General features: G+C 41.6%; 1 protein-coding gene across 2 annotated transcripts; it reads right to left on the minus strand.

The window, feature by feature from the left end:
- Positions 1-8200: 8200 nt before the first annotated feature.
- On the minus strand, positions 8201-230146 carry TAFA1 (TAFA chemokine like family member 1). 2 transcript variants are annotated; one of them, XM_063411804.1, is made up of 6 exons: positions 229653-230146; positions 228017-228113; positions 220128-220248; positions 53564-53704; positions 17619-17743; positions 8201-13154 (listed from the first exon to the last, which is right to left on the minus strand). In XM_063411804.1, the coding sequence occupies exons 3-6, from the start codon at positions 220243-220245 to the stop codon at positions 13137-13139; spliced, it is 402 nt and encodes a 133-aa protein (XP_063267874.1). In that variant the 5' UTR covers positions 220246-220248; positions 228017-228113; positions 229653-230146; the 3' UTR covers positions 8201-13136. The 2 variants fall into 2 exon arrangements, with proteins under 2 accessions (XP_063267874.1, XP_063267875.1); XM_063411805.1 differs by lacking the exons at positions 228017-228113; positions 229653-230146 and adding an exon at positions 222309-222861.
- Between the last annotated feature and the right edge of the window lie 58212 nt (positions 230147-288358).

A 288358-nucleotide genomic window follows, 5' to 3' on the forward strand; every position in this document is an offset into this window, starting at 1 on the left:
CATATTAATGTCAGGTTTCATGTTTGGGGCTGTGGTTAGAAGCTGTGCCAGAGCAAGTCCTGACAGGTGTACATGGAATAAAGGGTGCTTGGATGCTTTTAGGAGAAAAGAGGGCTAAAATTTCTTTTAGAGATGAAGATTGTGCTCTCCCAGTTGTTTTTTACCCCTATGTGAGGCAAAAACAAAATCCAAAATGTTCATGAAGGGGGTGCAAACACTCAGGTGGGAAAAAAGTAGGAACAACAGAGACTGGCACATCTGTGGCATCACTTCCAAGAGAAGCTCTGATCAGCAAAAACCACAGTCCCACCAGCCTGCAGTGCCCTTCCTGCAGGGAATTCATGCCTGCCAACACCTGAGCACTCCTGCTGTCACACAAACGGTGGCAGCAGCTCAGGGATGTCCTGGCATGGAAGGGGAGGAAAGCCCCAGGTACAGCCACATCCTCTGCTGGCACAGGGGGCTGTGCAGGGTCTCTGACCACAGAGCAGCACTAACTAAAGTGACTGCTGTCCTCCCAAGGGCTCAAACTCTCTGCATGAACTCTGCAGGCAGTGGAGAGCTCCAACACCACAGCAGCCGGAGCATCACCCGTGTCTTTGAGGGTTTCCTTGCTGCTCACCCTGCTGAAACATCTTCTCCCTCAGGCTAAGTGCTTCATGGCTCTTGGCTTATTGCTATTACAAGACATTTATGTCTCATGGCAGATGGTCTATGGCACAACTTGTTGTTTTGCCTTTTTTTTTTTTTTTTTTATAAACCAAGGTAGATCAGCAAGCAGTGGCTCAGTCTCAGGCAGCCTTGGGTTGAGGTATCAGTTTTGTCCCACATTTCTTTAAAGCAAATGGAAGGAGACAAAAAAAAAAAAAAAAAAAAAAAAAAAAAAAAAAAAAAAAAAAAAGTTTGGGGGAGAAATATTTTTATAGTCACAAGATCTGTCAGTTTTATAGTATATTTGGCACTTATTTTGTGATTGCCAAAGTAGGATGTCCCAAGCACCTTTAGAAAACTGTTAAGGTACAAAATAATGAGTGAACATACAAAGCTTTGTAAGTGAATGCATGAAAACGCACTGGCTTTCAGCTAAGCTGCATGGAATTTGACCTTGGCACAAATGAGGGTGCTTCTCCACCTCCTTTCTGACCTGTGCTTTTTCAGACAATTTGCAGATTTAATTTACAATGCATTTCCATATACAGAGGAAAAGTGCTACAACTTTATCTGTCCATGGAGTCCCAGTAGTCTCAGCTCACCAGATGTTCCTTACTCATTTAAACAGTGCATTGAGCTTTGCTTAGTGTGATAATTTTGAAATGCAATGAGTATGGGGACACATAATGAGGAGTTAGAGGCAGTGGCTGTAAGGGCAAAAAGTTTCAAGGAAAAGATCAATTGCCTTGTGTCCAGCTGCATCACCATAACTGTGAGTATTAATTGTTGTACAAACACCTACAGGTCACTCTGAGCATAAATTATGTCTTGATTTCTTTTCTTAAGGCCAGAAACTTGATCAATACCCTTCATTTAAAAACAGGACCTCACTGCAAGCAAAGTCTTTGACTCAAAACCTTGTGATTACCAGCTTGGGTTTGCTGCAGCAGGATTGTAGCTGACTCTGAGGTGAGAAGGAATGTAAAGGACATTTATTTCAGCCATCCCTTCCTACCTCCAGGGGCAGTTGAAGTGTTTTTCCAGGGACTGATCCCTTTTGTAGCACTTCCTCCAGGATCTTTGTCAGGGGCTCTCTCACTCAGTCCATTTCCCCACCAGGGAGGGTGGAGGTCCCACAGGCCCTGGCAGTGAGAAAGCAGAGGCAGAATATTCACAGTTACCCTGCTGAGACCTCACCTTAGAGACTTCATTGTGAGGTTGTACTCCAAGCCCAAGAAATAAAAGAGAGATATTTATGTCTAGGACAACAGCCCATGGTGTGCCAGGAGCCTGCAAAGGACACAGAGAGGTTAAGGGACACCAGGGATGGCTCTGAGGGGGATTCTAGCAAGTGGAATGAGCCTTGTGTCACTGCCAGGCGTGTGCCACCCCTCAGCAGGCACCACCTGGGATGATGGATGGAAAGGTAAGAGCATTGCCAGCTCCTGGCCAGACTTCTTGAAAAAGAAAAATCTCAGTGAAAAAAGAAATTTCATTTTCCCTCAGTGCAGAAAAAAAATGCCCACAATCCCCAAAAGCAAACCAACAAAAAACTGCCCACCAAAAAAAAAAACCACAAACAAAAACCCACCAAAAAACCCCAAAACCAAAAAAACACCCCCCTCCAAAAAAAAACCCAAAAAACCCCAAACCACACAACAAACAACAACGACAAAAAAACCCCATCATTTTCACCAGCTGAAAGGCAAACCAAGAGTTCATGTTTCCTGAAGAAGTTGAAATCTAAGAACCCACATAGTTACTTGAATATTTTCCCCTTAAGGAATGTCGGGGTTTTGTTTTTTAAGGCTTAAAATAGTTTCACCTCCCCTCCAATATCTTGCTGAAATAGTAAAAAAATTCTCAATCTCACTCAAGCTCGCAATAAATTATTTTTTGCCCTGTATTTATGGCAAGGTCAATTTTTTCTCCCTGGGTTTCTTGCATATAATTCATTTGAATGGGGTGGCTTCTATGTCATCTCTAATCTTCAAAATGTATCTTAAGCCCAAATTACAAATCCTAGAAATGAGTGACCCATAATGAATTCTTAACCACAACTTTATGGCAGAACAAATATACTTCTCAAATATGCAAACTGTTAAATGTTTTCTTATCATACTAAAAGTGTGAATTAAATTATAATATGATGAAAAAGTAGCAGTTTGCAGTAATTCCAAATGTGGCAAATCTTCAGTAGTGCATAAAATTATTCAGTGAACTGTAGAAAACATCAGAGCAATTCTAGCCTTAAAGCTTTTCTTCCAACAACCAAAAAGTGCCAAAAACAAGCAAGCATAGCTAAGCATTTCATCTTGGAAGCAGCTTATTGAATTAATAAGACAAGTCAATTAATGTAATGCTCTGTTGCTTCAGGATAAAACATGAAAAGGAAAAATATGGAGCTGTTTACTGTAGTGAGATCAAGCAGCCATGAAGTCTGTAAAGTTAAAGTTGTTCATTTCTCTAAAACCTAAGGAAATGATCAGCACAGCCATTGTATAGACTCACTTCATATGTAAGTCTTGAGTGAGATGTGGATCTTCTGCTGTCCAGACAGGGTTTTAATGCCAATTTGCTCCTGCTAGGAGTCTGGTTTGCCTCTCTACTGTATAAAATTGAAACTGAATTGCTGGTTTCATTCACACTGGGCAAACACTGGAACAGCCTGCCAGGGAAAAAGTGGAATCATCAGCCCTGGAAGTGCTGAAAATCCATGTGGATGTGACACTCAGGGACGTGGTTTAGTGGTGGATCTGGCAGTGTTAGGTTGATGGTTAAACTTGATGATTGCAGAGGCTTTTTCCAACACTAATGATTCTGTGATTCCCTATGGGTTATGTTTGATGGGCTCCCCTGTGTTTCAGTGCTAACTGCTGAGGAAAGTTACCCCAGAGCTGTGCAGGGTGTTTTCAACAGGTTACATTTGACCTCTGCATCGTAGAGCAGTGAGGAAAATCAAGAGCTGCAAGCAGAAACTCTCTGCATTCCAGCAGAGCAGCCTGTGTTTAAATCATGGCAAGGTCCTGACGAATTGAAAGTTAAGGTTGCTAATCTCTGCTTTCAGGTCAGTTCCTCAATTTTCATTTAACTTAATGCTAGGCTTGTATGTGCTCAGAAATCCTGATTGCAGGTGTCTGTGAAAAAGTGTCTGAGAAGGATGGAGTCAATTATTGGTGAACAGCTGGTTTTCCTGTGTAATAGACCCTGTCTTCCCAGAAATCCTCATTATGCAAACCTTGGGCTTGATTTGAAAAAAATTATAATAATCCTGATCAAGAACCTTGCCAGTTGTGAAGACCCATTTTTTAAGTTTTCTTCCCAAACTAGCACCTTTGATTGCAAGGGACTAATTAGATCAGTTTGAACAGGGCTGCTGGGGGTTGAGCAGGACTACAGAAATGCCTGGCTGTTGGTAGGGGTGAGTGCCTCAATTATTCAGGCACAAGATGACTTTCATGATTGACAGCAATTTGGGAAGAACAACTTTCTCATGGCTGTTCTGGTAAAATTCTATTGGGTGTGAAGGGCAGCAGAAAGGGAGACAACAAACTGACTAGGCCTACACTCATTTCTCTGAGGCTGCTTTTTGGGGCTCCTTTCCAATTTTTAATGCTTCAAATGGTAGAGCTACAAAAGGTGTTTAAAGTTGGAGGTGCTGTAGCCTCCAAGAAGATATTAAAGGGAGATCATGAGGGGTAAAAATCAGTGTCACCTCTGCGTTAAACCAGTTTTAGTTTTGGGGCTAAACCATTCTAGCAGCTTTAGGCTGCTCTTCCTGATTTTGCCACCAGGTCTTCAACAACACTGACTATAAGAAATCTTTTCACTGTTATTTTCCTTTGCAGTTTTTTTCCCTGCTGGAAAAAGAGATGTACTATGGTCCCACTGTAAGTATTTTTTGTAGATTGCTGCTCGATGCAGTAGAAATGATATTGTTGAGAAAAGCCATTGTGACACTTCTGAGAGCTTTTGAGGGACAACTTTAACTCCAGGATCTCATAGATCATGTGCAATGAACAGTCACAAAAGTCCAAATTAAATCAGTATTGGGGCAAAAAATATTTTTAAGTCAGTAGCGGGGCTGCAAAGCAACATTACGAACCAGCAAATACTGTGGGTCAAATCCAGTGATGAGGGAAACTGAGGTACCTGCAGAAAGCAGGTATTGACCCTTACTATCCAGTCTTTTGGGGTGAATTCAGAAACTTCAGCCCAGAAAGTCTTCCTAGGAGGCAGGAACAACGTGTGTGGGTAACTCTCTCCTGTTTTGATCCCGTCCCAATTGTTCTCCTTGCCTTGCTGGGCACTGTTGAAATTTTTACCATGCTCTCCTTGAGGTCAGTGCCTAAAGGATAAGGACTAGCAAAAATATGGAACAATCAAACAGGAATTTTAATTTGTCTAATATATAAATACCCAGACTATCATTTCAGAGTTGACTGTTTCAGTTTCTGTTGCCCAAGGCTGCTGTTGACTGTAACCAGACACTGTTGGAAAGAGCATTCTAAGGTGGAAGTTGCAGATTAGATGGGGAAAATTGTAGGATTGAGCCCACTATTTTGAAAACTGCATTCAATTCTGCTCAAATCAGAGAAATAGGCACAGGTTACACGAGCTACAGTTGTAAACAAATCAAAGGGGTCTGATGATAGTAAAAAGAAATTGATATAAAAAAGGTGTTTCAGTTATGGGAGTATATTGGAATAGTGTTTATAATCCAACAGCAAAGCAAATGCTGAGATGAATTTTGCTGAATAAAATCAACAGGCTCTTATCCCCTGTCTTGTTTTGTGTGCCAAGTAAAAGAATAGACGTTTGTGTAAGCCAAGTATAATTTTTTCTGCCTTGGACAAAGACAGAGTGGAGATGAGCTGAAAGGGAGATAGGCTATAATAACATTTAGAAATCAGGTGCTGAGAGAGTATAAAAGCTAACTGAGATTGTGATATTCTTACAATAATCACATCTCAGCACAGATGAGCAGAAAATATCACTTGTAAGAGTCTTACAGCTTTGGATGCCAGAATTTCCCTGTCCCTGCATTTATAAGTCTTCCCTCTCTCCTATTCCAGATGAGGGGAAAGCAGTTCTAGGATGTACCAACAACTGCTATGATTTGTTTTGCTTTGTTTTCTATCCAGTCACTGTTCTCTTTTGAGACTATAAGTTTTTGCTTCTTCCTTACACTGGCTTCTTGCCACTTTAGCTGATTTGTCTTTGAAAGTCTGGTGGCCAAACAGGATGGGGAGATACAGCCAAGCTGCTGAGGAAAAACATCGTAGCCTTGTTATTCCTCTTGAGCAGCTTTGAACATATCTGCACCAAACTCTGCTCAAAGAGCAGGTGATTCCGCTGAGGTGGAAATGCCTTCTTTAGGAAAAGCTTCATTTGGACTGCTGTGCTGTGTTGTGGAGACATAAGTGCTGTTATCACCCATACTCATCAGTCAAATCCAGACAAGACTAAGAGCAGGGAAAGTTGATGGAATACAAATCTGCTTGCTGTGGATCCAGTGCTAAATGATAAACTTGCCTGTGGCAGAATTAAAGGAGAGCTGTAGAGTGCCTGGAGGTAGCACTGCAAGGCAGTGACGTCTTTGTGACAGGTCTCATTCCCTGCTTACGTTCATTACTGAGATTTAAGTGGGTCTCAGTGTGCCCTATCAGTTCCTATTCCAGAAGTAAAGCTGGTGGAAGATTTGCCTAAGGGCTTGAATTCAAGAGCCAAGTGCATTTTTTTATTTTAAGACATTTTCAGCTGATCTTCAGCATGGATTCAGTACTGAGGTTCTTCAGGTTGCAGAATGCTTGAAAGGCTGTTTAGTTTCAAAAATACTTTCAGGGAGTATTCTCTTCAAGCAGGGAGGGACACAGAAACCATTGTCTCTGTAACATTTCCTAAACTGTTTCTCTGCTCTATATCAGTGTCTGTGAGACACCAGGAAGGCTTTAGGGACTTGGGGTCAGATCTGTGAAAACTCTGGACCGTTCTGCATGGGACAACATGAGGGGTACTAGTCTAGATAGCAGAATCTCTCAGAGAGAAAATATAATTGAAAGAGCAGCAGGAAAAAAAAAAAAAAAAAAGCTCAGAAAAAGCATTGGAACAGACTTCCCAGAGAAATGGTGGAGTCACTCTCCCTGGAAGTGCTCAAACCCATGCAGATGTGGTGCTCAGAGATGAGGTTTAGTGCTGGACTCGACAGTGCTGGGTTAATGACTGGACCTCATAATCTTAGAGGTGTTTTCCAATCTAAATGATTCTGTGTCTGTGCTTGGATCCCACACTCTGCCTTTCACAGCAGCTTGGCCAGTCCTTTACCTTTTATTTCAAGCCCCAGAAAAGGCTGATCAAATCAACAGTGATAAATTTTCCTCCTGCAGAGGCTTAAACTGATGGCAAGCCCCCAATGGCCAGTGTGCTGAGTTCTTGGGTCTGGCCAAGGCAGAGGAGACCTTCAGAAAGGAGCAAACAGAAGAGGTTCAGGGAAGGTGAGGAGCTGACACTGAACTCCTCTGCTGCAAATCAAGCAGCAGCAGCACCTGCTTTGTACCCAGGGCACACCTGAGAGGGACCCTGTGGCCCTGAGCTGGGGATTGCTGGTCTGGGCAGTGAAATACAGGGAGCTGCTGGCACAGATTGGCATCTCCCACAGCACACAGGCAAAAGGAAAAGAGAGAACACATAAATCACTGTTGTTGTGGGGGACAGCTCCCTGAAAAGGGTCTCTTCTTTAGTCTGTGGGGCAGTAGTGGTGATAAAAGGCTAATAGAGATGGATGAATGCAATTGAGTGGTGTGAAAGAGAAGGGATGAGATGAAATGGAAGTGAAATGAAACAGGAAATGAGGAGGAATGGCAGGTGGGAGGAAGAAATTACATATTCCCCAGAGGAATATTTCAGGTTATGGGTAGTTTGCTTCATATCCAGGTGGGCCTCTGGCCCTCACTTCTAACTGAATCAAGGACAGTAATCTGAGAAATAAAATAGAAGAGAAATAATGGGAAACAAGCTAGTAACCTGATGCTCAAACATATATTTTGTTTCTGGTCAGACAACTTTGATCATATTGCTTCATGGTGGGAAAACAAAAATGATCCAACCATGAGTATTGGATGAAAAGATGCCATATCCAAGTCTGTTATGTGGGAAAGACCTCTGACATTCCTGAGCTGCACACAGGAATTAGAGGTACACATCCAACAACAGTAAAAGGTTTAGCAAAGATCTGCCAAATGCATGAATATTTGTCAGAAATGAAGTAAATTTTTTCCCATTACTTAGTTGTCCTGCATAGTATCCTCTTCCGTGGCAATGATGCTCACACTTTCAAGTGAGACCAAGTTATTTGTGCTCCTCATTGGCTAGTTCACCATCTTTCTGGTGGAAGACAATGTGGGCTTTCTCTCCTTGAAATCAGCTTTTAGATGAAAATAATTCTTTCAGATGGATGTCTCTAAAAAATCACAAGCTCCAAAAGAAGAACTGTTGGTCATTTTTTTTTCAGCCTGTGAGGGTTAAGCATTTTCCATCTATAAGGCCATTTCCTATCTCTGCTCTCATCTGAAAGGCTCAGAGAAGCTTCTAGTATGGAGCCATGAAACCAAACTAAGGCAGGGCTGTGTGCCTGTGGGAGCAAGAGACGGTGGTGGTGATCTTCCAAGCATCAGTGGTTTGAAAATCCCAGCTGGAGGGAGAGGCACAAGCTCTGCTCAGCTGGTGCTTGCACATGATTCTCCACACTGGACTGCAGGCCCCCTCATTCTGCTCCCTTTGACTGAAGCTCCAGGCCAGGGTCTGCTCTCAGTGAAATTTCACTGATGTGAATCACAGATGAACCATCCTCAGCGATGACCTAAAATCCAGGAGCCCTCAGTTCTACTTCTGAGTCTGCTGCAGGTCTTTAGCATCACCTTGGGCAGGTCTCAGGTCTTATGAGTTTCAGTTTCCTGCCTGGAAAGCAGAGGATTCAGTTCCTTTCCTCCAGAGCAGCAAGGTTTTATAAAGTACAAATATTTGTGAAGTTAAGTGCTTTGGCTGTGTGAGCCTCTGAGAGAAGAAACCATAAATATGTGTCAGGCCTATGATCTGAATTCAAACCGGTGAACTAGAAAAAGTGTTGACAGCCTGAAACCAACTGCCCTGTACACACATCTCCTTCTGTCTACCTGAAAGATTATTTGTGGAATGTGTTTCTATTTTTCTCTGACAAAAAAAAAAATAGAATACCAAGCAAAGAAGCATGACCCATTTCTTTGTCAGGCAAGCTCTACACCCTGCTTACTGGGATGTGACTGAGGTATTGATAAAAGAGAAGCTCATTTTAGGCCACAATATTCATCCTGCCCTTGAGGAAGAAACAAAGCCTGCCACCTTCAGATGAAATGGATGAGCTTTCCAAGCTTTCCAAAGTGTGTTTATCTCCTCCACAACTTCCCTATGATCTGTAATTATATTTGGACCAGCCAATGAAACAGGAAAGTGGCAAATGAGAGTTAGGAATGGAACTAATTTTATAATAGGAAAACATCCAAGCAGTACTCCACTGACAGTACCTGCAAACTCTGCTAATAATCAATAGCTCTGATAAGAGCATCACTCATCATAAACTGCTTCACTTTCAGCAGTTTTTCATGGTCCTTCCTGTGTGTAGTGCCAAATATGGGTGCACATCATGCTGATGTTGGCCATAGGAGTGGACTTTCTTCAAGGTTTTGCTTTTGGTTTTTTTATATAGCATATACTATTCAAAACAATATCAAGTCATACCACACTGAGCCTTTTATTACCAGAGATTTTTGGACAGAAGCACATAATCTAAATTTTCTGAATTAATAGGCAGATGGTAGCTACTTTTTTTTTCTTTTTTTTGGTATTTTTTCAACTTGTACATTTTAGATTTACAGAACTTGATTTCACACATCTGAAGAAACACTGACATAAATCTAAATTTATCTTTGATGCATATACAAATATTCTTTTTTTTCCTGAAGTGTCTCTATCTAGACTTCTGCCAAAAAGCAGGAACTTTCATTTTCTCCTCTGTTAACATAAATAACTTTTAACATTATGCAGAGAATGACATGACTGCCACTTTCCCATGAGGATATGAGGACCACTCACTCCACCACTGAAACACATCTGCTTTCCATCAGCCAGGATAAGTAGCTCTGACATCTTCCTGCTACACACTGTGCTACTGTGAATATCCCTGAAATTCAGAATATTTGTGACTCTAGGCTTGTTGAATTCCTTTTTATTATTGTTTTCAGTTTGGTTCCCTGAAAACATGAAGGTTAGTTGGCTCTGTCTCTTAATTGGACTTCACGTTCTATCAGTCATTATTTTTGCAAAGGCCTTAATTCCCCTCTAAAACATTTTAATTAAAACAGCAGTTTCTCAGTGCCTCACTTCACGAGCAGATTTTTGCAGCGACTTCAAAGACACGCAGATGTTTACTGAATTTGGTGGGGTGGTATTTGAGGCTGCCTACTGGCAAAGAAAAAAAAAAATCCATAAACATCTCAAAGAAACTTTCCTGTGGTAATGACAACATTTCCTTCTGATATTTTAGCAAGTCTAATATTTCCCAATCTCAACAGGCACAGCACAAGCAGCTTTATCTACTCACAGAATGAGCCATGGCAGCTGCTCTGCTGTGGGGTAAAATCCTCCCAGTGGTGACACCTTGGGCTTTGGCATAAAGTACAAGAGGCCACACATCAATTTGTTTGTGGGGCTCCTCTAACAGGATATCAGCAGATTGGGAGTAAGGAAAGCAAAGTTCAACTTCTGCTGGATTTTCTACAGCTCCCTAAAGTGATTGTGGGAGGTTATTTAGCTTTGTGGGCTTCAGTTCCAGCTGGTAAAAGGCTGATAACATGTCCTGGCTTTGAATGGACTTACCTGCTGGTCTATCTCCTGGTGCACCAAGGAGTGCTTGAGGGGGTCTTGGGGTTTGAGTAAAAATCAGAAATTCTGGGGAGTAGAAAATGCAGAAATGCTTTATTTTAGAGGAGTTTCTGTTTACTAGTGACAGCTGAGGCTGGAGCTGATCTTACAATCCATTTAGGGGTAACCAGGCAGGCGGTGTTCCCCTCTGAACTATGATGGTACTGGGGACACACGGCCATGGCAGCCTGCATCTAAAATATAGAGTAGGGTCCAGGTATCTTCTGTGGTTTGGGCAGGTGGCTGTCCCCTAAAATACCTGGCCTGTCCAGCTGAGCCACCAGGGAGAATGGTCTCCATGTGCAAGGGTCACCAGTATTCACAAGTGAGCGTGAGGCTCACGCTCCTTTCTGTGCACAGAACCAGAATTCTGAATGACCTCTAAAATCATCAGTTCCACTGTTAACCTCACACTGCCACCTTCATCACCAAACCGTGTCCCCAAGTGCCACGTGGAGGCCTTTTCTTGAACATTCCAGGGACAGGGATTCCACCACTTTCTGGGTAATCTGTTTCTTCCCTGGATACTTTTCACTCATATTTTTGAAGTGGAATAATAGAAGTACTTGGAAACAGCTTCTCCATTTCCACTGTGAGCACAGGGAAAAGACCAGCATGGGAAGCCAGCATGGAATATGGCGTGACACGTCATGTAGCTGCTTTAATCCACACTGTAATTACAGTGACAATTTCTGCCTCTTGAAGCATCAGGATTGAAGTGGTTGCCCTGAAGGAGAAAGAAACTTAGTGGGAGATTTCAACCAAATCTAGGATGGGAAGTGCAGCACTTCCTCTGCATTGGATTAAAAGTGATCAGCATGGCCAAAGGCATCCTGTGAGAGACAGGTAAGCAGGCTGAAAGGAAATTGGAAATATTAAAGGAATGAAGCTGGACTGGACAGAACTAGTTTTGCAATTCCCTATTCCTCTTTGATTTGGTAGCATTAGGCAGACTGAAGGGTAGATTGCACAGACTTATGCGTGACAGCAAGACACTTTTCCACACCAATAAACCCCCTGAAATTAATTGGACCGCTCACAAAAATGCCTAGGAATGTGAACTTGCACATTTCAGCCCTCAGATTTGATCTTCAGCAATGCCATGGCCAGGCTGCCTGGTGAGCAGCTACAGCTCAGCCAGAAAAGGGAGTTCAGTGCTCGCAGTGACAGGGTCAAGGTCTCTGTGGACACATCCTTGCTGAGGAGCATCTCAGCCCTGCTGAATTCACCACAGCAAGAAACAGACTGAAAATAAACAAAAGGAGACTATTCTGAAACAAAAGCAGGGATCAGCCACAATTTGTGCTTGCCACAAACTGCTGTGCAATTGCTGGGCCGTGGAATTGCTTATGTGAATGCTTTTAGCTGGTGGGGAATGCTCTCAATGAGAATTAGCCTGGCCTGCAAGGAGGGAAACTTAAATTTAGGTAGTTCTCCCATGTCACACAGCCAGGTGTCCACAGAGGCATGCTTCAGCTGACGTGCCTGCTCACCAATTGCAAATGGACTCCTGAAAAACCAAACTGTATGAAATAATTCCCCTCACGTGCTGGTCTGGGAAGAAATAGCTTTGTTGTTGTTTCAAAGAATTAGTGAGCCAACAACACAAAGCTTTGGAGGTGGTTTCTGGGTTTTTACTGGAGTCTCTACAAGCTATACAAAGTCTGAAGACATTGTACAGACAGTACATCTTTAATAAGAAGGGAGCTCACAGTCTACCAAACTCTGCCAAATAAACTTTTAATACATACTGTACTTCACTCAGCAGTTGTCCATCTCTTCTTCATGGAATATCTAACAGCTCTAAAAATATTTTCTTGGAGGAGGATAGAATTATCATTGTTATATATCAATCAAGTATGGTTAATGAAGCAAAGCCAGCATGCTAGTATTGCACAAGGGGAAAAGCCTCCAGAACACAAAGTGGAACAACAAATGCCCTCAAAATTCTGCCGAAGGAACAAGAAGCTCTGGATGCTGCATCGGTAGGATTCGTGTAGCTCTTAGGCGTCCTTGTACCACAGCAGGTTTGCTTTGCCTCTTCACTGCCACATTTCTCTCTCAAACAGGTAGGGAACTTCCAGACCATTGCAAAAAAAGGAAAAAAAAAATACAGCAGCTGCAGCAAAGTGTGGTACTATTCAATTTCTTGAAGAGTGAGGCTTTTATTTCAAAATATCATATATTAATATATATATATTTATATATATATATATATACTTTAACTGGTATAAAGTAAATTGTAGATCCAAACTTTTACTGTTGCTTGTACTTTGCAATCTCAGAAACTTTATCAAAGGAACCACTTTCTTCATTTTTTTTTATTTTCAGCTGTCAGAAATCAGGGGCATTATTTCCACCGAATCCTTTCTTTCACACAGTAAAGCCACTGTTGTTTTCTGGTAAACAGTCAAAGTGCAAATAAGAAATCCATTTGGCTTGTAAATGCTGAGATGGTTTTAAACTTTCAATACTTTGTCCTCATAAATCAGCAGGGCTTTCACTGTCTCCATACAGATGTGGGCTCTCTGTTAAGTCCTTGGGTGGATCTGCAGTGAGAAAACGGGAAAGAGTCAGTTATGTTTTATATGTTATTTTTTAAATATACTCTTTTGGAAAAGAAAGACCCAGGCTCTGTGGGATACAGCTGATTGATATAGTTGAGTTTATTTGTAATACTGGAGGGATGTGTGTTTTTTAGCACTGCAGGGATGTAAAAATATGCAAGAGACAGACCCTGAGCAAGATCCTGCCTCTGCCTTGGGAGATATTGGATGTGCATTAACCACCTGGGCTGGTATTGCTGGACATCACAGAATCTCAGCATGTATTGGTTTGGCAGGGACACCTTCCACTGTCCCAGCGTGCTCCAAGCCCTGTCCAACCTGGCCTTGGACATTTCCAGGGATGGAGCAGCCCCATCTCTATGCAGCCTGTGCCAGGGCCTCAGCACCCTCACAGGGAAGAATTCTTTCCTAATATCCAATCTGCTGTCTCTCAGTCTGAAGCCATTCTCTCTTGTGCTATCCCCTAAAGCCCTGGTAAAGAGTCTCTCTCCCTCTTCCTTGCAGGAGCCCTTCAAGTAAGGACATGCCAGGAACAGCTTTGGACAGGGGGCTGTGCTCACCCCAGCCTTCCACCCTCCCCTTCCCAGAGTGATTCCAGTGACTTCTGCTGGGCAGGACAGGCAGGAGCATCCACCTTTCAGGTTTGTTTGGAACCCCACCAACCCACTTATCCCGAGGGCAGGGTGGTGACTGGCCATAGCAGCTTCTCCATCTACTCGGGTGAGATAACACACCCTGCTGCAGACCAAACCCACCAAACCCATCCCTCCTTGTGACCACCACCAAAACTGAGCTGAGTGCTGCACTAATGCTGCAAGAGGAAGCACCAGTGCCCAGGAGGGTTTTTTTTAGGATGCTGAAATCAGAACAACTGACTGACAGCAAAAATAGTGCTCTCAAGGAAATGCTCTTGTTATGTTTTTGTTTCTTTCTGCACTGGTACACCCAGATGAACACCACGAGGGGCTCAGCCCTTTGGCAGGCACCTGGGTCAGCAATGGAACTCACATTGTTTGGAATATGATCAGGCTTGGCCATTAAATCAGGGCTGCAGATTATTATCTAAGCGTGAGGTGATTAAATACAGCAGTAAAGATTAGAGCAAGAGGGATTGACATGAGATCCAGCTGGTTTAAATTGGATGAAACTGAATCCTACCAGTTAAAACTGAAACAAATGGTTTAAACAGGTTTAAAGCAGGTTAAATCAGTCAAAACTTGTTCAAACCAGATTAAACTGGTCAAAACAGGATAAAAGTGGTAGAAACCAGCTCAAACCAAATCAAATGAGTGCAAACTGGCTCAAACTGGTCAGAATCAGTTCAAATGGGTCAAAACTTGTTCAGACTGATTAAACCTGATCAAACCAGGCTGTAACACAAGGTACAGGCTGAGAAACTGGAGAGGGGCTTTGAGCTGAGCTCCTCTGCCCATTCCCAGCTGATCATTAATTATTATTATTATATTATTCACATTAGTTTCCATGCTCCAGAATATCAACAGCATCCAGCCTGAGATGCTGCTCTTCTATTTCCACTGGTGCCAGTGGCTGTGCTGAAAGTGGCAATGTGACCTCCAGCAGGTCCTAGTACAGCTCCAAGGGTCCCACATTTTTAAGGAAAGCACTGAGAGTTGTTAAATAATTTTTTTTTAAAAGAAAGAGTGACAAGGGATTAAAAAAATGTTGAAACTGCTCCAAAAATTGAATGACAAAATGATTTCCTTCCAGTGTTTGTCACCTGCCTGACCATCAATAGAAAACAAATTAATTTAAGGGAGCTGTGAGCTTTATAACTTGGGCTTTAAATCTTAATTAGTGAGCAATGCTAGAGGATTAAACACAGAAATAAATGCATGAAAAAGAAGGAATGAAGGATGTGCTGCTAAAGACTTCACTGAGTCTGTTGTCCACCTCCTTCTGACACTAATCAGTGTTAATCTGACACCCAACCACAAAGTTATGCACTACCCTAGAAAATAATATATATTGTGTATATCCATGTATTCATAAATATAAATATGCTTATAAGTGATTTTCTGTGGGCCTGAAAGAATGTACTAATGGGTATCTTAATTCCAAGAGTCATAAATGTGAATGTTTTCTTTGTCAGGACAGCAGTTGCCTAACATAAATGTATTTAGGGTAAGGAAAAGCCTTCATTAAAACAGTTTACAGTTTACAGCCTATGGAGATTTGCTGCAGCTTTCTGCCTAATCACCACAGAGAGAACTGAGATGTTGACTGATTTGTCTTGTTTCTTCTGCTTTCTTGACCTCCTTAACTACTCAAATTAGACACACATGGCCCAATCTTGGGACCTGGACTGTGGTCAGGGCAGATTACATTGTAATCTCATTCTCTGCTGCTGTCTGAAATGGCAAAACAAAGAAAAGAAAAGAAAAAAAAGCCTGTTTCAGGATCTGATTGCTTCCATTATTTTATATTTATGTTGCTAGACTTGATGCAGTGGTACAGATTCCAGCAAAGTTTCAGGGACTGAGAAGTTGAATGTTTCCTTAGAAAATGCAAGAGACAGTTGCAGAGAGCATCATGTCATGTTGCCTTTGTCAATTGGGTTCTGTAATGATATTTTAAAGCAACAAAGCAAAATTCTACTGGAAGCAGCACCATAAGGTACTCCCCTCACAAGCTAATTAAAATAACTCCTGTGGGTAAATGAAGAAATATTTTTTTCAGTTATGAGCACTCACTCCGCAAGTATTTAATTCAAATGAAATACAATAATGCATACTGAATAGATTGGACCATACATCTGCATAATAATGAAGCTGCTAAATTTCTAGCAATCACTTCTATTGCCTAAAACTAGTTTATGTGATGAGGACTGGGGGACTTTAGAGAAGGACAGCTTCACTGAAGAAAGAAAATGCAATTCCTCAATTATATAACTTGTAGACAGACTGCAGAAGGGCTGAATTATTGTATAAGATGCTTCATGTTGCTGCTTAGTTCTTCTACATCACTTTCTCACATTTTAACTCCCCGCTTTCCTCACTAGAAAACGAGTTTGTGGTCTGGGATTTTTTAATTTCATTGCAAGGCAGATTAATTAGGAAACAGCCCTCCAGTGGTGCTGCAATGGGGAGAGATCAGCTGTGGGCAGAGAGATTTGCAGGAACAGCACCACAGAAAGAAACTGAGTCAAGGAAACCCAGTCCCCTCCATCCTTCCTCCTTTTCTCTGGGAGGTGACAAAGAGATCATATGGATCTTGTTTTCTGGGGCCACTTACTGCTTTCTACAAAGATAACCCCCTAAGTCAGTGGTCTCCTGGTAATTTAATGTGTTGGTGTGGCAGAAGGCTCTGTTCCAGAAATGAGGGTTGCAATATAAGTCATTCATCATGGGAGGGAAAGAGAAGGATTCAGGTGGCATGGGGATCAATTAGGGTAAAATCTCCTCCTTCAACAGAAGGCCTAGAAGACATGAAAAATGACTGGAGTTGGGATTGGAGAGAAAGGAAGAAGTGAGAAAATTACAACTCTATGCTGCACATTCCTGTGAATTAGCAGCTGGGCATGAGTACATAGAATTTCCTATCAAATAGGGAAAAAAAATCTTGAAAATTCACTCTTTTTAATTTAGCAGGTTTCAAAAGCCAATTTCAAATTCACAGAAAATGAAAATTTATATATTTATAAAAGCATTTTGAGTTGACAACCACGTCATTTTCTTGGGAAAAAAAATCAATTGTGGTATGAAAATTAGTTAATTAAAATTGTTGAATACAGGTATAGGTGACAGTTTTAAGACAATGGTTGTGAAACAGTCGCACAATGCAAAAGAAAAGCTAGAGTCTATTTCTGAAAAACACTTTTATTCCCAAGGTAATCTCCTGTGGGAGTTTAGGCAGCTCATTCCCACCCTTGCTCTGGTTTTCCTGGCAGGGTGTGGTGAAAGCTGTCCTCACCTGTTGGCCTGTGTTACCTGAACCTGCAGCATCTCAAGAGCTTGTCACTGATGAGTTCACGAGGTTGTAGCTGCTCTGCAGCGCAAACAGAGTTGGGTCCTCTGCTACAAAGCATTTGTACAGCTGCTAACCCAGATGTGGCCTGGGACAGCCAAGGGATGGATTCAGAATCCAGCAGGTCCCTCTGAGCTAATATCCTTCCCTTTAGCCACCAGAAAGGGAGTCAGTGATGTGCATTAAGGGTATTTTGAGGTGACAATGTCTGTAAGAAAGTGGCCTGGCAATTCAGCAGCTCCAGCATGCTGGTGATCGAGCCTGGACCCTGCTGACCAGCCTGATCCATCTGAATTTTCACTAAATGAAAGCATTTCATCACCCAGAAGCACTGGGTGATCATGACAGTGGTCTTTAAGTCTTTTACAGCAGGCATGATGATGGAAAAGACACGGCTGAGCAGTCATTAGTGATTCCCTTTCCTGTTAAGGCCTCCTGGGTGCAGACAGAAAGGAGACTTACTCTGGTGGTCTTGATTTTATTGCCAGTCGCACACATCCATCCAGAATTATCAGGCAATGTCTTACATTCCTCTCCTTCTAGGCAGGGCTCCATCTCACACCACCATTTCCCAATCACTATAGAAGCTAAAAGAGAAAAGACAATGTTCACAACTGTGTTACAATGACCAAATCTAATTAAATAAAGCCTCGAGGGTCTAACACTGCAGTTAAAAGGCAGAGTGTCCCTTCAATTGGAGTTTAGTTGTAAGGGTTTCACATTTAATTACTTGTTTGGCATCCTATACTGCCTAAGACAGTGCACTGCTTGTCACAGCCTCCTCACACAGGAGATGTGCTCTGCTCCTGTGGCTGCAGGGAATGCTGTGATGGCAGCAGTTCTGCTGCAGAATTGCAGCAGCAGAACAAAGGAGCATGCAGCCTCCCAGCCCCTCTCCCTGATCTACAAGAACAAAGCAAGTCTGGAGGGATTCTCAGAATACTCTCCAGGTCTTCAGGACTTCTGCCTCAGTGTCACATAAAACTGTGTCTGCTTTGCTTTCAGGACCTACAGTTGGATGTTTGTAACCACAAATCTGTCCAGAATTGTTTGAACCTGTGGAGACTTTTAACTTTCCCAGTATGCCATCACAGGGAGCACCACAGCTAGAAACAGAGGGTAAGGTAACCCTGAACAGCTGTTTGGTGAAACAGGATTATCAGTTTTAAGGAAACCATATTATCTCTAAAAGTAACTTTTAATTTCCAAATATTTAACATTGTAAATAATGGCAGTGTTTGGACCCAGTTGTTTGAATTTAATTGGCACATGTGTTTACAACCTTGAATGTACCTTAATGAAGTTTCTTGCCTGGGAATTGGTATCTGACTATATCCTTAACTGTATCTTAATGACATTTTTTGTCTGGGGATTTTGATAAACTTTAGCTAACCTTGCAACTGTGACGAGTTGCCTCCTGAGTGGCTCTTTCTCTGGTTTGCTTTCTCTGGCAAGAATTAATTTCATGGTTGCACTCAGGAAGCCTGTCAAAGCTTTCTGCACAGTCACTCAAAGGAAGATGCTTAACCCATTCATATCATCCCTATAGCTGCTTCAAGCCCACAAAATACCTTTGAAGCAGCTGCCTACCCTATATATATAGATATTAATATATAGATATACACACCAGCTGACTGCCATTCAGCTCTGGAAAATGCCCTCTTTTGCATGCATTGATTTAAGGACATTACAGAGCTTATAATTAAATTCTTGAATATAAAATTGAATAGAATAGTTCAGTTTGAGGGGCCCTACAATGACCATATAGCTCTCAGTGTTGTCTTTCCTGGTTCTTCCCACAACTTCTCTCTAATTTTTATCATAGAACGTATCATTTCTCCATATATACAAGACAAAAAAAGTGCTTTACACCTGTGCTGGTGAGCCAGTTTAATGATGCTATTCACACACTTTTCCAGAAGGGTATCATTAATGCTGCTAACAGCAGAGCAAAAAGATCTCTCTCTTTGCTATGCCTGAAAAGGCGTGGGGGCTGAATCCGTGCTCTAATAATAGATTGTGCAGTGGGCAAGCTGAAAAACCACATCCTGCTAAATGCTGGCCCTCACAGCAACCAGCAGAGCATCCTGAGAGGAATCCTGTGACAGGGAATCAGCAGGGATGATCATCATTATCCACCAGGAGCATTAAATAACCACGGAGAAGGATCCTGGGGTGCGAGGTTCCAAACCCCCCAAACCTGAACGCCCTGGCCTGGGGAGTTTACAGTGTAAAACAGAGACAGGGGGTGAATGCAGACTGAGAGGCAGCGTGGAGGAGCAATGATAGCAATTAAATTCACAGCAATTAAAATGATCTCACTATTTCTTAATGCTGTTAAATACAGCCCAAGTGTTCAGACCTTGTCCTTGAAAAAGAATCAAATGCAAAGTCAGTGCTGAACCCTAACGGCAACTGACCCGTGTAGTGAGAGTGTGTAGGTTTTGGTATATACATATATATTTTTTATTGATTTATGAACACACTGCAGTTATACCCAAGTGTCCATCAGTGAGCATCCTCACATGGGCTGAAGACCAGGCTCCTTTTATAATGGGGGAAACTAATGGGGGAACTTTGCATGAAAAGTTCCTCTAAAAAGTCTCTAATATGTGAATAGGCAAAATCCTTTGTAAGTCTGAAGCACCACAAAGCTCTCTGTGGTCCAGTCCTCAGCCCCACACCATGGCAGGGGCATCCAAAACCCAAAGAAAATGACTTTCTTTGAACCTTGTGTTTGTAGGTTTTCTCTTCTATTAAGAGCCTTTTAATCTTTAGGACCAGTTGTCTGTCTTGGGTACTGCTGATCCTTTGAGCTCTCCTCGGTTTCAAAGTTTTACACCTCCAGCTCTGTTCAAAGAGGGAGCAAAGAGCTTTAAAATGCATCACAGTTTGCAGCATTTGAGATTGGGCCCACCTGTAGGAGGAGGGGAGACACCTTCCCCAGGGAAAAATGATTCTCTGTGTTTGGGTTATGTCACTTTGAAGCAGTCAGGTGAGAGAGGGAATTGCTCAAATTCAGATGTTCCCCCTCAGGGTGGTTTTTCTTCAAGGACTCCCAGATCCTGAGGAACCTGAGCTTCTCAGTGACCCAAACCACTCATTCTGGGTGAGAATTAGAGGTTCCTGCTAATCACCAGGCAGCACAGGCTGTGCGTGCTCACATCATGCTGAATTAGACATTTTTATATTTTTTATATATATTTATATAGTATATATTTATACTATAGATAATTGTATACTATATTCTAGTATATTCTAGTATATTCTACTATACATTATATTATATTTTAATATTATATTATATTATATATATTATAGTATTGTATAGTATGTATAATATATAAAAATATATGATCTATTCTCTATTCTCTATTATCAATATTATATATTATTTATTATACATAATATATGATATCATATATTATATATTATATATCATATATCATATATAATATATGGTATATTATATTATATATATTATATATATATATTTTAATTAGACATTCTGAATTAGACTATTTTTTATGTGTTTTTATTTTGTTGTGACACATTCTGGAGTGCTTCTCATTGTGTTCTTCTCACTGGGGCGTATACGAAGCACCAGAGTTTCTTCATGCAAAGCTGAATTGGCTGAGGCAGACTCCTCTGCCATGGGGAAAGGAAAAGGATGTGGAACAGAAGAGCCTTGACTGCTCCTGCTTTGGTTGTATTTTGTTTCAGTGCCTTTTTTTTTTTCTACATCACCTTCTAGGTTAAATAAGGGATTGTTTATATCTGAAATATTTTCGAGAAAATGCCTCTTTTATAAGAATATTTAACTCTTAACATAAATTAAGAGTTAAATATTCTCGTAAAAGTTAAATGATATTTAACTCTTAACCAGTGGAGCTGGGGAAAAAACTAACTTTCTTCAGGAAATTGTCGAGGTTTCTTTTTCTACCCAATTCACACTTTAAAAAAATCTTTGTTTGCAAAGCCATAGAATGATTTTGATCGAACTATTTAACTATTGATATATTTAGTCTGTGTGGATTAACACACACAAAAATCATTTGGTTGAAATTGCATTTGCAAATCATGGGCTCCAGACAAATAAACTGCAAATAGGAAATCTGAAGATCAGATAGAATACAGGGGAAAAGCAACAGAACAGCTCATATTTTCTCATGTTTACACAATTCTATTGCATTTTAAAATACATTTGTTCCCAAAAAAAATCCCCAAAGCCTTAGGTGGCTGCAGGGAACTGCGGGTTTAGCTTGGATTCAACCCTCAAAATTCAGGAGACCCTTTGGAAGCTGCACAAGGGCAGTGACCGTGCTTGGATTTGCTCTTGTGCATTGTCTGGAGCACAAAGCTCTGATGCATGAGGGCAGCTGGCAGGGGAAAAACTCTCCCCTTGAATTTCAGTATCAAAGTGTTCGATTAAGGGGCACTAGGAATGCACTGAACACCTTCATATATCTACATCTAAAGGATCAAATTAACATGGAAACACTAATTGTTCAGTCATCTTCCTCTTGAGTCAAAGTTTGGAAGAATATACAATCCATTTGATTAAAGCTGCCTGTTGCAACTTCTGAATTTATTATGTTTCACATTTCTCAGTCTTGAAGTTCTTGCATTAAACTGAAGCTACTGAGTTCCTCAAAGCTGTTTTACAGGTGATTAACAGGACATGGACAGAGAAAATGTGCACACACAGCCCAGACACTCACAGGCAATTCCTTCTGTCATTTTTGCTACTCCTGTCTGTAGGGAAAATGCAAAATTTTTTTGTTTGCTTTGGAGATAAAATCCTCCTTAACTTTTCTGCCTTGGTATTAAGGAAATTGCTTTAACAATATGACAGAGTCTATATGGCAAAAAGTATAAAGACATTATATTTAACAATGTAACAATAAGATCATCCTCACAGAGTAATAGATAACTTTATTCATGTTTATGGAATACCCTGAAATATGAAAACAGAGCAAAGTATCATCATGCATTTTTCAACAGTTTAGAGGGAACATGCTATGTATTAAAATGTTCCAAGATTGCTTCTGCAGTTGCCATTATAAAGCCACAGCAGCTCCCTTTTTGCCTGTGATAAAGTGCACACGTTTTGTTTATACAGAAATAGAATACAAAGGGATGGAGATATTAGACTGTGGTTCCTCCTGATCATAGGGGTCGTGTTACTGCAAGCAATAAGAAGCTCATTTTCCAAACCAGTATGACACTCATTGCAGGATGGGAAAGTTTTCCCTCTAAGTACAGAGCATTCTGTTTTAATCTCGTTTCCACCAGCGAAGATTGATATAAATAAAATTTAAATAGAGAACACATTTCACAGATGTCAGAAGTGAAAAAGACTTTGTCAGCTTAATGAAAAGATATCAATTTTCTCCACTTTATTCAATACATTGTGAGTCATTTTCTAAATGGATTAGATTAAAGGAAAGTTCAAACTCCCTATGAGAGATTCTTGCGCTGATGGAGATTTTGGCAATAGCAGCAGCACAGAGGTGGGTAAAATCTTTCAAGTAGTTTGTCTTTATTTTTTGAAAAAAAAATAAAAAACCTGATATAAACTAGAATGGGAAAAACTGCAACCCTGTGCTCACCTATTCCTTATACAACAAAATCTCAGAGAATTGAATGAGACATGCAGTTTCTCTTAGTTTATTGGGATGTCATGGGGAGCAGAATGAATTACAGGGGTGGGAACACACTTCCTGGGAGGATGAGAAAACTGGACTGAAAGCAAGTGTCATCTGAAGGGTTATGTATTTCATAACCAGACTGAGAGAGCAGCCACTCTGGGAGCTGTAGAGAAGCAATCTGATAAGTTAAAGAATACAAATTCGAAACAAAAGATTTCAGGTTGAATATTGCTATCTGGGAGAAATGCAGGATGTTTCCTACAGGGAGTCCAAACTATCAAACTCTCTGCTTTAATTCAATCTTACTCAATTTTAGAGGTATCAATCTAATGCTCCTGCAGTGCAATGCTTCACAGATTTTGATAACAGACCTGTCATAGCTCTGGGAAAATGGACATTTCTCCTGTTCAAAACACAAGCACAGTGCAATCAGTCTGGCAAGTGGTGTCTTCTGTCTCTAATTGCCTCAAATTCAGTCTTGCTGAGATAATTTAATATTTGTTGATTGTAGTAAACATTAAAAAGACATCAGCATACTGAACTTCTTTTTTTTTGAACACTCTGATCTTTGTGATATTCTCCAGGTTTTTTTTTTTTTTATGTTTTATTAATTCACTGGCAGAATTGAAAGAATTGAAGATTTTAATTTTTTTTCCATTTAGAACTCCTGATTCTCCACTGTAAAATATTCAGCAGCTAGAGTAAGGTATTTTTAAGTGTGTATTACTTGTGTGAACAACTCCGTGGGCTGCACCATTAAATATGAAAGGGCAGATTAGATGCAAAGAATCCATGAACAATTTCCTTTTAAGATCTGCATAAACCAGCAAAAAAGGGTGCTAATTCGACAGCATGGAAGACTCACCAGTGAAAAACCACTTACATTGCCATTTCCTAGCAGCCAACATACTGTTAGGTAAATTAGGAAAAATGACATAAACAGGGTGTGTGCTTCTCTTGTAGCAATGTGACCAATGGAGGTGCTGGTGGCCTGAGAAGCAGAAATTCGTAAGGTTTGTTTAATCCCAGCTCTGATTCTCACTTTCTCTATCACTACAGGTAAATCATCTCCTTGCTACACCAGTTTTCCACGTGCAATTTTATTTACTTAGAGGATGAGTTATTCTTGCTGTGTTTCCTTGGGTGTTGCCCTTTGTCTCTTCTGCCCTGCTGAACTTTTACACTGAATTGCAAGAGTTTGGGAGTGAGTTTTTTTTTTTTCTCTGCTTGTACAGCTTGAAGAATGGGTTTCTCAGGTACTATGAAAATAAATTATAACATTTAAATTAAGTGTTGCCAGAAGGTCCTCAAGCACATTCCTGCCTTTGAGCTGAAAGGAGATGGTCCTTTCAAGAGCAGATTTCACACAAAAAATAATCAGATTTTGCCAAGGAATTTCTAGCCCTCAACGCTGTTCAGATTAGGAGTGTCAACTGCTGCAGCTCTGTCATTTTTCCATGTCCTTTTCTTGGCATCTCTGGAGATAATTGCTGCTTAGGCAGGTGGCTGAGGGGCTTCCACAGCTGAAGTGGGACCAGGATTCCTTCATGGTGAGTGAAGGAGCATCTTCATTTCCCTGAGCCAATCCCCAGGTCCTCTGAGCACCTGTAAAGTGTGCCCAGCTGTTCAGAGGTAAAACTCTCTCATTTGTTAGCCAGGCACACAGATAAAGCACCCAGAGTTTAAGGAGAGCTGTAGAATTTCCATAACCATTTTATGTAGTTGGGGGGATCTCGACAGCAATGACAAGGAAAAGAAATCGAAATTTTCTTAGCCCCTCTCAGTTCAGCTTGTGAGATCTTTTCAAAGTCTGGGATTTTAGGAAGTACAAAAATGAAGCCAGCAAGAAGATGTCAGGCTGGGAGGTCTCTTGTGCCACCCCTTCAGGAGATGCCAGTGGGCCCCAGGCCAGTTGTGCTGGCAGCTGCCTCTCAACCCTGTCCTCATTTGATAATCCTGTACTCAAAAAGTGTGTTAGGCTGTTTAAAAGCTGTAATTATTCCACATTCCACTGAACTCAGCCATGACTAAAGTTTGACACTTTTTCTCTGAAAGTCATGGGCCATAGTTGATATTCTAACAGAACCCTCAGCACATTATCTATCAGGAAACTTGATTTCTGCAAGGAAAGGCAGAGCAAGCCTCGACAAAACAGATTTTTGCAGATATCTGTGGCAGAGAGAAAGGACATGAAATGATAAAATAAATCACGTATGATAAACTTGTCTCCCCAAAAGTGCATAGAGTATTCTATGACCTTCCAGACTGCTAGAACACAGTCTTGTATTTTTTCTGGGAATTTCCTGAATTCTTACACAACAACATATATCCAAGGCAAGCATCAAGCTGCCAGCTTTATTGATAGTTTTATGTGTGTGAATTTATTGGTGGTTGACATAACCTCTCTGCCAAGAGAGTGGGGCATTTGAGAGCAACCTGCTGGCACTAATGAGTGCTAATGAGGCTGATGAGAACATGAAATCAAAATTCAGGGAGCTGATGTGAATGCAGGTGACTGAGGACCCCCTCCCAACCTGTCTGGGGTTCTTTTGTAGGTTAGGGAGCCCCATTGCTGCTATTTGTTACTGAAGTTTGGAACTGAATCCCCCCTTCCCTGCAGAACAAGGCTGAGAGCAGGCTGCTAAAATATTTGTGCAGTGAAGCAATGTTATTTACACCTTCTTTGAATGGCTTCAGATAACCTAATGAGAGTTTAATCTTATTATTATATATTTAATGAAATGCAACATATTTACACGTATTTGGAAAGACAATAGGAAACTGCTTATAAATATTCACAGACATGTTTCAGACCAGAGCTGAGGACTGTGCCATCAAAGACTTCTATCTTCATGCAATGGTAAATTTTCAGGAATAATAATTAGTTAATAAAGTAAACGAATGAGTTGAAATGCAGAGGAGAAGTGCCAGGCTGTGAGATGAAGATTAAGGGGGTGTACAGAGTTTGTGGGTGGCTTTGCAGTGCTGTTCCTCCAGTGGCTGCTGAGACCCTAAATCATATACATATATATATATATGTCTATATATGTATGTATGTATGTAAACCAGCAATCTGTGTTTAGTGTGTGATCCAACAGTTACTGGAGAAATGGGGAAAAAAAACCTCTCAGTTTTTGCAGATTTCAGACCAAATCTAGTGCCTGTAGAAGCTGCCATTTGCTCAAACCTGGGCTCCTGTGCTGTGGGTGTTGGGTTTGGGGATGTGGAAGAGAAAAGCTGCGAAATGGGCTCAGAAGGGTGAAAGTCTATCAAGAAATTCTGACTGAATGAAGTGCCAGAATCACAGCCTAGCAGCAAAGAACATGGAAAATGAATAAATTATATAACTGTAATGCATTTATAAGGCATAACAAAGCATGCATAATATATTGGAGGGTTATCAGTTATGAAATAAAATTCTGGTGTACTACTTGGTTATAAATTGTATAGTATTTCTCTCATTAGCAGAGAAGCTCCTGTTAACAGAGAAGATTCCTGTAAATAAATATACATAGCAAATTCTTCCATGGAATCTACAGAAATTAATAGGATATATTATGTGTCATTAGTCAATGAAAAAGACTTTTTTTTTATTATGTTTTTACAGTGAAAAATATTTTTTGACTTGGCTTTATTTTTGAAATGCAAGTTGTTATATTGTCCCTCTCTTCCTCTGTGAAAAATACTAACTTCTCCGTGCTTTACAGACCTGTGGCTGGAACTCCAAGCTCAGAAAATGTTGGAACGTGTGGCTGAGATTCCAAGAGTCTCTGCAATAGTGGGAGCTGTCAGGTGGGTGCCTGCTGCTGGGGGAAGCAAGGGAGGGTAGGGACAGTGGCAAAAGAACTGAAAACATGAAAGAACCAGAGCAGTAAAAGGGTGAAAGAGAGCAGATTTAGATTAGATATTGAGAAGAAATTCTTCCCTGTGAGGGTGCTGAGGCCCTGGCACAGGGTGCCCAGGGAAGCTGTGGCTGTCTCATCCCTGGAAGTGTCCCAGGCCAGGTTGGACAGGGCTTGGAGTGACCTGGGACAGTGGAAGGTGTCCCTGCTCATGGCTGGGTTGGCACTGGATGGGCTTTAATGTCCCTTCCAACCCAAACCATCCTGTAATTCTATATTTCTCTAAAATCTGGATGTCAAGGAGTTTTTGGGAAAAGAGACTGCTAAGAGATGTGAAGTACATGGAGCCATCTGCTATTCTCCCCTTGAAAAGGATGGAAAGAGGATAATAATCAGACCTGGAAGATTCTTGGAGCAAAACCCCAGGGAAGGGTGGGAGCAGCCCTTTGCTGGTGTCTGCACCCACCAGATAATTTCAGTGCAGCTACAGAAATTTGTTTATTCAGAGCTCCATCAAGCCAAACCCACCCTGCACGGGGTCAGGTGCCCTGTGCTCTCATTGCAGGGATGATTCCATGTGAAAGGAAAACTAAGGGAGGTTTTATTGCTCTAATGATGGCACTCTGAACTTGCACGTGGTGTTTGCTGCTTTGTGCACAGTGGTACTGAGAGGCAGAGCCTGCAAATTTCTTGAGGAGGAAATTTAGTTAACTTGCAACTTTCTCTGCTGGGAAACGACAATAAGGTCCAAATCCTCTTCCATGAACTGGGAATTGCTGTGGTATAAATAACAAATATAAATAACAAACCTTTACAGCACTCATATCTCCACAGTCCAGAAGAGCACCTTTTAAAATCTGTGTGGAGGAAGTTGTTTTCAAAGGTCAAGTTAAATGAGCCAACTGGCACTCCACAAGGTAATTACTGATTTATTAAAAGTGTTGTATTCATTCAGCTATCTTTGTTCTGTGATGTAAGACAAGTCTAATTTTGTTTCGAAGATTAAAGGAACATTTGTTTTTTGTAAACAAATCCCTAGCTGCTCTTACAAATTACATCATGCATAATCTTGACATGATAGATTGGGAGATATTTCAGTGCAACAATGCCAGTGCAATTGGAACAGGAACTGCGAGATTGAACAAACATTGATGAATTGAGCACAAGATATTTTGTATTTCATATCATGGCTTAATTACTGCTTCAATATGCATGGAATAAGAGAAGTAACTCAATTATAAAAGCTTATCAGCAAGACTTATAAACAGTGAAATTCATGTGTGGATATTAAACTGACCTTAAGTGACAAGCTTTCCTTTGAAATTATGTTTTCCTTCAGTGCTCACAAGGCTTATTTTTTCTGAGACCTTTTGGAGAGCTCAGAAGTCTTTTAATGGGCACTTGAAATTTCATGGCCATGCTGCTATTGGCACTGCTCATGTCTTTTTGCCTCTGTTCAATTTAACTCAGAGCTGTATTATTTTAAAAGATCAAAATCCACTACCATTCACAGGGATATTTTTCCTCTCCTTTTTTTTGGTAGTTTGGAAGAGGCCCTGGATTTCACTTCCTCTAGGTAACTCCTTGCTGCTAATAATTTATACAACGACCTTACCCTGTTGTCCTTAGAGGGAATAATCCCGAATTTGTACAAAGATCATTATTTCCATTCTAATGCACGAGATGTGCTCTTGAAAAAGCAAGAAGGTGGAAGGAGCTGTGAGCCTCAGACTCCAGGAATCTGCTCAGGTGATTCTCATCTGTAAGCTCTGTTCTCATCACTACAAAAGAGAGTTTGTTTTTCACAAACATCCGTCCTTGTTCTACTTGATCTCATTAATGCTCACACAAAATGAATGTACGTGGAGCCTGAGCGTGCCCAGCGCAAGCTCCTCACAATTAGGAGCATGAGTGAGTGGAAAAGGTTTTGCAGAATGTGTTCAGCTCTGCAAAATGTATGCAAGCAGGAGCCCTCCAAAGACAAATAGCTAAACAAAGACATTGGGTGTTGCTGTAGTTACCAAAAAAACAAACAGCTTTAGATGAAATTTTATGATTTTATATTTTTTATTTTTACAATATTCTCTTTCTCCATCATTTTAAAGCACTTTGAAACAGCACAAGGGTGCAATAGCTGGGGTTTCTCTCTAAATATTGATCTTCAAAAATACCTGATCAAATAGGAAAGATAATTGCCTAATGAGCCCCCTAATTCTGGGCATTATGTTGCAGTTCTTAGATTTCATATTTCTGATTTTCTGCTCCAGTAGTGATCACCAAAAGAAGAGAAGGTGGATGAACAAGAGAAGCAGGTCAATGAGAAGTGCTGGGAAAGCTGGAAAGACTGGCTGTGTGCAACTGATCTGAGCTGTCAGTGCTCAGAGAGCTGAGTCCATCTCTACAACTGCTCTGGTTTTACCAACCATCACCTCAGGTCACACTCTGAGCCTTTACAGCAGGAGCATCTCCTGGTCCATCCTGCATGACCCCAAAATGACTTTACCAAATTGTCATGGGATCCATGTGCCCACCTCATGAGGCTCCTTGGACAATTAAGAAAGAAGTACATGTTCAAGGAGTGCATCACCAGACATCTCTTTGTATTTAATCAGTTTAATTAGCCATTACCCAAACTCTGCAGAAGCACCTCTGTCCTGACTGGCACCTGCCATTTATAATGTGCAATGTCCTTAACAGCCAGACATGCACAGAGAATGGGACCCAAAAAAAGGGAATGTCCACAAAGTGACCCTTACCCACCAACACTGCAAAACTGAGAGCTCCAATGGGAAGCTTTCTTCCATCCAGAAAACAATTTCCAGAAAAATTTATGCAGACAAGTTTTTGCTATTCTGCTGCTGCCATTTTTTATACATTTTATTTTTTTTCCATTTCATTTCATATAAGAAACCCCCTTGCCTGCTCAGGCTGCTCTGCCACACTCTCAGGGCTGATGTTCTCTCCAGCACCACTCACAGTATCTGACTTCTCGTCCCATCAATCGATCTGTGTGAGTGATTTCTCCTCTTACGTGCTCCAGGCCTCTCCTCAGCACCAATCCTTCCCCTTCTGGCAGTGATTCAGTCTCCACACCCCTGATCCAAAGCTGAGGCTGGAAGCTGATGCTCCCCAGGACACTGAGCACAGCTAAAGGGATGGTCCCACACTTGATTGTGTCACGTTTAGTACAGACACTCTAAGATACAAATGTTGTTATCTCACTTTGACCTTTAGGAGCTGATTTTTATGGTTTTTCTGCCACTTATATGAATTTCTCCTGTCCCAGACCTTGTGATGACAGGCAGCTGAAAAGGCTTTCTCACAAAAGGCAATCATCAGAGTCCTTTAATTTAGCTCTCAATGAAGGTAGAATATAATAATTTATTATGAGTGCCTTTTGCATGGGCTTCCTCAAATATTTATAAATTCATTTAAATAATTAATACAGCAGTTTTAATAAACTGTTTATATTCACAAAAGGATTGTAATTTGCAGAAAGGACAGTTCAGGTGCTAGGAAACACGGGTAGACCACATGAATTTAAAATAATGGCTTGCATCAAAAGTTTGTGTGACCTTTTTACAAGTTGTCTAAAGTTGCATTCCTGGGGTGAAAAAATGCTTCTATTGATCTGGATAAGCTGTCCCCTACACAGGCTATTTTAAGGAGGAAAAAAGAACAACTTTCTATTAACTTGGGGATGTCAAAGAAATTAAATATATTATGTTAAGTATGTCAGCATGTCTCCTTCTTTCCCCCTCTTTTTTGTTTTTTTGAGAACTTGTTGCTACATACTGTTTTCAGGAAAGGGAAACAAGTGTATTATCCATTGGAACATGTTTGGATTTATCACCACAACAGGCCATTATTTAATCAAGCATAAGCTATCTAAACCAGCCTGTGATCATCCTAATATGAATAATAACAATAAAATCCTATTAACAAAAGCAATTACTTCACAGGAATGCAGCCAGTTAGAGCTTTCCCAGCCTGCCTGGGCATCACTGATTTCCTCTCTCCACCTCTGGAGCTGGGTTGAGCACACAGCTCGTGTAGGATGTCAGACTCCAGTCACTGAGTGTGGAAGGGGAGGATCTCTCTCTCCATCTGTTTTCTCCCTAGATCCCATTCCGTCAGGTTGTGGGTTTAGCTCATGCTGAGGTGAGGAATCTCTGTGCTGAGCAGGTATCCTGGCCTGGCAGGGCTGTAAGGCTGCAGGGAAAAACTTCCCTGCATTCTCTTCCTGAGAAACCAGCCTGGACCTGATGCTTGATTTCTGCCCTGTGACCTTATAGCACCACCAAAAAAAAAAAAAAAAAAAACGATTATTACGTTCCACCCTTTAGCTGATCAGTAATTGCTACGGCTGGCCCAAGGCAGGGCTCTCAATGTGTGTGTGGGGAAGGCTGCCTTTCATCCTGGGATCATTTATCCTCTTCAAGGTCACCTTTAAACTTTGCATGAAGCAGCTGAGAGCAAGGAGCTGGGCACAGCTCTCTCTGAAGCAGTTCCATGACTTTCTCCTGTTCTGGCTCTCCCTTATTCCAGCTGCCATCCCTTTGGGATACCAACCACTTCCACTGCTCCAGGCAGCATCAACCCAAAGTCATATGAACACAAACTTTTCACACAGGAAAGGAGGCAGACTCTTTCCCCCTACCTCATCTGTGTAAGCACTAAAACCCCCCCACACCATCACATTTATAAAAGCAATCAAAGCTACTTCAAATACCAAACAAACCCAAGCTTATCTTGTAACTTCTCCTGCTATCTTAAAACTCAGGGGTGCTGTGTTCTGCAAACACTTCTCTGCATAAAGCACCAGCAATCTCCAGCTCCTGCCCTGGAGAGAGTGCTGGCAACCAAACCAAGGCAGAGAGCAGGGAAGGAGAGCAAAGAATGCAAATTTCACTGGGCACACTATAATTACTAATTCATAGCAGAACTGATCACAGTATTTCACACTTATCCCATGTAATTCAGTCACAGCAGTATTCATTTTACTATTAATTTTAATAGAATAATTACCTTTATAAAGAAGAAAGAAACCACTGTTAGAGGGTCAGATCCTCAGGTGGTGAAGATATGGTGATTTATTCTAGCTTGATGAATTTTGTAATCTTCCTTTTCCCTTCCTTTGAAAGGAACTCAGTAATTGAGTAGTTGCCAGACTTACCGAGATAATCTACGCTAAATGAAGCAAAATAAGAAGAAACGGGGAAGCAAAGAGGTGCAAACACTTAATGGTAAAATTGACATATCTGCATTTGAATGTTTGTGGGTGTGCCTGCCTGGAACACACACACAGACACACACAGGTGCCTGAACAGCCAGCTCCCAGTTCATTCCCAATGGCAGCAGAAACAGTTCCCATAGTGACACACAGAGCTGAATTTATCATGCTTTGTGTCCAGATTCTGCTCTGCAAAATGGCAAAGAGGTTGGCATTCCAAGAACACCCTGCTTGAATATTAGCAGAGAGAAGAGTTTAGAGTATGAGCTGTATTAATGACCTACAAAAGAAGGAGCAGGGAGCTATGTTATTATCTCAGGAACCCAGAGAGGTATGCAAATCACTTTAAAATTTTGCTCTTGGTCACCAGAAAGTTTTGATAGGAATATTTCATAACCTGCAGCTGCCATAGTTCAGGTATTTTTGAGAATAAGCTTAGAACTCACCCCTCTGCCACCTGCTGCCCTCACAGGGATTCTCTTTTCTCCTGGTTTTCCTGACATTTTTGTTTCCTTGTCCTTTTTATTCATTCTCCTGGCTCATAGGAGCAGATCTGCCTTTTGTCTGGAATGGTGTGTCAGAGAGGAGGCAGAAGAAGCCAGAACTTACCACCAGGAGCTGCTGAGCAACTTCTGCATCTGCCTCTGGCCATTAAGCATCTTCAGGTGCTGTAATTTAGATACTTCAAGGTGCTGCATTATATTATAATGAATTGCTTTGTGAATTACTACTGAGATTAATTGAATTTATGGCTCCATCCTGGAGTATGTGTCCTGTTGTTGTGATTAAGATAATGCATTGCTTGAAACAGAAGTTAAAATGCATGTCAATTCTGGCAGTCAGCAGTGCTGTCATTGAAGTTTTTTACCGCCAAAAAAATAAAAAAGAATTTCAAGATAATTGTTTCTTTTCTCTCTGCTAGGGTTTTGAATTCAAGTATTTTATTTCAGGGTTCTGTTTAAATTGAAACTACTGCAGCATTATATGCAAAGAGAAACCAATCTCAGAGGGGGAAAAAAGAAGAACCAAATATAGATTAAAAAGCTGCCTCTCCAAAGGTTTTGAAATATGAGGAGCCTGGCTCTGCATGTAAGATTAATGACAGCTACGTGTGTGATGAATAGTTCAGCTCAAACCAGGGGAAAGTTTTCACCCTAAGTCTTTGCAGTTCCAAATGTTGAAACCCTGATGCTGCCCAGCCCTGCTGCAGGAGTGCTCCACGTCCTGATTGTCCCTCTCTGCACAAAGTGAGCAACAGAGAGAAATAACACCTATGCTTATAATCAACCCCCATCCCTTCATGACAAAAACATAATTTCTCTCCCTGGATATCTCTTTTTCATTATTTTTATACGTGGTAATGTATCAGCTTTGTTGGCTTCTTATTAAGAAATGCAGATACGGCCCCAGTGGCAGAGGCTTTGCTCACACCGTGGCTCATGAATGGAGCTATTCTTGTACTTTAAATTGTAACTATTTTTCTAAAGAATGGACAAAATGAATATTCAGTTGCTCTGCATTCAGGGCCTCAATTTGTGGCCAGGGAGCATTCAAGGCTTCAATTCTGTGTTGGGAGCTCATGGGGAGACCTTCCAGCTCTGCCTCGCAGGGAGCAGCAGCCCTGGCCAGGGAAATGCAGAAGGGCTTCTGCAAGGAGGAGTCTTTAGTGGCTGATGTGCTCCAAGATTTCTTATTTTATTGTAAATGAATAATTCAAACACTTTCAGATTTTTTCCTACTAAAAAGCAGGTTAAAATAGCCAAATTGGGACAGCTTTTGACCTCCAAAGACTTCTGTAGTAATGGGGAGGCTCCTGCTGCAGCCAGCCTGGAGTCTCATCACACCAGAGCAGTTTCCTGTGCCTTTCCAACACTTCTACTTCAAGGATCTCAAAGCACTTTTCAGGCCCTACCTTGACATTGTAAAATCTGCCAAGGTGGAAGGGAAAGCATATTCTTGTCCTTGGATCACTGTGGATTGTACAAACTGCTCTGCAGGACATGGAGGAAATGGTAAAAATATCCCTGATCCTTCAGTGAAAATATTGGGTTGTACCTGTGTTCTCTGCCAGAGAGAGAAGCAGAGGCAATCCTTTCCACTTTCTGTGGGCAGTGGAGTAGAAAGGAGCTCATGAGTTCCTTAAGAACGGCTCTAAGATTTTATCTCACTAAATAAGAATATTAGAAAAAAAAAATCTGGCCCCGGAGAAATCTCTTAATGTACACATGTACATTTCCTATTACCATTTGGGAGGAAATTCTTCAAAAGCTAACAAGTTATGTAAATTTATTTTCTACACTCATTGTATTTTCTCTTAATTTCAGATGGAATAAATATGACAAAATGAATTGTATAGGTAATGCTCTTTTGTTTTAAATTGCAATTTTTAATTTAGAAAACCACCAAGGGCAAGTTGTTCAGGTGCCCAAACACAGAATTTTGGCAATTCACTGGAAGCCCTCAGTCTTTGGAAGTGAGTTCTACAATAGCATTTTGCACTAAGGGGAGACAGGGAGCAGCAGGCTGTGTCTGCAGCTTCAGCAGTGCAGCAGAAATGTGTCTGTGCTCCTCAGCAGCCTGCAGCACCCACCAAAGCATCACTCAGGTGGTGCCAAACTCCTCCCCTTGATGTAGATCTGAAAAAACCACGCAGGATGGGAAAGAAAAATATCTAGACAAAACTGTGAAATGGATTATACACCAATATATATCTGTATCTACATATTAATTCAGTGTTTTCTTTTTTCCAGGGTGCTGATAGAGATGACAACAGGGACACACCTCTGCAGCATCCTCCCCCCATGCAGAGGTGCTGGGAGATATCACAGTGAGGCCAAATCCCAGCAGCATTTCAGCCAGAGCCTGCTAAACTCTGGTGAAGCAAAAGGGAGTCAGACCAGCACAAAAACAATCAAAATGTTTATTTAATATCCCTGAGGGGTTGCCTGGGACTGGTCTCTCAGCAGAGCATTACATTTGTGTTCTGCAAGGGGACAGTAACAAATGGAACTATCAGAAAGGGCCACGGATGCCTCCTTTGTCATTTTGAAGAAAACTAGAATTATAAGAAGTCAGCCACGCTGTATGCAAAGGAAGGTCTAAATGTACTGGAATAAGATTGAAGAGTTGACATTTAAATTGCAAGGCTGACATTTTTCTGCATTTTTGCATGCATGCTGTCATGGCTCTGTGGGCAGAGGGAGGGTAGGAATGAGGAGGTGATGCCATCACCTCCTGATGATGGCTTGCAAAGGTAAAAAGAGAAATTGTTATTTATGGCAGGACAGAACACATCTTTATAAAATGCACTTGCTTGTCATTCAGGACAAAGATGTGGAAATGTCTTGTTTGGCTGAAACTCTTGGAAAATATGTGCAAACTCATGGCAAGGTTTGACACATTTTTCCAGTGGTGCCATGTAAAATCCTTTCCATTTATACACTGTTATACACTTTTCCTGCAGCCATTACTTGTTAGTTCTGCTGGCCACCAAACTAATGGCAAAGCTTCTTCCAGAAACTTCAGCTTCCCTTCAGCTCCCCTTGAGCAGGGGCCAAAGGTCTTCCACCTGCCAGTACCAATGTTTTGAGAAACTCCAAAGTGCCACCAAAACACTCCTTAGATTGAATGACAAGAGAGAGTGGAAAGCAGTTTATGCACAGAGCCAATGCACTCAGTTTGAACAGTTATGCAAAGGAAATATTATTGCCTGAAACTCCCAAAACTATCTACCAAAACCTCTGAAGAGCTGTATCTTTTGGGCAGGTTACTTTTTTTCTTTGTTTTGGATTTTGCGGCTTTGTTGCTGTTGTTTGGAGGTTTTGGATCATAACTAGAGTTACTGCCAGGTATAATTAGTACTGCAAACAACATGCAGAAAAAAAGCCTGCTTTCCAAAATGTCTTGTCTGAGTATTTCTCAGGAAAGCAAGCAGTGAGCAGTGGATAACATTCTGGGGATAAAAATGGTGCAAATACACTTCTGGATTTAGGGATCAGAAGAAAACCTCACAGCTCCAATCCTGATCCTTTTACAAACACAGCAGAGAGCAGACAGAGCAGCAACAATGGCAGAGCCCAGCCTAAGCATGATGTGAATTGTGTAATACCACAGGCAGACTTCTGCCAAGGCTAAGCTATAAAACCTCCAGCACTCCTAGAAAAACAAAAACTCACTGCCCTGACTGAACCAGAAGGTGATGACTGCAGATATGCATTACAAATGTGCATGACAAATAAAGGTAGAATTGAACTTTAAATCCACTAGCATTTCATAACCCAGGACTTCCTCCCAACCATAATGCAATCTGTTAGCTCTCTAATTTTGATCCTGTCTTTTTCCATCTTCTTTGTTTTAGTGCTGAGTAGATCTGATTGAGAATTAGTTTGCTCCATTTAATCCTAATTCATGTGTGTCTCTGAGACTTCCTACCTTGTCTGCCTGTCCTGCTGTGGGTGCCTAAAATGCAATAATCTCTGGTTCACAAAGTTTTTATGATGACAGTGAGTCAGAGAAGGAGCTTCACCTGCACCAAACTATCCTTGTAATCAACCTGAACATAAATATTGTCTTAATATGCACCTCTCTCCTCCAGCAGGGCAGAGTTGATCCTGTGGAGATTCCCATGGCTGTGAGCAGCAGTGTGTCCAGCCTACCATGTGTGTTAGCTTGCATCTGTACCAGCAGATCATGGAAGAGGAAGCACAGATAATGTGTTAGTCTGGAAGCAGAGCACCAGGGATATCACAGACAGATTAATCTGGCGCCTCACAGACAGCATAATTCATTTGGATGAGAAGGGGATTCTCCTCAGTGAGACAGAGAAAAATCTCCTTTTATCTTTTTCTTGGCAGAAGAGTGAAACACGAGGAGAAGCTCTTCATGGGAAATGGGAATGCCATCATAGCTGCTGACACCCTCCTGGCCAGGGGCACTCAGCCCCACATCCAATTTCCTGTTTGGCCACTGCCTTCCATGGGCTCCTGGGCTTTGTGCTTCAGTCCCCTAAATATACAACAGGCACAACAAGACTCTTCTGTCTCCAGTATAAAGGCCAGTGGTGTGATGGACACCAGTGGAACAGCCAAAACAGGAGAATTTCAGCCTCTCTGAGGAGCTGGGATTGTGAACCTTCCACGATTCCTGCTGGTCTGTAACACAGACAAACAAATCTTCCTTCTGCAGAGGTGAAGCCCAGGCCAACGACGGTCACAGGACATCCCTGCAGGTGGTACAGCTTCAGCACTGTCAAACTCTGCCCTCCAGCCTTCCCTCGGAAAATGTATTATTGTGAGCACAGGTAATTTCTTGTAACTGTCAAGAGGCTTTATTTTTGCCTTCTCCACTGTGATGAATTCCCTGTTAACCAGAATAATGTGACAAGGAATAATTGTCAAAGAGGTAAATTCATACTCAGCTCTTTTGATGATTTGGCAGTTTTTGAATTTGCACAGGCAGCAAGCAATTTTTTTTAATATATAGGACTTGAATAAAAACAAATGTGCTCCCAGTAAAATACCTGTTACACACATTTCATAATGGAAAGAGTTGTGGAGAGACACGTTAAGATTTCAGTGCAAGGATCACTCATTGTCACTCTATTTTGAGGTGAGTAACTTGCCACTCTCTGAAGATACTTGGTTTTCAGAGCAAGTATAGGTCAACTCCCTTAGAAAATGAGACTTCTATGAGGGCCTGTTCATTAGGTGCATCATTATGCTCCACTTCATAAAACCTCGAGTACACTCTGCTCAACTCTAACTGCTATTTCTGCTGTGAAGATGAGCAAAAGGAGCTATACCCATTTCTCATCAGGAACCTGAATCAACACTCCTGGAGAACTCCCATTAGCTTGGATGTGAACTGCCTCATGCCAATATAAAGTTATAAATATGGAGCAGCACCGCTGGCTGCTCACAGAACTGACACCGTTGTAAAATATTGAGGTGTGATTACCTTGGCCTGTTTTATTCTGCCTGCTGCTTCAGTAACACAGCTTCCAAGGGCCACCAAAAATTGCAGTAATTCCCTAATTTGCATCAGATGTCTGTCCTCCATTCAATGGCTGTTTAATGTCCCTGTAATTCCACAGGGCAGTGACACTGGGCACAGGGCTCTGGCATGGGGCCACCTGAAACACGGTGCTCCCTTTGCAGCATTTGATTAGCAAAAGGGCAGGTAATGGAAAGAGTGCTCAAAGAGGTGTAAAAATAATAACAGCACGGAGATATTGATTTAAAAGGGACTGGGTTTAGATTACAGCAGGATATGCAATAGTGAAATTCAACAGCAAGTTAAAAAAGGGATCTAAAATATTATTATAGAGGGAAATGTGAGACAGAGGGAGTAGCAAACTGAGGCTGCAGAGGAGAACAAAATGTGTCATCAGCACAGGGAGTCCAGCAAGAAAGTGCAACCCTTCAGCTTGACACCAGCCTTTGGCAAAGCAAATTGTTTACCTCGGTGTTTTTCAGGCAGGAAAATAAGAGAAATGAGCAACTTGCCCAAACAAGCTGGGAAAAGAACCAAGAGGAAAAGGCAAGACCAAGGCCATGGTCTTCATTTCTGCTGGCTGTAGCACAGCGTTTCCCTGGAAAAAGAAATTATATTGGGAGGTGCTGGCCTGAGAACCCTCCCCTGGAAACACTCAGGGTGTGCAGGGCTGAAGATGGGAATAGAGACTGGAGAGATCCTCCAGGGAAACAAAGACCAAAGGGGCAGCTAAGCCAAAACAGATTGTGTCACTCAATCATGTTTCTTTCTTGGAGGGATGAAGATTAATCAAGGCAGAACTAAAAGTGAGTCTTTGATAAAATGTTTAAGTGGCCACTCTCTAACTACAAATTATTTGCATCAACTAGAAGATGAAACATTAGTTTTCCATTATGCTGCAGGAAATAGCAGCTTGCTAAATAACTCTTTTAACTTTCCTCTGGCACCTATTGATTATATCCAATAGAAATTAAGAGTAGAAGGCAATTAAGTTCAAAATTTAATGGTGTTCTGCTGCTGTTAATTTACTGCCTGACCTGATCAATACATTACACTGGATAACAATCTATTCCAGTGAGGCTTGGTTTCTCCAATGTCCCTTCCACTAAAATTACAGTAATGACAAACAACTAAATTTTCAGCAAGTAATACTCAACCCCACCCCCAAAAACATAAAAAATAATTAAAAATTGGATTATTCACTCTAGTGGTGAAAAAACAGCTTAAAACTAAATTGACTTTTACAGCACAGAGCATGGACTTCGTCAAAATATTAGATAAGCTACGACCTCAGCCAACAGAACCCTCTGGAAATTGAAATCTCAAGCAAGTTTTAAACATCTCACATACACAGCAGTACAAAAAACACACCCTTAATCTAGAAAGCAAAATTGAAGTGGGAAATTAAAGATCAATGGCAGTGAAAGCAACAATATTGTGCTGTTGTTGTTCTTTTTTCTACATAATAGTTTAGGTCTCCAGGTGAATACACACAGCACAGATTTTATGTATAACCAGCTCCATCAAAACTTACAAGCACAGAGTTAATTTGCATTAGGTTGCAGGGTTTTTTAGTCCTTTCTCCAAAACCTTGTGAGCATTTCTTAAATAACTAAACTGTTTCCTAAAGGAAACAAGGACGTGGTGACTTTTGTCACCTCTTTGTATTCTCAGAGGTGGCTCCTGCTGGGTCCCTCAGTGCCTTCGGTGGTCTTGGAGACCTCAGAGATGTTCCTGCAATCCTGTCCTGCAGAGAGAATCCCTGGGGAGAACAATCCATGGGCACAAGTTGGCCAGCAGCCCTGCTTGTGTCCAGTGATGGAGCATTTCTCTGGAGAGGCATCTCCTACCAGAGAATCCCCTTGGGATTGATTCTCCCCTGTGTGTCTGAGTGCTCACACCCCTGCCTGTCAACTGGCTGAATTGCAGCAGCCTTTTTGCTGAAATTCAATGTGTCAGCATGAAGTCTAAACAAAATATGATGAGGTTTTCTGAAAATATCCTCTTTGCTGATCAGCTGCATCCCTACTGGCATGCACTGTGTAGCCAGCACACCATTAATCACTATGAAATATTTTCATTTATTTTGACACCAAAGAGAAATTGGAAGGAAGGGTATTTTTGGATAGGAGTGAAAAGAAGGCTGTAGGAATATCTCCTTTTACCTGAGGGTTTCCTCAGAGTGAGTGGCAATTGTGACCCTGTGGAACTGCCCCCCATGCTCTGTTCTTACCTCATCCTTCACAGGTACAGTAACACTGATCTGAACATTGCACATCTTTGATCTATTCATTGTGCATTCTTTCAGGTTTCAAAAACAAGAGGAAAAAATCCAAATATATGAGGTTGTTTACTGCATCCAGCACTACCTACACAGCAAGTCTGCTGACACTCTGTAGTGTGGCTTCTTTTCACTCCTGTCTTGCCCACAGCCCAATTGTTCTTCTCACTATGTGAAGCCTGTGCTCCTGCCCTTGCTGGATGTCTGCCTTGTTTTGCAGCATAAAATAGTAGATTGTATTTTTTTTCTTAGATTTCAGAGAGCAAATATAGCCCCCTTGGTCTCTGCAAAACTCCTGGGAAGAACCTCTCAACAACTGTGATGTTGTTTTCTTAGTGAAAAAAAAAACCCAAACCAAAATAATACAGTAATAATTCCAGGCACCTGTCACTTTTAGCTGAAAAATTATATGGCAAGCAGCAGCATCTACATCCTTTGACATATTGTAGCATGCCACGAAGTGAGCAAATTCAAGGGTAGCCATAACCCAAATATGTTGTACAAGCTGGACACTACACAGACATGGCTGATTTGTATTCTGCAGAAAGCTGCACGGAGCAAGACCTAATATTTCAGGAAAAGCTGGCAGAACAAGTGCACAATCCACACCCTGAGCACAGGGATAGTGCAGTAAGCCTTGCCCATAATTCTGCCCAAAACCTGTGCACTCAGCACGGCCAGGAAAGCTCTGGCTGGCCCTTCTGCTGCTTCTGGCCTGCCAACACTGCTGATGTCCCTGGCCACACGTTTCCTCTGGGTCTCTCACTGCTAGACACTCGTATTTAGGAAGGGATGTAAAAAAGTAAGAACACCAAAACGAAAATGTAACAAAATAACACTAATACTTCCTAAAATGGCATAGGCTCCCAGCAAAAGCAGGGAGCTGCACTCACAGTGGTGGTGAAGATGCAGGTCATTAAGATGCAGGTGATCCTTACAGGGTTTCTCTCCTAATGATGTTATATTGAAATTGAAAGAGCACATTTATCACTTTGCATTTTTAGCAGCATTTAGTAATAGAGACCAGTGCGTTATATTTGCTTCTTATCTCATACTATGCAAAGCAGAGCCTAGCAAATGCTTCACAGTTAGCAATTTATTTGATTTAGGACTGTATTTTGTGTCCATGAACAATCTGCTAGTTGAGAGTGGTGATTACACTTTGGTTATTTTAGAACTATTTGGTGGAAAAAAAAAGTGAAACAGGGGACAGTTTGCTCTCCAGCTACTGCAGTAACAGTTCAGTCATGCACCACTGAGAGTTTATTAGCTGGGTTGAAACCCTCCAGTCTAAACCAGCAAATTTATTCCTGGAACACTGCTTCCTCACAGGTCACCATCTGTATGGATCAGACCTGAGACCTGGAGGATGTTTAGAGAAATGAATTTATATGGATGTTTCTATTAGTTTAATAGTAATCCAATAATAAATTATTCCAATCTTATTTTTCTTTTAAAATACCAGACTATTTTTCTTTGCAAACACAGACAGGAAAGGAAAAAAAACCCGAAAAAACCCAACTAATTAAAGAACATTAAATCAGCAGGGCAAGGTTCCTTACAAGGTTTAATATATAAAAGTATTCACAGATAAATTTTTTGCTATACCAAATATGCTTATTTTAACAGTTAGCCTGCAATATCTTTGGCATTTCTGCCCCAGACTCCAACATTGAGTCAGAGCAGCATTTTCACACCGCCTCTGCTGACCTTTATGGGACTGGGCTTCTTTCCTTGTGTGATGACCACAAAAAAGCCACGCTCAGGGCAGGCTGCTCCTGGGAGGAGGGCAAGGGCAGCCTGGCAACTTCCCTGGGGTCTACCCAGGCTCTGCTGAGCCAAAACAGCCCGAGGGTGCCAAAACATCCCCGAGGAGGAGCTGGTGCCACCAGGGCAGGGCAGGGCTCACGCCCCGGCAGAGCCACGCACGCACAGAGCAGTGGGAAGCTGCCAACACTAACTTCCTAAAGGTTAACACTTACAAACTGCATTTTGGCTGATATTTCCAAAGCTGCCTAGAGGGAATGGATGCCCAGTGCCCATTAATTTTAATAGGAGCTGGGCAGGCACAGTCCTGATGAGGGTAGGATTATTTCAGCCCATTACTGGTGGTGACATAAGGTTTGATGTTGCAGGAGCCTGATTACCTGCTGGGAGCACTGAAGCTAATGCAGCTCCTACATTTTGGCTTGAAAATTGAATATGCAAAATGCATGAAGAGTGTGGCTATGCTTACCATAAATAATGAGTTTTAAATGAAAGTGGTTCAGATGGAAAGGGTCTAAGCCAAAGCCGGCTACAAATGAGTGCTCCTGATGATTTGAGAAATGCACTGACAGGATTCAGCACACACTTGCAGGAGGTTTCACTGAAGACCTGTGAATAAGGGTTGTTACACTCAGAGCTTAAGCTTCTAACCTGCTTTGTCAATTTATTCCTTCTATTAGGAATTTGTATCAGCTTTCAAAAGGTGCCATGACACAGTAAGACACAGACCTGGGTGATTTGCTAATAGGTTTGAATTTCAGGAATTTCAAAACCTCCCCCATCCATTCTATTTATCCAACCTGGCTACACAAAACACATTTAGTCCATGTCTGTTGTAATCACAGATCATTTCTGATCACAGTTTCCGTGGGGCCATGTGTTAATGAGCAGCTCAGCTGGGAAACCTGCACACTCAAATGGATACACTCTGCAAGAATCCCCACTTGTGGGCACCAGGGGTCATTGGTAGAGTGCAAGCCACCTAGCAAAACTATAATTTACTTAATTTGTGTTTGCAAAAGCTGTGGGGTCTTTTTCTGCAATGATCACACAGAATTTCCAAGGGCTGTTTCAGAGGACTGGTAGAAAAGGATTCTGCAATGCTGCCTCATTACTGCTCATCCAGGGAGGTCCAGGACTGCCATCTCCGACAAACAGAATAGATTAAAAATATCTAAGTCAATATTTACAATGGGGAATTAATTGGTTCCTCTGCTAAAGCTGATTTATCAGCAGGTTATTGCAAATAAATGAATAAAAAAAAAGATACCAATGTTGGTCAATCAAACAATAAAAAATGATTGTATCAAATAAAGCCAAACTGTAACTAAAAACTTCAAGAGGGTTTTTTTTTTGGTCTCTAACATAAAAATGACTTTTATGAGTCTGCTGTACAGATTTTGTCTTGGCTTTTATGTCTGTGGTCCACCCATTGCTCACCAGTATGCTGCAGTGTTATTTGATCAAATAATACCAATTACTTTGCATTTTGTGGGTGAGACAAAAGACACTGGAAGTCTTCAAAACCATCTGTCATCCATGGTGGCAAGCTGTTGCCAACCCCCCCTTAGAGCTAGTAGTACTCTTCTAATTTCCAAGCTACATTTACTGATGGGGAGTTTGTATCAATTAAACCCCTGTTGTTTTCTTAGCCTTTCTCCATCCCTGGTCTGGCAGCAGATTCCTGCTCCTCCATCCTTTGCTCTGCTGCCCTACAACTCTTCTCTCTCTGAAGCTGCCTGCTCTCCTCAGCAGCCAAAGCCTCTCCCCACACCTTCCCCACAAGATAATTTACCCCATTTTTTGAGCAGAGTGGCTGGAGCTGCACATCCATGCCAGGAAAGGAGCAGTCCCAGTGCTAGAGGGAAGCACTTCCCTCCTCCAGCTCTGCCACAAACACCTCACCTGATTCCCTGCCTGACATTCAGATCACCCAGATTCATCAGACAAACGGGGAAATGAATAGCACCAGGGCAGTGATGAGGCTGGGGCTCTGCTGCTGAGCTGAATCCCAGAGGAAACACAGCCTGCCCCAAAACAACACAGATTTTCTGCTCTGCTGCTCTGCACTGTGGTGTAAAGCAGTGGTCACTGTCCTGTCCCCCATCCTGCTCAGAGCAAGGGCTTCTGTGTCCTTGGATAACCAACGTGGCACAGCTGTGCACTGCTCTAATGAACTTGGGTTTTTACATATAACAGAGACTACACGTGCTCCTGTTTTAAAAATGTTCATCCAGCTGGTAATTTTCAAGAGGAGGAAAGGAAACTTCTAAAGGAATAGAGTTCATTTGTTATTTGCATAACTATATTACACACCACCCTGCTTGATGGTATTTTGTGGAGGGGTCTGGAGAAAAAAGAGAGGGCATTTTGTAATAAGAAAACCAATAGAGAGAGAGGTTTTCTACTCTCATTTGAGTTAATGGGAGATTTGCCTTTGTCCTCAGTTAAGACAGTGTCATTTGCTTCTCCATTTCATTCCTGAGTGATGGTTTGTGCTGATGTTTCACCTTGCTGTTCCTCAGTTCTGGGCATATTTGGAAGATAAAAAAAAAAATGTACTGACCATGCACATGCATCTTGGAAACTCTGCTGTATGGTTGCTGCCCAGGAATTGTAATCAGAAGGAAATGATTACACAAACCCACATATTAAAAGCAATCCATCTGCCTGCAGGATGGTTTTTAGTACTAATGACATAGGGCAGAATGCTTCAATTGTGGAGCACAGCTCCTTTCCCCACCACTGTCTTTTGCATGATGGTTTCAAAAGGGAGAGGCAGCAGTTTTAAAATAATATTGCAATTTGCCCTCCTCCATCTTGCTTAACCTTGAGCAGTTATTGTAACAAAATCATTTATGAAAACAGCTCCCAAAGAGGAATAATGCTTTCTTTGACATACAGGATTAGTAAACTGCTTTTTGACACCTATATATGGAGACCTGTTCCAAGCTCTGAAGGCTATTTACATGCTGAGGAGAACACTTCCTCAGCAAAAAGTCTAAGATTTGATAGAAATCCCTTGCTTACAATGTCCTTTACTTGATTCCTGAACTTAGAACAATTCTACAATATTAATGCATAAAAATCTCCCAAAGCACACCACAGACTGACAAACTGCTGAGGGGCTTGGGTCCTACAGTGACCTGGCTGTATTCTGAGAGGAGGAACCATAAATGTGTCTGTGATCAATTGCATGGATAATTGATCCTCTGAAATCAATTAAACACTTGTTGACTTGCCTGCTTCCAGTTGCAGTTGCCAGATTAATTCACATAGTTCAGCACAACAGACACTCTCAGTGCTCAATTAGAGACTCCTATTAGAACTCTCCTCATCAGTAAGAGGATAAATGATGTGTTTGTTTCCTTCAAAGATTTGGTCACTGCCTCTTTAAAATTTCAGTGTGTAATAGCTTCAGGTTCTCATTTATTAATTTAAAGAGAGCTCACTGTGAAGGAGCTCATCCTTACTTAATCATCCACTTCTTTTGTGTTCAAACCCTAATCCTACAAACCACATTCAAGCCTTGTGAACTAGCTCCATGTTTATAGATGGAAGGAAGCTTTGAAAGAAAACAAAAAAGACTTTCTACTCTGCAATAGTGCAATCACTAATTTTCTATAGTGTATTAGAGACACCTGTAGACACACAGCATTTCACAGTGCATCAAAACCAGTGTCTGATGCAGAAAAGATGTGTGGAGTGAGCTGATGCAGAATTAGCCACTTAATAATATGATCTTCCCTGGCAGAGATAAACTGTCATCAGAATTCCTGCCAGGATTTGGTGTGAGAGGACAGACCACAGATGCTAACCCCACCCCAATGCTTCCCTAAGCTCCCCTTGGCCAGGGATTAGCTGGACACTGGTCCCACACATTCCCTGAGGACTGTGAGCAAGGATTAACAGCCAGTCACCATCCTGTTCCTTTTCCTAAACCCCACAAACCCTCTGAGCCCCCATTTAGCACAGACCAGCAAGTCTCTCAGGGTTTCACGAGCCAGTTTGCACCAGCTGAAAATGTGGGTGTCAGACCCCCTTCTGAGGCCTTTTGGGTGCTGCCCTTGGGCTGTGCCACACAAGGAAAGGATGAACCCAGTGCTTGTTTAAGGGCAGGGTGTACAGGTTTAGCCCTCCTGCTCCTGAGATAAACACATCCTCCAGCTGGATCACCTCTCCACACACACACAGATCTTTTTCTCCTGCTGCCATGCAGGGCAGACACACAGCAGACTGCACCTTCCTGATGTCTGGAAATCCCTCCCTCAGCATTGCTGGCTGAAGGGTTGTTGTGAGAAGCCTTCCTTAGCATTGCTGTAGCTGGTTTTGCCCCTGGATCTACCATCTCTGCTTTTGTACATGGGTCACAGGGGGCTGAGTCTCCTGCTCTGGGCTCACCAAAGCACATCTGTGTCTCCAAAGCACAAACCTCTTGTCCTGGTTTGCTCTGTGCTCTCCAGGCAGCCTGAAATCCTTAACCCAAACCCCTGGTCCTGCTTGTGGCTTCATCCCTGCAAGGGAATTTTCTCTAAGCTCTCTTTTCCCTTCCAGCTCGTGCTTCTTTTTCCCTCTGGTGCCTGGCACGGTGGTGTGGCCAGCTGCCCTCCCTGCCTCCAAACCCTCTTCCCAGGCTCTTTCCAGTGCTGTGATTAACACTTAATGCTTCCTATCAGAGGAGAAATCTCCTACTGTTTTTCCATTTAGCCTCTAGCGGGTTTATTGCAAGTATTTGAGTGAAAGGTTACTTTCCTCCGGATGGAGGTGAAGTAATTATATGTTCCTGTGTGTCTTCACACTGCTCCAGAGCCATGCCATTCCTTAATTTCACCATGGGGATGCTGTTTGTGCACCTTGGTTGGCTGTGAGGGCTGTGCTCCCTCTGTGCCAGCACTGAAATCTGCCAGCTGGAGCCTGGAAAAGCGACCACCCCTCACACAGGTGGAGGCAGAGCCATGACTTACAGCTTGTTCTTACCCCTCTTAAGTAGAAAAAGAAAATGTTTTGCCTGCGGAAATTGGGATTTAAGCGAGCTCTCTGCACTTCATCTGGGGTGGATTAGTCAGCTGTTCTATGAGCTGGATATTAAAAAGGGTGGTTGCTTTGCTGTGCAGGAAACCTCAGTGTCACTGGGGAAAGAAGGAAATCCAAAGCACAGGTGGGGAGACAAATTACAGCTGCCATGAGGAGGTGCTCACTCAAACCCACAGTCAGAGGCTCTCATCAGCTGCACCATGCTCACCCCAGGAAGGCAGGAGCATCCATCCCCTCTCCCCAGGGCCTGGTGCACTTTGCAGGCAGCAGGAATGGTGCAGCCCGCACTGGGAGAGGGATGGGAAGCCCTCACTTAGGTGAGCTGCAGGTTTGCTCCTGGAATCTCCTGCCTGTGTCCACCTTAACCACGGGAAAACCTCCCTGGGTGTCTGGGCAGCTCTGGGTGCTGGAGGGCACCACCCGTGGCAGGGTGGCTGTGCAGGGTGTGCACAAGAATACACACACATATATAGATATATCTAAGCATGGGTATATATCCATATGCCCACCCAGAGATGTGTTTGCACTCCCACTCTCTCAGGGAGAGGCACAGCCTCTCTGCTCTCCCCAGGCTGCTCTCTGCTGCTCTGGGCTCAGGAGATGAGGCTGTGCCCTGACACCAAATCTCATCCAGCTCTGGCAGGGTCAGGCACACGCCTCCCCTCTGCTCCCTTCAGCCTCTGCCCTGCAATGGGAAAGGAAACTGGTAATGAGAGCTGCAGTGCCTGGGTAAATGAGTTAATTACTCTGCGTGGCCGCTGCCAGCTTTGCTTTTGCTCCCTCTGAAGTCAGCACCTCTCAGGATCTGGCTGTGATCTCAGGGTGGTTCCAAGGGCGTTTCAAGAAGACATGATCTGGACAAAACCAAAGCCTAAAATATTTCAGTCAAGTTTAGACTTCTCTCTCCCCCTCTTCTTTTTTTTTTTTAATAGCACATGCGATATTCTGTGACTTTTCCTGAGCTTACTAAATGGATGTCAGTGGGAAAGAGAGACATTTTTTTCCTCCTTACAAATGAAGTCATCTGAATTCACCAAATAAAAATAAATATGAGCTTATTGCTTGGCTCCAGTGGTGCTGCAGAAGGACAGGGCTATAGATTTTCCCAGGAGTGTGGAATAATTCACCAAGGCTGCTCGTTATTCATATAGACAGTGAATTAATAATATGGGACCCTGAGATCTCTTCTTATCTAGGCCGAAGCACAGCTAGAGGGATGAGAAGCTGACTCCTTGGATTTCAAAAAGCATTTTTCCCCCTTTCTTCAAGAAATAAGAATTGATTGAAAGTGTTTTCACAGAGTGAGGAAAAAAAAAAGCCTTTTTGGTGATACCACCTAAAGTACACATTAGATAAATAGAAAACTATTGGCTTTGTGACTGTGAACTGTTTTCACTTGATGTAAGTGCTGATAGATACAGGATTATCTCTAACAAAGCATTTACTAAGGAGCTGACCCAAAGTCAATAGCAGTCTTTCATTTGACTCTACAAGGCTTGAGTCCTGCTTTTCACTGCAGGCAGAGCCAGGAGGGGTCTGTGCATCCCAGGCCCCCCTCCCAGCTGGTGCAAGCTGGGGCAGCACCAGTGCTGGGGGAGGATGCTGAGGCTGAGGAGCAGCACGAGGGGCTGAGCTGCACCTCTGGCCTGAGGGAACACTCCTGAGTTTGGGATGCTCGCTCCACAATCAGTGTCCTACCCCTAATTTAAAAATAAATATAAATGAACTGATGTCAACAGGGTGGCTGTACTTGCTGTCTGACTGAGGAGTGACAGACCAGTTGGGAACTTTCATTTGTGTGGGAGAGAGGAAGCAGAGCAAAGGCCAGCAAATGGAATATGTGCTGTGAATGCTGTCCTCTCTCTGTTACAACTATTGCACAAGGAAAAATAGGCATGAGCAGCACCAATGATCCAGGAGCATGACTGCAGAGGTGTGAGGTGCTGGCCCACAGAGGAATTAAAAGTCAGGGTGCTCCTACTGCTCACTAAGACTCATGTTTGGTTTGGTAGTGCTGCCCTGATGTAAATTCACAGGACCACATGGTGGCCAGTGGTCCTCAGACTAATAGAAATCTGGTGTGTGCATGTGTGTTAACATTTCATACATTGTGGGACGATCTCAAACTTGAGATGATCCAAAATCAATCTGTGAAAAATGAAAATATTTGCTTTATTTTATTTTATTTTATTTTATTTTATTTTATTTTATTTTATTTTATTTTATTTTATTTTATTTTATTTTATTTTATTTTATTTTATTTTATTTTATTTTCCTGTATCGGTGAATGATTTCTCTTTCCTCTGATGCATGACTGGTATAAAACAGGACAGGAGCAAACCATGCAGACTAAACCACTAACCCTGCTGCCTGAGAGTAAATGCTTCGAATCCTGTGTTGCAGAAAACTTGGGATGGGATCCCCTCATGTCTGCAGAGGCCTTTCTTACAGGTACAACTTAGAGGGAGAGACGCTGCTGAGCATTTTAACAGCACCTTCCTTTTTCCTCATTGGTTTTCACCAGTGTGAAACCCACCTCATTTCCTAAAAGCACTGGCAATATGCACAACCTGCACGAAAGTCCCTTTGTGGCCAATTTCAAAAGCCAGTGCAGGTGCTTTTCTGTTATTCCATACCCTGTGGTCCAACAAATTTCACAGATAATTGTGCAAGAAATATGAGGTTGCCTGTGAAAGAGTTTGAAATAGCCTGGAAGAAGATTGAAGGGAAGGGAACAGAAAAATGAAACATTAACGAAAATGTGTGTCTGAGAGCATTGACTGTAACACAGTAAACTCCAGTATAGATGAACAAATTATATATTATTCACAAGCCCTGAAGAACACACAGACATAACCACCTACTGACTGTACAGGAGGGTTCAGTACCACTCTAAAGGATGTGGTACAAAGCACGACATTCCCAGTATAAAAATGACAGTATTAAAGTTATAAGTATCTTTTTTTTTACAGCAATGATATGGCAAAGGAATAAAACCTCAGCCCACAGGAGAAACTGCACCAGTGACAGAGATTTCTGCTGAGATACCTGAGGGCCTTCAGGAGCCCACTGGAAATGCTGGACATTGCTTTCCCCAGAAAAAGGGATCCTCTCAAACTCCTGTGACACATAAGGAAGTAAATCCACCTGGGGTTTGCTCTGGAGAGGTATTTGGGCAAATTAAGAAAATAATAATATCCATGGCAGAGAGCTGAGCAGCCTGATGCCCGTGGTATATGATGTGGCCAAGTGGCAGGCAAGAGAAATTGTAGAGAGGGAAGGGAGCATTTCAAACCATCCTTCAAACAAAAAAGAGCTCCAAGTAGTGAAGGGAATCATGAAAGTAAATGTGCAACAGAACAGGCAAAGAAACAGAAACTGGTGTCTGTGTTTCATGGCAAGGTTTGGCTTTTGTTTTGCTCCCACTGTTGCTACTGCATAATTCACTGGTGATGGAGGCAGCTTTTAGGACAGTGTCTACTCAATGAGCCACAAGGAATAATTTATAATGACTCCTGAGGCTGCCATGGCCTGACCTCACTATACTTTATTAAGATGAGACCCCAAAGAAAAGGTTTGCTGGACCTGGCAGGCAGTGATGCTTGGGAACACACATCAGCTTCATGCCCTTCACAGTCCAAACAACCTCAGCCTGAATTTCGGCCCATGCAGGAGGAGGGCTGCATGCCTGTGTGCTGGCATGGTGTGCTAGCCATGATCAGATCTCACAACAGAAGGGACAAGAGGGCCATTCATCACCACTGATACTTACTAAAAATGTTAAGATGACTCCTACACATGATTGTATTCTCTGAAAGAGGAAACAAAGCCAGCTCTCCACACAGACCAGCTGTGTTCTGGTGGGAGTGGAAGGTGATGCCATCTCTCCTCTGCAACCTGGATTCAAACTGTCAAAGCAGCAGCCTTGGTGAGGTGTTTTCTGATGCAATTTTACTGGGAAACACCAAAATCTTGATCCCAATACCATTAAGTCACAGTCTGGCAGGGCAATACTGAGGTTCAACATGTTTTATAACACTAGTGCACAGCCATGGTGTAGAGATAGCTCGAGGTGATCACAACCAACAGCCAAACTGCTCACAGGGGTGTCCCAGTCCTTGTCACCTCTCAGAGGTGATGTCTCTGCTTGGGTGTGAGCATATTGCTGTACCTGAACACTCATGGATATTTAATTAGGACCCAAGCAAGATTCCTTAATGCTACATTATGGCTTGAAATGATATACATTTACACACTGTAAATAAACCCTAGTGTGAGATTAACTGGTCTTAATCCTTGAAATATGGTAGATAAAGGAGGTAGAAAGTTGCAGGTGACCTTTTGAAATATTCCCATGTCCAAAATAAACAGCAAATCCCAAATCTTTGTGTGAGTTCAAGCACTGACGTCAATGGGACTCCCATGGGAGGTTTTGGGAGTTTGTCTTAACAAGAATGGAACCAAAAAATTGGAAAAAAGTTTTGACTTAAACCAGGTCAGTATGTCAAAAGTCACAAAGCAAAGTCTGGGATAAAACAAAGGCCAAAGCAGATGTCCCTTGGATTAATTTTTACCAGCAGCATTTTGGGCTTTTGAACCATTCTCCAGCCATCTACAAAAGCAGCCAAGGGCTGACTCCAACAACTAAACTTGAAAGGGGAAGACATTCCTTTGTAGTTCACGTTTGCTGGCTTTGAAGTCACACTGAGTCTTACCAGGGACTTCAATGGGACTTGCCTTGCACTTTCATATTAGCCATTGTTTTATCCTAACTCCTTTCAAAATTCCACACCATAACATCTCTCTTTATTGTAATCCTGACAGAGCAATTAGGCTCCAGTCCACACCTGCACCTGACTTTTTTCTTATCACAGCCCTCTTTGAGCTTCTCTTCTCTGAACAGAGTTATGAGGGCTGAATTAATGGTGTCTCTCTGCTCTATCTGCTGCCTCTGTATTTCATGACCTGATGAAGAACATGAAATTCTTCAAGGCTTGTGCAGCTGATCTCTGGTTACAACCAGCTGTAGTTTTCACCCACTGTTTTACGAGTGTACTTAGCAGAAAAAGAAAAGCTTCTTTTTCTTGGGGTAATTAAGCAATAAAAGAATGACAGGATGTGGACTAAAGTGTAATCATTCACAGGTGCATTCATAGCATGGGTTTAACCAGGAGTTCAGGAGCTGAATCATGTTCCCAGTGTAACAAGCTATGAAACGCTGCTTCATAATTTAAAAATTTGAACGTGTTTTTTAAACAGCAAAACATTTCCTTTTGTATCTCTCATATATAAACCAGATATCCATGCCAGAAATACCTGCTGAGAAAACATGAGGCTCTCATTCCTCTCACCTTTTCGGTGTCAAATCTGCGAGAATGATCTTTGTCTGCACAATTCTCCATTCCACAACACCTGCCAATATTCCTGTCTAACCACAGCTCCTTTCTGAGCTACACTGGACCACTCCCTGCTCCATTCTAATCCCTTGGCAGCCTGTGATGGAGGAAAGGCACCCAGGAGTGAACATTTTTCCCAATATTTGCTTGTAGAGCTCCCTACTCTCACTTGCTTGGGAAGCTGAGTGCCAAACACAGCCTCAAAAAGGAAACTTTGGGTGCTTCCAAAACTGGCAGAGACATCACCACCCATGGGATTCCAGCATGGAAAGGGTGAGGAGAGCCCAGCACAGAGCCTACAGTGCTGCACAGAACCAGCCCGTGGCTCTCTGAAGCACCTGTGGGTTGGTACAAACAGCACACAATGCTCACCAAAAAGAACAGCCAGGGATTTTTACCAGATATACTCCATTCCACAAAGCTGCTGCACTGAGGGATTCTGCAGCACAGAGCAGCTTGTTTGGGAAGGGAAACTAATGGGATTAGTACCACTTGCTCCCCATCTCCTTATGTGATTTCTATTTTGCTAAGCACTTCCCAGCCCTGGCTCTCTCCCCGACTGCTGTGTGGTTTCACCTTGCAGTGCTGGCAGGGGAGCCCCAGAAAGGAAAACACCCTGTGGAGCTAAACCTCATATGAAAGGCAGACATAAATAACATGGTGCTTTTCCTTCAGAAAAAAAAATAAAAATAAAAAAACCAAATCCCCTTGACAAGCAACAGTGATTTCAAAAGGCAAAGATTTTTTCCAGCTTTCTGTAATGTTTGTTTCAGAACTAGAATACGAGATTCGTTTATTTGTGTTATCTTGCCACTGACTTTCCAAATGACTAATTAAATCAAAATGAATGGCAGTTGTCCTTTGAAATATTTATGAATCAAAACTAATGTGGCACCGAAGAGGGCCTGTGAAGTGACTAAAGGGACAATTTTATCCAGGTATTTATGAATAATAAATCTCTTATACTCATTAAAACATCCATACTGGGCAATATTGTCACAGTGTTCAGGTAAATCTTAACACGACCCATGTGCACAGAGCTATGCACTAAAGTAGTAAGAAAGTGATCTAAATGTGTACTTATGCTTATAGATTTTTCTATTTTGTTAAATAAAGAACAAACAACCAAATTCCTATGCACAATGCAAAGACTTACAGCTTTCTAGTGGATGGTACACAAACAGAAACATATACACAGGAGGAGCTACTTGCCATCAACACAGGAGGGTCTGTTTCTTGTAGTCCCAGCCACTTTCCCAGGTAGACAGGAGCATTTTACTGTTTGTGATCTTTCCTCAATTCGATTCTTATTACAGCATCTGTGTGCTGCTATAACTTCACACGTTCCTCCTTCTGGCAAAAAAAAAAAAAAAAAAAAAAAAAAAAAAGAAAGAAAAAAGGAAAAAAAAAAGAAAAAGAAAAAAGAGAATATTGACACTCTGATTAGGAAGAGCAGCAGTGGCTAATCACAGCACCCAGGCGTGCTCCTGTCTGTGCCTCTGCCCAGCTTCTGTACAGGTGGGATTACAATTTTATTTCTATCTTTTTATGTGCTCCCAAATAAGCCAGGCCATGCTATATTCCATTTTTAATAGAAAATGTAGATAAGTGTCCACTGCCTTTCTTATATTAGAAGTGTCTATGACATCCACATAACTTTTGGCCTAAAAATAATGTTGTCAATGTCTGGGCCTGAAGAAAACTACACTACAGAAAATGTACAACCACTGTAGGCTGGTTTTATGCTTGCAATATTGGAGGCCTCTTCCTCAAGTATTTTCTCATACAAGGACAGAGACCAAGGGAATCCATCTAGAAATAAGATTTTCCTCCAAATATTTGATTCTGTGCTAGTAGTCAGCCCTCAGGGAATGGCAATGAGTCTCTCCAGATCACAGGGTGGCCCAACAGCACTTCCCTTTGCTCCCCCACTCACTAAATTGGCAGTTTTAAGGCAGAAAACATTCCCATTGCGTGTGAGATCACCAGGTTTAATTAGACTACTCTCTAATTGTCCTTTATGAGCATTTGCAATGGTTTTATTAGAAGGAGGGCACAGAGGAGTGATGGGCAGATCCACGGTGGGTTTGGGCTCAGGGATGCTCGGTGTTTGTGCCACGTGCTGAGTGCAGAGATGAAGGGCCAGGTGTGCCATTCCCCTTCTCCTCTGCAGTGCAAGGACACAAACACCACAGTGGGTTAATGCCCTGCCCAGGCAATTTCTCCATCCCTCTGTTCAGATTGCATTCAGCTCCTAATCACTGAGTGTCTAATGGTGGCAGGCTGTTCCCCACAGATATTTGGCTACTTTCTGAAATTGCAGCATGAATCTGGCAGGGTTTGTTCCAACTTAGCACAAAACCTCATGTGCTGCCCACTAAAGGGCAGGATGTGCAAGATTTTCTAGAATAGCATTATTTTTTCCTTAAGAATTCATACCCAGAATTAAGAATTAAGAATTGTTAAGTGCCCAGTGCTTTTGCCACAGCATAAACCACATTACTCATATTTTTGGCTTTCACTCTTTTTGAAAGAATATTGAGAGTTTTTGACACTATGTGCTGTGTGGCCAGGTAGGAGAATAAGTGTGGAGATGCTGATCCATGTCTGACTGTGAACAAGGGGTTTTGGTAAAGGTCTGGTGGTATCTCCCTGCCAGGAGTGATTCCTGGTACCTGGGGTTTCTCCAAATGTGGCATTTTCAGTGAAGCACTGGGAGGATTCTGCCTTGCCTGATGTTGGTCATGTGGTGGAGTTTGCAAGCATGAGATTGACTCTGTAGAAAATACTCAAATCATCTGGAGAGACATGGTGCTGCACCTCTCAGTTATTAGGTGCATTTGGCCTGCTGACACAAGCTTTTTGAAAGCCAAGAGGTGTCAAAAAAGAGAGATCCCAACAATTCAGAGAGCCATCCTCTGACAAACAGTCTTGGAAGTGTCTCTGAGGAGTAAGAGGAATTGTGATAATCAACTCAGCCCCAAATGCTTGCATTTTCTATGAAGTAATCCTTCACAGAAACTCCCTGTTCCCCTATCCAAATCATATTGAAAGCAATGAAAAGATTCTCATTGGTTTAATCCATCTTATGGTCATGCCCTAGGAGAGGAGAGATTTGTGATTTTATTGATTGCAATTTCAACAATAAAGATAATGTACACAGTAATAAGCACTTCTAATTTTAGACTACACAGACTGTGTGGTAAATATCTGTGAATAACCTAAAAGCTTAATTTTCTCTATAAATTTGCTGTATGAGAACTAATAACCACATGACCTAGTCTTGCTTATTTGGTTATCTATTCAAAATAATGGTTGTGGTGGAAGAGCTTTATAACACTTTTAATTGTTATGTGGAAGCTCAACTTGGTGGAGCAGTAAAGAATTTAGCTCAAAGTGTGTTGTTGTTTAGGAGTGGCAAAACATAATGAAACCAAAAGCAATGAAAAACTACTAGACAGTTAAATACATTAATTGGAAGTTTTATCTACATAATCAAGAAAAGCATGCAAATATTAATAATTATTATAATAACAGAAAGACACCTTTCAGTGCTGACAGAGAAGAAAAAATCTACCTCACATGGAGAAAATTCTGCATGTTATACAGCTTGTTTTCCTGAAAAATCTGCTAAGTGGGATCAGATATTTGCATTAAAGCATGTTTAGCATCTGGATGCCAACTGGGTAGCATTGCATGAAATGTATTCTGCAGGTATGAATTTTACCAACCATGCCTGTACATGTGAGACTTTTTCAAAGCCGTATACAAAATGGGAATAGAGACAGATATAAATGGACACAGTGAGAATAGGAAAAAAAAACCTAATTGCAAAAGCATCCTCCTTACTACATCATTCACAGAAACAAATATATTGAGGGTGGGCGGTTCTATTTAAATCTACTTCAGCTGCATAAATGAGGAAATTAATTGAGTGGGGAGAGGAACAAGAATCCATCTTCAGTTTCTACTGAAAATCACTGAATGTGTTCGGATGGGTAAGTGAAATCACTTTGCATTCTGTGATTTTTCTTTTTTATTTCCAACTTTCTTCTTTTGGGGGGAGGGTGTTGGAGAGCACCAAGAAATGCTCTAATTCAATATCTGATGACTTTCCTGAGCCTTTTATTTATTTTTTTTTTACAATGGTTCATCTGGATTATGGGAAGACCTGGCAGGATATTACATGGCTGTGAGTCTTGGAAAAAAAAATGAAGTATTGACCTGATAGGCTGTCAGTGCAGCAAAAGTTTGAATTCTTGTCATAAACCCCACAAATGTCCCTGGTTTTGGAAGTTTATGGTCTATTGAGCTACAGTAGCTCCTGGCTTTGATTCCACAACAATAGCCTCACCCAACTCATTCAAGTCAATAGAGGATTTGCCATTGATTTTAAAAGGAAGGGAAAGGCCTAAAAATCCTCAAAGTAAGCATCTCCTGAATGTTATGTTGACAGTTGCATTTCATGAAGTGACTGTTTTATCCACCTGGCATTTTTTCTTTTAAATAATTCCCTTCTGCCCCAAGAAAATCAGAAGATTAGAAAGGGAATTGGAACTTGCAGATCATTGATCTTCCTTCAAGAAGGTTCAGAGATGAATGAAAATGTCCTGTCTTATATCTTCTTCACAGCAAACATTAGCAGGAGTTGATAGTGAGAACAGCTGATCCTTTCTGAGCACTCAGGTCACAGGAGGGTCCCAGCTTTGCATGGGAGACGTGACCAAAGCACGAGGGACAGAACTGCCTGCCAGGGAGGATCCTGGACTGCTGAAGATGACAACAATCTGTGTCATTGTCACTCTGCTCATATTCCCTAGCCTTCCAGAAGTCCTTGTTCTGCACAGACTTAAAATAGAAGACTGCAGAAATAATAGATCATTCTTGCTGTAAAACAGGGACAACTGTTAGTTATCCCTGCAAACTGTTTGGTCCTAATTGGAGGACACTAAGCTCCTGAAATAATGCTCATTTTTGTCTCTGTTATAAAGCCACCCTGAGTTTACACACCACGGAGTGAAATATTTTATTGTGAGTATGAGTCTGCTGTGGGAGGTGGTGATTTAAAATACCTAATCACCTATAAGGTCTGAGTGCATGCCTGGCAGAAGCCAAAAAACCATCTTCTAGTCATCTCTGTTTTTTATACCTCTAGCTAGGAGGTAATAATAAAAGCATATTTTGCACTTCAAAATTATAACTTGCCTCTGCATTCCAGCCAAGCCTGAACTTATCAGTAAACAAACATAAAAAAGGCAAACAGCACTACTGATTTATGTAATACATTGTGGAAGTCATTAACTATGACTCAGGTAGCAAAACTTCTATGTTCTCTCTTTGACAGTGATGACAATTTAATAGTATTTGACTCCGCTGAGTTACATGGAGCGTCCTGCAGCAGTGAGAGAGGTTCTTTATCAAAATGATAAACATGTTTTCATTTCCTCCTTGGCTGCATGTATGCGATCAGAAGTCTGAGGCCATCAAGAATTCACTTACTCTGGCCACCAGACAGACATTAAACTATTCAGGACCATCTGTGCTTGAAATGAGCTCCACTTAATGGACCTTCCTAGGGCAGGTCCATCATAATGGATGTGTGTGTGCATGAGTGCACGAGCAGAGCTGAGCTTTGCTGGGCTCCTCGGGCTCTTGGTGCTGGCACGGATGGGTAAGATGTGCCTTTCCTCTGGGGGTCACACGCCCAGTGACTGCAGAATTCAGATCCTCTGTCACATTTGCTTCTAGCTCATTGCAAATGCACCTCACGGCCTAATCCTGATGAAGGTTGTTGTAAGAACCTGTTTGTGCTGCTTGCCAAAAATAAAAAATAGCGGTGCCCGAACAACGTCATGGGCTTTGCTGGCCAAATTGTGCCTCTGTTACACCACTGGCAATTCAGCACGGGAATACAAGCAAAAGAAATCATATGGACCAATTTTATCAGCATTTCCAGACAGTTCATTAGGGCTGTTGCTGGTTTGTGGTAGCTCTATTTATTTATGCAGCTCCAAGTGGCCAGTCTGAGTGCCAGTGCTATCAAACTGCTGAGGTCATAGACCCATATGCTATCCTGAAAATGCTGGAGTATGTGCAGATGCTGCTGCTAGACCTAGGAGAACAAAGAATATGTAAAAGAGAATTTAAGTTCTATAGACTCCAAGCAAATGTTTAACAATGCGACAGCAAAAATTCTTCAGACACTTGCAGACTTGCTGAAGAAAGTGCTCCCAGAAACTACTGGATAAAAAAATTTGCACCCTTGCCACCCCATGTCTTTATACAAACATCCAAGAGAAAAGGAAAACAACCAAGTGACAGCCTTTTTCTTTTTTTTTTAAATTACTATAAAGAATTCAGGTTTGGGGGCTGCAGTTAAAAGAGTTTTCAGTTTGAATAAGCTTTGGAAACTTCCCAGGTGTAATTAATACATTCATAAGCTTTAATCAAAATGTTTATGCCAGCTAATGTGCCAGAACTACAGACTACACTGTGCACAGGGGAAAATACTATATTTTACTTTAAGAAATAATAAGCCACTACTATGGAACTTACAAAGCAACACTTTTGCTTCTGACAGGAATATGTAACAGATGGAAAAACAAAGTCCCATGCTACACCACGAGCCACTTCACAAGTGAACAAATAAAAGACTCCTCACAGCCACAGTGCAATTACACTCCAATTTTTCTTTTACATTTAATCCACTGACTTTGGGTATCTGCTGCAGAAGGAAAAGGATCAAACTTACAGGATGCATTTTCAGAGCATTCAGAGAAGGCTTAGGGTTTTCACTCATTTTCACAAGTCAAGGTTAACTGCCATCAATGAAGTCCCCAAACAGCTGAACTTGGCTCATAAACCTGATTTAACACAAAGGCACTATCAAAAAATTGACCTGAGTATAACCCATCAGAATTACTCCTTACTTAATTAGTTTCCATTTTGATGATTGATACAAACAAACTGATGAGCTATTCTTTATATGTGGAATTACCATAATCATGGAAATTCAGAATGCTCCACACATGCTCTGCAAGTCCCCTGGTGTAGAGTGGATTTTTTTTAGCCCAGTTGATCAGAATAGACTGCAGTGGTCTGTTTCCTAAATTTATATTTATATTTTTATTAATGTTCAGTATTTCATTGTTCATTATGCAAGATCTGTATTATTATTTTCATTTTGGGAAGACTCTATGCAACATCAGCAACATAAGTGGCTCCCACTGTGGGTCATTAAGTTTTGGGTTGGGGTATTATTTTCTCAAATTCTGTTGCTGTGGAAGGGTTCTGAAGACACAGGGTACCCTCTTAGAGAAACTAAGAACAAGAACAAGAGGACCATGGCTACTGAAATCTGTTTTCCCTTGGAAATGCACCTTGTGTTAAACTTTAAAACCCTACTGAGGTTTTTGTGCTGTCCAGGTCACTTAAAACAGAACTCCTGGAAGTGCAACCTTCCTGTGGGATGAGGCCCCAGTTCTTGAGTCACAACATCCCCATTTGGAGTCAGACAAATAATGGGATTCTCTTGCTTTGTGCTGGCCTGTGGTCAGAGTTTGGAGAGGAGTTGATGGACAAAGCAGGTCAGTTACCTGTGAAAATTCATTTCACACTCAGCCAAAGTCCTGGTAGATTCTGGAGTGAGAATTCGTGGGCTGAGAGGGGCAGTGTGCATTCTCACAGACATCTCTGGTTATTTATCTTAGAAACTCTTAAGTTTCTAAGAGTAATCTTGACCAAAAAAGCCATTTTTATGAAATCCATCTTTTCTGCAAAAATTAATAACAAAAGAACTTCTAGAGGAAAATTATATCTTTAAAATATTTTGCTCAGCAGAATGTTAATATTTCAATTTAATATTAACTGTTTCTTCATTTGTATTTTATTTCCCATTCAGTATAATAGGGGAAGCAGGGCAATGCAAAGCTCTAATTAGCACAAAGATTTGTAGTCTTTTACAATTTTCCACTAATGCTATCTGCCATCAGCCACAGGAGGCTTTTTACCTGAGAGATTTACAGATTCTTATACTTACACCCAGAATAGAATGGACTCTGATCCTCACACACTGGTTTATTCACAGAAATTAAAAACACGTATTTTCTGTAAGGGAGAAATGGTATAGATTCTACTCTTGAATTCCCAAGGAAAACCCAGAGCACACCAGCATGTGAGCTGTGCTTAGATCTTGGGCTGGCTTATGGATTTCCATATCAAACCAATACACACACCAGAGAATAGCTTTTTCTACTAAAGAACCTTGCAAATTGATCTCCTGAGAAATTTGCGCAGGATCTTATTCTTATGCATATTAAAAAAATAATAATAATAATTAAAAAAAGCTCTTACAGATGAATCAAAGGGAAAAGGGTCTCCAGAACAACAGGGCAGCCTCCTGGCAGCTCCTGCCTCTGGCACATTGCAGCTCCAAAGGCAGAGGAGCAACCACAAGGCTGAGGAAAGCAACAGGGCAAGGGTGGCTGCAGGGGAATGCTGATGAGGAATCTGCTCCCAGTTCTTATTTAAGCAGGGTTATGAGTAGTTCTAATTAGGATTTTGCATGCCTGTGTGCAATATACCCCCAAAATGACAAAATCTATGAGAAAATCCCACCTCTTGTGCATCGAGTTGTGGCTGCCAGGGCCATACCCACTCCCCACAGGACTGATTCTTTTTTTTTTTTGGCACAGAGAGTGTGGCAAGGGAATTGTAATAAGGACTATATAACTATAAACCCCAGACATGTAACTCACGAGGCAGGCAAGAATTCAATGTTCTCTTAGTAGGGATCTTCAGTCTTTTAATGAGATTTTTTTACTTCAAAGAGAGGCCAACTTACAGCAACTTTGAGAAATGGAGGTTAGAAATTAGAAGTCTTAGTGGGATTTACAGCTCTGGAATGCCATTAAGAGATGTGTGTGAAGAGGCAGGACTTAATTCAGAAAGAGAAGAATGTTACTTTTGAGAAATAACTGAAGTTCCATATCAAAAAGTAATAAGCATTATGACTCTAAATTTCATTGACTTTCAGTGAGATATGACACTCCTAGAGGTCTATATCACTTGTAAATAGGATGTCTTGGTCTAAATGATGTATGCCAGTAAGGCTGAGCATAAAATCTTGTAAGTACCTTAAAAAAAAATCATGCTCTTAGTCACTTGGGTGGTTTGGAAAATTTAATATTTGATATGTCAGAGAGGATAAAAAAAACGAGTTTGGACAAAATAGATGTAATATGCCTGCATTGAAGCAGTGCTCCTCCTATAACTTAAACTGCAGGCAGCAGTATAAACTAGAGATTAAAAAGACCTGCTGTGCTATTCTGATCATTGCTTTGCAGCTGCACAATTCTTCCCCAGAACAAATTTTCTAGGTATAAAAGCTGTGCAGAAATGTACATTTCTGCTGCTGAACAGAAAGGAACATTTCCAATATCGACATCTCTAGTTCCTCGCCAGAGAACGGTGAAAATCCAAAGTGGAATTAGGCCTGAAAATACCCTCACAATAAAATTTGAGTGAACCACAGAATATTGTTCTTGGAACCTCAAAATGCTGTTCCAAATGCTGCCAAGAAAAAGGCATCCAAAGAATCAGTGCTAAGTTTCAGGAGAAACACACAATGAAAGAAAGACAGGACTACTCCCTTTTTGATGAAATAATTAAATTGATAAGAAATAAGTGATGCAGTCACAGTTACTGATGAGAAATGAATATAGAAATGTGCATGAGAAGTGGTTACTAAGAAAGGATTTAGAAATTATTCCATGTTAACTGTGCAAGAACAGCTTGGTCCTGCCAGAGTCTCACTTTTGCCCAACAGGCTTTCCCCAAGAACCAGATCTCTAAAACTGCCTAATACATTTATTGAATACCTTCATCTCCAAACTACCCCAAATTTAGACCTGTATTAATTTTCCTTTCAACCTTAAAAGAGACTCAAAATTTCTTACTATGCTCATGATGCACCCTTTGCATTTTTCATATGGTACATGCAAATGTCACACTTCTAGGATTAAAAAAAAATAAATTATAAAATAATCCACTGATTACAAGGCAGCCCCACAAAAACCAACTTTCAAATCCAGGCTTTGAGTCATCACAAAATGATTCAGGGATCTTAAATTCTTGTGGAAAAGCAATACAACGTCGCTCTATACAGTTCATCTTTTGATTTGATGGTTGCAGATAAATTCATCCCCAGATAATTTTATCCACTAAGGTGATTAGCCTATGGAGAGCCTATGATGTGTTTACTGAGCACAGAAGCAGAGTTTATGGTAATGCTCTTGTCATGCTTTATAAATGTGTGAGGTGCTTTTATGAAGTAGTTAGATAAGGAGTGGTGAAAGTAATGTGATCCATAAAGAATGCACGGTGATGAAGAGCTGGGATTGCAGAGATACTACAGACAGGCTGATAGAGAGAATTATAGCCAGTGCAGAGGCTGCATTCATCTTCCAACGAATGGCAATAAATAAAATAGCAGGAAGGAAGGGGTCTAAACAAATCTGGCCAATGTGTAAAACTGAGGTGTCAGGGTGGGATCACAGTGGAGGTGTTTTCAATGGGATCACTCATGGGTGAGTTGACTTTCCATATGGCAATAACATTTTCATCCATGAGGTTTGACCACGTCCTACACCATGAGGAGGAAAACAAAGACTGCAAGTTACAGCATGAGCAAGCAAGAGTCACTGTGAGGTGCTGTGTGTGAGGAGCAGCAGCAGTAAATCCTGTCCTCTGCAGCAGCTCAGCAATGCCAAGCAATCACTTCCCAGGCATTTTGCAGTGGACAAGTGTGCCCATTATCCCACCCCATATATTTCTAGAATTATTCATACTGTGACCGCCAGCAGCTGGTCCTGCATTTGAACAGAAAAATATTCCTTTGCCAGGAACTGGCTGCACAATGGAGCAGAAGGACAGAGGATGGGACCAAAGGCTCAGAAGCAATCAGTTGCTCTTGCATGGAAAGCATTTTACACTGCATTCATTATCCACAGCAGAAGAACCTGGTAGTCTCCAGCCTAAGGAATTTATAGCACACTCATTTCTGAACCTTATTTAGCTTCAAGCACAGTCAAGCACTTCAGTAAATGTTAGGGACTGGGTATGTGAGCAGCAGTATTTTAACTTTCAGACTACTATACCTCAGTTATGAATTAACAAGTCAAGGAATTCTCTCTCAAAATACCCTATTTTAACTTTAAGTCTACTCTACTGTGGTTATGAACTAACAAGTTAAAAAATTCCCCCTCAAAATGACCCATTCCCTGCAGACTTCAGCATGATTGAGCTGTTTTACTTCTGGTCAGGACCAAACTACAGCTGAGGAAGAGGGGGAGCAGAGGATGAAGTGGGACTTAGATCATATTATTCTCAAAATTCAACTCATCAGTGCAGCCATCTCTGTGGGAAGCCAACATTATCCAGCTTCCAGTGGTCGCCTCCTCCTCACTGAAATTTTAAGGGAGGTGCCAGTGGCAATATTTAATTTCATGATAACTTTTGGCACCTCTTATTTTCTTCTTTTGGTTTTGTTCTGGTGATGTGCATCTCAAACAAAGCAAGTCTGACTGATTTTCTTTTTCCATATTGCTTTAATCACTTACCAAACCTCCCTTCTCCTGCATTTCTCCATAGTAACTATCCTGAGCTGCTTTTTCTTTGCATGAGTCTCCATGTTTTGATGTCTCTCTCCTCCCTATTCCTGTTGATGAGCAATATTTTATTTCCTGCCACCTTGATTTGCTCTTTCTGCTCCAGCTCTCTGCACACAATTGTAACCCTGATTTATTCTGGTTCCCCTCTCTCTCTCCCTCTCCCCCTTTACCTTTTTTCCAACTGCATTGGATGTTTCTCTCTCTGACAATTTCTTTCTCTTCTCTCTGGAATCTCCTGATGAACAACACAATGCAGTTCTGCCTCCTAATAATTGATCACCTGGCTGCTGTTCAGATTTGCACTGCTCCTTTGAATCCATGTGCAATTCACTTCACTCTGCTCCTTCATAATGTGAATAAAAAGGCCTGAATTTTAGAGTGGAAATACAGGAAGTCTAGTGAGCAAATAATTCCCTACTTTGAAAGCAACATGTAACACATTACAACATTGCTTTGAAATTCATATTAATTTATTTTTTTGTTAGTTAAATAGTAGCTGTATTTCTGCAGTTAGCAGAACCTAAGAGGCTGGACAGAAAACACATTTATTTTTCTTTCCCCTGTTTACCCTTGGTGATGATCGGTATCATCCAAACACTAAGAGAATTTGGAATCTGATTTTTCAATTAAACAGATTTCTTTTAATTTTTTTTTTTTAAGAAAAACACTGACATTTCACTGGCCAATGTCAACAAATTTCGATTCAAGATAAACTCCCTGTCTCAGTGTGTGTTATAATTCATGTAACTACTATTAGCAAATGATTCCCAGTTTCCTATACAGTACTACAGCCAATAAACTACACCACACTCACATCACCACTAAAAAGGGGAAAGTGTCTTAAAAGCTGAAGTCCAGACAAAGAAGGAAGCAAGATTATTTGAGGAAGGAAGATTATTAAGGAATTATTAAGATTATTTAAGGAAGTAATCATTTGAGCTATGTCTCTTGTGGTCACAAAGAAACCATTTTAAGCTAAGATAAAAAAGAAATTCAACCTTTGTTCCAAAATAATTCAAGTGATCTTTTCTAGGGAAATTATGCAAAAAGATACATGAAAAGAAGATAGATGTACATGTCCTGTGCATGTCCTGCAGCTTCCTGAGGAGCAGCAGCCCCTCTGATGTGCTGCAGATTCTGTGCTAATTCCAGCCCTGCCTCCAAAGGGCCCTTCTTCCCTCAGCTCTCAGACATGTCCCAATTCATGTCCAGCTCAGTTCTCTTTTGAGCTAGTTGGAAAAACCTCATTCCACTCAACTCCCAAGGTTTTGCTTCAGGGAGTTCAGGTTTAAGTGCCATCCCCCAGGGTTCATGAGGATCCAGCTCCAGGTGAGCCCCACCAGAGAAACAACCCCAGTGTCCTGACCCTGCCTGCACTTCCAGTCTTAAAAGTTTTGGATAATGTTGGCCATAAACTGGGCTTTCATTAGAAATAAAAAACATGAGAAAACCCTGTAAACTACTAACAGGACAGCTCTGCCCACTCTCCTTAATGGTGTGCTGTTAATTAGCAGAAGAAGAGGTCGTCCTGCACAGTTCTTTCCCACTATCAAAATGTTTCCCGACACACACTCACAAGCATCTTGCTCGATTTATTTTCACATTATTGAAGCAATTGGACTTCTGCTGGTGCAACAGGGGATCCTTTGAAGATGCCATTCTAGTGTTTAATGGGATCTATCATTGGGATGAACAGAAGAATGTTCTGTTTCCTTTTGCTCAGATTTCCTCATTAACACTAATTGTGATGCTATGACCAACTGAACACAGCTATTCCCTGTTCCACGTTTACAGATGTCAGATGTGTTTCAGATGGTCATCACATCCCCCATCATCATTATCACCACTTAGACAAGCTGTGCATTTGCTGCTTCTCCTCAAATTTCTTCATGAGCCTGTCCCCACCACCTTACTGATGTCCATGGCTCTTCTCAGCATCATTGACATCACTGTTGTTTCTAAAACTCCACTGTACAACAATTACATTATTATTAAAAGTGATAGAAATTCTGTGCAGTAAATTGGATGAGTATTATTACCTCCATTTAAGAGAGAAAATTTGCCCTATTTTCCCAATCCAGCATTTATCTCCACTCAGCTCTTCAGTACTATTAACTAAAACACAGACAACCAGCACAAGTTAATAAAGTTTCAGGAATATTTGCTCACCAGTGTATAAACTACCAGATACATTGGTATTAATTACTGCCTGGGCATGTCAGCACAGTGGAGATGGACAAGGAATAAAAAACAGGGTGTAGAAACAGAGGCAGATGCTCTGTAATAGAAAATCCAGCCAAGTGTCTGAGATGGAAGAGGAATGCCATATCTAATTGAAATGGTGCTCTGTGCTTCCCAGCAATGTTGTCTACAAGGAAAGACACTATTACCTCCTGCTCGTGGAGAAAATGTCATCATTTTCCTATTTTTTCCATACCCGCTGTAGTAGCTGGCAATTTTCCAGCATTAATGCTTGAATACTTCTTTTCCCCAGGTATATTAGTTCTTTTTTTCCTAGATACACTCTATTTCCGGTGCCTTCAGATTTTTCTGATCCTTTTTATTATGAGCCTTGTACTTCAGTGGCATGTGTTGTAACACATATTTTACTATCACTGGTAAACTGGGAGAGGCCCTATTTTATGTGAGCCACAACATGGATAAAGCCATCCCCAAATATTTCTTTTAAAACCTGAAAGATGCTTTTTTTGCTTGGCAGAAAACTAAACCAGCACTTGCAGTAGCCATGGCCCTAAATGGAGTGAAAAGAACAGATTTTCAAGCCCAACCTACCAAGTTATCCAGCACTGCAAATGTGGGTTTCTCTCTTGTTCCAGTGGGAGCCTTCTCCTATCAAACTGCAGTCTAACAAAGAAGGAATTTAACCCTGCAGCCACAAAAACTACTGACTTTCCACTGAACAAACAAAAATGTAATATCAGCAGTACCTTTCAGGCAGCCTGGGTTGACAAACAGGTGCTCCCTCTGTAAGACAGTTTCCTTATTGATCTGTGCTAACATCTTGCAGAAGTGAACAATCTCATTGCCATGTCAAAGGCTAACCATCTGTGAACAAGTAATGCAGCCAGAAAATCCGTGTTGCTACAATAATGGCTTTAGGACGTGGGTTTTGTTTCAATCACCACAAAAAGGAACCTTCAGGAAACTTCACAGAAATTCTTCTTTTCTGAGAAATTTAATGTACCTAGAAAAATGCTTTTGCTTACACAAATTTCATCTGAATAAATTACAATAATTTACACACTATCAAGTGAGTAAGGTCACTAAAATAATTGGAAAGTTCCTTTTTTCTCTTTTCCTCCTTTGATATTGCAATCACCTCACAGTCTCATGCATCACAGCCCTTCTCTTATTTAAAAATCATAATTATCTCTGTGGGACAAACCACCTCTTCAATACCTGAATATATATGTTAATATTTTCAGGATCAGACTTTTTTTTTTCTTTCACATCAATAAAGAGTATTCAGCCATGCTGGAACCACAATTTTAGACTAAAAGACCATCCTAAGAGATGGATGTGCAAGCACAGTGTCATAGTGAGAGACAGAACAGTGAATTAATGATTCTGGAACAAAAATCTAATGGCAGGACTTTCTGAGACCAGCAGACAGTGAAAAACTTTCTATCTCAGTGAGACAGCATTAGGTCCTAAATAATTGTCATGTTGGGCAATATTGAGGTCCACTGGCATAAATTTTGACTAAGGATTTTATAACCTGACTATTCCCCTAGAAACATGAACCAGGAGCTCCCTTACATCAGGATAATGAAATTATTATTATTATTATTATTATTATTATTATTACTACTACTACTATTACTACTACCATCATTATCATCCCCACTTATTACTGCCTTTGATAAGTCACTGGGCATTGTTGAGTCTGTACCTAAGTGTCAAGTGTACAGTTTTATCATTAAAAAAAAAATCTAAGTTTCTGGCTAGATCTGGAAGACCTTAACTTTGTCCTCCTGCTCACTGGAGGGAACAGCTTCATGGAATACCAGCAGCCTGGCATCCAGAACCAACCCTGGTTCCCAAATCCTGATGAAGACCTGCAGGGAACAAAACTGAGCTCGTGGTTTCCTGCACCCAGGCAAAATTAGTGAGAGCACTTGAGTGCAGATATTTTGATGGCACAGTTGAATCCTGAGATATTTGGGGTGATTAACAACTACTGAAGAGCAGTTTCCTACACCTGCCTGTTCACAGCTGGGATCTGGGGGTGTGAGGAGCAGAAAGGAGGTTGGGTTGTACCACTGGAGCTCCTGGTCAGGAGCTGCAGCAGTGACAGGGTCAGGAAGGGAATCCTTGGCCCCCAAACAGCTCAGGCTGGGCTGGGAGGAGGCACAACAGGACAGAGCTGCCACAGGTTTCCCATTCTCCTCTCCTGCTTTGTTCATTGCTGTTTTCACCCCAGCAGTCTCTGTGTCATCCCTGGCTGGTGCAGGTAAGCTGGCTGAGGGGTCTGTTATCTTTGTGCAGAAATATCCCACCTGGGCACTTGTGGGCTCCTCCCCACTACCCCTGTTTTGTTGACTTGTTTCAGCTGAAAATTTGCACAAATTGAACTACTGGTTTCAATTATTTTAAAATTAGCCTGGGTAAAGAAAGTATCAACGTGAAATAGAAACCACAGCCCTGTCAGTAATTCAGTGAAGTCATGGTTCTCTCTTCTTGGGTTTTTTGAACCCAAAACATCAGAGACAACAAACTGGAACTTCTTGATGTATATTTGCATATCTGTTTACTTTGCAAACTAATTAGCTTTTAAAGTATTACCAGGGAGCTGAACAAATGTACCGTATAGCTCCAGAAACAATACAAGAGAAACTGTTTGCATTTGAATGAATTTACTTTGCTGGTACCATGGATGTGTCAGCCCAGTGAACACTTAATGTTGAACATTAATTATACAAACAAAAGAAGTGGCACAAAGCTGTTGTCTCTGTTAGTTTTCTTCCAGGACTCAGCCATGTTTACGTTGGAGGTTTTGTGTCCTAAATAAATTCCTGACTGGGACTGCTTCAAACGGGGTGATATTTCAAAAGATTGAAAATATGCACTCATCAGTGCCCAAAACAAACAAGCTCTCAGCTGTTGTTGCTCACTCACTGACCCTGGCTCAGTAAGAAATTCTTTTTATTTGCTGTGAATTCCATCAGCTGGTGGTCAGCATGATTGACTGACGGGGGCTCTGCTCCCTCTGGCCAGTTTCTGACATTCTGCTTTTCAGTCAACTGCCCGTGGGTTTATGGCCTTGCTTCTGATCCTCAGGACAGGGAGAGTAAGCCCTTGGGCATCAGAACAAAGCACAAAAATAAAAAGATAAGTGCAAAACTGCACTGAAACTTCTAGGAGAAATTTAGATTCAAAGCAAACATTTAGATTTAAATTAGGTTTAAGCTACACACACCACCCCTCCCCATAGTTTTGGCTGTCAATTAAAAAAAAACCACAACAAAACAAAACCAATAATGAAGCCAATAAATATCTGTTTGCAGAACTCAATATAATAGCAATATAAAATGAATAGAAGAGGACAAAAAAAGTCAACTACAACTCCTTGATACCCAACAGTAAAAAATAAATTTTAATATGGTAATGAACTAATGTCAGTTAAGAACAAAATTTAAATGTTTCTAACCACTATAAGAGTGACTTTCTGAGGAGTATTATTGGGAGTGATGAACAAGAGGGGTGGTTGGAGTGATGAGTAATGAGAGCATGAGGAAAATACAAATTTTCACTGTGTTTTCCAGTGTTAAATCCAGGAGTTAAGACAGAACATGAAGTTGAAGGTTCAGAAAAAATAATGCAAAAATCTCACACAAGGCAGATGAGCTGAAAGTTTTCCACGAGCTCACAAAGCACTTAGAAAAGCAAATTCTTTTAGGGGTTATTAAACACAATCCCTGCATCACAAACTGCTGAAAACTGGAAAGGACTAGAGGGAAATTCTCCTTGTTGGTTTATCACTGTGCTCTGCCTTAGCATGTGCTGCAACTGCTACTGGAAACAAGATTGGATTCCTGACCTGACCCATTATGGTTGTTTTTAGATTCCCAGAGATGGTCCCAACGTCCCAGAGGTCATTCTTCTAGTCATCTGAAAATAGTAACCCACGGTAAAGTATCACCAAGCTATTTAGGACACATTTTCCTAACATAAATCATATATTGGTACTTTCATATCCCTTTGCAGGTCTTGCATTTCCATTTCTTCCTGCTTCTATCCAGGGCAAATCTCCATCTCCTGTATTCTCTTTATATTCAAATCACATCAGCTTTGACGTTCCTTCTCCGACCCGTGCTATGAAATGCCATCACAAATACACCCTAAACTTTTATTTATTTCCTCGCCATCTGACAGCCTGCCTTGCAGAGCCTTGTCCAGAGTCACTGCTACAGGACAGAGCAAGGCAGGAAATGTCAAAATTGTCATGCACCTTCCCCAGTCCTTTGATTTCTGCTGCCAGAAACACCTTCTCCAAAACTTTGTTCTTGGGCTTCAAGCTAAGGATGAATCTCCCACGTGCCTAAGAAATCCTCAGATTTCCAAGTGTCCCAGATTCGCTGCTAAATGGCCCTTAAACATGTACAAACCTGGAACACAAATACTGCCAAACTAGATCAGAACAATTGTCCATCATCTCCTCTGCACTCCCTGTGACAGATGAAACACAAAGGGCTTCAAAGGAACAGCAAAGGAGCCCATAAATGAGACAACTGCAATACAGGGTGCCTACGTACTTATTTTCTGGGGAATAGCAGCTCCAAGTCCTTTGGGAGCTTTTTTAATCCTAGAGAAATCCATAATGTTCAAATGATCCAGAAAAATACACATATTATTATATGTCCCTATTACTGTTGGTGTGCCATACCTTTCACAGACATTATACACTGTATTAATAAATATTTGAAACCTGGTTCCCTGCATCAATTTTTACAAATTTCTTGGGTATCTGCATTCATTCATCAAAAGGACTGCAAATGTAACAGTTATTCTGCATTCCATTTTGTGCCTCTTCAGGAGTTTTTCTCTATTGTGTACGGTCACCTACATGTCAATTTTTGCTCATATAAAGCTATTTCCTTGTGTATCAAACATATCATGTGGCTCCTATTTTAGATTTCACTGGTGCTTTAAAACTGATGATAAAAGGGGCAATATGAATATGCCAGCAGACACAAATACTCACAACAACATTCAAGAGCTCAGTATTCAATATAGTATTTCCCATTTTTATCCTGGTGTGCTGGAGCAAGCATTTCAGTAGTCACCAGTTTGGGCACTCCTATTTCACTCTGACACTGGTTTTTTTTTCCAATAACCAATGTTTTCATAATAAATCACCCTCTGCAGCTTCACCAGATGGGTGATTTTTCCCCACCACCCCAAGGGCAGGATGTGGCTCACCCCTGGGACTACTCCAGCTCTGCTTTCAAATCATTCTCCATTTTCCTCCCATCCTCTTGGGCCTGAGCTCCTTTTATGCTGTTCTGCAGTCTCTGCTCATCCCCAGGAACAATTCAGCCCACGTTCCCCTGGGTGCTCTTGTCTCTCCACCGTTTACATCTTGACAACATCACCTTCCCTCGTTCTTCACTTAGCAGATCCGTCAGGGATCCATTATTCATTTTCAGAGCACGGTGTCGCAGGTTCAGTGCACAACGTTGTGAACCAGATGTTCTGCTCAGGAGGAGGAATTGGCCCTTTGAATCCAGTGGTTAGGATTTAATTAGAGCCCTGTACTGAGGGACATCCACCAGGACTGCCTGCAGCCCAGACATGATCCTCTACATGGCCCTTTAAATGCACATCTCCCTCCGTTGAATACAAAGGGAGAATAATGCCCCAAGGCTAAAATTATCCTTTCTGATTTTCTTTCCATGTAAACATTTGTTTTTCCTGGTTTTATCAACTTTTTTCAGATCATCTGCCCTTACACTACCCTTTCACCCAGTTTTCATGCACTTTTTTAATCCTTGTGAGAGTCTTGGCTTTGTTCTCTATCACCCAAGACCGTATCAGTCTAAATCAAGTCTTTACCTTCATTTTTATTCCATACTTCTCCAAAGGTGCCAGATCATTGCCCAAACTTTTAGCAGATCTAATTTATGATAAATATTATCTTTGCACTAATTAATTAGCATTAGAAAAATAAGATACAACTGTAACAAACATTTCTGCACACCTTTGGAAGTGCCTTAAAAGTGTGTTAGCACACTAAAGGCATTACTGATGGTAATTTCATTATTTGCACACACATCCCCACATGTACACATGTTCTTACACAAGCATTATTTACATTTACTTTGTCTTGGCTCCCTAAAGATAAGGCAGTTTTAATTTTAATATTGGTTTGCATGCAGTGGGAGATGATTTTAGATTACAGCAGGAGCCATGAACTACATGCACTTTTAGCAGTGGCTGAGCATATCAGCCTGTACAAATTCTGGATGCACATGCACAGGGTGGGCAATTGTGCACATCAGCACCCATCCATGTCTGCAACTGTCTGTGCTGAGCATGCCAGACTTTGGTCTGTGTGCAGATATAAAGAGTTTTCCATGTTGTGGGCACAGGGGCTATTACAGAAAATCCTTCATTACAGATGAGCAGTAAATTTTTCTGCATTTTTTTCCAGTCATTAAAATAAGTTTCATATATTTTTAGCTCAGCTCGTTAAATGCATGCACAAACTTGCCTACATATCTCTAATTCCACTAGGCTACTCTTAAGAGTTTTGTTCAGTAACATTAAACTCTGTGTACTGCAGACTTTGTGTTTTACCACTGGTGCCAGGAGCTTTGCAGACTTCACTGCTGGAGTGACAACATTTCAGACAGAGCTGTGAGCTGGGGCTGCTGTTGGGAGGCTGTGCTCACAGCCAGGGTGGTGGAGGGCAGACATGGATATCAGGTGGTTTCTGTGAAAGTGTTACAACTTCATTCATGGAAAGCCAATTTTTGTGAGTGCCAGCCATGCCTGCAAGGTGTTGGAAGTCACAGAAGGATGTGGCAAGGTCTTTCTGCCACACTGCCTGATCCTTGGTGCCAATTACCAAAGAGCAATTGGAGAACAGGCAAAACACCATCAACCTCCTGCACTGTGGGCTGATATTTTTGGGGCTTAGAGATTTTAGTCTGCTGGTAGCCACTGACTCCTTTCCCAAAGGAAAAGTTTCTCAGGAAAGCTTCTTCCCAAAACAGTCTTGGCAGAACAACTATCCTTTCCCAAAACAATCGTTCTCCAGGTGGTGCTTTGCCTTTCTGGTTCTCAGAGAAAAACATTTTGGCTGTTTCTCTAGTTTGACCAATGGGACTGGGGAGGTGTCAGTCCTGTTCACCAATCATGTAAAGTCTGTATCAGAACACCTTATAAAATTAGAAAATAAAGGTTTTTTATGCCTTTTGCCTTCTGAAATATTTGGAGTCTTTTGTCTTTTGTTTGTGTCCTACAGCGGCCGTGTACAGCTTTTAAAACTTACTTTAAACTGTGGCTAAGAGATGCTGGTTCCCTCTCCCAAACCTGGTAAAGGTTAATGACCTTATCCCTGGATTCTTTTCACAAACAAGCTTCTGTCCACTGTGATTTTCCCTGGATTGCAGAAGGTCACACCCAAGCCAATTTAACTGAACAGCAACACCAACAAACACCTGCAGCTCAGCTTCAGCCTCTCCATCTCAGGCTAAGGGTTGCAGATGAAGACAGGAGGGATTTCTTCATCCTTACACCCCCTATTATCAAAGTAATTACTGCATGTCTAAACATAATTCACAGGGAAAGCAAAAGGGAAGTTTTCTCTTTGATAATACAGTAGAATCAATAACAATAATTATCTAATGAGATGGTAATAACATAGAGAAGTAGAACTGAGGAAAAGAGTAAACCTGAAGTGCAAACACTGGAGAATCAGGAATTTGAATTAAATACACAATTCTGTCTCTGGCTGACTTTGAATTTCCACAGCTGTTCTGAGTACATGTAACAAAATCCACCAAAGCACCTTTCTAAGAAGCTTCTCAGGAATTAACATAGTTGAAGAGAAACCTATCTCATAAGGACAGCTCAGGGTGCAAAAGTTGACAGGAGATTTGCTGTGCCACATAAAACCTCAAGGCAAAATCCTGGTCCCACAGAAGAAATTGGCAGAAATGTGGACAGCATTTCACTCTGTCTGCTTCATTATTCAAACTGAAAACTGCTTTCTTTATGGGATGGGGACTGCATGAAATTGAGCTGCCTTCATTTTATCTGTGCAGCTGATCTCTAGCCTATGGTGAAGGATTCCAACCCCTAAATAAAAGAGGATAAGTGCAATTTAAAAGTTCATTTCCCCCCTGCTCTGGGCTGTAAATGGTTCAATTACTAGGACATCATCAAAAAGTCTCTGAAGTTTATCCACCACACACCCAGAAATCCAGGTGTTTCTTTAGTTAATTTTGTCACACAGAAATATCTTCCTCCATGTATTAACCACCAGGTTTAGGTGAATTTACTGTTTACATTTTCTAGCAAAATTGTTCAAAGAAGAGAAACAAAGGATAAAATTAAATGTTCAAAGAAACACAGCAACACCTCATCACTGTGGAAGAGATCCAGCCAAAAACCTACCCTAATAAATGTGGACAAGATAATGCCAAGAAACTCCCTGTTCTATGCTTAAATTCAGTGTATTTTCTTCAAGGAGAGGGTCTTTGGCTGGCTGGAGACAATTTTCTACCTGTGTGAGTTAATAAACAATAAGGCATCAATCTATTTGAGAAAGGTTATGGCTGGAATGTTAAGAATGGCTGGAAGTTACTTGGCAGCTTGTTTTATTTTGGGAAGGAAACAGAGTTTCAGAAAGTATTTGATTCTTGGATTCCTGCACTTAGTTTGGATGACAGATTTTTCCTTTTATTTTTTTTTTTTCTTCAAGAGTTGGACAGTAATGCAAAAACTGGATTTTTTTTTTAGTTGTTTTCACTGCTTGCCAGAACTAGAAATTGACTTCTAAAGCTCCTGTAGAACATGCCCAAAAATACCCTTTGCTAGAGTAAATTCATCATTATATTGTAACTAAGAGTAACAAGAAGCTGTCACAGGGCTCACCCATGTATTTTCAGCCCAGATGAAGACTCTGCCTCATTAAGGGATGCCCTGCATCACCCAAAGGTCTCCTACAAACTTCACCATCTCTGCAGGACCTTTCTCTGTCAGGGTGGGACCCTCTTTTTGCTCTGTGTTTCCCATTAGGGCTGAGCAGCTTCTGAGCCAAGAAATTCCACTGCTCCCCAATCCCAAACACCTCCCTGTGAGTGCCTTCTGAAAAGGTCCAGAGGGGCAGGAGATGTTGCCTCTTCATAAAATCCCAGAGATTCTTAATGGCAACGTTGGCATAACTAACACAGTCCCATTCCCAGGAACTTCATCACATTCTCCTGTAATATCACCACTTGGCTATTTTTCATTCATCAGCATCATTTTTCCAGGGTGTCAGCCACTGTAGAGCCTATTCCCAAATAAAATCAGAATGAGCCCTTTTGTTTGTGGTTGGGTTTTTTTTTTTTGGTGGTGGTGGTTTGTGTTTTGTTTTGTTTTGTTTTTCCAGATAAGCACAACATTTGGGTATCATTCTTCCCATCATGGGTGGCAATCCCATTTGCTGACTATGCCTCTTATTACCAATTTGCTATTTTTTTGCTGTTCCTCTAATTCTTTTTCAATCTTTACATTATCCTAAAATTGCTCCTGAATCTGATGTTTTCTACAGTTCTCTCCCTACAAAATCCAGATAAAGCAACAAGGAGCTGCTGTAAATGTAAAATAAAATACCTATAAATAAATAAAATAAAAACTTACCTAAATAATAACAGAAATCCCAGCTCTTCTAAAGCTGAGGAAACCCATTTCCAGTCACCCAACAGCAATTATTATTATGACTTTCATGCAACAGTAGGCAGTATTATGTTTGCTCAAAAGACCAAGTAATAGATAATAAAAGGGTCATCAATTAATGTTAAATTATATTATCAGAGACTGAGTGTGACTTCACTCCTACAACATACTTTGAAAAAGGCAAATAAAGGAGAATGAGAGAAATGCCACGAATTGACTTTGAAGCAGAGCATATGCTGTACTTAAATGGAGATTATAATGTCAGTTAAGGATGTATTTGCACATCCTCAGAGTGAATATCTCCAAAATCTCTGTGCATGTGTATAAGCACATACTCATTCCTAAACATATATACCCATGAAAGTTCAGCTCGCTCAGAATTTAAAATTCTGTTGTGCTCTCCTCAGGAGTCTCTGACTGCCTTGAAAGATCTGTGCAGTTAGCAGATAGCTGCAGGTACATTCCCACAACTGCTCTGCCTTTACCTGCTGTTATTTTCAGAGGACAAGAGGAAAGTGAGTGATGTCTTCTACTCCCCATCTAAAAGCACCACAGGCACTCAGTAAGTGTTTTAAAGCATCTTTGCCTGAATAAGTTTCTTAATGTCATCCGGCATATTCTGACATTTACTAGATATTTGCAAGTTAGGTTAAAAAAATACATATACAGATCATTTTCTACAATGAAATATCACATTTTGGTGATAACCCCAGATCACCCGAGGAATCCTGATTTCACATATATCCACACAGTAGAACTGATCTATTGTGGTAATTAACCTTATCAAAGTAAATAAATTATTGCATTATTTTTTCCATTTTCTACTCTTTGAAAATACCAAAATTAGAATCTTGGAATGAAAACATAACTAATGTGGACCATGACAGCTATTACTGTTTGATCTATTTGATCTGGCTTTAATTTTTTAAAATCTGGTTCCCAAAACTAACATTGCCATAAGCTAAATGCATCATCTCCTGAAACACAATTCCCTTTTCTAACATTATTTTGTGTTTCTCTTATTTATTAGTGTCTTTTAGGCCTTTGTCTTAGTGTGTCAATATACATAAAATTCACATGTTCTCTACATGACTTTATCAATATTTTGGGGCATCTGCTGCCAGGCAGCAGCGTTCTGTGCATTAGATCATGCAAAGCTTTTCACTGCAGGGGGATATTTGAGCTCAGGTGTAAACTTTTGTATGTTAACCTTCAACCCATTGTGAAATGAATCCCCCTTTCCTGGCCAAAAGAGGAATATACTTGTGCAACTCTTAAATATCTAGACTGAATTCTTCTTATTTTCCTGATTTGGATACCATGGAAAATTCAGACTGAGCACACATTAATACTTGCACTCTTGGCACAGGCTGTGATTTTTTCTTTTCTCACTCTGTTGCACAGTCCTGAGTCATGATTGCTAATTCTTGGTCTTCAGTTCTCCTGTTTCTCTGTTTGATCAAAGCCCAACTGTGTCACCTACAAATTGGTTATGACATCCACATGCAGGAAATACTGCTGTTCAAAGATATTTTGGATAGAGAAAGCAATAACTGTCAGTGATGTAAGGACTTCGTCTGCTTCAGTGTTTCAGTCCAATCTTTGATCTCGCTGCTCCATGTGTGTACTATTATCCAATTACCACCCACGTGTCCCTGAATTCTCATGTATTTATGCTCAGTCCTCACTGTTTTCCCCAAGAAAACACATATTTGCACAAGTTCCCTCTGTAGAAGCAGCACTGCTTTGTGCAGCTGCAGGAAGCAATCTCCCCTACCATCTCCTTTGATGTTTAGACATGATTGATAGTAGAGAAATTGCATCCATCTCCTGCCTGCATGTCTGGGGCTAAGGAGCAGACACACACACAGAGCTCTCAGCCTTACAGGCCTCATTATGCATAATTACAAGGCATATTTCCTTGTATTACAATAAAAAAGTGATCCATATTCATGTTGTTATGTTATCAGACAGGGTGGATAAAATCCTGCAGCCCCACTAAGATGATAAAGTCAATGGGATTTCTGCTCAGTAAAGAACTAAAAGAGACATGAAGAATTTGTCTATATCACTAAGGGATTATTATTCTGGATTACAGATAAAGTGCATTATATTACCCACTGTTTGCAATCCCAGCACATTTTACATTTTGTCATATTAGACTGCAAGCTCTTTAGAAGTTCCTATTTAGCAGCTCTTGCCACTTTCAGATGGGAGCAATTGGATTAAGACTGTGTGAAAATCTTGGAGGCCTTATTAAGGACATAAAGAATTTGAGGGGTTATTGGAACAAATTAATTCCTTGTCTTTGCTTACCATACAGGCAAATGCTTACTTTTATTTTCATTTCATGAGGCAGGAATGCATCCAAAAATGTATGAATTACTTAGGAGTAGAATAATGCTGATCTCAGCCTTTTTCATGTATTAGAAAAGTAAATGAAAGAGGTGCCAAAGGAAGCCCTTGCACACCCTTGTACAGAGGTACACAGATAAATAGAGGCACTACCACTTGAAATCTTCAGTTAGCTGGAAAATTCATCCTTCAGCCCTAAATCACCCCTGAAATCTGGAGACATCAGGTTTCAGATGAATATTTTATATTACATCTTAAAGGCTCTTCACTACAAGAAGTAAAATAATTGTGATTAAATTCTCAGCAGATTACAAGGCATCTCCAGCACACAGTGCAAAGGAGGGATTGGGCCTTTGTGGTGCACAACTCACTGAGAGCTGGGGAAGTGGATTTTGCTTTTTGAAGGGTATTTGCCTCCAGCATAATACCAATAATGGAAATAATATCACATCATATAAAGTTGAAGCTTTTATTCTCTATAGAACTGAGGAATGATGAGAGAAGTACTCTGGGAATTTTACCCTTTAGATTAAATATTTGAGTCATGAGTGTCTGAGACAATCAGTTTCAGTTCTGAAATTACCTTGCTATCTCAAGCATAGGAAGAATAAAAGATACTTTCTGTATTACAATTAAGACATGGAAAATCTCATTTTTAACAAGATTTTATGCTTAACACAAGAGGAGAATTTTTTTCACTAGTGCTGGGCCTTGATGTCAGCTTTTCCAGCATTAGCTGAACTCAGGCTGTGAGTTCATGGAATGGTCTGATCCTCACTCCAGCCCATCCCATAGACAGCCCTCTCTAGACAGCCTCTATCCTAGAGAGTTTGCAAAGGTTTCTTCCCAGAAAATTATAAGCCCAGACCACACATGCAAAGTAACATTTCCATAACAAAGAAAAAATGTGAGTTAGAATTTCCTCCACCCTGTAAATTTGATCTATAAAGCTTTTACGAAGTTTCTCTCTTCAGAAACTACTGTCTAAACTGAATTCATTAGAGATGTAGAGATGATCATGAAGGAGGGATCACAGATGTTTGCAGAACTATCACTATTTGTTCTCAGGGACACTTTAGCATGTCGAGAAAGCAGCCTGAGATAAATGTGAGTATTCAGAGGACTACATCATATGTGTTTCCTTCTCCATAAAGAAATCATTGGATTGTACTTCCAAAGAAGTGACATAATCTCTCTCTATTTAAATACTTTTCTACATAAAAAGGTTGGCATTTTTAGTAAAAGTGGAACAGGACAGAAGGGATTTGACAGGTTGAGAGGGGCAGGCTCAGTTCACTTCTTCAGTTCATTGACTTCTGCCTCAGTAAATATGCTTATTCAACAGAGTTTACAAGGCTCAGCACTGAAACAGCTGGATGAAATCCTGTGACCTTTGCTACACAAGAGAATGGAATTCTAGAGGCACTTTCTGACCTTAAAAATCTTTGAGACAATGGCATAACTACAAAAAAGGAGAAATTTCATACATCATTGAAATGCTGAGTCTGTGGACTTTCAAAGAATTAATTCCATGTATTCTCTTTTTTAGCTTGTTTTCTTTTTTTTTCCATTGTTCATCTACACTGAAGATAATATCTAAAACTCTATGTAATTATATTGCCACCTAATTTACTGGGACCAATGTATAAAATAAGAAAGAACTTCAAAGTAGCATGAATTGTGCACATTAAACTGAAATAGCAGACACCACTTATTACAAAAAATTGGGAAAATGTTTGACATTTTTGACACAGCTGTGAAAAATCCTTTTTTCCCATGGTCACACGAGAGTTACACGTCTGAAATGTTGGTGTAGGCACACAGTGCTGCCAAAGGGTGAGGATTTCACAGCTCAGCTCCAGGCACAATGCACTGAGTCTCTCTTGGCCTAAAAAGGGCAACAAAAATACTCCAGATGCCCTCACAAGGAGATGGAGCGGGCTCACGGAAGGCACAACATCCATGGAGCTCTCCAAGGTGCTGCTGCAGGGTCACAAACCCCACGATCATGAGAAAACCACGGAAACCTGAACGTCATTTGTATAAATTCTTCATCTCCCAAAGAACTGTTTGCCTCCCATCAGAGGTGTGGACGAGCTCAGTGATGGAAGGGAAAATGTTGCAAATAGAAAAAGCAGAGAATTGCAGTTGGATAAGCAATAAAATATATATCACTCAGGGACTGGGCTGCTTTATGTTGGGACTGAAGGTGTAGAGCATTCTCCAAAGGCTCTGCAAGGGGAAAGAAATCCCATTTATACAATTAAACAAACTTCAAGAAAGAGAACCTTAAATCCAGTGGAACCTGAACAGAGACTAATACACCTTGACAGAAAAATTTTAAGTGATTAGAGGAGTAGCTGAGTGCTCTTTAGAGGCATAACTAGCTTAGGCAGGAAGGCCAGAGACATTCATGCAGCACTTCTTTTCAACCACTGGTTGATTGGAATTATGCAAATAGAGCAATGTGTAAACTTGATTTATATACAGACCTCAAGTACTGAATAAATAAATTGGACCCATCCGAGTACAGTCAGGGGAAAGAAAATAAACTTTCTGACTTTAAGCTAGCAATTTTAAATTAATTTTTTTCAACAGAAAGCAAGCTGCAGGTAATAGTTTCACTACTACTAGGTTTCAGCATATGGTTAAATTATTTTCCAGAACTAGGTACAGTGTAAGTTGGAATTTGGGTAATTGTGAATTAAGAGAGTTGCTGCCAAATTTGATTCAGATCCGTACTATAAGGTGCTGCCACGAGTTTTAAGAGATCTCTGGTTTGGAGTTCTGTGATTTTGCTGATAATAAAAGTTAATTACTGAGAACTCTATGGCTTTCACTGCTGGTGAGAAACAATGTACAACTTCCAAAGTTCTGTTTGAGGAATAACTGTTTCTAGAACAGGACACATTTTACTGGAGTGCAGGGGAAATAGCTCCCCAGAATATTCCAGCACTTTCCACTTTTCTCCTGAGTTTACTTTTCATATACATTTACTTCTCAGGGATTTACTTTCATGACTTTCACCTTAAAGCTCTCAGTACCTTATAGAACTTTGCTCTGTTATCCTGTGCCAACTTAACTCTTTTGTATGACAGAGAGAATTGTCCAAACAAGTCCAGCAATACAAAATCTGTTTTTCCAGACCACTTTCCTGCTTTTAACTGCCGTGTTTGTGCTAATTTAGATGTAATTAAAAAGAAAAGGGAGAGAGAAGTAACAGTTTTTTGGTTTCCATTAACATTTAATTATATTTCTGAATTGGATAAGAAGCAGGGAAATTACTAAGGATTTCTTTTGCTTTCCAGTATTTTCCATCTAGTTTTAGGACCAGATATTTTCAAATGCATGCCACAGGCAAAAAAAAGAAAGAAAAAAAAAGAAGTTGAATGCTTTGCCTAAGTACAAACTACACAGGCCCTATAGATGAATACAAGTTAATACACTTATAGATTACAAGTTAAAACACTTATAGATGATTACAAGTTAATAAAAATTTGGATTTTATAGTGTTGTTGAAAGTTATGGGTGTCTGAATTAGCCTCACTGGGGGCAGTGCTTGCTCATGCAGGATTAAACACCAATTAGTTCCATGACAGTGGGAAGTGCTGCATTTAGCAAACAGAGTAAAGTATATATGCATAATATATGAGGGCAGAGGAAATTCCACATCTCACTTTGCATGTGAACAGTTTAACTGAAATCATCAGTACAAATATAAATGAAAAATAAATCACAAGCAGTTGCTGTTGGATCTGATCTCCCACCCAACCAGAGAAAGGAAGACTTATGGGGAAGAGCTGCACTAAACAGCCCTTCAGTAGGTCCCTGACAAGCCCAAAAATGCTGACAGCTCTCCCTGCACTCCACAGCTGTGTGGAAAGATCCACTTCTCTGGGAAAAGCTACTGAGTTTTGCAAGCAAAGATCAAACAGCCAACCTCCATAAAATCATGTCAGCCACGTCAGCAGCCCTGATTTACCCAAACTGGGAAGATCCGTGACACTGAGCTGCACCCTGTGTTAACACACAGCAACATTTGGGCCTGATGTGGAGATTTGAAAGGGTCTCTTTTTGTCTGGAGAGAGATAAATGTATCTCAGTGCTGAGCCAATTATTCACACAGACACCAGGGGACTCACATCAACAACTAGTTAAGCTTCCAAGTTTGCAAGTGAAAGCGAAAGATGCGCGTCAGCTGTTTGTCTACAAATATTCAGCAATTATCCAGATACCAAGACACACAGTAGCACTCAGTAGTCATGGCAACCTGCTTTTGCATTATTTGAAATTGAAGATCAAAGTATTGTTTGACTGGGGTAAAGCATCCCATTTTTAAATTCTTTATTGATTTAGGAACAAGATTTTAAACTTCTGTCCTGTGATGTGAAGATGTCATGATGAGTATTCCATCCTGCCTGGACTTTTCCAGCAGTTTGCTGCTTTTAATTCTTTATTTATATGAGATTTTCAGAGTTACTGTCTCATTTTTCCTTCGGATTTGGTGGAAATGTACGAATGAACTGGGCCTTTCCACTTGTCCAACTTTAGCTTTCCTTCCACATCAATCAACAACAACAGCTATCATTATTTAAATAATATTATAACAGCTGGGTCCTGTGAAAAACACAACATTGCTTTAAGTTTGGCTGAAAAAAACACAACTCAGAATTATTCTGAATCCTGAGAATCCTTGGCCAGTATTGTATTGTATTTTCAGGCTTGAAACCACTCATCTCAGACAAACCTGGTCATACTTATTTTGCTTTCTTTGTATAAAGTGAACAAAAACCTAGAGAATATCTGAGGATTTTATCCTATCTGAAGGAACAGTGGGGAGCTATGCTGTGAGGAGGAGCTGCTGGGACTAGAGAAGGAAGGACAACATCCATTCCCAGGCTCTGGCTCTCAAGCTTTCCTGACTTACCAGCTTTTGGGCTGGGAGTGACTGTTTTCCCCCTCTGTGTCACATCTGCAAGATTTGCAGGATGGTTGTGCCTTTCTGTTTAAGAAAGGTGAGATTTTCTTGTTGGGATCCTCCTCCCACTTCAGAAAGTGCCTGGATTCCCAACCCTCCCTGTCCTCTGTCCTGAATGCTCTGCAATCTCAGTGTGGGACAAAACAAAAATCAAAGTATTTAAGTGTAGTCAAAGCAGAAGAACCCATCATCTTTTGTATCCTCACACTCCCTGAAACTGCCAGGCTGCAAAGGTGGATACAGGCTAGCAGTGACTTTTCTGCATCCAGGAAGAATTAAAACAACTCTGAAGGAGTAGTTGCACAAACCTGCACGGCCATAAGCCAGAGAGCTTTGCTAAGATCATTTCCAGGCACTGTTCCATTCCCAGTGGAGGTTTCTATTGATCAGTAGTTATTTTTGCTTGCAATCAGCCATAGACTTGAAAAAAAACCCCAACCAACCACTGCTTAACAGAGCATCATCATAAAGTGTATCCAAGCTAGAAAGGCTCTTTGATTACAGTGTACATCCACTCGTTATTTTTATTTTCTCTATCTGCCTTCTGTTTGTTTATTGCTGTTCTCTTTTTTCCATCACTTAGAGTCAGCTCTGCCACAATCAAATGCCTCATTTTTGGTATTTGCAGCAGTGTGAGGGTGAAGAAATTGCTGCAGGCTGGAGAGAGTCCATCCCTCACCACCCTGCTGAAGGCAGTGGGACTCTGCAGAGAGGGGTCTGCTGTGGATGAGGGTTTGGGGACCTGAATTTTCAGCTGGCTTTGTGCTAAAATAGCACTTTGAATGCCTCTGTCTTCTGACAGCTTGGAGCAGCCTGGGACTACTCTGCAAAAGCAGAGTTTATTTTGTAGGAGACTCCACACTCAGCTGATGTTTGCATCTGTAGGTCCTTTTTTCATGCTGTTGTGCTCCATTACAAGAATAATATTCTCTATGTGAAACAAATATGTATTTGGCTTTAACCACCCTTAAATGTGGATCTTTGTGAATGCTGGTTACTATAGTTACACTGGCATTGTGGGTAATTCTTTCATTATAACTGTTGCATGTTTGTATATAAACAGCTGAGCTGTGTTTCTCTTGCTTTAATCTAAGAAGCCACAGGAAATGCTTTGATTTAAAATTTGCTGATCAAGCCTGCTCAAAGTTAAAAATGTGAGATCAGGGTGAAATCAGCACAATTCACTGCATTATTACCTTAAAACTTAGGGGAAAATGTTCTTTAAAAAGCTGAAAAACTGTTACTATGGTATACATGAATGGGTCCACGATCCATTATGATTAAACACGCACTTAACCATTTCTCAGATTCCAGTTTTAATGCCAAACAATAGGCTTGCTAAGCAGACCATGAATATAAAGGCTTGCTCTATGCCCAGGCTTCTGCAATACATCCAGATCTATTTAAAAGCATATCTTCCTTCTCAAATTCAACTCTTCAGGGTTATTTTTTTTGTATTTTTTTTTCTTTCATGGTGTCACTGATTAGGAGCTCAGGTCAGTGAAGCAGGTCCTGTATTTCCTAAACTGCTGCTGGTCCCTGGTTGTCTCATGTGTGCTGTGTGGTGGCACTCAAGAATGTAAAAGTGAGGTAGGAAAAGCAGGGTTGCAAGAACTCCTGTAGAATTCAGTATAAATGAACATATTGACTCTTACCAGAGTGAAGTTCACTAAACAGGGGGACACGGCTCATTGTCCTTAAGCTCTGCCTTCTGGGTTAATTAAAAATTAAAGCACTGTGGGTTTCTACCTGAGATTCCAGCACCTCAGTAATTGCTGCTAAGGAATGGAGTTAAGTGGGGAATAATTGCAATCTGCAGGTCTATCCCCAAGCAATCCAGAACAGCTCCTGCCCACCCGCTCTAAGATTTCACCTGAAGGAACAGCTCTGCAATGTCAAGGTCCAGAAGGATTTTCAGATGCTTTTTGAGCTGAAGTAAGCAATGGAAGAGGAACCTGCTCCTTCTCATCTGTGCTCACTTGTGCTGGGTACATATGGACCAGTTTACACCCTCAAGTCTTTTTAGAGTTTTTGTCCCAAATCAACCTGCCAACCACTCAAAAGCCGAGTTCATGCTGCTTCTGATAGAGCCACCAAACTCACTGACAGAAAGTGTGCAAAGGCTTAAATGAGCATCTTCAAAACAAGGACATGAGATTAAAAAATCAAGAAAATTTTTGGAGGATTTCACCCCTATCTTCCAGCCATAGTTTTCTTACTAATTCTGCTTCTTGCATCTTATATCATCTTACACATTTCACTCATACCTCAAAATCTCCTTTAGTTTTCTTCTAATTTAGCTCTTTTACTCTCATTGCTATCTTCTGCATTTATAGATTCTGACTTCATTCACGGCAGGTAGGACTGTTTATTTAAACTAAACACATTTTTAATATATGCATTAATGCTGTTTTAGGAACAGAATAGTCTCTACTTGGTCAGATTAGTGTATCTCTCATTTAATTACAATTCAAAAGGTTAGAAAGTTTTGTCATGCACGCATATTCTCTGGGAATTATCTGACTCTAAAATATAATTAATCATCCTCTGTCATGCTTTTATTATATCCACTGCTCTCTGGAGTCATTCTTTTATTTTGTCTTCATTCATATTCACTCTGACCTTCTTCTTCACTCTGTTCCCACAGACCTCAGGTGAATTTTGGCCCACTGCTCAGAAAGGAGTGGATATTGTTAAACCCATTTGTCAACCACATTATCAACTCACAAACATGAGATCTCTGCATGTGCTTAGCATTTTCCATATATAGCAGCCCAACTATTAACATGGATGGCATCTGTCAATGTTGACTAAAATTAAATTTTGGAACTCCTGTAAATAATAAAGCAGCCATATAAAGATTATTTCTCTGGAGCATAAGCTACCAGTAAACATGATTTGCATACTGTGCTTACAGCTGTTTCAACATGAACTGTTTGCTGTGGTTCATTAAAATGATTTTATTTGTCAGATTCCAGGATAGTTACGAGTCTAGGTACACCAGGCTGGATGAATGTGGTGACAATTCAGGTTTTCAGAACTATGCACATGTGTACTGGATTAGTGAGCTGAATTGAATAATAAAGCTTAAAAAGAGATCATTAATCACATGTCTCTGACGAGAGAAATGAAAGAGGGAGGACCTCTGAGAGATGTTCCTAAGAAACAAAGAGTACAAATAGCAAAGCAATGTCCCCAGTGAAAAGAAAAGCACTTTTATAGACCTACATCTCACTTCCATTCAACACACTGCAATCTTTTCTATTGACTTAGCAGAAGTTAAACTGGAATTTGGGCACAAAACTTAAATGTATTTCCATATAATACCCTTGATCTAGATAATAACATCCATACATCTATGAAATGTTTTACTCTAACTTACAGTAAATTCACACAAATCTTTCTCTTTCCTCTCATGAAAATTATGTTTCCTTCCCCCATAATACCACAAAAGTCTAGATTTTTCTCTCCTCCCTTTTTCTCCCTATACTCACAACCTCAGCAGAGCACTAAAGAGCAGCCAGAAATTAGATTTCAGCTATGGAGCTGTCTCTTCCCAAACAGAAAAATGGCAAGATGGCACAAAGACTGAATTGAAAGAGCTCTGTGCTGTGAGGACACGTGAGTGCCCAGGTAAGACTCACCACAGCCACAGCCCCTGTGCTCCCAGCTGCATTTTTGAGTTCAGAGAAGAGCAGCAGAGACAGGATCAATGGAATCCCTTAGAGTTCTGGGGCTAGTTCATGTTTCTGTCAGACCCTCTGGCTGTGAGCTGGACCCCAGCAGACTCCAGCTTCCCCTCACCACATCCCCCAGTGCTCTCAGTCCCAGGTCAGGTAACAATTTAAAAGGCAAATGTTGTGAGTAATTAGGGCAGCAGCAGCTGCCTGCTTTTTGGTTATCCAGCCTTCCTTTCCAGCTCTTGCTCTCAGCCACCATCAGAACACCTTAAGAGGTGCCTGTAAATGTCCATTGCTTTTCTTTTTCTCCATTTTCAGAGCCTGGGAGTCACACAGAGCAAACAAAGCAATAGATGGGACAGCCACTTGAACAGCTGTGTCCTGAGCAAAACCATCCACTCTGCTTTCTCTCCTCATCCAGCTCCTTGCTCTTCACAGTCCTGAAGTATTTTTTGACATTATTGAAAGAGCTAGTAGAGTGAGAGATAAGATTACCATGGTGTGGCTCTATATTTTTATGGGTTTGGACATCCCTGAGAGCAGCTTTTAGAGGTCTATTTTCCAACCAGGAGCCAACCTAGCTGGAAAAGATGTGGATGTGATTGCAGGGCTCCTGCACCAATCCTGTTTAACCAGTGCAAGCCTTTGGTGGTTTGAAAATAGACATAAATCAGCTCCTGAGGGTGTTTCCACTGCTCATAGAATATTGCAGGAATATAACTCCTCCATTTGCCATGATAATCAAAGCTTTTAAAAAGCACACATGGAATAATTGCTCATTGAGTGCACGTCCAAGGAAAGTGTTCTGCAAAGTGTTTTGGAGCAAAGGCTGTCTCAGAAGGAACAGATGTGAAAAATATTTCAGCAGAAGGAATTTGGTTTCTAATCACAGGTAAATAGATTTGCTTCCAGGAAAGCCTGTCCACACTCAAAAAGTCTGCCAAGGAAATGTAAGACTTCAAGAATGCTGGAACAGGGAAAAGAAGAGAGGAAAAATAGCTTTTTCAGTTTCCCAGCCAATTCTGGGCTTGAGAAGGAAATTGGTTTAGGTCAAAAATATTTGTTATTTCAACAACATTAAAACCTCTGTATTTAGCATAGGCACAATCTAAAATGCTTCATTTAGCAAAAAAAAAAAAAAAAAAAAAAAAAAAAAAAAGTATCTTATTATGTTTTCTGTTTAACTCCTGAACAAAGTATTGTTTCATTTCTTAGTATGTAGAGCTTTTTTTTTTTAATAAACTAAAAATGCTGATTTGAAGCAAAAAGTTCAGAAGTTGGATCATTAAAATGCTGAAAAGAAACATTTTGGCATTTCCCATGAACTGGTTTTGAATTCTCTCTTGTTCCTATATTTTTCATCAGGAGCTATTTATAAGATTTGACCCAAATTCTTTTCTCCCCAGCTAGCTCCTCTTTCTCAGATAATTTATTAGTTGTCCAGTAAAGTAGTGGCCAAGACCAAAAGGTAAAATCAGCTCAGTTACTTAAAACAAGCAGTAAAAAACCTCTTAACACCTCAAAAATTGGAGAGCATGGAAAGAGAGGACTGTCCTTACTGCACTTTTATTTTTTAAAATATTTCCCATGAAGGGGCCCACAAAATAGGCAAATTATGCCTTAAGTATGTTACTTCTCTTATTTATGACAAATTACCCCGTGTCTGCCTGCAGGGACAGTTTTTCTGCCTTGTGCATGGGCTGAAGCCCAACTGCTCATTATGAAATCATATTATTGCTCCTGCTCTGCCCCCCTGCAGGCCCTGATGTGGCATTTGGAGCTGTGCATCCTCCTTTGCAGCACAGGCAACTGATTCCCACCAATTTCTGTGTGTTGAAACAGCAGCTTCTCATGGGCTGGGTGGGGAACTGGGAGGGAAGGACCAAATTTAAATGGCAGAAGACACAGGGGTTTGGGATAAAAAACATAAAAAACCACAGAGCTTTATCCTAATAGCCATAATAACTGAACCAGATATTCCAGGTGCAAACTGGATGTTGGTCAGGAGCTGTACTAGGAGTAGCTAATAAATTATGTTTGCTGGTCAGGTTTTGTATTATTTTCTATCCCTGCCATTTTTCCATCCTTATGTTCTGGTGCTCAATTCAAAGCAATTTCTTGGAACCAAACTCCCACCCAGCTGCTGACACCAAATAACACTCCAGAAGTCCCCATAAAGACTTCTTGTGGGCAGGTGCTAAACTGGCAGAAGCAGGGGCTTTTATTTTAGCAAGCAGAAAGGTTTTGATATAGTTCCAATTACATAACCACATTTTCTTCCAGCAGAAGAAAGACAGACCTTATTGAAGCGAGATTCAAAACTCCTTAATCCTTACAAATTTACTTAAAAGGGCCAAAAAGTTAAAAATCTAAAACTTTTGTAGCTTAAAAAGGAGAATAATAAGAGAACCAGCTGTCCCATTAATTTTCTAGGTCTCTCTGAAGAGTTTGGTCTGAGGAGCCTTTTTTTATCTTCTAAAATTTTTGAGAAGATTGAAGAAAAAGAAACTACCTGCAAAGAGGAAAAGCAAATGGACAACTCTTTTAATTCTATAGTGAAACAAAGGAAAAGTAATCTCAGTTTTAGGTGAAAGTTCTGGAAAACATTCGTAACTTTTACTAAGTATTGTTTTACCCATTTATTACCAAAGATTGCTGTCTGCACCAGATTAATGATGGTGGCTTTGAGGTGGCTGTATAAGAAATATAATAATAATAATAATAATAATAATAATAATAATAATAATAATAATAATAATAAGCAAAAAAACGCCACCCAACTTCACACTGAGATGGTTTTAGAAGGTTTTAGAATCTCACTTAGATGGTTTTAGAGATGGTTTTAGAAGGTGTTACACTGCCAGTTGAGCAGGTAGAACAAGGGACCATATTTTGTCCTTCTGCAGGAAAATATGCAAGGACTTTGACAGAGCACTGACTGCTGCAAACAGACAGCCACAAATCTCAGGTGTCTAAAACTTGGTCACAAATCAGCCTGGAAGCAGCTCATGAGCAGGCTGGAATGACCTCAGCACTGTCACACACACTCTTATCTGCTAAATTGCTTTGTGGTAACCTCACGTCATGTCCTTGACCACACTTCTACAAGTATTTCTCTCCTGCTTTCCAAGGAGCTGACAGTGGGGTTTCTGAACATCAGAAGGATTTTTTAAATTATCATTTACTCAGTATTTTTTCTTTTGTGTTTGTAGATGCAGTCCATTCCTTCTTATTGATATACAGCTAAAGAGCTAAAGCAACTTTGGGGTATGGTATTCATTTATCCTATAAACAGCTACAGCTTTAATTAGCCACTGGCAAACAAAAGAATATCCTATGGCACTGCAGGAATGGGACAGTTTCAAAGGATGCTCTAAGAAAGTCTAGCTTTTCAAAAAGAAAAAATTTAAAACCTAATAGAAAACTTAAGTATAAACCTTTGTTTGTCTTTTGGTGCTTTACCAAAGTTGTAGGACAGACTTGATTTTTCAAAAACATACTGAATATTCCCACATGAAATAATAGGACATTGCAGTGGGTTAATAGAAGACCTAAGACTGCAGCTGGGGAAAATAGGGTTTCCTAAATCTCCATTAAGGAACATCATTCAGATGTGCATGGAAATCTCCAGGAAAAATCCACTATCCCAATACATAAAATGCTATGGTCTTTTTCAGTCCTTCCTCTCCTTTCTATTGCAAGTCTCTCTCCTCATCTCTCTACAGTTTTCTGGGAGAGAAATAATTGACTGTAACATTTCTCTCTATCATTTCCCCCCCTTCTGTTTGCATGTTTTACCCTGTCCTGCCTTTCCTATTTGTACAGCAAACTTTCTGAAGCAGAAATGTTCTCCTGTTCTGTCTCTGCTGTGTCTCAAACCATGGTGTCCCAGCAATGCTCAGTCTGTTGGCACAGCAATAATAGACTTGATAATTATTATTTGGGCCATGCTATTAAATTTACATCAGTGACACGAATGTGCAAAAACATCAAGCTGCTGGGACAAATATCTGCAAATTTCTTAGCAGATGTTGTGTGTGTGTGAGAAGCTGAGGGAAGGAGCTAAACAAGTACAAATCTCTTTACAAAATTATGAAAGAGCTCAGAAAGGATGAAATTAGTTGAGACAGCACAAAATGGAGGTATCATGGTGCTAGATATTCACTTCACCTACCCTTGTTTTACACCAGAGGTCATACACCATTACCTTTTGCTCCAAGCTCCAAATCAAATTTGATTAGGGACTAATCTGATTCCACATAATGAGAATACTATTTAGGATGCAGGCTTTAAATGTGGCTTTTAGTCCACAGTTTGTTAGGTTAATGAATTTAACAATTGAGATGATTTGTATGTTCCATGGATGATTTGGCACGGACGACATTTCTAAAATGTGCAAAACTGGCTAAAAATGACATTTCAAGGAACACAAGTAAATAATTACAGCTGATGCTACAACTTGTATTTCTCCTTCAACGACACATAGATGGCTAATATTTTTAATTTTAAAAATCTTTTTAGAAGTACCACTAGAAAACATGAAAGGAGGCAAAAATTTCTTGGATAGGTAAAATGCAAGAAAATATTATAATTTTTTTGAGCAGATCTAGTCAGGCAGTCTGGTGTTACAACTCCTACACTTACACAGTGCCTCCAAATGAGTGTGAAACATCTCATGGTTGGAGCCCAGAGTGCCTGAAATCACAGCTTTTGTCCAGTTACCCATCAGCAGGTGTGGGTCAGATGTAAGATTTAACCCTCACCTCCAAATTCCCAACTCCCAACACTTTTCTGTGGGAAGCTCCCACCCAGGGCCCTCTCTGAACACACATCCACAGCCTTTGTACCAGAACATGGGCTCCAATCAGCCATTTAGTGCCAAAAAACCGACAATTGATGGTGCTGGAGCTTTCCTTTTCATTGCACAGGGGTTTTGTATCTAAAACCTTCAACCAGCAAAGCAGAGAGCCAGATATTCACATCACCACCTCTGCTGAGCACCCTGGTCACTAAATCACAGGCAGAGCAGCCCTTCTGGGGTAGTGGAGAGAAAAATAAATCTGAAAACTGCCTCTGGAAAGGTAGGAGCCCTGGAATCAGGACCCTGCTTCCAGAAGTGCTGGCACATTTTATCCAGCCACTTGAGGCATGCTGTTAAATCAAAGCATTTAGGCATTCCCAGAGCAGGTAGCTGGATGAGCCTTCAGAGATGCAATTCCAGGAACAGGAACTTGAATTTTGCCCAAGCCTTACACTGATGCTCAAATCCTGTATGGGATTTGTCTTGCTGGTTCCTGCCCCAGGACCTGGCAGCCAATTGCTTGTCAGAGGTACTGGAGCAGAGTGGTGGGAAGGCAAAGAAACTCAAATAACACTAGAAATCAATAATGACTTCTCTTCTATTAAAAGTTTGTTGCAGCACAAAGCTCTGCAAGCAGATGTTGCACTCATAATTGCTCTTTATAAAAAAAAAAAAAATCAGGCTGTGGATTCTATTGGTGAACAGAGCACTGGGACATTTCCTGCCAAGGAAACTATTCTAGGAGAAGGAAAGCTGTAATCCCAGAGCAACATCAGGCCTTGAAAGGAGAGGCAACAGTGGCAGCTGAACAATGTCCTAACAAAAAAAGAAACCATTTGTTCTGGTTACACTGCATCTCAGGGCTCACTGTGCTGTTTCCTCAGAGCTCTACTCCAGAGATCACCTTGCTGCCAGCATTCTTGTGCTCCCCACAGTAGCTACAGGAAAATATGAAGTTTCCTTTCCCTCTCATTGAGTCAAAATTAAAACCTGTGGGGAGAAGTGGTGTTGTCTCCAGACAGAGAGGATGACAAGTTCATGAAAACCTGGAGGAGAAACAACCTCTTGGTGAAGAGATGCCTGGAAGGAGCTGCAGAAGGTGATGAGACACTCCCTTCTCTCTGTCCTCACCCTCAAACACTCACTGGCACCCATTTACCTTTACAGCAGTTTAAATATCATTTACAGTGACACAAGAGGTCAGGTCAGCCCCTTGAGGGTTTTTGTGCTGCTCTGAGTCCCAGCTGGCCCTACCCTGAGAGGAGCTGTCCTCCAGCCACCCCTCCTGGGTGCACCGGGGGCTTGCTGTGGAAATAGAGAAAATCCAGTCCAAAGGGCCTCCAGTTGTGTGACACAAACCCCACAAAAGCTGGGAACAGCATGCTCTGAAGCACTGCTGTGTCATCCCACTCAAGGCAGGGGCATCACTGCTGGCTTTGCTCTGCTGCTGGAGCAATCTCTCCCTGTGAGGTGCACAGGGTGCATCACAGGGCTCGCCTGGGGCAGGGGCTGCAGTGACTGCAGCTCCCAGCTAATGAGCATCTGAGGAAAGGCTGCACCAGGCACACACAGAGAAGCAGCAGCAATGCTTTTAGCTAAATATCAGCCGTTTGATCAGCCTTATTCCAATTTACTGCAGCCTGAGATGAACATAACTAAGATCCATGCTGTAACTTTCTGGGCTGTGGGCAGCAGACATGATCAGGGGAGGATTGTATCTGCCCCACTGACAATCCAGGATCTGAGGATTGCCTCTGAGCAACCACCTCAAGCACCTGACAACCTGACAGACATTTCATAAAAGTGCCTTTATTACAGGGTGCATCCTGACTGACACAAGCTTACACACCATAGCTGGTTTTTGCCAGCTGAGGATATTGCCTTGGAATGATGACAGCAGGCCAGGCTGGAGAAACACAACGAGAAATAAACAGTTGGTGTAAAATGTGCTGTTGTCCTGAAGTGCCTCAATTGAGTTTAATGGTGTTTGTGTACAGCACAGAGAGCAATACCAGTCATAAGGTGGGAAGGCAAGTGAGCAGATGACAGGGAGAAAAAGGGATAAGCATTTCCCTTTGATAGAAACCACAGTGTTAATTCTCCAAACTTCTGTCCTTTGAAATACCTCCTCTTATTGATCTGATAATACAGATGCTATCTAGTCCAGCATTTATAGGAATCAGCTGGCAAGACTATACTAATATTAGCATTTAGGAGAATGTCTGTGGTTGAGTTAGCTTTGGATACACGAACATGCTGTTGAAAAAGCACACAAGAGGATCTTCAACAAAAAAATAATCATTTCAATGAGCACAGTGCTGAAAGCAAGGCCTGTTGATTGCTGTATGCTGACCAGTGCAACAACTCAGTGTTTTACATGGATATTTACATGCCTCTATTGCTCTTATCTTCTTCATGGTTTGCTTAATAGTGACCTTCCAAATGCAGCTACTGGTAATAACCAAAGTAATTTGCCAAAGGTAACAACAATAACAAGTAACAACTGCACTTAGGCTTAGCTCCCATATTGCCACAACAATATAACAGAATTAGCATCTGATGGCAGGGAAGATTTCCAGTCCCAGCACAGTGAGATAAATGTTACTAAATGTTAGACTACTGTGAAAGATTCAACAAAACATAATTACCATGATTATAGGCTATAAAAAGTAACATTAGAGAAGAGCTCACTTAATACAAAGGAGAGGAGGAACAAAAAATAGATTTCTGTCTAGAGGTCCCTTTTACGCAATTACAGAACATTTCAGCAGTCGATACAAAAAGCCAGGTGGTAGCCAGGGAAGCAGAGAGAATTGGTTTTTCATTAAACCTGTGGTACCTGCTCACCTCCCTCCCTCCACCTGCTTGTACCAGTTCTGTCCTGATGAGAGCCACTCTGATGGGCCATGACCAACTTGTCACCCCACAGAGGCATTGAGGATACACCTTCCACACAAGGAGTTTCATCCACAGGGACACACAGAAGGAAAGAGACTTTGAGTGGGCCCAAAGCAAACACAGAAACAGTGGGAAAACTACATGAATATAAACTTTCTGCTATGATCTATATAGAAATATTCCTTCTCTTGGGAAGCTTGGAGGTGAGTTTAATTGGATTTTCTGTGATCAGATCAGTGGACTGATTCCTACATACACCATACACAACACGCTGTACAGAACAATGATGAGTGGATCTGTATTCAGTTTTATTTTGGATAATACTCATCCCAGAACATGCACATGCTGGTCTGTCACCTGAGTGACCATCCCCTTTTTCCTCTCCACAGTGTCATCTACGTTAGGTTTATATTTGAACATTTGACTCACTCATAAATGAATCTGGGGGAGCTGGCACAAGTGAATGTTTACCAGAATCTCTCAGACTGCCAGCAATTCCCCTCCTGTTACATTGCACTGATATTTTCTTTCTCTTTCCAATGGAAAAGCAAGTGCACAGTTATTTCTTACTAGCAAGGCAAATCATATACAGTGATTAACGAACTTACTTGTTAAAAATATTTTAATGACAGAACCACTTTTTTTTTTTGGTCTCATCAGGCTTTCTTATCAATTACATTTTTCCTCACTGAGCTGACTCTGCTTTGGCCAGAATTAAAAGCATGACCCAGAAATTCCTTACAAAGAAAAAAATTATTGCTAAAATAATTTAAAGTTTTAGCTAATGATTCTCTTGAGTAACTTGTACTCAGGTCACCACATTCTTGTTCTGGGTAACTTGTTATTTTTCTGCTATGGAGAGACAGTTCTTAGCTAGATCAATAATGTTCTACCCTGCCATTTAAAAAAAACTGAAGCATGAAGAAAAAAAAGTTTTGACAAACATTTTGAGCCCTCTTTTGTCCTTCAGAGACCTGAGGTTTGCTGGTGTGCTGTAAAAGCAAGGATCTCTCGTGCCATTCCCCAACTGAGTGCAGCAGTTTGAGTTCACTGGTGATCATTAGAGGAATGCATGCAAAGGACGTGGTATTATTGAGGGCAGAGGGTTCCTGTAAGAAATTGAGTCTGTTTTGTGCATTGTGAAAGGCAGAGGAGAAGGATGGAGTGGCAGCCTGAGGTACAGCCAGTACAGGTGGGTTCATTTGAGCCTCTGCTCCTGCCAGAGCCTTGATGGATCCAGGCACAGAGTGATGCTCTCAGAAGCACTTGCCTGCCTCTTTAGATGCCTAAATAATGTAGGGAATCTTAGCCATCAATATCAAAATATCCCCCTGTATTTACATGCACTGAAGGCAGCGTTCTTATTAAATTCCTGCCAGGTATTGAACAAAAGAGAAAAGCAGAAAGGAAACCAGCGTTTACTACCCTTGCCTGCAGTACATTCCCTGAGAGGTATTTACCAAAACTACATTAAGGTCTCCCACCTCCTCTGGCCTCATTTTAGGGCAGAGTACAATCACGAGAGGCTCATGAAGGGAACACGGGACGGGAGCATCTGCAGCGTCTCCTGGTCCCTCTGGAAAGAAGAGCCCTCCCAGGAGCAGAACATCCCTGTTCTAGCCTCTTCCACCTCCAGGCCCACCCAGATTTCTCTCTTTGTGTGTCTGTGCTGAAGATGTAGTTACTGCAGCTTCCATATCACCTTCCCACTCTTCCTTCCAAGCTGGCAAGCCACCAGAACCTCTTCTTTCTTTTTTTTTTCCCTCTTTCCCCTAAATTATAGCCAGCAACAGGAAAAGCAGAGAGATGGCACTGGGTGCTGAGCAAGGGCCAGTTTTGGTGGGGCAGCTGAGGCAGCAGAGCCATCTCCCCCTCATTGGTGTGGGGAAGAAGTTGTTAATGAGTTTAATCAGTAGAACCCTGATGAGTTTATGGACAAGGAAGGGGGTGTTGTGCTGCAGGCACGACTTGGTTCCCTCTGCTGTTGTTCAGGTGCCAGGTCTGCCCACTCTGCAACTTTCTTTTGAGGCTTAATTATTTATTGTTTTGTACCCAGCCACGAACACTGGGACTTGGACTGGTGGGAATCTTTGATGTGTACACAGAAACATTTAAACTTCAGCTTTGCTCAGGATCACTGTACATGATTTGCCAATCACTAAACATGACTAATGATCAAATAAGATGTAAATGTTTTGTGGAAAAATTGAAAAAAATCAATGAAAAAAGTCTTAGTCACTCCAATTATTTCCCAAATTCAGTTCATAGATGACAAATTAATATTTAAGCATACTGGGGGAGAATGTGCCCTTTATTTAAACAGCAATATAGATACCAATTAAAGGACAAATTAGTTATACCTTTTGACTTATGTGCACGGAAGAGAATTACTATAGTATGAAAGAGTTTTTAACTAGTGGGTAGTTTGGTAATTAGGGAGCTGTCAGTGCTTGTTATGTTATCTTGCAGCAGTTGGTGATCAAAATACTTCTTGCCACTCATGATCTGCGTGGGAAGCTGTTAATATGCAGCTAGGGTTCACACGAGTTCAAAGGGCAGAATTTAATTATGATACTGTAAATTCTTAATTTTCAATTACTATGGCACTAGGGATCTGCCCTTGAGAAAGGGCAGGTAAAAGACATTTTGGCATTTACAAATGTATGAATAAATAGGAAGGCAGAGAAAAATAATATTTGCAGGATTGTTCCATTTGCAAGTTCTCGGATTGCTTTTTTAATTTATTTTTGCTGTACTAGATTGCAAAACAGTTTTCCCATGTCAACAGTTACAATGCATCATTTGCAGATATTATCTCACTCCAGGCAGCAGTTTCAAGGCCAGCAGAAATAACACTTTGATCTGCAGTGTACTGTAAGCCCACGCACAGCTGATGGTCACAGGAGTTATGTACAGCAAACAGCTGCCTATTCTGGGAAAACCCCTTGCTCAGAATCAAACACCCAGCTACCTTGCAGGTCCCCTGTATTGTTGATATTCACAGGACCAGCTTGGCCAGTGTTATGCAAATATTTGGGAGGAAGCTTTTCTCTATTTTCCAGTTTTACCACCGCTCACCAGTGACCTCACCAGCAAACAGAAACAATCCAGCTCCACCAGCAGCCAAGTTCCACCCAGAGGCTCTGGACCATGGTGGGAATGATGGATCACAGGATCCTGCTTCCAAGCTCAATTACTAACTGCAGTTAAGTCTACAGACCCAACCCCAGCACGTGTGAACACTTTTGTATCAATCACACGTTCATTGGAAGGGGTACAAGGAAAAATCCCAAAGTCGACATTAATGAGGAGAGCAGAAAAAGGAAGCAGAGGAAGAAAGGTTGCCTGGGTAAAATAATCAAGTTTAAAAGGCAAGAAACTTTTGCCCCATAGCAGCACTTCAGCCCAGTTTAAGGGGGACAACACTGAGCCCATTGAGCCTCTCATACAGGAGAGCATCATCCTTGATCTGCCCTGCACACATCTGACCTTCCAGATCTGCTGCAGGGCTTCACTCCTGATACTCCTGCAGTTCTGAATGCCAGAGATGAGGGTTCCATGGCTCTCAGTAAAGCTGAGTGAGACCAAACTCATGGAAAACCCTGTGTTCCTCTCTGAAGCTACAGTGATTTTATTTTATGATGCTCTTTATGCCGTGTTTCACAATTACTATCTGGGGGACTGCAGCAAAAATCGTATTTGTGGGTGTTTCCCACCAAACCTACGAGAACAAATGTTCCAAGACCAAATATCTAAAGAAACCTTTAATTCAAGCTGAATAAACAGTTGTAATTGAATCCCATGCAGCAGACTGTCATTGATGGGGGAAGGGCTAAATAGCCATAACTAGAAGTTTACATAGTGTGAGACACTGCAGTGGGCAACTGTGCTATTAAAGTGTTTTTCCTGAAGTATTTTTAAAACATTTATAATTTATATAAAAACACCAGGTGGTACCTTGGAAGTTATTTAGCATGAAAGTCCAATAAAAAGCTCCTTAGGTTTTAACAGCTTGATACAACAGCTCTCACAGTATGTATACTTAGCCAGCTCATATTCAGTGGCACAGGGAACAAAAGCACAATACTTAGTGCTCTCTGTCAAATCCAGAAAATTTCACCACTTATGGTGATTTACATGCATAGCAAGCTGGCCCAAAATGCAGGTGCTTTTTCCAAGAACAGAGAGGAAGCACAAAAGGTCAGAAACATCATCACAAGCACTTAATACAAAGCAGTTTCATTAGGTTTCCACAGAAACGTGATGCTCAAGGAAATCCCAGCTGAAGCATGTCCTTCAAGTAACACACATGTAGCACTATCCTAATTTGCTCAGTTATTCAGCAGTGGAGATCATGTCAGCTTGTTAATTAGGCAATTAGCATCTGAGACATCAACACGAAGTAGGAAAACAACCCATTTTCAAGGTGTAGGTGCACAGAAATAATTTCTTTGGGGACTCGAATTTCCAATCCTGAGCTCTGACTACTCCCTTGTCTAGTTTTTCTTTTTCAAAATGAAAAATAAAACCAAGGCAAAAGCTCTGGTTTCAGGTCCCACTGTATAATCTCTCTCCAAGTTAGTGGGAGTCTAGAGATACAGCCATGGGCAGATTTCATCTCTGTGCCTGTGATTAGTGATTGAGGAGGTGAGAAAACAAAGAAAAGAAAGATAGAAACAAAACTCATTTGATGTAGGATAGCTGCTTTTTCATGCTCTAGGCCACCGCGTACCATGGCTGTAACTTTGGCCACAATAGTGGAAAAGGCACACAATAAACTGGAATCATGATTACATCAGCAGCCATGGAGCAGGCGAATGTACATCTCAATATTTGTTCTAAGATTGGTGGCAACAACAGCAACAAAATCTCAGCCAATTTCCCCCTACTACAAGTCCTGACATCTGCATCTGGGCTCAGGGAGGGGATGTACTGTGACATTTTGGGTGACAACCTGCAGGCCAGTTGAAAACTCTGTTGGCACGTGGGAAAGAGTGGCATCTTACCAAATGCAGGCTGCAAAACCAAGGCCCTGGCAGGGCCAGGCATGCACAAACCTGTTCTGCAGCTGATGACACCACAATATTATTCTGATTGGTTTGATTTGTCCAGTGCACAAACCCCAAATGTATTGGGTAGGGCTGGAGGGGAGCACTTGTTTTCTCCAGGTTTTTCCCAAGCTAACCTCCATGAAATAATTTAAAAGTGTTTCAAGGAGGTCTGTCAATAGCCTGAAGTGTTAATAGATTATTTGGTAGACTCCAACACTAATCCAGACAAGCATCATGAATTGGCTGAGGAGAAACCCAATGGTTGTCAATAAACAACTGAGCCATCACCATCCATTCCTTCAGCTTGATTAATGTGGAGGGCTCGAGTGAGAATGTAATGGCAGTTTCTTTTTTGATATGGAAGTTACTATCTATTGTCAAAGGAAATAAAAATAAAAATCATGGAATCATTTTTAAGCTTCCAAAATGTAACTCTGCTTTGTGATCCCAGGGATAACAAAGCTAGAATCTGCTCCCAGGTCAGAGCAGATAAAGCAGCTTTGGTCATCCTCAGCCATCAAACTCCTGCCCTGGTGCCTCTGTCATGGGCTAAGTGCCAGGAACAAGCTCCTACCACGGGACAGACCTGCTGAGAGCACTTTGCCCCAGCACAGGGTGGAATTGCTCAGAGCAAACTGGTCCTTGGTCTGTCTGAGGACATTCCTCCTGCTGGAGGATGGCAGGAGTCTGAGCAGGAGGGTTCACAGCTCACCCCTGGCAATGACCTGCCAAGTTAAGGCACGTGTACCCAAGGCAGTGACCCAGAGGTGAGGGAGTGCAGCAGATCCACCTCAGGTTCACACAGTGAGCTCGTGTCAAACCGCAGGGAATTTGCCAGAACTGCTTTTCTAAGGTTTGTGCTTTTGTGCTGACTCCATCACTAGGAAAAAGGCAAGTAATGACTCTAAGTGAGTGTGTTCAAAGAACAAATGGGTTTTTTTTATTTTTTTATTCCCAATGCTGCACCTCTACTTTTCTTTAGAGGTAACAGCTGACGATCTAAGTGCATTATACTGTAAATACACCAAAATGGAAATGTTCCTCTGTAGTGGAACAGTTCATCACCTAGGCCAGCTTCTCCATTGATTTACATTCCACATAGCCTCAGGAGCACTGCAAGGGCTGTAAATCAGTGAAGAACAGCATCCTTTGAGCCTAAATCTCCCCAGGCATTCAGAAGTCATGTTAACAGGTGTGGTGTACACGGGGGACTGTCAGTGGGAGCAGCTCCAATCAATGGCATTGAAAGGGAGCTCCGTGGTTAACACTGGCATCGATCAAGCTGAGGAGAGATAAACAATGACACCCATCAGCCCAGGATCACTGCCTGGCACACCACAGGAAACATTCCCAGCTCTCAAAGGCTCTGTTTTTTAGAGCTGACTGTATCGTTGTTCGAACTACCCAGGTATATAAGCCTGGTTTTCTCCTTTCTGCAAATGATGAAGCACTAGAGGACAAATAGTCCTATCTGGAGGACAAATATCCTTTAAACCAATAAGCTGAAGATGTACTTGGAAAAATGACTGTAAAAACATGTGGCAAATTTTCTTCTTCTCAGTATCTTTGATATCTTTGAGCTGGATGCCAGATTAATTTTTTCTTTAACCAGTACAACAGTAGGATGGACACTACTGTGAGCTCATGCCTGGGACACGCCTGGTGACAGAGGGACAAAAACACCATTCAGGAGGCTCAAGAAACTACATCCTGACATCATTTGACAAAATCAGGATTGGAGGTGAAACCAGCTTATTTCCATGGATTCACTTGATACACAACTTTGCCAGAATAGAACACATTTCAAAGGTTTACTAAGTGAAATAAATACAATTCTAAGCACCTATAGGAAACAGAGCCATTAAAAACATGTGCTTCATTTTCTCACAGACACACTTTCCATGCTAATTTACACCCCTGAGCAACCAGGAATTTCCACATCTCACCAAAAGGCAGACAAAATCCACTTCAGAGTAGAGATGGAAAAATCAATGTTGATTTGTGCCAGTGTAGGCTTTAAACTGACACATATGAAGAGAAAGGAATTTTCTCCCACTCTTTCCTTGATTTTTGCATTTCACACGGCTAGCTCTGAAAACTTGGCTTTCCCAATCCCTATAAAACAGCCCACCAATATCTCAGCTGATTAACAGGATTGCTATCCAGGACCTGCTCATTCTGATTCCCTGTGCTGGTGTTCAGCTGTGCACACTGGATGGAGCTTTCAGATACTCCAGTTATGAAACATTTTCCATTTCATCTTTTGAGAAGAAGTAATTGGAGAAAAATGTCTTTCCTCCCATTAATGGGGGGAAAAACCCAACCAAAACCAAACACCAAAAACATCCCTAAAATTAGCAAGTAGAAGAACAAACCAAACAAAGGGACCAGCAGAAGTGCTCAGGGTAATAAATCTAGAAATAAAAATGGGTACATCTGACCCGAGAACAGCTCTCCCACTATCAGCAGCCATTTATGGTGTGTCCAAAACCTGTCCCTGGTTTAGTTTCACCCACAGGGTCATTCTGTAAAATGCTTTAAACTAAATTTACAAAATCCCTCCCCTTTCTGAGCCAAGCACGGGGCAGCTGAGAGCCTTTTCATCCTTTATTTCATGAATGAAATTACGAACACATCTGAATTTGCCTTCTGACCACATCTCCAACCAGGCTAAAAGAAAGAACACTCAGCTCTGCAGTGTCTGTCTGTTACTTTAGTGATGTTTGTGGGGTCTCCTGAACAAAACCATCCCTGTAATCATTTTCCTGAGGGGTTTAAAAGCAGGTACTCCTCCATCAGTAATTATCTGTATGTGACTCATGGGAGCTACTGCTGCCATGGAAGGGGTGGGAGAGAAGACTTTGGATTTTCAAGATATGAGATCCATTCCTTCCATAGTTATAAAGGCACTGCTGACTGAATAAAAAGGCACTGGGCCTCTCAGGTTCCTGCATTTAGAAGTGGCCATGTAATGTGTGTATTTGCCCACTGGGGAGTAAGCACTGTGTGGGAGCCTTGTGCACAAATCTCATTAAATAACTTGTGGGATGCACAGAAAAAGCCTGTGCACCTCTTTAAATAAACTAGCATGAACACTTATTTAGCACTTTCATTTTCTCTGTCAATCAGCTTTGGGGAAAAGGAAAAAAGAAAGTAAATTGTTGGTATTCATAATGCCTCAGTACAGGAACACTGAGTTATGGGATTGTTGTCTCCAGCATGTTTCCATGCATTTTTTGATAAGATTTGTTGGCTTATCCATTTACACAGCATTAAGGGTCTATTACATATGAATCAAATGCAAATGTTGAAAAAATGAAGTCCAGAATTCCTCCATACTGCAGTGTAGAAAACAGCAAACAGAAACTCTAACCCAAACAAAACCAACTTCTGGACCATTTTGGAAAGCAGGCTGATTTTCACAAACTCATTAAAACAATTCCCAATTAGGCATAAAATAGAAGATCCAAGATGAATTTTCTAAGGGAAAAAGGAGAGTCTCCATCCTCGCAGCTGCCTGATGTTGGAATTTGAAGTGCTTTAAAAATAAAACTCTGCACCACCCTCCCTCACCCCCACTTTAAAATAGTGCTTTCCAAGGCAATCAGGAATATCTCCTGGAAGAGCCAAATCAAACTACAGCTTGTCCTTGAGAATATTAGCTGAGGAATGATTTTTTGCAAGCTCCACTCTAAGGCACACGTTGATCTGATGACAGCTTTGGAATCTTTAGATAGAGTTGAAAAATGGTTTTGTGGGGTTTTTTTTCATAATGCCAGGATGCCTGTCTTCATGAAAGCCCAGAGGGTCACAGTTCTTTTGGCCAAAATTAGAGAATTAAACTATGAAGGATCTCTAACTCTTTCATTTCACTAATTCCACTTCTCATGCAAGTTTGGGGGATTGTTTCTGATTTATTTTTCCTGCCATGCCGTAAGTTAGGACATGATTTTAAGGAAAGAGATGTCAGTAATTATTGAGTTTTTCAAGTTGCTGGGTTTTCAGTGATTTTTTTTAAAGGACATGAAAAAATTTCTTCAGTTTTCTTATCCCAGGACAATTTTCAGTATTTTCTTCATGCTTCAGTGTGGGCACATGGACTGGTTCAAAATTGCATAGAGAAGAGAAGAAATGGAATTTATTGCCTAATAAAACTTATTTTCATTTACAAGATAAAGAAGGGTGGAATAGTTACGGAAAGAAAGTAATAAATAGTTTAGGGGTTGCACACAGAAACTTCATATTTTCCAGCCACTTGTAAGAACCAAGGCAATTGTGAGCACTTGCCACTTCCAAAGAGTTTATATCCTGTAACTGAGAACTTCTCCATAGCTCCTACATGGCTCCCAGCAGCTTCCACTGGCTGGGATTTCTGTGTCTACAGAAATCTAACAAGGCATTAAAAATAATAATTCACTGCTGGGAAATCAGTGGGATGCCAGCAAGAGGATAAAATAACACTTAAAGATGTAGATAATTCCCAGGGAATGGAAAACTTCAGTGCTTGGCCCCTCCATCAAAGCCTGCTGAAGTCAATTAGAAGACTTCACTTCAGCTAAGGTCTGTACCTTAGCATGTGGGGAAGGCTCAAAGAAAACGGCCAAGTTGGCTAAAATCTGCTTTTTCTCTCATTGCCCAGGACCTTTGTAGTTCAGGTACAAAAATCAAAGAGATCTGTGCTAAGAAAACTAAAAATACAGCCCAGGAGAAGGTGTTTCTTCAATCTTGCACCTCTCAGGCAGATTCCACAGGACTTTACCAGTGAAATCCAGAAGGATATATCTGGAATCCATACAGCATTGAGCAGTTGAGGTAGAAGAATATCTATGGCACAATTTCTCTTAAATACATCTCACATCTGTCAAAGCCCACTGCAATCAATACTTTTATGACTGTAGCTGCAAGTTGCTGAAGAAACACAGCAGCTATCTTTTAAACTGATATCAGCAAGATATAATGGGATATTGGAATTAACGTTAGCTCAGTCAAGCATGACAGCTCGGTGTAATGACTAAGTGTCAGCTACTTTGGAAGTTTACATCTCTTTTAATTACCTCGATTACCCAGCTGGCTGGTTTTCAGCTCTTACAGCTCCTGGAGGCTCCAAATGAGCAGCAAACTGCAAGGCACAGAGATGTCAGCAAAGTTTTCCACGGCGTTGTGAGGATCAGATGTTGATCCCACTCGAGCTGCTGTCCCCTGCTAAGAAACACACTCCAGAGCACACCACCACTGCTCAGGATGGGGAGCTGTGTCCCTAATTTTGTTCTCTCACTCAACAGAACAGCTTTTCTAGGAGGTGGCAGTTGTGGAAACTCAGGAGTTTTCTTACTGCAAGGTCTCTTCTGTATTCCACCAAGCACAGGGTGGCTGAAAACCTGCTTGTTTTATTTCTAATTAAGGCTGTCCTCTTTTGTCTCCAGGCTACCACAGCTCTTCAAACCAAACCCTGGGGGTTACACACCAGGCACAAGAGCCACTTCTTCCCCTGTGTGTACAGCCAGGTTGGAAACACAAACCTGACTTTTAATGAGTCCTGTTTCCAGCTAAATCACCTTTCCCTTTGTCACCTCAAAACTCCGAAAAGGGAGCATTTGTAGGGGAGCACCAGATAGGAACACATCTGGACAAAACCCCTTTAATTGGTCATTCCTATAGCAGGCCTGGCAAATGGGGACCACTGAGACTCTCCAAGTGCTGATTCCAGGGAGGATAAAGGAAATTTCTGACTGGAAAGTGCTGAATTAGAGCTTTCCTGAGAGATGGCATCTTGCAGTAGAGTTCAGTCAGGGAGGGACACCTCTTCATCACCTCTGCTGTCCAGAAATGTACTTTTGCACTCCTACCCTTCACCCCCCACATCCTGTGGACTGCATGACTGCTGTGCTCCCCCTTAACACATTTTTAAGCAAGTATTTCAAGAGATATGAGGAGATGTTTTCATAATGAGGGTAATTACCATTGCATTTTAATCTACTGCAATACAGCACCATGGTTCAGCAGCTTTACTTAGAGCAAGTGTTAAAATAGGGAGCTTTAGATCTATCACGAAATACATCTGTAACTAACCTTTGGTGCCTCATGCCAGGATTTTCTCCTACTAAACACTAATAAGGTGTGCTCTGGCCTGCCTGCCACAAGTGGATGATGCTCCTCTAATGGGTCTATAACTACCAAAAAAAAAGAAAAGAAAGAAAAGGAAATAACTATCTAGTCACTTTGGCCTCATTTTATAAATAGTGCCATCTAATAATTCTAATTGTGACAGAACATTGCCTCCTAGAGATTGATATCACTACACTACAAAAAAATAATCAAATCAGAGTGCAACAAAGGACAGGGGAGCTCAGAGAAAAAAATAAGATTAGCCACAGATAGGGCCAACTATCAGAACCATAACAGTGTTATAAATCCCATTCCTTTCAATATATCTGACATAGTATACGCGGGTGGAAAATAGCAGTAAAATACCACACACAGGTTCATTATTTTCCTTGCCACACACTGCTTCTTGGATGGGTTTGTGAGAAGTGAAGGAAAGGGGAAGAGGTTGTTTAAGGCATGGTGAAGGAGCATTCACTCATCTTTTTTTCAGTGACAAAAGTGCTTATTTTGGACATGCACAGGAAGGCTCTCATAGGAGAGATGAAGCCACTGACAGAAGCCCTCAGGTACTACTGGCAGCTGTTCCAAAGCCTGTGAACTCAGCCAAGCCCTGAAAAATCCTTCTCCAGCCTGTCAAGGCCCAGAGAAGGCAGCTGAGCCTTGTTAGCAAACCAGCCAGGCAGAATAGGCAAACTTCAGTTCTCCCAAAAAGTCAATTAACAGGACTAGGAAGGCCTGTTCAGCACTGGCTTGGGAGGCAGGGGCCAGGGCAGCAGGGCTAATTACCAAGGCTGGGCGAGTACAGGATGCTCTGTGGGGCTCTGTCAGGAGCAGACAGGCAAACAAGGCTTGGGATGGGTTAAGATGTGTTAATGGAGCACTGCAAACAAACCCCAGCCTGAGCAGAGCTCCCCCCTGCCACACCAATGCTGCTCTTGGGGGAAATGCTGCCCATGCCACAGCACCTCCTGCTCAGGTCTGTGCTTTTGCTAAAGAAGCTTTTATGCACAGATAAGTGAAGGGAATCTAGAGTAGAACCTCCATTGGTGAGATGGTGCAACTCTGAAGCAAAGCCTGTGAAAAGTCCCAAAGGGAAGCAGTTTAACCACTGGCATTAGAACTGGTGGGACAGCAAATGGAGCAAATGAGAGAAAGCAGCACAAAGCATAAATTGTGAGGCCTGGGGTCAGCTGGAGGAGAATGGGCAAGAAATCTCCTTTATTTCAGCTCTCACCTGTTGTGATTTCCCCTGCAGGGAAAAAAAAATAGAGCTTTCCAAATGGAAAAGCCATCAATGCAAGCTGAATTTTATGGTGGCTACAAAATGACACTCTTATTAACCTTTCATCTGAGAATCACCATCAGGTTCTTCCTGCACAGAGTCACATCTCTCCCAAACAAGAGGGTCTCTTCTTTTATAAAAATCACACTGCTGTTCAGTGGCTTTTTCCAAAGCATGAACCTGGCAGCCTCCTTTGTTTCCCACTGGAGCCCCAACCTCACCCCAATCAATCACTTTGCTAGGAAAACTTTCCTATTCCTCCACGTCTCAGGCCAGCTAGAGCTGGCTGCTGGGAGGAAGGCACAGGCAGAAGAAACCTGGAAAAAAGGGGCTTTACAACTAGGAAATGTTAAGTATTATTAATGCATTAGAGAGCCAGCACAGTAGCTGTTGTTGCTGTCAAATGCTTTAGTAATACACTAATCTCAGCATCCACATAATTCTGAGTGACTCCCCAGAGAAGCCAGGATTACTGCATCAGCCACATAAAGGTAAATGTTGCTTTTCCCATTATGATTCTACCCACAACTTCCAGCACTGCCTGATTAAAATAACTTGGCCCTGACTTTCACAGTATTTTGAAGGTGACAACATTTTTAGACATGACATCCTTCTCCAGCAGAGAGTGCAGTTACAGGAGCTTTTTAATGGCTTTTGCAAAGCAATAACTCTGCAACTTGAAGAAAAAAAAAAAAAAAAAAGAAAACAAAAGACAACCTAAATATGAAAAGGCTGCTTTTAGTAAGACCCACTTTTTCATTAACATTTGTGTTTCAGAGCTGAATATCATTCCATGAATATTGATAGTAGAGAACTGGGTACTGTGGCACTGAAAGATTCTTTTCCTAGGGATTTATTTTATGGTAAATACCCTTAATTTATTTTATTTAAGATTATTAAAAAAAAAACCCAAAATGGAAAGAGGCCATTTTGATGTGTGGTTTTTCCCCATGCTCAGCTGTGAGCTGTCTCTGTCAAGGAAAATCTGTCAGTATTTAGACACAGAACAAACTCCACCACAAACCTGGATGTTTCTTCCTGAGTATGTTGGGGAATTCTATCAAGAGACCTGGGAGCCCTATCCAAAAACAGATTTCTGGAGATCAGAAGGAGATGTTTGTTTGGAAGTTCCCCTGCTCCCAGAGCTGCTCTTTGTGCAGCCTGTGCAGGGACCCTCTCGAGCAGAGCCTGACAAAGCTCCCCAGTGGCCTCCTGCACCTTCCTCAGAGTTCCTGCTAGGATTATATTTTTGTTAAACTAGATCAAAGGTTTGAAGCTCCTCACAAGTCATAAAAACATAAACACAGTCACAATAAAAGTACTCACCAGCACTCAGAAATGGTGGACATCAAGCTCAAGGACTTATTTTTCCTTACATCTGTGAAACTTTCTTCTTAAGTAGCCTGGGAGTATAATTTACAAAATATTTCTGATCCAATTCCCTTTAACTCCAGGTTAGTCCTTGACTCTTCCAGCAAGAAGATTTTCTTCTCATAATTTATAATTTTAAATCACCAGCCCTGCTTCCAGGGCTGCTCAAGTGCAACCCTTCTTTTGGCCAGAATGCTTCAGAGGTGAGTTTAAGTGGCTCAAATGTCAGCAAATGAGCTGCAAAGGGGCATCCTACTACACAAGTTATTTCACTTAAGTAAGGACAACACATTCTCTCTCTCTCTCTTTTTTTTTTTTTTTAATCTAATGTGGTATTTGCAGATATCAACTTTATTTAGAACTGCCCTGTGGCTAATTTTTATAAGCATTTGTTCAAGAAATACAACTCTCTGAAGTCCCAAGATTAGTATTTGTCTCCCCAACACTGCAGCTCAAATATTCTTTTTTGACAGAAATATTTACAGCTGAACTTAAGCTTTTGACAGAAATCTTCCAAGAATATCAGCACACCAAGGATCTCTATTTGAATTAATTAAGCTACCACATTTTTCCTCTCTGCTTCATATGAAAAGAATCCTTTAGAATATCCTAAAGAAACTTCTGCAGCATTGTGACTAAATTTTCCTACAATTTGTAACTACTCAGTTGGAATGAAGTCTGAGGAGAGCAGTACCCACTCACATAAATTAGGGTGTTGGGGACTGGCAGAGAGGAGACAGATGTGCTGGTAAATCAGGATTACATTTCAAGGGCCACAGTTTCTTCCCACTCATCCCAACCACTAACAGAGCACATCTGGCTGGAATGTGGTCCTGGCTGAGAACAATGGGCAGAAATCTCCATTTTCCCAGTTCCCAGCCAGCTGGGAGTCTGTGAGGCCACAGAGGAACCGGGGACAACTGGGAGCAGCCCCCTCAGGTGATTTTGTTGGAGTCAGGGCAAGAGTAGATGGGTTTGTGTGGCAGAGACCTGAAATGGGTTCCCTGGTTCCCCTCCCCTGCACTGAGCAGATCTTGAACCCAGGCCAACATACACTGAGCTCAGAAGGGTGCTTGAAGGAGCTTAATTAGGGAGAAGCTTTACAAAAGCTGCTCTTGTACAAAATAACTCGTTTACTAGCACAGAATATAGAAACAAGTCAATTGCTTCCCACATTTCCACGTCCAACACGCTCTGTAGAGCGCAGGAGCTCCCTTATAGTTTCTTAAGAAAGAATAACAATGGAAATTATTAAAAAAGAGCCTGAGACACCAAAAATCCAGCAATTAAAAGCACCTAATATCATATTCATGCATTCATGTATCAGATGCTCCCAGACTGTTCTTGCTGCATGCCTGCATTCATTACAATATGTAAAACTGGGAGTGATAGTCACGGTCCTAAGTCAAATTATCCCACATCAAAAATCAGTCTCTGCTCCTCTGCCTCAATCTTGTCACGCTGCTGTGGCTCCAAACTTGGCCACTTCCCTTAATATAATCCTTATCTTTAATGCTTCCCTCCCTTCACCCTCCCTGCGCTTAAAAATTGCTTTGTACTGCAAAAATGCTGCGAAGGATTTTTCGGAAGAAGGGGAAAACCTCCCTGCAGTAATCTCTCCTCATATCCAACAGCCAATTTAGAAACTCAAGGTGTCAAACCCCTCCCTGGTGGCATTTTCCTGCTGTATCTTTTTTTAAATATTCCCTCCCCAGAGGTGACCCTTGTGAGATGCCACGTCCCTGGTGGGAGCACTCCATTCCTGGATCCATCTGCTGGGAGGTGACACTGGGATTAGCTGGGGCTGGGGGACAGCCACCCACCCTGCTGATGGCACAGGGGGCTGAGGCCACAGTCTGTGCTCGGGGTGACCCAGCACCTTCCCCATCTCAGCTGCCACAAACAGAAACCACCAGGATTCCCCTCATACGCTTTGGGAGTGCCAAATGGCAGAAAAAAGAAATCATCCAAGCTAATTGCTGAAAGAGTGGGATAAGGAAATGACACAGCAACAGAAATCTCAGCAAGTGCTTGTCCTTTCACCACGTTAAAACCTGCTGTTTCTCCTGGGAAAATTCAAAATTATTTCCCTTCCTTTAATATTAATAAAAGTCATGTCAGAAACACCAGCACAGGCTTAGAGAAATGTGACTGAATTTTAGATATGTGGCTTCTTTGGGAAGCTATTCAAACATGCTAAATAATCTTTAATCAATGGAATGCTTTGCACTTGATTTTTTGCATGGAGTGTTATAAGATAAGAGAGGCTTTTAAAGCAACTTTCAGGTTCATTCCAGTCCTATGATACCTCTTCAAAGTTCAGAGCCATGGCTATGCATTCAAGTGCTGCATTACTGAGAAATGTACATCAGCTGGAAAATCAAAATATTATCACACGAGCATAAGGCCATTATCTGGAAATGAAGATCAAGTAAAAAAATTCAACATGTACAATAAATATTAGGGGAGGATATTATTGTAAATGAACTGGAGAGTTAAATAGCACTATCACAATGGAGAGAAACAATTTTAGTCCAAGAACAAATAGGTGGAATTTCTAGGCAGTGGGTAGGCTGAGATCCTTCCCATTGCATTTGATGACAGACTGCAGGAGGTGCAAACTCAGACCAAAACAATTCCTACTTTGAAAAGCAGAAGGTTTCCTGCCTTGAGAGTTAAAAGATCCAAATCTCTCAGTGATCATTTTTCTGTGGAAATTCTTGGAAGTTTAAATGTGGTACTGTGCTTTTCCCTGCACATTCCTCTGAAATCAAAAGATGGTTTTGGTGCCAAAATTAAGTCAAGTGAGATTTATCAATGTACCAATGTCTGCTCCTGGAGGAAAGATGGGCCGTGCAGTTTTAGGGATAATTTTGGCCCTTTGCAGAGGATGCATTGTTGAAGTACTTGGCTCAGGCACCCAAATAGCTCCTGAGCTTCCCCTCCTGGTGGAGAGAAACTGGCACTTCTTGAAGGTGGTTCAGCCCATCAGAGATCAGAATCCTACTCAGGGCTGCCTAAATTTTTGCATAGTAGTTTTTCACCCCTGTGTCATTCCACTGCCCTAACAGGATGAGCTGACCACTTTCAAAACCCCAGGAGTTTTCACCAAGGGCAGGTAGTGCCCAAACAGCTGTTCTGACACTCTTAGAGCTGCAGAAACAACGAGCAAACAATGTAATAAGCATCATATAATTATACAGATCACATCAAGAGGCTCTGTCTTCTATCAGGCTGACTCATTATTCCACAGAATATGACAAATTTCTGCTCAGATGAACAAGTAAAGTTTTTCAGTAGAACTGTAGCAAGCCATTAAACCCTGCAGCATGTGATGGTTTGCAATGTGTCTAACACACCATACCAAGGGTATTGCAGGTCTCACTTCATGGCACATCCAGTCATTATTTTTTTTTATTGATGCATTACATTCTTGGGTTTGGGACGGCAGAAGTTGCAGGGAGGTCTCTGAGGTGCAGGTCTGGGTAAAACAGAGCACCAGGTCATGAGATATTTATCAAGTGATAATGGGAACGACCAGAAAAGGGATGAGGTGGGGACAAAGGCTCCTCCAGCTGGGAAGTTATCGAACACTTGGAGCCCAGAGCAGAGAGCTCAGTGGCAGCTGGCTGCCCTGAGTCCCTGAAAAATTAATCACTGCAGATAAATGCATAAAAAGACACCACCTCGATCTGTTTTCCACTGAAGCTGGTGGCTAAATTCCCATGTCTTGCTCCTCTCCCCCCTCCAGTCTGTGCCACAAGGCCCAGATGTGCTCACAGCAGTCCTGCTGCTGTGACAGAACGACACCAGTGGGTTTGTGAGTGGTGCCTGTGGGGAAGATCCACAGGACCTTGTCCCACCACTGCTCTCCTCTTGCTCCTGCAAGGTGCAGAATGAGCCCACAGTTTTTGAGCCTTTGCAGTGCCAAAATTCCAGGTTTGGCCACTCACAGGAAACTCACCTGGAGGAATTGACTTTCATTCCTCTAGATACAAAACCTGATTTATGGTATATCCACTGAAGGTGCTGGAGCTGTTGCCCAAAGGCTTTTCCCATCAGCCTTTCCTGGGGTTCAGCAGATACCTTTGGAGCCCTGAGACTCTTCTGACACTGGAACAACATTTCTCACTAATCTGCCACTGCTTTTAGTGCTTATTTTTAAAAACAAGGATTTCTTACACATAATGCAAGAGCACTTCATGATTTCAGAATAAGTGCAAGAGCAAGTACCCGAGCTGACCTTGCAAATATGTTTTGGTCTAGAAACAGTCATTCTCTGAATATAATTTAATTGATAAAACCATATTGTAGAAATATTCATAGAAAATTAACACAAGTGGAGCACAGAATAGCCAAAGGAAATTAATTTACAAGTGTGATGGCATGAAAATTCCCAGGAGACCCTGAGCAATTGAACTAACCCTAGTTACACGAGCTCTCTCTGTGCTTTCAACATCAGCATTAAACTTGGAAGGAAAATTCTTCTACCTGCAGCAGATGGATAAAGGGCTGATAATGAAGCCCAGTTAGAAATCTTTCTATGCTGCCTTGCACTTGCAGCATAAGTACCAAACCTGTGGGAAACTGCAGCAAATTCCCACTCCAGGATGAGTTCACATCATAAAGTACCTGCTATAAGTACGTGTGCAGTCTAAATAGGACAGTGCCACTTGTGTTGTGAAAAAGAACATTTAACAGTGTGCAGCTATGTAATTATGGGCTGCCAGCAGCTGATACAACACTGTGCTGACATAAATACTGTGCAGACTTCTCATTTACTGGGCCAGCTTTTTGGTTTAAGGAAATTGGTTGTGAAGACAACACCTGACAAAAGCCTGGGGATCCCTGGGGAATTGTTCTGGGGAAAAGCAGGGTGGGATGCTACAACTGATAGTGTTGAAGGTTTTCCTACCCCTTGCCCTGATCTCTCCAGAGCCCCACCACTGCCTCCCTCCCAGTCCCATTATGTCAAACAAAGGTAACATTCACGAGCAAGAACTTTTTCTGGATGAAAGAAGTTTTTATCAGATAAAAATCTGAGTTCAGGAGGCAAAATCGTACATGTGGCAGCACCTTGTGAAGTCAGGGAGGCTTTGCCACTGGCTCAGCAATCCAGGGTTCCCATCTGTGTATACACAAGACCATGAACATTTCATAAATGATTGCAATCAAATCCAAATAAATATATTTAATAGACCAATCTCCTCAAGATGGATTCTGAGGAAGCTCTCTAAAATGATACGTGCCTGTACATATAAAACACAGTGAAAAAAGGGCCCTTTCCCCTTACATTTTAAATTACTGAATACTCCAGACTGGTTGCTTTGATTTTAATCTAAAAGGCTGAATTTTCAGATTGCCTAAAGATAGATGAATATTTGTCATCTGTCCCACTAACATTTTTCTAAGATATTGCTTCTCCTTTTGGCAAACCTGCTAAGATTTGCTTCTCGTTTTTTATCTTCCGTTGTAAAACCGAATTTGTTTTGAATGACAAATAATTCATTACAGAATTCATTTTTTAACTTTTCTTGCCTGAGACATCTTTTTGATGGTTTCAGGGCATTGTTCTAGCCAAAGTATCAAAACTCTTCTATTTATTCCACCGTGCAGTTCTGTGTTTTGCTCTGGCATGCTTCCAGCTGAATTAATTTGACATTCACTGATCAATCAAACTGCCTCATTACTCCTTCTGCCCGCCTTGTCATCATGGCCCACTGTTGACAGGAGCAAGGAACGAACATCCACAGGGTCACCTTCAGAAAATCTTTTATTTAATTGTCATAGACCCACTGCCAAGCCCTGAGGTTATCTGCAGTGTTCCTGTGTGTCTCTCTTTTTCTCTTTACAAGTGTAGTGAATAATTTCACGTGGGCTCATGCCGTTTGCAGATGGAGCTGCTCCAGCAGGGTTATTCAAGCAGTGGCCACAGTAATTACCCTGAATGCTTGCATGAGGAGGGTTGTTTCATTTCAAAAGCCACATGAATGACAGGCCAAGCAGACCATTCAGAGAAAAGTGTGCAGAAAGTGGTACTGAGAAAGACTGGCAAAACTCTCACTGTGGTATTATTTATATTCATTATGCAGTAAGGCCACTTGCCTTGTTCCCTTGTCATTTGGAACCTTATTCCAATTCATTTCTATTTATTATTTGTATTTTTATTATCATTTATGAGTGCCAAGTGATATGCCCAAGACCTTATAGAACCTTATTCCAATTAATAAGTATTTATTATTTGTATTTTTATTATCATTTATGAGTGCCAAGTGATATGCCCAAGACAGCAGCATGGCTCACCAGAACAAATACTCATCCAGAGGATCTGCAATTCCTGTTTTTATTTGTCTGAATTGGCACCTGTAGCATTGTCATGAACTTGTGAAATTGAAACCCACGTGTCCTGTGCAGGAGTTAGAGCTTTTGGAAGGTGCTATCTGATTTTTTGTGGTTTGGGTTTTTTATCTGAATGGATTTAAATTTCCCGTAGGAAGACACATGTTTAAACATTCCATGATATTTTTTAATGGAGATATTTTGTTTCACATTTTATGTGGATGACCAGTGCATTCCTACATGTTGCTGGAAAGGGAACTGAAGTCCTTTATATTCTCCTGAGACCATTATGAGCCAGGTTTGGTTTTCTTTATTTACACATATTCATGGATTCTTTTGGCTTAGGAACATCCTGTCATTCATTGCTACCCCAGATCACATAACACTGATCCTTATATACCATTAGGTTTCCTAGGCAGCACAATTCTACCAGATTATGAATCTGATATTTCAGATTGCTTTTGTCTGGAAAACACATAATATTCCTCAGGCTTATTGTAAGATCTGGGTTGCTGTGGTGGAAAAGAAAGCATGACCTGATAGACAGGATTCATTTTCTTCAATACATCACATTTTATGTTGAATAACTTATCCTCTTTTCCTCCTATTTCTTACAAATTTCCAATGAGAAAGTAATTCCCATGATGCATATAATGACTTTTTCTTTTATAACACTTTTATCTGAGCTAGGTGTGTGTGTTTGTTTGGGGTTCTGTGTGTGCCCACAGAGCAGCAAACACATCTCAACACTGCAGATGTGCAAACTGTTAATTAATAACGACACAGTCAAAAGCATTACACAGAAACCCCATCACTGTCACCAACTGGGCAGGGATGCTTTAATATGAGAGAAGCTGTGCGAGGAAAGGGGTGGATGTTTCAACAAGTCAAAGTCATAAGACACCTTGGCACCAATTTACTGCGTAGTTAGAAACCAAAGGGTGTCATTAACTTTAAGAGGAAAGCTCACTCTGCAGTAAAAGAGAAGCCATCAAACTGGAGATGGGAGAGTTAAAGGAGTTATTAAAAGGATGGGAAGTCGTTTGGCAGGAGGGTTCCTTGTGCCAGAGCCAAGGGGAGTTGAGGTTTTGCTGCTCCAGTCCCAGAGAAGGTGCTGGAATCTGTGGGAACACAGGGTTAGATCTGCACAAGGGGTGTCTGAAGAAGAGAAAATAACCTGCAGAGCCATGAGACTAGCAGAGACAAAGCTGGGAGAAAAGGAAAAATTGGGTCAACAAAAGGTGATTTTGTTAAGATTTATATCACTGATAAGAATATTATTAATTCAATCCTGAATAAATGCATTGGGGTCTGCCTTATGACATACAGGTGGAAAAAAAGCCCCCAGCTTTGTTTTTTGTCATTCTGCCTGATACAACAAATTCTTTGTATGTTACTGGATCTAAAAAAAGGTTTAAAGGAGGTATTTTGAGTAAAGAAGATGTTTTATCTTGAAATGAGCAAATGTTCTGTTTCCTACCTGTCACACAATCACTCCCTGAATTCCCTGCCCCTAGGTTTGCAAATTCATAAAAAGTTCAAAAAATTGCCAAAATAACCTGCTGAATTCATCATAGGAGACATCCATCAAACCCAGTATTAATGTCAGAGCCTAAGCAAGGGCCACCCACCAAACCCTCTCCAGCACACTCAGTCCCACACTCCCCACGGACCAGCCCTGAACCCCTAGGAAACAAAACCAGCTTCGAGAGGAAGGAAAACCAGATCTATACACACCCCTTCTAATAACATTTAATGCCATTTTTAATCAGTTTCTGTAAAATTGGAGCTTGCAGCTTTTCTGCACAATTTCCTCTTGGCCAACTGATCAGGCCTTTGCCAGAACAGAAAAAGCTTGTGAGAATATTCCACAGGACATGGAAATAAACTTATGAATCACTTGCTAAAAAACCAAAGAAAAGGGTCATGGAATACTTAAAATAGGCTTGCACATGAAGGAAAGGAGGACTTGAACATCTTTTCATTATTTTCACAGTATTTTTCTGAAAATTGGCTGTAGAAGTAGTGACTCTCATTTCTTTTTTAAACTGGTATTAGTGTGGATAAACTTCGTTGTCACATCTCCTGATTTTGAGCAGTAGGACAGGCACTTATCTAGGCATGACAGAGAAAGGAGAGCATGCCAGAGATTCTACTTTGAAATATGATTCACGACTTTGCTCTGATACAACTTTTAGGAAAGTGCAGAAGATTTCTCCTGGCTTTGGTAGCCTAAAAAGACATCCCAGTTCCAGATAAGAAGTCACAGTCTTAATGTAGCTGATGAGAAATTATTGATTTGTTCCAAGGACTCTTTAATCAGCAAGGTAAAGGGACATTTCACAGGACCACAGAATGGTTTGGGTTGGAAGGGAATCTAAAGTTCCAACCCCAAATTTGCAGCCCCTACCTCTACAATTTTTGTTGCATATTTTTCTAGCTGCTGCCACTCCTGTTGGAGGCTGTTGTGTCATCTGCCAAAGGTGTTTCAAAGGTCTTTTTGCCCACAGTGAAATCTTGCCAGCCCTGAATTGCAGGTTCCAGGACTCAGCTCTCAGCCCTGCACCCTGCACACCAAACCCAAACTCATTAATTCAAGCAGAAGTGCAGGAGTACAATCCTGTTTCCACTGGGTGCCAAGAAAGATATTTGTTGACATCAGGGGAATTCTTGAATTTTGTTTTCTACAGTTAAAGCTATAATAAACTGAGAATACTTTTATTTCCCTTCTTATTTACAGTACAGAGTTGTAAGACAGATGGTAAGAACCCATCTAGCATAAAGAACAGGGTAGCTTTAATTGGCATTTCTGTTAAAAGGATTACTGTTTGATAAAGGCTTGTATTTTCCCCTGCTAAAGGGAGGAAATTAGATCTTTGATGGAGGCTTAGAATTGTGACTGAAGAAAGTATATATATCATTTTTGGGAGGGATGGTTTATTTACAGCTGGCTCTGTAGCATTACCTTATCAATTACCTCTCAAAATGTGATTTACCTATCTGGAGAAAAAAACAAACATTGTTTTTATTGTCTCTAATGATCAGTTCTCACAGTTCTTGTTATTCCCAGCTGCAATAAAATAGTTCTAATGACAGAAGTTTCAATGTACTCTGCCAAACTTTCACTGCTGTCAGCATAGTCAGCACACGTCTCTCCATCCTTCATTTTGTGTGATGCTTCTTTCAGAGAGCACTTATATTCATTATGATGAGGGAAATGTTGAGTGTTTTTTCCCAACTGGTTAATCTACATAGCTTTAAAAAATGTATATGTTTATACAAAAAGCTAAACAAAGCCCAAGGAACTGTCAAGAGGACTGAATATGTCTCACCGAAATTGAAGACAATCTGTCACCCAAAGCTCATAGAGGAAAAATCCACAAAACTCCCATTAGACAGACAAAAGGATACAAAACAGATCCCAAACACTTTCTATCACTGAAACCTCTTAAGGATTCAGAAATGTCTCAGAAGCAACTGTTTGTGCACAAATCTCACAGGAAATCTTTCCATCGTGTGATTTCAAGAGGATCAAATCTGGTCCCAACCCATCAAATTTGCTTCCCTTTGCTCACCAAAGCCCTGAACTCAAACACACAGTTCTAACACCACCAATAAGTAATGTCACTTACTGAAGGACACATTTTCCTACCCACCTCTGCTAAACAAAAAGATAATTTCAGGGAATTTCCTCCATCGTCTTTGATTGGTTTCAACGTGAACTCCAGGAAGGAGAAGGCTGGCTCTTACTTTTTCCACTGTCTTTGTGGTAATTTGCATTTTAATTTGCTTATGGGAAACAGTTCTGAATGAGCCTGAAATATTAGAATTCAACACACTGATGCCACAGGACTGACCATTTACCATAAAGAGAAGAGTGAGCAAAGTTTTGCTCTTATCAGTGACAAATCCAAATGGGAACAGCAACACCTTGGACAATATCAGTAACCATCAGTAAGTGTGGCCATTTCAGTAAACTTTGAAGTGTAAAAATTTTTACCTGAGAGTGACTCCTTCCTGCCTTCCCTATTTTCTCTTTCTTCAGCTGCTTACTGTTCAAGTGTTGGTAAATGAAGTCCTTCATACAAGCAAAGGTTGTAAGCATGTGATTAACATTAAAATGGCCTGTCAGCAGTCTCTGAGTGCATTTCATCTTGGGGCTACTGAGGTGCTTAATGTTCAGCATGAATTAATTGCTCTGCCAGTTTAGAAGGTCTGTTTGCCATGTTGTGCCTATATTACTGCTGTAAGTTAAATTACCACAGTCTATAAAACACCTTGTAGTCCATTCCTTCTGGATGAAAGGAGCTATGAAGAATAAATTGCAGTTTCTGAAACACAAACGCCCACCTTGAAATGATTATAGGAAAATGGTTGTGGATATATTTCTGTTCCACTTTAGTGTTGCAAAATTCGCTGCATTCTCTTTGTACCACATAATTCCATCTTCTTAATTTTCAAGTTTCACAATCCCCACTTACAAGGAAAATGTCAAAATAAGAGGAAGATAAGGCACCAGTGGTATCATTTGTCTATCAATAAGCTGTCTCTATTCATAACTAAATTTAAAACACAGCTCAGATACTACATGTCAGAAATCAAGGTAAAAATTTTCAAACAAGCACATTCCTATGAGAAACCTGATTCAGACTAATTTTAGAATACATTAGCTATACAGCTGAAGAAAGAGATGGAGCAAATATGTTTGTGCTAATATGGTTTTCAATCCCACATTTCAAGGGACATAAAAGCATGTTAAGCCCTTCCATCCTCATTTGGCTCACCTACAAGGAAATTGCATTAGTAAATGGCATAAAATCATTCCATTTTGAGCAGTAACCTGACCCTTTGTTTTCAGTGGTGTCAGAACTGAGAGCTCAAAGGGACAATGGGAAAAGATGGCACCCTGGAGACAGATAGATCACACATTTTTCCTATCAATCAAATTGTCTTTGTGCTCAGGTGGGCTGAACTCAGGAGCGTGGCTTGAATTAGACTTGCTGTCATACATTTAGCCTGTTTGATGCAGCAGCTACACGTGAATGCCAGAATTAAGACTTTGTCAGTGATGTGAATGGGATACATTGCTCTTTGGGTCATTCAAAATAGCTTAGAAATAAGGAGAAAAAATTGACTCTGCCCTTGCAGACTGGTTACTCTGAGGTACTCTTAGATGATACAGATATATAAATACACCCTGAAATATGTTGTAACCTTGTTCAGAAATAATGCAGGTGGAGTTGTACATGTGCATGAAGGTCCTGGACAGTCCAGACAGGAACAGAAGGAAAGGCTGAGATGCTCAGCCATTAGTGGCTGTTTACCCTATTTGGCATCTGAAAATATTTAGAGACTGGAGTTTGACTGATGCCATCCTGCAATGAATTAAACTGATATCATCAGTTTTACTTGGCAATTTGGGAAAAAATAATGTGGAAACTATTTGCTGTCTGTGATTCAGGACAACCAAGGGAATTGGCTGGAAATGCAGTTTTCTTCCAGTGTACCTAAAGGAAACACCTGAAAAACTGAAAAGTCATCTGTGACACAGAGCTGGCAGTGATGCTGTCAGGATCCACAGTGCTGAGCTTCCCACCACACAGAGGTTGAAGTTAAGAGACCATGAGCCAGACAAAGCACAGTAAATCACTGAACAATGCAATATTCAAGCATTGGAATGGGCTGTGGAGAAGTCACCATCCTTGGGAGGGTTAAAAAAATGTGTGGATGTGGCAGTTGAGGACATGGTTTAATGGTGAACATGGTGATGAGCTGATGGCTGGACAACAATCTTTGAGGTCTTTTCTGACCTTAATGATATTATGACCCTCCTTGGTGTCCCTGCTCTTCTACCTTATGTCTGAGGTCACAGCTTTCCTCCCAAAGCACAGTCCACAGAGGAAGACTCCAACTGCAAAATCAACACTTAAAATGTGGCTGCAGAGGAGTGAAAAAGGAAGAGTAGTGGGCAAGGGGAAGATATTTCTGGCTGGTATTTGAAAATGGATGGAGAAATATTGCATTAGAGGTACAACACAGGTTCTTCCTGAGGGCTGGGACTGCAAGGAGGACGAAACTCAAACCTCAGCAGCTGCGTTGGGTTGGGAATTGGGAAGAAGTTTCTGGTAAAATCAAGAGATGAGTCCATGAGAAGGATTGCAAACCTTAATCTGCTCAAAAGCCTCATAGACAGTTACTAGATATTCAGGTTTTTTGGCTGTATTGTCTGCTCCATTTCCCTCAGCAATAAACTGAGTAGAGATGACATTCAGTGTGCACTGACATGTCTCATGATTGGTAGGTGGGAATTTGTCATTAATTTCTCCTTTTGATTCTATATAATAAAGAATATATATATGTAAAATATAGCTAGATAAATACATAAAGTCTTTGCACCTGGTCCGTGGGAGCATTGCAAACTTGTAAATATCATTTAGTGATATTTAACAAACCAGCCAGGGTTTGACAAAAATAAACAGCACCAGTGTGAAAGAAAGCAAGAATTTTCATTAAACAACATCTTACAAAATGAGTTATATTTAACTTCTTTAAACCAGCAAAAACTCCAGTGCCTTGGCATACATACTGTGGTATTTTTCTTGGCACACTCTGTAGGTTATGTCTTGTGCAAGGAGGAAAAACTTTGGTTCTTCACTTAAGAATTATAATTTAGCATGAATTGAATTTTTGAATATACAATCAAATGTATAACATGTAAACACAAATATCGATCTGTGATTACAGAAATATATATTGAAAAAGCTTTACACATACATTTCAAATATGCACATATATAGATAAGCTTGATTTTCAAGCCTGTTCCCTAGCTACCACAGGAAAAGAATTCTGCTATTTTTTCAAAGCTGGGCCTCCTATCACAAGCTTTTCCCTTGGAGTGTTGTAATAAGTAATAATTTCAAAGCATTGGAACTAGGTTTTCAGTCTTTAGCTGGGGAAAATCAGCAGAGCTTTGTATTAAATACAATGTGGAAAGTCACAAACAGGCTGGCCAATGCATTTAAAGCCTAAAAGAAATAGCTTTACCACACACCAGTCCATGCAGGGTGAAATCTGTGAAGAATCCCTACTTACTGCCCTGGAGAGGGCTCTGGTATCACCCCTATTTTTGCTACAGGTGGAAAGTAACAACTTAGAAATGCTGCTGACTTAGCTGGTGACAAAAGCCACAGATATATCAGAGATGCTGTTGTACTGCTTCTGGGCATCCTGACAATATTAACTGAGCCATTCAAGTATATTATAAATCTATTTTTATATATATATATATCTCACATATGTCAAGACAAGCGTCCTCAGCAAAATAAAACACAGACAAAAGCCATAACCATGTTCATCAAGACTGAGGCAGGCAGTGAGAAGGAGAAGTTTTCAAACCAAGGAGCCAGGCAGAGATCTCCCAAATGTCCGGCTCAGTCTCAATAGCAATAACCCCTCACTTGAAATAATCCCTTCCTTATTCCCTCTCCTGTTTCCACTATCAGTACAGAGATTTAGGAAACAGATTCAATTCCTTGGTTGGAAAACTCCCATTCCATGCAGACACTGGGGTGGAAGGCAAGTCAGACTTCCCTTATGCTCTTTTTCTCTCCAGAAATGCTGTGTTATTGTCTTTATGCTAATGAAGCCTACTCAAGTTGTGTGAATACTCTCCTATTTTTTTTTCATAAAACACATATAACAAAGAAGTAAATTTCAACAGTGACTGATTGACAGCTGTCAAGTAACACACACGGCAGTTCAGCTACCAAGAATTGCTGCTGTTTGTCTGGGCACCATAAAAATCTATTGCAAAAGCTGATTTTTTTTGAATTATCTAGTGAAGCAAGAGTCTGGAAAAAAGTTATTATTGTCATTTCATTCTCTTCCCCCTGGTTTCCACATGCAAGTTAAGGTTAGCAAGGCAGTGCTGTTCTGATCTGAGATTTATGTAAAGAAAATATAATACCAGTCTGGAGTGCTGGGTGATTTTCTTGAGCAAAACCTTCACGCTAAGCAGTCATTTCCAGAGTTCTACAAACAAACACTAACTGTGCTATGCAATATTCTCCTGACTCTTTCTTGAAGTATTTAATAAATTTCGACACAGCTCTATATATGGCAAGAATCACTTCAAATCACTTCATAGTACTGAATAATTTGCCCTAAATAATCTTATTTTCCCTCTTTGTGAATCATCCACAAGCAGGTTATCGTTTAAACAAGTATATTTTTGTGCATATTTATTTACCATATAATTTCTGTAAATAATTAGTGTTAATTTTATTTGTAGGTGATCAGACAGAAGTTTAGAGCAGCAGAAGTTGGAGCAGGGTATGGTTAGCACACACTCAGTGGGAGCTGGATAAATTTCATGCCAGGGTTATGGGAATTCCTGTCCTGTCCTTCCACTCCTCTCTATTATTTATTTAAATATCCTATTAAGTTGTTATAGTTTCAGTTATGAATTTGATTATGAAATAAACAAGATATGCCCATATATAGATAAATCTGTAAACCAAAGCAATATTTCATTAGAAAGGGATTGTTTATGTAAAGAACTCCTCAATTAACACTTTAAAGCATTAATCTAAATTAAATCTTTTATTAAATGGATCAGGATCTCCACTAACCAAAGCAAGGATAACAGCAGCTTGGTCAGAGCAGAAATGCTGATTTACTCCACTTCAGCCTCTTCCTAATGATTCAGGGCTGTTGAACGTGACACTCCCACACCCTTTACTTGTCAAAAGCTCTGATCCAGAAAACATTTTGAGGACAGAAAGTGGGGAGAGGACTCCCAGCCATGCTGGGGATCTGCCAAGGCAAGCAGTAGTGGTGTACAGCTGGGGAGACTACGTTTAAAAGATTTAGCATTTGTTAGTCACATTTCAGACTTCTAAGAAATGAATAGTGTAAAGTTATTTTTGGTGTGTGCATTCTAATGATGCCACATAAAGTTGGTACCATAGGCTCAGACACAAAATTTTAAATGAACCAGAAGGAAAACATGGCATTACTTAATTTTTACAGCCTCAAAACAACAAGACTGGTGGTTGCTTCAGCTTTTTACAAGTCTCATCTTTTGTTCTGTACCATAAGAGAGGAGCTAACAAAATAAACACGTTGAAAGATATTTTTGCATTTCCTAGTTAATAAAAACTTCCACTGCAATCAGGCATAGGATGTCATCTCTGCTCCCTCTGTTATCTGTTCTTGAGAAAGATGCCAAGGTCATTAGGTGCCAAAAGACACATTTAAATGCCTACAGAGGTTGAGCTCCCTGGGAATTGGATGCCTGGCTTAATTACTAGTCTTGAAAATTGTTATCTCTATCTTAAGTTGCTTTTATAACCTTGAAAATTTGGCCTTAAACTACTCCTGAAAACAAGATGTAGAGACATAACATACTGTTGGCATTTTATCTGGGATCTCAATACCAAAGAATGGGCTCCTATTATTGCATAATTAAGGAAAAAACATAAATTATTCAGGGGAGCTGTGTTTTCCTTCCCAAAGGAAGCTGTTATATCCCAAAACCTGAGCCTGGAGACAAATAAGCTTCTGTCCTGCTGAGTTACAGCCACCCCAAGCTGCATGACAGGAATTGTTCCACCTCCCCTGGGCATCCATCTCTCCATGAGCAGAGGCAGCTGCTCCAGGAGGGTACCTCAGGGAGAGGTTGCAGCCAAGAAAAGGGGTTTCTGTGGAGTCAAACCCCTCTCCTGAATTGCTCTCTGAATGGACCTTGCCCTCCACAATGTCCATACTGCCTAGAGGGGCTTGAGATCCTTCACTGGGGTTAATTCTGCCTGAAATGACCCCAAGCCTGTTGGACAACCTGACACCAACCCCTGCGTGAGACAGTGCCCAACACTCACTCCAGCTGCAGCCCTTCTGCCTCGATGTGCTTTTAGTTTCTAAAAAGACAGTTCAGCTGCTCAGTACATCAGGCATGGACATCAAGCACCCCAAGGTGACAGCAACCACCCCAAGGTGACAGCAGCCTCCCCAAGGTGACAGCAGCCACCCCAAGGTGACAGCAGCCACATGCACTCCTGCAGGATGGGTGCTGTAGGAGAGTCCCAAGTCATCATGGAATCATGGAATGGTTTGGGTTGAAAGGGACCTTAAAGATCATCTCCTTCCACCCCCTGCCATGGCAGGGACACCTTCCACTATCTCAGGGTGCTCCAAGCCCTGTCCATCCTGGCCTTGGACATCTCCAGGGATCGAGCAGCCACAGCTTCTCTGGGCACCCTGTGCCAGGGCCTCAGCACCCTCACAGGGAAGAATTCCCTCTCTAAAATCCCATCTAACCCTGCTCCCTGACAGTCTGAAGCCATTCCTCCTTGTCCTGTCACTCCAGGTTCTTCTCCCAATCCCTCTCCAGCTCTCCTGGAGCCCCTTTGGGCACGGGAGGGGGCTCTGAGTTCTCCCTGAAGCTTTCCCTACTCCAACCCAACCCCTGGTTCTGCTCACATCTCCCTCACCCCAGCTGCACCAGGTCTTGTCTGAACAGCAATGCAAAGCACTTTTCCCACTCCCTTCCCTCTGGCAAAGGCAAATATGAAGGTGCTAGATCTTGCTCCAAAATAGCAGCTTTTTCCTCTCCTCACCTACAGGCTCGATGACTTGTGCCGATATCTAATTAATTAATTAAGGTTAGTGGAGGTCGGGGCCTGGAATCTGAGCAATTAAACTGTTTGCTCCCCTGCTAAAACAAACCCTGTGCACGAGGAGAGCTGCCAAGGCTGGAATTTGTGAAATTTGATTCAGGGAAGGAGGTGCCCTGTGCCTGTCCCTTAGGGCTGCCCAGGGCTGTGCCGTGGGCTCAGGGATGGCATAGAAGAGGTAGAAAGAAATCTCACTAACTTTTATTTTAAGGATGACTTTTTCTATCCTTATCATGAACTTAAATATCTGGTATTTTAATTTTAAAGCCCAGCTCTTGAAATGCAGTGATTAGACATAATATCTTGCCTTGTCAAGAGAGCTTTTGTGGGTTCAAAGATGAGCTTGAAGATGAAAACTGATTAAAGCCTGAAGGGTCAAAGCCAAGGATGGAAGTGTGAGTTACCTGACATGGACTTCTTTTCAAAGATCACAGGCATTTAATCCTGTTGCATGATTCCTGACTTATATAATTTAGTGGTACAGAAGCAGAACATGCAGTTGGTGGAGGGACAGAGGTGACCTGGGCTGCCAGAGGAGGGGGAGCAGGAATTCTGCTCCAGGGCCTTGGTGATGGAGCTGCCTGCTGAGGCCAGCTGCCCTCACTGCCCCCAGACATTTATCACTACCTGGCCTGCCATAAACACATAAACAGACAGATCCCCTGTGCTGGAAATAGCAGAGAGCCACCAGCTGTGAGGATTGTACTCATCACTTTAAAAATTGATAGTGTTTTACTGTGAGGTGTGGGTTTTGTTTTTTCTTTCTTTCTTTCTTTCTTTCTTTCTTTCTTTCTTTCTTTCTTTCTTTCTTTCTTTCTTTCTTTCTTTCTTTCTTTCTTTCTTTCTTTCTTTCTTTCTTTCTTTCTTTCTTTCTTTCTTTCTTTCTTTCTTTCTTTCTTTCTTTCTTTCTTTCTTTCTTTCTTTCTTTCTTTCTTTCTTTCTTTCTTTCTTTCTTTCTTTCTTTCTTTCTTTCTTTCTTTCTTTCTTTCTTTCTTTCTTTCTTTCTTTCTTTCTTTCTTTCTTTCTTTCTTTCTTTCTTTCTTTCTTTCTTTCTTTCTTTCTTTCTTTCTTTCTTATGCTGGTCACAGCTTGACAAAGCCCCTGGCACTTAGATCTGGATGGATCATGCTTACTGCTTCTTGGATTTTCTGCCAGCAACCTCTGTATTTTGCACTTGTTAATTAATCCAAACTTGTTCTTAAGTGATCTAGAAGTTTTTAGAAAGGCCATTCCTTCCAAAACATTCAGCTTTTCCCAAGGATAATCCTGTAAGTGGCTAGAAAGGTTGTACTCACAGGATTTCATTTCCTTCTAGACTTTCTAATGTGTAATAGATTAAAGGTCATTTAAATAATTATAGTTGATATAAAATTGAAATAGCCTTGATGGTACCTCCCCAGACACACAATTTGAAATAAACTTTCTCGAATAAAACACCCCAGAGTTATTTGCTCTAAAAGATTTATGTGGCCCACTAACCCCTGCAGTGTCAGGTATCTTAACTAATTAACTCTGCTCTTTATTGATCAGAAAAAAACCCTACCACAGCAAAACAAACAGCAGAAAAAAACCCCACAGGATTTTCCTAAATAAAACAATTATTTATAAAATGGTTTTGACCAGTTTACAAGAAGAACATGCAGAGCCTCAGTGAACCTGGAGCCTGGGGTTTTGCATTGGGAATTTGCCTCCTGGGCAAAACAAAGACTTGGAAAAACACTGTCAGAAACTCAGAGAGTTTCTACCTCCTATTTTAAGGGCTTCTGCTCCAGTCTGGAGCTGTTCTGTTTTGACATTAATCCAGTTTTCCTTTTTTCATCTCACTGGGTGGAACGTGGGCAGCAAGAGCTCACTGAAGACACAGGGCCCTTTTCCACACCCTGGGAGGACAATTTTAGAGGGAGGAGGAAGGAAATGCATTCCTTCCTTCATTTTACAAACAATGAAAGCAATCTGATCATCAGGAAGTAAAATCTGCTTTTGCTTGGACTCCAGCTCTTTCATGATGACAATATCCAAGGCTAACACTTTCTCCTGCCCATTTCCTTCCCACTTTGGCTCCCATTCCCCAGCTTTTGATACACAAGGTAGAAAGTGGAGACCTGGCAGGTCAGGGACAAGTTCCTCCATAAATTCTGCTTGTGAACAGCCTTCATTGGTGTCATGGGTGTGCAGAAAGCTGTGACTGTAAAAACTTGGTGATCACCCTGCCTCTAGGGAGGAAGAGAACAATCTTAAGACAAAAAAAAAAACCATTTAGCAAAGCCATTAAATAAAGTCAGAGATGCAGCTCCCTCTTGTATCCCTGCCCACCTGAGTTTTTACCCCATAAATCCTCTATAATCTCCATGCCCAGGGATAAAATCAGGGCAGAACTGCTTTTTACCCTGAAGAGCTTCTTGGGTCCAGCACGGGTCTGATGTCCCTAATTCCTTCTTTGCTCATCCTCTATACACAAAAAAAGAGGCCTTGATGCAGGAAAACACTTGAGGGGCTGCTTGATTTATTTAGGCACATTTTTGTAATCCTGAGTGAATAGCTGAGCAGACCTGGAGTTAAGAATATATTTAAGTGTGGGACCAGAATGAGGAATGCAGCTGCAGCAAAACATGGTAAAAACATGGCTAAAACTGTGTGGCAGATACATGTTACAAACTGGGAAAGCAGGATGGCCAAGCTGTCATCTGTACAGATGGTTTTTCTCAGCCAGAAATCTGCTTTATTCTGACACATAAAAAATTAAAACACCTTGCTAAAGAATCCTCTAGTTTACAAGACAAGCTGTTCTGGAGTGAATATAAATGTGTTGGCTGCTTCATTGGCAGTCTATGCTTCAGATTTATTTTTTTAAGATATAATGTCTGAAGCCATATTTCCCTGGTGATAAAAATCCCTTTAGTAATCCTGACAAAATCCTAAAGGGCTAAAAAGCAACGAAGAGGATTTCTAATCGTAAGCTATAAATCCTTTTAGAGAATATCTTGCTTTAAAATAATTCAGGGGGAAAAAAAGAATGAGACGCTTAGGAAGGAGGTAGTTCTACTTAAAAATCCTGTGGAGAGATCAAGGACACTTAGGAGAAATGTCACTCCTTAAGGCAAGGAGGTGACACTGAGCTTTGGCTGTCACCTGGCCAGAGGGGCACCAGGTACCTGGGGTGGGGTAAGAGAAGGAGAGATCATTTGTGCTGTTTGTAATCCCATCTTCCAGAAAATATATTGAGTTCTCCCCATTAGGGCAATAAGAAGGTAGATCAAGGTCATGGGTACAAGTGATGTGTGCAGCTTCAAGAAATGGGAACTGCAAAAAAACTCAGGGATGTTAGAATGGAATGAAACAGCAGAGTGCATTTGGCTGATTTCTCCTGTAATATGGGCAAGGCTTCTCTTGGTTTAAATTGGTTTTAACCAACTTTTTTTGTGTGTGTTGTGGATGATTTCCACTTACTGTCCCACATGCCAGTCATGACCCAATTTTCAGGACTTTTTTTTTCAGGGATAATTTGTGTCATGTAAATATCTCATCTATAATTTTGATGATTATTTTAATCCATAGTTTGGAGGGGGATAAATGCACACAATGGTAGAACACACGTACTGAAACTCATACTTGTGGAATACAAGAGGGTTTTTTGCTGAAAAAAAAAGTATGTTACAAAAAATCCTGAAATAACATCAGGAAGTCTCAGACACTGCAAATACATAGTTCAGTCTAAAAACTAAAAGGACAAACAGTATATCTAATATTATTCCTTTGTAGATAAAAAACCTGAATTTGGTGTGGAAATGCTCATTGAATGAAATGGGGGGTGTCAAGGAATTAATTGGGGTCTCTGCACCTTGTGTTACCAAATGCAGAACAAGAGCCATGATTAAGAATTCATCACATTCAATTACTAATTTATCAAAGAGGTTGCATTCTTCACTCACCTGGGCTCTCCCTGGGATGAAATCAATTGGATTCCACAGGAATTGATAAAACTGCTACATTAAAATAAATAATTATATACCTTCTGAAGATTTTTAAGCCCATTTAGAGCCTTCTAGGGCAGAAGTGCATCGTTGGTTAAATTCTGCAGGCTGCAAAGGAATGATTACTGTGCTTTGTCAGTGGCAATGCTGCTGCTTTTTACACAGTGAGTAATTAGAAAAGAGAACCCAGTGCTGAACACGCAGCTGACAAGAGGCTGGGAAATCTCTCAGGGACGGGCTTAGAAAAACGATCTTGATAAATCGGAGGAACAGACTGAAACAGAGAAAATGGAATTCATGGGAGACAAATGCAAAAGACTGAGGTGTGGAAGGGAAATCAGAGGTGCCCACAGCAAGCTGGGACACAGCTGGAGGTACAGGGGAAAGCAAACTGGAAAGGAGGGGAGGCTGTGGTGGGTTTCTGGGGATCTGCAGAGCAGCACCAGGGCTGTGGGGAGTCGGGATGAAGGATGCTCCCCTGTGGGGCAGCCCTTGCCCCCTCCAGTGCTTTCCTCACATGCTGATAGGCCAAGCCCACAATTGGATTTAGCCTGAAATGCTTTATTCAGCAGATTTGATTTTAACCACTCCATGAGGAGTTTTGGGACAGCTCCAACACCTCAGTGTAAATAACTTATCCCTCAAAAAAAATCTGCCTGGCCCTAAATCTAATCTCGACCTGGAACACTCCTGTGCAAGCCATGGAAGCCCTTTGCAGGGGGAAAGGCATGAGCAAGATGTGCTGCAGGCAGCAGGATAAAACTAAATCTGTTGCAGGAGAAATCAGGGGGTAAGGGAAGACCTCTGAGTGACCTTAGTGTGGGATTCAGCCTGAGAGAAATTAAATCAAATGTACAGGGGGTACTGCAGGATTTCCTTCGGCCACTGGGCCAGTATCTAAACAGCATGGTCAGCTTCTCCTGTGCAGCATCATAGGTGGGATTTTCATCTACAAATAAAGCTCCATTTACCCTATTTTTAATTGTAGCAACTCCTTGTCAGACATTCCTCATACAGCTATACATGGCACCATGTGTTTTAGAAATGGTCCTCAGTCACACCTTTGCTAATTCAAAATGAGAATGTAATGGTATGGAAAATTAATACTGTTTCTCTGCTATGTCACATAAAACTTGTTCTATATTCATGTAATAGCTCATTACTGATATGATAAAATAATATGGACACTGAAAAGCCATTTGTTTCAGAAACACTGCGAAAATTAAACCTTACAATACCTGTAGTGACTACTAGAACACACAATTAAAAACCCTTGTAGATTCAGCAATCAGATCCTTGTAGATTCAGCAATCAGCTGCTGAACAGCTTGTGTATTAAACAAAAACAATATCTAGCAAAATAAAATGCTTTGTGATGAAGTGGAAAGGCCTTTTAACTGCTCATGTACATGAGCATGATACATATTTTGCATGTATCCCAGCAAAATAATTAATCAAATGAGTCACCCACTGAAAATGGTTCAGGACTCATGGATGTCAGAACACATCCTAAGAGGGCAGAGTCATTTCTGTGTGCCAGCCTCTTCCACCTCATCTGGGGAGGTTTGTGCTGCCATAGCCCTACCTGGGAGGATTCCCCCTGCCCAGGAGAAAATTATTCAAGGGCTGTAAAGAGCAGCTCATGAGGATCTCACTTCATTTGGCTTTGGGCTGGGTCAGGTTTGGATCCTGACTGTATGAACCAGACACAGCCCTTCTTTTAGCTTTTAGTTGCCTGTTATCCACAGAAAAACAGGAGCCCCTGATACATGAGATAACTCCAGAGTCACTGATCTGAGTGTGTATCAGACCAAGATTGGAACCAATTTTATGCTGGAAAGAAGAACCTGGTTCATACAGAATTGCAAACAGACTCCATATTTCTGAAAGAGATACTAGCAAGGTGAGGCTAAAAGGCTGTGGAGCTCATATTTATATCATGGGTACATCTTTATGACATATTTGTAATCCAGTTAGACACAGTACACTCATCTTACTGTTATATTTAACAAAAGAAGGGGTAGCTCCACCCTGCACTGGAAATCCCAAATCATATGGTGTATTCTTTGGCCAGAATGTTACTAAAATCTCTGTCTGTAAAGCTTCTCAAAGCATATGAAAATATTGCTCAGGCAACAAGAAAATCTACTACTCACAGGAGTTTGTATTGGAAGATGTGGGAGACTTGTGGTTGTTGGTTAATAAAGGCTCAGGGGAAAACCATTCATAAATACACAGTCTGTGTCAAAGCATCACAAAATGAAAAGTCTGAGACATTTTAGCAAACCTCCAAACTACCTTTTATACTCTCCAGTTATGAAACAAATTGCTCCACATTGAGTCACTATGGAGAGAAAACTACCTTTAATGCTAGCAGAAATCCCTCACATCTGCAAAGCACCTCACTTAAATGATAATTATGTTCTATAAAGTGCTGTTACTCTTAGTCACTATTTACTTTATCTATTCTGAGTCATATTAAGTGTGGTGTCTCAGCTGCAGAGAATTTCATTACACCATTTGTTAAAGCATCTTTAATAGGCCAATTTCAGCATCCATCTACTGTATCTCACTAAATGGTTTTTATTTGCTAAATGATACATTTTAGATGAAACACAATTCAACAAGAAATGCAGTTGTACTACTACAGATGTCACACTAACAGGCAGAAGACTTTCTCTGAGATTACTGTGACTACAGGGGAAGTGAGGTTGCAATTAGTGAGATCTATTTTGAATCCTTACACTGGTGAAGCTTTAACTAAACTGCTTGGGACTTGAACAAAAATTTGAAATTTAGCCAGAGTTGGGGATTCATTTAGAAGAAATAAAAGCATTTCTTTGATGTTTAAATTTGTAACCTCTAATGGATTTAACACACGTAGATTAAAAGGTGAAATAAATACTACAATCACCTTATTGGCAGTTCCGTTCCAGCCAGGTATTTCAGTCATACTTTGTATGGGAGTGATACATGCAAATAAAACCAATTTACCAGGCATTGTGAATAAAACACAGCACAGCAAGTCTTGTCAGTGTGGTTACCTGCTCTAATTCTCAATAGATCTCTCTACTCATCTGCAAAGAAGCCATCTATATTTTCAAAATTATATACTTAAAACATTGTTGGAGGAAAAACTATCAAGTCCAGTTCACACTAGAGCATTTTAGTCTTGTATTTCTGTAGTTAAGCATTGTCACAGTACAGGTAAAGGTCCCAGCTTCAGCCTTGGGGATTTTTACAGTATTCCTTCAGACTTGTTCCTGCTTTAGCCTAGACTGGACAGGTCTGCTACGAGCAGGCTCCAGCCCTGTGTGACTGATCTTTAAATTACACTGTGTTGATTTTCGTCGTGGCTTTGATTCCTGCATCTGCTCTTCCTCTTCCTCCCTAAATACCCCATACTTTCACACAGCTAAATCCAGAGCTTCAGAGCCCTTTCAGTCTCTATTAGGTGAAGGAAAGAGAAATATCACTCCAGCTGACACCACTCAAGTGATGCTATCAGTTACATTAATGCCTGCAAAGGGTATTTCCACTGAGACCTGCCAGCAAGAAAACATGCCTTGAATTCAACAGCAACCTTCAGGCACCAAGGACAGAGAGTTTGGCCAACCTGGCTGCCTGCAGTTTAATTCCCTAATTTAACACTGCCCATCCTCTTCTGCTCCAGCAAACACCTCCCTGCCCTCCTGCAGGAGTCTCTGCACAGGAACCAGAGCTGGAAAGTTGTTGGTTCCTTCCCTCTTTAAGTTTGTGTGACTTTCATGCATGCCAGGCAGACTCCTATGTCCTTATCATCACAAAATATCACAGAAGTTTCCAGGAAAACTATATGTAAACACAGAGTACCTTTTGTGATTAAAAATCCATCGATTTTTCCCTGAAAATCAGAGAAAAATCTACAAAATGACCTACATTTGCATGGCTTACCCCCCTCTTGAATGACCTGTTTGCCCAAGGTGAAAAATAGACATTTACAGATGAAGGCAAGACAGAGTCGCTGCTGCCATGGCTTTTTGTGACTGGGACCTGACAAGCTTTGATAAGGAGTGGTCAAGATAAACTCCCACAGTGTCCCTCACCCACTTCAAGCCTTTTCATCCCTCTGGGGGGAAAGTGAGAAGTCCACGAAGCTGTCTTTAAAGAGGGCTGAGGTGAAACCAAGGAAAGAAGCAGCTGGAAGGGGCAGGGACATAATGAAACCCTGTGTTAGAAAAGTCAATTAGCCCTGTTGATCCATTCCCAGACTCACTGAATGTCCTGAGCTGGGGTGTGCCCAGCTGAGCACATTCTGAGCACATTCTGACAAGAATCACTGAGCCTGACCCCAAAAACTTCACCCTGTGCCCAGGAGCTTTGTCCAGCTGCTCCTGGAGCTCTGGCAGCCTTGGGGCTGTGCCCATTCCCTGGGGAGCCTGGGCAGTGCCCAGCCACCTCCCCCTGTTAATGGAGATGGAAATCAGCTTGCAGCTAATGTGACAGGAAAGGTGGATGCTCTCTGCTGATCCCTTGCCCTGGGTTAACCACTGGGAAGCAGCTCAGGTGAGGGGCACACAGGGATGCAGCACCCTGAGTCCTGTGCCCGTGTGTGCAGTGGTTTCACAGGGTGAGGCCAGCAGCACTAAGGGTGGCAGTGCTGGATAGAAACAGCCAAAGCAGCAGGTGAGCTGTGAAGCAGATACCTGCAATTAACAACCCAGTGGACTTTGGGTTTGTGCTGAGTTTTTTTCCTCATTAATTAACTCCCTCAGGTAGTTAAAAGGAACAGGAACCCTCTGCCCAATTTGAAGAAGTCAGGAAAAGTTTCCTTTTTTCCCCCCTAATATTTCAGTGCATCACAGCATGTTTTGTAGTTGCTGGCCAAGGACTGACAGTTGCTTTTCATGAAGCACACTGCTTTGCTGACTTTTGATGCTGAACTAAATTATCAGCTATAGCTTTGTACTGTTCCCTTCTGTATGCATTTTCTCTTTAATTAAAGTTGTTGGAGGTCGTTGCATCTTGCTGAAATCTCTGCAGGGAAAACACTCTGCCTCTGTTTTGGTGCATTTTGGCTCGATGACTCCTTTCTTACTCTGAGTGAATTAATGTTTTCTTAAAGGACAGAACTATGAAATGGCGGTTAAGGTGCAAATGAGGGCAGTTTTTGTCAGTGTCTTTGCTAAAATAGGGTACTCTCTTTATGGTTCAAGCCTGCTAAGCACTTAGGCACATGCTTATCTTAAATAGCTCCTCTGAAGTCAATGAAACAGCTCACATGACAGCAAGGCACTGATCAGGGGTTACTCCAGTGGATGCTTTATGTCTCATGATTAAAAATAATTCCTACTTGGGAGCTGGGAAAGCATTTGCTCAAGCCTGCTGTTTACTGGTTCCTTCCCTGAATGTCCTCTTGATTAGCACACAAGCTCCATATGAAATATTTGGAGGATATGTATTTTCTATGTATCCAAGCAGTGCTTTTCTCTTAAATTGGATGTGAATGCCAAGGCAACTTTATGTTCTTTTTCTACTCAAATGCTCTGCTGCTACATGTCAATACTGCTCTCTGGCAGGTTTCACAAGAGCTGGAAGTATAAAGTACACCTGCTGTGGCCATCTCTGTGTTTTCTTTTCAGTTTTTGTTGTGATTGAAACAGTTTTCTGATGCCTGCTCTCAATGAACTTCATCTTCCTGAACTGATTTGCTGGATTTTCAACTGCTTTCAGCTCTTTGCCCAACAGCCTAATCTCAGCAATATTTATTGTTCTCTTTATTTAGCTCCAGCTCTTTATCACACTCTCTCCTTCCATCGTTATGCCTGTTTTTCAGGTAATAAGGCACAAAGAATAATGTAACTTTTTTTGGTGCAGATTCAAAGGAAAAGGTCTCCAATTATGAAGCCTGTGCTCAAGACTGCCCATTTTGCACAAGGATTTCTGCTGTCTCCACTGCCATGAGCAGGAGGGCAGAGACAGCCAGGGCTGAGCCCTTCCCTGGCACACTCAGAACAAAACCCACTGGGTTTCACTGCAGCACCAGGGCAAGCTCAGGCTGTGCTGGTCCCTTGAGCTCCTCGGGGTCAAACTGCACAAAAGGTGTGTCAGGAGTGACTAATTCTAGCAATATATAATTCCAGGATTTCTTTTTCAGAATGCTGTTGTGACAAATTTGTTACTGAATGTCCCAGTCAGGTTTTTAAGCCACCTCCAGGCTGCAAAGGTGAAGAATAGCTCACATTTAGAAAACCACAATAATAAAATCCACAGACAAGGACTGACTCTATAAGATGACTTTTTCATGTTATTTTGCTGCTGAGTGAGACAAAACTCCTCTAGTAATGAAAGAGGAGGTTTGCTGTCTGTGAGGAGGAGATGCAAATCCTGATTCTGTTCTTTGGTGGTGCTGAGAGCAGGAGCCCAGCTCATGTTTGGCATGAATTCAGTTAGTCTTTTATGACATTGTAATATGCAACTCAAAAGAACTCATCAACTTGATCTAATCTATGCTTCTCTACAGAAAACTCAAATAAGCTTGAATTCTTGGATTAGTCAATGTTTGCAGCCACTTGAATTACATTTCATATATACATAAAGTGAGCATATGAATCTCAGCAGTTAAGTACTCTGCTTTCAATTTCCATTTTTTTCCTTAAGAAAAGAGTAAAATATGTTTAAACTCATCATGCTGAGAAGTAGTATCTGGCTGTAATCAGATACAATCGACCCAAAGAAAAGAAATAGCCATATTTGCATCCATAATCTTTTTTATCTTGACACTGAAGGCTAATTGTCATATCAGGAAATGCAGAATGATATACAGTATATGTGCCTGAAGGTACCATGTTTGCAAAATTGCTTAACAGCAGCTACTGCTTGCTGTTTTGACAAAGATATACTCTTGCTGTCTGATAGCACATTTCTGTAGGAAATAATTTTGAGTAGGCCCTGTCAAATAAAGTTAGATTTAATGCAGCCACAATGTTAGTAATAAAGAGGAAGCATTGACATTTTCTTCATAATTAGATGTTGCCACTGATATCCAGCAAGAAGACACTGCTGTCCTGAATTGTGATTGTTGCTGGAATGCTCACTGCATTCCCTGAAATCTGTGCTGTCCCTGCGGGTGCCCAGCACATGCACACGGGTGTTGTACTTCTGATTGAACTGTCATAAATCCATCAGAATGTGATAGAATTCCACCAGATGAACCCCACCTGAACATACAGCAAATAAATCCCTCGCTGCCACTGGCTATTTGTATTATATTTCACATTTTAGGGACAATAGGAATGTGTTATTCTCCAGCAAAGTGTCTTTTAACGGCCTAAAAATTAATAGGAGCTGAGATTTGCTTTCATACCCCACATATGCCTGAGGGGTTTTTGGTTTTGTTTTCATCTTCTTCAGGTAATCATTTATCTGAATGATGTTATCAGCTGATGAAATGGAAAATAGACAAGTTATTATGAAAGTGCTGTGACAGCCTAATCAGGAGCAGGGTCCCACTGTGTTATCAGTCACAGAATCACAGGATGGTTTGGGTTGGAAGGGACATTAAAGCCCTTCCTGTCCCACTCCCTGCCATGGCAGGGACATTTTCCACTGTCCCAGGTGGCTCTGAGCCCTGTCCAGCCTGGCCAGGGACACTGCAGGGGATCCAGGGGCAGCCACAGCTTCTTTGGCACCCTGTGCCAGGGCCCCCCACCCTCCCAGGGAAGAGTTTCTCCCCAGTATCCCATCTAATCCTGCCCTCTGGCAGTCTGAAGCCATTCCCCCTTTTCCTGCCCCTCCAGGACAGTCCCTTCCTTGTGGTTTCTTGGGCTCCTTCAGGGGTGCCCAGGTGCCCAAAGGAAAAAGGTGGAGACTCCTTGGCCACTGCTGTGACAAAGAACCCCCACATTTACCCCGGGCCTGTCCTTATAGAGTGAAAATAAGAAATAAAGATATTTGCAAGGTTCTGTCAGTGAGTGGAACCACTGGAGCCTTTTCCCATGGCAGGTGCATCCCCCAGGCCTGGCCCTGGATCCAATTTGTGTTGTTATAATCAGCTCACACAATCCCATGTAAATAAAGCAAACGAGAGGGATGGAAACAAAGGCAGGCAGAAACAGAATATAAAGTGCACCCATAAATATTATAAATCCTGCAGCAACCAGACAGCTCTTTTTATCCTAAAAAGGTAGAGAGATGGAACTGATTAGTTCTCACTGAGGAAAGGATATTGATGTTTAATACCCTTTTGAGGCTGTTGAGCTCAGTTATTGGATTCAAAGCAGGATACCTGATGGTGCAGACAGCATCATATAACTCTGTTCCCTTCCCTAACAACTGCAAGTCCACAAGAAAATTACCAGTTTCAGCTCAGAAATGAAGGTGGCCTTTTGCTGGCTGGAAATCCTTTATTTATGAAAAAATTTAAAATTATTTGCCATTTGCAATGCCAGGGAGAAACAGCACATTTGTTCAGCCAAAGTACAGTTATCTCTGCAGTGAGGTTTAGAGTGGTCCTACTGTTTGTCATCTCTTAGGCTGAATTTGTATTGGTTTTGCAAATGTTAACACATACTGTTAAGCAAGATTTAGCCCAAGCAAAAAATGTTAGGAGTGACTACGGTTGGGTTTTCCCCTAAAAAAGTTACAAAATCTTTGAAGGGGAAAGAAAAAAAATCATGAGAAATGAATGCCCTGAGAAATGAAGAATTAAAAAGTGAGTAGTTTACACATACAACATTGCCTTTCTGGGGTGACATCCATGAAGACTTTTGGGCCAAAAAAGTGCTCATTCAATATTTTCAATGTTTCAAAGTGAAACATTTCAATTTTCTTTTTGTTTTTGATTTTCTTAATATTAAAATATTAAGCTTCTTTCTATATTTTATTTTCAATGTTAAAATTCTGGCTTTTTTATAATGACTAAATTTTATAATTCAATTTAAATAAAATATAGAAAGAAGCTTAAAATCCTTAGAAAGATGAACCATCATTTTTGTTCAAACCGGTAACCTAAATTGACACCTAATTTTTTTTTGCTAATAAAAAATACTTCCTTCTAGAATGACTAAAATAAAAGCCCCTTCCTAAAACCCCCCAAAAACCAAAAACCCAACAAAACCCCAAACAGACCGATCAATTAGTTACACAGCTCTGTGAAGAGCTTCTTGAAAGCTCTTTTCTCCACCTTTTATTGACAGAATATGATTTCTAGCTAACAGACATTATACCTGGCTCCTGTTTTAAATGAGAGGACAAGGTGATTATATAAATGACAACTCCTAAAAATGGCAAAATGCAGCTGATGCAGAATGTGAAACTTTGAGAAACATAAACACCAGTAGTTATACCAAAAATCCATTTTGGATGCAGTATATTTTGCCCATGCAATGCCCTCCTAACTTCTGCAGGATCTTACAGGCATTTTTGCTAAAAGCCAGTGCAGAAGCAGACTTTTTGACATACGAAACAGCAGCACAATCATTTTCTGTTCATGGCCTCCAATCCTCCAAAGGGAAACTGAAAATAATATAGCCTAATTACAGCTCTGAATAAAACAGTTTTATTACCGAATGAACGACTTTAATTCTTTGTTTGCTCTCAAATGATACGTGAAAATTAATATGTGGCAAATTAACACCATAAAATTCGTGAGTGAAGGATTTTTTTTTTTGGTTTGCCTTGCCCTACTTGCAGCAAGGGAATACAATTTCTCTTCTGGATCACAGGCAATAAAGAACACCAGATCTTAGTAATGATAGAAGTTATAAAGCACTGGGCTTGCCTTACAGCATAATTCAGTCATTCAGGAGTCTTCATGCTTACAAATGTGTTTTAAATACGTCTCAAAAGTGAAATGTAGCTGTTTTGGTTTGCTTTACACCTCGGTGGGGACAGTGCAGGGAACCATAACTTGTCATGAAGTGTGACAGTGCATGAGAAAGTCTGGCTTCTGCTCCATCACAGCCTCACTCCAGGACATTGCTCCTCAGTACCATGACACAACCAGGCTCCTGAGGTGCTCTACTGCCCCATAATGAAGGCTAATTAAGATTCATTAACCTCTGGCCTCCTTCATTTATTTGATGGACAGTGAGCATCCCAGGGAAAAAGCTCAGAGGGGAACTTGAATGAGCTCAGCTCAGCAGATCACATTTTGAGGAGTTAAAGACACCTTAGGTGATAATTTACATCTGAAGCATCAAGGCATGTTGACACATTGATTGATAAATGGAAATATTATATATGATGGTCATGCTGGCTGAACATTCAGGGTGATTTATGCTGTAACATTTGCTTTTTATATGTGTACCATTTTTTTATGCTAACAATAAAGTGTTGTAAATGCTACATTAGTAATAAAATATGCATTGGCTATGTGCTTTATTGGCTTTATTTGTGTATGAATAAATACCACCACATTCACACAAAAATGATATGGAAATAATACACCTTGAGTAGGCACAGTGACAACCTGTAACTACCCTAAGGTGAAATTGATGTTAAAATCCAAGAATGGAAGTCTGCACAAACTGTGATTCATGTGAGGAGGTACATCTTACCACTGTGCTTAAGGAGGAATGTGTCAAAAAAAAGAAAAAAGGATGTATCAGAGTTATTAGGAAAGCAGAGCAGATGACTATGTGGAAGAGACAACACTTAACTGATTGATACCAGTGCTCAGAAACAGTTCAGACTTTTGATGTTCCTTTGAGATTGATGACACCATGGCTCTCTGTTATAGGTACCCAAACATGCAGAACAGCTCTGCTGCCATATTAGACACAGCAGCAAAGCAATTACAGAAATGTCAGAGTTTTTTCCTTCCCCCCAACAATGAACACTTTATCACCTCCTGGTGACCAGTCCACTTTCAAATGGGGCTGCTTTTCCTTCAGGAAGGGTCTCTCTGAAGTGATGTGCCAGTGTGGGGGATCCCCAGTGCTATGGAACCACAGGAAATATGCTCCAAGCAAGATTTCCTGGAAGACCAAGCTCTGAACCATCAGCCTGTGCATTTCTTGCATGCACACAGATGCCCCTGGGAGGCATCACTCCTAATGTGGATGTACAACACAGATGCTCTGTGCACGTGCAGTGCACCCAGCACTTTCATACATGACTGACTTCCCAGACATGCAAAGTAAATCCAAATATTTCATGAAGTCCAGGGCTTCCTTGATGGTCTGGTAATAAATCCACAGAGCAGGCACCATACTGTCAACATTTAAAGGGTGAGTTTGACTTACTGCCTACCTGCAGTGCCCTGGCCTTGACACGTGTCAGTAAGACACAGAGGAATTCTGGATATAATTCTGGATATATTGCTATGTAGTTGTAGAAAACATTTACTTTGAAAAATTTGTAAGATCAAAAAGGAAAATAAGCAGAGAAAACATCTGACATGGGGTACCCAGAAGCAGGCACCCAGGAGCTGGGACAGGCAGGAGAATTTGTAAATTCACAGCAGCAGCAGATCTGAGTTAGCAGCAGAGTGCTGTGACTTTCTGCAAGTCTTGCATTGAGCAGCTTCACCTCACACAGATTATCTGGCTCAGGCATAGCCCAATGCTAATAACTTCTCCTGAGCTAGGTAAGGACTCGGGATTCATGGGAGGAAGAATGGCAGAGCAGCAGTGGAAGTGCTGTGGAATTACTGCAGCACATCAGGCTCTTACTGCACCGAGTGTGAAGTGTCAGCTCGGATGCAGGCTGTCAATGGAGCATAAATTATCACAGCATCAAAGATATGGAAGATACTGCGCTGTCCTGAAATTCAGCTGACTTCCTCTGGGATAACAAAGCCCTGACACCATAGGGAAGCCCTATTTTGTTGACAAAAATAGTCCCCTTTGAGAGGCCAGAAGAGACACAGAGCCTCCCCCAGGGCAAAGGGGAGCAGCGTTTTCATGCTGGTGGCTTTCCTGAGGCTCTGGCCACCCCCTCGATGCAGCCCTCACCATTCCTTCCCTGAGCAAATTACAGTTACAGAAGGCAGCAGAAACAGCAGGCACCTTTTATAATCAAAGATCTCAACAGTTACAGAACACCATGTAAAAGCCATTTCCTCAGTTCAGCAAGGACTAAGTGGCAACAAGGGAGAGGATGAAGCAGGGACAACGGCAATTAAAAGCAAAAAAGGATATAAAAATATTCCCAAAAGCCTCAAAAATAGCAGGAAGAGAAGACCATTTCAGTCTTAGCTAGCATTAACCTCTTTACATGGAAACTGAGTCTAGAGGTAGAAATGGCAGTACCCAGGATTTTGCTATTCACAGCATCCAGTGGTGATGTGGATTTGGGGAGGAAAGGGATCTCACAGCACTCAGAGATAACAATTACCCCCCATACACACAGGCACACACACATTTATCTCAGACACACACAAACAAGCCTGTTGGCACACATAATGCACTCCACAAACCCAATTTGTTCTCACTTCATTATTTTCAAATACATAGGGAGAGTTCTGGGAATGCAGGTTGTTGCTATGCCAAATTCTGCAGAATGCAAGCTCTTTTGGTATTAACAGGAGTCTTTATACCATTTTCTCTCAAATTTTCTACTACAGCACTGCCAAACACCATTTAGCTTTGCTCAGGAAGTTGAAGCTTTTATAGGCAAAGCCCCAGAAACACTTCTTTTTATTTTTTTTCTTTACTCCCGTGAGCAGCCACATAAATCCCAGATGTTCTCTATTGCACAGGAAGTAAATATTGAAATTGTGCTAGGAGATACTCAAATAGAGCTGATGGAGATGTGAGCCTGAGATCCAAAATGTGCTGAACTTGAAACAGTTCTGTCAGCAACTGCCCACTCTGACAGTGCTGCAGACCTGCTGTCTGCAATCAGTACTGAGGGCCATAGATCTTCCTAATCACCTTTCTCTCCAGTGACAAATATGAGCAAGGCAAAGCTAAGGTCAAATGAAAGGACTAAACACCTCCCATACATCAGGAAAGTTCCCCTCACTCAAAATATGAAGCTCAGCACCTGGTGAGCTTGAGTGATGTAAAGCACTTTTGGCAGAAAAACAGCATCAAACACCTGATGCAAAACTCCTTGAGGGTTGTTGGAAGCTGGGGAAGGTGCTTCATTCCACTGAGACACAATCTGTGAGCACACAGCTCTACACCTCACACTCAGGCATTTGTTGTTATTAGTAAATGTAATTATTCTTTATAAAGGAAACAGAGGTGCAGCCCCATGGGCTTGCGTGAAGCTGTTACAGGTTAAAAGTTGGGGGATTTTTTTGCCATCAGTGAGTGGCCCAGCCTGGAGGGATCCTTCCTCCAGTGAGCCCAGCAGAGAGGATCCCTTATGGCTGGGCCACCACGGGCTTGACTTCCAGCAAAGGTGCTGTGACAGGGAATGTCCCACTTTGGGACAGCTGCCAGGACTTGGAGGATTTCCCCACAAAGAGACCTGTAGATGTTCCCCACCCCTGCCTCACCTGGGTGCAAAGGACATCCTAATTCCTGAGGAAAGCTGGGAAAGGCAGTTGTAAGGCAGACCTCAGCTCTTTGTGTTTCACCCTGGAGAACAAGGGTGTTAAACACTCCCACCCTGATGACCTGGAGGTAGGTGACTGCTTCCTTTCTTTCAGGAAAAAATCAAGGTTTTAGTAAGTATCTTCAGGAAAAGAAACAAGATGGGAATAAAAGCCCAAATCACAAAAAAAAAAAAAAGCCTGGAACTTAATCCCCTGTCTGAGCATCTCAGCCAGATGAGAGAATGACTTTAACTTGGAGCAAATGGGCTGGATGTAAAAAAATACAACTTTTCCCAGGTACAGCAAGCAGGAACAGGCACAGAGGTATCTGAATGAAAGTTCAGACCTGAACTTTGTGCAAGGCAGTGTGAGTAGTCAGTAATTATTTATAGCTACAGGCCTGTACCTTCTGAGCATAGGAGAAGCACTAAGCAAGATACATTTCACCATGAAAGAGGCTCTGGGAATATTTCAGGAGGTTATGGGAAGAATATCTGTTGAGGGGTCATGGCTCAGGGCAGGAGGCTGCCTGCTACACTCTGAATTATACTATTTTATTCTCCAACCCCAGAATGTTCTATTCCACCTGTCACAGAAACTGTCAGTCAGTTCTAAGTACAGCCTAAGTTTATTTGAATTGTTATACAAGGGAAAAATGGCTTTTCCCTCTGCCAAATGAAGCCCCTACATGCAGTGTTTCCACAACACAGATTCTAAACTCAAGGAAACCTTATCCAAAAGCAAGGGAAGACCAGCCCCAAACCCATCAGCACAGCTCAGAACCAGAGGCAGCTTTTTGTTCCAAGCAGCTCCTGTGAGCCCTTGGGCTGGAGGTCTTTGCTGAGCACTCCACTACTCCTCTCCTCATCCTTCTTGTGCTCCATTGCCTCTTCAAGGGCTTTCCAAAGCTGTTTCAGATTTTTAGCTCCTCATGACAAGCAGACTAAACTCCTCTTCCTGTAAATCCCACATCAGTAGGAAATGATGTCATGACTGATATATTGGTAGCTCAAGTTTGTACTGGTAGCATCCTTTGCCATACAAGAAATATAGACATTAGCTTGAAGAACAGAATTTCTTCCCCTTCCTATCCTATTCCTCTCACTTGAGAGAAAAAAAAAACCAAGAGATTTAATCTTGAAATGACCAAATTTGCTGAATCAGCAAACACAAATCTTCCCATAGGACTGAGCACTGTACAGCAATTATGAGAAATTCCACTGCTCCAAATGCTCCTTCATCCAAAATGGGGAGTACTCACTGGGCTAGTCCTGGCTGCACAGAAAATCCATTTGCTCACCCATTACAGGAGAGATGGATGTGGTATCTGTGTGAGGCTGTACCCCAGCACAGAGCTCAGCTCTCCCAGCCTGCCAGCAGGTCATTCTCCATGGTCCAAGTGCCCACGCAGCCCTGTGGAATTACCCCTCTCCCACAGGTCCATCCACAAAAACACAGCTCTGTGGAGGAGACCAGATCAAAATTAATTTAGCCTGGAGTTCTATTTCCGTTGTAATTCCAGCTCAGGGCTGTTTCTCAATGTTTCCTGGGAAACTGCTGGTGATGCATTGGAGGTTTTTGCACGAATGGGATGAACGGGGCCACTCAGAGACATTCCTTGAGCCCTTATTGCAACATCAGCCTCATAACAGTGTTTGACACAATTGAGAGGGGGGCAACAGCTCACGTCCACCAGCAGCAGCCAAAGATTCCTTAGTTATAGGGCATTTAAAAAACTTTCTAGCCAATAGCATATTGCTAAAGCTTACAGACAATTGTTCTAGCCCATCACTGAAAGCACACCTGCTTTAAACAATGCTTGCTTGTATGCTTTCTATTAACAACACACAATACACCATTACTGAGCTTAAAACTTTCTGCTATCTTGCTGGGTATATTTTTCTGCAGTCTTAAGGTCTATCCTCACCAAACCTAAAACTCAAACTATTGTTTCACGCCCTTGCTTGCTGTTCTATTGTAACTTTTCCTACTTTCAAGCTTCGCAGTTGCAGCTAATCCTAATTTTTTCTGCTTTTTCTGTTTCTGGGGCCTGCTTTCACACCTTTCTGAAAGCTTTATTAGCTTTAATATTTCCAACATGTCTGTGTGGTGTTCAGCCACTGAGAGTATCCTGGCTGTAGCACACTGCTGGGACTGCCAGGAAAGCCAGGATCCAACCCTCAGTGTCACAGGGACATCCCTTATATCCCTTTCCCCAGATACAAAGAAGACCAGAAGTACCCTGTGGTGTTACAGGGTGATATAAATGTTGGTTTTGGACTTTGGTGCTCCAGTGCTCGTTTGCCAGTTACAGGAGGCTCAATTGTTCAGAGGAGAATTCCGTGTTGACTAATTGGCAAAAAAACATATACACAGCTAAGCAGCACACTGTGTCCTACTTGGATGAAATGTGCTACCATTCCATCCTAATTAGAAGTACTCATTTGCTCTTTTAATTGCATACCTTTGCATATTTACAGCAATTAATAAATTGCAAAAGTGGAACATACGAAGCCAGTCTAATATTTGCATTTCTGCTTGTTAAGGGGTCTCTTCCACATTAGGCTTTAATTATGTGAGGCATGCAGAACACCTGATGCCTTGCTGGAAACACAGAAGGATTTTCTTTGGACTCCTCTACCTGGTCACTAACCAAAGCAGTGTTTTCCCCACAAAAACTGGCTGAAGATTTACTTCCTGAGGAATTAATGCTGTAATTGCATGTGTTTTGCTAGCTGGCTATTATGCCCTTGAAATACTGATACAATCTTAATTACAGAAGTACAAACAATGCCATTTTTGTGAACTGCTTTCTATTTTGTGCCAATTATGCAAGTAATAAACCTTATTCAGTAAAAAAATAACACCTTTTAGCAGTACCCAAGTTTTTTCTACATTTTTAACAATTTTGGGAGCTGCTTATTTTTACTGCCTGAAGATATCCTGCCACGATTTATATTCTACAGTAAAAAGAATAAACAGTTTATTTCTGGAACTTTCCTGTTAAACAAGCTGAAGTGTTTAGTTGGTTGTGGTCTGAACTGCTCTTTTGGTTTCATTGAGACTACACCAGTTCACATCAGCTGGGATCTGGCTCACATTATCATTTTAAAGGATCTGATCCCATTTGGTCTGGAATTTCAAGAGGGTTTTTTCCATTAAGAAATTATTTACCCCAAATGCAGGTAATCATTTTTTTAAAGTATTTGGTGTGCATGCACACAGATGAAGAGACAAAACATACTTTCTGTTTTAAACTGTGATGTGTGTAACAAAGCAGATAAGAACAGGGAGGTTTTACAGACAACAAGCTCAGCACAAGAAATTATGAGTTTTTTTTTTAGATCTTCGTACACGCTCACTGCTTTCCAAAATCTCACTAAATCCACTCGTGTCACTCTTGTGAGACTGAAAGCTTTGAGACTGCTCACAATCCTCATTTCAGAAAACAAAAGGCAGCTGACATTCCTGCCTGAAACATCTGGCTTCACACCTGACTCTGGATCAGGGTTTTATCTGGTGGCATTTGCCAGTGCCAGCAGAGCTCATCTGCTGAGCTGAGCCTAGAGCCTTTCCTGGGCTGCAGCCTTTACTCCTTCTGGACACAGAAAGACCAGTCTTAATACAATAGATCCAGATCACAGGATTTTTGGATGCTGTTCATAGCCCTGGCAAAATAAAGAACATGGCAGGAAAAAGAGCAAATACAGAGCTCTGTCACTGTAACAGTTTCCCAGGAATTCTCCCAGCCTGCAGATCCCTCCGTGGCAGTGGCAGGGAAGAGGGGACACAGCCCAAGGGTAAATGTTTATGGCTTTTCTGTCCATGTTTTATTGGCATGCTGCTGCTGAGGAGAGCAGCCCTGGTGCTGGCACAATTCCCAGCAGAGTTCTCTGGTGGGGCTTTCCCAAACTGGGGAATCTCTGGGAGAGCCTGCAGAGGCAGAGGGCACCTGCAGCTCGTGGGACAGATGCTGGGTGGGACCAGGATCCAAACCCTCCTACACCTACCAAAGAAGCCCTTGGGAAGCACCTGGGGACCAGGAATGCTGTCACCAGGGCAGATGGCACAGAAGGGCTCTGCCAGCTCCACTGGGAGCTTTGGTGCCCGGCTGGTACAAAGCCAGGGACTCTGTGAGCACCGTGCCCACCACGGCTGACAGAGCTGCCCTGCAGGGCAGAGCTCAGGGGGTTTGTGCTGCCCACCCTGTGCCAGCTGCAGGCTGGGCCCTGCTCTTGCTCCAGCTCCATCCAGCAGCAGTGGGCACAGTTCTGGTGGAGGAAATCCTCCCCTTAGTGCCAGAGCAGCAGGAGGAGGTGAGGAGGGTGAGGAATGCCAGTGGCTGTGAGAGAGACCCCTGGAATCACACCCTGCCTGCCCTGAGACAAACCAAGAGGCAGAAGATGAGTGTTGTGGAGGATTCCCCCTCCCTGGGAGTGTCTGAGGTCAGGCTGGAGGGCTTTGAGCAGCCTGTGCTCATGGCAGAGGAAATGGACTGGATGTTAAGATCTCTTCCAACACAAACCATTCTAGGATCCAAAGATTCCCTGTCCTCCATTCCCTGGCTGAACTCCGTGACAGGAGCAATGGCATGAATTAAAAGCCAAGGGACAATGGAAATAGATTCCTGCCCAGTTCAACCAGTGCATCCCCTCCATAACTGTCCCAGCACCCCTGGTTCTTGTCACAATGGGTGTGGAACCAAACAATAACACACACTGCTGCCTGTTTTGTCAGTGCTTCCACAAGTTGTACTTAAGGCCATTTTCTATTCATTCCATAGTAGAAAGTCAAGTCATACTTAACCAAAATCACTCTTTGAAAGCTATTTTTTGCCCACTTCTCCACATCTCACAGAGTTACAAACATTTGAGCCATGGTAACATCTCTAGTACTTTGGCAGAGAGCAGAATTTGATTAACAAACTCTTCAGCTGTTGCATTTTGCAGATAATGCTCAAAATATCAGGCCTAGGTAGGGCAGAAATGACTCTTACACCATTCCCTCCACCCAAAGGGTGTCAACCCTAATTCCATCATTTCAGATGCCTTTATGGCACATATTTAGGTCTGCAGTTATATTTGCATTCATTCATTCAATACTAAGTCTGACATTTGTAAAAAAGCATACAGCTGGTGAATGAGAGAGTTGTCTTATCCTTCAGAAGTAGAAATTTCAGATTTTAATGTCAGAAGATAAAAATAACTGTTGAGGTTTTATTTGTTTGAGTTTTTTTCCTTCACTGTAGGGAGAATTTTTATAAAAGGAGATTTACAATTTCAAACTAAACAAGCAAATTGTGTTTGCACTGCAACTTTCTTCCTTACCAATTTCAGTTGTTTTCAGAGAAAAAGGGGAGGAGAAGGCTACATGAAGATGAAAGGAAAATTTACCCCAATGGTGAGCTTTCAAAAGCTGAAGAGCACAAAGAAAACCTGATCAAAAACTTATTACCAGAAACTGGAATGACTATATGTGCCTGGGGAGGGGGAGAAATGCAATATCACAAGCAAAGAAAATTCAAATACAATAGAAAATGGTGCTGGATGTCCATTGGGAGATGGAATGATTTCCTCTGAGCTCATGGGAAATTACTGTATGGATATCTGAATGATGGGTCATATCTGGTGCTGAAACCAGACATTTACTGTGTTCCATTCAGATGCAGGCAGAGTTTAGTTTGTAAACAAAGATCAGCAAACTAAATGACAGACTTGCTGCTAGAGACACGATCCTAAAACCAAAAAAAGACAAACCCCACTGACAAGATGCAGGTATCTTCATTTTTTAAAAGTGTGAAATAGTTTAGAAGTGTTAGGCCAATTAAAAAGAAAAAAATTAATTTAAGTTTATGCCCTACAGGAAAACACATTAAGCATTTGGTAGTGAACACAAAATGGATTCACGCTCTCAGTTCTCAGCATTTTTTAGTGAGCCCATCAGAAGCACAGAGCCACCAGAACAGGGCCAGGAATGGTCTTAGAGGCTACTGAGGCACAGCTTGGCATGAGCCTGAACATTTGATGTGGTTCCTAAGAGAAGAGGATCCTGCACTCCCTACCACGCACAGAGGAGGCAAAAGTCTCCTCACATTAACTACACCTGCACAAAATGGGAGAGGTGATGTGGGGGATACAGAAGGAAAGCACTCAGGATAAGGAAAATTTGTTCATTTCAGTAAGTTTTACTGTTTGTTTAATTTTCCTCTGAAAGTTTTCTAATCCTCTGCAAAGTTCCCAGGGCTGAGATCAGAGAGACCAGATGAGGTTTCTGTAGGGAGCTGCACTGCAGGGCCAGTGTTCCTGGGACTGAAGATAGCAGAGGAGTGCAAGCCACAGGAGCACACTCCCTGCAGGTGGGAGATCTTTCGTGGGAGATGTAAGAACCCAGCCAAGATGAAGATAGTTTAGAAAACATAGGCAGAAAATTCATCTGTTTAGGTTGATGCAATAACAACACATATCACCACAATTACAGACATGATTTTGCCAATTTGGTGCAAGCAACTCTTTCATATTGTGTGATTTCTTATTGATAAAATATTCCTAGTAACCCTAGAAAAATCTCTTACACACTGAACAACAAGGCTGTGATTGACTGTATGCACAGAAATGAGTTATAATGGGATTTGGCACCTCTGAGCTGGGAGGACACAGGGTGCCAGCAATTGTTTGTGTTTCTGGAGGGGTTATCCAGCTTCAGAAGTGTTCAGTGGCATGTTTCAATCAACAGCAGGAAAGTACAGCTATCTCCACTTTGAAGAAGTTTAATCTATGGCTACGATCCAAAAAGACCAAGTGTCCTCTGAATTCAAAGGCAGCCAATCTTCACAGACTTGAGAAGAGATTATCTAGAGATTATGTTGGTAATTAACTGAGGAAATGGAAAGTTGGTCTAAACCCTGTGGATCTGCTCAAAGTGACATTGCTCTTTTCTTTCCATAAGGGATGTGTTGGAGGCTATGGAGAGAATTGTCAGAGAAGCACAGTGAAATATGGGTAAAGCAAGCAGGGGAGCCTGAATTCAGGTGTCATATCTGTCTTTGCACAAAACTGGACAATTGGGTGGCTGGCAATAGGTCATTTCTACGTGAAATTAAAATGAAAACTAGCAACTGCACACCAATACCCAGCAATAATTATATCAATGTTAATACACATTCCTCATTAATAACATTTATTCTAACTGGGTTTATTACACCTCTTGGTTACTGCAATTACTCCCAATTAGGCAGGGACTGTGAGCACCAGCTTTTAGGTCCTGTCACATGCCAGATGAGCTGAAGGACCCCTCTGCTGCAATGCTGTTCAACAGAGAGATTTCATTTTCTACTGCTCTAGAGACCTTCTCAAGACAAATGCTTCATTCTTATAACATCATATTTTTTCCTCTTATTTGCATGACAGCCCTTCAGAGCTCTCCTAAATCTTCGATCACTTAATAACTACTTTTCTTCTTCATCTGATAACTGCAGGGAGTGGAACAAAGGAGTGCTGCATAGTCACAGGCACACAAACAGCCTGGCTGTTTAGCATTTAGATGGTGCCACGGAAAGAAGGATGCTGTACCAGGGAGGCAGAGGGGATGTGAGCAGTGCCAGTTGGCTGGACAGAATGCCCCCTCTCGTTTCTCTCACTGTGGTCCTTGCCAAAGCCATTCTGCAGTTTGAGGCAGACAGGGGAGACGTGCCTGCTTTCCGCCAGCCCGCTCTGCGGATGCTCCCCAGGCTCCAAATCCCTGCTTCTCTGCAGGGTGAGGAACAGCTCAAGACAGCCACAGCAGGGCTACAGAGCCCCACACAGCAGGCTAATCCCCCTGTGCAGGCTGAGTGTGCAAAATAGATGTGAACAGGGACACCCCACACATCACCTTCACCTAACCCCAAACAAATACCAAATCCTCCAGCAGGAGCTTGGCCCCTTAGCCCGGGATATTCACAGATGTCTGGGAAGTTTTGGAATCAGTGCTCCATTTAAATGATCCTCTCACTCTTTCCCACGTGAATTATTGTTATTTGCATTAACAAATATACTCTGTGACAAATTTCCCACAGGCCCCATTTTGAATTAGCCATCTGCAGCCGTGTGAAGCTTTACATGAACACAAAGTGTATGAAAGGATATCTAAATCCTAGCAGCTCTAACAGGTACTTATCCATCTCTTAACACATTGCATACATGGCTCTGGAAGGTAAAAGAACAGGGATATGAACTGTGGAACAACATCCAAGCAAACCACATGCACAGCCACACATTCCCAGCAATCCTCCAGTCACCAGTTTCAAGGAGAAGACAGCTACATAACAGGAGACAGCTCTTAATTTGAAGCATCCCTCCTACTCTAACAAAAAGGTGGTGTTTTTCCATTATTTGCTCCTTAACAACAAAACACTGAAGGTCTTTACTGCCTACTGCAGAGTGTTAATTTTTAATGGGAGAAGCTACACGCTGCTTGATTTCTTTAGTGCATGAAGCAGCCAACCAATCGTGCATCACCCCTAACTCCAGAACAGCAGTTTCAGCAAGGAGCCTTTACAGCTCAGAGCATCCTTGAGGGCTAAAGATGTCAAGCAGTTTAAATGCCAATGAAATCAAGAAGACACCAGGCTCAGATATGTTAGGAAAAAAGGGCAGGAAAATGGAGACCTCCACTGAGACCAAGAATTTTTTCTCTGCTCCAAGAAATAAGGGCTTACTTAATGAACCTGCAAAGAGCCCACCTGGTGAAAGGGGAGAGGCATAACCAGCACTAATGACAAAGCACAGGGCAAATTTTGTCATGAAAAATGTGTGAAAAATGGGCTGGAGGACACATGAGAGAGTCCAACTCTCCTCCTGTACCTGAGACATTACTGAGACATGCCTTGCTTAGCCTGTCCAGCAGGAGCTCAGTTGATAGAGAACCTACAGTGACCTTAAAGAATTGGCTCCAAGTCTAAACAGAAAGGTTTTCTTTTTTTTTTCCAGCAATTCTCCAGAGCACACAATCTCAGTGCCACTGTGCCCATTGCCAAAGCTACCAGGCATTCATGTGATGCAGGACTGCTGCTCCCTCTGAAACTGGACAATAACCCTCAAAATGTACCAGATCACATCCAACAGACCAAGATTTCAGTGGACAATTCAAGCTATAATGCTGCAAAGGCTTTTTTTTTTTTTTTTAGCAGTAATTTTCAGCAGTTTTTTCATCTTTCCAGTGTGCTGTGCAGCAGGATTGAAAGTTAATATCTGTTTAAGCCATTGCCAGAATAGGAATATTTCTGCTCTTGTATCTTTAAAAATATCTTATGGAGTGAAACGATGGATGCCAAGTTTCAAGGTTGAATGAATTTTTATAGCAAAATTATAAATCCCTGAAAATGAAGGATAAAACGGCAAGTATTTAATAAGCCTGAACTGAAACAGTGCTATCTGATGTCCCTTTAATAATTTTGATAGAAATGGATCTTCCCTCAGCTTTTCCTACCTGTGAGTACAGCATTCAGCACAGGCATCATTCTGCTGGTGGCCAATGCTTAAAGGCAGAATAATTGGATTACACCAGAGAGTGCCTGAGACCAAGCAATGGCACAGTGGCTCTTCCAGGCAGAAAGATGAGGAAAAGCAAGCTGGGCTGATGAATTTTCTTCAAGCCCACTTCCACACCACTGTGGCTGCTGTGAACTTAGCACTACCTTGGGAGACAAATATTTTGCTTCTATTAGGTGGGTGTTGGATGTTGTAGACAAGAATCCATGGCCAAGACTCCTGCAGCCTTGGTGCTGATGCTGCACCCACCATGAGCATCTCTCTTGTCCCACCTGAGGGTCTAATCAGGTTAAGGTACCAGTGAGAGAAGAGGGTACTAACACTGGTATTAAGCAGATAAACTCTGAGTAGCAGCCTGGGAGGAGGAGGAGAGTTTACCCTTGCCATGTGCACTTTAATCTCTTTTAAATGACACTCTTGCCTAGAGGAAATGGTGAGTGCCAATCCAAAACCATGAAAGATGTGTTTTGCAATTTTCCACGCTGACTTCAGAAGTATTTGTTGTTGGACACAGTCCACTTACTCACCAGAATTTACAAGGACAAAAGTTGATTTTGTAAGGACACCATCACACTGGTGCACATGTGAATTCCTGGACTTCAAAGGCAACAAAACATGTCTTGATGGTCAAAAGTATTGAAAAAGAACAGCAACAGGTACAGACCAAGGGCTTCAGCCTGAGAAAGCCCTTGCAGAAGCCATAATTTGGCAATGGCAATAATATATTTTCTCCTGAACATGGCTCCTTGCTGCTACTCTACCTACAATTATTTCAAAGATATTTCACTTTTTTCAGGTGCCTGGGAATGCCATCAGACAGCAGTCAAGAACTTTTGAGAGGTATTAGGTTGCTACTCTTATGGTGCACAAAGACATCTTCCCTGCAGAGGGGTAAATCTTTCTGAATTTTTGGAACTTCTGGTTGATTTTCTACACTAGGTCAAACTATATATCTAATATCTCTATCTCTATCTCTATCTCTCTATCTGTAATCTATATAATCTATATCTAAATCATCTAGATCTATCTATATAGCTATAGCTATATCCATATCATATATCTAATATATCTATATCCAATCTATATGTATCTTTTACTGTTCTGATTTGGCTGAGCATGTGTAAGCACCCTCTTTTAACATTTACTCACACCAGTTATTTCCTGTATTCCCTCTCTGCTCAAGCCATCTTCAGATCAGTCCTTCCCAATCCCACAGACATTATATGTTTATTTGAGGAAAAAAACCCTCTACCATTTCTGGTCTGTCCTCACTTTAGCTTCAGGCCATGAGCAAGTGAAAGCATATCCTGACAGCAATGTAATATGTAAGACAGAACAACTTCAGCCAAGACTCCTTAATGGAAATGGCAACTGCTATTGATTTCCTAAACACAGAGGTTGTGCCCCTCACCTCCATGACAAATCAGTTAGTAAAGACTGGGGACTCAGGGGAAACTCCTGAGTATGTAAACATGAACTTGTGGTTTATATTAACACAATATATTCTACAACTTCTTCCATGGTGAAGTCCAGGAAAATACAGGAGGAGTCTGCAAGTGGCAACCAAAGATGTTCACAGAAAAAAAATAAATCACCAATACAAGTGCAATTGAATTCAAAAGGCAAAAGAAGGAGCAGGCACATAAGAGTACAGAGAAACTATGGAAATCTTTGGATTACCATTAAATTTATAAGCAAAATGAAAAAAAGAAAGACAAAACCAAACATTGATTCTTAGTTGCAATACAATACACATAGTGATTAATAAAAATAACTGTTATTTATCCTCTGATAACAGTAACTTGTCTTTAATGCAATTAGAATTGGTGTAAGAACTCAGTCTGACAAGGACAAACATCTTTATCATTAATGGATGTCATGGTAGAGGAGACAAATATCTTTCCAAGCAATAAAATATAGTTAAGAAGCTCCTCACTATTTGCTAATACAGTTTATATTTTGAAGGCAAGAAATCTCCCATTTAGGAGCAGAGCAACATGCCCCTGAAGCAGAGTTCCTCTATAATCAGTGTTTTCACAGCCCTTACCAAGGACAAGGAATTCAGACATCACCAAGATGTCTACAGCCCCCCTTCTCTCGCTGCTAACAGTAAAAGCAGTATAAATAAACCCACTCACTGGCCTGGCTGCACCAGCAGAAAGATCAGACAGACAGCTGAGATGAACAACACTGAGAATAGAATAACTTATTTCGTCCTTGAAGCAAAAGCAACTTCCTTACACCCCTTAAGTTAATAACGCTTTATTTTGTCCCCAGCTGTTAAGTTTATAGAAATTAAAAGTCATGACTATTTGTCTTTTGCCAGCATGAATTTAAAAGTGCCTTTAAAAAATCTCATTATCATTGTGGCTTTTTTTTTTTTCCAAGCAGATTCAATACAAAGCAGATTACATCCTGCCTGCACTAGTAAAGTGCACATAAATTTTTCACAAACCAATTTATCTTAAAAATTTTTCTTTCCTCATTTTGATTCTGGACACAGTGCAGAGTAGAAAGGCACTCCAAGTATTTTTTTAGATAACACAATTCTAGCCCTAGTGCATTAGTGTTTCTGAGGTATTTCTGTTCTATAATATTATTTCCAAACCATCAGAACACACCTTTTATGAAGTGGAATGATCTCATATGAAACAATTACATTACCATGAAGTTTTAGTCTGACATCCAACCCGAATTTAAAGATTAGAACGACAGGATTCATTCACAGGGAACAGGAGAGGATAAAAATTATTTCCTTGGGTGGGGGAATTTGGAAATATCCATCACATATCCTGGAAAGGGGCTGCATGGGTGCCCTGTACAGTCATCTGGGAATCCAGCAGTCCTGCAAGAACCACGTGTGGGACCACCACTGGTACCCCACAGCTGTGCAGCAACAATCAGCAGTGCAATTACTCCATTCCAGATGTGCAAACCATTCTTTCTGAGGCACTGGGAGAGGAGGGTGACCATAATTCTCACCATAAGTTTTCAGGAGTGTTGAGAAGAGACACAAACTTCCAGGTCTGGGGGAAAGTGTTTCTATGGAGAGCCTGGACTAATCAGTTCTTGGAGACAGTCAGGAGACACTGATTGAGCAAACACTCCCAGTGAAAAACTACACTCCACTTGCAGCCAGCAGAGGTATTTATAGCCAGGTTTGTTTGAATGGCTGTAATAGCTGAGCTACGGCTTTCATGGCTCCAAAAAAAATCAAGGCAGCAATGCTGGAGGAGCAGGAAAAGTTCCACTGTGGCTTTTCATGCTGCACTTGTCTCTCTCTGGCACTGATGACAGCCTTTTCACAAGTACCCCAGGTGCCTTACAGAAAGAACAAGACATGAGTATGTCATGACATGAGTGCAAAAGAAAAAAAAATACAGAATAAAAGTTACCTTATACAAGTCTGAGTCATTTGCTGTTAAGACAGAACAAAATCCTGAATCTCTCCTGTTCTTTCTTTTGCTTTCACTCCTGCCTAAGGAAGGGTTTTGATCACACTTTCATTTTAGCTAATAAAGTGTTCACATGTAATATATTTACAAGACATAGTAACACTGCTCCTTTGAGAGAGACAGCACCGACTGTCTAGGAACAGACAGTGAATAACTGCTCCCAGTAAACGGGAAAAAGGGAATTTCTTGGGGTTTTGGGTGGATTCTAAACATGTAATCTTATTCCTGCATGTTTGCTTGTCTTGGATCAGAAACAAGAGGATGTCACAGTCTTTTGCAAAAATCTCAGAAAAAGATTGAGTCAAGAAACAACCCCCACCAGAAAGAAACAGAGGGACAAGTTCCTCACCCACAGCAGCTCCTGCTGCACTGCTGCAACCCTGACACTTCTGCTTGTGCCTCAACTAGGAAAAAGACTTTGGAAGCCTGGTAGTAACAGAGCAACCCATAAAACCTTCAGAACCAAGCTGCTGACCAGATTTTTTCTCTGGTCAGTATAAGGAAAAAGGAGTTACTTAAGAAAATCACTCTATAAAAAACCCCAGAATTCCATCTCCTTCCCAGTAAGAGTTTTTAGGAAAAAATAAACCAACAAAAAACCCCACAAAATCTCCATCTAAGCATAGCTGAAATTGTTGCCTTGGGGAAAAAAATCTTGCATGTTCCCTTCCTTCCAGCAGACAGGCAGCGAATGCAACATTACAGTCCTTCAGGAGTGCCTTCAGGGATACACCAGAGAAAACTTCCAATATTCTTTTCCACATTAATTTGCATGAGGCTGACATTTCTAGTGATGGGCATTTTGCAGATTTGTGAAGAAATATATTTTTTCTTTGGAAAGTCATTTGTGAGAAAATTTCTACCACCTCAACTATTTCAGATTCCTCCTTTATCTTTGGAAGTGCTGCCTTTTGAAATGCAGGCACAAGAAGACACTTAGGACATCTCTGCAGGCACACAGGCTTTACTATGATCACATTCAGCATTACAGCACATTCCTTAGAAAACAACCGGTTGGAAAAGAGTGGCTATAAATCTCAGCTTCAGGATGTTAAACCATTCTTTAACACCCCAGGGTTAGGACACTGTCTAGAAGGAATGAAAGGCTGAGATAATTGAGATGTTCAGCCTGGAAAAGAGAAGGCTTTGGGGTGATCTAAACGTGGCTTTCCAGTACCTGAAGAGGGCCTGCCAGAAAGATGGAGAGGAACACCCACAAGGGCCTGGAGTGACAGGACAAGGGGGAATGGCTTCAAGCTGGCAGACAGTAGGTTTAGGTTAGATATTGGGAAGAAATTGTTGATTATGAGGGTGGTGAGGCCCTGGCACAGGTTGCCCAGGAAAGCTCTGCCTGCCCTGGTAGTGTTCAAGAGCAGGTTGGACGGGGCTTGGAGCAACCTTGGATAGAGGAAGGTGTCCCTGTGGGAGTTGGAGTGAGATGGGCTTTAAGCTCCTTTCCAACCCAAACCATTCTCTGATTCTATGAACAAAAAAACAAAGCAGTTCCTTACACCTTCTCCTCAGACTGGATGCCATCATCCCCCTTCCAGCTATATTTTGGTGAGGATCCACTCTTGTGCATCTCCACCCTCTAAACCAGGAGCGAGCATCCCACGGGAGCCCCGGGAGGCCACCTGACTCAGAGACACATCTCTGAATCACCAGCACCTACTCCCCGTGGGAGGGAGAGGCTACTGAGCTGCTGCTGGCCTGGAGCAGGACTAAATTATTCCCTCCCAACACGCAGGTGCTGGCTCAGCTATTTCGACCCAGCGTGTGGGAGGGCTGAGCCAAGGTGTTACCCAGCCCTGGGAGCTGCCCACCCTCTCCCGGTCTCTCGCTGGGAGCGGGGGCTCAGGCAAGCTGCAGAAGGGAGGCAGCTTTGTACCCCCTCTTCCTACCTTCTCTAGGCTGATGAAGCCACAAACCAATTAAACTATAAACTGTCCCACACTTCTTCTCAAATTAAAGCTGTGTTTAATACACAGCCACAGTGTGCTTTCCACTGTGAGCTCTGCTCTGAGAGCCTCTCAGAAATCAGCAGCGGAGACCAGGAAGCTGAGAGTTAGCAAAAGGCACATCTTGTAACATCCTGAAGTTGCCAATATTGTTTAAAAAAAGAGAAAGTTAGTTTATTTTTTGTGCCCCTTGCACTTTATTGCTGCCAAAATTAATTGTATTTCTGTCCTTATTCAAGACAAACCAAGTTTAGGATAATGTCCTTCATATGAACTGCAGGAAATCAAACACTGGCTGAGCTGTATTGTGTATGGAACAATTCCACAGTCTGGATAAACCTTCATCACTGAAGTGTTTGAGTGTAGTTCAGTCACAAAAACCATGAGGTATAAGGATAAATGTTCAATGTAGCAAGAACTAATTATAGCAACAAGCATTAAGGTTATAAACTTAAGTTCATTAATTTAGTGTGCTTAAAATCAGCAGCAAAAGTAAATTACAATGCTACAATACAATAGCAATGATGAGCATAAACAGGAGCGTATTAATGGCAGCAAACTCCAGAAACAGACACCTTTTTCTAAGCCAAGAAAACTCAATTTCCACTTGGCACAAAAGAATCAATTAGATATGGCACTTACTGGTCAGCTGAGAGTTGGATACACCTCTCCTCTCTTCTAACACTTCTCTCTGTACAAATCAATGATCAAAGCAAATGCAGCCACACAACTCCAGGAGTTTGTAATAAAGCCATTTATTTCTGAAGCTTGTTTCTGTGTGTGGAATTTTCTTATAAAGATAGGTGCTGTCATAACCAGCAGCCATTTCTTGGCAGAGGGAAAAGGAGCAGAAAATCAATGCGTTTGCAAACTCAGAACTAATTGAACCATTCCCAAAACTGCATGAAATGCAGCAAGACAAGGACCCATTCAATGACTGAGATGTTTTATCTCAAATCCAGCTACCTGTGTGGCTTGGAAGAGCTTTCCATTTCAAGTGAAGAGTGTAGGCAGAGATGAAGACTAAATCTTGTTTCCTAACACAGTGAAGTGGGTGAAATGTCAGCAGTGCCAAGAACTCCAAAGTCCAGTGAAAGCCAGACCTTGGAGGAGATTTTACTTGAGTCTAAGAAAGAAAATAACTCTAACTGGAGCTGGCTGAAGTGCAAAGCCTGGTAAACGAACGAACTTCTGGAACTAGGGCATCTCATTTTCCTCACAAATCCTGTTATTACACAGAAGAAGGACTCTGAAATGCCTCAACCAACACATTAATTTAATGGAACTATGCTTCATCTGTTTTATACTTCCTTGGAAAGCACAGCTTGAACAAAGTGATTGCAAAATGTAGCTTACTGTTAACATTTTCCTGCATTTCAATTGTTCTTCAATACCTAATTTCAATACAGTCAGTAGAATAGAATAACAGAACAGCTAAGTTGCCACGTTAACTCAGGTTTCTGAACAGAATTCCCTAGTAATTAAGGCCGTCCCCAATCTGATGTACATGAAATTCCTATCCACCTTTCCTCATCTCCCAGCCCTCTACCCAAAAATGGCAGTTCACTTTTCCCTTTACTTGCTCCTTCAGTTGTCTGCAATGTTCTTAATGGGCATAACAAAGAAAGAGGAGAAAAATGCAATTAACTTTTTCATCTGTTTTTAGACTCCAGCATAAGAAGAACACATGAGTACTTTGATTGTTCCCATGCAAATGTTCCTGCCTTTGGACACTTCAACACTTGCACAGATGTCAGAACAGACATAATCGGATTATTCTTTCCTGTGTTTCATTTTTTGGGTTTTTTCCCAAGTTATTTGCAACATAAATCTTTAATTCCTTCTAATTGAAGGCATCTGTCCTGATATCTGCCTCTTCCATCTGAGGAGCCCTTGTCATCTTATGCAAGTCCTGCTATTCAGGTTCCAATTCATCTTCTTGCTTGACATTTTCCTAGCTGGAAACTGTGTCTGTAAAGCACCTCCAGAAATGGAGGTGTGATGCTTGGGAGAACTTAATATCCTAGATAGGCTGAAGAATATTTAGCCTGCTCTTACAATAACCATCACTGTGCTGTTAAATGATGCCAAGCCACAAAGTGCCTCATCTGAACGATGGGATTAGTCCATTTTGTGACAAATATTGTAACTGCAAAAGCATCTATCACAAAATCTCATAAGGCCAGAAAGTATTTCCTGACATAATGCCATCATGCACACACAGATCACAGAAACTTCTGAAATGCGGAACTAACACCCTTCCCCCCCAACCTGCAACAGAAACTTTACACATTCTTGAAAATGTCAAGATGTATGGAAAGGATTCACTCTATTTTTGTCCCAGGACCTATATTACAGGGCAGAGGAACAACTTTCTGTCAGGCAGGAAGAGTATTCCAATAAACCACAGGAAAACTTTCCTGACCAAAACCAATTCATTGAAAAGAGAATATACAAGTTAACAGGTTCTTTAAGGAAAAGAGATTTTTCTCAAGAAATACAATACCTTTGATTCAAGGATGGCAACTACAGCATTTGTAACCTCAGGTAAGCAAGCCTACATCCCTCCTGGACTCAATAAACCTTATTCTATTTTGTTACTGTGCTATTTAACTGTAGTGGTGTGGCTTTTATATCTGTAACAGTGTTATTAAATGGGAATAACCCTTTGAGGAAAAGTAGAGGGGATGAAGGAAACAGAACTCTGTTCAAGGAGAAAGTAAGGATGGGAAGAAGGTCCCTGACTGTGGTACTCTGTCAGAGACAAGAGGCAGCTAATGGAGAGAGCAGGAACAGGCTGAGACCAAGACTGAGAGGGGATCAGAGCACGTCTGCTGTCCTGATGGAAAGGTTTGTGTTTCCCTAAGCAGCTCACAGCTAATGGGCTCATCACTCTTCCCCTGTGCTCCCATACAGACAGCAGCCACGGAGCAGCGTTCCCAGGGATGCAGACAGCAACTGAAGCTCTCTCTGCCACCTCCTTTTCCATCTTTATTCTCTGCAAAGTTAGGACAATTCCCTGTGGCGCCAGAGTTTGCCCCAGACCTGCTGAAGGCACAAGATTCTGCCATAAAAACATTTTTGTACCTGATAATAGCTGGCCAAATGAGAAATGCTGAAAGAAGGAAAAAATCGAGTTTGGGGTATGGTTGGATTCTCAGTGCTCTACTTGCACATTCTTCAAAATCCACTGAACCAAGGACTAGGTTCCATGGCTAATAAATCTACTTGGTTTTTGCATTAATCTAAATGAAAGGAATATCCAGCAGCAGCAGAGAAGGAACAGGCTGTGAATATTAAACACATATTTGTGCAAACTAAAATGCCTATTTCATAAATGTGTTCCCAAATCTGAAGATAACATCTCCAAGAGATTGGACTGGAAGTTAAAAGGTAAAGGTACTGTATTTGGGCAGAGCTGAACAACATCCATCACCACTGGAGCATGGAAATACAGAGTAAGGGCTTCAGCAGCTCACATCCCTGGAATCAGTTATCTAATGATTCATCTTTGCCACAATAACTGCTGCAAAAATCAATTCTACAGCTTTCCTCCAGTCTTGGGCTTTGCATGGAAAAGCAATTGTTTAAATTAATTATTTAGCAAGTACTTTCAGAAGTTAAAAATGTAGCACCTAGCTATGCTGTTTATTTCACAATCATCTAATTTTTTTTTAATATCAGCATCTCAGATACACAGATATGTGATTAAAAACAAACAGTTGTAAGGAATGCCAATATAAATAGTAGACAATGAAAGACAGCGTTTCAGTTCATTAATATCTGTATCTTAGGTGACTGCAGGTGTACCTTAATGAATTACATGACTAGTGAAATACAATTAAATGCAGCTGCACATGTTTACAAAACTGCAGAACCAAATTACAGGTATCAGTAGCACCCATAATTCATCCATAATTGACAATTTTCATATTACTGGAATAAGGAATCAAGTCATGCAGATGATTACTGCATTTGCCTTTGAGCACTACAGACCCAGGTTCATTTCTTATGCAGCACCATAAATGAAACAAATTACATACTTGCAGGCTGAGGCAGACCTGAAAGCAAATGCCCCCCTGAATGACAGCCAAAAGCTCAAATCATCCAGGTTGTATTTAGCTGTCAATAAAAGTTCATGAACGGCTGATAGCTGACATAACTTAAACATATTGTTAATGAAGTATTATTCTTTCTGAAGTCTCGTTGTATGTCTGCTGCAGAGCTGGGTTCTGACCCCAGTTATGCATGGGGTGGATTTCCAGGCTTCAAGGACATGGCAAGAACATAACAAAAACCAGAATTTGTGCCAAAGACTTTGGTTTTCTTTGGTTTATACTTGTAGCATAGTGATCATCTCTCTTTTTTTTTTTCACCAGGATATTTTCTATGTCAATAACTCCTGTCTACACTTAAATTTCATTTCACCCACAAACCTTGTTAGGAGCTCATGCTGGCTGTGTCATCCAGACCTTGCCTAGAGAGGTTCCTGAGCAGGCTGCTCGGAGCAGGAATTTAACCAGCAGGTGCCCAGAGGCAGCACACCCGGGCTGGATGATGATGTCCAGTTGACAAGAGCTCATGGTTCCCACCCCTGCTTCTCTAATTGTTCATAACACCCTCACAGCATTGTTTTACCAGGCTGTAAATTTATCCAGGCAACAGGCAGAGAGAGAAGGAGCAGCTGGGTTCCAGCACTGATCTCCTTAGCTGGATGAGGAGTCACTGTGGGGGAAAATATCTTTGTGTGTCCGGGCCAGTGCTCAGCTTTGGAGACAAAGCCAGACCTCCTGCAATCCCCCATCATTCTGTACCCTGCCAATGGCCAGAGAAGGAAACACAGGCACCAGCAACCTGCTAAGGCAGAATTTTGGAGGGCTGCATCAAATTATTGTGTTGAAGACTGAAAAAACCCCAAACAAACGATAAACAAGAAGAAACAATTATTAAAACTGCAGATCATCAACTTAGCTTGATCCTACCATGTGTACACAAACAAAACCCTCCTGACAAATGCCTCATGAAAAAGAGTCCAGCTAAAGGGCCACCACTGATACTGAAGTAAAACCACAGTTTCTTCTCCTTTTTAAAACATTCATTGTGAACAACACTTCTGGAATGTAAAAAAAAAATTGAAAATTATTACATGCAGCAGTCTATATGTTGGTTTCATTTTGCTTTAAAATGGATGATTTTAAATGCATGGCCAGTTCACATTTTTAAAAGCAAGGAAGAAAACTTGAGTGGAGAATTTGCTCAGAGGCAGTGTGACAACCACAGATGCCAAACATGCAGTAACCCCTGCAATCAATCCAGCTACTCTGGATGCATCTCTCTTTGTAAAACAAGAGTCTAAACACAGAAGAATGAAAGGAGAAAGAGTAAAGGAAACAATAAGGAGGAGACAAGATACCACACAGAAGATACATCAGCTGTATCTTCCAGCCAGGAGTTATCTGATTGACAATTTTCCTTTAGGAAATACTTGAATTCACAAAAAAAGAGTTGTTCATTTGATGACTCTTTCAATATTTATCTTACCAACTGGAAAATTTTAGGTGGCTGTGCTGCACACGGGAACAGCACCCAGAAAAAGATTGCTATGATTTCCCTCTGCAAAATTATTGTAGAGGAAATGCAGCAAGTCTAAATTTCCAAAGACAAAGATAAAAAACCAATTTCCTCAGATCATCTGTTGGAAAGTCTCTTTGCTGCCTTTAAATTATAAGCTATCAGTAGGATTTTATTTTAAAGAATGGAAGGACAATTTTACAAATTTATACTGACAAGTAGGTGTTTGTTATCACTTGGATTTTGTAAAATGCCATAGTTTTATTTTTGGTTGTTTTATGGGTTCTGTTACTGAAAGAAGTCATGGCCATTACTCGACATGACCAAATGGATGATCTCTTCTGTTCTGTAGGTTGGGAACTTGAGGTCATGGAATGTCAGTTCCTGCAAAGGTGTTCAGCTCTCTAAGTTCTTTTGTTACTTGTTAGAATTTGAGATGAGGAGTGAGGAGCTGAGGACCATGTAAATCTCAGTTCAAGATATTTGGAGAGCTTCCACAGTGTTGAATTATCTGTGCTCATTTGGTATCTGAGCCTGCCCTAGTGATTCTGAACATATTATTATGTTTATGTATTATGTATATGATTCTGAACATATTAAACAATGCTATTAGCAGCAAAAAATGCTTTTTAAACACTTTTTTTTTTTTTTTTTAATGCTTAGCAGACATGACTATCCTTCCATTCTAACACATCTCCAAATACTTTCAACAGCCACAGATGTGAAGACTGGAGGTTTCCACTCTTGGCTCAACCAGGGTTTCTGCAATGCTTTTGCCAAAACAGCAGCTTGTCACAGAGATGCTGTGTGATGCTCTGTGCCATCAACATCCCTTTATTGCCTACTCATGGCTGGAAACCTGCCCTGGTGGGGGAAGCTGGCCCTGTGTGGTGCCATGGTTTTTGTCCCAGCAGTGCCCAGATGGTGGCAAGGTCACTGTGGTCACTTGCTAACAACAGTGTTCATCAGAGCTTGTCATCCTGGGAGTCAGGGAATCACACAAGGGTTTGGGTTTAAAGCCCAAAAGATCATCTACTTCCAGCCCCACTGTCATGGGCAGGGACACCTTCCACTAGACCAGGGTGCTCCAACCCCCATCCAACCCGGCCTAGGAAATCCCAGAACACCAGTTAAAATCATTTCAAAGATTAGGAGAAGAACAAATTATGACTGAGCAAGAAGAAGCCCACCGTGAGCCAAAGGGTGACCATTTTGAGGACAATGAGATGTTCTGAGGGGACATGGCCCTTTTTGCAGTCATTCCCCAGGGAGATAGGGGCCACATGGCAGCCTGGTATTGCCACTTACACAGACCCCCTCTGAGGTCAGAGTTAGAGTCCCCCTTGACATCCCCAGCTCAGATTGGTTTGCAAGTGCCTCACAGAGGGCAAGAAGAGTTCAGATTTCACAGAGGGCAAGAAGAGTTCAGCTCTATCCCCCGTGGGACCCAGAGGAAGGAGCTTTTTGTAGATGTTGCCCCAGAAGCTCCACACCAGCACTCCAAGGCTTGGTGGGGAGGTGATTGAAAGCTATTGTGAGCCTCTATCCACACAATCCTCCCACTGCTCTGCCCCCCAAAGAAAGACAGCCCTGCAACACATCCCAGCCTTAGCAGGAGCTACTTATATCCTGTAGTAGGAGGCTTTACCAGCTTCGCTGAGCTTCCAAGTGATATAACACAAATCTGTCACCACAGATGGTCTCGCCGATAGCATCTGTGGCTGAAGTGCCGAGAAAGGAAGCCATACTTCTTACCACTGTGTATAAAAAGAAAACTCTCCTGCAGTAATATTTCACTGCTGACAGCACAGCATCTCTGTTATAAAAAGAAACGCTCATGTATCCTAATATTCTGCCTTTCTAAATAATAAAATTCATCTCCGTGTTAGCAGCCTGTCTAGTCGATATTTCCTCTATAAAGCTAACTTATATTCCATTTCTATGTCCAGGATAATCTTTATTGGGAGGATAATGAACACATTACAGAGTCCTGATTTTCTATATGCTACAAAAATTCCTATGTCCTCATTAAGTAAAAAGGAGGCAGCTCACAGGACTATTTTTCAACTCTGGCTTCACAGCATACACTGATCCTTTCACTGTTATTTTGTCAAGCTTTATTTTGCACACACAGATACATGTAGAATTCACATCATGGATTTCTCTTCCATATCTATAATCACAGCCATCTGATTTAGCCCACATCCACAACTACATACTCTGCTTGCTAATGTATTTCCCTGAGATTTATTTCAATGCATCAACAGGACCATATCTCTTCCTCAGCACGTTCAAATGGTCAATTGTAGGAAGGAAAGAAGTCCCTAAAGTTATCAAAACACTGTATTTCCATTTTCAGTAAATGTGGATTGCCTCTTTACCAATTAATTTTATCTAAACCGCAGGAGTGGCTGGGCACTGCTCTTGGTCAGTAAAAGCTTTTCTGGAAGTACAAACATCTCAGTGTAAAAGTCCATTACCTCACATCCCTTGTAAGATATAAGGAAAGGCTCTTTCCTTCAGAAAAGTATGCACAAGCATAAATTCAGCATGACCTAAAACTCCAGCCCAGCAAATCAAATTTCTTTACATTTATATCTCAAACGCATGAGTCTGCAAGATAAATGCCATGACTCCTTTTGCATTCTAATAGATCCTGAAAATTAGGTTCAGTTTTAACTGCTTAATATGTGACAGAATTTAACTTACATGCTGCCTAAATCTAGGCACAGGATACAAATATAAAAAATAAAAAATCATACATACACAGCAGATTTTAGATAGTTGTATTGTAATGGAATTTAAACATACCTTGAGAAAAACATTAAGCTGTGATCTGCTCGTACACCTTCCAGAAATGGAATTTGACAGGAACACGGGTTAACTTTACCATATTTAGGCAGCATTTTTAGGTTTAGAGGATATTAACACTCATAAAAGCTCTACTTTCCTCTTTTTTTTTGGTTAAAAGACTTAAAACTGTAAGCTGGACTTCTGCATTTTTCCTATCTAGTCTGGTGTCCAGGTGTCATTAATTTGTAATAAGAGCAAGAAAAGGAGAGACCTAATACCTGGTTTGCTAGATGGTAATTGTGACAAGAAGATGACCTGGTATGGTACAAGAACAGCTTTAGCCACTTACTTTGTGACATCCCTTGCTGTTGAACAGCTGACAGAGACACATGTACCCTATTATGACAAGATGACCTTTAAAGGTCCCTTCCAACACCAACTATTCTGAGATTCTATGATATTATCTTAATGCCACCTTTCAGGTAGATATATGTTTCAAATATGAACAGCTTAGAGAGGAGAGGAAGGAAAACTAACCTGGGGAGCAGGTGGTGAATGTTGTTATCTGGGAGACAGGAAGAGATGACAACCTTTCCTCTTTTGGCCTCCAGCCATGGATATTATGCCCTGTTCTCCTTCTCCCTTGTGCCCTGTCCTGATCTGATGCACAATTCTTTCTTCAATTTTTGGATACACACACCTTGGTGTCAGCTGACAGCAGGAAGAATAATCCTTCCAGGAAGAGGAATATTCTTCCAGCTGAAATCAGGAAGAGTAATTCCTGTAATACAGTGGGACATCAGGTCTAGTTTGGATGGAAAAGGTTTTGATTAGAAGAATTTATGTTAGAAAAGTTGCTGGAAGGTGTCTAAAGATATTCTTTCACAAATAAAAGGGCTGAGACAAGTGCTAAAGTTGCTAAGTCAAAAAAACCTTAGGAAGCACTATCCAAGCTGCTGTCAGGCCTAAACATCTGACATTAATCCCTGCACAATGCACAAGTTGTCCATAATTCCATGTCTCCTGCTCCTCAGGACCCTGCCCAGATCAGTGTAGTTCAGCCAGTGCAGGCTGTGCAATGCTTACCCTTCCCTCCAGCATTCATGTGCAGCCCCTCTGCTTCACACTTAGCTCCAAATCCAAATGCAGCAATAAATGAAACAATAAACTTGCTGAATTCCCCACAAAAGAACACTTTATTCACCATCCTACTTACACAGGCAAAGAGATGGGTGTCCTGAGGAAAATACAAGCACTGAGGAGCCCTGCCTCAGGGAGGGCAGCAAGCTCAGGAGACCCATGGAGAAGATGTCACTTTGTCTAAAATCTGCATGGGACAGACAAATGGGATAAATGGATGCTTTAAGACTTAGCTGTAATGAAAAACAGCACCATCAATCATTTTATTGCTGCTGCAGAAAGGTTTCTCTCTTGGCAATGCGGGGAAGCTGATTTTTGCTGACATGAGTTATCCATGGCAATCCTGCCCTGTCAGCAGCAGCATTCCAAGGATCCCACACAAGGATCCCACCAGCCAGGATCCCACACAAGGATCCCACCAGCCAGGATCCCACGTGCTGCCCCACCTGCCCCTGGTGCTCCACAAGACACCAACATTCATTTCACATTGGTCCACATTAAGCCATTAAGGTTTACATTCTGTTTATTATTATTAAAAGCTTAGCAATAAGGTGAACTTTGCAAAGAACCCTCTGTAATTTTTTGGGTTGTTTTAACCAAAAAACTTGTACAGCCATTGAAGAATTTTACCAAATCACACCCATTTTTACCCATAGATTTAACATATGAAATCACTAATCAAGGAGTGCTTGGAGAATTTAGATACTCCTCAATTAAAAAGTCCAATTTGCTGTGATATATATAAACTATTGTTTATTTTTTAGCCTCCCTGTGGAGTGATATCTATCATGTTCAGCAGGAAGCCAGGGCTATTTGTTTTTCAAAGATAGCTCTTTGGAATTAATTACTCTGGTATTAGACTAAGTGACAAAACAGGTAGTGCAGAACCGAGGGTAACAAGAAATTTTGTCTTGCAGCTTTTTAGAGTAAAATTATTCTCCTAACCTGACTGACAGCATACCATTAATCACTATTTAACAGTTATTACAGCCAAGACATATTACAAAACAACCCTAGATTTCTCACTGCTAGTTATGCTTATTTCATTTCCTAATTGCTGGCTTAATTTTTTAAATGTCAACAAAAGACAATTAAATCCTTGTTGAAACTGTTCAAGCCAAACATATATAATCAAAACTTAATGGATACATCCTGTTTAAGATTCTGCTGGAGTTTCCTCCATCTGATGGCACTGTATCAAACATGACAGCTGCTCTCCTGATGTCCAGCCCACCTGAGGTACCTCTGCTCCATCCAGTGAGCCTGGGTGTTGTTTTGTTGCTCCTCAGATCTGGCAGACAGTTAAAATCTCCACTGTAATATTAATTATTGAGCTGTTTCCCAAGATGCCAGAGCCAAGATGGCAGCTGCAAGATGCCTGTCAACATTTTGACTGAAAAACACTGGTTTAGCTTTATTAACCACCCTCTCTGCCGTGATTGTCAGGAAACAGCACCAGGCAATGTTTTATGGGGCTCCAGTGGACTCAGGGACTCTGCCTGATGAGTCCTCCTTTCAACACAGACTTGCAAAGGACAGAACAAAACTGAGCAGCACCTGCTGACTTGCACGAGTGTTGTGGCTCAGGGTACAGTGATAAATCAGGTTAAATGAGAAAGCTGGTTTATTATGTTCTCATCCTTCAGCAAACCCTTCCTAGCTCCTGCCACAGTTTGTTGTCATCTTAGTTCTACAGATAAAACTCTTTATTGGGTCATAATATAGCCTGGATCTCTAACAGCAACGTGCTGTGCTGGGAGGATGGGAGCAGCACATAACCATGGGGTGTGCAGGTACAGAAGGTAAAACTCAGTGTCACTCACAAAAGAAAGGTGGAAAAGCCCTCTAAGATCACCTGAGTCCAACTGTTAACCCAACACTGCCGTGTTTACCTCCAAACCACATCCCTAAGTGCCAAATTCACCTTTTGAACCACTCAGCCTGGTTGTGTCAGAAAACAGAAAAAAAATCACCCGTGGTTGATGATCATCACAAGAGCATCTTCAATTGCTTCCTGCATTAGTTTTAATCTGCCACTGATTTTAAAATCAGACATAACCTGCAAAAACTTTCAGAGACAACCTTAGAAATGATAAAAAAGCTCTCACAGTGGTGTAACCCTGCTGAAGCCAATTAGATAACATGGTCTGTGTGCCACATTATGTGGGATTTCAGGTGTTTATATATTGTGCAGACACATATATACATGTGTATATGGCTGAATATATATATATATTTATATGTATATATCTCAGTTTAAGGAAGCCATGGGTGAAAACCTGCCAGCAAGACTGTCAGGAGTGTGACAAAAATCATGTCACCAGGACAGGTAAATTTCCATATTCATGAGGTCAGCACAAAGGAGAGGGACCCCGTTTTACCCTATTAACTTTTAAAACCTGTCACAGCCTAAGGAGCTGAACACAAAATACAACATCCAGCACGCAGCAATAACTCCACATTTGGAAATGAATCAAGGAAAAAACCTTTATAAAGGATGTGTTGTTTCAGAAGACAGTGACCTCCTAGAAAGAGATACTCCCTTGCTCTTGGAGTTTTATTAGAGAGCACAGTTGCCCTACAAAAATGAAAACAGAAAACAAGTTTAAAGTAAATGGATACTTTTTCCTGACTATTGCATTGCTGACAACAGATGTGTTTTCAAGTCTCTGGCAAAACATTAGAGAATTTCCTGTTTTAGGAGCAGAACTGCACAAGGAGGCACCACCAATGACCCAGCTGAGTCCAGAAAGAAAGAGAATACCCAGGCACAGAATATTTTGCTCCCTTTGCTTTATGGTAAGAGGCTACAAACCAATAGGTCCTGACCTTCAGCTGAGCCTTCTGACAAGAACACAACTGTGGGACTGGAGCAGGGGGTGCAATTAACTGCCAGACTGAAAGCAGACTGTGGCTGGGAAATAGAGGGAAGAGGAAAGTTTGTGTTAAGAAACTGCCAGGGTGGATGTGGGATGATTGATCAAGTCAGCGTCACAATGTCTCAGAAGCTCAGGAAGGGGATGGGGAAAGGCAAGCTAGTGAAATTATTTTTAATTGCTCTAAGTTTTTTTTTCTTTTCTACCCCTAGGACAGAGAAAAGGTGGGGATGTGCATGGAAGAAAGGGGTTTTTGGGAAAAACTCCATATGTTTCTGCTTGTGTCTGATTCTTTTTCTGTTTCTCTTTTTAGGGTGAAAACATTTAAAACATACATCTTAATAAGTCCTTTTTTAAAAAATAGGTGAAGATACAAGGCTTTCTTGAAGCAGTTGCCATGGAGAAGCTGTTCAAGTGAAGAATAATTACTAGGGCAAAATCACATACAATATGGGGACTGATCCTTCAGATTTTACCCTTGCAGAACTCCCACAGAAGTCAACTTGTTATCACATATTTTTAGCAAGCCAGGAAAAGAAAAAGAACTCATACTTCACTTCTTCTAAATGAAAAAAAAATCATTTGTTTGCATAACACAGCAGAGAGAATAGGCTTTTTCAGCAAAAGTCTTTAGAAAAAAGACTCTGCAAGCCATCTTGTAGCACAGGTGGACTGTTTTCACTTTTAGGATCAAAGAAGTTAATTACTGAGCAGTAATTTGTAAGTGCATGGTGTGCTCTTTCCCATAGTATCAGAAATATTGCAGAATGTGTACTTAAACCAAAATGAGGTCCCTCTCTTTTATTTAATCAAAAATAATTGCAAATCCAGAGAGAAACAGTTTTATGCAAGTTCCAGCTGGCTATTGATGCTGACTTGCAGAAAGAACCAACATTTCCTTTGTCCTGAACACACATAACTCCAAAATTAGAGATTTGTCTCTTCAAACAATGGTTACACAAGGACTCCTAATGCTTCAAACTGCACCTTGCACAGAAGCTCCAGCAAATTAATTCCCCCCTCACCTGCATTGCCTCCTCTACTCTTCTGCTCACCCAGCCTCAAAGCAAAGCTCTGAAAGGCACTGTTCAATGGGGATGTGCCTCTTGCATCCCTCCAAAGAGTCCCATGCCACCCTTTTGAGGTGGTTTGATGCAGTATCACCCTGCTGAAAGCACAAGGTGCTCTTTTCTGAATCCGTGCTACCACAAAAAGACACGTCCCTGCTAGAGAGCTCCTTTCTGTCACCCTGCAGAACAGAGGGAAAAGAGCTTCCACAGAGCTGGCTGAAACACAGCCTGTGGATGAAATAATCCCTGTGGGCCATGCAGCACAGCTCTCTTTGTTTTACCACGGTGCTGGGACATCAATCCACAGGGCTGTGGGGACAGCAGAGGATGGAAAAGGTCCAGCACAGCCTGAGCTCCAGCGCCCTGCTAGGAGAGATCAGCCCTGCCAAGGTGTGCCGCCTTTTCCCCAAAACGTGCCACCATGGAAGCACCATAAACAAAAAGAAAGGAACCCACGGGGTGTTTGTGCTGGTACAATTAGAGGTCTGTAATTGCACAAGTGTAATTACACCAGTTAACTTGCCCACTGCAGAAAAGGCCCTTGGCTCCAGTCACTGCCAAATATCCACAAACTCTCAATGGCCAGTTCCCAAAATAGCAATTACCATTGCTGAGAGGTCTCTGGGAAATGGGCCCATACTTAGAGACGTGATGATCTTCAAATGGATCTTCCTGTTGTATTTTCATCTGCTAAGCAAACTGCAAAGTGTGGTTTGTGGTGCAGGCCCTGTGATGTAACACTGGTGATGAGCCCATTTCCTCTTGTCCAACACCCACTTCAGAGGAACAATGAAGTAAATACAAATTGGGATCAGGCTAACAAGACCTGAGGTCCTCATGCTGCAATTTAATCCTAGAAGGGCTGTGAATAAAAGGGTTCCCAGCAGTGGACTGAAGCCCAGCATCAGCAGGGGAAGGGCTGTCAGGAATCTGACCCACATCACTGAACATTCTCAACATCTTTCCTGTGATGTATTTGGCAAAAACCTTCCCACAGCCCTAAGCAATTAGGTGTTTAGGTATTATATTGAGGAAAATCTTAAACAAACAAACTCCACAACCCAGTAATAAGAACAAGACAATGTTTTTTTCTTGAATTAATCCAATTAAGTCACCAGTTATCACCTCCTACAAGCAGTAAAAAGAGAACACAATTAGAAAATTTAATTAATTAAGCTGAAGGCAATGATACCTATTTTAAGCCCTTCAAAGCAGTAAGATCAGCAGACCAGAGCAGTGAAGCAGTGTTTAGTGCTGAAGGAGGCATCAAGCCTATTCAGGAGATTCTGCAAGCAGGGCTCTGGCTGGGCTGATCCATCCCTCTCCAAACCAGCACCTCTCCTAGAGGTGTCATCTATATTCTCCTCACAACCAGAATTAAAGACAAAACAATGGTTGTGCCCTATGTGAGGGATGTGAGAAACAACCATCACTTTCTCAAGCTACCGAAAAACAAAGCTGAGCTGGGGGTACAAATGCATGTGGTTTTTTCACTATAAATAAAGGCATTGTGTTCTTGACAGTCATAAATATCAGGAAAATCAGACTGTTAAAAAGGGTAAGGACCTGGTTCATGACAGAGTCAAGACCTCAGCAGTTTCCAGAAACTCAGGGAGACTATTAGAGCAGTAGGACACCAAAGTTAAAAAAATAAACAGTAGATGGTATCTAAGCTGAAAGCTAAACGATAAGAGCTAAAAAAAAAAATAACTACAGCCTTAATGAGCTATGCTTAAAATACAGGCAATGAAACCCCAGCGAGGAGGAACTAACAGAATTATTCACTGCTATTTTCATAAAATGTTGTAATGTTTGCACAGATACTGAGGAAGCCAGCCCAGCTCAGGCACACAAATTGAGGTGGAAAAGATTGGTCAGGAGAGGTGCTGAGGAGGGTGACCCAATTAACATCCATGAGGGACTGCTCTGCTGATTCCATGCTCTTCCTGAAAGAGGAAAATTGTGAGAAAATCAAGCTGAAAATCCATCATTTACAAATTCTGTCCACTCAGAGAGAGAAGGTCCAAATGGTGCAAACTCCATTCAGAGACAGAAGAGAAAAAGTGTGGTGAGACCAGAGCAGATCACTGGGGAGGAAGGAAAGTGCCTCTTTCACCTGAAAACAACTGGGGGCAGAAGCAGTGGATAATGGAGAGGCTGTAGGCTGAAACAAAGCCCTCAGATCCTGTCCACAATCACCCACATCTCCTTATCCAAAAACCAGCAGGGATCAGTCAGCAAAACACCTTGGGTGGCTTCTTCAACATGGAAAAAAGAAAAGTTCCTTTCTGTGCTGCTTCACCATGGCAGAGTGTAAGAGCAGTTTTGATGTAAACTGAAATAAGCTGCTAGGAACCAAAATAACTGCACATTCATTTTATCTGATTTGGGTGAACTGGTGTAAACCTGTTTGCCAGGCACTGCCCTGGAAGAAACTGGAGTGCCAGGGAAAAGGAGGAGATGGGGAGGGTGGGACAGAGGGAGAGCCAGGGTGGGTGAAACATGAGGGTTTGCCTTTGAGAGGGCAGGAAGAGATGTGAAAAAGAGAGAAAGACAGCAAGGTGTGAGGAAATGAAATGTTTTTAAAGGGTAAGATAAATAAATGAGACAAGGGATGGGAAGAATGAAGCCTGGGTCAGCCCTTGGTGTGCTCTGAGGTGTGATTTTGGGGGTATCACCAGAAGAGAGGAGACAAATTGAGGGTTTTACATTGTTCAGCAACAGGGATTGGCTCCTAAGGTGCAGAGGATGGACAAAGTTCTCACAGAAGCTCCATACAGGTCTGGAGAAAAAAGCCCAAGGCAGAAATAAAGCAGGAAACCCTAGATGGTGACTTAACTTTTGGAAATGGCAGCAACAAATACTCTCACTGGCATAACTGAGAGTACCAGAGATGTGACACTACAATTCCAGCAAGACTGCATTTAGAAAAGCACTTTGCTATTGATAACATAGCTTTCCAATAAATAAACACAATGAAAATAAAGCACATACATGCATTTAGGGGAAGTAAGATTGTGAAATACCCATGGAAATGAACTGATGATTTACACACTGTTAGAGATTTTCTGATTTTCCCTCTCCCATGATTTTTTGTTGATAAGTCTATAAAAACAATAGACAAACAAACTTGAAATACTGCTGACGAATTCCCAGAAGCCCAAAGAGCACATTTTTCAGAGCTGGTATCTGACTAATAGAGAGAGAGAAAAGCAATTAAATAAGGAAAAAAGAAAAAAAAAAAAAAAGGCAAGGAACTCATTCCTCAAATTACTCATTTCTCACTTAAAAGGAATCTCTTTCCACTGCCTCCACTGCCCTTTAATAGCTCCTTCATGCCAACACCACTTCAGGTCATGAAAGGATAACAAGTCCTAGCTCTTTTCAGGATCATTTATCCTGTTATCCCATGCAGGGAGCTTGGTGTCACCTTTTGCTGTACAAAGCTGATTCCTCATCCAACGTGACCTTTTGATTGCCTCCCCTCCCCAGGGACTGTTTTTGACATCTTTTATCCAGGGATTTTTTCTGTTAAAGATCACTTGTTGACACTCCTGCCTAACAGCTCTTCCATTAGAGCATGGAGCAATCTCGGGTTAATTTGCAGAGGGCCACTTGGGTTTTTTGGGAAATCCAAGGTTCCCAAGGCTCTGCAGTGGGATCACTTCCCAATTTGGCATTTTCTGTGCCAAAAATGTGATTGCTGTACTTGCTGTGCCTGATGCCCACAGCAGCATTTGGTTTTGTGCTTATGCCTCCCCAAGGAGCTGTAGTGCTTCAGAGATAATTAACCTACAGACCTTTTGACATTATTTGCAGCAGAAATGGGTTTTAGACGTCCACATAGGCTCTGTGGGCATAGCAGGTGAGAGATGGCCCTTTCTTGGAGCTGATGGACAGAGGAAAATAAGTTTCCATGGCTGTTCCACACAACAGCCCTTTCCACTCACAGGGAAGAGCTGAGGCTCCTACAACAGTGCTTAAGGTCTCAGATCCTATTTGGAAACACATTTCCAAGTCCCACTGTTACTGGATAAAGGAACATTCCATTGCTGCTGAGCACAGTGGTCTTTTTCTGTGGATATCTGGAAAGAGAGGGAGCTGGGTGCCAACAAACAATTTTGGATGCCTGCCCCTGGAAGGGTGAAAAAATCAGGGGAATAGAAACTTCAGTTTTCCCATTTAGATGAGGCATCTCCATCTCTTGTAAAAATGTCTTTCCTGCTGATTACAGAGCAGAGAGAGGAAAATATTGTAAAATGCTGATTTTACTGTTCTTCCAGATAACATAATAGGAAGAATAACTCAGATGTCAATCTGTACTCTCCCTCTTTTCATTCAAGGACAATGTGTTACTAAGAACTGGCACAAGCAAGCAATTCAGTGCTTAATAAGTACCTAAGAGAATTAGGATCCTAATGACTACAACTGAACTACTCAACAGCCCCTAAAATCCAGTGAAAGCATGGCAATAAACTCAAAGAGAAGCTGGATGATGTGCTTCAAAACTCTCCTCCCTTTTTCTTTTAAATTGGGTTTAAAAACTTTGTTAATTACTTATATACCCATGTTTTTGAAAATCAAACTGAACCTTGCCCCTGGCTTTCTGCCAAGCATGGAGTTTTGGGTCTTAGGTAGTTTTAATAGCCAATGAAACAAATTGTGTAGGAGATTTTGGGGGGTTTATTGTTGTTATTGTTTTGGGCTGCGTTTTCTTGAGCTTTTCAGCACTGAATAGCTGTCCTTCACTTATCTTCTTGTTTAGGTGTCAGAATAGTGTAATAGGGGCTACTTTTAGGGGGCTGCAGTGCTGGGGGCCATGGACAGGGGCCCCTCTGCAGTCTTGTCCATCCCTGTATTCCTCAGAGTGCTTTAGGATCTGCCAGTTACAGCAAACAGTAATTTATTTTGTCCCAAAGGACTTCTCAAATAGTTAACAATAATATTGTCAACATATATTTCACCAAGACAATTACAGCTGTCTGGTTTTCTAAAACTCCTCTCCCAGCCCCTGCAGTATTTAAGTAATTTATGAGAGGAGTTGTGAAGTTAAGAGACTTAATCCTGAATATTCTTTCATAACAAAGTGTTGTAGCCCACAGCACTGAGAATAAAATTAGGCACATACATATATATACATAGTCAATTTAATACATGGTCTCCATGTCAATATAGTGCTGCAAAACTGCAAAAATACAATTATTGTGAGTAATAGAAGAGGTTTTCTGTATTTTTTTTTCTTGAAAAAGAATATCATGGAACTCAGACATATGTGAATTTCAGTAATGCTTTGTCCTCAATTTATCAAGATCTTACTGAATCTTGTTGCACTGGCTATTAAGGAGAATTCTTGAGTTTTTACTAAATACAGTCAGGTTCAGCTTCAGCTACAGGATCCATGAAAAAACTGCCCAAGGCCTCTTGGAACTCCAGCTGCACATGCAAACCCATCCTGTTAATGTGACATGATTGCACTAATGGAAGACAAAAACCCATATGGCATTCTTCTAGCTCAGAAAAATAAAACCAGATTAATTACTTAATAAATAATTAATGATTACATGAAATGCAAATGAAAGTGAAGAAAGGCTTCCCAGAGCCCTGTTACTCTGCAGGTCTCTCTCCTGGGAGTTTTGAGGAGCACAGAGTGGCAATCATCTGCTGGACCCCAGATCCACAAGGAGACAAGGTCTGAGGTGCCAGGTACAGGAATGCAGCACTGTGCACGTTGGGAAGTGTTTTAAATGGCTCTAAAACCAATTGTGTGAGAAAACCCTCAGCAGATATGATCAGAGACTGTGAGAGAGTGGTCTCAGAGGGGAATTCTGGCCCTCACCTCACATAGTTGTGGTTCTGAAGTAGTTTGGGACTCATTCAGCAGGAGAGAAGGATGGCAAGAAGGTTCTATGTCTTCCCAATGGACCACACAGGCTTCAAAGACAGGAATTTCCAGCACTTGTATCTCTGTATTTAATGCCGAAAAGCAAGTGGTTCCCTGGCTTTGTGTCCCCATACATACTCCCCATATCAAGAATGAGCTGAAATTATCTTATTGAGAAAATACTCATTTCATTTTCAAGTGAAAAAGAAAAAAAAAAAAAAAAAGAAAAAGAAAAAAGAAATAAGCTTTTTGAGATCCAAAGGCCATTATAAAGTAGCAAAGTATCAAGAAAGCTGAAGTCAGATGTTCCACAGACCCAAGCAGTAAGTGCTGATCTAATTAAATACACAACCAGACTCTCACAGCTATCAAAAGCTGCTTATTAAATTAAATAAACAAAAGCTGATTAATAAGACACTTGGTGTTAAATGGTTAGCCTCCTGCTTGCTCTGCAATGTTCATTCTATAACAATAAATGAAAAATCATCATGCCTAAGCATGTCTAAATCTGGGCTATAAGGATTCTTAATAAATTCCTGCAGTGAGGCAGACCAAACAAAGAATAACTGGCATGAAAGAATGATACAGCATATAGCAAAAAAGGAAAATTTGAAGCACTATCACAATAATTATGAGGTCTATTTGACTCTCAGTGAGGAAATAATGAAATTGGTTGGACCAATTTCATTTTGTGACCAAAATGAAATAGGATTCAGAGGTCCTGCTGTCTGGAAGAGAGAGCCATGGTGTTAGAGACTCAAGAAATCCAAGGCTACAAATGTCTGCACACACAGGGTTGCTCCCTGTCCCCCTCAGTGGTGCAGGTGATGACTTTAGTTCCAACCTTGTCAAGTCTGCAGGTGGTGCAAAGGTCTTGAGCAGCAAGATCAGAGAAAACCCAGCCTGGACAGAAAGCTGCAATAAACCCTTTAGCTTCCACTGTAATTAAATCAGGTCAGTCTTCTGGTTTTTAACACCAACATTCCCCAAAGATTCCAACTCTTTCTTGAACCCCAGCTGAACACCAACCTCAGGGTGTGAAGCACTCAGTGCCCACCAGCCTAATCAGACTAGAGAGTAAATCCCTTTACCAGTATGGTCCTATGGCTGTTTTCTCAAAATAACCAGAATAAATAAAGTAGAATGGTTCTTTGGCACTGCTTTGGAGCCTTGGAGAGCCCACCCAGGAAGATTTCATTGTTTAGGGAAAAAAAAAGGAATATTAGATCCACACAGGGGGATGCTGAGGTTCTTCAGTTTGACACAGGAATTACAGGAATTTCAACATCTCCTTTTCAAAACCATTCACTTGAGTGGAACAAACTCAGGGAAATGTTCCTGTTGCATGAGTCAACCAAAAAAACCACCTAGGGACACTGCAGCTCACACTTCCCTTTCCAAGGAGGAGCAGGTGAGAAGAAAAAACACACACCAGATATTGACTGTGCTGTGTAATACACACTGAAAGGTGTTCAGGTGCAGCTGTGAATTTGTGGCCACAAAAACTTGTGGAGAATAGGGAGAACAAGGTGATGCAGTCAACCCTGAGACCAGGTCTTTGCTTGTTGGATAATCAAATGAAGTTTCCAAGACCTTCAACTGAAAAATAATTGTTTTAGAGCTTTTTGCTTGCAGGAAAATTACTGAGAAGCAAATTATTAATGTAGCCTTGCTTAGCTGCTTTATAACAACTCTGCGAGAACATCCAGGGCACAGAAAGCATAGGACAGAATATTAAACTTGCTAAATCATAATAGCAAAGACAGAAAATCAACTGGTGTGAGGGTTTTCAGATAGAACAACAAGGGGTAAGAAGAACAGTGAGATTTTGTACAGCAAAACACTCCTGTCAATGTTAAATAATGAGGTTATGGTAGTGACTTAGCTATTGGAATGAAAGATTATTTAAATAGCCAGGTAGCTTGTTTATAATTTCTGAAAAAAATATTAGAAGTACAAGGCAAAGGCCAAGTTGGTTTGTTTTTTTTTTTATTTCTTTCCAAGCAGTGCTTTAATTCAAATTGCTTCTTGTTATGCCCAGCAATGTTCTAAATGTTATTTTTTATAAGCCATTTTTTGGCTGGCTAATAAGAGGGAAGAAGAAAAAAGAAAAAAAAAAACAAAACAAAACAGCAAAATCTTCTTTCTTAGAAAGACTCACAATTAACCAAGAGTTATTTGACAAACTTTCTCTGCCAATTAAAGCTGGTGGTGGTCAGTGCTCTGCCTGCCAAGGAACAGTGCAGGATGCAAGGAGGCATCTCCTGAAAGCTTCTGCCTTGGCACTGAAGCAAAACTCACCCAGAACGTGGTGCAGTTAAAGGCACTAAACAGAGCAGCTGCACAGGAGTGAGTCACAAATGCCTGACCCCACTCCCCAGTGGGATGGTGCCAGGACCTCCACACTGCACTAATGAGGGAGGTTAACGAGCTCATGCAGAGGTGAAAGGGACAGCAGAGCCAGCGAGGGAAAAAATTGGCTCTGATGGAAAGGGGAACTGAGGGCCAGGCAGTTTTTCATTCTCCACATGCACTGAACAGAGGAATCACCAGGTGGATCTGCTCTTTTCTGGGAATAAATGTGGCAAAAGACTCCTGTCCTGAGGGGGGAGTTAGCTGTAAAAAATCCCAACAGCAGCATCCCAGGGCTGATGTGCTGAGCCCTGTGTGAGATGCCACATGCAGCCTGGATCCTCCTCGTGCCACGGTTCAGATGTGAATCCTGCAGTCAGGAAAAATCTCTGCTGGAGCATGGCTGCACGCCCTGGATTGCTACTGCTCACAGAAAGCGACTTTTTCATTTTTTTCACATAGATACAACGCCAAAAGAGGTGTTCTTCCTTCATTAAAAGTAGTTCACATCCAATTAATAATTGGTCCTCTAAGGGAGTTTCAAATCAGGGCCTGGACTTGATTTGATATCCCAGGCACTATATCAAGAGGCTAAGGAACAACTTGTTCTCATTCTGTGTGAGTCACATCCTCTCAGCATCCATGCACTCAGGCATTCCTCTAAAGAGGAAAAAAACCCTATGCTAATTTCCAGGCATATGATCCTCCTCTGGGGTTTTTTGGGGTTTTTTTCTCTGTTTAAGATTAAGCTTTTAGAGTTATAATGGATATTGCATCATCAGGCTAGCTTTAATATGTAAAAGAAAGGCTAATTATATGCTGTTTGGTGGTGGTAGCAAAAATATAAAAATCAAAGCAGTTTTCTTTATCTCGCTTTTCCTTTGAATCCTGGCTCAGGGAAAGCAAGGAGCTGACAGCCTTGGGCTATCAAGAAAGGCAGAGTGAAATTGGCCCCTGTGCAGACCACAGGCAATAGGGCTGTGCACAACTTTCTCAGGATTGATACGCTCCTGCAAGTTTAATTTCCATCCTTTCAAAGCAGGCAGGGGCTGCAGAGACAACAGAACCCAGCTTTCCCTGCCAGGGAGAGCAGCTCAGCTCAGTTCAGCTCAGCTCAGCTCAGCTCAGCTCAGCCCAACCCAGCTCAGCTCAGCTCAGCTCAGCTCAGCCCAGCTCAGCTCAGCTCAGCTCAGCTCAGCCCAGCTCAGCTCAGCTCAGCCCAGCTCAGCTCAGCTCAGCTCAGCTCAGCTCAGCTCAGCCCAGCTCAGCTCAGCTCAGCTCAGCTCAGCTCAGCTCAGCCCAGCTCAGCCCAGCTCAGCTCAGCCCAGCTCAGCTCAGCTCAGCCCAGCTCAGCTCAGCTCAGCCCAGCTCAGCTCAGCTCAGCTCAGCCCAGCTCAGCTCAGCTCAGCCCAGCCCAGCCCAGCTCAGCCCAGCCCTCCCTGCTCTCCTTGGAAGTGCCTGAACAGTGCTGAGCAGAGCAGATGACGCTGGAAATGTCTGAAAACTCCCCTTGCCCTGGGGCAGATGGCTGTGCCCTGATCACTGCTCCCCAGTTTTTGGGAAGAAAACATGCACAGCACAAAGGCTCAGCACGAGAAGCTGTCAGACACACCTTCAAAGGTTGGTTCTGGTTGAGCCACCATGAAAGTAATGGATTGGAAAAGCTCTTGCAACCCAAGAGGCTTTGTCACAGTCTGGAAAGCAAAAGGTTTTGATTTTTAAGGGTTTGTTCCAACAGATTAAAAGCTGGTGCCCATTATTTTTCGTGTTTTCCTCAGTTCCAAGGAAATTTCAAGACTCTGCCAGCGTCCTGGGAGTTTTATTTAGAGTGCTAAGGAATCAAACTGGGCAGGCAGTGGGAGCTCAGCACTGTGGGGAAACTCCTCTCATCTCCATGCCAATGTTTTCTAAACCAGAGCCAAAGGCAGAGCACTTAGCTGTGCATCCACCACTGAATCGAAATATTTATCCTTTAGTTAATCACTAACACAACAGATTTGGATGTTCCTAATTCTAATATAATGATTGAGCAGGTAAATCATCCTGGCTGCATCTCCACCCGGCACTGTGTCCATCCATACAGAATTCCCTTCTTCAAAATATTCTCTGTACTTCCAAAATATCCACATAAATGCACCTTACAGTTTATATACTACAAAAACTGGGACCTGCATTTAAGTCATAGCTGGATGAAGAAAATAACACAGCTCCATCTTATTTGTGCATAAACTCACACCTCAGTAGCTTCAGCATCCTTTCCTACCTTTGATATGAGGGATAAAGAAATAGTTGTAGGGAAAATAAAAGTGAACAATGCAAAAAAAAAATCTTTCCTAGATAAGGAACACAAACACACATTGTTTTGGCAGCGGTCTCTCTAAATGTAGTTTGTGTTTGTTTTGTATATTGATTTTGTAATTCCCTTACAATTCTCCATCCTAAGGTAGACAGCAAAAGTTACTTTATAAGAAAGATTTAAATGAATGAATGGAGTTGCTGGGGAAACAGAGGTATCACGCAGTTCACCAGCGAGTGCTTGCAAGCAAAGCCAGGCTGAGGGAGATCAGCAGCTTTTGCTGTGCCATAAAATAAAGGTACAGACAAACCTCCTCAGAGCTGAACTAAACTACCCCCACAAAAAATGATTCCAGCCTCCCAGGGGAGCAAGACATAACCGCAGCAAACGTCCTAAGTGCCTATTCGTGTAAAAGGATGACAGAGCGGGGCTGTGTAAATCCTGCTCACCTGCTTGCTTCTCATTTAGCGGGTGATTTACTGGAGCAAACTGCGCCGGGACTACCTGAGCTCTCCGTGAGGATGGGTGTTTAATGTCCCTGTGCCAGCCTGGGGTCAGCTTTGTCATTCTCGTCGGGCACCCAGGCTAATTCAGGTGCATCCCACATCCTCCCTGAGGCCCTCATTTGCCTCCTTTCACCATGTGAATGCTTTATGCACAGCAAACTAATTATTCTGCTGTCTATCTGCCTCTCCCCAGCCCTCTAAATCGCCCAGGTTTGTAAAGAGGGAATGAACAACCTCATTTCAAAGCACTGAGAAAAAAAAAAAAATCAGAGTTACTCTTGTTTTGAGCTTCCATCAAGTTAGTGATTTCCAGGCAGTCTGAGAAACCTCACAAATTCAAACCCCAGAAACTCAAATTCTGGGTTGAAATACACCCCAAGTGTTTGGCTTCCCTTACAGCATCAGTATTAAATGGCTTGCCCTCCCTGATATCCCTGTAATCCTGCCTGCTCCAGGCACGCATGTTTGGAGTGATTAGACTGTGGGAAGCCTTTCTGCCCTGCTCCTGATGGATGTGCAGGAAAGGACAGGTCTGGCTTTGAGCTGCATAAACTGATTTTGTCACCAACTTCAGCAAATGTGAGACAGAACTCATCCCAGGAGCAGAAATGCTGTGTCACTCTTCCATCGCAATTCTTTCCCCAAAGCTACTCTCTTTTTTAAATTAAACAACACTTCTAGAAGTTTTTAACATCAGATCCTTGTTGCATCTTTTTTTTTAACTAAATAATTAGAAATTGTACAAGCAACAGATTTTATTGCTTTTTAGAGATCAGATTATTTAGGAAACTGTACTGTTAATGTACACACACTGAGTCAGGAGGCATTTTTGTGGTGTTGGCTTTGTGTAGGAAGAAAAGGTAGAGCTTGGCTTAACATTGCCAGATACAAGGAAAAAAAATGTAGTTTAAGTCATCATTTGACTGACTGGAAGCAAATTAGCAAGAGGGTAAGATGGCAGCTTTGATATTATCTTCCAGCAAGAAAAGAACCGTGTAAAGGCAGTTTTCCCAACCAAAGACTTCAAACATTGATGTCAGCAGCTGACATATTTCTAAACAGCACTGTCAGAGGAGGTTTGTTAATGTGAGCACACATAACCTGCATTATTCTGAGAGAACCAAGGGATGAACTGCACAGGGATTAAATTCACAGAGCTTCAGCCTGGCTGGCTCTCACAGAGAGCCCAGTTCTCCTCAGGTGCCTTTCCACACCCCAGCACAGCACAGATTCCACCCCAGCAGCACAGCAACAGCAGCAGCTCAGCAATAAAAATGCACAGCCAGAAGCAGAGGGGGCAGAATGGGAATTTCTGCTCTGCCTTCCCCCCATCAGCTGGACTAAACCCTCCAAATGCACAGCGAGCAGGACTGCAACTTTCCAAAACCACAAACAAACCTAAAGCCCTCCCTACCCCTGCAAAAAGACCCAGTCCTTTACTCAAAGAGGAAATTTTCATTCATACCTCACTGTATTTACTACACTGCTTCCAGGTATTTCCCTCCATCCTCTCTCAGACAAAAATAATTAAAAAACCCCCCCACACCAAAACAAACAAATAAATAAACAAACAAAACTCCACAAAAAATCCCAACCAACTCTGCATTCTGAAGGGATAGATGGTCTCACCCCTGAGTTACAACAGGGGAAATATTTGAAGGTGTTCCTGCCACAGCTTTCCTCTTTCAGGACAATGTGGGGTTTTTTCTGTTTCTCTTTTTCCATATATACACTGGTCCTCCTTGAAGCCTCATTTCTATTTTTCGGCCTAGTAGGTAGGGATATTCCAGATGTAATACTTTATAGCAATTTAATTTAATTTCAGTTCTTATGTCCCTGCCTCTAGGGTGCTATGTCTTCTTTTCCCTATGTGTTAGTTTGATTTATTTTGCTTTTCTTGTCACTATGATTCTTTTATGATTCTTTTAGCCTTTTCTAAGCCACATCCTATTCCTCTAGCACTATTTCCATACCTCGTGCCCACTTGTCTGGGCAGTGCAGATGGACCTGAGCTCTCCCACTGTGGACCAGCTCTTACCTGAGGTCCTAACAGCTGCTTAAATACATGAATTATTAAACCAGTAATAATATATGACAAAAATCTTGAAACTTATCAGTGCTCAGCCAAATATACGCAAATTGATCTTATTCAACCTGAAAAAAGTTTACACAGTAGCACAATGAATGCACACTTACTTACACATTTTAATTATTACCACCAGTCATACTCATTCATCACTTTTCTTGCCACCAAACATTTTCAGTGGGCAGAATACATTCAGGTATTGGGCTGGAGTGAAACAAATCCTACAAGAGTAATGCATTTTATATTCAACACACTGGTGCCAATTACAGTGAGTTCATCTGACATTTGTTTGGAAATTTCTGAATGTTTAGTTTTGACAAGAGACATTTCAAAGAGAAGCTGTGTTTTATTAAGCTGTACCCTTTAAGCACAAGAATAACTGCAACTTAAAAGAAAGATCATTTTCACTACAACTACATTAACTACGAATCCAAAGTGAGAGGGAACCATGAAAGGACACATCACTTAATAGCTTTAAAGTCACTTTTTACACCTTGCATTATTTTTGTTTGAACATGACTGGTGAGACACTGGTGCTTGCCTAAATTCACATCCAGCTGTTAGCTGTTTGAAAAACCATTTGTTCTGCTCACCACTTTTTTTGTGCTTATGTCTGAATTAGCAAATAACTGTGGAGAGAATGAAGCACCTGCAGACAAATTCTGAGATGGTGGTGGTGAGCAGTGTATCTGTGCAATAATTTGTGGTGGTGTAAATATTTAATTGGCACTCATTGGGCACGTCTCCAGTGCAGACAGGAAACTCCCAAGGAACCTGTGAATGTCATCCAAATGTCTGCAGACTCCTTGGGGTGCTTAATCCACACTAATACTTCAACATGAAAAAAGTTCAGTGTGTTTAATGTTAACTGTGGTAATTTTCTCTTTTGCTTGAACTAAATACCTGCTCTAACGTACTACCAGGTGTGTACTGGTGCTCTCTTGAAAAATATCATAAAATGATTTTGCACTAAACTTCCCACACACCAGGGGATTATTTTTAGGGTAGATGTCATGGACTCTTTGGGGCTCAGTGGAATGAATTCTGGAAAAAAGGGAATCTGTTTCCATCTGCTAATCCAGCAGCACCTCAGCCCTCCAACAGATCCAAGAGTGAATCCAGAAACAGAAATATCTGCTCTTGCACCTCTGGTCAGACTGGTCCCAGCCACTGTTCTGCACTGCCAGAGAAACCAGGGATCTTTTCCCTGTATCTAAATATGCCAGCTCAGGTAAGAGAGGCTGAGAACATCCAGCATTATGGCACAACAAATAAATTTGTGTGCAGACTGAGAGCTGACCAAAAACCTGCACTGCAAAAGCATGCCTTAATTGGCCTTGCAGATTCTGCAGAAATATGTTTTTATACACAACTAATACCCATGGAAATATTTCTGCATCTGATTAAAGAGGTAAGATCTACCTATCGAATTTACATAGACATAAATTTTGGTTTATATCCATGCCCAGATATCACATTATCAACATGTTACTATAATTGAAACAAAGATTAGAATCACCGAGTAATATAAATGAAAATTAATCTTCAAGCAAGTGCTCGAGGAGCTCTAGCAATCTTTGTAGTTTCATTCCCACATCAGCCAATTGTGAGTTCAGCAGGCATGAAGGGGACAGTTGTTAGATTTCTAGCATGTAAAAGTACAAAGGCACTAAGAGACCACAATTTAGAGCATGTAAAAGCTTTCATGAGATTTTTAATTCCAGATAGTAGACATGAAAAGCTGTTGTTATTAACCATTTTTCATTATTAAAGGTCTCTTCATCCCTGAGTGAGCAAGTGGCACTGACAGTTGTGCATTAGTCTCAAATGACAACAAGCCCATCAATCTTGCAGGGCTCCAAAGAAGAAAACACCTCAGGATTGGCAGGAAATAATTCATAGCAAAATTTTATGAAAAATAAAATAAAATAAAATAAAATAAAATAAAATAAAATAAAATAAAATAAAATAAAATAAAATAAAATAAAATAAAATAAAATAAAATAAAATAAAATAAAATAAAATAAAATAAAATAAAATAAAATAAAATATTATTTTTATTATCTTCAGAAATTTAACTCAAAACACTACCACAAAACAAGATTACTTCAGACTGGCCTTAGAAAGGCTGACTCAAGAGCCAAAGTCCAAGAGCTAGATTTGAAACAATAGAACATTTACCAATAGAGTGACACACCCAGAGAGATTCTGGTTAACATCTTTCTGTATCTTTATGTACCCACATCTATGTCTATAGGTGTGACCCTGCTTCCAGTTTCCTCAGAAGATGTAGAAGTTAGGCAGGTGCTGAAGGAGAGTTGTAGAACTGAGATTATCATCTCAGTGTCATTATTCTAACCTCTCTCCACAGGTTTTTACACCTAAAATGAACTTTAATACATATTTACGCCACCTTTAGAGCCAGTCCTCTAAAGCACTGAATATAACATGTGACATGCTCAGCATTTTCAGCTCCCACGAGAAAAAGGTCATTATCCCTTCATTAAAAAAAACAAAAAAACAAAAACAAAAAAACCCCACCACAACAAAACCCCACAAAAAACCCCAAAAAAACAACAATAAAAAAACCAAAAAGAACCACCACAAAAATAATACTTGAGATTGTGGCTCTTCATCAGTTAACTGATAACTACATGTGTGGAAGACTCAGCTCAAAACCAGCAGGATGGTTTTTGTGACCTGCTCTTTCCACCGGAGTAGATCTAAGGATATAGAGCATGCCAACCAAGGTGTGGGGTTTATATTCTCACAAAACACTGCCAAGCATTCCTCTGATACAGCAAATCCAGACAAAAGCACAGTCCCTGTGGAAATGGACAGAATTTGGAGTTTCCACCAAGCTCAAACAAAAATAATTTTGAACAAAATGGGATTGTTTTGAGGAGTTTGTTTCACGGGTTGTGGTTCAGCCTTCATGTAATTCTGATTCAAGCCTTGTAACACAAGAGGTGTCCAAGAGTAACCAGGCAGTGCCATTTGCAGAGCACATCAATATTTCATACAGTCCTTAAAACCAAAAGTACCAAACTGGAAGATGTGTGCCAACATCATAGAATCCCACATCCAAGGTGGGGAATACAGCAATTTATCCTGTCAAGATCTTTCTCATTCTGCAGCTAAAATTTCTGACAAGTGGGATAGTGTTCAATCACATCAATTTTTAACCTGTGTGCTCCCTATCTGAGTATAAAGCTGGTGTTTCCATGTCATTTGAAATAAGAACATCTAAAAGGCAGCAGAGCCCTCTGCTCTACCAACAGGCTTCTGTTGTACACTCTTCTCATTTCAGGGGTGACAAAGTGTTTGGTTTAGCTGCTCCTTCTTCTTGGAATTGACCTGAGAGATTAAACTAATATGGGAATATCACTTACACACTTGTAGGCTTCTGTGAGCCTGAAAAAAAAAGCTGCCACTGTCACCATCAGCTTTCTAAAGACCAAGCTAATAGCAACACTTCAGTCGTTCTTACAGCTCCAGAGGACAAAATAAAGGTCAGTGGTTCAAAAAAAACCTGATGGGGAAAGGTGGAAATCAGGCTGAAAGATCAATATAAATTGAGCTGAAAAGACTGGCTTGGGTACAAAGCAAATGTTGGTAAATATCAGCCAGTATTTGCTTAGGAATAGGTTTAATACATTATGCATGCATTCATCATGGTAGTATTACACCCTAAAATCTGCATTCCTTGCAGAAAGTTTGGACATAGAATACCAGGAGAAACTTAAAGCTGAGAACATGAATCTTTTATATTCGATAATCTGAGATTAGGTGGCTCTGGAAACAAGCAACATTCTATTGCAAACCAATCTCAAAAGTATTTGTCTATATCACTGAAATTTCATTCTGCTCTTCAGAAGTAACAATCTGGTTCTGGTGACGACCAGAGCTGGTCTGTGGGGTTGTTGGCATAGGAGTAAACAACCTACAAACCTACAGCCCTTCCCTGGCAACAGCCAAGAGCACAAATTGATTTAAAATCAGTGTCCTGCTCATAACTCCAGCTTTCCAGGACATGATGAACAGCTCCACTCTGGCTGTTTTTCCTCACATTGTGCCTCAGCAGGGCAGGTCCATGTCTCCCTCAATCTTCTCTCCAAACTGAGGAGCCCCAACCCAGCTGCCCACCCTGTCCCTGGAGGAACACTGCTTAGCAAAATAAATGCCACCTCTGACTGATTACTGTCAGTCTCAAAAATGTGTATATAAAGAATTCATTTTCATCTATTTAGGTTGACATCTACCACATCCTTCCTTAGGCTATAAGGACTTGATTGTGTCTTGGATTTCAGAGCCTCATGAAAGGGCTTTAGGAAAGAAGAACTCCTCCTTTCCTCCCTCTCCCAATAAAGGTTGATTGAGAAAGAGATGACAAGAATAGAAAATGTGTTTAGCATCAGCCTTATAGAGTTTCTGATAAGGACCTGATATTGTCTTGAGAGCCCTTTCCCCCCCTAAGATACATTGTTTGTTTGTATGGTCTTGGATCCAATGGCATTTGCTAAAAAAAAATAAATTTCTACTAATTTTACTGATTCGATACAAACTCCAATGAAGATATTGTGGAATAAAATGCATTCCAATTAGGCGTTTTGGAAAATTAAATTAGGACGGTTTTTAAGTGTGATATGAAAATAATATGATGTGTTTTACAATTTACAGGGCTCTCCTTGTTCTCACCTTTTCCAACACAATGGCAGGAACATCCTGCACTCCTTTCTCATGGACATGTCTTGATGCATGATTTTGGTACATGTGTCAAACCCTTCCTTGCAGCTCAAAACTCTGATAAAGGCAGCTGTGATCTGGCCAGTGCAAGGCAATCAGGATTTTCAAAACCACATGGGAGAAGATACAACACAAAAGATGAGCAGACGAAATATTGAACCACCACCCATAAAAAATTACTACAAAATTGAAAACCAGAATATAAAATATAGAGAAAAATGCTGAAATCTCACATTTTAACCAGCTCAAATTCTGATGTAATTTTGTAAGAGTGTCTCACTTCCCAGGACACAGCCAAATTTCCAGTCTAAATCACCAGCTGGTGTAAACTTTGATTTCTTTGACTTACTCACAACAGTCAATGCAACTAAACAAAGTAAAATAAAAGGCAAACTAGCAGTGCACCAAGTTATGAAGGAATTGGCATTTCTGCAGAGAGTCATGCAGCAGTAAAGGAAATTTTGCTGGTTCCCTCCTTTGCTATAACAGCACCACTCACAGACATTGCCAAGAGGTTCGGGGGGGGCATCAGAGCGGAACTTGCAACAAATATTGCAAATGGAACAACAGCAAACACCTTGTAACAGCAGAAAAGAAGAAAGCAGGACTGTTTCGCTCAGAGATGAGGTAAAAGGAGCCATTTATCTGGTGTTTAGAGTGTGACCTGCACTTTGCTTGCAGGAGTGGAGGATGCTGAACTGGAAAATAAAACTGAATGCTCAGTTTGGCTCTCTCCCCTCCAGCTAGAAACAGTAGAAAATTGAGGAAAACTGCAAGGAGGGAGAATAAATTTTAAAATACATTACCTGCTCTCTGTTGAGCTATTGATAAAAGAGGTCAATCCTGAAAAAGCATCGGTGATGTTTTGCATGTTGTACATTTTTTTGTGTCAAATGGAAGTGCCCACTCTGACAACACTGAGGGAAAAAGGAGTTAGCCAGGATAAATGTTCTCCCTGCCTCTGCATGGCTGCTGAGGGGTGGAAGGCAGAAGCATTCCATGTGCTCTGAGGAGACACAGATGATGTGATGTGTGCTCCTTCTCTCCTAGAAAAGGGCAGGAAAACCAAGGTAAAGTCATCTTGCAGTCCCTGGCAGGGCATTCAGCAGCAAAAGGCATCCAGGGAATAGCAGTGGGGCTGATTATACATTTCTAGGGTTCAGACCCTGCCCGGGACAGTTCATTTCCACATCTCCTAGTCTAAGCAGAATTTGTGGCTTAAAATTGTTCTAATCTTTTTGCTGGCCTATAAATACCATATTGTTTAAAAAATGCTAAAACATGACCGCTGCCAGAAAACCAGTAATAATGCCTCTTGAGATTTATGTGATACTAAAATGCCAAAAAAATCCCAGCAAAAACCCAAACCCCATCTCTTACCGAAAAAACACACACAGGAAGAAATTACTCCTTTCCTGTCAGAAACAGAACATCAACTGGACTGCCCTGTGATAAAGATGACCTTCTGGTTAGAAGGTTGCCTAATGTGTTAAGTATATTCACTGTCATACTAAGGTGTGTTTAAAATTCCCATTTGCAGCCCACAATACTGCAGAGTTGTTCTTCCTTCCACGTGGCTTGGAACTGCATTGTAAATTATGGTCATCCCTCCTCCCTGCTCCCAAAATTAATTATCTGATAAATAGAGTTAATACACATGGCTGCTCTGCAACAATCTCTTTGATGGATTTGTGTTTGGGGCACTGCAGACGGCCTTGCCAAGACACAGACACCATAAATATTTTGATTTTTTGACTGGATGAGTCACTGCAAAGAAACCCCTTGGCAAGGGGCAGGAGCAGAGGGGCTCTCACCACTGGTGCTGGGTGTGAGGATGGACAGCCTCACATCTCCAAGCCATGAAGCAAACTGACAGTGCAGCTCTAGATGTAAATACCAGCTCCAGCAGCCAAAATATTGCCTTCCAACAGCACTGGGGCCAAAGGTGTCAGAAAGAAATGTGCCTGTGAAGCAGTGCACAGCCACTTTCCCTCTTTAATGACCTGGCACACAGGCAGCTGATTCCAGATGCTTTGGATGGCAGAGGACAGAAAGGAAAAAAAAAAGGGTGTGTGTTTTCCCCACTAAATTAGCATGTGAGGAAAAAGCAACAGCAATCAATAAGAGAGACAGCGGCCCAAAATAAAGTGTCTGAAGTACCACGAGTTTTCTCAGTATCTCAAATTATGCCAAGTAATTAATGTTGAAAACAGCCTCTGGTGGGCTCTTCTCATTTCAAAAAAGGAATGAGAAGCAAAAAAGTAAAACAAGTGAGAGTTCAATGTTAGAGAGAGACCAAATTCAGGTAGCAAGGCTTCTGTTCTCAATAAGAAAGGACTGTCCTGTGATGTGTTTACAGCCAACTTAACAACAAAAAAAGAGATTTTCTTTCTCTCCCTCCATTTAAGTGTTGTGCTAGTCTGTGGAAATGGAGATATCCTGCACAAAGCACAAGTTTGAGAGAACAAAATGACACTGTGATTGCCAGTTCCTGCAGACAGACCCCAAAAGATAAAACCACAGCTCATTCCTTCACCATGGCCAGGGAACAGAGCTGTGCCTTGTCTCACAAAAAATAACCAAAGCAAAAACTTCACCCCTTTAAATCCCTGCTCCCACTCCAATTCTTCCCCTGAAGAATTACCCCCACCTGTTACAACCTGAAGTTGTTCTTGGGGCAGCTGAAGATGGAAATGCAGCCCTGAAGCTGCAAAGCCCAGGCTGACAGCCACTGACACTGACAGCAGGACAGATCCCTTATCTGCCAGCAGGAAATGAACAGTGCCCCCAATAACTTGAGCTGTCTCTTTCAGTAGATCACAGTGACAATTTAGAGGTTTGTTATGGCAAGCCTTGCAGCATTTAATTGCATTTAGATGGACAAATTGGAGGAGCTTCCTCCCTGCTCTGAGCAGCGTTTCTTACGGGACACAGTTAACAACTCCCTGTTTGTGTGTTCTGCTTCAAGCAGCTGGAAGAAACTAAAACCTTTTCTGAGGCTGTCAGGGCTATGGGTTTATCTGCTGATCTAATGGAATTAGGATGTAACAATGCAGAGAGACAAAACATTGCTCTTTACTGTGTAGAAGAAATAAAATCACTCCAAGGTATTTGACTCTCCAACCTTTGGGAAAAAAATCTGAGTAACCAACACAAATCAGAGCCTTTCCAATCTAAAATAATATATAAGCCAAGAGTTAATTATTCACAATTCCTTTCAGTCAGTAGACCAAGTTACAGTCACCCTTCAGGTGTTTGAAGAAACCAAAAGACACGAGAGTGAGAGTGCTCTGCATTTGGAGGATTTAGGACCACAGGAGACATAAAATCGCTCCTGCTGCAAAATAGCCAGGAGCCTGACTGACATTTCTGCCATGCCCAGACCCATGGGTGATGTGCAATATCTTCTGCATCTCAGACTTTTGACCTTTTGTCATAGATCAAAGACATTCAAGTTATTTTCTTTTGAATTCAGGCCACTGGCAGTTAACCCCGCAGCTCCGTGTTCACCAATAAACCACACCCTCGAGTGCCACATCCACACATGTTTTGGACACTTCCAGGGATGGTGAGCCCACCAGTGTTTGGCAACCCTTACAGTGAGGAAAGTTTTCCTAATACGCAATCTAAACCTCCCCTGGCACAATTTGAGGCACAATTTGAGGCCATTTTCTCTGGTCTTGTTACTTGGAGAAGAGACCCAGCCCCACCTGGACCCCTTTAGGAGCTGTATGAGGTCCCCTGAGCCTCCTTTTCTCCAGGCTAAACACCCCCAACCACTCCTCCTGTGATTTGTGCTTCATTCCCTTCATCAGCTTTGTTACTCTTCCATAGAAACAATCTTTTATTGTTTCCTATGAAGTTCATGGAATAAAAACCCTGCACATCTGGGTTTGGGGAGCACTAAAAGGTCACCTACAGTTGAAGTGACTGACATGAAATTTTGTGTTATTACTTTACTCCTCCAGCTGTACAGTGGAGGGCAAATGCTATGATGGCACCTGCATAATGCAGACACACATAATATGTCACAGTGAATCAAAAGCCTTAAAGGAAACCTTTTTTCAGGGTCAAATGTGTTTGAGTGTCTCTAATGTAGAACAGAAGAATGTAAACAGGCATGAACTGCTATATTTCTGAAGAGGTTTTTTTCATTCAGTTCTCTTTGCATTGTGGGCATCAATCCCAGAACATAAAAAATAACTAGAACAAAGGAAAAATGGCCAAACAAAAAAGGGAGCTTCAAAGGGATGATATGCTTCATGCTCAGCTGTAAAATACATCACTGTTGGCAGATCAATATTACCAATTTCCATTTGCACTCCCACCCCAGACAAAGGGAACTCTTCTAACAGCTGCCCTTAACAAGAAAGTCAAAGATAAACTCTGCAACGTTCAGTTCATTGTAATATTAGGGCAAAAAAATGAGTGCTTAGTTAGGCTTCTCCTGGGAATGGCAGGATGACACACAGGGATCCTCAGCAGTGCTGTATCATTTGATAGCTGGGATGACGTGGTACATAATGCCACCATTCACACACAAACCTGGCCTTTCCCTTTTATCCAAAATCCCCCAAATTCCTTGCCTGTGTTTTTAGCATCCTGGGGGTGGAAACAGAGTGCCCAACCTGATCAGTCACATCAGACCCACAGTTTGTAGAAGTTTGGGCATGTTGGGCTGCTGAGATAGATATTCATAACCTCAGAACTCAAAATACAGACCCAAACATTTTACTGTAGGTTGAATTAAAAAGGTTATGGGTAATTTATAATTAGATAAGTAATCAGGGTTTTATAAAACAGACCTTAAACATGGACCTCACACCTTGGAGATGGGCTGACTGACAATCTGTGAAGCAGAGCCTTCAGCTTGGTGTCTCTGCCTGCACCTGAGAGTTGTGCCAAGCAGCCATGTGCAACAAAAGTGAGTCAGGAGCTCTTTCCAGGAAAAGCACACACAGCTCGAGTGCAAAAGCAAACCCAAAATGTTGGAGTTCAGCTGGTGCTCCAGAAATCCCAGGCCTCTGTCCCTGAGCATCGTGTCTGCTGTGTCCCCCTCCTTCTCAGAGGCTCATAAGGAAATACCAGATGTCAGGCAGGATTTATTACACACTCTCTATATGATTAAGTTCCTTCTCAGCTTCAGGCAAGGCAAAATTAATTTGACTTTAAAACAAAGCAAATGTTAGTCTAATATGTGCATGTTTTCTACATGTTTTCTGCTCTTTCCTTAGAGAGCAGAGCCTGTACTTCACGAGCAGCTGAGATCCCTTCTGAAAGCGATAGGCATTGATTGATTAATCACTAAGGATTTATTGCTCAGTGAACAAATGATGACATATTAGCTAAAAGAAATGGAGCAAGCGGTGCCTGTAGAGATGTATCTGATGGCCAAACAACAAAGATGGGCCTTACATTCCTGCAGAAGGGTACCTTTTATTTTAGTGATATTATTTACCTGGGGATTCAAGCAGAAGAAAATCAGTTTCCATTTGATTATTTTTAATTTTTGAAGTTTTGTAAGTGTAACTAAACTTACTATTTCAGCCCAAGGAAACACAGTTCTATTCAAATTTTGGGTAAGCAGTGCCCAGAAATAGAAATGCTTGAAAGGACACAGCAAAAATGGCCAGTTCTTAATCACTGTGAACTCAAGGAATTAGCTCATTGGATTTTTGTGCTGCATTGATCATGTAACCCTAATTACAACCTTGATTTAGAACTTCAGTTTCTTGGTTATATGAGTTAGCAGCTAATTATTATTTAAGTATTAATTATCCTAAGCCTATACACATTTACTAAAGTCATCAGGCTCTCTTCCTGTAGATCTAAAGAAAGTATTCTGTCCTGAAGTGTTAGCTGTGTGTTTTAGCTGTACTTTGGCATCCATTTAAGACGGAAAATTTGAGCTCAGATCCCTCAAGGAGGCAACACATCTCCCTGGGAAAAGTGAGGACAGAGAGCAGGGTCCCTCTCAAAGATTGGCCCCACTGCAGCAGGAACAACAGAGCAACCCAAACTCCCCCTAGCCCTAATTAGCCCAAATGATGATGTCAGGACATGTGTTCCTCTATTTGTAACACAACTTGAGAAAAAAAAAATTGAAACACCTTCACTCATTCTTATTAGCATAATTTTTCTAATAACAAATAACTTTAATGACAAAATTATATAATAGTCTCAGCTGTAACAGAGCACTTTTCAGCCATAAAACTATAAGGGAATGAAACGTTTTCTGCAGCATTAATGGGGTTTCTTGGACAGCTTATGGTTCAATGAAATATTAATTCTTGATCATTTGTCATGTGTTAATTAGGAGAATAAGCTGCAGGAAGTCTAGATTACCATGCAAATGTTAATTAGGTCATAATTTATGTTAAGCATTTCTAAGTATAGGAGCACCAGAATCACATATAGCAGCAGATAAACTTCAGGAAAAAAATTGCACTTGCAAGACTTATTTTCCTATTTAAATATGAGAGTTACTATACTTTAATAAACACCAAAGAACATGTATTTATTTAATTGTCCAAAGTCTTCTCTCCCCTTTCTACCCAGAGTCACACCTGTCTCTGGCCAGGTATGATGAGAACATGTGGCCAGGTCTCCCTGCAATGCAACTGCTCAAGTGTCATGGAAGTCCTGGAAAAAAATAGCACTTTTAATTTATATGGGAGACAAAACTCACAAAAATTCCTACAAAAGCAGGAATTGTGGTTCATCAGGGGGTGCTGGAGCTCTCCCCTCTACAGTCAACAGCAACACTCCTGGAGTAATTTTTTCTTTTTACAAGTGACTCACTGCTGCACTTTCCCAGAGAGAGGGAGAAGGCAGCTGAGAAACAGGGGAATCCTCCTCAGCATTTGTCCCACTGCTCCCTTCAGAAATGGGGACACAGGAAAAAAAAAAATTACAGGACATGACTTTTCAAATCTGAGAGGAAAGAGCATCCTCCAACCTCAAGCTCCTCCTCAGAGGGTTTTCACTTTTTTTTTTTTTCTGTGCACAGGCACAGGTCCTGGCAGCAGGATTTTGTTTTCTGGTGGAGCAGCAGGACCTGCCTCTGCCCGAGGCACACGGGCAGCACTCAGGCTCACTGTTCCTTGCTGACCCATCACCTGAAAACACCCCAGTGCTGCAGCCAGTTTGAGGCTCTGCTCTGGCATTTTCTGTGGAACAACCACTGAAATAAACAGCTGCAATGACACACTGTAGTGGGATGAAGATAAATTTATTTTGCTGTTTCCACACTCCCACAACTTTTACACCTCCCCACACAAATCTGCCCAAGCTGCTTCCACTTTGTTGGTATTATCAAAGGAAGAAAAATAGCACTAGGATCTGGAGGGAATACCAGCATTAACTCCCCCTGCTTCACTTTGAAGGCCAACATTAACTGTTATTTTCATTTGTTGAACTGCATTTCAATTGATTTTTTGATTTGTTTTTGTGGTTTGATTTTTCTTTTTTTTAAAAGGGGGAAAATCATTAAATGATACAAGAGTTAACAAAACAGATGCAGTTCCACTTAAAGTCATATGTCAGCTCTACCTTCTCCAGGCTATTTCTAAAGTAAACAGTGTCAGGTTGGAAAAAAAAAAGGATAGTTTAGCCATAACACCTGACACTTTGGGAGCTAGAAACATAATAGTTTTGAAAAAAAATAGTACAGAAGGAATATATTTAAGTTTTGCTCTATTTTAGTATGATGTAATATACTCACCCTAAAAAAGACAAAGTGGGAAAAAGAGAGAGACCAGCAAAAGTAGCAAGGGGAACCAAGGGCACTTAACCAATTTAAACACTAAATTTCCAGCAGGGACAAGTAAAGGGGAGGGACACATGAAAGCACAAACATTAGCAGATGACATGGAAAGACCAAACACTTATTTACCACTCCTCATAATGCAAAACTGGTGAAAAGCATTTAAGACATCACACGTCAAATTGATTTAGACGAGCAATTTCTGGATTGGTGTAATTGCTATATGGCACAATCACTGGCATTTCACACCAGTAAATACATGTGCTTTAATGCACAGCAATTACTTGGTTCCAGGTCACTACACAAGCTTGAGCTATGTTAATAAGAGGTGAAGAGACCTAGAGGGGAAGCAGGACCCTGTGCTGAAAGGAAATAACTCATGGGGTGGCCTCTGAATCCAAGAGCAGGTCCCAGATCTGTGGCAGCAGCAAGGTCTGAGCCCCAGAAGCTGCTGGCCCTGACCTGCCCTAAGCCACTGGGGTTGGGATAAGGGACACCCTGTGAACACACCCTCTACACAAACCAGCAGCTGAGCTGCTCAAGTGGAGACAGAAAACTCCTGGCTCTGCCCAGGACACCCCAACAATCCCACCCTGTGCCTGAGAGTGTTGTCCAAACTCTCCTGGAGCATTCCCTGGGGAGCCTGGGCAGTGCCAGCACCCTCCGAGGAAGAACCTTTCCCAAAATCCAACCTAAACCTCCCTGGCACAGCTCCAGCCATTCCCTGGACCCTGTCATTGATCACAGACAGCAGAGCTCAGTGCCTGACCCTCCACTTTTTCTCTTGTGAGGAAGTTTTAGACAGCTTTGAGGTCTCCCCTCAGTGTTCTGTTCCCCAGGCTGAAAAAGCCCAGTGACCTCAGCTGCTGCCCTTAACTGAGGGCACAATGTGTGCTACTCACTGGGGCAATTTAAGCCCTTCAGCTAGGAGGAAAATCCGTATTTCACCTTTATTTCCTTAAAAACAGAGCACCATTAATAATGATTATTTCAGTAGAGATGAGCACAGCACCTTGCCCTCTGTTTGGAACATTGTATTTAAATCGCCCTGTACACAGTGACAGCGTTGATCTCGCAGCCCCTCAAGTTAAAATAGCTTTATTTCACACTGCCTATACATTTTTCAGGGCAGAGATGGAATCAATACACACAAAAGAGTCCAAGGAACCCATAAGGAACGAGAATAGTTTTGTGGAATTGATGTCACCATGCATCCATTAGCCCCACTCAGTAATTAGGAAATTAAAAGTGTCTCACTGCTCCCCTCCACTGAAGGTCACCCTTGAGGCCCTAAAGTTGGGTTTAGATGCTAATTAAGAGTTTGCTGACTGCTGCCAGGGCATGGGCTACAAACACCAGCAGAAATCCTGTTCTAACTCCCTGAGTTATTATAAACAAATGCACATCCTTCTCTATAGGGGATATTTTCATGAGTACCTAAGCCTCAGGTTTATCACCACAGTTTGTAGGGCAATAACCTGGCTGTGCACATATATTTCACTTTAATAACATCTTCCTTCTTTCAGAGAGTAAAATTGGGTTCAGATTAATAAACCAGGGCACTCCATATTATGCATACCCACAGGCATAAGTGAGTCAATCAATACCAAATTTTAGCTACACCTTCTAACAATTTTTGCTGATAATTTAGTTCATTAACAAAATCTGAGAAACATAGCATGAACACACGCAATTAATATAATGCTTACAATACTGAATTTTGGTCTCTACGAGCCCCTAGGATGGTATAATAGCTTAAAAATAGGCTATCCTGAACACCTGAGTGCAAAAAGCAGATTTGCAATCAACACATGTGACATTGAAGCAACACAAGCCTGGGAAGAAGAGTACTAAATTAACAAAAGGAGTATGTCCTGATGCAACTGTGTGTGAACATGCCTTGAATCATTTTGTGAGAGAGGGATATTCAGAGGATTAAAATACCATTGAAATAAACCCTGATGCAACTTTTAAACAAAATGCCTGAAAACTCATGGCTGAAATCCACAGAAAGCACAAACCTCCATTTGGGTACCCAAAGCACTCTGTGTCTGGAGATGGCTTTGGAGATCAGATAAAGTCACCTGAGTTTAAGAATAATTTATCTGTTATCCTAAGTACAGGCTTTTGAAATAGACTTTCTTTAGATAATCTTTCTTTCTGCTGTAATAGCTAAGTTATTACAGAATAGCAGAGCAATTGCACACCTAATTCCCTGTCCCAACAGCAGCTGATGCCAAAGGGGTTGGTGCTTGGGAAGGGTGCAGAAAGTACTGTGGGAATGAGCAACATGAAAACCTACCCAGTCCAAGGCACAGAGGAAACAAGTGCAACACAACAAACAGGAAATAAATCTACTGGGAACAGACAAAAATTCTATTAAAAAAGTCAAAACAGGTAGTTTACAACTGATACAATAGCAAAGGGAGGCAGAAAAGAGGGAAGACAAGGTACAGGCTACAGGGACAGCCACAGTGTAACAAAACTCATGAAGAACAAAAGAAGGTGGAAATAATCCAAGCATGGAACAAGAACCTTAATAAGACTTCTGGTTGCACATATAAACTTCAACAGCTGCATCTGAGCTGGCTCATGCAGCATGATTCAGACACAAGCTGAAAATGATACTTGACTTACAGGCAGGGTGAAATTATTTACAGTGGACAACACTGAAAACTGAGATTTGACACAATGATGAATCCTGCTACAGCTGTGACAAGAGAAGAACTTTGTTCTAACTGTATTGTATCAGACTAAAAATCCAGATATCATGGACATCAGGGAGACAGGTGCAGGTTTCAGTGCAGGCATAACTAGGATTTGCACTAGAGACATTAAATTAAGATTTGAATAGCTAGATTACACTGATAAATGAAGATTATAACCTAAAAAAAATCCAAATATATCTACAGTTTATTGGTTGTCTAAGTCCCTAATTTGTTTTTTTGAATCCCACCATATGCTGATTTGTGGAGAGTCTGACACGTTGAAAAGTGGTTTTGTAGCTTCGGCCTCTTTATTTAAGATCACTGCATCATTTTTCCTTTTTGACCACCCCAACACTTCCTTGCCACCTGCAGGCCCAGTCACACACCCCACTCCCTGTTGAGGACCTGAACAAAAGCTGCCATGGCAGATTTCCTACCTCAGTGGAAGAGGTTAATTTTGCCCTGGTTAAGATGAAGTGTCCTGATTAAACATTCCCTCCTTTCTCTGATGGGTCACCTGGCTCATCTGAAATCCCTCACATGAGAGCCAACAGTGAATTTCATTTGGTAGAGGGTCTAAAGCTGTTTTTCTGTATAACCCTGGAACAGTTATCTACTGCCCTGAGTCTTTTGGGCAATGCTGGTAAAATGCCACAGAATCAGTGTGGTCTTCTTGGTGCCTGCATTGTGCTGATGGAGTTAAAGGAGGATGAAAGCTCAACTGAGAGCCAACTGCCTGTTTTGGAGAGATTTTCTCCTATACAAGACAATCAACTTCTTCCATCCCCTTTTTCTTGGCAGTTTTGGAGTCTGAGTTACAATATTTGCACCAGCTCATCATTCCACAAGCTTCTGAAAAAACACTTCATGGTTTCCTTTGGTCATATTTTCATACTCATAGTACAGGTTCTGAGACTCAAATAAACAGAAAGACCTATAAGAAATACCAATAATTCTATGCTAAAAAAATACAAAGAAAAATGCAGATGATGGTCAAGTCCACTCAAAAAAAAATTAAGTCACAGTATTTCACTTGAAAAACTTCAACTAAAATTAATTATCTGAGTAACTGTTTTTTACTTGCATTTTCTGTATTTTTAAGTACAATTTTTGCTCAAACAGAAGTTTAACAAGGGAAGTCTGAATTGATTTAAGAAGATGTACTTTCATTAGCAGGTGATTTACTACAGCAGAATCCATTTTAGATCCAGCAGTAAAGGCAAATTAATTGAACGAAAAATACTTTAGGAAGAAGCAATCTCAGTTATCAGGTGTTAGTAATCAAAAAAGATTAATACAGGGATATTCATGACCTCTACTTGTAAATAAACATCAAGAAAAACTTTTCTCCTTTCAGAAAATGAATTCAAGAGAGCCTAAGAAACTGCAATTAGTATTAATTTAGCTGATTGTACACTTAGATAAGATGTGCATAAAATGGTTTCAGACTTTAAGGGAAACAGACAGCTACATAGACCAATTAACAGATTTTTTTAAAGACCTGGAGATTTGTAATTAATTAGAGGAACACAGGCAATAAAAGGATTCTAAGAAACTGGAGGGTCTGCAGACAGGAGCCAAGGAACCACTGGAAAGAGGTTGTGGAATGGCAGGAGAGGGGAAGATCCTCTCTCTGCAGCCTGTGCCAGCTCCAAGAGCAGCAGGGAGCAGCTCACCCTCACTGGATTGAGCACAGGCACTGAGATAATCAGGAATTTTCTGAGGGAATGTTTTTGTAACCTGGTGGCACACATTCTCTACATCTGAGACCTTCTGAGGAGGAGCCACCTGGGATTTTGCTGAGGAACAAGGCAGGTTTTGGTCAAAGGACCGGGACAGCAGAGCTCTGTGTCAGGGCACTGCCCTGACCCAAGAGCAGCAAAGAAAAACCTTCCTCCCCTTAATTCAGGCCAGGACTGTGAATTCTTCATGCCCAACTTCACTGTGCCACCTCCACTCCCCGACCTCGGGGCCCTTCAACAATAGGTGGATCTTTATTTTGTTCCATTCTCCAACAAAACCTCTGAGAGCTGCCTTTCATCTCGCTTTGAAGCAGATATTTTTAATGAACTGTTTACCAGCCAAGTCTAATTGTGCAGCATAACTAGTGCAACTTGAAAAAGCACTCAGAACTGCTCTGGAGATGGGAAATGACTACAAGCCAAAAGTTGCAAGGGGGAGCAAATGAAAAACTTCTTTTTAAAAAGGCTCCTGATGTCAGTGAATCTGTCATTCCTCCTACTTTACAAAGCATAGCCTTGTTCATAGTGAAATTTCTTTGCATTTACCAGCTCAAAACAGCTTTGCTTTCTATTCAGCCAAAGACCTGTCTGGGCTGCAGTTACCAACGGGTGTCATAATGACACAAAAATGGAATGTAACAGTTGTAACAAAGGCAAATCTAAGGAATGGCAGGGTTTTAATATTTCAATAAGGTTAAAGCAGGAGTGTTAAATTATTCAGGTTCAGGAATAAGATATAAGCACTAGAGCAATATCACATCCATACTCAGATATCTTTACACGTGTAGAGGTGATATCTATGTGATAAATTGCTGGAGTGTGAGGTAAATTAATTTACTATGCACTTTGATCACAATACCCTCTCCTGGCCTACTAATCCATTTCCCAGCAGACTTGCTCTAACATCCCAAATCACAGAACACTTTCATTGCTGCCATTAAGAACAATGTTTCATAGTTTACTTCTCTTTTTTTCTCCTCACAAGTGGGGAAGTTTCCCTCCTTGAAAAACTAAGAAATATGAATTAAGTCTTGGGAAAGCATACAGACGAAATCTTTATGTCCTCCACTCTTTCATGTGGTGTAAACTATATAAGAGACTTAAAAGGAGAAAACATCTTCATATACTGACAGCTGGGCAAGATGCTGTGATGTTGGCACGATTCTGGTGGAAGGGGGAAAATGAACAAAATCCAGATATACTCTTCAACTAGAATGATTTAATACTGCCAATAAAGAAATAATATACATCTATATACAGAAAAGCACTAAAAATTAAACCTAATCAACAGATGTGCTCACATTAGATATTTTAGGGTTATAGACTATCACATAAATAATGTAATAAAAATAAAAATGATAATTAATATACTCATCACTGTCAGAAGTGTGATGGAAGCAAAATGCCTGGCAAGTGAAGAAAGCCTGCTACTTCTTAAAATCCCCAGCCAGAGCTGCCAGGAGCAAGGAGTCACTGAAGCATCCTGTCCCTGCCAGGCTCTGAGCATCACACACAGGTGAGGTGCTGCCAGGCTGGAGATTTACCCCTCTGCCCACCAGGCTGCCAAACAGCTCTAAATCCAAATTATGATCTATCACCAAGCTGAACAAACCATAAACTCAGGTGTTATTTACTGGAAGATCACCAAGCAGATTGATTTCGTGGATTTGCAGCTTCTGAACCTTGCCCCCCACACACAGAAGGGCTCAGTGCCTGAAACCCCCATGGAATAAATCCATGTGAATGTGGGGAATGCAAAGCAAGAAGTGAGCTGGATTACAGTAAAGCTCTGGATGCAAGGCTGTGGTGTGGACATACGAGCACTACCTCCCCCGAGTTTGCCATGGCTTTGTTTACAGCATGAGTTGCACTTACCCAAATATGAATTATTGACAGAAAGAGTCATGGCAGACTTAATGACACTTTGAGCATTCTCTGCACTTGAGTCAATAGATATGCTTTAGAATTTGTTACAGGAATCGTAATTCAAAATGTAATAAGAAAAAATATTTCTAGAGAAGAGCAAAGGCAGGGTAATTGATACTGGTTTCAAGTTTCGTACATTTATCCTTTATGATTTTAAGTACTTCATTTAGAAAATCTATCCTTGTGAGCACTGAGGTCTGCCCAGCTGTGGCCACCAGAAAACAGAATGTAAAATAAAAATATTAGAAGTGTGTCCTCTTTATTTGGGCAGGGGTAGGCAGATAACAAAACAGTGAAAAATCAGGGGATTTGAGAGAGTGATTTCACCTGAAGAAGGGCAGAAGCCCCGAGCCTGCAGTGGCTCCTTTTCAACCCCCAGGGCAGCTGGGGCTTTGTTTTGTGGGGACAGGAGACCTGGGCAGTGTGTGCCCCACTGGGGCTCTGCAGCACCTCTGCCAGCCCTGAGAGCTGTGCCCTGAGGACAGCCAAAGCCAGCCTGCCCTGGGGCACAGGGAAGAGGAACATGGAAAATCAGAGTGTGCTGAGCTCCTGCAGTGCTGGGCACTGCTGCTGCTGCCCGGCCAGGACAGCTCTGACACAGAGAAACCTCCCCTGCTGCCAGGGCAGCAGAAATTCTCTCAGGGAGTTGGAGGAGGAATCTGAAGAAGGCAGCAGCATCCATTTCCCGTGGCCAGTGCAGCACAGGGAATTTCTGCTGTCCCTCACAGGTCCATGACAAGGTCCCAGGGGAAACACCTTTTTCCAGACTGGCCCTTGGACAGTGAGGAAAGATGCTCCCAGCAACAGCAGGACTGAAAACATTTCACTCTTCATCAGGACCAGCAGGAATGCAGCCAGACCCCAAAACCTTGTGAGTGTTTGAATAACTGAGGGCGACTCCTGGGAGCCAAAAGGGAACTTTGAGCACTGAGTTACCCATGAGGGGCCCAAGACCTTGCTGCTGTGAACATCCCACCATGGGCTGTACTGAGAAGACAAGAAATGAGGGAAAAGAACAATTATGGGAAGATTCCAGCTCTGCATACTAAGAATGGTCTCTGCACTACAAGATGAGGCAATGTACAGAAGCTAGCAGTGAATATCCCTGTGCCACAGAGAACAAAAGGTTAGACAAGCCTGGCCATGTGCATTTCCCCACCTTCTCACTTTGGGAGATGGCACATTACCCCCTTCCTCTGCCCTCCTCAAGAAGTAATAAATGGAAATACATAACTTAAAAGCAGCCATAGATAAGGAGTCTTTGCAGCAGAACAGAATTAAGCCTCCTTTTCTTAGAGCATCTTTCCCAAGCTTCCCATGTACAGAAGGAGGATTTACAGACAAAGCAGGGTGGCTAAAACACTGAGGATTTTTGTAATTTGATGTTTAAATAAATAAGAAGAGAGGTAGGCAGAGTGTTATATAATCCAGCATAAAACTTCTCATCTTTATGTTAAAAAAGAAAGAAATTAGCACCCTTACCTCAAGGTTTAGTGTCCTGAAAACATTTAGCAGCTTTTTTTATAGAAGAGCATCATTATCTTGTGCAGATATAATACACAGGATGCTTCTCAAAAGTAATCACAAAGTACTTGTGCGTTCACACTATTCAGTAACTGCCTCCATAATTTATGGGCATCATCCTATGCAAATCATTGGAAAGAAAATGACAGATCTCAGGGCTGTTTGTTGTTTAATCTCACTTTGTCATGATGCAAAAAAGAAGGATGTGAAAATACAAGGAAAGTCATCCATAATGGTAAAAAAAGATTCTTGGACGTTCTTCGTTGTGTTCTAAGATACATAATCACCTCTCTGTCAGCTATGAAATGAATCTACATTTTCTATTCCACATGAAGGGCCATCAGAATCCTAAGTGTTTTACACCCTACTCTATTTCTGCTGGCAGAAAGTTGGGGCTCTGAGATTTGACAGCAACAGATCATCCACTGAGATGGGGAACAGCACAAAAAGAGCTCACAAAACTGGGCTGGGACTTCACCAGGCATCACAAGGCTTTGGAAAGAGGCTTTGGGCTGCTAAAAAATGAAAAGCCCAAAGCCTTGGTGTGGTGAGCCTGGCTGGATGCCAGGTGCCCACCAAAGCTCTTCCATCCCTGCTCTTCTCAGCTGCACAGACAAAATGAAAGGCAGGGCAGGGAGAGGCCCCTCCCCAGTCACTGTCAGAGGCAAAAGTGGCTTCACTTGGGGAAATCACTTTAATCTATTGCCAAAGCAGAGCAGAATGATGAGAAATAAAAAACAAGACTCAAAAAGACCTTCCCTTCCACGCCTTCCCTCTTCCTAGGCTGAGTTTTGGTCCCAAATTCCCTCCCTCCTTCCCAAAACACCATATTATTTTTGGTTCTCTGCTCCTTCTCTGAGGGGCTTGACCTTGGCCAGCAGACCCTCCTGGAGCCTCTGGCACTGCCTCTGTCAGACACGGGGGAAAATTCTGGAAGCCTCTCACAGAAGCCACTCCTGCAACCCCCCTGCTGCCACCAAACCTGACCAAACCCAACACATCAGATCTCAACCTCTCTCTCAAATTTACTCAAATTGGATCCTGCTGAAAGGGGTGTGTTCCTACCAGGAGTGTGAGGCTTTGGTTTTTCTCCACAAGTCTGTATTTCACTGAATGTCTCCTGGCACAAAACCCCCAGCTCATTTACTGCCAGTCTTACTACTTTAAAACAAATATGTCCACGTGGGAATACCACCACAATCCCCTCCACCTTCCCTGCAATGAAAAAGGCACAATTAGGTGCAGCTTTCACAACTGCTGGGTTCAGTGACTGCTAATAGATCTCACAGAGCTCCATTGCTGAGACACAATTCTGCTTTCTCCAGAGGAGAAGAGCTGAGCTTACACAGAAATGACAAAAGCAGATGTTATTACAGAAATAAAGAAACACATTTCTAATACTTTGTTAAGAAAACAAAACAAAACCCTAAAAGCATCTCTCAAAGTACCCTTTCAGTCTGAGTTTCTTCAAGGACAGCAGAGTTACAGCTGCAGATGTGTGCTAAAGGAGGAGTATTGGTGTCTGACACTGACGAGTGAAATGTGCTCACTAAATTAGCAGAGGTCTTGAGATGATTGAAGTCAGCAAAACACAACAGCATTGCAGACAAAAAGGGCTCTGTCAAAGCTTTGCCTTCCCTCCCCCTGGGCTCCTTCTCCTTCCTGAGGGATGGGCAGAGGCCACGGGCAGGGCTGGTGCAGCCTTGGCCTTCCCCAAACTCAGAGAGAAGCTACAGGTCAAGTCTTGAGTTCAAACACAGCAGAGTAGCAGAAAGTCTTTGTTTTTCACACTGCTTTGAGAGTTAGGGGTCAGGGAATCAACTTTCTCCCAAAGGAAAGAAAAATCTGCCTAAATCCTTCCTGTCCAGAGGGCAAACTTTGGAACGAGCTGTAGCACACATCCTTTATTAGTTAATACCTCCTTTTCACATATGTTAAATTCTGAATTACCATCAGCTGCCCCCACAACTCAGAGCAGAGCCAGGTACTCAGCATCAGTGGCAGAGATTTTAAACCAGTCTTGTCCATCTTCTCCCTTTCTGGCAGGGCTGGGGCTGTCTCAAAGCCCATCCAGCCTTCCAAGGAACACTCCCTCATGGAGACAGAGCAATGGACTGGGGCTCTTTGCTGTCTCAGAAAAACTGAGACAGAAAAATAAAATCCTGGTGTTTCATCTCTGCTTTCTTATTTATTTATTCAAGATGTGAAACTGAAGAGCTATTGGAAGGCCCTTTCCCTTCCAGCCACATCTTAACACCACAGCTCTACTTCAGGGAGAAAGATGAAGAGCCAGCCCCTAAAGCAGAACACAATTTCTGATTAGAGATACTCTGAATTAAATCTATTTAAGGAAAAGCAGTACCATCCCTAGGCTTTTTTTTTTCCCTAATTTATCTGGCCATTTCCTCACACTTCTTTCAGTTTCTAGAAATTTGCCAAATTGTTTCAGGTTTTGTTTTCTGTTTTTCCACTTAGTCAGAAAAACAATCGAGTTGTTCTAAACTAATTTCAAAATGTAAATACTGCACCAAACTAACACTTGATATCTTGCTTTGGCTGTCATATACGTTAAAAAAAATTCAATTATTTACACTGCTTTAGTCACACAACAAAAGCAACATTGCTTTTCAAAATGTAGACTGCTACCCTCTATTCCCCCAAACTAAAAAATAAACAATTGTCACAACAGAAAATTTGCTACAATTACTCAAGCATGTGAAAGCTTATCACCACGAGAGGTTCAATAAGCACATTTTAGATTAATTGATCAGTAGAGAGGGAATCAGGTCTTAGTTTGATGCTCAAGGCCTAATGAGAGCCTTCAGACACTTTCTGCAAGCCTGGCAGCAGCTGGTGCTCAGTCCCGACATGAAACAAAAATGCTGATAAATATCTATAAAATCTATAGAACCTCTGAGCTTTTGTGTTGCCAAAACAGAGATAAATCGTGGAGAAGACCTTGCTCCAGCTTGGAGGTTTTCTAGGTTCCAGCAAATGAGAAGAAAAACTTCTGCAGTCAACCTCAACAGCCCAAAAATGTCCATCAGTGGGGAAGGACATGCAGGACCCTGAGAGCATCCTGTCCCCACCAGGTGTGTGTGCCCACACCAGACAACACCCACGGGTTCCTCCCCACCCAGGACCCCCAGAGCACTGTCCTCTTTTGGGACAGATCTTCTAGAGCACCCCCCAGAGTAATCTGTGTTTTAGAATCAATAAAGAGATTAAGGTTTGGGTTTTTTCCCCCAGTTATAGCAAAAGAAAGTGTGATTTTTTTCCCCGTCGTAAGATGACATTTATCTTGACACAAGTTTCCATTTTGCCGTAGCTGGACAGCAAGAATTGAGTGTTGAGCAGGAGTGGACAGGTAATATTTGCAAGTCAGACACATTTCAAAAAATACACGGAGTTATACAGAATCCTCGGAAATGCTAGGAGTTTAGCAGCACTTAACTCAGGTGGGGAATGCAGGTTTCAAGTGAGAAACATGTTTAAAGAGGAAGCCTTCCTGTCCTAAAGCCAGCCAAATCTTCTCACCTCTTTAAGGAAGCAGTTGAGTAGAAAGTGGGAAGCTCCACACTTGAATTAAAGCTGGCACTGCCAGTCTGCAGCTCAGCCTGGACATTCCCTGGGCAGGGAAACATTCCGCAGACAGGGAAACATTTCCCAGACAGGGAAACACTCCCCAGACAGCACAGCTTATTTGTCAATTGAGCCCCAGCAGCATGAGGGCTCTTCACACCTCTCAGCTGGGGCGGTCTCAGCGATTAAAGCTGCAGCACCGTGGAAGTTTAAGCAGCGTGAAGCTGGCTTAGAGCAAAGCCCCTGATGCCATGAAAAGAGGGAGCTGAGAGCTCCTGATCCATCACCAGCCATGCCAAGGACAGAGCAGCAGGGAGGGCATCCTGCTCTGGGTACCAGCTGTAGGATACTGGTAGGATACTGGTAGGATACTGGTACTGGTTGCCAGTGCCTGGCAGCCACCAGAGGAGGCTGTGAGGGACAAAACCTCCCTTGTTTCCATCCCAGCTCCCAGAAATGTGCTCCTGGGGGAGAGCTGTTTGCTCTGCTCCACTGCTGGATGCTGCACAGGCTGTCCCTGGGCTGGTCATAAAGGAAAAGAGTCCCTGTAAAACCAGCTGCCTTTATAGCAAATGGGGTTCTGAGACCCATGTGTGCTTTCAAAATATGCAATAATCCCTCCTGACAAAGGCACATTTGAGTTTTGTTCATATCTCTGCCTCCTATGTGAAATCTGGACATTAAAGCACTTGGAAAGCAGACAGGACACATCTCAGAGTGAGACATCTGAAACTCAAGATCCTAATTTATATAATGCGTTATACAGAGAAATTTATTTTACTATGTTTACTTTTTAAAGCAGGTTTGCATTGTAAACTCTGCATGAATTTCCCCTCCAAATTTTCATTCACAGATTCTGTCAGGACTAAGGGATAATCTCTTCTCACCTGTTGAAGGGCACAGCCCCTCAGATCTGGAGAGCAGCACACTAAAGACACACAACCCTCAAGAGAAGGACTTCAGTATAAATCTGATACTACTTGGTAGCCTGCCTCCATCTCTAGACACTACAGATTACACCTTTTCCTTTGATGGCCTGAAAAACAAGAAAGGAATATAAGAAATAATTCATTTCACCCAGGAGCAGGATTTAGAGGGGGGACTTGCAGTGTGCAGACACCAGAAACCACCATGAAATCTTTCCCACTGGAAGATTCTGATCAACAAAAATAGTTTTTCCTATGGGTAGAAAAGAGTATGTTTTATATTTTTTCCAGTTTTTCTTGCTTAATCCATCCCACCAATATCAGGAAGTAGGAAATTCTTTGTAGCATTTCAAGTATTTTTACCAAATAGCTTCATTTTTATTCTTTCTAAATAGACCTGTTTGAAACTATTCAGTTTATTAAGATATCACTGGTGTTTGAATTGGGATGAAACCAAACAGGATTTTCTTGCCCAAACACCACATCAAGGTGCATTAACCAAGAGGAGGAAGTTCAGAAGGCTTTTTCCAAAAGTGACGGCCATAGGAGATTATTAAAATGAAGATTTAGAGCAAATAAAGGAAACTGATTTAGAGGAAGGGAGAGGGAAAATAAAGATTGAAACAAGATAAAAATGTACAGAAAACAGCTGGTAGTCTGCCTACATTGTGGACCTTGCACTAAATGACAGCCCCTGTGTCTGGAGGTCTCCCAGGAGTGGTTTTGGAGGGTTAGAAATACAATGTGCCCTGGATGCTCATTGCCCACAGCCTGCTCCCAGTGAGGGCATCTCAAAATTCCTCTTCCTACAACTCTGTTTCAGCTCTTCCTCCCTCCATCCTTTGAGTGGGGAACTCCCGAGCTCACATTCCCCTCTCAGGACTCAGAAGAGACCAACCAGGCTCATAATGGAACTGGGGTGACCATGACCAGCAAGAGATGAATATCTAACAACCACTCAACTCATTCAGTTCACTGTGTTATCAACAGGAGGAATCAGCATTAAACAATTACCCAATCCTGCCCTTGGGGGAGAAAAGGAAATACAAAATATTTCCAAAGAAGGCACTGAGGAGGATACAATCAGCTTCAGCAGCACTCAGTGTGTCCTGCCTGGCAGCTCTCCTGACTCCCAGCGTGCTGTGGCAAATTGGGATACACAAGACTGGAGGATCAGAAATGTCTTTTCTCTACTTTTGCCCACCTTTGAGTCCCATTCTCCCCCCCTGCTGGGGATACAGATGGGTTTTAATGGATAGAGGGAAGGTCCTGATGTGTCCATACTTGGGAAAGCCTGGAGCTGCCACAGACACTTCCCCACTTCCCAGCTTCACTGTGAATTTCCCTGATGTATAAAGATTTCTGTAGAGGACAAATGTCAAGGGAGGGCACGGAAGTGTTGCCGTGCTCTTAGGCATTGAATAATCTCATTTAGGGACAGCTATCAGTGCTGCTTTGGCCTTGTTAATTTTCTCTTCCTAAGTCAGACACTCACAGCTTTTGTCTACTGCTGTTATCAAGGCATTTGCATGCACTAATCCATGACAAATGGGTTCATTTGATGCACATCTGATTTCCTTGCCTGCCAACTAGAAAGAGATAATAGAAATACCAAGAGAAGCTAAATTAGAACTAAAGGAGTCATCTATTTGTTGGAGAAACTCAAAACAAAGTTAGGATAAACACCACCCAGGCAGCTGACTTAATGGAGAAAGCACTGTGATTTCAGCTGAGGAAACACAGTTTGTAATTACCTGGAGGGGAAAAAAATGCTGCATTTTAAAGCTTCACAAAAAGATATTGCTGAAGAAATAATTATACTACAGATGTGGGAGCTGGCTTAGACACAGTGATTCTCAGTCAGCTCCTGCCCCAGCACACTGAAAACAATTAATAATTCAAAAGCCTCTGGGAGTGTCAACTCATCCCTTGGGGTTCTTTTGTTGAACACAGCAGTGACTTCTGGCTGGCTGACCACCCAAACCTGAAAGCATTCCATGCCAGCAACCAAAAAGAGGAAATTTACTGTGCTAATGAAAGTCACAGTAAATTGTGTTAGCTTTGCCGTGAGAGTTTATGATTAAAGCAAGATTTTCCCCCAGATCTCTGCTCTTTAATGGAAAGTGTATCCTTGTGTTAAAAAGGGCAAATTCTGAAAACACCAGACCTACTTTAATTTCGGTGCTGCTCCAAACCAAAAGAAGAGCTGGTAGCAGCCAGAAGGACACACAGCTCCTTCCTCATGTTCACCTGGTACTGAATTTGAATTCTCTGTTGATTCCTCTTGGGAAAGAGGCAGCCACTGGCAGATCTCAATTTATTCCACCAGACAGGATTTATCAGGATGATAGCTTGTTTTAGGTAGCTGCTGATACCTACACACATTTTTTTTTTCCCCCAAAAAAAGGAATATCAAGGCAGAAATAAAGAAGGCACAAAGATATCAAACCACTTTTAAAAGTTTCAACTTAGGAAAGTGATTCTTAAAAACAAACGAAACCCCCAAATATTAAGTCCTCAGAATTTCCCAGTCAGTTCCAATTTTGGCTTTAAAACATGAAATAGGCTGGTGTTCAAAGGTTTCTGAACTGTAAAATTAGCCAATTTTTAAACACATGATAGAAAGCGTAGGAATTACTACATAATAGAAATAAAATAATGGAGGTTTTTATGAATATAATTACAGGAAATACCTATCCAACCATATTTCAGTGTATTTCCTTATCCTCAGCACCTTTAGTCAATCTAGAAATGAAGCTGAGGTCTTCTCTAAAATGTGTTTTTTTCAAAATACAGTGTTCTGAACATGACCTTATGATAGTTTTAGTGTTATTTGATCTTATTTCTGCCTGTTTTTCGGTTTTATTTAAATTCAGAATGATTCAGAATGTGAACACTTACTTTTTAATATGTTTATATAGGCAAATATATGAACTACAGATACTTTTAAACTCTTGTTCATGTTCAAAGTCACCACTGTGTTATTGTGATTCCTGGGAAGCACTTAGGAAAAAGGTGCTAACCAATAGGTTCCCTTCATTTCTGCATGTTCATTTAAGAAACAAACATATAAATCAATGAAAGCAATTTTCCAAATAAAATGTCCTTGCTTGCTCTCAACCACTTAATTAAACACCATTAACTCTAGTTTGTTTTGGCAACCAATTAATGTCATGATCAAATATAAATAGACTCTGCAAGAAAAGATTATAATTAATAAATCCTGAACAACACAGTACAATTGCACTGAAGCCTTGCTTGCCAGAAATATTTAGCAGCAGTTTTGGAGAGCATTAATGAGGACAGTAAAAATAAAGTTTTATCAGGGTGTGCAGTTTAGATCCTGAGGCTCTTGCCTGCACCTAGGCTGATCTGTAGAGCCTTTGGTGGCTGACATTATTTACAACACAGAAAAATCAGGTTTCTGACTTTCCAACAAACTGATATGTGCATTCATAAGGGTATTTAATCAAGTTCTCCACAGATGTAACTTCCACTTGCACACAGTTTAATTGACAGTGTATTTTGCTCACTATGTTTTGGTAATTTCAAAATGAAGGTTCTTGATTCAGATTTGTCAGCTACAGAAAACTAAATTAATCCAGTAGGATCTTTGGATCATGCTTGAGGATGGATTAAAAACATCCTTTAATCTGAACCAACAGCTCTCCTGGTAATCAAGACACAAGGATCACTGTTTAAGCTGGTTTTTAGCTGCCTATTCATTTAGTAAGAGTTAAGGTACGTGGTATACAAATAAAACTTAACCGTTCATGGCAGAAATATTTGCGCCCAATTCCAAAAATGTCCCAGCACTTGTGGCTGGGTGGGAGCTGCTCATGGAGAGCAGGTTATTCCCTGGAATTCAGAGACACTGCACCACAACGAGGGCACCCACCCCAGACAACAGACTGCTTATGCACTGTACCCCACCTGCTGATTCTCAAGGAATCACTTTCACATCCAAAAACCAGTAAAATTTTCCATTCCTGCCATCAGTTCAGTCCCCAAGCCAAGCTGTTCTCTCAAAATAAGGATTACAATGGAATGGTAGGACACAGATATTGATTATCATGATAGCAACAGTGATCCTGCACGCTGCTCTCACTGAGGTGACCTTTCAAGAAGGGCAGGACTGCTTTCTTTACCCACTGTGAAGGAAAAGGGGCAAACTTATACAAAAGAAATGCAGGAGGCAAGAGGGAGATGTCAAAAAACAATCTAAACAGAGCGTGGAAATATGAGTCACAGAAACATTGGGCTTTGTAACTTCATTCAGCTTAATTTACACCCCCGAGTCCCCATTGTGCATCACTGCCTGAGTCTCATAAATTCAGATTCCAACTGTGCTGCAGCCCTCGTGGTCCCTACCCAGGGCACGATGAACAGAAAGCTCCAGCATCACTCCCATGCAAAGGAAAAAGTTCAGCTGGAGAAAACTGTCATGCACAGGGCGTCTGAAAACAGCAAAAAATGCCAAGTTCTACTAGGAAAAAAGAAAAAATCTTGCTCACAGCAAAGGTTGGTTTCACAGAGTGGCAAGAAAAGCATTCAGAAGGAAATACAAAGATTATAGACAGTGCAGGATAAAATAATATCAAACTTATAGGGGAAAACACATCAATCTTATGAAGCAATGCACTTGAATATTACTTTTTAAAATATAAATGAGCCTTGGACTAAAGCAGGCTAATCATTAAAGGCATGTTTCTGATGTTATCAGCAGAAATACTTCAGTGCACAGCAATGTAGTCTGCCTTTGGGGTTTATATTCGTAGGTGCCAAATTTTCCTTGGGGCTTCACCAGCACAGAATGAATTCTCACAGCCTTTAAGGCCCTGACAGGGAGCTGCAAACAGTGGAGTGCCCTGCAAGGACCCTGCGTGACTCACCAGGGCCCCAAGGCTGCTCTTGAACAGGGAGCTCAGCATGGGCAGGAGGTGCTGCTGGGGCACAGCAAGAGGAGATTCTTGGTGCCAGGGCAGGAGGGATTTGCTTCCCAAAACCTGCCTGAGAGAGAGCTGGGGAGAGCAAGGATGGGGACAGGGGCATGGCCAGGGGGAAGGGCAGAGCACTGAGGACCCAAGGTTTCTGAAACCTGGGGATTGCTGGCTTTCCCAAGGGAAACTTTTCAGCAGTTTCTCCTTTCCCAGGCAGCTTTGTGTTAAATAGTTAATAGTTAAATAGTTATTTAACTATTCTTCCCATAACATTTCTGGGTAAACAGGATTCCTTTCGCATAACAACCTCTCTCCCAGGTGTTGTTTGTGCTACTGCAATGGAGAGAGGTGTCCATCCTATGCACCAATAATGTGTCTTTTTAGCCCAGCATGTTATAAAAAAGGCTGAATGAATTGTAAATAAAGTCTACTGAGTCTCTTCTTCCTGCTGACTGGAGTCAAGTATCTTTATTTCATGTCCAACAGGGACAGAGCACAGAGGGTGAGTGCAAAGGAGCCAGGCAGGAGGCATCACCCCAGTGTCCCTGTGGGAGCACTCTGCCATCCTGATTGGCACAAGGGGTACAGGGAGAGGGCACCTCCTTCCCCCCACACTTCCAGCAGCTCCTGGGGACCCTCCCTGGGCTGCCCAGGGCACATCCTGGCCATGGTGCCCTGCACAGTCCCTCGAGCTGCCCCTCAGGCTGCTCCATCTCCCTGGACCAGAAGGAACAAGGCAGCACATTCAGCTCTGTGTCTGCACCACAGTGTGTTTATAATGATGTGTTTAAGGAAAGACTGGATGTGGCACTGGGTGCCATGGTTTATTGGAGGTGTTAGGGCATGGGTTGGACTCGATCTTGGAGGTCTCTGCCAACCTGCTGATCCTGTATTCTGACTGGTCCTGTATTCTGACATCTTCCCTCCACCTGCAGCAAGCTGTGAGGATCCCAGCTGCCCTTCTCCTCCTGCCACTGAGGACTGCCTGATCCCTGGCAGTGCCAACCTATCCCTTCCCCTTTACTTCTCTGTGCCTCAGGCAACAGCTCACAGACCCCAAAATCCCCCATGGCTACCCCTATCTGCAAGCACACCCTGGAGCCATGCTGGGTTTGTTTGGGAGGTTTGATTTTTGAGAAAAAAAAAATCAAAAAATCAAAATCACAGGGTGCATTACTTCTTATGGAGTCTGCTGCTGTAAACAAGCACATCACACAAGCACAGCAGGCAGTTCATTGCCATCATGCTGCTAGAAACCCTACCTCATGCTTAAGCGTTGATTTTGTCACATCAGTTCTCTTCCTAAACAAAGTACGTGTCCACACACATCCACATGTATTTTGTGTGTGACCAGGAGCACAGTGGGTACTTACAACCTGGATTTCTTCACTTAGCAGTTGGTAATTTCACATTTTCAGGAGCTGCCTCTGAAGGCCAGGTGTGTAAAACAAAAGTATCACAGGGGAGATCTTTCCAGTGGGTGACTGGAGCAGGATTTTCTGATTGTGAACAAACCAGGGCACTGTGGTGCTTCCAGTGCATTTGCTGGTGTAAACGAAAATCAAATCATTTAGAACTTAAAAATTTGCTCATTTTAATTAACACAGCAAGAAACAATAGCTGTCACCTTTCATAGGTGGCTGGCTGCATGGCAATTTGAACATTGTATACTGAAGGCAACAGTTTGCATTCACACCATGTGATTAATGAAACAATTCCTCCTAATCACAGAAACCTTTATATATTAACTACCTAGTGCCACACTCACTTCTTTCAACACCAAGAGCAAAAATCCTGCTGAACTCACCTATCAATTGTTTATAAATTAGAGACACATTTTATTTACACTTTCCTGAGGAATTACATTCAAACCCCTGCCTGTTTTGAAGAGAATAGCCATATATACAGGGCATATGAAAATAGGAGACCTTTTGAAATGTGAAAATATGCAGTTTATCCCAAGGCTATAAAAAATCAGTGGGAAGGCCAAGATCAGAACTAAGACATTTTTCGCTCACAGCCACAGACCACAGTTTCTGCAAAATGCTGTCTACTGAGAAACATGCTCAGAGCATCCTTAGGTTGATGTTCCTTGTTAGTTGGTGCAGAATTGCTCTGAGACTGATTTTTCCATCTCGTAATACGTAGTACAGAGAATCACTTCTTGAGAAGATTTTTAATAGGCACATCATTAACTACTGTCACAATAAAAGGTACTTCGTGTTTAGCATCGTAAAATTCCAGCCTTGATTCAGCCCATGATTTCTTCCTCCGAACAGGCCTATTTTTAATTAACATATTTGCAAATGTCAGCAGTGCTACAGTGGGTACTTTTTTCTGCTTGTGCCTGCCTTACATCTTTACACTGCACACAAGACTAACTTGATGTGTACCTAATTCATTTGCACAGACTCACAGGTGAACCCTTTGTCCTTCCAAGTAACACATGGCCAGTGTTGTCACCTGTGATTAGCTGACAGATCCAACACCTTCTTATGGAACAAAGTCACAATTTTGTAAAGAGTTGCATGATTGAAAGGGTGATAGCTGCTTTTTAATTTTTTTTTTCTTTTTAACCTGAATCCTGTACTTTGCTAATATCTTGTTGTGTCACCAAACCCCAGCATCTACTTCCTGCTGCTGGGAGGGTCAATCCTGTCAATCAGATGATCAATGAGCTATCACAGGCACTCAGATAACTCTGCAAATCACATGTCCACTCTGACCCCTGAGGCCAATTGAGCAGCCCTACAACTGTGTGTATCTCAGAGACTGAAACAACCAGCGTGGAATTCTTTTCATTACCACTGCTTCTTCTTAAATCACACAGAAAGGACAAGCCTGCAAAGAAGATGGAGATTTGTTTCCACATAAAGTTATTTCCTGTGAATGCTTTCACACATCCGTTGCCTAACATGATTTTTGTGAAAATGAAATGTAGTCATAAAAAGCCCTGCAGAAAAAGCCAGGAGTGTTGCCCAAGGGGAATTACACTGCAGTGGGGTTCTGCAGATTTACTCCCAGGTCTCCTCCTCACCTATCCAAGTCAAAAGGAACAGGCACCAATACCTAAGGGCACTAAAGAGCACTCAAAACTTCTCACTGTGTTAACGAGACAAGAAAGAATTAATGAACAGGCACAAATAATACAGCATCATTCCTCTTACAAGCAAGCAGTATTTACTACAGCCTTACTACCTGTGCCCACCTGCCAACACTTCACAGAAAATAAAGCTACAGTCAATCATAAATACTGTCATGTAGAGCAGTTTATCACACTTGTTTCCAGGTTCATACCTTCTGCTAAGTCATCTAACTGAATAAAGAAGTACTGAATTATAAAAATGAAAAATTATTCTGCATTGGAAAGAGGGTTTAAGCTTCTGTGACTGCACAGTGTGTAAAAATCTATTTCAGCTCATTCAGATACTTGGTTAAGAAAGGTTCTGAGAGGAAAAAAAAGATCAAGCTCAGAAATCTCTGATGATAAACTAACCTTTTAATATATTGCCCTTGATTTCCAGGGTTTCAAAACTGGATTAACTGCTGTGGTCCAGATGGATATATTCACTGTGCTAATCCACTGTGTTCAGTTCAAGTTTATTATGCTAAATACACTCCAAGAGGATTTTATCTTTTACCTGCACCTTCCTGTGCTCAGTGAGACTCTTCTCTTCATCAAGCATGGGAAGCACAAGATGGGGTGGAACCTGCCTTTTTAATTATCTTGTACCAAAGTGGCCCCATGATGGAGATGAACTGCTGAAATTCTCTTATTTTAGAGCAGCTCATTATCTATGGAAGATTACAAACTGAAAGAAAAGCTATGCTGAGCATGCTATTGATTACAGCCCTATTTGTCATGATTCAATAAGTTGAAATTTCATATACCAAATATTAAATTACTGAAATTATGCTTTGGCTCATCTGCATCCATTTTTTATTCACTTTTATTTGCCTGAACATTTTAATCTTACTTACACAGTTTCTAACTAAAAGTAAACTACGCATTCCTAATAATATAAATATGAAAAATAGGGTGTGCTCAGGGACTGCAGTTGAATACATTAAAATCACTCAGTTTGCTAGTTAACATATTTCCATCCCTTTTATGTACAACCTTTCACATTCACTTGGCAGACTGCAAATTCATAGCCTTATAAAAAAAAACCCCACTGTCTTGATTTTCTGTTGTGACAGCAGAAATTGTCCAAAATATCTAAGAGTTTCCCTAAAGGACACTCACAGGCTGGTGCTTCCCAGGTGCAGCACAATCTGAATTTGAGGTGAACATCATGTCAAATTCCACTCATCTGTCAATGTAGTGGATTATTTCTTGAGAGACTGAAATTGGCTGCCTGGGATCAGCACACCATCAATCTTGTTGGTGTAGGGTGCAGAGGAGCTGCCTGAGCCAGGCTCGCAGGAGGGAAAGCTTGGCTACCTCTAAGTAGGTGATGAGGCAGCTGTAAAACCTTCACTCTATCTGTAGCACATCTCTGAGTGAAAGATTTTGTCATTTCTTCACATTTCCCCAACATTTGGTATGCATTCGGTGCCTTGCTGTTCTTGCTTCATAAAAAAGGTGATTTTTCAAGCTTAGGCAAATGTTGCACAGCTCTGGATCTGCCCAGCTCTCATTTTTTCTCATAATGTCACTTGCTTCAACTGATTCCATAAAATGATATTGTATTTTCCTTTTACATATCTGTTTAGCTGAGCTGTTTTTTCCTTTTTCCTTCACTAGGGACACACTCAAATAACCAGCAGCATTACTGATAATTGCATTATAATAAATCTCTGCAAGCCTCAAGTAAGTCCCTCACCCCTCAAACTTCAAGCACTCCCAAATTTCCAGTGCCAAAGGTAACACCCTGAGTTAATCTGATGCTCTAACATGGGCACTGAGACCTGGCCTAGCAAGGATTTTGGTCTATTCTTTTATAACATTTATGTTTTATCACAACAAACCAAGACAATGCCAATACTGACTTCTGGGCAAGAAAGGTACTTGGGAAAACTTTGAATTTTAAAGTTGCTGAAGACCTGTGTTCAAGACCATCTGTCTTTGAAGGGATACCATTGGATCAGAAAACATTAAAATATTAATTGCCACATTGTAAAATGACTCAACAACGTGAGTTAACACTTTCCATCTTTCATTTCTGCAACTCGTAAAGCCTCACCCACTTTTTCTTTGGATTCAAAATTGGTTAAGTGACATTCTTTACCCATCTAATTTTAACCAGATGAAAATACTGTGCTAGAAAATGCCACCACCTCAATTTTTTTAGCACAGCACATTCTTCAAAGTGCAATTAGCAGCTGAAGGAGTTATGTGATCCATTTCTATTAATAAAAACACAATAAAACCACTGCTGTGCTGTGCCTGCAGACCCAGCAGTCCAGTGTGCCTCCTCTAAGGTGAGGCAAATCCTGAGCTCCAGCACACACCCCTGGCTGAGGGAGGTTTGGTGCTGGGGCTTTAAGGAACAAACCTGAAGCCAGTTTGGGTCAGAAAAGTACAAACTCCCACAAAGCTGTGCTGTCACAGCGTCCAGGCTCTACAGAAATTCCAGAACTTCACCAAAGGGGGAGAAGGGGAGAGAGAAGGACACAGAAACTGAACCCTACCCACAAGGGGATTCTTATGTTGGGAAATTGTTAGAAAACGAAATTAAAGGATGACTATTCCCACACTCAACTGGCAAAGCACAACACACACTAGACTCACCAAAAAACAGATGCTGTGCAATACAAAGGCAAACAAGTCAGAAAACTTAAATAATAAAAAGAATTTTGATTAGTCAGTCATTTACCGAGACAGACACGAGCATGGGCTGAACTCAGTCCTACCTGGTCTGTGCAGGTGATGCTGCTGGAAAGTGTGATGGAGGGACCCCTGACAGAGCAGCATTGCACAGGCACTTATCCACAAATACAGGACCCAGGACATTGCAGAGACCACTGCCATTCTCTAAACAAAATATTAGACACACGTTATTATCCAATGCCTTGTGGCCAGCTTCCATTACAACAGTGTTTTTAATGTTTCTTTCTTTTTCACTCCTTTTGCTAAATGTCTCTGGATTATTATTTCCCCCTGCAGGATGCAATTGTTGTACAACAAAGGTCATGCCCAAAAAGGACAGCTCAGGTAAAGAGACATCAACACAGGAGCCTGGGTAACTTTAATAATTCAGTGGTAAAAATCAAACTGTAATAATCTGAGGACTAAAAAAAACACAATATAAATAGAAGCTGGAAAATATTCTCACACTGATCCATAGCTGAATTTACAGAGGAGATAAAAATATAAACCAAATTTAAAAAAAAATCACAATACCAGCCAGAAAAAAACCAACATGATGTCCAGACAGTATCAAAGCTGCTTTAAACATATTGCAGAAAGGCATAAAACATCCTCAGATATCCTAGACACATTGCCAAAATATTCCATCCCCAAAACTAAAAAGGCTATTACTGACCCAGAAGGTAACAGTACATTGGTTGGTTTTTTAGCTTTTGCAAGCATTAATTATTAATCACGTTTCTGTCTACCAAACAAAGTAATTGTTTCTCAGAATTATGTTCTGTTCCCCAGGTGAAATCAGCTTCCTTTTGTTTGACCTGTGGGTGTACAAGGACTGGAGTATGGCCAGACTGAATTTTAGATGTGTTCTAGAGAAGATCTGATGTTTTCACAATGCAGATTGTGTCAAAAATTTAAAAAATACTCCCTTTGCAGAGGGAGAGGGCAATTTCTTTGTCTGCTGGTGCACTTGGCCATCCAGTGTAGACAATTGTGTTATTTCACACTTGTGCTCATTCACTGGCTGAATTTCCCTCTGACTTGTGAACTTCAGCAGATCTTTCTTGGTGTCTGTGAGGTTTGCAAGGCTCAGCTACGCTCCACATCGTCCAGCTCCCCTCACAGCACCTTCTGCTGCATTTCAGATGGCCAAATTAATCAAACTTCAGGCACTCTCCTCGCCCAGCCAATGACGGGATGCTGCTCTCTAGCTAATAATCCAATCAGCTCAACATCATTTCCACAGAGCAAGAAAGACTTTGGAAGATTAAATCTCTCACATGGAAAAAAAATCGTGTCTTTACAAAAAAAAATAATAATAAAAAATCTGCATGCAATATCAGGGGATTTCTACGGTAGGAAGATGAACAATATTAAAATAGTGAAATGCTGTAGCAATAAAATACATGCATATAAATCCTTTTTTCGCCCTGATTTTAAAGCAGCTGAGTCTTTGGGAAGCTTTTTAAGTCTAATTAGTTGAAATGAACCACATAAACTGACAAGCATAATTAATAGAGAATACCAAAACATTATTTTGATCAGCATGAGGCTCTTCCTTTCTCTGTACTGAGTGCTTGATGCACTGCTTGGCGTATAATTAATTTCATTTCCAACTGTTTGCTTTGCAGTACACAAAGCACTTTTTCTCCTCTCTTTTTAGACCCATTTATCTTGCAAAATAGATTCCATCTCCTCAGATCAGGGAGCTCCCGGGAGGCTTCCAGGAATTAACACCTTCTTGTCATAATTGGTGCTCCCGTGCTTTTTATGCCACAAGGCAAAGGGAGAGGTGAGTCTCACGCAGGGGAATTCCAGGTATTCAGGTTATTTAAACTGAACTTTAAAAATTCCAGTCAAAGAGCAAAACTCCCACGACCTGCTAAACGCTCCCGTGTCTTTCCTCCCCGGCATCATGTTCTCAACACATGGGCAGCAGCTTACTTTACCCACTCGGGCTTTATTATTAGTTTTTGTGGGCTTTTTAAAATACAAAAACCTCTCTCAAACTGCACTATTTCAAACTACCTTTGCTCAAACCCAGCATTTCCTGCTAACATTTCTTAAAGCATTCGTTCGTCAGCAAACTGTCACACACACAATTTTGCCCAGAGATCATCTTAACATTAGTCTAGAAACACAGCAGTGAATATTTTCCAATATTTTATTATCTGATGAGTTCCAGATCTGCTTTCTGAATCTTAAATCCTGAGGAAGGTCCTTACCTGAGTAATCCAACCAAGAGCAGAGCACTCTAGTAGTGTTCATCGGAAAGCTCTAATACTTTTTTAAATCCATCTGTATCACAATAAGGGATTTCTTTTATAGCTTCCCAATAATCTTCTTTATCAGGATTAAAAGTCGGGGAGGGGGGGCGGGAAAAAAAAAATCTCTTTTCCTTTACAAATCCTGTTTCCAGAGTAGAGAAGACATCCGATCTCTCAGACCGCCGTCAGAAAAGTGGCCGAGGTTTGAGGGGTGGAAACCTTCTCATTTTCACCTTTAAATCATTCCCTAGCATCCCCGTTGTGCTCGAGGAGCGTTCCGAAGTGATGCTGCGATGCTGCGCGGCTCGCAGGGCGCTCCGAGCAGCCCGGGCTCGGCCACAGAGGCGGCGGCGGTCGGAGCGAGCGCTGCTCCCGGAGCCGATTTCAGCACATCCCCGCTCGGGAGAGCATCACATGTGCCTTAAAGCCACACAGCCCTGCCTCGGCAGCCCCGCACCGCAGCCGCAGTTAAATAGCGGCAGCAGAGCCCGCACGGCGCAGGGGAGCGGCCGCTCCGGCTGCGGGAGCAGGAGGGGATGGCAGGGAGGGATGGGCAGGGAGGAGGCAGGAGGGGATGGCAGGGAGGGATCTTAGGTGGGGATGGGCAGGGAGGAGGCAGGAGAGATGGGCAGGTAGGTAGGGATGGGCAGGAGGGGATAACAGGGAGGGATGGGCAGGAGGATGGGGATGGACAGGGAGGAGGCAGAAGGGATGGGCAGGAGGGGATAACAGGGAAGGATGGGCAGGAGGATGGGGACAGACAGGGAGGAGGCAGAAGGGATAGGCAGGAGGGGATGGCAGGGAGAGATGGGCAGGAGGGATCTTATATCGGGATGAGCAGGCAGGTGGGAATGGGCAGGAGGGATGGCAGGGAAGGATGGGCAGGAGGGGATAACAGGGAAGGAGGGGCAGGAGGGATCTTAGGTGGGGATGGGCAGGTGGGAATGGGCAGGAGGATGGGGACGGACAGGGAGAAGGCAGAAGGAATAGGCAGGAGGGGATGGCAGGGAGAGGATGGGCAGGCAGAGGATGGGCAGCGGATGTTCTGGTTCTGCCAACACAGCCTTGACACCCCAGCGTTGTTCTGGCACTTACGAGAGGAGAGAGAGACCTAAAGGGAGTCTCTTCCCTTGCACATGCCTGCCAACAGGGAAGGGTGGTGCAGGGAAAGTGTAATGAGACCCACAGGAGAGCAGGAGGTTCCTGAACACTCCCAGGGGCTTTCCAACACCTTGCCACAACTCTGAGTGGGATCTCTCCTCCCAACTGCATTTCCGAGGCATCTCTGCAGACAATGGGGAAAGAGCTCTGATTTACTCCCAAATGCTAAAGCTCAGCTATGCCAGATTATTTATTGGAGTTATTTATTCTCCATGTCTTAAGTGGCCATTTACAGGAATGGAGTGGTTTCCTCTCCCTCTTGTACCATATGTAATTATATTTTTTTTAAAGAGCCATTGTATAGACCGAGTACATACCATTCACTCGGTATTACAGCTCTTATGTCTGCCTACAAAAGACAAAAGGCTTGGAGACAACACAGAAACTCCCATTTTAAGAGCTCAGGATGTGTGGTATGACACAATGGGGGATTATTTTTTTCTCCCCTGCATAACCTGGGGAAGAAGAGCGTGCCACCTCCACTGCTCACCTGCACAGGACACCAACCAACCATAAATAACACCAGCACTAAGCACCCTCACACTCAAGCACCTCCATCCCAGCACTGAGGACATCTAGCTCAGAGGAGACCCACTGGAGGTGCAGTGGGATTACCTGACAGATCACACACTCCTTTGGAGCTGCTGTGCTTTCCTGGGCAACACACACCGAGTACTCAGCCCTGCAGACCAACAGAAATGTTCTACTGGTCACACATTTATGTCCACAATGCCCAGAGCAGGTCTTGAGTACAGCCTTAACACAGTGAGGTGGCAGTGGGTGTGACAAAGTGACACAGGAGACCCCTGGCCATGGACCCTCCCCACAGGTCACCACAGCAGGACCCTGAGCAGGGCTGGGGACAAAGGAGTGGCTCAGGCCAAGCCTCACGTGACCAGAGATGTTTTCAAGGGGTCAACATTTTCTTTTCAGGTGCTTTGTTTGAAAACACGTGGAGCAATTATGATTGGGGGTATAATGATATGTTTAATAAGGGTTTTGTTTGCCTAAAGAATTTCCTTAGACATGACAGACGGTGAAGGACTGAGGTAGTTATTACTTTCTGGCCTCAAAAGGGTCTAGAAAGTTCAAAAAAAAGCAGATGAGAGGCAAGAAAATACCATGGAGTACTGATGAACAAGGTTGGTACCTTGTAGCTACCTGGGATCAGCCCAGAGCAGGAGGAGGATGCTGGGGTTTGCTGCCAAAGCCACAGGGAGGCTCAAGGAATTCAATTCCATAGGAATTCAGGGAGATTTCCGCAGCCCCTGTGAGGGGCAGGTGATGGGAACTTAATTGAAAATAAACCCTTATTTAAGATACTTCCCTTTTAGGAGTTGGTGGGAAAGATATAAGAGAAAGGGACTGCGCTTCATGGAGTGGGGAGGTGTGAAGAAAGATGGAGGAGAAGGGTCTCAATCAAATATAATCCTCTAAGAAACTCAAAAGCCTTGTGGACAGCAAAAAGAATCAGACAAATTGTGACCACACACCTTGGCAGAGTAGGCAGAGACAGATTTATGCAAGATACAGATTTATGTAAGGTACAGCAGAACTGTCACTCTGCCAAGCACTGCTAACTCCCAGCTCCATGAGGCTAATGCCACCATAACCCCTGACAGATGCTGCTCCTGCTCAGGACAAGCTCTGCAGAAACAGGGGACATGTTGCTTCTGCAGGGTAGGGGGGAGATCAGAGGGACAGAGAGAATATTAAACAGGCTGTGCCTGCAGCCTCTCCCCTGCCCTGGCTCCCAGCATCAGACAGGAGCACAGGAGTCCTTGGCAAACCTTGCAGAAGCATCCTCACACCTGCTTTGATGTCTTTGCTGCCAATTTTAACTTCCAGTGGACCAACAAGACATCAAACATTTTCCTCTTGCCCTCTTTGCTAAGCACAGTGTCGTATTCACCTGATGCTTTGGGGCTTTCCTTCAGCCTCCTCACCTGGCTTTGACAGGGAGGGGGTGATGCTTTACAAGCACCCCTGGGCCCATGTTGAATGCAAGGCCACTGACACCAACACACTGGAAAGGGAAAAAAAAAGGAGGGGAAAAAAGGCATGAGTGAGCAGTCTGCACGTTTCAAAATGTTTTCTCATTTAAAGGGAAGGCTGAAAGCAATTTGTCTCTAGACAAAAGGGAGATGGGATAAAAGGTGTTGCCCTGTGGAATGGAAGCTCCTGGCAGTGCTGGGGCACGATGAAGCCATGAACACCCTCTGGATTATTGTGGCCTGTGTCTGGCTGCTGGGATGGGAAGTGTCAGGAGGAGCTGCTTCCACCCCACCCTGACACCTGATGGGACACAGAGCAGGACAGAGAGCAGCACCTGAGCTCTCCCAGTTGGACAGAATGGAAACTGCCCACCCACAGCTCTGGGGGACTGAAAGACCCCACGGGGTTGCTGGCACAAGCAGACCATTACACAGGATGATATTTCCAAGTGAGGGTAGCTTGGAAGGGGTCAGCAGGAATCCAGCTGCCCTTGGGACTCTGCCCCACACCCAGGGCTGCACGCACGAGGAGAACAGCCTTTCCCTCCTGCCTCCACTATTCATCTAGAGATGCCAAGTGAATGACAAAAATAGGCAAATAAAAATAAATGCTCTTCCCTGGCTGGACCTCTATTTATCACAATTTTCTGGGCACACAGAAAAGGAGAGCATATGCAACTCAGGCAGGCTCAGGCAGACGGCAGATTGGTGCTTGCACCCAAACAGGGGCCTCTGGCCTCTGCTTTCTGCATTCTGCCTCCTCTGCCTCTCTCTCCTCTTCCCCCACACTTGCCTTTTCCCCACGAAGAGGGTTTTTTTTAACAAGACACATCCCAGGCTCATATTTCACAGGGTCTGGAGAAGGCTCACCACCTTGGAAATGCAAAGCTCCTCGGTTCTGGCGCTCCTGGGACAATGGAGCTTTGCTTTTCACAGATTGCATTCTCCACCCTCCCAGCTGCTTCCACCCACCCTACAAAGCTCCTTCCCTCATCCCAGACCCCGCCTTGGTGACAGGCACTGCTCACTGCAGCTCCTCCCTGCCTAAATGTCCCTACCCAGGTGAGCCAAGGGTAGTCTCACAGCAGGTTTTACCTCAGTTCCACCAAAAGCCACATTTCTGGCACTCATCCTGGCTTCACAGCATTTGTGGAAGCTTTTGCAAAAACCTGGCAGTTCTGCTTGGTCCCCTCACCTCCCCACAGAGTTTTCCCTCCACTGGGACCATCCCACATGGATAACCAGCAGCTGAGCAGGTGGAGATGGAGCTGCCTGCATGTGATTGCCTGAACAGCAATGCTGTCAAGCCCAGAGTAAAATCAGCCAAGAAATCCTCTCCCAGAGCCCTGAGCCTCTCTGTGTTTCCTGCTCTTGGTTGTTTCCCTTTCTCCTTGTGGAAGAGGAAGCACAAAGAGGATTCCTTTGGTACAGGGAGGACAGCACAAGTTTTCCAGCTCCCTGGACACAGCTTGGCCCAGACAAACACTCACAACCCACATGCAGTGCATGAGTGCAGCAGTGTTTGATGTTCTGCATGCACACCCCCTGTGCTCAGCCAGCTGCTCTACTTCACGTCTAGAAGTTTTGATATATTCCCAGGAAAACCTTCCTTGTCCTGAGACTCCCTTTTCTCAGTCCTCACCACTTTTCTCTCTCTCTCTTGCAGGACATTTAATCCAACCTCAATGACCAAACTGAATTTATTTCCTTCCTTGCCCTTCCCATGTCTCCAATGACAGCAGGAAATCCTTCTGTCTGTTCTGTCAGGTTTTCTTCTCCTAGAGCTTTTTCCAGTGACAAGAGAAGATGCAGTGTTTTCCCTGGAGGCAAACAAGCAAAGCTTAGCTAGAAAGACACAACATTTTTCATTAAGGGAACAAACACTAAGGATTTGTCCGGCTGTGGCCACAGCTTCCACTGACCAACACAAAGACCACACACACCAAGGGCCTGAAAGAGCAAAGCTGAACAACAGGGACAGGGAATCCTCTTCCACAGGAGCCCAGGGGCTGGTGCAGACAGTTTCTGCCCCACTGCAGGTACAGGATGGTGGGAATTTTGCTCTGCTTCCAGCACAGATGCAGACACAGGGATATGGAGGATCAGCCAAGGCAGCAGCACAGCACACCCAGAGGAGATGCTCCACCTGCTGCTCTTGGCACCCACAGCTGGTGGCTCCTCTCCACCCTCTCATCTCATGGCACATCACTGCTCTGCCTCTCTCCCTGCTGCCTCAGCCACACCAAACTTGCTTGGCAGAAGCAGCAGTTTTTGTCAACCATCCTCGAGTATACATGGAAGATCCAACCAGGGTTGGATGGCATAAACCACAAAAAGAAACCAACCAAAAAACCCAACCAAACAAAACCCCACAATAACCACAAGAGCACAAGTAGCTTTTCTGGAAGACAACAAGGAATTAAATAACAAGTCTGAAAGTTGACAAAAGCACAGAGAAGTGAGAATAGAATACTAAAGGAAGGATCCTCTTAATTGTTCCTCCCAGCCTACCTTAAACTTGCAGCTACTCCTTGTCAGAGGGATGTCTGGTCTTCACAATTACTGTGTTTGGGAGGCAGTGATTCTGCTTTTTACAGTTTCCCAAAGCCTAAGAGGGGAGAGAAGGAAAAAAGAACACATCTATATTTGTCAGGGAAGTTTATATCACAAAAGTTTGAGTCCTAGTTATTTTTAAAGTATGTAGGACAACGCACACAAAAAGTCTCAACCCTTATCTAGAACTTGCCATTAGCTGACAAGATCAGCCCCTGCTAAGGATTAATAAGATGTTTGTGCAGTAATTTTCATCATGCAAAAAAATATATTTCAATATATCACGCAATAAATTTAAAAAATAGTTTTATATTTTATAACAGCAAAACATGACTGTGCTCAGGATATCATGGCAGGTAAACCCTCATGTAATGGAGAGGAGTTGACCATTTAGTTTAAGTTCAGAGATACCAAAAAGCAAAGAAATCTAAGTTAAAACAGCCCAAGAACTGATAGCAGTTCATGGTTTCTTGTGATACTATTCTCCTTTATCTGTACATTAGCTGGAGAGATCATCCTGATCTGAAAATCCAGAATCTTTTCATGGAGCCCCAAATTTGTCCCAGCACAAACTCAGTGCCTCCAGCTGATTCTTAAAAGTGCCAGCTTGAACCCATTACATAAAATGCTGTTGGAATATTCCCAGTTTGAAAACAAACTATTACTTCTGTCAGGCTGCAGCTGCTTTTCCAGACCAGCTGAAACCACATCACAGGCAAGATCCACCTACTGTGGACAAATCATGGGTCAGAGGCTGCATGAACTGAAAATTTCTGCATTTATAGCCAGAGGGGACATTGGGTATTTGATCTATCACCTTTATTATGTCAAACATCAGTCCTCAAACACAGGTTTAACATCTAATTTTGCTGCTGAAAAGTCAACTTTTACATGAAGGTGCCAGTGCCTTTAATATGTACAACATAAATAAAATAAATCCAAGAAAAGAAAAGGCATTCAGAAACTTTGGGAAGCAAATTCACTATGGTGAGCTCAGATATGGTCATTGGGTTACAGTCACTCCCTCTACACTCACTATGCTCCTAAATTTCAGTTAAACTTAATAAAAATAGGTCTCCATTATTATTTCAGTAGCTTTAGAAGCAGGGTTGGACTAGATAGTCTTCCAAGCCCTGCCATTCTGAGATTCTGTCATTATCCTGAAGTAATAATAATAATAATAATAATAACAATAAAGGCTTCAACAGCAGTTAAAAGAAGCCTCCTCTCTCAAATTTGACATATTTCAGCTATCAGCATAGAAACAAGACTATCTAGGAACAAATTTCCCCCTAAAACATTGCAGCAAGTCAGTCCCAGCTTGGTGGCCCCTCTCTCCCCTCCATGGCAGACTTGCCCAGCCCAGCCAGCCTCCACCTTCTCCTGGCACAGGGACAACTGCAGGAAAAGCAGACAAATCCATACAAAAAGTTATAACACAGACCAAAGCTCAAAAATACATCAACTCTTTTCCAGTCCCCACCACTGTCAGAAGCAAAAATTCCCCCAATAAGCCACAAAAGCTCAAAGCCCAAACCATGAACATGAGTAAAGCGCTCCACAACCCAAAAAATTCTATTTCCCAAAGACTCACCTTAGCAAAACAAAACAAGCAAAAAACAGATCTGAAGTCAGAGACAGGTTTAGTTCTTGTTTGTTTTCCTCTACCTTTGACTGCCTTTTTTTATTATTTATTTTATATTTTTTCTCTAAGACTTTTTGGCTGCTTCCCCAGCTTCAAAGGGGCAACAAACCCCAGCACCCTTCTCTCCCTCTCAGTGCCCTTCCTCCCTACTGGGAGCTTTTATGAACTCAAACCCCGTGAGCACAGGGAGGAGCTGGTTTGAAGGCTCAAATCCCCCCTCAGGTGCACAGTGTTATTTTGGTTAGAGCAAATCCCAATGCTCAGGCACACCCAGGCTGATGTGGGAAAGGTGCCAGGGTGGTTCTGTGCCAGGAGCTCTGCTGGGAGCTCAGGGGATCTCCTGGCTCTGAAATGTTTCCACACACCCAGGTCTGTCCCAGTGCACATCCTGGCATAGCCCAGCACCTCTTTTGGAAAGGAAGCTTTGGCTGGTGCCAAGGGAAAATGCAAGAGGCCAGATCAGCTCTGCAGTGTTGCACTTCTGGTCTCTTTATGTGCAGGTGCTACCCTGAAAATAGCACTTTAAAATGTTCTCACTCTGCCTTGGCCTCAGCTGCAGAGCAAATCTCAGCTCTTGCATTACACCAGGGGACTGACCAAACAGCTGATTTGCAAACCCACGTATTTGCTTCCACTTTATCATAAATACAGACAGTGGTGGGGAAAAAAAAACCTTATCAAATTGAGAGGTTTCTGTGCTAGTGGTCCCCTGCAGTGTGGACTCTCATAATGGAATCACTCTATGATATTAAATTATACTTCAGTTTATTACTTCTAAAATGCCCTGGATTGTGCAGGGGCACAGCGTGGCTGCCACACACCTATTTTAGCATGCTTAGACATCCTCAGACTAGAGGTGCTACATGAGGAAATGTAGTTATGGATGAAATACACTGCTGTGCAATACCATAGCCTAGGGTTCGTAGGAAAATCATTGAAAAGATAAAGCAGGCAGACAGCAACAATTTTTGCCTTCAGTTGTGTTCATGAAAAAAACCCCACCCACAACCAACCAAAAGAAAAAAATCACAAAGCAACACAAAAGACACCATTAAAGAGGGTGGAAATGAGTCTGGGGGGAAATATCTCCCACTGGAACAATAAAAAAGTGAGAATTATCATGAATATGTGACATACAGCAGCCAATATTCCCTGATGCCATTGCTCAAACAATTAAGATTTAATTCCTTGTCACAGCTATGGGCTTTGTCATTATTTAAGAGAAACACTCTCTTCCACAGCTCTTCTCCTGTTTGCTGGGCCAGGCAGGAGCTGCAGCCAGAGCCCAGAGTGCTGTGCTGGTGCTGGAAATGGTGAGTTTGAGTAGGGAATTACTGCATGAAATGAGCAGGATAAAAAAAAAAAAATCATATACTGTTCTTCCTCTGCTTCAAAACAGGTTGGTTGATTGACAGCAAACCCCATATAAGAGTTCCTTCCAGGCAGATGGCGAGATCATGGTTTGCTCTTCAGTCACAATTTTCTGCTGCCTCTCACAACCCAACCCATCTCCACGAGCTGCCAATAAAGAAGGACCTGGGCTGCTTTTTATGTGTTTTACAAGGCTCATATCAAAGCTCAGGGACTAATATTGTGACTAGTTATCCTATTCCATTTTGTAAAAATTTGCCTCGGATTTGCCTCCAGCACCTCCCGGCTGATCGTCAGCAGACAATAGAAATCCACACAAAAGCAACTCGTGAATTCCTGAGCCACCCCTGACAGACAATGCTCCTCAGCACGCTCGTGTAGGTGTTGAAAATCCTGCCATACATCTCCAGCTCCCTCAGCACATATTGTTTTTAGGCTGCCATCTGCTAATGCACAGTCCCACCCTACGAGAGATGCAGGAATGAACGCTCCAGGCTGTTCTGATTTTAGGTTTTTATTTCTTCCAGTTCCCAGCACTCAGACCCTGTCATTCTTAACCCTGAGTGTAGCAGCAAAGTTCACCAGACCTGCTCACACCGCTGCTAATTTTCAGTGATAAAGAGCATTTATTGAGCACTGCTCAGGCAGTGCTTTAATGAACCAAAGCAATGCTCCAGCCAATGTGTCCCTGTGAGCAGATTCATTTGTCTTTGTGTCAGCTGCACACAGAGAGGGCTGGGACAATCAGGAAGTCTGGAAATGCTCATTTCCCATGCATGTGTGTTAAAAAGATGTGTATTAAGTTGGTGGCAAGGGAACAGGGCAGCTCCTGAAGACACAAAATGGGTAACATCTTGAACAAAGCAAGCCATGCCCATCACAGTGCAGAATGTCAGGATCAAATTATCCCAGTAAATAAGGAATGATGCACATTGCACTTGACTGATTTTCTTCTTCACTGGAATTGTCAGCAGTATTCTTTTTCTTACTGCTGATTCTGCTTCACTACCAAGCACATTAGCAAAATTTATAAGATGTTGTTTAATTTTTTTTTCTTGTTAGAAAACAAATTTATAATAGCTATTTTACATTAAGTTTCCTATGCAGAATCCATCACTAAAATACATTAGAAGCTCCAAATTTAATGCTAGGAAAGTGAAGAGTATATTATCACTTGCCAACTGAAATTTATCTGTTTTGATCCTTTTTTTATATTCCTCTTCTCCCACACATCCCTTTTACTACCCCACCTTCTTCTCAGGTTTTCAAAGATTTTGTTGTCATCTAGTCCTGAATAAAATCCAAGAATCCAGTGCAGGCTCTGTGCATCAAATTGTTGTTCATGTCACACCCTGACTTGTGTGCACCAAGCAGGGAACTCAGAGTAAAGGATCATACACAATACATTAGAAATCCTTCTTGTATTTCCTGGAAAGAAAAAGGTGAATAAAAGAGGGCCAAGAAAATAAAATAGGAATGGGAAAATGAAACTGTGAAGTGCTGTGTGTTTAAAGGAGGTTCCAACTGGTAGTTTTGCTTTCTTTCCCAGTTTGTACAGCAATCCTTTCTTTCTTTCCCTCAATGGTACAAAAATGGTTTGATAGACTGGAGCTATGTTTTCCTTGATTTCAGTAATCAAGGCAAGCCAGGACAGTCTTTTCCATTGAAAATAGATTTTTTTTTAACATCTCAGCAACAGTAGCAGTTTTTGTTTCACCTACCTCTGCTCCAGCAGAAGATTGCAACTGCTTTTTTATAGGGTTTAGTTGCTAGAGATATAAACTCCCCCTTCAGAGCATGACAGATGAATTCTCCTGCAATGAAATAGAATACCTTTCAGACAGCTTGAAAGCAGCTGATAGATTTTCAGGAAAATGATGAAAATTGGCTTAATGTTGCATAAATAAAGATATTTATGCAGCCTGGAATGCAACTGTACCACAAGCAGAGGGCTAGGCCCCACTAATGATACCAAATCCTTCTTTTGCCAGTGTGCACAGATCTTTAATGGACATGGGGTCATTTGCTGCCCTTCTGAACCTCCCCTGATACAGTAATCATTGTTAAATTTTAAATATGAATCATTTTCCAGGCAATATCCAGTTGGCTCCTCCTTCCATTATGCCACAGGGGGCTGAAAGATGTCAAACTGTTCTCCTCACAATTAAATTCACGAAACACTTAAATTCTATGGCAGTCAGACACCAAGGAACAGGAAAATCATTTCATCTCATAATGTTTTAGAGCCCCTAGGCAAATGTAAACACTGTATGTGATAGAGTAAGGATTTATTGCTGCTGCTGAACAGAGAATCTGCAGGTTTATTTGTATATCCAGCAGATTTTTTTGAGGATAATTTATTTATTACAGAATTTTTGGTAAAATGGTTATTTAGGAAGTTAGAACACACCAGACTCATTTGTGTGGAGATGCATTTTAAACAAAAAAGATTCAGAACCAGATCAATCTGTATTGAACACTGGCCTATCACAGTGAATCATTGCTGCACTCCCTCTCCTGCCAGAGCATAAAAGGGTTTGAGGTCTCACATATCCCGAGTTAGGCCAAGAGATATTTGATAAGTGACCACTGCAAGTGCTGCTGGAGACACATTAAACTTGGGCAGGGAAGTATCTAAGCCACTCTTACAGTCTTGTAAATATTTTACTCAAGAATAGTTTCATTAATTTTGCTGAGAAAAACATCAATAAACTCTTCTTCCAAACGTTGTCTTAACTATTCACTTTTACATAGCTCAGAATGCCAAAGGGCATCAGTCTGAGTCGGTAAATCTCTGTTAGGACATCAAATTCATAGAAATATTGGTAAAAATAGGACTTTGTGTCATGCCACTTGCTTTTACAGTAAGCACCTGGCTGCAGTGGAGCCTCCCCTGCCTCAGCAGCACGAGGCAGCCTCGGGAGTGCCTGAGGAACTAAAGGAGGATAATCCAAATATCATGGCACAGGCTGAGACATGAGCCTCCAACACCCATCAGCAGTGGATTGTGCTTGTGGGAACAGTCACCCACACCCTCTGTCCCTGTGGATGTCCCAGCTCCAACCATGGTTGGTAACCCTGGTCCTGCCCAATTTCTCATTGAAATATTTGGGAAGAAGCCACCTCCTCCTTCACAGCTCCTTCCATGAGATCCAGCAGAGCTGAGCTCTGACTGCAGCCTGTGGCCATGTCCCAGCACAGCTGAAGTGTAGGAACAGGGTAAAAAGCTAACCTGTCATTTGTTCTAAGTGCAGCTAACAACTGATCTCTAATTTCCCATGTGAAGGTGTTTTGAGAATGAGAAGTTCCTTTAACACAACAATCTGTTCTGAGGGTGAAAAACAAATGCACCTGTAATAACAAGGGGTTTGTGCCATGAGAATCAGTAAAGAAAATATGCAAACAATCCAAGAATAGATAGATTTAATGGACAAGTAAAATACCTTTCACTAACCAATAGAATGATCAACAGGAAAGCTGCTACCCAATTAGGAGTTGCCCTCGAGGTTTGTAAAAACTGTATAAAAGACAGCATGGGGCCATAATAAACACATAATAAACATAAAGAAATAATAAACATGATAAAAATTCTGAACTTTTATGGTGTCACTCTATGTGTCATGACCATCCCAAAAACACTGAAGAAGATCACAGAGAGCCTGACCCTGAGCATCACCCACCGGACATCTCATCACACATCTGTGCTGAAGAGTTCCTGGAACCAAGGAATTAAAAATCCTTTTTCTTCTCTTCTTACCCTCCTTATTTAGGAGAACCAAGGGGAGACAGGAGACTTCTTTAAACAAAAGCATAATTTCTGAATTTCTCTTTTAAGATGCCACAGAAATCACTCTGGAGCATCTGTCAAGCTGGCATTCCCCAGAGAGGGCTTCAGCTCTTTGCTCTGGCTAACTTGAGGAGAGAACTTGAACCATATCTCAGATAACTGCTGTAGAGAATCAATTTTCAATTTCCTGCTGAACTTCAGATATATATTTAAATACTCAGTACTTCTGGCATCTGGAAAGAAACCAACAATAAAATCAAATGGTCAAGCTACTCATCCGATAAGGGGAAAATCTGCAATGAATCAAAGCAACAGGAGACTCAGACAGGGGCCTGAAGGGGAAATTTTCACAGGATCTGTGTAAAATCAGTGCCATGATCTTAAAGACTTTTGAAGGAAAAATACCCAGTTACTCAACGGCAAATTTGTCTAAGCCAGAATATTTCTGTAGAATTCACAGTTCATTTTAAAACAGTCTAATTTTTAGTGGAAGGGAAAAAATAGATGAAGTTCACTGTGAAGTTGAAATCAGTGACTTAATTAGAAACAAGGTTTAGACAAAGAAGGAGAACCTCTGTTCTCAACAGAGAGAACTGGAGGAATGCTGATCTTCCTGAAGGCAAGGAGTGTTTTGTCACTTTTCATGACCAGATCTTTGTCCTAATCACAGTCTCTACATCTCACTGTGTGCTGTGATTAGGATATGGGACTCTCAGCTCAGCAGTCTGCAGCTTTGCCTTTATTTTTCTCAATCTTCAATGTCCTTAATAATAAGTAAGTTAATACAACAGCCCCTGAAGAAAATTCATGCTTTAAACAAGGCCATTGGAAAGATTAATATAAAAAGCCCTACAGCACTTTTGGCTGAGGTTTTATTTGAACAAAATTTCAACAAATAGACCGATGTTTCCCAAGAACATTAAAGTGTTATCAAATGGGAAACAATGCTCCCTGGCTCAGCTTCCAGACAGACCAACAAATGCATATTTTTGCCTTTTGTATGCCATACACCTAAGTCAAAAATGTCCTTGTTCAGGACAGCATTGACAAAGGAGAAATTTCTTTGATGGCCACCAATTGAACATGGGAGTGATGGGTGGACTCAGATGTGTTTTCATGTGGGGAAATGCAGTTTGTGTATCACAGCATGAACTGCTGAGGGGGGGCTGTGCATCCCACCCACCCTAGGCTGTGAGTGGGAGGTAAAATATCTCCCCAGCACAGATCCTTGTTCTGGTGCCTTAGCTCCACAGGTACCAGTGGTGCATCAGGGTCTGATGTAGTTAAGAGAAGAAATCTAACTCAAAGTCATTTGGCTCTAAGGGCAATTTAACCATCCTGCTATTGCTGAGTGGGTTTGTGTATTTGAAAGAGAGAAAAGCAAATACCCAAAGGTTTCTTGTTGACGGTGTTGCAGTTTCAGGCAGTGTCTCTGTGGCAGGGTAACACAGGAGAATATCTCAGAGGAGCTGATAACACAGGAGATAAGGCAGGTGCTAGTGCTATCAGCACCTGAGGAGCCAGAACTGATCTGCTTTGTATTTACCAAACCTGCCCAGCACTCACATTGTGTTTGCCTAATGATTAAATGGAATGACTTGCTTTTGATCAGGATGTCAGCTCGAGCAGCACAATGGAATTAGTCAGGGGTGAACACAGGGTTCTGAGCTGAAAGGGACATTTCATCACAACTTGTGAAATCTTTGTTATTTCCTTGGCGGGCCGCTGTGGGATGCTGGGCTCCTTGCTCAAACACAATATCCAAATCCAAAATCAAAGCAAATGCCCAGTACCTGTAATTTATTATATCTACTCTCTTAGCCTGCAAGTTCTTCCCAAGTCTCAGCCAAGGATTTTTTTTCCTTAAGATACATGTATTAATAATTTGTTCATGTCACATGGATGACATCTAACAGTTTATCCCAGTTATCATTAATAACTATTAATTACTGCTCTTACAATGAAGCCCATAGCCTCACTTGCATTCATCTCATTTTTCATTTAATTAAGAAATTCAGAATGCTTCTCTTACAGGCAAGCTCTCTTACTTAAAAGGGCAGGGATCTGTGCATTTGATTGCTTTTTGAAATGTGGTAGATTACACTATTTAGCTACTGTTATTGAGGTGTGGAATATATTATGTGTTTCCTTAATCCTCAAATACAAGTTATTGTCACTCCCAGGGAAGCTACAGCATATGGAAGCTTTAGATGCAAACAAATCCAAATTGAATGAAGTCATGTTTTTTCAGTGCTGAGAAGGTTTAGCAAATTCATGTAGACTCTAATGAGTATTACTGGGCTTATAGAAGGTCATGGAAAATTAGACTGGCTTTTTAAGCCATTATTACAGATTTTCTCATTGTTGCATGCTGAGCTCTCCCTAATAATACAGCTTGCTCTTGCTTTTGGCCATTGGACAAGGTCTGAGCTTCAATGGCATGGCTACCTCTTCACACTCTCTGTCTCTTTGGTAACCACATATTTTCCCCAACTTTAAGGATTTGGCAGGATTTAATTTCTAACTTTAACTTACTGGCTTCTTCCAGAAATTTGCCTTGTGTCTATTCTGAGAACAAAATTGTCGTGCCACACACAGTGTTTATTTACCTCACTTCTCATCAGTACTTGATGGAACGTTGTAAAAACACCTGTAATGAGAAAAACATCAGTTCCTTGAAGATCCAGTGCTGGGTTTGGGCCTGATGAAGTACAGTGGAGTCAGCTGTTGTCAGTGTGGCAGTCTGCATGTAGAGTTAGCACACTTAACAAGTCTTTATTCATCGAGGATATCATCCTGTGTTCCAGCACTGCACACTGGAACTGCCAGGACCCACGACTTGCTCAGGGGTGGTGAGCTGAGCTGTGGAGGACACGTGTCACCCACTGCAGTTTATTGACAATAGAGGGCTCCATATTCCACAGAGTATGGCAAAAGCAAATCTCGTTTTGAGGTCAACAGAGATGACATTGGAAAGAGAATTATCAGCTCCTCTTGGAGCCGAGGTTTGATGGTGCTGCAAATTCAGCTTCTGAAGCTTCCTTAGTCAGAAGCACGAAATTTGTGGGTTATATTTTGGAAAAAACTGATGAACTAGAACATCTTTTCTGTCCCCTTTTGTCCCCAGCAGTGAGAAGGAAAGTGGAGCTGCCATGGCCCCTGTGCAGTGGCTGTGGTGCCTCTAGACAGAGGCTGCACAGGTAGAGCTGCAGGTGGGAGCCACTCCCTGTGTGGAGGGCACAACAGGTCCTTGCAGACACCATCAGTTTCCTTCTGTTGTCTTGCTGAGGAAGAAATTCCCATGAGCATCACAGAATGTGCCAGAGCAGAGTTTGGTGGCCCTTCAGGAAGCTTCTGTCCTTGTGTGGAGCTGGGCACAGCTCTGAAGGAGCACTGGCAGAAAATCTGCATTGTGAATGTAAGAGCTCTTCCTTGACAGGGGCAAGGTGAAAAGGAAATCATTGTGGAACAGGAACAAATATTTGACTGCATTATCTCATCTTCATGGCTCAACCTATTAGCAAAAAAATACTTAAAAAATATTTTAAAGGGCCAGGCTCCAGAAGGAATTTCTACATATTAGGACTTAGGCTTGAGAAAGTGCAACATGTCTTAGTTGCACTTCAAAAAGTCTAACCCTAAAGATATCTTCCCAAGGAATAAATATGCTCATAAGCAGAACTAACCCCCTTCTAAGGAAGACAAAAGAGCTTTTCCAAGTGGTACAGTCCCAAGCCTAAAAAAGTGAAATAGCTTTTTATTGAGGCAACCATGTAGAGAGGAGCTTCATCAGGCCATGTGCCCATACTCACACTCAACCCCACCAGCCCTTCCTTCCTGACCACCAATACCCTGAACAAGTGGCTGCTGCAGGGACAAACAGGTTGTTTGACTTCTCAGAGACTCCAAAAGAAATCAAAATTTTGGAGAGAACTGAAACTCCCTTTTTCCTGTGCTCATACATGGTTTTCAACAACTAATCACTGATGTATTGGTGTAGCTTTCCTGGTAAATATTGAAAGAGAGTTGGATTATTTTGGTAGGGAGAGGCCAGATTGTAATGTTGCAAACACTTTAATTTCCTAAATTAAGCAGGGCTGGCCAAAGAAAATATCATTCTGTGAATTTTTGGCTTTGTCCTGACACATGGAGCACGTTTTACTCAAATACTGCAGGCATAATTTGGTCACATATTTCTGAAAAATGTCTGTACAAATAATCATTTTACTAGCCAACAACAAAGACAATGGAAACAGGGAGAAAAGTGCTGTACAGCCACCAGTAAAGCATTGAAAATCTGAGTGTCTTTTTCAAAGTTAGAGAGCTGGACACTCCAACTTCAGCACTTGCAAATTGTGTATACCCAAGATAGCAGAAAATTCCCACTGTGAAAGGCAGCGTCTGCTTTTGAAGCAAATGTGTGAAATTTACACCAGCTGAAGATCCGGTACTTGTTGTTGAATTTATTGAGCTCCAACCAAATCCCACTGTAACCAATGAGGGGAAAAAAAAAAAAAGAGAGAGAAAGGAATAAGAAAAAAGAACCCCCTTCCCTTCAGCACCTCCCAGCCCAGCCTGGCTGTGTGAGGAACCCTCTGGGCCCTGTGCACGGATATCAGCAGCTCTCAAAGCATGACCACCTGATTATTCAAGGGTACTGACTCATTCTTGGTTTACTGAAAAATCCCAGAAGTAATAAAAGTGGCATAGATTTGGTCACAAAACTGCTGCGAAAGGCTTACAGATTTATATATCTAAAACTAAGTACCCTCTGAAAAATTTGAGGGTGAGAGGGTGTAAATTGTCTCTTTCACATCCGTGTCTGCAGGGTATTGAGCCTGGTACCCAAATCACAGATCAATAATATCCTGGCAAGATGATTTCTCTTTGTGCTTCATTTGGAGATAAATTCATGTAACATGGAGAGGCAGCTGCAGGAGGAGAACAAATAAAACCTCAATATTTCCTTATGGCTCCTGAATTTTTTTCTGAATTTCTAATTTTGTGTCTGCATTTGATGGGTCACTGATTTAAATAAATTAAAGACATAAATCACATAAAAACTGTAAGTGAGGGACTACTTTTTCACTTTATGTTTATAAAGTATATTTATTTCCCAGTGGTTTATGGCCTCAGCTGTTGTACTGAAATAGTTTCTTCCTTGGGATTTCTCACTGCCTGGTTCCCAGATTCAAAGGTTGCCCATTTCCATAAGTTAGGGGATCCTTACTGGCTGGAATCTGGTGACTCTCCTGCCCAAATTCCACCATGTGCCCTAAAACACCTCCACCTGACAAGAAATACCCTTCCTTGAAATTCCAGAGGCTGCAGAGTCCCATCCATCCAATTTTGGCAGCCAGTCTTATCCCTGGCTTTGTGAGAGCACAGCTGGGACTGAAACCAAGTGCTGCAGCAGTCAGGGATGCTTGGTACCATGGCAAACATTGGGAAAAATCTGGGATAAACACACTCAAAGCTTGCAGGGGTCACCTGTGGCTGGAAAAGTGAGTTTCCCCAATGCTCTCCAAGGAGTCAGTGAGGTACCTGAGGTTCCAGACTGATGGTGGGAGCTGACTGCACAGCTCTGAGCTGCAGGAGAGTCCAGAGCTCCTGCACAGCCCCAGCCCATCCACAGTGGCCCAGCAGCCAACTGAGGAGTGTCAGACTGGGTGGAAAAGGCTCAGAATTAAATATTCTAAAAATGCAGATGTGGCTTGAGCTTGCCACGCAGCCCTGTGGAGGAAACAAACTGTCAATGCCACATCTGCTCACATTTCTCCATTTATTATTGCGTATGAAACAGAAGGAGCAGTTGTGTGTTTGTATTAAAACATCATTTGGATCAGCAATACCAGTGACTGTTGTAAAGGAACATCTGTGATATTATCCTGCTATTTTTGTCTGAGTCCTGTCACACTGGGAAAGGCAAAAAGGAAAAAAAAAAAAAAAAGAAAAAAAAAGAAATGATCACATGTGATGTTTGAAATTTAGCTTTGTTAAACACACATTCTTTTGATTTCCAGTGCAATTCCCACAGACTTAAGATAAAGGCAACTATCTCTTCTATGTAATCAAATAAACATTCTAGTATTTTGGTTTGACTATGAATCATGCTTCTAAAACATTGTTGGTGTTTAATTTTTAATCCCAAATTGATAAACTCCAGCTCACACAATAATGTTAACTTTAAGATCCAAGCTTCCCTGAGCCCTTAATCTGGATTTCCCTTGTTACTGCTAATGGAGTTTATTTTGTCTATGAGAAAAGTAATTAACTATAGCAGAAAACAAGGCTGAGATGAAACAGACAAAAGAAAAGATACGATTTTTTATAGATAAAACATGTTAGCCTTTTGTTAGGTAATTACAAAGCCACTTTGGTTATTAGTCTCCACTATAGAAACACAGAGAAAATCTATTCTAGACACAGAAAAAGCACTTCTACTGCTTTATAAAATCAAATGTTTTCTTCATGTGTGCTGGGAGGGTGGAGGGGAAACCACTTAAAAGCATTTGTAGGACTTTCAGCTCATTGTAGTTTATGTCAGGCAAGAAGGTGATAAAAGATGTTGATTTTATTAATAATTTACATCAATCAGTATTTATAGCCTGCTTGGTGTGTGGTAAATGGACAGTCCACAGTGATAAACAACTCATTAAAACACCCAGCATCATGATTGTTTAAATGTACAGAAGCTCACAGCTACATGCACACCATTAAACCCCTTTGAAGGAGCATATGTGCATTTTATAAGTATCTCTTCCTCCTGGAAAGAACACCCACTTTATCACTTCCTTCACATCTCTTGGGGCACACTGACAGCTCTGCTATTCCTGCTCCAAAAGTGAATTTTGCCACTGGGAGTAATGATCCCCCCAAAGAATGGGGAGCTGAGCAGGGTGTGATGCAAAATGTCTTCATACTTGACCCCCCCAGTTCATTGTCTACCTGTTGATTCAGGTTTCTTTTCAAATAAATGATTTGTGATAATTTGAAAACACTAATTGGTGTTAATCAGGAGGGAGCAATGGGTTTACACTTTTGATCTTAGTCCAATATTCCAATTCTTATTCCAATAATATCCCTTAGTAGGAATTTCCATGGTGAACTAAAGGAAAAAGCTCTGAGATGTAGACTCAGCCTTGTTCTCCAGCTTAACTCATCTCTGCTGTGTCCCAGTGACAGTTTATCTGTAACACATTACAAACATTTCTGTTTAAGGCTTTGGGTGGAGCTTTCTCAGTGCTTTCCTTGGTGTTTTTGGGCATTAAATCATTGTCATAGGGCTGGAAGCTAGGGCCAGTATCTAGTTCAGTCCCCAACTTCTCCTGGAAAATCATTCAGGCCACTTACTTTGTTTTATGTTTTCTTAGCTGACAGTAATTTATAAAGATAAATCCTGCATGATAAAATTCTGAAAAGATCAGATATTGAAGTGATGTCAAAGTTACCTTAAGTGTAAGCTGAAACAATTAATTTAAGGTCTAATGCTGTAATGCTCACATTGATCAAATTTTCACTACTGCCTGTATTAAAAAGCTCCTTGATTTTGTGTATAGGTGATTATTATTAAAAGACTGACTTGAAAAAAACCTCCTCTGCACACATTAGATCAATAACCTGTCCAAGAAGCAAGGAGCTGTGGAAATGAGTTATGGAGCCAACTGTGAAGATAAATAATATGGAATAATTAAATAAAAACCCACCATGTGTGATTGACAGGAAGAAGACATTTTTGTGAGTATCTAGTCAACTTTTTACTGCATTTTTTCATTCTTAAAAGATAGCGAAAAATTCAAATTAGGCCTTTACATTACTGTGGGTTTGGTACCTTTCTTAATTAAAAGTAATCTCAAGGGAAGGACTTGTTTATGATTCTATACTTTATGCAGGACTGCTTAGAGAAGAGCAGAAAAAAAACCTCAGCAAAGATGTGAGAAAGACACTGGTACACTGCACTCTCCTGGTGCAAAGGAAGCAGGAAAGGAGTGCCAGGAGTCCATAAGGAAATTGCAGCAGATGGCAAGGGCTGGAGAAGAAGATGAGTGGGTCAAAGGCTGCAGCCAAATTCTCTGAAGAGACACAGGCCTGGCCCCACCACCCAGACCTAAAGCTGGTGCCTGGCCATGGCCTCCTCAACAATCCAATGTGACCACTCCCCAAGTTACTGACTGCATGGAGAATGGATGTCTTGGGTTATGTAACCAAAAAAAAAAAGTGTATTCTATTTCATCTGTTGAAAGCAGCTGGGGAGATGTTATTCTTTATCTCTTGTAACTCCAGAGGGGAGGGGGACGAATGCCTTCTGATAATAGACGAGCTGTTAAAACCAGGTGGGGCAGTGTTTCTTATCTCTTTCACCACTGTCCCTCCACCCTCTGGGGGATATCTTCTGTTAATGGGCCATTAAGGCTCACCAGTGACTGACACATTACACCATCCCATTGGGAGATGCACCGCCCAGTGGGGAGGAGCCAACCATTCGTACCAAGATAAAAACTGAGATGTAGGAACACCAAGCAGCCTGTTTGCCACTGGATATCCGAAGGAAGACTGGACCCATCTCATCACCTCTGGACCCTTTTTTCTACGTGATCATCTCTATTGCACAGAACAACATCTGTTACTCCAGGAGGATTTATCTGGACTGCTTCCAACACCCTGAACAGGGTGTCAGGTCATATCTCTGACTCTGTCAGGGTTTTCTAGGACTTTTGTTTGTTTGCTTGTTTGTTTTTTGTACTACTGCATTTGTATTTTTTAATATTCATAGTAAAGAACTGTAATTCCTATTCCCATATTTTAGCCTGAAAGCACCTAATTTCAAAATTATAATAATTTGGAGGAAGGGGGTTTACATTCTCCATTCCAAGGGGAGCTGCAACTTCCCCTGACAGATTCCTGTCTTTCCAAACCAAGACAATGGAACAAGTCCACATTTTCAAACGTCAGATTTATCCTGTCCATTAGAAAGTCCAGCCTCCTACTATCTGTGCCTTTTAGAAGAGACTTCAGAATGTTAAAGAAATACTTCTTCAAGTGTAGGTTGGCATGGCTGTAATTGTGTTATTTTGCTACTTAATGGACTAGAACTGAGGACACACTGCGTATCTCCAGTTTACTTTTCTGACACAGCAATTGATAATGTAAGTTAACATGGTATATGCTTTTTATTCATTTATGGAAAGCCAAAAGTGATGAAATCACACAGTCTGGGTTTCCTAGGCACAACAGTCATATTTATTTAGTGTGCTCTATTTACAGTGGATTTTTAAAAGCTGCAATCCACATGAGTGCCATCATATTAGGATACAAGAAATTGTTCAGATTGTTTCCTATTTCCAGCTTCTGTGCTGGGAATAAACTGCTGTGTTAAAGATGTGCAGTGTGAATAATGTGTGTGGTCATTCATATCTCCAATTATTTTTATCGTATAAATGAATTTATTATAGAGCAGTGGAAAATGCCACAATTTGACATATTCGGTATTTAAATATGCATGCTTTGTATCTAGCATAGATTTATAGACAATATGTTTGTACAAGTGTATCTAATAGGTTAGAGGGGTTTATTAATCTTGGAATTACTGTGATAGTAAAAGCATTATTTCTTTAGCCCTACTATTGTTTAATAGAAATGACAAGTAGTTCAAACATCTGGAGATGAATGAAGCACCACCAAGAGCAGTTCCCTTGCAAAAAAAACTCAATAAACATCTACAGTTGTAAATCTAACCACTTTTCTTGACAAAACAACATTGAAGAACTGTTACAGAATTACAAAATGTTGTAAAGTGGCCTTTTTAGAAGTGAACAAGAGTTTTGCTCTGTTCTGTTAAAGAATGATGGCTGATCACAAACCAGTTAGTCCTTTGCACTTTCCGACTGCATTACTTGAAACACTGGCAACTTCTACCACCAACCTTTAATTTTATGCTGAGTCACCCAACATTTTACCTGGAGCCTGATGAGTCCAGTGTGGTGGGTTGGCCAGGGCTGGATGCCTCCTCCCCTCCTTCTCCCCCTTCTTCACTGACCTTGGTGTCTGCAGAGCTGTTTCTCTCACATATTCTCCCTCCAGCTGCAGTTTCCTTTGCACAGATATATTTCTCCTTTTCTTAAACACATCATCCCAGAGGCTCTGCCACTCTTAGGCTCAGCCTTGGCTGGTGTTGACTCCATCAGAGATGGGAGAAACTTCTGGCAGCCCCCCACTTCCAAAAGCTGGCCACACAAACCCAACAGCCCCAGCAAGGACTGGCTGCACCAGTGCAAACTCCTGCATTCAACAAGGCAGAGAGCTGGGATTACTCCCAGGAGATGAAGCCAAGAAGGAAGGAACTGCAGGCTTGTGTTAGGGCGTGTATTATTTCCAGGAGATCAGGTGCACTGCTCCTAATACACTCTTCCATCAATGCCCAGTCTGCTAAAACCGTGAATGGAAGTGACTGATCTACAATTTGCATTCCCCTTTCAGTCCATCAGCAGAACATTAAAACCATTGAGGCAGAAGCCATTAGAACTGCACTCACGTATGAAACAATGCACAGGTCTGCTTGTTCCCATTTTTATGCACTGCTATAGGACTATAAATATTCATCGTAATGTAACTGAAAATTATTGAAGTGAGAAAAAAGAGAAACAGGGAAGCCATTTGCTTCAATTCATAAACAGCATCTGTTGGGAAGTTATTCATAGATTGCTTCAGGGCCTGCTGAGCAGCAAGCCCATGGAAAAGGATGCCATTGCAAGCAAATTGGCCAAAACTGCAATGGAGATGCTATTAAACATGATTCACTGACAGCCAGGGAGCATGATCAGCCACTGGGTTGTTTTATGTCTTCTTTTATCACTGGGACACAGAAGTAGCCTCCAGCCAAAGTCTCACACAGTTCAAATTAGAAGAGCAACCTTCTAAGTGTATTAAGGCCTAACTAGTGGCAAGAGAAAGTTGTGTGGAGTGATATTATAGAGAATTCAGTTGTTTGTTTGTCCCCATCCGAGGTACGTGTAAAATCCCCTTGTGAATCAGGGTGGCTACAACCTTTGCCACTGGGTATTTTTGGTCAAAAGGTGTTTGAATGTCTTCTTGTAAAAAGATGAAATTGCAGCCTAATGGATAAGTGAGAAGCAATTATTAACTCAATAAACATCTTTTAGCCTCTCACTGAATTTCAAAATACAGTTTGGCAGAAAAGTGACATGACAAAGAAAAGTGTATCTGTGCAAATCCACAGAAGAGAGCAAATGCATTCTCAAGTAGAGTTTATTATAGAGAATAAAACATCCAGCTGTCCAATTTTGTTTGCTGATTTACAGAGCAGACTTAGAGAAAGACAAAATTGTCCAGCAGTTCTGAATTCAGTTCAAATGGTGCTGAGTTTCCAGTTAATGATCTGGCCCAAATTTTTTTCCCACCTGTGGGAAAAAATCAGATCATGTTGAACTTGAAAAATACACTTGCAATCAATACATTAACAAATAAATTTCCCAGCCCCATTCATCCTCTTGTTGCAAATTATTTATATTTTTAATTAACTCCAGCAATTCACTGACTGCAAGTAACTGGAAATGCATCCCTTTCATATCAGGGAGGCTGCACAGGCCCACAGCTCACAAGGTGAAGGTTTTCTTACAAATCTGCCCCATTTTCCTCAGCTGTAATTCAGACAAACAGCAAGAGATAAGGAGCCCTTCGAATGAACTTTTTTGGCTACTTTTAAATATTCCCATGAGCTGTTTTCTCTTTTCAGAAAAAATCTGAGGAAAGATGGGTTCTTCATCTGCCTGACCTACACGAGGTACGACCTTCATGTGACTGATAAGCTTTAAATCAAGCACATGGAAATGTCTGATTCTGCAAGCAAACATTGATATTTTCTCCTAAGAAAAACATTAATCATTTCTCATTAGGTTTTTACATTTTGTTGTGGAAATAGATGCCTGTGACTCAAGTGAGTGAAGGCTCTTCACACATAAAAATATATTTGACTTTTTTTTTTGATATTTTGAGCAAATGTACTTCCAAAAATTAGGACTGTTTCATGCTGGAGGAAAAAAGATAATTTATTCATCAAGTACCCTGGAATGTGATAACTAGCGGGCACCAGTTACATCTATTCAGTAAACTCCTTCTCAGGAAAGTTAACTCAGCTTTAAATTATTCATTTGGAGGTTGATACAGTCTCCAGGAACAGTAGGAGATGTGGTGGGTGTGTTACATTTCAGGGGTAACAAATGCTCAAGAACAGAGAAACCTCCACTTAACCTTTAAATGGAAGAAAAAATTTTTAAGAAGCTTCATCCAAATTTTCTTTGTATTTTCATTTGCCATGATATGCCCTTTTGCTGTTGATTTGCATGGAAATATTTGCTAGAATAAAAGAGATTTTATCAATAAGAGATGCTACTGAGAAAATATAAATATCTGTTGCAAATAAATTACACATCTGAACACCTACAAGATGTGATGTGCAGCTTCTGCCCTGTCCTGTTCAAGATGAAGAACTTCAACACATGATTGATGACACATAATTAAATACCATACCTTGAAAGCTCAGATCAGACAAAACTCTTTCAATGTGTGTGATATCATCACATCCTGGTAAGGCTGAATGAGAAAATCAATGTTTGACAAGTAAAACCAGATCACAACTGCATAGGTTAATAATCTGTTGTATAGAATTCCCTTGCCCTTTCATGTCTCCACACCCAAATTTTGTAATTCAATTAATTCCGTGGACACCCTGATTCTACAGGTGAGGATGTGGTCTGGCATCTCCATCTAGAATGTAAATGTTGGTTTTCCAGCTCAGGGACATTGACAAAATCCTGTTACAATCCCCTCTTTTGTAAGTCAAGTCATAAAATTAAGGGCTCAAGTTCTTTCAGGCTTAGGTGACACATTCTCCAGGGAACTTTATTTTGGGCTGTATTTTGCCTGTCCTTTGACACATCCAGCACAAACCAGAAATTTGAACAAAACACTTGCACAGCTCTCTGCTCATAACTTCCCTACTCCCCAAGTGAAGCTTCAGGGACAGTTCAACTGGGATTGGCATAAGTTTAGACAAATTAAAATAATTTTAAACATGATCAAAAAAAAAAATTCTTGTTTATGAAGGAAGATAATTAATTTTAAAAAACTGCTACTGCATATATTAGAGCCACCAGGAGCAGCTCTAATTTCTGCTGAGACCATTTATGGAGATTTCCATTCCTTTATTTATTCCTTTATTAAATAAGGGAGATGCCATAGCAACCCCTGTCACATACTTCCATTCATGTATTGATTCAACATTATTCAATCTGTATGTAGTTTCATTATTCATTATTCAATTTGATGTAGGTTTTAATGTGCCCATTGTCTCACATTATGCTGCAGACTCTCAAAATCAAACCCATTCATTGCAATCCTCCTGCAGTTTGGGTTTCTGAATAACAGAGCTGCTATCAACACCATCAGCTCCCTTCCTAAACAACAAGGGAGGGAGCAGCCAGCTCCAGCCAGGGCCCTGAGCCACTCCAGTAGGAATTTACCAGCACACAGATTTGTTTGGGAGTCAGCAGAATGTGGGAAATGGATTTGTAGAGGATTCTCACAGCCTGACAGAAGGCTCACATAGCATGGATTTGATGCAGACTCTGAGATAAGAAATGCTGACTTAGAAAGGCCATGGAATAGGACAGACATTGTTGGGAGAGAAATGGAGCTGGAAACAAGTTTCAAAGGATGGCCTTGAAAATAAGACTAGATACTTTGGAGAAATAAAACTATGAAAGGTGCATTGTAGCAGGACCCACGAGGGGTAATTTCAGATGATTGGCTTTAAGGCATCAACAGCATTGTGTGGCAAAAGATGATAGGCCAAGAAACACTTATAATGGATTTTAGTTAGAAAATAATTTGGCTTCTGATTGTGATGGTGTGAATTGTAACATCTGTACTGTCTCACCCTTCACATGAGACTGAAAATGGAGTAAAAGTTTTTCAAACACCTCTCATCTGCCCCATCTCTGGGTCAGAAAAGGGCATAATCCAACAGCAGGACACCACAGAGGACAGAGTTTGCCCACACAGATGTCCACTCACTACACATGTAGGAAGTAGGAGACAAGAAAATGAAAGGAAAAGAGAACAATTCTCTTGTAAAAGCTTTGTTCACATCAAGCATTGTTGCTTGGTTCACATCAAGCCTGGCACAAACTCTTTTCCCCAGAGAAGCAGTGAGTAACAGCAGTGGTAACACTGACCATACTGGGTTGTGTTCTGGTCATGCTCTGAATGTTAACAGATCTGAATCTTAAAGTCCCAGATATGTGTCTGCATTGTGAGGTGCCTCAGCAGGCAGCTCTATCCTTAGTTTTAATAAAGACTCAAAAAACCTAAAGGTTACTTTCCTTAATATTCATTATCCTTCCAGGATGGAGACTTGAAAGGCACGGGACCAGGCAGTGATTAATTATTAGGAAAAGCCCACTGGGACAACACCCAAATTTAACTAATTTCATTCGTTTCCTCCTTGGGGAGTAAATCTTTCTTATGTGTTATGTCAGCTGAGGAAAACTATGGAACCAGAAGTTTCCCTACCAAGAATAATTTACAAGGTTTAAAGGATCTTTAGGATAGTAATTTTACTCATCTAATTATATTTCTAGTCCAAAAGATTACATAAATAGGAACAAAAATGAGAGTTTCATATAGACTGAAATACTGTTCAGTCTCCAAAAAATGCAATCAATGTCTCTGGGGTAGTTCAGAGAGTGAACATATAATCATAAAATACAGGAACAAAATGTGTTAGCAGAGACTGAAAAAAACCAGAACAAATGACATGGCTTCAGCATGTAACCCAGGAAACAAAAATACCTCATTCAGATGGCATTTTTCAAAGTGATATATGTCAATACTGTTGTTCCCTTGTAGGTTAACTAAATCTATCAAAAATGGATACAGTCTAAGACTTGGTAGAACAGTCTCTCTTTATAACTTGCTTTCTTGACAGAATTCCATTTCTATTACAGGAGGGCAGCAGTTAAAGACAGTCACATATCTCTAGCTTGCTATTGTCTGCCTGCCTTTGATTTTTATAAATTTTTACCATGGTTTAATCAGAGCTTTCAACACTGAAAACATGCATTCCCTTTTGTTAACATTTTAAAATTTAAAAACTCAGCAGCAGGAGGTTAAATCAAAAATTGCTTGCCCTTATTCTATCATTCAGTGGAGAAAAAAGTAACAATAAAAAGCCTTTTGTTAGAGAAAGCAAGAGTTTTAGGCACCACAAACAGCACCAGCACAAGGGATTTTTAAACAACAGGCTGACAATTTCTGATGCTGAAAGGGGAAAAATGGCAGAAGCCTGAAGAAAAGGGATGCAACTTCTTCTTTTCTGCTTGCAACAAGAATATGGAGCATCAGAAAGCTTTGTAGCACTATTCTTCTACATAATCATGAAACACAACATGATATGGCTTTCTATAATTATGGATATGCATAAAGCTGGACATATGGCACCAGGCAGTGCCTGCACACAGGACAGGAGTGGAGGGTTTGCCAAGGCACAAGGGTGAGAGTGTTTCCAGCCCTGCAGGTGGAAATATTTGTGCTTGCAGGAAGGTTGTTCTTGCAGCCTAACCTTTGATACAGTCCATTGGTGTGACAGGAGAGGGGCAGCACGTTGTGAGTTAATTGTGCTTCTTTCCTGCAGCTCTTGGAGTCCTCATGATCTAAGTGAGACAAGGAGATTTTCAGTGTTAAATAACAGCCTCAATACAATGCACTCAAACACTGTGCCTATCTTAGCAAATTTCCTCTTTCACTTTGTACAGTTCGAGGATACTCAGCTTTTTCATGGAGGGATAAACTACCTCAAGTGTGCCTGGAGTCTACCTCAAGTCTTTCCATTTCTGATGTTCTGCCAATTCACAGTAATCCCTTTGTCCTCCAAGGACGTGAAGTGCAACTTGTGGGTCCAGTGAGCTTTCTGAAGTAACTTTAGAAAAGAAATACTCAAAAAACAGTAGAGGAAAGAGGTTGTGAAGGATAAGCAGCTTTTGGCTTTACAGCTGGCAGCAGCTGCATCTGCCCAGCTCTGTGGCACCCCCAAACCCTCTGTTGGCTCCAACACCAGCAAGTGTCTGGGTGTCAGAGTCCAGGGCATCCCTCTGGCTGCCCTGGGTGGTCCAAGACCCTGGCAGGAGGGTCTGGGACCCTGGCACAGAGCCCCAGATGACACTGTCTGTGACCTCAGTCCATGGGAGAAACTGCCTACCTTGTACGAAGAATTACAAGCCACAAGAGTTTGATATAAATAGCAGCTAGTTTATCACAGAGTGCAAATGTAGAATTTGGGGTTTTTAGAATGGAGTCAGGGAAGACAAGATGGAGGAATCAGGGTGTGGCCCTGTTCTTCTTCCTTCTTATCCTTGTCCTCCATCTTCTGCTGTGGTGGGTCACAGGGGATTGGTTTAGGATAGAAGTGACATGTCTAACAGAGGTAGTAGGTATTGGTAATTAATTATTAATAAAAAATACATTGTGGATGATGGTTGGGTCAGAGAAAAGGTACAAAAGGTCCGAGCCCTCCTGACCAGAGGAGAGTCACCTCATGCTCTTGCTGCAGCAAGGACCTTGGCAGGGCGCAGAAAGAACTGAGAGATAAGAAATAATAAACAACTTTGACAAACCTGAACTGGCAAACTCTGACTTTTTCTTCTGCTTCTGGCACGGGCTTTCAAGGAAAAAAGACTCTAAACCAACACATCTCAGGAAAACCAACCCGAGAGCTGGGTAAGACTCCAGGCAAAAAGCCACCACTGAGCCTTGTGCTGTCATGTAACAAATCCAAGGCTTGTTAGTTTAATGCTGCCTTTGGTGTGTCTCCACTCCATAACATTCACAGCAGCAACTGCAGCTCAGGCTTACCCAGGGAGAGGCCAACAGATGTGGTGAGCTGTGCTCACAGCTAGAAGTGCAAAGTGTTTGATCAGCTGCGTGCAGATAATTAGTTCTATAATTTAAAAAGTTTCTGTTATTCCTTAACATCCACGCTAAGGCTGCAGCTACAGAAATGCTTCTTGAAATAGCAACTGTCAGAAGAAATTTTCAGCCACCAGAACTTTATTTTTAATTCAAAGAAGAACTGAAAACAAAAAGAAATCTATAAGAGTGCTCAGACAACTCACAGGCCAACCTTATATATATTTCTGTAAGTTTTAATTTTTTTAAAAAAACGTTGATTCCCAAATAGTATTCAAATAATCTGTTAAGAAGTAAAGTGCCGAATATTAAATGATCTTCTAAAACAAATATCTACATTTTACTGATGGAAAATTATTTAGACCACAACCCCTCTGAACTTTGATAGCAGCAACCATATAAATATCATATTGCTTGATTAGACTTGCCTTATTTTTGCATAACACAATGAATTTTAAAGATTAATTCTAGTCAGCTCTGTTCACTGGTCAGCTATGGGGGGACTACTGCTATGTTCTGTTTTTCTAGCTGAAATCAGTGACTATCCAGAGGATAACTTGCTCAGCTCCCTCACACACACAGAGAATTTTGTGTATGAGGACAAAAAAGTATCCATTACAGCTCAAACTGTGGTTCAGCTGGAAAAGAACCTGTAAGAACAGCACCTTTTCCTGTGCCCTAGGTCCTTTTCAGACACTCACCTTATCCTTCTACTATGACAGAAATTATTTTGATTCTTCTCAGTTCCTGAGAGGCAACCCAAAGGTAAGAGGGGAATGTAAGTTGCCTCCTTTGCATCAGCATCCTAAAAGCTGTTAAATAAGCTTTAGTCTTGGGCAGGTGCATTAAAATCTGAAGGTATTGAGGCATTGATCAGGCCCTAATTTGGCACTGAATCTTCATCTTTATCATCAGTGCCTGTGATAGAAAATATGCATTTTGACTTCCAGAGTACAGGCTGGAATTTGAAAAAGGAACAGAACATATTTCTAATCATGAACTTAATAGGTTTTATACTGGGTTGTTGAGTGAGAAACACAAAACTTTATAAATATCATATTTCTAGCCATTCACTGCAGCAGAACAGCAATGTTTAAAACTTACATTTCTGATATTGTACATTTCTGAGCCCTTCATAGGTTTGCTGCACAAAAGCCTAAAAATGTTTGAATGAGGCCTCTGATATTTTCCTACATCCTATTTGTGAGGGCACTACTGTCTTCTTTTTTACTTCTCCAGAGCTTTTAAATTAAAATATGAATCTCTTTGGGGAATATATGAAAATAATTGATTAAAGGCCTGCCCAGTGCAATGTATCTGAAATTTAATCAACATTTACCATTGTCATAGTTCTCAATACCCACAGCCCGATGAGGACTTTTGATATTTTCAATTCATGATACCTGTCCCCGGGTTTAAAAAAGAGGCAGTATTGAATTTCTTCTGAATTGTACCACTTAGTGTCCAGCAGAAAGCCTGGTGATACGAACTCACTACTTCTGTGCATTTATGTGGAACAGAACTTTAAAAGATGTCATGTTATCAACCCTTTTGTGCAAATGAGAATGATGCTTTCCAAGACAACAGCAACCAAGTGTTAGAGAGCAGAGCTCATGCCACGGGTGAGAAATGGCCCCGAAGGGCTCTGGGGATATCTGCTCACAGGCCCTCCCTCTCTGTGGTTTTATGGGTTTACCTGATCATTTGCAAAACCATGGCTGATCTCAGTCGTATAAGAGGATGATCAGGAAGTTTTCTCAGATGTAAGGGGGTGTCTTGGCTGGCAGTGCAAGGTGTAACCAGAAGTATGTATTCTATTACAATCTGTTGAAACCAGTTGGGGAAGTGTTTTTTCTGTATGACCCATTCCTCATAACTCCAGGGGGGAGGGGGTGGGTGTCTCTTGTTAATGGGCAGCTGTTAAAACCAGGTTGGGCAGGGTTCTTTATCTCTTCCAGGACCCATCCTCTCTCCAGGGGATATCTGCTGTCCATGGGCCATCGAGGCTCCCTGCAGGGCTGATCCAATTCCATCACCCATGGGAGATGCTGCACCCAGGGGAGGAGCCCAGCATTCCCACCTGGATAAACCCTGGCATTCAGAGCCCAGCACAGCCTGTGTGCACTGCATTCCCACCTGGATAAACCCTGGCATTCAGAGCCCAGCACAGCCTGTGTGCACTGCATTCCCACCTGGATAAACCCTGGCATTCAGAGCCCAGCACAGCCTGTGTGCACTGCATTCCCAGAGGAGGAGCAGACCCATCTCACCCCCACTGGACCTTCAGAGGGAAACTACACCCTTCTACAGAATCATCCCTGCTCCAACAGAACCACATCTGTCACTGCAGGAGGATTTGATTGGACTGCTGCCAGCACCCTGACCCACAGGGTGTCAAGCTGTGTTCTGACCCTGTCAGTGTTTTCTTTTTTTGACTGATTTTTTGTACTACATTTTTTTATTTTTAATATTCCTAGTAAAGAACTGTTATTCCTTTTCCCATATCTTTGCCTGTAAGCCCCTTAATTTCAAGATTATAATAATTCAGAGGGAGGGGGTTTACATTCTCCATTCCAAGGGAAACTCAGCTGTCACTGGCAGACACCTGTCTTCCTAAACCAAGAGAAGGGGTTAGTTGTGATCAATCATCATCACTGCTGTTCTGTCCTTCATTATACTAATTCAGATAAAAGCCAAAGGGGCTGTACCCTTTGCCATAACCTGTTACTCACCTCTTTGATGTGAAGGGAAGGCCTTGCTGAAGGAAATCAGAAGGTTTGGGGCTATTTCAGGTGTGAACACCAGACCCCAATGTAGCAGTGCTCTCCTTCGGTTTTGGAGAGAGGAGTGGCTGCGGATATGGAAAGACTGGAGTCTCACGTCAAAATTAACTTGGAATTTAAAGGGGAAAAAAAATTACAGGCTGATTTTCTCTTAAAGAGGGAGAGTGCCTAGGCTGGGTACGGGTATAAAGTCTCTAAAGATCTTACCACATCTTGATTTCTAAATAGAGTAATTTATTTATACAAAAGCACATATCTGAAGGCAGAGAGTTCTAAGAGCGGCCTTATTCTACAACCAGTTACAAACCTAGGCAAAGAAAGTCTGAACAAGAAATTAACTAAAGCATAGAAATCTTAACACACAGAGTTCTAATGAAACAGCAAACAAAGCATAGAATTCCTAACAAGCAGAACTAGTAAGACTATAAGCAAAGCACACATCTGACATTACAGCCTCTAGGTAAATCAGCCTCCCATCTGACCCCAAGCAGGATTTTCCAACCGTGGGGTCACAATAACAGAAAGGGAACACAAGATCACAGATCCCAGACAGGGTCCCGGCCGCGGGGATCACAGTGGCAATGGAGGGGTCCCCAACTTGGCAGAGTTCCCGAAAGCAGGGTCACAGGGACAAGGAAGGGTCCCGGGGTCCCAAACCCTTGCAGTTGCCGGTTGCAGAGACAGGAACCCTCACAGACTCCCCAGCAGCCCTGAACAGAGTCCCGGGGCAAACGCCGCAGGGGAAAAGGGAAGGGACGGGATCGCAGGGGCCAGGGAGGATCCCTGGGGTCCCGAACCCTCGCAGGAGGAAGGAACGGGACCCCAGGGCCCAGATCCCAGGCTACAATAGATGATACCTTTAGAATCCCATCCGGCTCCCTGGCAAGGCTCCTTCCTCAGGCTGCAGGAGGTGGAGGTTGGATCGATAGATCGGATTGATCAATCAATCGATGCCTCCACCTCCAACCCTGAGGCTTTTTATCCCAAATTGCAAAATGCATATTCATTATTTTTATCTACACACTAACCAATCTAGGTACAATTCTAAAGTTCGTAAAACTACGAAAAACAATATCAGAACCTACGCACAAAGCATATCTATTAACGTTAAACTCTATCTTACTAGCATAAGGTTCTACCTTGTTGTACATAAAACTCATAGTAAAAATTATAAACAGTACCCTACTCTATTTTTGTTATGTCTGTCCTCTATCACTAAGCCTGAAGCTGTGTCCTTCTACACTGAACTAGGACTTAGGGCATGCAAAGCTTAAAGCTAAGGGTTAGATTTCTACTTTGTGCATTTAAAGCTTTTATATATTCTAATTTTTCTAAAGGCTTTAATTCTATCTCTGTACTTTTCACTCTCTGTGCAGGATCCATGGAAACATGGACTCCGACAGGAGAGGATGCTCTGTGGAGCCTGTGATTGCTTTGTGCTGCCAAGTTACCTGCAGATACACTTCAGAAGCAGGGGATTAACCATGCTGTTTGTTTTGTGTTTCTTGACAGATTACTTGTGATAAGGACCTTGAGATTCAGATTTGGAAGGCTTACTTTAAAAGTTTCCTTTGTATATACAGTGTCCTAAGTGTATAGAGCAAAAAATACACTCAGCCTCAATACCCTTGTTTAATAATGCAGAATGTTCCTGCTCGTTTTGTATTGGTTTCTTATAATTAAGACATCAGGTGTCGTTGTTATAGAAATATAATAAATGAACTTCTTCCTTCAAACTACCCTTACACAGAGCAGTATTTGCTGTAAGGGAGATGCACTGAAGTGGCTGCTGTGTCAACAATGCTCCTTCATCACGCTGTGCTGTGTCACTACAGAGAAGTATGACCACAGAGAGATCCTTCCCATCATTTCACAAAGTCCTCTTAGTCTGTGAGGGGAAGGCTATTCCAAAATAACACAAGTAAAATGATTTTCAGAGCAAATCCACAATATTTTTTTTTTCTGAATATGTAGGCAAAAATCCTTTCCTTACTACCATTCTTGAACTGCTCTCTGGCAACTTTTTATTTACAAGGCTTGGCAGCAAGTACCAGTATTCAGCAACTGGTATGCAGTTAAATGCTCTTCTTTGCCTCTGCAAAATGCATATGAAAGTTTAATAAACATATCAGTTGACAGAGTTTTTAAGGCTTTAACCTTGTTGCCAACTAATAGTAGTTCTCTTACCTAATATTCATGGGTGCTTAGAAAGACTATGGTTCTTAAATCATTAATGACACCCCAAGGCTACTGCATCAGCCACCCTATATATTAATATAAATGTTTTAAGGAACCTAAGCACAGTCAAGTTCTCTTAAAACCAAAAGATTGCCTTCATTTGAACTTAAACATATGCTTAGAGCTATGCATACATTTAAGTGTTCTGCTGAGTGGCATTTTTCTTCAAAGAACAGCCCTGTTAACTTCAATAAGACAATTTATATGATCGTGTTCTTCCAGTCCTAAAGTATAAATTTACAATCCATTAATCGCAAGCCCAAACCCATGAAATACCATTACAGTGAACTTATTGACTAGAGTCCACCTTTACTCACTAAATCTGACAATATATCTGGAAGGAATCTCAAGAACATGGGATTGCAATACTAAAGGGCACTGAGTATGGGATTTTAGAAGCCACATCCATAAATTGTTATTTTTTTCTTCTTTTTGTTGGCAAGGGAATTTAAAAGAACTCTTGATGCTACTTCAAATAAGCTTTTACATCCAAACAAAGGCACTTGTGAGTAACACATCACTGTTTGCTGCAACTCAAACAACAGAAAGGACAATCTAGAAATGCTGAAGCACTTTTCAGCCTTTTTGTAAAATATAGAAAGCAGGTTGTGTATCAAAATTTTCTCTGAATTATGCTTAAAAGATGATTTTATTAATATTAAATAGGCTGTACAACAATTTCTGATTAAGCAAAGACTTTGAGCTTCCCCATGAGTGGGAGCATCTGTTTATCCTCAGTCTCTGCTGCAAAATCCTTTGAAAGGGCATTACCTTTGCCATCAGGTAATCCCATATTTTGGGATCAGGAACATTGTTCCTGGTGAACAGAGCAACTAAAGCTGACCTGAGAGAGGTTTCAGGGAATCCATCATGTGGTGAGCAGGAGGCTGAAGCACACACAGAGACCAAAATTACTGGAGCCAGGGCTCCAGAGCTGCAGCAGGGACACATGAGGGACCAGAAAGAAGAGGCAGCATCTGCTGCAGCTCAGGAAGTCTCTTGCCTGGTTTGTATGGATGTTAACAATCACCAAAGGTGAAAAATGGAAAGGAAGAGTTTTTATTAATATTTCATCTGGTGTAGTCACCTTCAGATTTATTCATGCACCAAGTGAGCATGTCTCCTGAAATGAAAGAGCAAAAAATATGTACATGGAGTTGCAGCTCGGAGCTTACATGCCACACACTGTACCTGAGGGTAGGTACTGGAGTAGGGGAGATGGAGAGGTACAGAGAGCCTCACGTGGCTGGGGATTGTGTGCATCCCTCAGAGAAAGGCTGGTCCCTGCAGCACAGCTCAGAGCAGATCTGAAAAGCAATGGACATTCCCATGCTGGACTGTCTGCTGTATAAAATATGAAAGAAACAACAAAGTGAAGACAATGAGAAATCCACCTTTTGTCCTGGACTTCAGGTTGAAAAAAAAATATATATCTCATCCTTTCCATTTGTTTTCCTTAATTAGAAAAGGGAAAATAATGTTTTTCCCTTTCAGTGAAAAAATTCCTCATTTCCTGCTTTGTTGCCCAGCCTTCAGTGGTTCTTGGTAACATCAGTGAGATTTGGATGGACATCTGGAAGGCTTGGAGGGAATAAGGTGACTTTAGAAAGAGATAGAGTAAGAGGGAGAGGAGGCAGATGGGTGTGGGCTGTGGGCAGAACCTCTTTAAGCAGCACAGATGCTCCAGAAGAGGATGTGTGTCTGCAGCCTTACACCCAGTTGTGAGCAGTCAGATGAGGGATGAATGGGAAATATTTGTAGAGGGAAGTGGAAGGAGAAATCATGGATGTGGGCATCTGAATCTCTTAAATTCTTTCAGCAGTCCTTTGCTAAATTCTGCTCTCACTGCTGTGGGGTCACATCTGTAAAGAGATTCACAGACCCCCCCCAAACCATCTGTGTGTTGCAATGACATTGCCTGTGACTGATTTGAGCTTTTCAAAGGGATTCAGGCATTTGATTTTTTGAAAGTGGAGGTACTGGCACTCTGAGAAGTTCTGCCACAGATTTCCAGGGTGACAGGTTTTCATCTATGCTTTCACAATTATTGTTGTAACACAGAACTGCTCTTATGTGTCTGGGAAAAAAAATTCTTGGTTTATATCTAAATAATAGCAATACCAGTGAAATTAATTATTAAGAATGTTAACTGTTAATTCTTTCAGGATAATATATGATATCCTGTTAAACTTAACCTCTAGTGAGATTAAAGGAGAGAAAGGTGTGGTGGTTAAACAGCAAGAACATCGGCAGCTTTTCAGATACTTTTCTCCTGCTAAAAGCAATATTGCTGCTCATCCTCTCAAGCTTTGGAGAGTTAAAAGGTAGAAGAGAGCAGAGAAGAACGTCTTAGGTCAAAATATTACTGAGTAGCTAAGCAGAGAAAAGAGGAGGAAAAGAAGTCTCTTAAGAAAAGTCAGAACAAGGAACAAAAGCCTAGTAATTTACAAGCCTGCTTCTAAAAACAGACACTGTAACATGTTTTCATTGCACTTTAGGCAACATTCCCTACTTTTCATTGAAAAATGAGAAAAAGAATGCTTTGCTATTGCATCTATCAGCAGTGCTTGCAATATTCATCTACTTGACCTGGCACTGGGAGAAAGAGAAATGAATTAAAGTGCTGGTTGGAAAGGAGGGGTAGGAATATGTGAGTGGGTATTGTGCTTTGCTAGAAGCAGGGAGCTGCTCATATTGCATTTTGGGTTTGCAGTTTGAAATAATTGGCAGGGTGCTCAGAGCAGGTGGATGGTTATTTCTAGTTTCTTCCATTCGGGTCTAATAAATTAAGTAGGAAATGAACTCAGCCTTTGGGTCCTTAGATTTGCTTTGGTTTTATTACATATATACTACCTGCAGCCTTAAATATTTGCTTAGTTTGGGTGTGTAATGAGTTGCTAATTTCATTGCTGGCTGTAAGCATGACAGAAATCATTACATCATGCCTTATATGAAGAAATCTGTTTTCATTTCACCCTGCTTCAGAGACTATATTCAGGCTATTGTGTGGCATAATCATCCCTTATTACCACACACTGCACTTCAGAACTGACAAAGAAGGAGAGCCCTTAAAATTGAAATCAAGTTCTTCCTCAACTGCTTCCAACATCTGAGGCAAGGCTGCTTTTAATCTGATTTTCTTTCTCAAGACTGCCTCTCTTGCTATGAGTATCACTCAGTTGAGCAGCTCTATCCTTAGGCTTCACAGAAAGGCTTGCAGGAGCATCTGGGCAGGGCTCAGCACCATGTGCCTCTGAGACAAGGAGTGAAAAATGTCAGGGCTGCGTCCCAGACTGCTGACAGAGCAGGCAGCAGAGGGGGAGGCCAACAGGAGCAATTCAGGAAGTGATACAGTCCCCAAAGGTGTGTATTCTGAAGTTAGACAGAAAGGAAAAAGCAGTCAGGAAATGTGTTTGCTAACACTCTTCCATCTCCTCATGAGAAAAGGAAAAACTCAAATTTATAGCAGTGAGAAGAGTTATCCCCGTTTGGCTGTCAGAGCCTATTAATAGCACTGCTTGCTAAATGGCTTATCTAAATTGCTCAAGGTGCTTTTGGAAGCTGATATGACTGGCCTCATTAAAAGGACTGCTGAACTGAGGTCCAGAGAGGCAACTTCTCTAAGCTTGCAGCCCCTGGTTCCTGCACAAACCAACTTCTGTAAGTGATCCTGTTGTGTCTGTACTGCAAGATGAGTTCTGGTCTGGGAGTGGATTTGGGCAAACCCATCCATAGGTTTGTTATCATTCCAGCACAGGTAAGCTGAAGATGTCTGTGTTCATCTCAGAGGAAATGGGTTTGAAGGAGGCTGGAGTTGAGTTTGCTGCTGTTCCTTCCAGGCAGACCAGAATGAGCAAAGCTGAGATCCCTCTCTGGGGAGCCCCACACATGGACAGCGTGACATCAGTGAGGATGGACAAGTCTGGCCTTGAGAGTGGGGTTGAACCTTGTACAGACAGATAATAAACCTCAAAAAATGTTCACTTAGAGGGAGAAAAAAAAGAACCCTTTTAATTAGGTTGTCCTATATAAAACATGCCTGCCTTTCAAGGCACAGAATTTCATGGGCAGACAGAGGAGTGACCACGGAAGCCGACGTTTCCATTAGATGAAGAAATAGCACATTATGCTGCTCTGGTTTAGTCTGCAGCTCCTGAATTTTCTCTCTTTAAATGGCTGTATAAATCCAGTGGCAAAAGCAGGCAGTTTGTCAATGAATGACTAACACCAGAGCAGTGCACTGTCTCACCATCCTCTGGCAGCTATTACACCTGAGCAGTATTTTCTGGGAGAAACTTGCAAATATCTGTGGGCTGGAGCTTTCAAAATAGACTAAGGGAAGCTTTACCCTTTTGCTTCTAAACTGACAAAGTGACTTTCAAAGCAGCTTTTTCAAAGGTTAATAGTTTTTATTTAGGAAAAATTCTCTACATTGTGACTCAATGTCAATCACACAACCAGAAAGTTTCTCTGAATTCCTGGAATGAGCTATTGTTTCCTGCTCAGGGAGAACTTCTGGAAGCATCATGTGAACAAGCCCAGCCTGAACAGCCCATTATTGCAGGCTACTTGCAAGTCCAAAAACCATTGCTATGTGACCACTCTGAAATAAGTTTTCTTCCCATTTTAAATGCTACAACCTAAAAATAAATTCCAAAAGGAACACTTTCAGCTTTCCTTTTATGTATTTCCCACCTTTGCAGGTCACATGACAGAAGACAATCTTTCCCATCACAGTAGGCCATGGTGACCTCTCTGGAAACCAAACAACAAAAGGTGTCCACCTGGAATATTAGAGAGTAAAAAAGGGATTTTTTAAACTATGCATCATCCCATATCCAGCTTTGGTTTCACAAATGAACTCAAAGCCCTAAATATTTTTTTCACTAATAAGAGAGGAAGGCTCAGGTCCCAAATTTGATTGTTCCAAGGCAGCCTCAGTTTAGTGGTGTGATCAACCCCTTGTTACACAGCGTAGAAGAATCATTTTGTAGAGGAGCTGAAGGAAAGCTTTGCCCAAATTTGCCCAAATCTTTGCCCAAACTGGTTTGCACCCATTGTCCTGAGGTTTTCAGGAATTCTGAGAGCAGCAGGTTGGTTCTCAGCAGCACAGACATTCCTGGCTATGTATAGAGAGCTGACTTCCTGCTGCATTGTTAAAGATAAATTACAATACAGCAGTTATTACCAGGGAGACTGTGCATTGAATACAGCACTCTGGAAAGACCTGGCACTTTAGCAGAAGAACAGATATTTGAAAACAATATCAGCCTAATTCCCCTTTCTTCTCCATGCAAAAAAAAAGCTACAAAGTGTTAGATCTTTCCTGTAATTAGCTTAATTGATTAACTTGATTGATGTAGATGACTGAACAAAGGGTAAGGCAATGAAAAACAGGCCATTATCTTCATTTGTTAGCATAGTTCGATTTTGTGTAAATATTTTGTTTCAAATTTATTCTGATTCTTACACTGGAGAGCATTTTTCAAAAGCAAACAATTTTCACTAGCAGAAGCCTTGTCACCAGAAATTTCACTCCCCAAAGGTAAAGAGAAACTGATTTAACCAGCTACATATTGGAGGAATTAAAGTGCAGTCATAAGAAAGAGGGTGACTGGAAAATGAGCAGTGTGATGGGGAGTGCTGCTCCTACTGCTCCCAGTTTGGATGGACACCTTTTCCAGCATGTCAAACAGAAAATTAATGCTCTATTTGTTGAGCTGATCCTCGGTGGCTGCATTTTGCTGAAGTACAAGGCTCACTTTGTAAAGCAGTTGTTCTTTTGGTAATTGTGGCTGTGCTTCATTTAGGAAACATTCAGGGCAGAGTGAATTGTGCCTACAGTGATAACAGGCATTTGGCTTTCAGATTTTGATTGTGCCATTAAAAAAATGGGGAAAGATTGTCACTCAGAAAGAAGATCTTGATAAAGAATATGCTGGAAGAGTTGGAAGCAGTGTGGAGAAAAGGATAACCACACCAATTGCCTTAATTATTGACTGAAGAAAAGCACTTTTGTCCCTGGAATATCAGTACAGAAGGAGGATGGCTCTGAAGTAAATGCATGTTCTTTCCTGTTCATTGTGGCATTGCTTTAATTTCACAACTCACCAGCCCAGGGCTCACCTGAGTTCCTAAAGAATTGAATAATTGATCCATAATTAATGGATGCACAAAGCAGGAAAACAGGAGCAGGATACTGGTTAATACAAGAGTCAACTACAGGGAATGAGGCCGTGTACCTGACCAGCTTTTGGAAATTGTTTTATTAAATTTTATTAGACCTAAGTGGCTGCATGCAGAAAGACACTTTAAAAAGCACAAGGCATTTGGAAAAACGTTGTATACCTATGCCAAATTACTTTCAGAAGTAAGAATAATCTGAGAAATTCAGTAAAGGCACAGAGTTATGTGCAGGATGATTCAAATTCACTTCATAGCCACAGTGATCATGAGCTTTTCTTTGTACAGATGGAATGAACTTGTGGTACTTTCACATTGAATCACACACAAGGCATCTCAAAGTTTATATGGAAAATAAAATTTCAGCACAGAGGCTTCGCCCTGCCCTTATCTTTCCCCCAAAGTTCAATCCACACTGTGAAAGAAAGCAGATATTTGTTACCTGGTCTGTGGGCATGTGGTAGTACCACAAGTGACCCTCCTTGCTCCCTGGGGCAGTGGAGGAGGCGACCTCCTTGCTTCTAACCACACCACTGTGGCAAGAGAGATCCATCCAAAGGCTTCCCAAATTCTGGATTTTCCCTGTGCCATCCTCGTGCCAGCATTATGCACCCACATGCAACTGTGCTCCCTGAGCATGGGCATGTACTCTGCAATTAGCTCAAGTTTAAACACTCAGGTTACCATAACACCCAGCTCTCCGATGGGAACAGATGGCATTTATAAATGCAGGGAAACTGGAAGGTGATCCTCTACAGCAAGTTTATTTCTGTAAGCCTTTCAGAGCCGTATGAAAACGATGGAGAGTATTAATCTATTGATCTGCTGAGCAAGAGGAACAGCAAACTGGCTTGTTGGAGTGCCTTTGGCTCTTACTGGGATTTTTAGCAAAAGAAAACTGATACAGGTTGGCAACTAAGCCTACACAACTTGTTTGAGAACACTGGCTCTGATCTGATGGCTCTAAGTCAATCTCAGGCTTGTCTCATCTCTTATTTCTCTGAGCATTATGAAAATATTCCCCAGAGGAATCCCAGAGAGCTGCATGGGCATCTCCCCACCCTGCAAGGCACCAAACCTTGCATGATTGTTCTGTACTTTGGATATCAGCCAGCAATGTGGAGATGGAGAACAAAAATGAATTAAGAAGCAAAGATTCATAGAACAGAATTGTAGAATGATTCTAGACTGAAAACAGACAACAGACTGAAAACAAGGGTCCTGTCCAGCTCTAAGCTGAGTCTCTGAAAGCCTCAAGCTGACAGCAGTTTGGATTCTAAAATAAAGATTCCATTTTCCCATGTAGAGCAGATGGAACTAAATGACAGAACGTGGATAAATATAGAAGACTAAAAAATATAATATCTATTTGAAGCAAATAAATCACCAGGCTCATAACCAAAGGCACCCAGAAGGAGCTGACCAGCAGCAGCCAAGCTCTCCCTGTGTTGATGCTCAGAGAAACGTGCAAGGTGAGACAGGCAAGGACCTGCACGAGGAATGACCCCTGAGATGCCTGGACTGTGGTTAGGAGGGGTAAGATGACACATATGAACATCAGAGGACTTCAGCCAGCCAGGAATTCTGATCATTGACCTCTGATGAAGCTGGATCACGTGTGGGTAACATGAGAGCTGTTTTGAAATGAGTCTGAAGTTCTATATCAAATTTCAGCTCCAGGATCTTTGAAAACTGCTGGGTTAGGGTTGGACTTTTTTTACCTCACGCTTTTTGTTGATGCTAAAATTCACCAGTAGGTAGAATCTAAATGCAGTCCAACATCAGAATGAATCTGCCTTATTTAAAGGAATGTGCCAGAACTCGTTCGTTCAACTGAAGCATAAAGATTCCAAACCATTAACATAAACACAAGCATCGTCTACCTTATGGAGGTGGATTCCTGTCAGGTGGGTGTTCACTGTTTCACTGTGCATTGCCAGATGCTCCAGTCATTCTTTTAAAGGACCTAGAACACTTATAATGATTAATCACATTTCTAAAGCGGTAATGTATGCTACCATCTGTTTAATTAAATCTCATTCTTCCAGACATACGCCAGTCAGCTCACAGGGGTCAAACACTATATTCCCCCTTTTTACATCAGGGACCACTTGGTTTACATCCCTATGCTTTCTGTGCTCATTTTGGTTTTAGGGACCAACCACCACTCCAGAGATGACTGACAGCATGACAGGAGACAAAGCTATTTTAAAAGGCAGGGATCTGGCCTCTGATCTTGCCTACTCTGTAATTACTCTGTGTTTATTTAGCACCTGTTACTTTATACCTGAGGCAGCTGTGAGTATCTCATGCTAAAGTGAGCTGAGAGAAACAACTCAACAGGTCATGAAGAAACTAAACTTCTCTAGAAATGTTTCCTTGCTTCTTCCCATGCTTGAGTTCACATGCCCAGACACTCCTTTAATTGAGTGTAAAAAGGGATTTTGACAGGGCTGCATGTGTCATCCCATCCCGTCCATTGCATGAGATTTGTCACTATGATTTTTGGGTTGTTTTATACATGCCTAAAGCCTTTTTTTCCACCCATTTTCTTATACTGATTAAGGTCTTGGTTGAAATTGCTCAAAAAAAAGAAGCAGCCTTAGGGATTTTGAAGATTATATCTCCTGCTTTCATTTTGTAGCGATACTGAAGTATCTGAGTTTGAAATATTGCATTTAATGTAAACTGCTGAAGCGTGCTTTAAGATTTCAGCTTGAACTTTACATACCACAACTTGCACAGATTTGCACTTTATTAGCATTGTTATTATGTTTTTTCCCTTTGTTTATTTGTTTTAATAAAGGAATTGCTGAACTGACAGAGTCTTCCATGATGCAGTGTCTCAGGGGAGCTCCTGACCTCCAAAGTGTACAAGCTGTTTGAATCCCACCTGCTGTCTTTCACCAGGAATGTGCCAACCCTCTTGCTAGAAAAAAGGAATATTTCTGTTGCACTGATTCTTCTTCAAAGTGAGAAAAATTTGTTCTAAAACATAACTGTTTCTTCAAATAATGTCTGATCCTGAAGTATGGGTCAGGTTCCTTACACTGATTAGCTGCTGAAACTGCTGTAGACACAACTGAGGAGTTATTTCAATATACCAGGGTGCATCCATTCCTGCTCAGATAGCACTCCCAGAAGCTGGCCTGGTTGCCAGAAGGAAAATTACTGCATTTCCTTGCATTTATGCACTTGATGGCTGGCTTATGTTACAGTGAGATTAAGCAGATTTATTACATAGCTAATTTAGTAAAATCTTCATCTACCCAGTGCTTGGCCATTTTGGTAAATCAAATTTAAACCTTAAATTCAAACATTTTCTTGGAGGAGAATGACAGCCTATGATAGCCTCTTGTGAGGTGATTACTGGCAAATATTTTGCTTGTCTTAATTAGATATGAGCCTATTACTTTCCTAGTGTCTTTCCCATCTCTATTTGGTTGTGTCAGTATTTAGGAAAATAGTCTTTTTAGAGAGAGTCTAATCCTTCTATCCAATAGTGGCCAGATTCAGAGGACAAGGTAAGAAAACACTTCTGGGGAAGAAGAGTCTTGGCATAATCTGAACACTGATTTTCTGACTGGCTGCCATCATTAGGTACTCAGTACAGGCACTTCTGCAACATTAATCTTGAGAAATATTCCTTTTGCACATGGAAGGGAACCATTATGTAAATCTCTCTAAAAGTATTTCTACAAGTCACCCTAAGTGAGATGTTCATGCACCTAAGAATAGCTGCAAGGCTGAACAGCCCCAGTCAGACCTACACGCCCTGTTCTGATATCTGCAACTACTCCTGAACCTGCAGCAGCTGCAGCAGCTCCATGCTGGCAGGGGAATGTATTTAAATGTATTTAAAATCACAGTGTGAGGGTTGAAACTCTATTTGGAGCAGAATAAGAAAGCTCCCAATAAAGCCTTGAAGACAGAAGTTGAGAACCTCACAAGAGGCAAAGAGCTGAGAGAATTCTTTGTTGATGCAAATATCACCTTTAGCACAGCTGCTTTCTTTGCTGTTATCTGATATTTAAAGTTGTGGCAAACTCTGGAGCTTTGTCAAGGGGAGGCATTCAGCTGGGAGAGCTGGGGTTGTTCAGCCTGGAGAAGAGAAGGCTCTGGGGAGATGTCCCACCAGCCTTCCAGCAGCTAAAGGGCTCCAAGAGAGCTGGAGAGGGACTTGGGACAAGAGCAGGTAGTGACAAGCTTTAAACTGAAATATTTAGATGGGATATTGGGAAGAAACTCTTCCCTGTGAGGGTGGGCAGACCCTGGCACAGGGTGCCCAGAGCAGCTGTGGCTGCCCCTGGATCTCTGGCAGTGCCCAAGGCCAGGTTGGACAGGGCTTGGAGCAACCTGGGACAGTGGAAGGTGTCCCTGCCATGGCAGGGGTGGCACTGGATGGGCTTTAAGGTCCCTTCCAACCCAAACCCTTCTGGGATTCAATGATTTTAATCCAGGGGAGGATTCTTCATGGCAGAAGGAATCTCATGTGCTTTGGACTCTGAATGAGTTGAAGATTTCAGAAACTGTAAGACTGCACAGACTGATGGATTTGACCACCAGAAGAGGATCCTGCCAAAATGAAGTCAGATTTGGTCCCCCTTGTAGGTTCCAGTTTGGTTTGAATGCTTCCAAAGGGGACATCAGTCCTGCTGGATATTTTTACAGAATCAAGCAGCTTGCAAATAGATGCCATAAACATTGCTTCGTGTGCAATCTGTTTGGCAAATATCCCTTTACATAAAGGGTTCTCTTTAAATAATTCTCATTATGAATATTGTAAAAATAGAAGCAGTTATTGCAAAAAAAGAGTCTATGATTGATTTTTCAAAGGGGTCATTGACCCAAAAGTCACTAGATAAAACTAGGATGCACAATGAATTGTTTAATCATAAAATTTGGGCTTGAAAACTGCCAAAGTATAAGTCTTTACACCTGGTATAATCCTGTCTTTGGCAGTCTGTCTCAGACAAGGATAAAATAAAAGCGTCCTGCTCACTAAATCATCAAGGTTGATGATTGCTACAGCTGAAATTCAGGTCTAGACTGAACACAACATGATCAGCTAAGGCAGTGTGTGTTCTGAACTGTAGGGTTTCATTAAAGAGGCCCAAAATAAGCAGGTAATTTTTAGAGCTAATTTCAGAAACATTGCAAACTGAAGTCAGAGGAAAATCTGCTTTCAGCTTCCCTGGATGATTTCACCTCAAGTATCGAACCAGTCTCGAGTTTCTCACTTATGGCTGCTATAGTTGGGCATTATGACTACAAACAATAACTGGTATAGACATACATTAAATGAAAACAAATAGATTTATCATAATGTGAAATTTTGGAACATTACATGGCTTTAATGTCTCTGACACATCTGAGCTATTTCTTCTTGAACAGATGGTGACATTACAGTCACCACAAACACTGAAGAAAAATTGCAAGAAAATATAGTTTTACACACAAAATTTAGAGTTTATGTGATGAAAAACATTGTTAGTGCAGTCTAACACTCCATTTTGTAGCCTGTCCATATTTAAAACCTAAATCAGTAGTAGAGTACACAGCTTCAAAGTCTAATAATCCATGCACCAGTGAGTTACTGGAAGCAGGTGAAAGTAAAAAAATCTCTTAAAAGTTTTGCTGACAGATTTGTCTCCATCACTGTTTTTCTAACATTTGGTGTCTTTTAGAGCTCTCCTGCAAAGGGGAGATTAAAAATGCATCTGTATGAAACTAGAGCCAGGTCATCTTATTGTCCTGAAATTTCTGCCAGACCCGGAGTAAGAAAACCTCTCCAAAATCCCACGTAGAATCACAGAGATAAAATCCTTTAGAAGAAAAGTGATCTTCATGACCTAGAGGAGATCCCTTGTGGTTCACATATATGGAAGTTTGTATACACAGAATGTTCTAATTTTAAACATCTCTTTGGATGTTTGTATACACAGAGGTCTCTAAACCTTCAGTGTAAACCAGGGGACTGTGCCCCACACAGCAGGATGGGTTCTGCCTTATCAAGAGGCCACTGCCCCCAGCCTGTCACCTGTCACATGGATGGCAGATGTCACCATGGTGGGGACAACTGGTGGCCATTAGACTCCCTTGTTTCCTGTTTGTCCTGTTGCATAACCTGGGACTGGTTCACTTAATGCACTGACTTAGAAAACAAATGAGTTTAGCAATCTTTTATACAATGTTCTGCTATCCCTGCAAAGAGAAGGAAAACCTGTCAGTCAGGACCAGGTAAAGAGCTGGAAGATCTAGGTGCACTTGCATCCCAAATTTAATCCCTCAGATGATTGTTGAAGCCTTTAGTGACTGTTTTGGACTTGTCCACACAAAAACCTGTGTCTGCCTAGGTTGTCCCATCCAGAGAAAAAAGACCCAAGATTGGCAACTACAGCTTAGCTGAGCTCTGAAGCTGAACAGATATTTGCTCTTGGTTTTCCCTGCAGATATTCCAATTGGATTTAGCTGTCAGAGTTGATATTGCTGTCCCCAGCCATGCCTGGGCTGGGCAGGTGGACTTGGTGTGTTCTTACATCTTGGATACAGCCAGTCATGGGCTCACTTCCAAACATTCTCCTATTAGGTCTGAATCCTCTGTGGTACAGGTCAAAGGAAAAGATTTAATGTAGAAAACCTGCTATTAGGCAAAATAGCAATCCTGCTGTGCACCCCATCAAGGCTGAAATTCATGTGGCTAAAGTAATTGCAGTATCTTTAAGATCAAGTACCATTCAAAACAATGGAGATCATCATAATGGGAAATGCATAATAGGGAAGTAATAGGGAATGTAAGTAAATTATATAAAATGCCTCTGGGCTGAAAAGTAGCAAGAGAAAAACTGAGGTAGACCATTACAGCATCAGATTAAAATACACAGTTGATCAGGTGATTGCCAGAAAAAGAAATGCTGTGTAAGAAAAAGCCCATTTATAACTGTTGGACAGCTAAAGCAGTGCTTTCATCCCACAATAGCATCTTAAAACAATTGCTAGACGAGTTCTCAGCAGCTGGAAGGATTATCTGACTCTCACACAATTCCTGTTACTCAGGTTCATTTCTGAGAGATGTGGTTCATAAACTTAAAGTGATTGGTAGTATTTTTGGGATTGCTTTAATGTAAAATTCACTGCTAACACGATTACACTCTGATCATCTGCTAAAGGAAAGTCTGAGCTACCCAACAAGAGCACAGCCTGCTCCTGGCTGAAGGCTCCCAGGGAGGTTGTGGCAGCTATCAGACCTGGAGGGAATTAGATGCATTTACCAGCCTTGGAAAGCTTCCAGCCTTTATTACCCCAGGCTGTTGGAAACACTCCTAAGAGCATCTGGAACTTATAACAATATTTTCCAAAGGTTTGTTGTAGTTCATGCTTCTTGGGCAATTTCCAAAGAACCTGGGCGATTTTGCAGCTATTAGAAAGCGATGCAAAAGCCAGTGGCTGGAATTCATTTCCATTAAATTGCAGGATTAAAATTCTCAATAAAGAGTCAAAGGAGGATGAACTTGGTGTGCAATAAAATGCAGAGGTTCACCTGTGAGCTGCTGTGGCTATGCCTCAGACAAAGGCAGCTCTGCTGGAGTCAGGTGGCATTGTCAGCAGTGCAGTGACAGGAGTGGCATCCACCTGCCTCCTCAGCTGTCCTTCTACCATGGCATTTTGGGGGGTGTTTCACATTCTGCTCTTAGCAAATAACAGCAGAAAATCCCATTTAATAACACGTTTTAAGAACTTGTTTGCAATATCCTGAAATCAATAGAACGGCAGTGGCTCACCAGCCCTCAGGACACACTCTGAAGCTATTACCACAAACTGTGGGGTTTATTTCAGTTCCACTAGGCCAGGTAGCAATCATTCCTATTTCATGTTATAAAAAATATACTATTTATGTGTGATATTTAAGACAGGGATGATTTAGATGGACAGGGGAGCAGGATAAAGTGATATAAATAACATGCTAGCTCACCTAACAAAAAAACTAGCCAGCAACCTCTGCTTAACATGGGATTTCAAAGGAGAAGAGCTTCAAGAGTAAATGAAAAAAAAGAAAAATTTAGGTTTTGAGATTCATGTTACCAAATATCCTGGATGTCTAGTGGTGGAAACTGATACAACTCTATACGTAGAATCAGTTTTTCAAATACTCACAAGCTTTGAAGCTATGTCCCTGAATAACTTAAATCTGATATAATCCAGTAGCAGGGTATAACCTATCTCTTAGCATCTACACAATACCCATTCATGGCTAAGCTGAAAAGAATTAATGCAAAGTGCTGTTCTAAATAATTATCCTCCTGGCTGCTCCTGTAGGTAAGAGTTTTGCAAAGGTTAGTCAGATGGGTAGATGCAAACAATGACCCACTAAACGACCAGAAATTTATGTAGATATAAAAATTAAGTGCCAGGAAACACACCTAAGATAGATACATGCTTCCTCCCTTAAATCTGTGGTTCTGATATTTCCTTGTGTGGGCATGTCTGAGAATTTCTGGCTTATCCCATCTGAAGCATTTCTACTTGGGATAAAAATCCTCCTCCAAATTAGCATTTTAGGTATTCCACTCATAGTGCCCCTTTCTCCTTGAAAAGGCAGGCTTAGAACAGAAAGAAACACTGCCCTCTTCCTACACTTGGGAAAGCAGGCTCTGCTCGTCTGCAAGCTGCAGGGACTGCTTTGGATCATCTCTTCCTTACCTAGGAGAAAGGGCTGAACAGGGAGATAAGGTCTTAGAAGCACAATTAATTTACAGACGCCTTCCTACTAGAATATAAACTGTTATCCAGAAAGATAAGCACGAATCTTGATTTGTTTTTCATACAAGCATGACTGAGGCAGTGGGAACAGTGGTTATTTGAATTAGTCTATCTGTATCACTCTTCCCAAGTAGAAAGGTCACAACACTGAACCTCTTCAAACCATTCTGCAGGATTCTCTTTTCTGTGTGACCAGATGATTTTTGACCATGTAAGTTCCTTTGTGCAGAGCCTGGGAGGTGACATGTCTGCATCTCAGCTGCCTGGAATCTGTTCAAATTCAGCTCACAGATGTTCTGCCTTTCTGTATTCAGTCCCAACATCCCAACCTGTCATAGCCTTGTCTTCCATTTTTCTTCACTGTCCCTGTGAGCTACAGTTGACAACTTGCTTATTCAAGCTTTGAGTAATATAGAAAAGCAATAAATTCACTAGAAATTCTATCTTTTTTTTTTCCCTGGTTGGCTCACATATCTGGGTGGCAGATCTGCAAAAAGTCTGCTTAACAATTCCCCTCCTTGCTTTCCATTTCCAGAAAGGTTTTAGAAATGTTGTACCAAAGCATCCAATTTCTACTCTGTCTTACCTGCCACATCTCCACTCCACAGAAAGCACTGAAGGGTTTTGCTGCTGTAGATCTTCGCTTTACTCTTCAGAGGCATCTTTCTGTTAGATCTCTGATAGCTGTCAGAATGTATTGCTTCTCTGCCTGACATTTGCATGGGTCTTCCATCAAATATTGCCATCCACAGCAATCCACCTGTCCAGATAAGTGAAAATCTCCTTTTCTCAGCTCTTTTCCTGTAAACATTACTCTTCCATCTTTCTGTATTCCTCCTACCTTCATCAGCTTTGATTTGGAGCTGCACACACATAGACTGTACACACAAATACAAAGATGCTAAAGCAACAACTGAAGAAACTGAGGTGTCTCTCAAAACAATCATTCAGAGTCAGACTGGGAAATGTGATGTCTAATTTATCATTGCTGGTTTATGCATCATTGGTAATGTCAGCAGTGGATGTGCCTCTTCAAGAAGAAGGAAATGCCAAGTTTTTTGAATGCAGGATTGTCCCAGAAATGCCATCACCTGTGTTTCACAAGTAATACAAGACTGCAGCAAACTGGTGAACATGCAAAAACATTCACTAGTTTTCTTTGTAAGGATGAGTGACATTTTAACACTCACAGCTTCAACAGAGCACAGTGCATCTGCCTCTGTTCTCTATCAGCTGAACTGAGTGCTCTCTGTAAGGATGGATAATAAATACAGTGATGTGCTATAAGTTGATAAGCTGTAGCTGATACCCTTCATCCCCATTTAGTTAGGAAATTTTGTCTTGTAGTTATAAACAACCAATAAAATTAAGGACTTTAGAGACACTCATTCTGATCTTCCAGCTTTAATTCTATGTGAGACAAATTGTTTAGGATATCAGTTTTTATGTCAAGTTTCACAAGAAAGGAGAATTTAGGAATTTGGAGATTTGTTCAAATCCAGAGAGTCTCCACCAGGAGATCTTTTTCCATCTGCCAGGATGAAAAAAGATTGCTCTGTGTCCAAACTTTATCAGCCTCTCTCAACCAGACTAAGCAGAAACAGCAATCATTCAACCAAATATCAAAAAAAGTATTTCCCAGCAAGAGTTTAGAGAAGAGAATCATTAATTCTTCCCAGGTATTGTTTTTTACCAAGTGCCAATGTATTTATTGGCTTAGATGATTCTTGTTTGACTCACAACTCATTCTTTATGGTAAGAGGGAGGGGAAACAGCCCTGAAGAAAAATGGGAAATGTATGCCTGGAAATATCTGGGCAGGAAAAAGCCACTATTCTGCTCCCCTTCTGCCTAAAGAGGGTGGAGAAGTTAAAGTGGGGGCAGGGGAGATGGGTGTGTGCAGGGGATGACAGCAATGCTCACACACCTGCCTCACTCACCAACACACACAGGACTGAGGCAGCTGCTCCTGAAAGAAGAGAATTTCAGAAGATTCAAACTGTTTCCTCTAACAAATGGCAAGCTGTCTCAGGGAAAGACATCTGTGGCTTGCTCCTGGTGAAATTTCACTGTGTTCACACAGAAAAATTGTCTTTGCTCGCAATTGCTTGCACAATAAATTCATGGATCCTTTGCAAACATCTCAAGGTTTGCAGGGAACTACTAATGAAAGAAAGACTGGGTCATTTCACTCAGTTCAAATCCAGTGAGAGGGAGTGATGTTTGAAACCAGCAGGAAAGAAATTGAGGATAAAATAAACAAAAGGAAATTTTTTGCAAACAGCTTAAGAAACCCAGCCTGAAAATAGCCAAAGAGCACAGATCACAGCAAACTAAATATGAGCTATAAGTACATAACATAAATACATAAATACAAGCATATTTGATTTTGAGATTTTCAGATACAAACCCTGAACTTCCTCTCCTCAGTCTACTGCAGTTTGTTTGTTTTGCATAACAAAATTATTTTGGTTTGTCCATTAAAACATTCTGCAATTTCTTTCCTCCAGAAACCCCCACTTTTAAGTGCAGTGACATTAACTCTGGGAAGACACATGGCTTATTTCAGCTGAGAAGCACTCTGATCTACAGGAACTAATTAGAGCATTTTCTCGAGCTCATCCCTTTCTTCTCATTACTGGTGACCAAAGACAACTGCTGAGACATGATTATTACAGAACTGTCTGCTGGTGTGTGCGTTAGCTTTACAGAAATAAATCAGCAAACACTACCAGAATAAGGGGTAAGGAATGCTCAGGAAAACAGCCAGTGGCAGAAAGCAGCACCCACAAGTCACCCTAAGGCCAACCAAACTCTGCCACACACAGCTCCAGAAAGAAATGCTGCTGGGGAAAAGGAACATAGAAGAAATTGAGCCTGTGCAGGGTGATAAGAGCTTATTCATAAAATGATCAGAGAGCTGGAGTGTATTTCCTATGAGGAAAGGCTGAGAGAGTTGGGGTTGTTTAGCCTGGAGAACACTCTTGAGGGAGACCTTATTGAGGCCTCCCATGCTTAAAGGGGGATCTTCTGTGAAAAATTGGGGCAGAGTTTTAATGGGGTTTGTAGCAATAGGACAAGGGGTGTCAGTGTTAAAAAAAAGAGGGTACCTTCAGACTAGATCTAAAGAAACAAACTTTTTACAGTGAGGGTGGTGAAGTGCTGGCATGGGTGTGGTGGACATTTAAGGTCAGGTTGGATGGGGCTCTGAGAAACCTGACCTAGTTGAAGACACCCCTGCTCATTGCAGGAGGCTGGACTAGATGGTCTCTAAATGCCCCTTCCAACCCAAACTGCTCTGTGACTCTGTGATTTCTCAGTGTGGTCTGCAGGTTGTTAAATGGGTGTTCCAACCAGTGGTTTGAGGCATGTTGTGCCCTCTAGAAGGCTGAACAGCTTCATCCAGAGAGCTCTTGAGTTCAATAAAAAAGTCTTATTTACAAATTAGTTTATATGTTTGGGGGCATTCCTTAGCACTAGTCTGCAAGTGATTATATTCCACCTCAAAGTGACAGTCTGCTTCGTCTGCCAGTCCTTAATTGCTGTGCAAAAACGAGCAATAATTACATAAAAAGCAGGCAGGAATAAGCTGTTCACCCATTCTAAATGTACTAAAGGTATAGCATTTCTGCATTTGTGGTGTTTTTCCACATTCCTGCATGTCATGCCTTTTATTATTGTCTGTCTACATGAAGTTCTGAAAAGCTGAACTAAGTTGTCACAGGCTCATCCTCTGGCTGGACTGGATGTCCCATGGAGTCAGCTGATATGTCAGCACATGACAAAGAATAAGATTAATGTGAGGGGAGTGCTGGGAGCTATCACTGTTGGCACCATCGTGCCCCTTAGAGGTGCAAAGGTGGCTCTGGCTGTTCTGGCAGCCCTGCCTGACTGTGTGCTTCAGACAAAGAGTGGGTTGCTTTGCTGAAGGGTGTTAATAAGACATGCCAGATCTTAACAGAGCAAGTCAATATGACAAACCCTGCAGGCTGAAAGAAATGGTCAGGGCAGAATTTAGCTTCAAAGAGCAACCCCAACACCAGAGCAAGCTCGAGTAATTACAGAATCTACAGTGCTGCACAAGTACACTCCACAAAGAGTATTTTAACTTCCCCAGTCCTTCAAAATCCCTTTTTTTTTTTTTTCCCTGCTTCTAGACTGCAGTGAGACTTAAAAAGCGTAAGTTTTTAAAAAAAGACAGATTTAAATCCATACCAAAATAACAACAGGAAAACAGGAAAACATCACACTGGGTTTATGAGCAAGAAGATCAGATGGCATTTTTACATGCAAATGATGAGTATCTCAGAGAAAGAATTCAATATGATGAATGTGATGTTCCCTCTCTACTATTAAACAATCTTCTGGGATGCATTTGTCTATCTCAGTCTTATCATTCCATAGGAAATAGCACAAGTTTCTCATGCAAATTTGCAGCAGCTGTAAAGGGGACACAGAGCACAAGGTCTGTGGCTGGTTGACCCATCAATCCAACATAACTGATGGATTTTTTTCACCATGGAGAAAGGAAATTGAAAAGAAGAAAAACCCTTCTAGGTGCTTCTGTGGATTTTGTTTAGTTTTAGGGTATTTTTTTATTTTTAACGGGTAGTTACTGCTATCACTATGGTTTTTTTTCAGGAAGAATAGAGTCCATCACAGTCATGCACTGAGTTCTGGACACAGCATTAATTTCCCACAGTGCCACCAGCCAAGGCTACACTGAAGAGTTAACTTGGTCTCATTGTTCTCTTTCAGGCCTGAAATAAAATTTACATAACTCAGAAACTTCCCCCTGAAGAGTTTCATTTCTATCATCAGTAGCTGTGTGTCAGCAGGGAAAATTATTTTCAGCAATATAAGCAGTGTACACCATCCCTCCACCAGGGGTTCTACACCAGGACTGTAGCACAGGGACCTCCCTAATAGCACTTGGTAATCAAATTTTGTTATTTAAAATATCAAATAAAGAGGAAAAACCAAATAATTTTATCACTTTCACAGGCAACTGATTGCTTTCTGATTTTTAGCACTTGGAAGCCACCATTCAAAGTCACCATCTTGCAGTTCCCAAATACACAGAATTTCCCCAGCAGCCAGGAAAGGTTTTGCCAGGAAAGGCTGTAATAATAAACCAAACACACTGAACCTTATTGTCATAAGGAAAGACAGAGTGAAAATCAAATGAGTTAATCATAAATGCTCTTCTTGAAATGAGACTAAAACTTTAAGATGGTGCTAGAAACAAAGGGTCAGATTTCTAATGGAGAAATGTCACACTTGTTGTGTGTCCATGTTGAAGAGAAACAAAAATTTTCACCACTGGAGAAGGCTCTTTGATTAGGGAAAAAAAAAAAAAAAAAAGAAGAAACAAATAATGACAGCCAATTTCCAGTGCTTTTAGGCTATTTCATATCAAACAGTGTGATGAATGTAGCAATATCACTTTTGGCTATAGCACAAAAAATATTATCCTCTATAGACGCTGCAGCATAAAACAAAAATGCTTTTATTACCACTAGCAATGATGTGACATGCCTGATAAATGCCACTTTAAGACTCCTTTGGGTCCCAGCATCCCTTCACACTTATTATCAAGTTACTAATAGATTCTGTAGGTTTGACTGGCCATCATTTAGGAGTGTCATTTACTCTAAAATGACAGAAAAGTAAAATGTTCTAAAATGCTCCATTTTTCTCTTTTCCCTGACTGAGTGACTAATGAGTAAGAATAATAACTTTTATTCATGTTGTCTAGGTGATAAAATGGCCATTGTAGAATGATGAATATCAAGTAAAGATGTTTTCATTTAACACAGGCAGGGAAAAAAAACATGAACCTTTAAGTCTTAAAAATATGAAAGAGAGCAGGCAGCTATTTAAGTATTCACATCTCCTCTATGACAACTGAGACTGTTTTCCTTTGTTATTAGTTTTCCTCTGGATGCAGAGAAGCATTGCAAACAACAGGGTCAGACATTACAGATTAGATTCTTCCTTGCAGGATAATTCTGTCCAGAGGCCCCCACTGAGATTAATATCCCTTTTTTTCTGGGTAATGTATAGACATATCATAAATGTTAATTCCTGCAGAGAAGTGTAGAAGTTATGTAAACTAGACAGGCAGAAGATCAGAGAGATGGAAAAAAAAAAAAAAAAAAGGGAAAATAGATGTGTAGTAGATTCCTGGCAGAACTCACAGGGTATTATATTTAGATTAAAGATGATACTTTGGTTCCAGACACTTCAGAAAGGCCTTTGCATATCATAACCATAACACCCAGCAGAAGATAATTTTCACCCACAGTCGGTTTCTGTGCTGTACTAGAGAACCAACAGGAAAAAAAGAATATAAACCACATCTTTCTGCAAATTTAATTAATTGGAGCTGAGTCCCTAATTCTCTAAAGCCACTTAAAAACCCAGGATAAATTCTTGCTTGTATGAGAGGATCTGATCCCGCCACGACAAAGATGCAGTAAGTAATTCCATATTAACCAACTCAAAGTAAATGTTCATCTGACCCTCTGTTCATCATGCTCAGTCCTTGTAATTCAAACTCAATACCTCCACTTCTTTTGAACTCAATTGTGTGTTGAGAAAGTATATGGGGTTTTAACTTTTTGTTTTTAAATTATCTTTCCCTACAACAACTTTGCCTGTTCAGTGAGTCTATTTGTGGATGAAGGGTACAAACCAATATTGTGTCTGTATAAATGTGTCAGGAAACAGTCATATTCTAACATTATTCAGAGTAAAGGGTTAATTAAGATCAGACATGGCAGCAATTCCAATAAGTTCAGTGGTGACACTACTGATTTGCACAAATGATGTCCTGATTCAGTTTCATTGACTTCAGTATTGATTTTCATCCTGATGAGTCCACCATCCCAGATCTTTAGCTTTTCAGTTCTTCAGGGTGATTGAAATGTCACTGGAGAACCAGCCCTGCCAAAAAGGGATTAAGTGAGCCAGCTCTGAGCAAGTGTCTTTAGTTGTTCTCCTTGAGACGGAGAAATTCCATCATGAAAAGGGCCTGAAGGACAAAGGGTTTTACGGTGGAGGGGACGAACGGCCAGCACCCCAATTGACTCACCAGGCAGAGCAAACTAAAGACTGAGACAGATTAAAGCATCCACTGCCACGGCCTCAGAAAAGGAGGCAGCTCTGCAGCTCCTTCAGGAGCAGTGCCACAGCCTGTGATGCTCTGTGAGAGGAGCAGGGTGTCACTGCCACTGTCCTCGTGTTCATTAGCCAGAGCTCGGAACGCCGGCCCCGCTCACACGACGGTCAGCTCTGATCACAAATGCCTTGGCAAAGAGGAGAAAAATCCCCAACTGTACCATCAGAAAGATCACAGAATGCTGCTGTGGCTGTATTGCAGGCTGTGTAATGTAAACTCTATCAAATAAACACTCCCAGATATTTTCCTACTCTCCCATTACTGCACTAGAAATGCTCAATAATGTTCAACAAATGTACGAAAACAGCATATGTCAATCCAGCATTTTCTTCAAACTGTTCTATTTTCAGTTCCTGTTTTGTTCAATTAACACTGCTATCACTGACTCACTCTCATTACAGCTGATCCTCTTCAGGAGAACAGAAGGAGTTTTCGTTAGCACTGAAAATCCATAGTTCACAGAGTGCTCTGAATTGGATGGGGCCCACCAGGATCATCAAAGTCCGTGTCTTGGCTCTGCACAGGACATCCCAAGGATCAAACCTTGTGCCTGTGAGTGATGTCCAAACACTTCTTGAGCTCTGTCAGGCTGGTGCTGTGACCACTGCCCTGGGGAGCCTGCTCAGTGCCCAAACTCCTTTTCCTGCTGTCCAACCCAAATCTCTCCTGCTACAATTTCAGGCCATTCCCTCGGCTCCTGCCACTGGGCACCAAGAGCAGAGATCAGTGCTGCCCCTTGTGAGGATGTTGAAGACCCCAATGAGGTGTCCCCTCATTCTCCTCCAGGCTGAACTAACCAAGTGCCATCAGCTGCTCCTCATTTGGCTTCCCCCAAGACCCTTCACCATCCCCCTTTGGCTGTTCCTTAATAGCTTAATGCCTTTTTTATATTGTGGTGCCCAAAACCTCACAGCCAGGCACTGCCAGGGCAGAGTAAAGTGGGAATGTGTGTTAGAAATCATTTGTAAAATTATTTTTTTAGTCCTAAAGACAAATTCATTTTATACCAGCCTAGAAGACTCTCTTGCTATTAAATCATCATCACTGAAAACATCACTGAAAGGTCATTTTGTCAGTGTTCTCATTCTATACTGCCAGATCCAAATTTCCCTGTGCCTGCCTGGATCTCTCTGCCTGAGGCACTTTCTTTCCTTGTTGCTCAGGTGAAGGCAGCTGCTATGTGGATATACTTTACAATGTGTTTTGAAATTATTCTCTAAATAAAAATTGGGTTCTGTAGGCTGAAATAGGCAAGTATAAATAAAGAATGTGTCTAGTTTAAATAGAGTGAGTAAAATACACATCCCTAACACAGAGTAAGAAACATTTCTGGATAGAGGCAGGAAGGTAAACCACTATGTTTTAAATAAAAGCTAACACTAATGAGCACTTCTAAGATGGATTTGTATTAAAATTACCCTGAAAAGATTTTAAAAACAAGTACATTAAAATGTTCATGTGAAATTGTTATGAATTTTTGTCTGAGGAGCAAGTTGTCTGAAAGGTTCTATTTTCTATCACAGAATTGTATTCACTCTGTGAAATATTTTGCATTATATTTTAATTAAAGTTATAATTACAGAACTAAATATAATTAGCTTCTTTCTTCAAAAGAAATTGGAAGTGAACTTACTTTATTAAATTTTCAATTTGTTTCCTGCAGTGTTACATAGTTTATTCTAATTAATTGAATGAGATCTCATAAATATTTTATCAACACAGGGATATGATTAACAGCTCCAGTTTTGTGTGGTTTTCTTTCTTCTTTCCAGCTTTCTTCTTCTCTACATTACCATTCCCCCAGTTTTCATGTTCACTCTCCTGCCTTTGGTGACAATTTAAGCATGGGAGCCCTGCCAGAACCCCCCTCTCCCACAGCAAAATGTTGTATTTTTGCAGTCTGGGCCGTAAGAAGCCATTTTTACCTTCTCTTTGGGAGTGTTTGTTATCTAAGGAAGCCCTCATATAACACAGGCCATGGAAGTGACACTCATTTCTTGGGTGATTTATGACTTCCACACTGAATAGCTTCCTGCAGAATCTCCTCTGCTTTTGGAGTGCAGCACATTTGTTTATTCCCTGAGCAGACAAAGCAGAAAGGAGTAAAAGAGGCTGTAACCCCCCCATTAGCACACCCTGCTCCAGAGATCACAGAAGATAATTTCACACAGTTCCCTGGCCCCTGTTGTGCTGCAAAGGGCTCAACTTTCCCCTGGCATCAGTGAGATTTCGACCTGGGAGCTGAAAGGAACAGGGCAATTGGAGCCTCTGCCTCGCCTGCTCAGCATCCTGCGTGCCATGTGGACACTCTGCAGGGCAGAAACAGCCACACAGGGCCCTCAGGGCCCTCTCACAGGATCAGAGCTGCCATCGGGGGGGAACCACACCGAGGGCTCCACAGGCTGTGAGGGAAGAGGCGGTCGCTGCTTCAGAGCGTGTCAAAGCAGATGAAAGGGGAGGAGGACTGGAGGTGAAGTGACCTGCCTGTAGCTACAACTGCACCACCACAAACAGGAGAATCTGCTTTCCCTTCCCCAGTGCAAGGTTTATCTCAGGGTAGCTTTTCCCTGAGATTCTCCTCAGGGTTGCTGTTCCCAGAGGTACTAAGGTTTTTCATCTTCTCCAGCCCTAAGTGTTTCACACCGAAGGTAGAGACGACAAACTGAGTCCGCCAGTGCACATTTCCAAGGTTGTTTATTCTTCATTATCTCAATTCTTTCTCAGCTCTGCCAGGCCTCCCTGGCAGGGAACCTTATCTTAGTTCTGTCTCAGCTCTGTGAGGCATCCCCAGCAGAGCAGGACACGCGGCAGACTGGGCAGATCAGAGGGTCCTGGACCTTTTGTACCACTCCCCTGATCCAACCACCATCCAAAATGTACTTTTTATTTACAGAATCACACCAATACTTACTACCTATGTTAACATGTCATTTCTACTCTAAACCAATCCTTGAGATCCAACTCAGCAGAAAATGGGGGATGAGAACAAGAACAAGGAGCACAGGGGCCACTCCCCAAATCCTCCATCTTGTCTCTTCAACCCCATATACTGAGAATCCTAGATTCTACATTTACATTCTATGATAAACTAAATACTGCTTCTTTTGAATTCTCTCAGCTTGTGATTCTTCATACACTATGGGCATTCACTCCATGGCAGGGATCAGAGGCAGTGTCCTCCTGGGCTCTGTGTGAGGCTGGCTGAGCCCCCTGTACAGATCCCAGACCCCCCTGTCCGGTCTCCAAACCCTCCAGGGTGGCCACAGGGATGTTCTAGACTCCAACAGGTTTCCTCCCTCCCTCCCCATCACTGCTGGAATAGGATGATTACAGTTCATGCTGGAAGTGCTGCTCTGCAGCCAAAGTGAGAGCAGATAAACTTATCAGTATGGGTAGCTAAGCAAATAAACGGCACGGCGATCATATCAGACAGGAAAAAAGTGTAAGTGCAACTGTACATAAAATGAATAGTCAGGAAGGAAGAAAATAATCATTACAGCTCTTGATCAGATTAAATCTGTCAGCCCCTCGTTTAAGGGGGAAAGAACTGCTGTCAGAGAGCAGTTCCAGATTAATTTAATTAAGCAGGGCTTTAATAATAGCAAAAGAATGATTCAGCTGTTACCATGACCTTTACCATGCAGCAATATCAAAGGTATGGGATAAATGGAACAAAAAAGATGTCCATATATATTTTAATCAGTCATTTAGCTCAGGCAGGAATTGTGTCACTTGCCCATCTTGTATTGTTGACAGCAACAGGCTGAGTATCTTTTAATATCCAAAGAACAAATTGTTTTTTCACAAGCATGTTTCAAAATTCCCAGTGACACTAGCTGCAAGGGGACACATTTCTTCCTGGTAAAATATTTCCCTAATTGTTTTTTCCTGTCCATGCATTCCTTTTACTACTTATTCTTTAATTTAGAGCAAATTTGGAAGTAGAAAAGTGAATCAGCTTTGTTTCACATTCTTTATGTTGTACAGAACTGGGTAGTCTTCATCTGCATGCACAGTGATGCTTTTGAATTGTGAAATAAATGAATGGATGTCATCTTGACAAGAACCTTTCACTGATGGTTCTGTGATTCTGTTGTACTGTTGATGTTGTTTTCCAAAATCTACCAGTATTTTCCAATTAATCCAAATTTTGATTGATAGATGAAATTAACCTTGATGTTTGCAGGCACTTCTTGTCGAGGCTGGAGCTGTGACTGTTGATGCTAGACCTGGATTTGACCTGAGATTTGCTCCATATTTATGTCTTGTAATGACTCAAAGTAGCTTTATTGTGCTTGGATCTTCATCGCCTCTTAATTTGCTTTGCTTGTCTGAAATCAAGTTGACTGTTACTTGCACAGCTGCAAAGGCAATAACAACAGCAAATGCAATTTTTATGTGGAGAAAGTCCACATTTCTCAGCTCCTAATACACCAAGAAAGATGAAAAGGCCAGAAAAGTTGTTCTGCTGTTAAAATGACAAGATTATGGATATTTTCGAAAATTATTACAAGACAGGCCTGGGATTCACATGTAATATTTAAAGCACATCCAAGAGACTTTAGGCAGCACATTATTAATGCCAAGAGAAGTATATTCTCCAAGTATTTATTTACAACTCTCCAGTGTTACAGCTCCAAGTGGGGATTCCCTCCCTGGCCTGTACATCTCACTGTGGCAAACATTTTGCTCCTTCTTAGGGTAATGAAATCTCCCACTTTGCTGATTCAGACTTTATGCCCTTGCCTTGGCTGGGTGTTCTCCTGGTCAAAATTACATTTATATGGTTATTTGAGAGGGAACTTCGTGTGATACCAGCACCAGCAAAGGCAGCAGGGCCAGGTCCCAAACCCTTAGAATCTCCTTCCCACAGTGCTTCAACACACTGTGGCTTCACAGGACTATCACTTTATCTGGTAAAATGGTGTTTTATCTCCTTCTCTTGTTTCAGTTGGCTTTCACAGCCAGGGTCTCATCTTTCACCTTGTAACATCAGGTATTTTTCTCGTTATCTGATTCTTTATTGCCTGCTGCAGATTTTTTCTTTAACATATGTTGGAAACAATCTTCACACTTTTCTTTCTGTTCCACATCCTTGACATAATGGGTAGTTTGAAGAGTTTGCATCTGTACACACAATGGAGAGGGGGATCTGTGCTGACAGACCTGGATGCTTCAAGAGCTTTGTTAAAATAAATTTTAGAGAAGGTTCTACTTATTTTGTTTAAGATTTGAACATGATTTGTCCAGATAATATTAATTTATTCACAAAGTTAACTCTCAATGATTGTCAACACTGTAATATTTCTTTTCTTGCTTTTCACCTGCTCATGAGGGAAAATACCTGAGATTATTGTGTTTGGCATGGGGCAGGAGGTGCTGAGACCCCTCTGTGGCAGACGCTCCCAGCTTTGTGGGCTCATGTGATCCTTTTACACACAGCAGAGGGTCACAGGAGCCCAATGGATCTACACAGCCACACTGAAAAGAGAATTACTGGTTCAGGGAGCTGACACAGGGCACACCACACCAGCTCTGCTGCATCCTAAAGAGAGGTTGAATTATGAGATGGAGAATAACTCATGTCATACTTCTTGCTACCCATTTGTCCAGAATAGTTTCTATTTCATATCTCCCTTTTTTTTCACAGCAAATTTATCTGTGATAGAAATACTACGAGCTGGGCTATGCCAAGTTGGAATATTCCAATAACGAAGAGTCCTTGGAACAACTGCAAGGACTTTGAAGCAAGATGGAATAAAACCAGCTCTGAATGTTTCCAGGGTGTGACCACTTTTCTAAGAGAGGACAAGTGAACAGGTATTTTGATGATAGAACTTAGATGAGTATCATTTTTGACTCTAAGAGTAACTAAACCACAGTCTGGATTTTTCAGCTTTTGGGGTTCTGTCACAGCATTCACGTGGCATTTGTACCACAGTATTTTGATCAGCAGGTAGCATCTGTCTTGAGTTTTGTTCTATTTAATTTGATAAAAGCAGACCTCATGCAAAGACAACTAATTGGGGAGCTGAATACACAACCTACCACCCACCATGTGTGATTACTTAACTCCACACAGAAACCACATTTGGTGCTGAAAAGCTAAGATAGCTTTATCTTCTGATAGCATTCTCTGTTTCACTATCTCTCCATGACTTGGGATGTTTTTTTGTACCACACACCCACCACCTCATACACCCCCTGTGAAACAGAAACTGGTCCCAAAGTATTTCTGAGAAAGGGACCACTGAAATCCTGTAAGTGCCACACCCATGGCTTTACGCTGGCTTCAAGAGTGGGAAGACTGGCAACAAGATGAAAAACAGTCTTCCTCTGTATCATCTGGTGCTATGGCACCAAGATGATTATTGGCCCAAAAATCTAGTGAAGAGATGCCCCGTGGTCTGATAATACATAGGGCACAAACATTGTTTAATGCACACAGCAATTCCTGTGCTAGGGCTTCCCTTTGTGGGACAAAAGACAGATGTGACACTGGGACAGTGCAGATAAATAAACACATAAAGGGCCTGATGGCTACAGGGTCACCTCTTCTTGGAGAATGACAGAGGGAGACCCTTGTAATTGCTCCAAGCCAACTTCCTTTCAAACTGCTGAGGAAAGGATTGGCTGGCCCTGTCCATTCTCTTTGGCCAGCACAGACTCTTCCCTCACACCTTTGCAGGGCACTGCATGACCAGGCAGGTTCCCCTGCAAGGAAACACCAAGGGTTTACAGCACTCCTGAGAGAAACAAAAGAAAAAAAGAATTCCTGTCTGGCTTTTACAAAAAGCCTGTGCACAAGAGTGTGTCTGCACTCATGCAGGGCAGGGCAGCTGAGAGGACAGAGTGCCTGGGGGAGTTATCCCACCACAGTCACTGTGCTGGCACACCCATGGCTCCAAACCAGCCAATTCTCTGTGCATCCATCCTGGCTTTTCACCCAGGCACTCCTGACATCCTTATTTTGTAGCTGTAGCTCAGGTCAGATTCTAGTTCAGTGTCTTTTTCCCGTATCAATTCATCTCAACAGTTCTGTCTCCACAAAGAAACTCTCAATGTGTTATTTCACTTTGTGTTTCTAAATGGGATCAGTGTGGCAGTTTCAGAGCGATGCTTTATTTTATTGTCATCTAGAGGATGCCACATCTCTTCTCCCCCTTCTGATTTACATAAAACTATATGGGATAAGTGGAAACTGTAAAGTTTTTATTTTAGAGACACTGTCACTAAAATGTCTTTAGAAGCTTCCCGAACAATAAGATGCCATCCATTTCTTTTGGCTTTATAATTTCCCAGTGACAGAGATAAAAGCTCTGGGTGAAGCCAGTGCAACAGAATATCCTTTTCTCTGAAGATTTGCTTCACTGAGGATCAGCTCCCCTGCTTTCCACACCTTGAATCATCAGTGATCTCCTGCTGAAGTTCTAGACCCAGAAATATCTAGAATCACCCCAAAAAGGACATTCACTCTTTAGTGGATTATGTCCTTGACTCTTCACTGCTCACTCAAATTGTTGTAACTTTGTGTTTAGACACTTCTCAGGTGTCATATTGATTTTAATAAAGAACTTCCTGAAAATTAAAGATATCTGCATATTTTTTCACTGTTACCATGGAGATCCTTGAATGACCTGCTATCAATACAGGCTACTTAAGCAGGAATCTCCATTCTTCACATTGCTCACACATTTGATCCAATTATTTTGTCTCTTGGAAGTTTCCTTAACTCTTAACTTATTTTGTTAATTTAATGCAACTAATTCAACATAGATCTCAGAAATCAAGACAATAAAATCACATTTCATTGTAACTTTAAAGCTGTCACAGAAGCTCAAATCCTTTCCCCAAATCTATCTTTTTCTCCAATTAACTATGATATATTTACTGCTTATTTTCCAACATTAAATGCTTCAGTTCAGAAGTACACTAAGCAAATAAGTAATGTGCAAGGCTTTTTAGCATAACTCAAAGGAAATCCTGAGAACCTGTAACACACTATTTCTCAGTAAGAAGAAAAAAAGACAATTGTGGATAATTTAAATAAGACTGCTTTTGTAGATTTTTGATCACCACAATCCTAATTCTGTAGCCATAATTTTCACTTCACAGTGTACTTTCCAGAAGCCAAAATGAAAATTTTAAGAGTTTTGAATACATGTGGGTGTGAAAATGCTATCAAGGGAAACATAACTTTTTTACTGATTTCTAGAAGCTGCACTCCCATATCAAAGAGTTGGGTTTTTCCATCAACTTGCTTTCACTAAGCAACTGAAAGCATGAAACAAAAAGAAATGGAAGAGAGTAATTCTGTGATCAAGCAAATTATGCAGGAATGTGTAAGTTCATAAATGAACATGATTATTTTGCAATTAGTTGGTGTTAGGCACAAAGAGACATTCATCACCATTGTGAAAATCCAGTGAGACCAGTGGCCTCCAATCTCTGTGGGAAAGTGGTTGCAGCAGCTTTTAATGCCTTTTCTGTTGGATGTTTTCAGAGACCATATGATGTAACATTTTTTTATTGGCAAATGTCAGTTATGCAATATGAAAGAGTTCACAAGACAGGGTTAGCTTCAATACATTTCCCTCCACACATTTCTGACTCACACAAAATACCGAAATTAGCAAATACCTTGTTTGCCAAGAAGTTTCATTTCCTGGTCTAATAGACTGTCAGTATTTTCAGAATTATTGAAACAAGGAGCTTAAGGAAGACAGCATGAGATGATCAGTCACTTTGTATTTTTCCATTTTCAATTTTTTCCTACTTCAAAATTATTATTTCTAAAATTTTACAAGCTGCTGCAGAGTGGGAAACCCATTTCCCACCTGGGAGCAGTGTCAGGTACTTCTGCTCCCATCCAGGTGTTCCTGCAGAGGGAGATGTGTCTGATTCTGCTGCACACTCTCATTTGGAAAGGATTAGAAATTGCTTCATGCTTTTTCCTCCCACACTGGAAAACGTTGGTTGTTTAGCACTGGGCATTCAGCCTCTTGTGGGCATGTTTTACCCATGCAGGTGTAATCCAGAGCTGAGGTATCAGGGAGCAGAGTTAGAAGAAAAATGTTATATTCTGCCCAGGGTTTGATGGATATGACTCTAATGGACTCAGATATAACTTTGATATGAAAAAAGCAAGGGATGAACAGCAAGTGATTGTACAAAGTTTAGGTAAAGTTATTACCACTTTACCATCCCTGATAAATCTGTGCCTGTGCTGTGCTTGCTCACTTGCATCTCTCTTGACAGTGTGAGCTCTGACCTCCCAGGAACAATCTGGTATATATTGAGCACATGAGAGCCAAAGATATTTCACAGCAGCACAAAGGGGATAAGCACAAAGTGAATATACAGTGGTAGCA

This window comes from Prinia subflava, chromosome 14 (genome assembly GCF_021018805.1).
Source record: "Prinia subflava isolate CZ2003 ecotype Zambia chromosome 14, Cam_Psub_1.2, whole genome shotgun sequence".
Lineage (NCBI taxonomy): Eukaryota > Metazoa > Chordata > Aves > Passeriformes > Cisticolidae > Prinia > Prinia subflava.

Excerpts from the sequence above, each read along its gene's own strand:
- TAFA1 (XM_063411804.1), bottom strand. The coding sequence starts at position 220,245 with ATGGCAGTGGTCTCTGCAATGTCCTGGGTCCTGTATTTGTGGATAAGT. Across the intron at positions 53,705-220,127 it reads GCATCACCTGCACAGACCAG|AAGGAGGAACGTGTGAAGTT; the intron begins GTAGGACTGAGT and ends TTTTTTTGCCAG. Across the intron at positions 17,744-53,563 it reads CAGACCCTCCTGTGTTGATG|CTTCTATAGTGATTGGGAAA; the intron begins GCAAGTAGCTCC and ends TTTCTCTTTTAG.